Source organism: Jaculus jaculus, chromosome 2 (genome assembly GCF_020740685.1).
Source record: "Jaculus jaculus isolate mJacJac1 chromosome 2, mJacJac1.mat.Y.cur, whole genome shotgun sequence".
Taxonomy (NCBI): domain Eukaryota; kingdom Metazoa; phylum Chordata; class Mammalia; order Rodentia; family Dipodidae; genus Jaculus; species Jaculus jaculus.
The window spans coordinates 207394765-207683122 of NC_059103.1; the positions used below are offsets into that span (position 1 = coordinate 207394765).

Sequence of the window (288358 nt, forward strand, 5' to 3'; positions counted from 1 at the left end):
GGCTGGCGGGAAACCGGTGCTCCACGCGGGTCCAGGAAGCTTTCCCCAGCTCTGCTCTCCTCCCCTATTGGAAGAGAGAAGAAATTTACTGTGCGAACCGTACAAGAGACACCGGGCTTTAATGCCCCTCTTCCACCGCCCTCGGGGTCTGTGGAGTAGACAGATTCTTGCAGGAAGGTGCCTGCCGGTGTGATTGCAGCTGCCTCGGTTTTAACCTGAAAGTTGGCATTGCCAAAAAAAAAAAAAAAAAAGTGAGTCTGGCGGAAAGGAGACCCTCCACTGTGTGGCGCAGGGCTCTCGGAGTCCGTGGGCAAAGCGGCCTACGAGTCCTGGCTCCGCACCTGCCAAGGACCCAAGCCAGAGCCCAGAAAAGAACAGCGGAGGAGCCAGCGGGCCCCCGCCAGCTGGAGCGCTTGGTGGCTGCGCGCTGGGAGGGCCGGGGGCGCCGGGGGCCCGCTGCCTTCCAAACCCGGGCGTCCTGGCCAAGAACTAGGCGCTGGGTCCCCTTCTCCACCCCCCACCCGCCTCCGTCCCGGGTTCCGGGGGCGTGGCTTGACGCGGAGGCGGGTTTAAGTCTCCGCGGGTGTCTGACCGCTCTGACAGGTCTCCCGGTTCCTCCCAGGCTCCCGGTCCTGCAGCGCGCTCCCGAGCGCCGCCGGGGTGGCACGCCGCGGGTCCCTGGATCCCGGGGCGTCTCGACTTCCTCGCGGCCTGGGCCTCTCTTCTCGTCCAAACCCTCCTCCCACCGCGCCCTCCAAGTCTCCATCCTCAGGCTCCAGACTCCACGCCGTTGCTGGTCTCGGTTCTCGGAGGTGGTGGCTTGGGAGTCTTCCCGGTTCTCCCAGCTCCGGGCCAAATGGACTCCAAAGAGAGACGTGGAGGGGATGGGAACTGTGTGCTGCGAGGCCTCAGTACCGCTGCTGGAAGGAGAGACCTCGTCCCGTAGCCGAGGCTGGGACCCTGGGGCTGTCTGTCGCCCCTCCACCATTCCGCCGAGGAACGCTCGCGTCCAGAGCCAGCGTGGCGCGGTCACTATTAGCTGTGCAAGTGGCGACCGCCAGGGATGACCAAAGGAGAGAGCTTCCCCACACCTCTTCCTCTAAATCAATTGTTTGGTGACTTCTTAGAGCGGAGGCTACCACCTCTCTCCAGCCCTCCCTCAGGGCACCTTGCCACCTCACTGTCACCCACTCCTCCAGCCTCATTGCTCCCGCCTCCAGCTCCGCCCCGGCTCCCCATCCCGGCGCAATGGAGTTCTCAGAAGAGCGATGATTCCAGCCACAGCTGCTAACTTAGCACCCACATCCTTCCTAGGCGCAGGTCACCCCTGGCCAGCCCTTGTGAAGCTGCCGAGCCGTGGGCGTTCGGAGCCGGGTGCCGCAGCCTGGACCCGCCCGACGCGCAGAGAAGCTCGGCGGCGCCCGGGCGCCCCAAAGCTGCGCCAAGACGCTGAGTCTCGAGCCAACCAAGGAGCCTGAGCCTGGGAAAGGGGCTGCGTGGCTCGGAACGCCGCGGCTTGTGCGGACACGCGGCCACCTCCGTCACTGCGGACCCAAGCTGCGCTGATTGGCGGGAGGGTGGCTGGCCAGGACGCAGGGGGTCCGCTGCTATGTACCCGGAGCTCTTTGCTCCAGGAGCACTATGACCTGACCTGTGGGGGCCCTGGCCGGGGCTCCTGCCACTAGGCAGTCTTAAGAAAGCAGGGACCGCGGCTAAGCTCCCACCAGGGAGTCCGGGTCTTTAGGCACCGCCGCCCCTAACTGCCTCGGGCACTGGCTGCGCCCCCCTGCCCTGCGCCATGGAGCTCTCGGATGTGCGCTGTCTGAGCGGCAGCGAGGAACTCTACACCATCCACCCGACGCCCCCGGCCGGCGACGGCGGGAGCGGCTCGCGGCCGCAGCGGCTGCTGTGGCAGACGGCGGTGCGACACATCACAGAGCAGCGCTTCATCCACGGACACCGGGGCGGCGGCGGCGGCGGATCCCGGAAAACCTCGAACCCCGCGGGGAGCGCTCCCAACCACCATGCGCCGCAGCTGTCGGTGGACTCCGCGCTGCCGCTCTATTCGCTGGGCCCCGGGGACCGAGCTCACAGCACCGGAGGCACCAAAGTCTTCCCCGAACGCAGCGGGAGCGGCAGTGCGAGTGTCAGCGGAGGAGGCGGAGACCTGGGCTTCCTGCACCTTGACTGCGCCCCGAGTAACTCGGATTTCTTCCTCAATGGGGGCTACAGCTACCGAGGGGTTATTTTCCCCACCCTGCGCAACTCCTTCAAGTCTCGGGATCTGGAGCGCCTCTACCAGCGCTATTTCCTGGGCCAGAGGCGCAAATCAGAGGTGGTCATGAACGTGCTGGATGTGCTGACAAAACTAACCCTCTTGGTCCTCCACTTGAGTCTGGCCTCTGCCCCAATGGACCCACTCAAGGGCATCTTGCTGGGCTTCTTCACTGGCATCGAGGTGGTAATCTGCGCCCTCGTAGTGGTCAGGAAGGACACCACCTCGCACACGTACCTGCAATACAGCGGTGTGGTCACCTGGGTGGCCATGACCACCCAGATCCTGGCAGCGGGCCTTGGCTATGGGCTTCTGGGCGACGGCATAGGCTACGTGCTCTTCACGCTCTTCGCCACCTACAGCATGCTTCCGTTGCCACTTACCTGGGCCATCCTAGCGGGCCTGGGCACATCGCTATTACAAGTGATCCTCCAAGTGGTCATTCCTCGGCTGGCAGGCATTCCCATGAATCAGGTAACTCTGCTTGTCTTACTTCTCCCCGAGGCTCTCTTGGATTATTCATAAATAGATTACGGGGAGCTAGCCCCATCTTTCTGAGTACCCCCCCCTCCCCCGGAGCCTAGCACAGCAGCTGTGAACCTAAGAGGCTTTGAGTCCAGTGGGATGGTAACTCTCCTTGGAGCGAGTGGAAAAAATGACCTCTAAGAGTTTCTACTAGCTTTACTTTTCCACTCCGATTTTCCTCTGGCATCCAAAGTTTCTTTTTTTTTTGGCTTCACATACACACTCAGGGTCTGCAGGGCCCGGATCAGGAGATAAAGTACCTAGAATTAGATGCTCGCCCCCTTTTAAATTGTTTAACAAAGAGTCAAAGCAGGTTGTTGTAAGGGACTCTGGGATTCAGACTTGGGTTTCATTGTGACTTAGTTCTAGGTGGACCCAACCTTTGCCAAACATCTAATTACAAGTGTTCTCTCCCCACCCTACACAAAATGACAAAACCGCCTTGGGATCTCTCCTCACAGGGTCCCAACCCAGTGCTCGGAATGCACTAGTCTCAGGAGCTGAAGAGTATCAAAGGATATAGGTTTTGATTAATTGGAAAGGGTGCATTTGATGCAGATGGTTTGAAAACATTACGTGGAACCCTGTTCTCCTTGCAGCTCCTTTCTCCCCCATTTCTCCTCCCCTTTCTCATTTAACATGGATATTTGTGGGAACAAAGTTCATGTTGGCTATGGTTGAGAAGGTAGGCAAATACTCTTGTGAAGATTCACTAAGGTCAACTGATAAATTAGTGGCCTGCCATTTTGTTTACCAGATTATCTGGTAGGTAGGGGCTGAGTGTGGGGCTTCCTAGTAAGGAGGGAAGCACTAATGGAAGTGATTAGGGTAGAAAAAATTACTATGAGGTGTTCATCCGGGGAAGATGTTGCATATGCTCCTGCTGTGAGCTTAGCCTGTTACTTTTGTTGCATTAAACCCTAAAACTCCTCTGCCTTGGGGTTGAATTTGAACAACTAATTCTGAGAAACAATGAGTGCTGTTAAAGGGCTCCATCCATTATTGACTTCTGGAGTTCAACTGGATTTGGGGTTCTGTCTCCTTGGCTCTCTGTCCATTTGCTCAGGGGACGTATCTGGTTGGCTATTTTTACTGTGTTTCCTACGAATAAAGCAAAGACTATCTAAAGTCAAGCATTGAAATGAAGAGATAAGAGCCTGGCTAAAAGCTAGGTGGCTGAACTTTTCCTTATTAAAGTTAATAGTGAGTTTCACCTCAGTATCATCACAAGTATTAGCTGCTTGACACAAAGTCAAGGTTCAATAGGGGAAGAAAGAATCCTATTCTTTGTTTGGGATTGTATAATGCTGTAGAGCAACTGTTTCCCCGTGTTGTGTACACACCGATCTGAAACCTCCAAGCATTCTTATTCTTTTTGCAATTTATTGTTTATATTTAGATTACAGTGTGTCTAGTCTTTCTTTGATGTTCCTCCTCCCTTTTCCTCTCACATAGTCTGTTTTCTCCTGCTCTTCTTCTCTTTTGTGCAATCCTAACCTCCCTTAGCTGTTTCCACAATATATCGTAGTTCCTGGCTGTGTGCAGCAAGTTCTTCAAGCAGTTGTCTTTCTGGGTGCACATTACTAAAAGGCATCACCAAGCAAATTGGAGTAGCATTTAGCAGAACACATCCTAAGTGTCAAATTATGAATATCTTCAAAGTTCTAAGTTTAGACATTTTTTTTCTTGCCAAATGAATCCAGAAAGTAAATTTTGGATCCATATTTGTTTTATACTCTACACTCAAATACTACCAGATGGGAGAAATTAAAAATAATCCCCAATATCTTCTCACTCCCACCCCATCATCAACAGTCCTCCACGATGAAAATCAAGGAATTGGTGCTTGCACACCAAACCCAGGTAGTTCTGTTTGGGGTGAACTATCAGTTTAGTAGGTTAAATCACCTTTCACCAAACTGAAGGGACCTGGGCCAAAGCGCTCTCCCCTCACCCTAGGTGCTGAAAGAGCTTTTAAACGTTTAGCTTTGGTGCCCCCTACAGGTTTAAATTTCTCTCCTAGACCTTGCCAATGGATGAAGTGGAGTTACCCTTAAAAAAAGAAATCTGTAAGTTTCAAAAATTGGGTGCATTTTTTTTTTCTGTTTTGTAGAATACAAGCTGTGCTTAATATCTCTCAGCGCAATTTTAGTGAGATTCTAACTTCTCACTACAGCATGCTTCATCATTTCAGCCAGCTGTTGCTTCACTCTTATTTTTCTCTGTCTTTCTGATGTCTCAAGATATGCCCTACTTCTGAGTCTTTGCGCATGCTCTCTAGAGCCATTTGTCCCCGTCCTTGTAAGACTGGCACATTCCACTCAGCCAGACTCACAGAAGTCACTGTCTCCAGTACATGGCTTCCATCTCTCCAGAACACAGATTATCTGAAATTACCTGACTTAAAAAAAAAAATTGTGTTTCTCTGTGAAGGTCTCATGCTTACAAGAATGTAAAACTTAAATAGAAAGTTACTTTTAGTTACTACTTTATTCTTAGCAGTTGACGAGTGACAGACATAGGATAGGCATCCAGTGAAATTCACCAGGTCAGTAAGACTACTGACCATCTTTGCAATATTCAAAGACGTATGAGGCATTGATGAAAGGCTTCAACACACTCATACATGAAGGTGCACATGCAACTAAGTGAAAAGACAGGCTTTATCCCTGAGAACCCCTTGAAGCAATCAAAGTAGAATTCCTTACATCTCTGCAACATTTTACTTATAACAAAGTGACTTTGTGGGTGTTACCAACTCTAATGATGAGTATGTGATGCCATCCTTCCTTTTCATTTCCAAGTAAAAATGACAGATTCATGGAAACAAAGGGGCATCCTGGAGACCAGAAGCCAACAAGAGGTGAGAACAAATCAAGGCTACAAAGCCAGCCGTTCCTCAGTAAGCATTCAGGGGTCATTCTTCTGAACACGTGTGCATATGAGATGTTCAAGAGTGATAAATACCTGTTTCACTATTCAAGAGAATAATAGCACACATAGTACATGAATGAGCATTCAGTGAAAAAGCCCAGAGGAAATTATGAGAGGAAAAAATGCCAGAATTGTTGGGCACAAATTCATTGTAATGAATTCATCATTCTGCTCAGCTGGATACAAATTTGTCAATGGAAGCCATAAACCTTCCAGTATCATCTCTCTCCATTAATCTTAATTCCCTTGAAGAGGATGGCTCAGGTTTAACATAGCATTTTCAAGAACCAAGGAGCCACAATGAAAATAGAGTGTCAAGACACCTTGCCAGCTGTTTCCCTTCACTGAAAATGACATTTTCAAAAGGAACAAACGAGCCAGTGATTGCCTTTCCTTAATGCAAGCTATGAGTACCTGCTTTTCTTCTTTTCTCTCCCCAAAGAGATTATTTCTGTGCATTGAATGGGCAGCATCCGTGCTTCAAGCCCCCGCAGCCCCTCTAGATGAGGACACAACTCCTTTGCAACTTGTTCTCCTCGGTAGATAGGAAATGGACCCTGAAAGGGACCACCCTGGAGGCACCGCTCAGCAAAGAGATAGTTTGTGTCCTCACTGCTCAATTAACAGACTAACATCCCTCTCCCACTCCAACAAAACAAAGTGTCTTCCAAGGAAGGTAGGATTGCCCACACATTTCCTGAGTCAAGTAATAGTAGAAATATTGTTGGACCTTCAGAAGATGCTAAATCAAGTTGAAATTGCTCTTTTCATTTTGCTCCTACAATTCTCAGCCATAGGTAACACACATGGGCTGCATTACTCTTCTCTTGGGAAGTTTCACCCAATTTAACTGAAGTCAGCTTCGTGTATGTGGTTCAAATCAGTATAGGAATGCCTCGGCCAGACTCTCTCTAAGATATTGACATTTTTCCCATGTTTCAAGCCAGTTTTTTAAACTGACAATTCAAGCTATGCATCAGAAAATCCATGAACAGGTGGCATTATATGCATAAAGAAAATATCAACAATAAGGTTATATCTGCTGGGTTCTTTCACAAAGCAGAGAAATCCTAAGCACTACATGCTATAATTGGCATTTTATTCTATTTTAATTGCAAGTGACAATAATATGAGCCACCTAACATTTGAAACTCATCTTGTTCTCATTCTTCAGCTCATTAGTGATAGCATGGTGGAAATCATTTAGTTATTGGAAAACTGAGAGCAGTAATATTTAACCAGAAAGATTGCTGCATTGTGCCTCCCTCTTGAGGATCCTAAAATGTTACAGCTAGTGGCTAATTAGTCTTCAGTGCCTCTTGGTAAGGCGGATAAGCAGAAGTGTCAGAGTGGAGGTAATTTCTCCAAGATCACTCACTCTACAAGTAAAGGCAGCCACGTATGCAAATCCAGGTTAGTCAGCTCTCAAGGTCATGCCATCAGATTTGGATTTCCCATGCAACATTTCCTTTCCTGTCTTCCATATAGCCCATCAAAAAGCAGACACTGCAGACAAAAAAGCTAATTAATGATCCTTAAAGTTGAGTAATCATGCAGGCCAGTTGGCCTATTTGTCTAGTAACCTATCCTATAGAACTCACAATTTTTATATATACTAGGTAAAACAGCACTCTATTTTATGAGCAGCTTGGGGTTAAGAGAAAAGCAGACCCTGTATGTGGCTTAAATATATGTTTCTGGTAAGTTCAATGAAGGATTGGCTTCACAGTAAAAATAAAGCAGGATAATAGAATTAGAAGATCTCTCTCCTCCTTGTAAAACTTAAACATAAGGGTATGATGTCATATGTCCTTTGTGTTCATCTTTGTAGCTAACTCAAATCAAATAAAGAGATCCTATGACTACTTAATGTACAATAAATGACATGTAGCTTAAACCACTCCCATTTGGCAGTTGGTATGAAGGTAGACATTCACTGCAGAACATACAGTGACCCATTAAGTGAAGATGGCTGGGCTACAACTTAATGCACCTCACTAGGTACTGTGTGCATTTTAAATCCCATATGCCTCCATTTCTGTACATTCTTTTAGAAAATTCATATACGCTTTAAACAATAATTACAACTCCAAGTATGCCTGAGAAAAATACCTTTCAAAAACAGATTTGAGTGTCAACCTTCCCAAGAGGTTGCTCTAAATGACAGGAAATGGAGATATTAGTCTCTCTTCCTAATGAAAAAAATACCAGAGCATTGTCCTTTTTCTTTATTTATTTTTCTTTCTTTTGATTGTTTGTTTCTGTGTGTCTGCACAGGCAGACAAGGGGGTTTGTAAAAGATTTTACATGAGTTTTATGACTGCTGGTCCCTTAGTCCTTGCCTGCGGACATCTTTGCCTGAGAGTTGCAAATAGGTTTGGTGTCTCTGTAGAGAAGGTTATAAATGGATTGTGTGGTGTGTGCTTTGCAAGATTGAATTATGAATTTGTTTCCTTCGTATCTCGTTCTATCACCTGATTGGCATCAGTGGACCTGAGTGTCATCAGATTAGAACTGGGAAGACGGGGTGGGGCTGTGATGCTGAGCAGCAGCTGCAATGTCGTGCTAAGTAGAACGAATGCATTAGTCATATTTACACTTTGATGACTGATGGCACTTTAAGAGCTCATCAAAAATAAGTGAAATGAAGCATCAAAAGAAAAAGATTTAAGGAGGGAAAGCAATTTATCCCGAACTCAGTGTTGCTGCTAGCAGCATGTCATCAGAAGACACTACCATGATCATCCAATATACTTCATTGCCAGCTAAATATTTCTTGGGATACTAATTTATTCATTTCACAAGTAGGCCTATTTATGTTGATCCTATATGTATTTATTTACAGAACATAGAAGACATTTTCAATATTCATCCCAAACCTTTCTTTTCATCAGTGACAGGACATAATATTGCTGCGCTGAGATACCAGCAGACTCAGGAAACTCATTTGGGCAGCATGATCAGTTCACTGGACAGATGACTTCTGAAGCATACTAATGGCTCTTTTTCTGGAATTGAAGTAAGGGAACCCAAAGTTTGACAGCAGCATTGAACACTGGAGAATGTCTATGACACATGAGTCTGGGCGTCAGTTGGCCAGATAATGGGTTATGTAAATAATATCTCCCCTGGGATCATCTTGGGGCCAGAGAACAGGGATGCTGCTTTTGTCCAATACCAGAGCAGGGAAGCCAATGTCCTCTATCATGTGCTTCCCTAGGAAATGAAATTGAATTTATACACTCAAATGAGATCTTGTGAGTTTTGTTTGTGAAGGACTATTTTAGGAAGTCAGGTCATTTAAGCAGCAGTTGGAAAGCCAGCTTTTCTCACTGCAAGATTTTTCAGTCAGCCCCGTGGGGTAGAGGGAAAATGCAGAGTGGATTAATTAACCATGGAGATGCCAGACAGCCTATAGGAGGCCCAGCCACAGCCTGGTCAAAATGAAAGCCATTGTCCTAGCAAATGCCTCCACGTGACCACCTTGCCAACAAATGAACTGAACTTACAACATGTAATCAGGTAAATCTGCTTGCGCTCCTTCTTCAGTATCTCTGCACAGGGCCTAAATACATGCCTGCAATTGATTTTCATTTACCTACATTATACACTTTAATATGTGTCAATCTTAAACATCCATTAGTTACAGGTTTTTTTCTTTTCTATCCCTCTTACTCCACTTCTTGCATTATATGCCTCAGCTCTTCTGTTACAAATGGAAACATATCTTTATAGCACAAAACTCTGCCAAATCATGAGATTAAGAAATTACTCTTGGTAATGATATAAACTAAATATAAAAAACTCAAAATGTTTTGAGGTGTCTTTTGAAATACGTGGACTGCCATCTATATATAAAGTGCAAATCTATGTACAATTTTCACCTGAAAACAAAAGCTATATTCACTTCATTTTGTAAACAACACATCTTTGTTCTGTGCCAGCTGGTTTTCCAGTTGACTGGAGTTAAACTGTTTCAGACTTTTCCTTTCATTGGTGTGTGTGTGTGTGTGTGTGTGTGTGTGTGTGTGTGTGTGTGTGTGTGGTGTGTGCATGCTTACAGGCAGAATGAATAGGATTGCTTATAAAATAGAGACTATTCAAGAATAGCTAATACCTAATTAAAGCACAAATTTTTCCTCAACTCAGAACATAAGAAATGCAGCAAAAAAAAATTAACAGGACAGCAGATAGAAATAAATATAAAATATTGCTGCTCAAATCCTTGAGGGTAGATGGGTATATAGTAATAGTTCTCAAATATTTGGGATTCTGCCATGACAGAAACTTGTTATTTTATGTGTACCTCTTATGGGATGTAATCAAGACCAGTGAGTGGATGGATGGCCAAGAGAAAGGTGAGTCTTTGTAACTCAGGAAATTGTTTCTTTTTTAAAAAACAACAAGCCCCTTCTCATGAGGATTATTCAAAGGAAGGTCTATCTACAGCAAACCATCAAGGGGTCATAACGGAGATCCCATATAGGGTCACCTTTGCCTCCAGATCAGTTGAAAGTCACTGGTCACATCTGCAAGCAGTTGTGATTAGTTTGCATTCAGAAAAAAGATAAAATAAAAATCAAAGGGACAACGGTCAAGAGATCTTTAAGGTAAAGGGACAATGTTAACCAAATCTTCCCTTTTAAGTATTCCTCTGAGAACCCTGTTTAAAAGGCCTATTTATGTTTTAGGTACCAGCATTATTGGGATATATGACTACTCAATCTGAAAAGAAAGAAAAAGAAGAAGAAGGCAACAAATACAGAGTCAGTAAATTGTTCTGGCCTGCTGCATTCCAGGCCCTAGAACACAGCTGAGTGCTAAACTGACCAGGTTATTGCTAGTGGAACGGATAATATGAATAGACTTGGAAAACTAGCTTTGTGATTGTAGTACTGAGGCATGGAAGTTTGCTCCTGGTGACCAAAATGCATCTGGAGGACAGGGTTCAATAAATACACAAATTCAGATTTTGCCTTTTTTTTTTTCCTTTTAAACTGTAGATCTGTAAAGTTTGAATCCTTTCTTAGGAGTTAGGGCAAAGGAACATTCAGGTTCTAGAAGAATTAGTGGATATGGCCCTTCCTTCCTGCGAAGAGACTCTAAAGGACACTAGAGGCCGACTCAGAGGCCAGTTATTTAAGCATCACCTGACACAAACTGAATATATCCCATGTCTGGAGAGCAGAGAACATAGCAGGAACAAGTGTCTGTCTCATGCTGGGCAAAGTCAGGCTTCTCAGTAGTTCTGGGAATTCTTAGTCATTCTGTTCATAGCGATCCCACTATCACCTAAGCAGCCTACCTGAGGATACAGACACCCCATCACCATAGAAGGCAGGGCTGACGGAAGCTTTGGCAACGTTCATGTCTGTTCTTGCCACATGGCTGTACCCCACACTTTAGTCTGTGGCAGCAACGTAATAATATCTCCCTGTGCCCACCTGGCTGTCAGCCCATGGAGGTCAACCACTGGATTGCATTCATCTTTGTGTCTCTAACACTAGCAAGGCATGTCACAAAGGAAAACTCTGGACACCACACTGTGAAAGAACAGAACAAGTGATAACAACTTAAGCACGTATTTTCCACAAAATCACGCAGTCAACAGGGAAGGAGAGCAATCAGGTTTACTAATACAGGCAAAAATGCATCAGAAATCATGCCGTGATATACTTTGAACAAAGAACATCAACTTCAGTTTTTACCGCACATATGCTAATGAAGGTGTTGGTTAATATAAAGGTAAATTCAATTAATTATCCATGCTATTTTATTAAAAATTGATGCAGGAACTGGACGTGGTGACACACGCCTTTAATCCCAGCACTTGGGAGACAGAAGTAGAATGATCACTGAGTTCGAGGCCACCCTGAGAGTACATAGTGAATTCCAGGTCAGCCTGGACTAGAGTGAAACCCCACCTCAAAAACCAAAATAAATAAATTAATTAATTAACTAATTAATTAATTTAAAAAATTGATGCAGGGAGAAGGGGAGGCATTCTCTTCTGGGCCATAGCCACTAGTAAAGTATGAGAAGAAGAAATATCTGAGTGAGGTTAAGGGGGGATAAAGGAGGACAATGTGGGCTGCAAATGATCAAAATGTAATCATGCATATAAATGTCAAACAAAAATAAAAATATAATCACATGTATATTGAATATATAATTGCAGAAAAAAATGTATACATAATTTTACAGAATTGAATTGTCCATTCCTGAAAATTTTTGAATGAATCATACCCATTTGGTCAAAGCAGAATTAAAATACTAACAAAGTGATCATCCTTAACTCTTTGTTTTCTGCTCTTTGATATCCTGACTCTAAATCCTAGGGCTCTCATCCATTCATTGGTTCATGGTACACTTGAAATCCTTGCTTCAAAAAAATATTTATTTTTATTGAGAACTTTAGTATATGAACATATTGCATATTGGTCATACTTGCATTGAGTTATACTTTTATCTTTCCTCTCCCCATCACCAATCCATTGAGGGTCTTCCTCAGTGTGGTTATTGATTTTAACTGAGGGGTCTTTAATGCACCTGCAAGTTTTTGTAAGGGACAATGCCTCAGTATATCCCTTCCCACTCTATGTCTCTTACATTCTTTCCGTTCTCACTGCCATAATATTCCCTGAGCATTGGAGGATGTATTATATGTCCCCTTTAATGACTAGTTCTGTGCAGCCTCTGATTTTCTGCTTTGATGAATTTGAGTCTCTTCCAGTGACTACCACCATCTCCCTGGAGGATGCTCTCAGGCTAGCACTCATTTAATCCACCATGTCCTCTGTGATGTTTCTTGGGCCCTGAGGGGTAGGGGGCTGTCATAGAGATGACTTGATTTGACATGTCAGTGGTAACCTTCCTGATGCATGCTCACTGTTCACCATGTGGCTCAGGGCAGGAGGTGTTCCCGCCTTCCTAGCTAGGTCTCATACTACCGTATGCAAGGCTATTCTGCCTCAGTGGTCAGGAAAGAGAGCTGAACAAATCAGGGTAACTTCACTGAGCACCAAAACTACATGAGGGTTTTCTCTGGCTTAAACTCCATCGTAGAAAGATCAGGTTGTATCCCGACTGGGCTCGTGTGTCTGTAGAGTGTCACAGTAAAGACTAAAACCTGGACCCACTGAAATTCACTGAACGTCTCCTAGAAGGTTATGGGAGAGTATTCTGTCTTTAGTTCTGTGAAGTACTGTCCTCTTTACCTCACTTTTTCTACTTTCAATTACTTCAAGAAACAAAATCAATGATAGCAAGCTTTTTTGCTTCTAAACTCAAAGTCAAACACCCCCACATTCCCTAGTGAGCCTTCCTGGCCCGCCGGCGGGCAGCTCCCTCGGGCTCCAGGCTCCAGGTGGTCACCAATCAATAGATACCAAGCCTTGCCTTTTCTGTTTATGAGGGAGAGACATTGTCCTTGTCTCTTATGGAGTGAATAATGACATCATATGAGCTCTTGGGACCCTGCCCAAGTTGTCTCAGCCAGAGAGAAACTGTGCCAATGGACAGTTAGAGATATTTTTGAAACCATGTAAGTACATTTCCTTAAAAACATAGAAACCACAAGTTCTCATCCTATTTTTGCTATGTTTTTTTTTTTTTTTTTTTTTCTCAGTGGCTTTGGCTAAAGGAATGGCTTGAACTACTTTGGGGCTAATTTTTCCTCATGTCTAAAAGGCTGTATTATTATAAAGGGATTCTTGACACCCTTTTCTGGTGGCATCACCACTTACTTCTCTGTCTCATGCTACCCTGTCCTTGATTTCTATGTCTCTTTTTACAACTGGGCCATGAGCTTTAGTGTCAAGGATGGCACCAGGGTTACTGTTGAGCGTCCTTTACATTGTCTAGAGCCCGTCACAAACCCTTCCTCTTCAGGTTTCTTCAGGACTAGCTCTCTAATTCACCTCTCTGATGTTGGAACCCCTCGACTTTCACATACTTAGTCCTTTATCTCACTCTATGTCTGAATAATCGCACATCTCCCTCCTTGGCGTGAGGCTCGCCCCTTGCTATTTGTCTTCAATCAGTCTTCCTCACTAGGTCTGAAACCAGGCCTTCTTAGGGACCTCTAGGACACCCCTATTGGCATGTTCTCCAGGCTGCTTAACCTCAGCAAGTCAGTCATGAGCTCCCCCCCACCCAACACCCGTATGAAACTGATACACTGGCCTCCCACCGCTGGGGTCTACCCACAGCTCTCGATCCTATTCTTTCTATTCTAATACAGTCTCTGAGATCCACTATTTCTCAAATATTTTTATGTCTTGTTTGTGGCTTATAGGCAATGAACATTTATTTCTCACATTACCAGAGAACGGGAAAATCCGAAAGTCAAGAAATGGCAGAATATCTAAAAAGGGTCTGCTGCTTAGTTTACATGTCTACCCTCTTCCTGTGTCATCCTGGGCTCAAAAAAGACAAGGCAGCTGTCCAATAAAAACACTTATCCCAACTGGGCGTGGTGGCACACGCCTTTAATCCCAGCACTCGGGAGGCAGAGGTAGGAGGATCGCCAAGAGTTCGAGGCCACCCTGAGACTACAACTACATAGTGAATTCCAGGTCAGCCTGAGCCAGAGTGAGACCCTACGTCGAAAAACCAAAAAAAAAAAAAAAAAAAGACACATCCCACTCATGATGTAATATCCTCCTAAAAGCTTTACTTCCTTGGGGTTTAGTAAGTAAAATATGAATTTAGAGGGTATGTAAACATTTATACCATCGCAGCATTTTTCCATCACTCACCAATCCTTTCCTTCACTTAGTGTTTCATATGAAAAAAAAAAAAAAAGTGGACTACAAAGACGTGTTGGGTGAAAGAAGTAGCGATACTGTGGTAAGGAAACCAAGACAGGATCCTGTTAATAAAGAGATAATCATCTTAGTCCAGAGGCAGCCATCAACTAAATAATGACTTTGGAAAAGTGAATGTCTCCAAATGGAGTTGAGTGCAGGGAAAGCAGGTTGGGGCATGACTAGGTGGAGGAAAATGAAGCATTATTTTGCATAGATTTAAAAAATGCCTACTCCCAGGAGCTGACCTTGTGATTCTGAGAGGATGTGATTCTTAGTTGTACTCTGGGAAGGTAACTTGGCTCATCTATTTAAAAGGAAATTTCGACTAGTACTTTTACATTGAGACGTTAATATATGAACATACTATAAGTAGATCATATACCTGTCCCTTTATCCTCTTTTCTCCCTCCCATCCCTTCCCCCATTCCACTGAAGACTCTCCTCTGCCTAGGTAGTCCTTCCTCAGCTTTGTTGTCTCATTCCCTTGTCTTCCCTGATATTCCTTGTCAAAATGTTGATGGGCTCAGCGCAGTGCAGGACTTGAAGGAACATTGAGAACCACTGTGAGGTCATGAATGCACCAGTTGGCTCATGTCAGGAGGACAGTGTCCAAAAGTACTCCTTCCCACCCTAGCCCCCTTAGATTCTTTCAGCCCCCTCTGATACAATGTTTCATAATCCTTGGCGGCCAGTATTTTAACACCATTCTTACTTTGTAAAGGAGGAAGAAGAACTCACAGGGAATTCCTATGAATTGGAACTATGTTCTCCTTATTTGTTTTTACTATTAACCTATGTGTTCAAAAAATGATGGAATACTCATATAAGCACTGACTGGTCTTGTTGCTTTCCATTTCATAGATGAGGATTTTGAGCTTAGAGAAACTGCATCATTTTCCTCTGGTCCTGTAACTAATAAAAGATTCCAATACACAGTTTTCCAATTCCAAAGCCACCCTCTGGGTTGGCAGGTCTGTTGTGGCCACTTTGTCACAATTAACTGTGTGTTATTTACTTCATGGGCAATGAATTAAAGTAACAAAGAAAAATTAGACCAACATTTGTATTCCAATGTTTATAACAATATTTATTGGTCTGTGGAGGCAGGAAGATGCTACCTGGTATTAACAACAATACCTGAAGAGCTTGTGAGATATCTCAGTAAAGTGCCTATTACACAAGTTTGAGGATCCATTGAAAAGCCAGGCATTCACCATGTGCTTGAGACCTCAACCCTGGGGAGGCAGAGACAGTGGGATCCCTGGACGTCAAGAGCTAGCTAGTCTAGACTGATCAGTGAGCTACAGATTCGGTAAGAGAACTTGTCTCAGCAAATAAGGTGGAGAATTATAGAGGATGATACAACACCTGAAGTTTAAAAACTCTAGCCTCCATAAGTACATGTGCACACAAACACACACAAATATGCATAAAACATACATGTATAACACACACACACACACCAAAAAAAAGAGCATCAGAAAAATCATAAAAAGAGCAAGCTTGGAGTTTGGCATTTAACACAGTACAGTCGTGTACTCACCAAGCAACCTTCCTTTGCATCCTGCACAGCCCAAAATTCTAACACAATGATATGATTTCCAAGTTTCTTCACAGTGCTCAAACGTTTAACTTGCATGTGTAATATCTAGTGTGAATGTGGGGAGTTATGTACCACCCTGAGTTATTTGATTTCCTACATGGGATGATGATAAATCTTACAAAAATTAGACTTCCTCAAATGTCTTTCATCTTTGATATTCTTTAGGAGAAAATTATAAGAAATGATGGAGCAAAGAGTGACAGAGTCACGTACTAGATGCTTTTTTATTTAATTTCTCCTGGTGGTTTAATTACATTGATCCTGTTAGTTGTGAAAATCATGTGTCATTTAAGCATTTGATTTGTTGTGAAGGAGCTAGTGATGGTGACGTTTGACAGATAATTGTTTCTTTTGAATATCTGATTAATGACTTCATGGCACTTGTCACAATTGCCTATCTGACTGTCTCAAAGTGTGCATGTTAGCTGGAATCAACAAGCCATTTTGTGTCCACATTATTCAGCAGTGATTGATATGCTGCTTATACAGCCTGAATATCTATCTCTGAGAGCCTGGCTTTTCTCCTCTTATTGGACTCTAGGCCCCAGGAAATGGGCAAGGTGGCCTTGAAGCACTCATTTAATCCTGGAGTGGCTTAGGCACTTCGTCAGATTCCTTCTGTCAAAATGTCTCCCCTTATAGAGGAATTAATGAATAAGAAAGGGTTTAGAACCAATGAAGGCAGTTATCAAGCTCTGCATGATGTTATCATTGCTGTAACAAAGATATGTCTGATGTGACTTCACAGCAACAGGAGACCCATGCTCTGCCATTGGCATGAAACTCTGCCCAACCAAGGACAGCAGGTGAATCCACCTGTCAGTCACCTGAACAGTAGATAAAAGAAACAGGAGGGCTGTGGCACCAAGATTACTGCACCATAGAAACCAGGCTCATACCACAGGGTGAGAAGAAAGTCACTAAATACCAAGTGATGCTCTTCAGCATTCCTTACATGCACAAAATCCAAGTCATGAGGACTCCTCCTAGAATATTATTTTATCAATAAGTATTTTTTATTTATTAGAGAGAGCAACACAGATGGAGTGTGGGCGCACTAGGGCCTCTACTACTGAAACAAAACCCAGACTCATGCTCACTTTGTGTATTTGGCTTTATGTGAGTACCAGGAAATCAAACCCAGCCTGGCCTGCTTTGCAAACAAGCACCTTTAACCACTAAGCAACCTCTTTGTCCTAGAGTATTCTTGTAAAGAAGGGAAACCAATTTGCCACTGTTAATGGCATGTCTTTCTATATCTCTCCACTTGAAAGTCTTTTTGTATGTAAAGCCAATGTTTTAGAAGGCACATAACAATTTTCCACTTGGGCTGGAGAGATGGTTTAGTGGTTAAATGCTTGCCTGTGAAGCCTAAGGACCCTGGTTCAAGGCTCCATTCCCAGGACCCACGTTAGCCAGATACACAAGGGGGCACACATGTCTGGAGTTCCTTTGCAGTGTCTGGAGGCCCTGGCGCACCCATTCTCTCTCTCTCTCTCTGCCTCTTTCTCTCTCTGTCTGTCACTCTCAAATAAATAAATAAAAATGAAAAAAACTCCACTTAATATGTTGCACAAAAGATCCTACTAGCCATCAGTTCTAGGTCACTGGATGGAAGACTTAGCTTCAATGTTCCTAAAAAGAGAGTAGAACGTACTCACATTTGGCAATTTCTTTCTGGTGTTTTGTTGTTGTTGCTGGGTTTTTTTTTTGTTGTTTTTTTTTTTTTTGAGGTTAGTATGCATCAGAGCAATAAATGGTCCTCTAAGGGGCAGGGGATTAATTATCATTTGTATGCGTACATGTGTATTCATGTGTCTGGTAGTGGGGCAGGAGAAGCTTGAAGTAGAACAGACTCTTAGAAAGGAAATCCAGACTTAGAAGATTTTGATGACTCCACAGTTCTCCATCTTTCTTCAAGACCAGTGTAGTAAATCCACCAAATGTAAAAAGGGGGAAATAAACACTTAATTTATTCAGATAGGAAGATCAAACCTTTACTTCTACCTGCTAGCATAATGAATTTCCCTCTTTCTGGCTTTTACATAGGAAAGTAGTCCAGACATAGTAGCCCATATGACTCCAAATTACCCTGAATTGTTCAAGCTTGTGCTTTAGAATTATAATATACTTGAGGACACAAGGTCTGTGTACCTGGTCACATTTCAGGACCTGTCCTCTGCCTGACAAAATGCATTGTCCCTTCTTTTTTTGCAAATAGAACTAAGATTTCATCCTGGGAGTTAATGTGTACATCTGCATCACTGGACGATTTTGGAAGCCATTGTTAAAAAAAAAATGCCTGATCCACCAGACCTACTCACCTTTTTAATAGTTTTGCCCCATCTCACCCTTTTGGTCCATCATTATGTCTAGAAAGCAGATACCATGATACACTCAGCATCTATATTTGCCAGGAGGAAGGACAGAGCCACACAGAAAAGACAGAAGGCAAAGAACTCTTAGGATGCTGTTTGTATGATTCTGCCACCATACCAACACACAGTGTGGATCCTAGAGTGTGTTCACCAGCTTGTTTGGTTTTGAGACAGGGTGTTATTGTGTAGCCACTACTAGCCACAGCCTCATTATATAGCCCAGGCTGGTCCAGTGGTCTCAATCCTCTGGCCCAGCCTTGAGTCCTGAGCATCCAAGTGTGTGCCACCATGTCCAATTCCTAGACAAGAACTTTTAAGTGATACAAATATACTACAGATTTGTCATCCATTTTCAATTATCCATTAACAACACCTAAACACAATCTTAACCAAAAGTGGCTGCAATGAATATTTGTGGTACAGGTCCTCTATAAGTGATCATAAACCACTTCTAGAAATACATGGCATTTCTTCTGTCATTGACTTGACTATGACTTCTAGGATAGAAGGAAAAAATAGCCATTTTTGTATTATGGGTATTTGGACATTTTTTTGCTACATAAGTGAAATTTAGAGAACAAAAAGATTCAGATGAGATGTTGTATCATCTGATGTATAATTTATATCACTAGAATAAATGCCAGCCAATGGGCATAGCTGGAGAGAACTAGTGGAACCATCTCCCAAGGGAAGAAACTGGTGCTTTCCTATTTATAAGTCTTTGAAATTGTACCCGGCCTTGTGAGATGAAAAGTCATCCCTAGAGGTACTCAGCAGAATCCAGATGCTCATGGCTAGAGATCTGGGGCAAATAAGGAAGGTTGAACAAAATGACTCCTTAACACCCTTTATTTGAATTTGAATATTATGAATATTTAATTTGAAACTTCTGACTGTGGGTCTCTTGAATTTATAAGTAATTGGTTAGATGTCCAACACTGGATTGTAAAAAGGAGAGAAGTTCAAGCAATGTTCTGCATCACAGAGAAACATGAGCTACTTTCTCAAGCCTCAGTGAATCTAGTGTTCTTTAGTGCACTTGTGTGGTTTCACAAGCCAAAAAGCTTGAAGGATGTCACCACTGCTTCTGCTCCTTGGCTCCATGGCCACGCATTGCATGTCCCCAACAATTGTGTCTACTGCATAACTTTCCAACCACACAGCCTGCTCTACTTCTTCTCTTATGAATTCCGTCAGCCTCCCATCGCCCGCTGTTGTCCCTTTTCAGGACACCATCGAGTGCTGTCACAGAGGGTTTCCCTGCATGATGCCTCAGGATCCTCTGGCAAATGTCAGTAGCTTGCAATTGCTCATATAGCAGAGACCAAATTTTCCCTGAGCCCCACTCCTTACATGTGCCCTCCCTCTGCCTCAGATAGTGCCATCCTTCATCATGTTTTCATTCCTCAAGGTGAAATATTTCTCTCAGCTCCTCAAAAGACCCAGGCCTGTAAGTATGCATACATGGAAGCTGTTGTGGGCAAAACTCTATAAGGATAAAATGACAACCAAGAGTGAGTACAAAGAAATGAGCAGCAAGAGATATGAGGGAAGGGTGAAAGGACACATGTGGCATGTAAACAAAAGGGGGTACTAGAGGCAAGGGGAAACAGGGGCAGAGTTTGGGGAGAGGAAGGGGATGAGAATCAACTAAAAACAAATTGTATTGAAACTGCCAGAATGAATGATACCTAACTCTCTATATGCCAGCAAAATATAATTTTAAAAATTCTAAAAAGAAAAAAAGATTAAAGACCCATACCTGTTCTATACCTAAGCTTTCTGGGTTTCTGTTCTTCCCTTGTCCAAGATAATCCTTCCACATCCTCTTCTGGAGGAAATTTTCTTAGGGAAGCCTTATATCACAACTTAATTACACTTTCAAATCCCCCTTGCTGTTCTCAGAACCCTCTCCTCCTCCCTCTTTCTTCATTCCCTCCTTTTTTTCTGTTTTTCTCTTTTCCTCTTATTTCACCTTTTCCTTCCTTCCCTCCCTCCTGATTATTAAGGCTGGCTTTCCCATCAAACAATATGCACATTGAAGACAGAAAGTGTGTCAGATTTTGTTGCTCACCTCAACATTCATAGCACCTCACGTTTGATAACAGTAAATGAATAGGAGTACTCAGGCTAAGGTCCTCCATGTACCTCAGGCTAGTATTGAACTCATTCTCTTTCTGCTGGAATTACAAGTGTAGGCCACCAGGGTAGGCTGGCAAAAACTGTAATGTAAAGAAAGGAGATAACCCTGAGTCAAATCAGGGTTCAAGTATTGATTGTACCAAGTTTCTGGATGCTTCTGTCTGGCTCAAATCCTGAACAAGGTTAAAATTGCACATAAAATGTTTTCCAGTACCAACAGCTTAATAGGAATTGTACCAAGAGAAAATGACCTAATGAATCTGTCAAATTGTAAGTCCAAGGAACCCACACAAAATCATTGTGCCAAGGTGATACACTTCTTTTAATAGATCATGTCCTGGTAAAAATACTTGTGGTTTCTACATCTTTAAATAGTCGGAATCATTAAAGAGACAAGTATCCTTTTTATTAAGCATAATTGCTCTTGTCTTATTGCTTATATTTTATGCTAGTTCTCAATAAGGCTGACTTATCAAATGAGATCATGGAATCTATTGATGTTGTAAAGGTGAAATTAGTGCCAACATTGGACTATGAACAGTCCAATGGATAGAAAGCTATATAGATCATAGATAGATAGTGTTGTAGTCAGGTTCACATTGCTGGTAGAAATCACCCAGCCAAGAGTAGCTTTGGGGGGAAAAGTGGGGTTTATTTTGGCTTACAGACTCAAGGGGAAGCTCCTTGATGGCAGGGGAAAATGATGGCACGAGCAGAGGTTGCATATCAGTGCCTTTCCAACATGAGGTGGACAACAGGAACAGGAAAGCACGTGAAACACTAGCAAGGGGAAACTGGATATAACACCCATAAGCCCACCTTCAATATGCCTCCAAGAGGCATTAATTCCCACATGTCCATCAGCTGGGAACCTAGCATTAAGAACAGCTAGGTTTATGGGGTCTCCTGAATAAGAACACCAGAGATAGATAGATAGATAGATAGATAGATAGATAGATAGATAGATAGATAGATAAAAAATAAATAGATAGACTCCATAGATGCTGTTGTGAAGTGTTTTTTATTCATTTACTTGCCCTCTAAATTTTGGAAATAGGACTAAAAATACTAATGAATTCAACAATGAAGTAGTGTATGGATTGATGTACTTACTGTTTAAATTTTCTATAAAATATTTATCCTGATTTGGCTAGAATGCTCCAATGAAGAGAGTCGACTCTACCCAAGTTCATGCAATGACTATATTTTCAGAAAACAAGGTGTATTGTTGACCTAATATAGAAAGCTGCTATAGGGCTGGAGAGATGGCTTAGCGGTTAAGCGCTTGCCTGTGAAGCCTAAGGACCCCGGTTCAAGGCTCGGTTCCCCAGGTCCCACGTTAGCCAGATGCACAAGGGGGCGCATGCATCTGGAGTTCGTTTGCAGAGGCTGGAAGCCCTGGCACGCCCATTCTCTCTCGCTCCCTCTACCTGTCTTTCTCTCTGTGTCTGTCACTCTCAAATAAATAAATAAAAAATTAAAAAAAAAAGAAAGCTGCTATATGTGTACCCTACAAAAATCCCAGTGCCACCTAACACAGGGAAGACCTTGTTTTATTAATATCAATACTTGATCATTTTCATAACACTATATCCTCTGTCTAATTTATTTTCATCTCATCTTGTGTACAAGAGTCCCTGACATTTCTGCATTTCTGGAGTCAGAAATGACAGGTGGCAGGTGAACTGGATATTCAAGGGTAAGATTTAGAGATACTAATAAACATGTATGGCTACAAAGTTAGACCTCCACTACTAGAAAAACCAGATTTTCATAGTACCACCCCTTACTACATTTTATTCTTCAGTAAATTCACATGCCTATGTTCCCTCCCAATTAAAAGAAGATGTTCTGAAGCCAGTTTGCTTGGGTTTGGTGCCCAATACCAACTGCCACTAGTTGCATGACCTAGCAGGTTATCTGGCCTCCATAAATCTCAGTCCCTTCATCTGTAAGATGGGACTATTATATTATGTATTTTATACAGGAGTGCAGGTATAAGCATAATGGATACAGATAAAGCCCCAGAGCAGCTCCCAATGCATGATGTTACTTCTCACTGTGCATCTTGCAGAGGAAGCTTGGCATGATGTGCCTCATCTCCAGTTATGAGAAGAATGCCTACCACTTTACAGATGCTCCAGGGACCTTTTCACTGAATGACTAAGCAGAACCACTGTGGAAATCAAGGTGGCTTCCAATAAAATGTTAGCCTTAGACTCTGGCCAAAGCACTAGCAAAAAAAAACAAAGAAAGAACATATATATGTATTTGATAATTTTGACTCATATGTCCAAATCACTAAACTGAAAGCTAAATTTTTTAATACAAACATGGAGTGTTTTACTAAAATGATTTTAAAATAAGAGTTGTTTCTCTTATGTTCTTTTTAACCTTTAAAAATATTAATAGCTAAAGGACACAGTACTGGAACTGCATTGAGTCACTATTTGATTAAATATTGAAGTAGAACATGTCTTTCAAAGTCTACCCCCCCAAATCAACATTACTTGAAATGACCCACTCATTCTGAGCACTCATATACAAAAAATATATATACAATTAATATTTGAAAGTTGTCAGATATCTCATGTACCAGATGGTAGAGTAACTTGGTGATAGAGAGAGAATTACTAGCCCTGCCACTCATTAGATAAGAAAACAAAGCCCTGGAAGTTTTCTTAACACCCAGTCATGGGGTACGGGCTGCTAATTCGCGTTTTTCTTTTCTGTCATGGAAGATTCCTTGCCTGCTATTTATATAAAGACTGCAGGACAACAGGAATTGACTGTTAGGCTGTGCCCAGAAAACCACACAGCCATTAACGGGTGACTGCTCCCCCCCTGCCCACCCCTGGCTCTCCAGTACATGACTGGACACAGCCCTCTCTGGTATTGTTTCTGCAGATCCTAGCAAACAGGGCTTCTTGATATCAACTTGCTTGGATCTAGAATCACCTAGATGTAAATCTCTGGGCATGTCTCTGAGAGAGTTCCAAGATTAGATTAACTGAGCTGGGAAGTCCTGCCCTGACTGTAGACCTACCCCGTGTAGGTGGCACCATTCCTTGGGCTCGGGTCCTGAATCAAATAAAAAAAGAAGGAAACAAGCTGACCATTTGCATTCTCTACTTCCAGACTGCCGATGCAGTATAACCAGCTCCGCCGCCTGTCTTCCCCTCCACGATGGACTGTATCTCGTCCAATTCTAAGCTGAAATAAACCCTACCACCCTTCACTTGCTTCTTGTAAGATATTTTGTAACAGAAACAAGAAAAGCAACTAATATAGGAGGAATGTAAAATTCCACATAAGCCTTTTCCAATCAAAGAGGATTCCAGGCTGGAGGGATGGCTTAGTGGCTTAAGGCATTTGCCTGCAAAGCCAAAGGACCCAGGTTCGATTCCTCATGACCCATGTTACCCAAATGAACAAGGGGGCACACATGTCTGGAGTTCGTTTGCAGTGGCTGAAGGCCCTGGCATGTCCATTCTCTTTCTCTCTCTCCTGCTTTCTCATCAAACAAGTAAATAAATAAAAATAAAATATTTTTTTAAAGGAGAAGTCCTTTCTCCAATATCATGAGTGGAACAGGAGGGCCAGTCTCCTGGCCAAGGAAGCTTCTTTGAGGAGTTCTGAAAAAATAGCCTACCTGCTATTTTGTGCCCTGTCAGTGCCAACACATGGACCAATGGATTTTTCAGTGATAATTCTTTCACCGAATGAAGTTAGGACCCTCTACTTCTAAAAGTACCTTGACTCCACATTTCTTACTGGTTTAAATGAATGTACCTAAAGTGGTCCCCAAGACCTCTGTCTGTCGCTACACCTTCTTCTGTCCTTTCTCCTGCCACTGTCTCTGTTAGCACTCTGCTTCAGCCTCACCTCCTTGCCTGATATGCCTTCAACATGCCACGGCGGCTTCGCGCTGACTGAATGTTCCATCTTCCTGAACTTCCCTCAGGCTTCAATTTGAGCATCCCCCTCTTGAAGGGCATTCTCCCAGGCATGAAGGCTCAAGGATTAGCCTGCTTCTCCCTCAGCACTGTGTGTGTGTTGATAATGCTCATTTACCTTTCCCTCTGAAAGGTGTACCAGCTTGCATGATAAGTGCCATTGTCACCATTCTTCTGATGTCCAAAAGAATTAATTATGACACAATCCCACCCTAAATGAATGGAGAGAAGGGTATTACCATTGATACCAGCCCCTAATGGGCATTGAATGCTGATTACCTGGCAGGGCTCTTGGTAATTACCTCACTTCATCACAACAACTTGTGAAGTAGGGAGCAGTAGTATTCTCCATTAACACAGGACAAGCCCGAGGCTCAGAGAGGTTAAGTAGATAGATACCCTGTCTTCCACCACACAGGAAAAAGCAAAGCTGTGGACCAAATCCCACAAACAGACTTTGTAAGCCATTAGGTTCTAGAAGCAGACACAGTGATGGGGCTTTTCCACACATGAACTTGTTTCATACTGTAGTAATCCTGGAAGTGAGCTATTAATTATCTCGCTTTGAAAATGGCAAAATAAGCATAGTCATGTTAAGTGGAAGAATTAGGATTCTTGTATCGAATAAACATATTTTCTTAAATGTTGACAGGATGAGTCACTGTGGACTGAAGACATTTTATGTTCTAGTTTCCATTTTATTTTTACTGCTGGATACATCACAGAGTGTAGAGCTGCACATTATAGAGCAAAACATATTACACTTATTTTTAAGTACTGTTGCAGTCATGTTCTCATTGCTGGTAGAAATCACCCATCCAAGAGCAGATTATGGGGAAAAGAGGTTCATTTTGGTTTACAGTCTCGAGGGGGAAGCTCCACGATTACAGGGAAAATGATGGCATGAGCAGAGGGTGGACATCACCCACTGGCCAACATAAGGTGGACCATAGCAACAGGAGAGTGTGCCAAACACTGGCAAGGGGAAACTGGCTTTAACACCCATAACCCCACCCCCAACAGTACACTGCCTCCGGGGGAGGTGTTAATTCCCAAATCTCTGTCAGCTGGGAACCTAGCATTCAGAACACCTAAGTTTATGGGGGACACCTGACTCAAACCACCACATTCTGCCACTGGCCCCTATAAACTGATAGTAATATGTGATATAAAATGCAATACCTTCATCTAACTTTGAAAGTCCCCATAGTTTTTATCAGTTACAATGATATTCAAACATCCCCCTAGTCTGAGATCTTATAACTGAACGGTAATACCAAAAAATCCCCCCTAAAACCATAATGGCACAGAATAAACATTGACACTGCAAAAGATGGCATTGGGCATAGAAAAGAAATATTCAGCCAATACAAAATTTAAAACAACCAGGGCAAACATCAAACTCTGTAACTTCGAGTACCACTCTAGCCAGTGACAAATCTGCAAGTCTGATGACTCTGACCAGCAACAAGTCTTAGCATTCCAATTCCACCCTTCCAGCTAGGCTACTCACAGTCCTGAAAAACTTCACTGGGGCCAGCAGCTTTCCTCGGCAGCCATCTCATTGTCCCAGCATCTCCACTGGGCTTCCACTGTACTCCATGGTTCATCCTCACAGTTCCATGGGGTCTCCATGCAGGTAACCAACAAACCTGCTTCACACTGCCCATGGCCATTTCCAAAACATAAGACTGTGTTGCAAACTCAATGGCCCTCTCTTTCCAACATGTTTTATACTCCACAATACCAGGTAGGGTGCCAATTTGTTAATCCCGGGGTAAACAAAGTAGACTATGAAAAACAGGACACTTCTTGAGTACTCAGACCCCTTCAAAAGAGTCTATATTCTTCTTGTTGCCCCAGTGCAGGTCAGCTAGCCCAGTTTCAAAGGTTGTAATCTCTCAATTGCAGCTGAATGAGCAACCAAAGAAGGAAAAGATTTTTCTTTCTGTGCAATATCCTTCTGTTCACACCAGTTCATTTAAATGCAAAACAAACCTGCAGAACTTCTCAGGACACTTGCAAAACAGCAAGCTTCCCACACAAACTACTAGCCCAGTCCAAGCAAAACTCTTTCTCACCCTCATAAGCCAAACCTCATAGTCTATAGTTCTTACTGCATTCAGGCCTTTCAACTCTGACCAGAAGAGTCCATCAAGCTGTACTTACAGCACTGCAAGGCATCTCTTAAACCAAAGTCTAAAATTTTTCCACAGTTCTCTTGAAAATCAGTTCCAAAAGGCCAGAGCCACACAGGTATCTAGCAGCAACCCCACTCTCACTGCTGCAGTCAAGTTCACGTTGCTGGTAGAAATTAACCAAACAAGAGTAAGTTGTGGGAAAAAGAGGTTTGTTTTGGCTTACAGGCTCAAGGGGAAGCTCCACGATGGCAGGGGAAAACGATGGCACGAGCAGAGGGTGGACATCACCTCCTGGCCCACATAAGTGGGCAGTAGCAACAGGAGAGTGTGCCAAACCTTGGCATGGGGAAACTGGCTAAAACACCCACCCCCAAACAACACACTCCCTCCAGGAGGCATTAATTCCTAAATCTCTATCAGGTGAGAACCTAGCATTCAGATTTAGATTTCCAAATTGTCAAAATTTGGTAAGGCAAAAATTCCCATGAATTTCATTGAGCATATTGGTCTGTCTTAATCCAAGTGGCTAGAAAACAGGTTTCACCTTCTGAGAAAGAGTAAGGTCCAGCCTGACACCTGAATCAAACCACCAAAGTACTATGCTCTTACATTTTAGAATAACATTTTATGTGATTTGAATATCAAACTTGAGAAGAGAAATGTGCTTTAAACACTTGTTGGTAAAATGGCTAACAACCTTTTTATAAAGCATAACTAAATAATTTAAAGCTTGCTAATGTTTACTACCTGACACAGATGTTAGCCAGTGTTAACATTTAGCTTGCCCATCATTTTTAAAACACTGTACTCTCACTACTTATCAGAGAAAGAAGCAGGAGTGTTGGGAAATGTTAGACCCCACCCATCCAGTAAACGTGGTTGAGAAACTTTGGAAAGTTATTCCACTTGAAGTCACCTTTATGAAAAGACAACTTGGTTTAGACGTAGCAAACTAATTTCTGGTGTCTATTAGTCTCATACATTACTGGGTAACAGTAGGTTCACCTCTTCAGTAAAATAAAACAGGAGACGCTTGGATCTCCTTGCCACCTTTGGTAAGTGGGGAGATACTTTACTGAGGCTGAATGAGAGGAGCATTTTAAGAAGAAACAAGGGCTGGAGAGACGGCTTAGCGGTTAAGTGCTTGCATGTGAAGCCTAAGGACCCCAGTTCAAGGCTCAGTTCCCCAGGTCCCACATTAGCCAGATGCACAAGGGGGTGCACACATCTGGAGTTGATTTGCAGTGGCTGGAGGCCCTGGCGCGCCCATTCTCTCTCTCTCTCTCTCTATGTGCCTCTTTCTCTCTGTCGCTCTCAAATAAATAAAAAAGTAAAATTTTTTTTTAAAAAAGAAGAAATAAGCCCTGTATAAATTGTTATTTTAAACACAGTAATTCATGATAAATCAAAATGTTTCTTCAAATCCTATTACTCAATAAAAATTACCATAGTAACCATCACATTACACCACACATCCCCATGCTCACACCAAAAACTGCCTTGGAAGCCACAGCCACCACCTTTGTGACATCGTGACATGGCCATCTGCTCTACAGAGAGGGCCAAGCAAGTAAGGAAGTGGAAGAGGAGGATATGAGGAAGGTTGGCAAAGAAAAGTTTGTTCAAATCACTGAAGGTAGGTCTTCCAGCATATGTATTGATATAAAAATCATTTTCTGTGCTGGTCTTTTGTGGTTTTTAACATAATCTTGAGGTGACTTAACCTAAAATCTCCAGGCCATTATAATGCGTCGTCACACTGAGGGTACTTCTTTCATTTACCCTTCCCTCGTTCAACCTCACTGTAGAATCACCTCTGTGCTTGCCACTGCCCAGAATGACTGCTGCATGGCTCTTTGATTCTTTTCCTGCTTCAAGTCTCAGATAACTATTTCAACTCCAGAAAGGATTCCCCTGGATATGGAACCCAAAGTCTCACTGGAAAGGGTCTCTAGCTGTCTCACTGGAGTCTAACCATTGGAATCTAAGTGCCTCAGTCCTACTTATAAACCAATAAATGTTTTTAAATGAATTAAAAATGGAGAAAACTGGCTATAAAACAATCACTATCAACATCCATATAAGGATTTGAATGATACAACTAAAGTTGTTGATCAAATCATTCCTTCAACAAACCCTGGAAACTGAGTAAGTTAGCAACAGTAAGAATCATCTGCCCCTTGTACCAGGCTAGATCTAATAAGAATCAGAAGATTCTCTGAAGAAGGAGATACATGTTTTAGGAATTTATCAGTGAACCTATTGAGACTAGTACCCTCAGAAGGCAAGAATGAGAAACAGAAATAGACAAATTGGCACATTCAGTTAAATTGTGACCTTAACAGACCTGAATTCTAAGGGTAATTTTGAAGCTGATGTGATTTTTCTGTGATATTCTGAGTTTAAGTTATAAGGTAGAGCATGAATTTGAATGAGAATGCCCTCATCTGTGAGGTAATTGGAAAGAGGTTGATGGCTGAGGACTGCCTACCAGAAGTCATCCTGGGAGCCCATGTCCTTTGTTCCTGAGGAGACAGCTGATGAGGCACCTCAGGACCCGTCACAGTCTACCAAAGTAGGGTTCCCGTCCTCCTCTGAGATCTGCCGCTCTGTGATTCCAGTAGACCACTCTTCTCCGAGGAAGTTTACAGAGGAAGATGAGTGGGACCAATTGCAGTCCTCACAGCTGCTTCTTGGGGCCCCTAAAGGATATCCCTCCTATACTCTTGGCCATACGCTCCCTTTACTCCCAGCAAGTACCTCTGATTGCTTTTGGAAGCTTACCTGCGTGACTTAGATTCTGAGCCCTGAGGTATAATGTTTCTGGTCACTGTGCCTCTCTCATGGCTGGACCTTACTCTTTCTCAGAAGGTGAAACTTGTTTTCTAGCCACTTGGATTAAGACAGACCAATATGCTCAATGAAATTCATGGGAATTTTTGCCTTACCAAATTTTGACAATTTGGAAATCTAAAGTTACAGAAACTCAAGAGTTTCAAGATCTCCCGGGGGATCAGTTAGTGGGGGTGATGGTAACTGAGGTTCTTCCTGTTTCTACCCCTGGCTTCCCAGACTCAGGGATTCAACCTACTGGGAGAACACAGCACCATGTGGAGTCCTTTGATTTACAGTATCCACTGTGTTTGGAGGGCTATCCCATCCTCAGAGTGTATTGACCACAAGGTGGCATTTTCCTGTACCTTCACAGAGTGTTTCCACATTCTACCCAGGCTTCAGTATCTGGGTGGAGAAAGTGATGAACAGGTAGATCCTCTAGCCTCATGTTATTCCTTCACCTTCTTCTGTACCAGAAGTCTTTGGAGCTGGCACAACAGAGCTAAATATAACTATAATATTCTCCCAAACAAGACTCTCCTAGACATCTGTCCCCAAAGTTATGATAAGACTCCATGGGATTAGGGAGATTGTGCCATTGGTAAACTGGTTTCTCTATAAGTGAATGGATCTCAGTTCATAACACTAGAATTGTGTGAAAAGCCAGGCATGGCCTGTAGTGCCAGTGCTGGTGAAAGTGAGACACATGAATTTCTGAACCTCATTGGTCTAGTTGTCTAGCCAGATTGGTGAGATCCTGGCTCACTGAGAGGTTCTGTTTTATAAACTAAGGTGAAAAGCAATTGAGGAAAATACCAAGCCTCAACTTCTGGTCTACACACACACACACACCACAAATACAACACCCGAGACCCACACTGTCATGTTCTTGTTTAGATATTTAAAACTAGCCTTAGGAAAACTTTTTTCAATGGTACTAAGGAATATCTCCAGCTACCCTGACCCTGTGTGTCAGGAGCCAAGAATGCAGTAAATCCAGCAGTTTGCATCCATGACTTGCCCATGACCCAGTCAGAATCCATCCTACAGAGGAACCATCCACTCGAGTCTCATCAGTTCTTGCTCACTCCTGCCCCATACATAAAGCACTTTAGATGCAATGCCTGGCAGGTCCTAGATAAAGAGAGAAGAGAACTGAATCAGTGTCCACTCTGGTCTTCAACACATATCTGATTTGCCTGACTGCAGATATTTACAGGCTTCATTTTCAAAGCAGGGCTGAAAATGTCCCTGCTTCCACAGGACAAGTGTTCACAGAAAAGGCTTCTGGTTCTTTTCTGACAGCCAGGGATACACAGGTCATCCATTCAGCATTTCATCCAATAAACAACTAGTATGCACCTCCTATGGCTAAGTACATCTATCAACGCTCAGAGGCACAGAAGGTGCCACATTCCCTGTCACATGAGTCATAATAGGACTTTGACACACATTCTGTTTTGCTACTGGACTGAAACCTACCCTACCTTGGGAATCTCTGCTTAACTGGGGTTAGGTTTTTAAAGCTAACACCTGAGTGAGAAATGGTACTTTTAAGCAAAATCTCCTAACTGTCCACAGAATTCAGTAGATGAATGTATCACACCTCAACAACTCGAACACACTGATGTTTGCCCTCATTATGACTGAGCTTCCAAGAAAGCAGTTTATTTATGTTTAGGGACCATAATGTATGCAAAAGATGAAGTTTTAAACCTAAGTCCACTGGCATGAATATTTAGGGAAGTCTCAGACTTGAAATGGACTGTGGATCTTTATCTTCTCATACTCTGTTGAAGACTGTAGTCAACACTGCACAAATGTGTAGGGTGCTTTATCGAACCCTCCCCTCTCTCTTTCATTTCCTGCTTCTCAGTCCCGATGTTGTAATTAAAATGTACATAAAGTAAGTGCACACATATGTGAAAATTCCACTCTGTAATTTGCTACCATAAGGGATTTAAATTCAAACACAGAACCTTTTCTGCATACCCAATGTGGATATGATAGAACATGTATGGACCTCACTCGTGCTATTACTTGTGTAGCAGACAGCTTTGGGTTCACTGAGATGAACTTCCAAACCAGGCACACTTATGGAGGAAAGGGTACTTGTTGACATTTACAGATCCAGGAGACTTCCATAATGGCAGAAGAAGCTGGCCTGCTTTCACAGGTCCAGACAGCGGGAGAGAGAGAGAGAGAGAGAGAGAGAGAGAGAGAGAGAGAGAGAGAGGGAGAGAAAGAGAGAGAGAGAGAGAGAGAGACTCCAAGCCCAAAAGCTACACAGTACACTTCAGGAATTCCAGGCAGAACTAGGCACTTTGCATATCTTTAGATTGGAATTCCACACCCACCACCACACCTTAAGATCTGCCCAGTGACACCTTCTCCATCCAGATGGCTATAGATGCAAACTGCAGACTAATAAAACACTGAATATATTGAGGGGTCATCTATGCAAACTACCACACCTTGCAAAGTAACAGTTAACTTTTGTTACCTGAGCAGAAAATAGTAACTCCCTCTAAAACTAAATCCATTCTTTTTGATGTTAATAAGTGTTGCTTTATTGCTTGTTTAAGGATGCATTTTTGAGCCCTAAAATAATGAGGTCCAGATATGCTACAGTCACATAGGATGAATTTTAGAAACGTTGTTCTCTCTGGTTAGATATAATTCTGGTACACGTTAAGGAAGTTATTTTATTTTTTTAATTTTTTTTAGCCATAAGCATGGTGAGGCAATACACTGGGAAAGAGCTTTAATGAGATGATGAGATGGTATGTAGAGCACTTGAAGGTAGTCAGCACCTCTCCTGGTCCTTTCTCTGCTGTCAACTCCATAGCTAGCCTCTCTAAACTTAACATCTTATTTTCCAAGAATACTGGAATTTCAGAGACCCAAATTATCTCTATTTGCATGTCTTTCTACATACCGCTCTTCCAAAACTCCTCTCCTCCATTTCTGCTTGCCCAAATCTATTTATTATTCCATCTTTGGCAGAAATTTCCTCTCTTCCAGAGAGCCTTCCGTTACCCTCCTATCCTCTTTAGGCTACCATTTTACACAATCTTTTAGAACAGTGTGGTTAATGCATTCAGAAGTAGTCCCTTAAGCCTGACCAGATGGCTTCCATGTATGTCCCCTTCCACTTTTAGAGGAGCAACCTAAAGCAGAAGACTGAGCAGTTTTTTGCCTTAGTTTCGTGACATATAAAGGGGATTAGGATGACCAAACTGAAATGCCTCAGGCCCTACCAGAATTCTTAATAATGATCTTTTTCATTATCAAAACGATTCTTTTACTGAACAAGTTCAATGGTGACACATAAAAGTAACAATCCTTATTCCACTGGCTTCCTTGTTTAAGTAAATGAGGACATATAGACTCAGTGGTTGTAGCAGTGGCTGGGACACAGCAGATGCTCAGACGCGTTAACTGTTCACACACCCTAGATGGATGTCCTCAGTGGTGGGTCTTTGCCCTAACACTCATCTTCCTGCTAGATGAGTGTAGGTCTCATTGCCTGTTTCTCACCAAAGTTGAATTGCTTGCCAGTGGGTATATTATTTTTTCTGATGATGCTTGTACCTCCAGTATGCCTGTAGCTCCAGAGAGAGATTTAAAGTCATATTTACACAGAGAAAACAAATCTATATAGAAAGGGCTAGAAATTGGAAACATTTGAAGGACAATTGTGGTACTTTGTTCACAAAGCAAGTCTTGTAGAGTGAGCTGCATGCCTACCATTGGCCTGATGAGATACTGAACATTTACTGTGCACTGGCAACTGTGAAGCTCTGAGTGATCATTTCTCTCTTGATCTATGAACCATTGACATTTGAGCCTATAAGTCTGTTAGAGGAGGAAGGGCTGGCTCTTTATGCCACTTTATGCCATAGCCATATCTTCCCACCCTTGAAATGTAAATTAAGAATGTCTCCAGGTATGGCCAGCCAGGGCATCCTGGTGGGAAAAACAGCTCCTACTGAAAGGCACTATAGTAATGCGGATTCTTAATCCTAGTGAAGGTAGCATGCCTGGAACTTGTGCGATTGTATGAGAAAAACCGCGAGCGCAATCTTGACATTTTTATAGAGCCCTCTGAATCATTGCAGAGCCATTCATATTCCTTGTATCAATTCAGTAACAAGGGTTCTTTTTCACATGATATATCGGTTGCATTCTCATTGCCGTGACCAAGTACCTGACAAGAAACAATGTAAGAGCCAGGCGGGGTGGCGCGCACCTTTAATCGCAGTACTCGGGAGGCAGAGGTAGGAAAGTTTGAGGCCAACCTGAGACTGCATAGTGAATTACAGGTCAGCCTGAGCTATAAAGAGGCCCTACCTCGGAAAACAACAACAACAACTTAGGGAAATAGAGTTTATTTCAACTTATAGTTTGGGGGTTACAGTCTAGCAGGGCAGAAAGAGCCTGAGGCAGCTGGTCACACTGCATCCAGTCAGGAAGTGGAGAGTGATGAGGCTGCATCTCACCAGATTTTCTCTTTTTATTTTGTTCAGGACTCCCAGCCCATAGGATGATGCCATCCATAGTTGGCATAAGTCCTCCCAATTCAATTAACCTATTCTAGAATGTCCTTCACAGACATTCCCAGAGATTTGTTTCCATGGTAATTATAAATCCTGTCCCAGTTGACAACCAGAGATTAACCAGCACAGCTGATAAAGCTTAATCAACTCATGAAAAGTTGATGAAATATTTCATATGTTTTCTGTTTGTACATTCACTATTATGAGTGGACCTTTTCACTTTAGGGTTTGTCAATGATAACCCCCCCTTTTTTTTTGGTTTAATGCACAGAACATCATGTAATTACATACTGTAAACAATAATGGGATAAGCTTCAAAAGTCAGCATCATCAAAAATTAAAATGCTGGATTTGAGGAAAATATACCATGGAAAAGCTGTCATCTGGCTTTGGCACCCAACTGCCCTTTTCTAGAGAAATCTTTTGAAAACCATCAGTTGTTAAATTTCACTATTTGACATCTAAACAAGACTGAAAAGTGAACTAATTATTGTTTATTTTTCCTGAATTTGCTTGCCTGTTTTTCAACGTTGGTCACCACTGTTGGTGATGCAGAAAATTATTCCTCCATTACAAAGAGTTGTGATGACGTGAAACTGTAAAAGTTTCAAAGATTTTTTTTTTTTTTTACTCAATATACAAATGAAATAATGTAGGAGCCATATTTATGAGAACTCTTTGGTTTCTGACTTCTTCCTTAATAGAAGCAAATTATAGGAAAGAAAACACTTATACTTGCCAGAGTAAATGAACTTGAAAAAGCCCTACTGCCTAAGGAAATCAGTCTCTTGATAAAGCATCCGATTTTCCTTCACGAAATACCCTTTCTTACAGCTATAAGCATGCAGAGGTCACTCATGCCTCCTCAGTGAGACTCCTGCCAAATCTCCCAGCTGCTCTTGCAGACAACTGCAGAGTGTCCTGTCAACAAACATTTACTGAATGACTGCTGCATGTCAAGTCAGAGACCCGGGATTGGAAGGCAGCAGACACTGCCCTCAGGACCACACAGATGAGGCCCAGGAACTGACAGGAGCTGCCGGGCATTGTGGTAAGAGTGAGCAGGCAGGAAATGTGAAGGAGGACATCCTGAGATAACACACTACAGGGGTGCAGTTTTTTTTTTTTAACAGTTTAATACTTACATAAAATGCACTTTGGTTCCTCCAATTTACCTCTTTCTTCCCTTTCCCCTTTCCACTAAACTCCTCCTCCTTCCCATCAGACTCCCTCCCTACTTCCATGATTTGTTTGGGGGATTTTATTTTTTGACCTACTTATTTACATTAGGGTCTTTTGCACAGTCATGGGTGGGAGGTTATTTACTGGAGAATGGGCAATCTTCCAGCAGTTATTCCCCTAGAGAACATGACTTCCCTTCTCCCTGCAATCATTAGTTGCCACTATATTTACTGTGTGAAGTTTGGGGTCCCATAGACCCCTCAGGGAGGGGTTTGAAAGAGGCTTCTTCTGAGGCTTGAATGCTGAGAAAAGGGAGGGGGGCGTTTGTGAGTGTACACATGCCAAGTGTGCATGAGTAAATTGGGTGTGGAGGGAATGAGACATTTTAGGTAAAGGGAGAAAAATGTGCAAAAACTTGGATATGAAGCAGTTTTGGGTCATAAATCATTCAGACTTCTAGCAAGAAACACCCATTCGAAGGAGTGAATGAAGTGGGCTTAAGACAAGGGTGAGACATGATTAAAGGCATGCAAGCCATGATAAGGCACCCACAGGTAATCCATAAATAAGCTGTTACCACCCCTAATTGTAGTATTGTAGAGGAGCACATGTATCATAAATGATCATCCTCCCTTTCCTGATTTTTCCCCTGTCCCCTGGTTCCTCCTTCCCGCCCTCCTCTCCTGGCTTCCCTGTCACCTCCTGCTTGCTGTAGAAAAGGAAAAGGCAGAACCCAAGTGGTAACTGAGGATCAGGAAACCTAACAGACACAGCCCAGAGGCATCAGTGTTTGTGAGCACAGGATGGGACACAGAAAGGAATTCCTTAGTAGCTGAATGAGAAGAACCACAAGCTGGTCCAGCTACCACTGAGTTACCTCTAGTAACTATATGCCAATGAGCACATGGGTGGGGGGGTAAGAGTCAGGAGAATGAATAGGGCAAGAAATGGAGAGATTGAGGCCCGTGGGCCCCTCCCTAGAGTCTGGATGCAGGGAGAGCCTGTGTAGCTTTGTCTGTGTCCTCACAGCATGGAACACTGCCTGGCACACTGATGAGGGGGTGGTAGTTTGAATGTGAAAGTGTAAATGTATGGCCTCCTAGACTCAGGTGCTTTATTAAAATTAAGCTTGCAACTTGTGTCTCCAGCTGCCCGGCCAGAGGCAGTGTCACTGAAGGATGGATCCTGGGGTCCAGCATTAAGGTGTCATTGGCAGTGAAGTTTGATTCCAGCCCAAAGTTGTGGAGAGAGCAGTTTGAACTCTGTCTGTTTGTGTCTGTGGTTGCCAGTTGTTGGTAAGGTCTGTCTGCTCGGATCTATGAAAGAAATCCAGCTATTGAAGGTGTTCTCCTGGATTCTGTAAACCAAAACTAAATACCTTCCTCCCATAAACTGTGTCTGGTTGGATGTTCATCTTACCCACATGGAAGTGAATACAAGATCCAACCAGCAAGCACTTACATAAAAACAAAGTGGACTCTGAGAATGAGAATGAAGACAAAACACCAACTCCTGAAATCTAAATTTCTAAACCACAGAATAGTCTTGGAAATGGAAAAGGAACAGCCAAGAACAGAAATTCCCCCATGAATGTCTGCACAACTTTGGCCTCCCTTATGAAAAAGCTGAAGCCTCACTTCCTTTCAACTTCTCTCACCAAGCTCCTGCATTCATTCAGTCAACAGGTTGTGCATTTAATCAATAAATATGTGTCTCAAAGCCTGCATCATTATTACCCAGCAAGTTTCAATTGGACATGGTCTGTGTTTATTTTGTTCATTTACAGATAACCCCAGTACACTATTAGCTCTATAGGAGTCACTCAATACGCAGATGTTGAGTAGGGAAGGAAAAAAAAAGAGAAGAAAATGTGCAAAGCCCTGTGAGTGCAGAGTCTATAACAGACTCAGGAAGAAAGAGCAGTTATAGAGGTCTATACAAATACTAAGAAATTAGGAAAGAAACAAGGGTTAGCCCACTGAACCTTGATCTCCATGACTTAAACAGACAGATGGAAGAGCTTCTTGGAGACAAAATGCCAGGAAAAGTGTGGATTCAACAAGACTATGGAGAAGGGAGTGAGTGTGAGGCTAGGAAAGGCAGAATGATAAAAGATGATGGTTTAGAAATGATAAGGAGCAAGGTTCCAGGCAGCCATCCTCCTGCTCTCGCTCCAAACACCCTACCTTTTATTTTTCTTTTATTGGACTTCTTTGCTATGGCTTTGCTTACCCATGTCTAAACTCTTCAAGGTGCAGCAGACCAGAAACATCATCTCTGACCTATTCAAGGGCCTCATTCTGCCAGACTGCCTCCTGATCCATGTATCAGAGGATTTCCATTTCTATTAGAGCATTCCCATCATAAAACTGATAAGAAAGATGCTTTTCCTGTGTTAAGAAATAAAATAAAAGGAAATTATTTTAAATAGAAATATTTCAAATCACTTATTCTATCCAAGCTCCTGCCCTGCCTCTTGGAAAGCTAGGTGTGATGGTGCATGCCTTTAATCCCAGCACTCAGGAGGCAGAGGTGGGAGGAATTCCAAGTCAGCCTGGGCCACAGTGAGACCCTACCTCAAAAAACAAAATCAAAAACAGAACAAGCAAGCGAACAAAAAACAATAGTCGCCAGGGTGTAGAATCAGTTTCTGCTTCTTTTACTCCTGTTAATCTGTGTCCTTATATCAAATAGATTCTGGAGGATTTCAATCCAGCTGAAGTGGCAATGACTATTTCTGGTAACAGTGGCATCTCTGAAGGTAATGGTCAGTCTTCCTTCCTTAAACTCAGCAGAGGTGAATGTGCTCACCAGCTGCCCTGTCTTCACTCACACTCTCTTTGTTGGACTCCTGGGGTGCCTCTGTTCCTCAGTTCCCTCCTACCTCACCAGAAGTACAAAACCAGGTTGGGAACCACAAAGCTTATGCTTCAGTAAATCCTCCACCCCCTTTTTATTTTCTCTTTACAAATGGATGGTGAAGAGGTCATTAAAGGATCCCTTTCTCTCCCTTCCTTTCTCTCACTTCCTGAGACATATGTGAATACATGTACCCCCCCCCACACACACACACAGACCTCAAGACTCCAGATAAATGGGGGTATTAAAAATACCTTTCTTCTTTCTCTGTTCTTATTCCAGAATGGAGGGCAGTATGGAGTCAGCAAGTTTGTTGCTGTTGCTGCTGTTCTCTTAAAGAGCCCACCAGCAAATAAGCAATTATTTTAGGCTTTGCCATAGTTAGTGCCCCCTTCCTTCAGCACTTCCACCTCCACATGTCCATGTCTTCTCTATGCTTCTTCTTCCTCCTCCAGTCTTTAAAAAAATGTGATTATTAACTTGACAGAAGGTCATGGCCTGATTGGTATCCTGTGCTTTGTAAACACTAGGGGTGAGTAAGGATAAAAACTCTCTTGTCAAGTTTGGATTAAAAACTTCAGTACTCCAGCAAAGCAGGACATATGATAATCCTGATGCCACTCTGTGACCTTGGACAATCATTTAACTTTTATGAGTCACTGCTTTCTGTCAGAAGAATTGATAAGATCAAGGTGGGTTGATCCATGATTGTACATTAGAATAGTGTATGGAAATGCCAGAACACTCTGTCTGGAACACCAGTGGGTGAGTGGTTTCCTTAAGCCCCTTGTGAAGAATTTGATGGGACTCTATTATCAGTAGAATCATTTCAGGCTGGGAACATTCAAAATAACTGTGTCTGCTGCTGGGCCACCTCCAGGAGCACAGACATTTATCACATGCCAACCTCTTAAGTGAATTTGCATTTCCACAGTTGATTTACAAAATGTGTACTCTGACCTATTATATTTATGTTTTAAAATATACTTTTTTATTTATTTGCAAGCAAAGGACAGAGAGAGAGAGAATGAGAATGCCAGGGCTTCCTGTCACTGCAAACAGATTCCAGATGCATGTGCCACTCTGTGCATATGGGTTTATATGGGTACTAGGGAGCCAAACCTGGGCCTTTAGGCTTTGCAAGAAAGCACCTGAACCACTGTGCTATCTCTTCAGTCCTTATATTTCCTATTGATGTAATATCATTTGCATGCATTCATGTGGGTGTGTTATATTACAGTGTGGTGTATGGTGTATGCATGTGTGTGCAGACATGTATCCCCTGTGCATGCTAGAGGCCAAAGGAGAATACTGAGTGTCCTCCACATGTTTCTTGAAACAAGTCTCTCACTGAACTGGAGCTGCCTTTTTTGGTCAGACTGGCTGACCAACAATTCTCCAGTCTCTGCTCCCCATGGAACTGGCATTACTGGCACATGTGGCCATAACCAGCTGTTCATGTAGCCCACATGCTTGCATGGCAAGCAGATTTACCCACTGAGCCGTCTCTTCAACCCCTTGTTATTTTTTAATCCCAAATTTATTTTTACTTCATAAAATTTTTAAAAGTTTAATCTATCCTTTTACTTCTTCTCTACTCCTGAATTCCTATTTTGAAACTTTAACATTTTTATTTGTTCCTTTATCTTAGTTTTTAAAAATACATGTTGAGAAGGTCTTGTATCCCCACTCTCTCTTCCTTTTTATTCTATTTTTGAATTCTATTTTGTTTTTACTATCTTTGGGGAAAAAAAACCTGCATCTTCCCTCTTTCAGCTTGTCATTTCCGCAGGCTATAAATCTTTGAAGTTGAGGGCTCCTGTGGGTTGTTCACAATTCCCTGTCATTTGTGTGTCACATCTCTGCCAGTCCACCGTCTTCATCTTTTGTAATTTTCTAGATTTTCCACTTAAATTTACTACTTTATTGTTCTGTCACTTTCAAATTCCATTATGTGCTATTCATAAGCCCTTTTCCAATTCAGTATGCACTGTTTATAAATGTCAGGCAGGAAGCATGGTCACATAGCTGACAGCTGCAGAGAGATCCCACAACCCTGGCAGGCAATGCCAACAGAGACCATTCATCGTCTCCTGAAATCTACATACTCCTGAAGATTCCTTCACCCACTCCCCATTCCTTTATTCAGGGAGTTCTTGAAGCAGTTAGCCTGGGTCAGATGTATTCCTCAGGCTACATCTCAAGTGACTCCAACACACAAGTCTGACCATGTCATTAACCTGCTCAAGTCTCTCAGTGGGTATCCATAGTGACATAAGAGATAAATGAAACAGTAATAATGGCCAGTGCATCTCATTGAGAAAATAAAAGTGAAAACCATCAAGTGATTATACTTTATTCTAGTGAGAAAAGCTATGATATAAAGAGAAAAGATAGCAAGTATTGGTACCAATATGGAGAAAAGAAAGTTCTTAGACACTGGTGATGGGAATGTAAATTAGTTCAGCTTCTATGGAAAATGGTATGGAAGCTTCTCAAAAAATAAGATAAAAACATAACTGTCTTGGAATTCAGCAATCCCATTAGTACATATGAAAAAGGGAATTTAAATCAGTATGTTGAAGAGATATACTGTACTTACATGTTGACCATACCACTCTTTATAATAATCAAAATCTAAGAGCAACCTATATGTCCATTAGTGAAAACAATACGAGCTGGGCTTGAGACATGCTGAATGGTTGGCGAGCTTGCTTGCAAAGCCTAACAACCTGGGTTTGGTTCCCCAGTGTCCACATAAAACCAAGTGCACAGAGTGTTGCATGCATCTGGAGCTCATTTGCAGTGGCTGGAGGCCTTAGTACACCTCTTCTTTCTGTCTACCTATCTGCTATCTATCTTTGCTTGTGAATAAATAAAGAGAAACAATGTGAGCTATTTGCACAATGTAAAACTACTTGGCCATACAAAGATGCAATGTGAATTAGCCTAGGGGATAATATGTGTAATAAGCTAGGCTCAGAAAGACAGTGATCACATATTCTCATTCATGTAGAACCCTGAACACGAAAGTTCAGAGTAGAAGAAGAGTGAGCAGAATCTGGGGCATAAGGAAAAGGAAAGATGGGGATACACAATGGGTGCAAACGACATAAGAGAAATACATTCTGGTGTCCTATTGCCCAGTAAGGAAGCTGTAGTTAAAATAAGGTACTATATAATTAAAAATACTAGAAAGGGTGATTTTAAGTATTCTTACCACAAAAAGTGATAAAATTGAATGTAATATGTATGCTAATTACCCTAAAATGATCATGCTGCTTTCAGAACAACAAATTTTATGTCATACATATTTGCAATTATTCTATATCAATCAAAAATATAAGTTATAGCAGCAATAAGAGTCAATGTATATTAAGCAATTATTATTTTATAGGCTTTTTTGCTAGTTGATTTTTAAATTTTTCATTATTTTTTTATGATCCAACAAAATTCCAAAAAATTTACAGACAAGAAAATCTGAGGTCCAGAAAAGTCAAACTATGCCAAGGTCATTTACATCACAAGTAAAGAGCAGTATAAGGAGTCTAAGTTCTTAAGCACTAGAATAACCTGCTAAGCTCTGTGTACTGGCATAGCAAAACCAACTATGTCATATCTGCTTCCTTCAGGACAGAAATGACTTGCCATGTGATCACCTGACAAATAATAGAGATGGGACTTAAGACTCACCCAATCTGGCTCCAGAGTTGGCTCCATAGTCCCAACCCAACTATTTTCCCTGCATATATAAACACTTCCTTGTAAATTAGCATAAATTCAGAAATCATTAATAATTTATAATGTCATGTTTCTTAGCCTGCAGAAAGAACATTTATAATGTGTCATTTAACCAGAAATAAAATGTATGAACATTAGATCAGGATGTGATGATTCACTTCATTAACCCCAGCACTCAGGAAAAGGATCACCATGAGTTCAAGGACAGCCTAGACTACAGAGTGAGTTCCAAGAAGAGAAAGAAAGAAAGAAACAAACAAACAAAGAGAAACAAAACTTGAAAAATATATCATGAACTATAGGAAAATAAATGACTTCTTATATTGAAACATTTCAGTTTCAAATGTTCCTCACAGGCCCATATGTGGGATGCTCAGTTCCCAGTTGATGTTGCAACCTGGAACTTTCTGCGGACATTTATTTTTTTTAGAGAAAGGATAACATGGCTTTGACAGCCGTGCCTGGTTCCCAGGCTCTTCCTCAGTACCATTTCCTAATTGCGATGAAGTGAACGGCCTCCCGAGCCCATACTACCATGATATCCTGCCTCACCATGCGCCCAGAATCAAAGGAGCCCAGAACTATGGACTGAAATCTCTGTGATCATGAGCCCAAAGAAATCTTCCTTCACTTTAAATTGTTTCTGACTGCTATTTGTTCACAGCAATGGTTAAAGTCACCAAGACATAGGGCATGGACTCTCAGCTTGGCATCTCCATTTCTTGGAGAGAACGATTCACTATCATTTTTCAGATAAGAAAGTTGAGGATCAAATAAACCAAAAGCCCAAGAATGTATACCGAGGCCTCTGGTCATAAGAAGTCTAGCACTGGCATGTTTGAGGACGCCATTTATTTTCTTAACATCCCCACAAGAGCTGAGGAAAGCATCACAATCTACAGCTTTCTCCTGTCCTCACCCCCATTCCTGGCTCATTCACACTCTCTTGTAGAACCCCCCTTCTGCCTAACATGAACTCACTAATGCTGATGTGATCATCACCATGCGGAAGTCAAATAGCAGGGAGACTAGCCATGGGCACTTTTCTCCATGACACATCTGAGAACCTGCAAAGAGCATAGGTTGGAGAACCCTGAACCTAATTCTGACTCTAGAATATCCCTAGCTGTTCAGCAAGTCTCCGCAGGGTCTCAGTTTGGCCACTGGCAGGTGGAGATCATTTGCTGCTCCTGAGAATGCCTTTCTGAGGAGAAGGGGTTAAGAATGAAGGCTCCTATCATAGATCTTTGTCTACCCTGAAATGCTTCAGAGATGTCTGAAACGAAATGAGTAACTAATTTCCAGGTGCATTCAAATACCCCTTTTATACACTCTGTGACTTAATTTTTAATTTCTTACAGTCATTTGGAAGTCAATATTTACTTCCTTCAGACTGTGGAGAAACACACACACACGTCCTGCCCATGGCTCCATCCCTCCTTCCTTCAGACTGTGCAGACAATGAGTTCATCCCTCTCAGGACTTCATTCCCTTACTGAGCTCAAGAACTGAGCCATGTGAATGGTCACCAAATCCTCTAGTGGCCTTTGATTATGTGAGTGCAACAGAGGTCTGCCTGGGTGGGTTATGGAGCACAACACTTCAGGCTCTTTCCCCAGTTATCAGGGTTCAAATCCCACTTCTATCACTTGCTTCAGACATTATCTTGAGCTAATGATTAAACCTTGAATTTCAATCCTACATCAACAAAGTCCTCCTATTTGTGATGACCATATTTTGGCTATTGGGGAAACTAAGTAAATTCAAACATGAAGGATGTGTTGAATGATTCCTGGCACATAATCGGTGCTCGATAAATGCTATCTACTAACCAGAGCCTCAAGATATTGTCCAGCCAGTTTCATTCACCTTTGACTCTGTGGCCTTTACCACCATCATTTACATGCACCTATAATGTGTATGGCAAGTTATTCATAATGTGGTGTCAAGTGACTTCAGTTTTCCTCAAGTATTATCTAGCACTTGGTTGTGAAATTGCTCCCTTGTATCTTGAGTGGACTCCATTTCCTCTGAATCTCCTTCAGGGATCCTTCAGGAAGCTTTTGCTCATATCTCTAAAATCAGAATCCTGCACATAAAGCATTTTTCTTCAACTGTGAGGCAGTTTCCTTAGGCAAGTTACTTTTTTGCACTAGTTTCTTCTCATATCAGATAAAATCCTTACTGAGATGAAAGGGCATATATGCAAAACAGTTATCAAACTGCACCGTACTTGCCACGAATGCAATTCAAGTTAGTTATGCTTGCTTTTATTTAGTCTTCCATTTTCACTTTGTGGACCCTCCAGATTTGTGATGGAACATTTATCCTAAAGATAAGCCAGTGTGAAAAATCCATAAACAAGAATACTGGGACATATCCAAATGCAAGTTGATCAATACCAGATTGGAACACATTATTCCTTTATTGCCTTTCTAAAGTTTTAAAAATAAAGATAACTCTGGGGACAGCAGTCACTTCTGTAAGTTAGTGACCAGGCCCTTCTCCATCACTGTTCATGCTCCTTATGCTGCTGCACTCTCTGTGGCTATCTCATGAAACACACCACTGCTATGTATGAAGTATTTCTTGGTTTAATTGCAGGTTGCCCATCCCTGCTCTCAGAATGACAAGAGTAAGACTTTATCCAAGCGAGGTCATGAGTGATAGAACTTGTTCCATAAATAATCTTAAGCAGTTACATAATAGAAACAGGAGGTTAGAAAAGTGTCTCAAATAAGTTTTCCCATATCAAAAGGCAAGAAAAAAGATTAATTAGCAATAGTCCTGTAGCATGTAGCACTTAGCATATTAGCCCTTGGTGAGAGAAGGCACTTGCAGCTAGGACGAGACAGCAATCAAGGACCCAGGCAGAACTGCATGGCTAGACAGATCACAACTTACATCTGCTCTTAACTAAAAGTAAAGACGTATGAAACAGCCATATGGAAGCCTACTTCTTTGTGAGCTACTTTAGAAAATAAAATTTAAAATCAGTTTGAGCAGAGTAGCCTGTGGAGGTGGATAATGCTGCTCCCAGAAGCCAGAGTTGGTTAGAGAAAAAGTTCAATGTGAGAGGAGCTACTTGTTTGTAGGAAGGCTGCCAAGGCTCCCAAAACAAAACAGGCTATGGCTGATACTTGTGGTTGTCCACCAGAACTAGATAGCAAGATGCTACAGATGAAGGCATGAACATACTATGGTGGTGGCACACTGAGAAATCAAGCCAGAACTGAGCTAGAAGTCTCCTCTCTGCTTTCTAGATATCTTAGGGCAGGAAAGTGCTCAGGAGACTGCTGGAGGAGAAAAATCCTCAGTGGTTTTAGCCAGCAGTAAACCCAATAAGCTCCAAAACTTTTCAGACAGGAAAATGTTTCCAGCGGTACAATAGAGGCATGAACATTATGGGAGTAACCAACTGCTCTCTGATTGCATTTAGGGCCCACTCCGTAGGAGGGGATTTATGCATGGTAATGAAAACCTAGCCAAACGCTTATGGCAAGGAAAGTCATAAGCTATAAGAAGGAATCCACTACTGTTGTTTCACTAAATGGGTATGTTGTGCTCATCAAATTACCTTGTGTCTATGTTTATGCCCAAAGGCCAGTGTTTCTCTCGCCTTTGCACAGAGAAGCTTCTTTTCGTAGGCCGGTGGTAGTGACTACTAGGGAGACACAAACACCACCAAAGCGCTGAGAGTCAGTGATTACAGAGGGCTCAGCACTAATTGGGGCAGCTCTGTCGTGTCCTCCGATGCTCAGGGAACAATGTGAAAGAGGAGGAAGAAAAGACTATCAGAGAGAGGATGGGGAAGAGTGCTGATGGACACAGTCTTGCAGACATGAAGTAGCCATTGCATCCATGACCTCAGTGAGCGGGGTCACCAATACAAGGTGTGCACAGCATTGGGGCCCATGACCTCAGTGAGCGTAGGTGCCTAAACAAGGAGTGCACAGTATGGGCCTGTGACCTCAGTGAGTGTTGTCACCTATGCAAGGAGTGTGCAGTATTGGGCCCGTGACCTCAGTGAACGTAGTCACCTACACAAGGAGTGTGCAGTATTGGGCCCATGTCCTCAGTGAGCGTAGTCACCTACACAAGGAGTGTGCAGTATTGGGCCCGTGACCTCAGTGAGTGTTGTCACCTACACAAGGGGTGTGCAGTATTGGGCCCATGACCTCAGAGAGCGTAGACACCTACACAAGGGATGTGCATTATTGGGCCCGTGACCTCTGTGAGTGTAGTCACTGATCCAAGCAGTGTGCAGTATAGGGACCGTGACCTCAGTGAGCATAGTCACCTACATAAGGGTGTGCAGTATTGGGTCGTGACCTCAGTGAGCGTAGTCACCTACACAAGGGGTGTGCAGTATTGGGTCGTGACCTCAGTGAGCGTAGTCACCTACACAAGGGGTGTGCAGTATTGGGCCCGTGACCTCAGTGAGCGTAGTCACCTACACAACGGGTGTGCAGTATTGGGTCGTGACCTCAGTGAGCGTAGTCACCTACACAAGGGGTGTGCAGTATTGGGCCATGACCTCAGTGAGCATAGTCACCTCCACAAGGGGTGTGCAGTATTGGGCCCGTGTCCTCAGTGAGCGTAGTCACCTACACAAGGAGTGTGCAGTATTGGGCCCGTGACCTCAGTGAGCGTAGTCACCTACACAAGGGGTGTGCAGTATTGGGCCCATGACCTCAGTGAGTGTAGTCACCTACACAAGGGGTGTGCAGTATTGGGCCATGACCTCAGTGAGCATAGTCACCTACACAAGGAGTGCGCAGTAGTGGGCCATGACCTCAGTGAGCGTAGTCACCGATCCAAGCAGTGCGCAGTAGTGGGCCCGTGACCTCAGTGAGCGTAGTCACCTACACAAGAGGTGTGCAGTATTGGGCCCGTGACCTCAGTGAGCGTAGTCACCGATCCAAGCAGTACGCAGTATTGGGCCTGTTACCTCAGTGAGCATAGTCACCTACACAAGGGGTGTGCAGGATTGGGCCATGACCTCAGTGAGCGTAGTCACCTACACAAGGAGTGTGTAGTATTGGGTCGTGACCTCAGTGAGCATAGTCACCTACACAAGGAGTGTGCCGTATTGGGCCCGTGACCTCAGTGACCGTAGTCACCTACACAATGGGTGTGCAGTATTGGGTCGTGACCTCAGTGAGCGTAGTCACCTACACAAGGGGTGTGCAGTATTGGGCCGTGACCTCAGTGAGCGTAGTCACCTACACAAGGAGTGTGCAGTGTTGGGCCTGTGACCTCATTGAGCGTAGTCACCTTCACAAGGGGTGTGCAGTATTGGGCCATGTCCTCAGTGAGTGTAGTTACCTACACAAGGAGTGTGCAGTATTGGGTCCGTGACCTCATTGAGCATAGTCACCTACACAAGGGGTGTGCAGTATTGGGCCATGACCTCAGTGAGTGTAGTCACTGATCCAAGCAGTGCGCAGTATTGGGCCCGTGACCTCAATGAGCATAGTCACCTACATAAGGGTGTGCAGTATTGGGCCCGTGACCTCAGTGAGCGTAGTCACCTTCACAAGGGGTGTGCAGTATTGGGCCATGACCCCAGTGAGCATAGTCACCTACACAAGGGGTGTGCAGTATTGGGTCGTGACCTCAGTGAGCGTAGTCACCTACACAAGGGGTGTGCAGTATTGGGCCCGTGACCTCAGTGAGCGTAGTCACCTACACAAGGGGTGTGCAGTGTTGGGCCATGTCCTCAGTGAGTGTAGTTACCTACACAAGGAGTGTGCAGTATTGGGCCATGACCTCAGTGAGCATAGTCACCTCCACAAGGGGTGTGCAGTATTGGGCCCGTGACCTCAGTGAGCGTAGTCACCTACACAAGGGGTGTGCAGTATTGGGTCGTGACCTCAGTGAGCATAGTCACCTACACAAGGGGTGTGCAGTATTGGGCCATGACCTCAGTGAGCATAGTCACCTACACAAGGAGTGTGCAGTATTGGCCCATGACCTCAGTGAGCATAGTCACCTACATAAGGAGTGTGCAGTATTGGACCTGTGACCTCAGTGAGCATAGTCACCTACACAATGGGTGTGCAGTATTGGGCCATGTCCTCAGTGAGTGTAGTTACCTACACAAGGAGTGTGCAGTATTGGGCCCGTGACCTCATTGAGCATAGTCACCTACACAAGGGATGTGCAGTATTGGGCCATGACCTCAGTGAGCATAGTCACCTCCACAAGAGCAGATGGAGAGTAAATACAAGAAAAAGTAACAGGAGGGAGTTACAATCAAAATATGTTATTCAAATGTATTAAAAATGTCAACAAGGGCTGGAGAGATGACTTAGCAGTTAAGGTACATGCCTGCAAAGCCTGAGAACCCAGGTTCTATTCTTCAGATCCCACGTAACTCAAGATGCACATGGTGGTGCATGTGTCTGGAGTTCATTTACAGTGTCTAGAAGCCCTGGTGTGCCCATTCTCTCTCTCTCTCTCTCTCTCTCTCTCTCTCTCTCTCTCTCTCTCTCTCCCTCTCTCTCTCTCTCTCTCTCTCTCTCTCTCCCCCCTTCCATTCAGTCTGAAAGTAAAAAATAAATAAAAATTTAAAATATCTTCAAAATGTTCACAAGATATTGTTATTAAAAAATCTTCAGTGCTCGGGGGAAGCAGTTTTGCTTGTGCGTCTGCTCTTCCCCTTGTTGGTGACCAAGTCCAGCGTTGGTCCTACCTTCCTGCACTGACATCCCACGCCAAGTGCCGCAGCCCTCCCAGGAGCTCGCCAGGAATCACCCAGGCCTGCAGCTGTAGATGGGGACTGCCAAATCACCCTGTTGTGGACTGAGCCCTCACTAGGTTCTGGATCTCCCCAGTGTACAGGTGGCCATTGTGGGATTACCCAGTCCCTATAGTGCACGTCCATCCAGTGAATCCCATTTTGTGATGTCATAATCCCCTGTCAATTCTGTTCTTCTAGTGAACCCTGCCTAATATATAGCAGAAACTCTATATAATTATTGACTGTAAGAGTAGAAAAAGGCATAACAGCAAATTGGCTTGTGTGAAATAAACTAGAAATATATAGAAGGGGCTGGAGAGATGGCTCAGAAGTTATAGGCACTTATTTTCAAAGTCTGCAGGGCTGAGTTGAATTTCCCAGCCACCCACATAAAGCTGTATGGAAAGATGTATGGCAGTGTAGCATATGGTGTTTATTTGTAGAAGCAAGAGACCCTGGCACATGTACATGCATACACACACACACACACACACACACACACACACACAGACACAGACTAAATAAATATAAAAAATAATAAAACCAATTTACAATATGTTCATGTCATTCTCAATAGAGGGCTGGAGAGATGGCTTAGAGGTTAAGGTGCTTGCCCGTGAAGCCTAAGAAGGGGGACGGCAGCCAGCCCCCAAAGCAAGGGACCCACTGTGGGTTCCTTTGTCGCCCAGGGCCTGGCCATGGTTCCCCAAAGGTGCCCAGGCAACCAGGATGGGTGAGTACTTGAAAGTAAAAGACTTTCTGGAGGAGTTTTGGTGTGAACAGCTCTCTCAGTTTATTGTCAGGAAAACGGGTTTATAAGCATCTGTGGGGTGGGGGGAGGACCTTAAGGGGATTAGGTGTACCAAGTGCATTTCTGATGCTTAATTCACATATGGGAACATTCATTCCAGCATGTAGGCAATGGCAGGGGGGATTGTCACAGGGGTTCAGGTGATCTAGGTTCTCAGGGGGATGGGCTGTGTGAAAGCTGATAAGGAGTTTCCTAGGCAACTGACCAAAGGTTTCAGGGCTATGGGCAGAGCCTAAGTTCAGGTGTGCTGGGCTCAGAGAGGGAGTGGCCTCCTGCAGTCTGGCAGCTCAGACCCCTCTCCTGAAAGCTCCAGCCTGTGCCTGACACCTAAGGACCCAGGTTCAATTCTCCAATAGCCACATATGCCAGATGCTCAAGAAGGCACATGCACCTGGAGTTCGTTTGCTGTGGCTGGAGACCCTGGTGCACCCATTCTCTCTCCCTCCCTCTCTCTCTCTCTCTTTCTCTCCTTCTCTGTCTCCCTCTTTTTCTCTCCTGTTTCTCTCTTAAATAAATAAATAAATATTATAAAAGTTCTTTATAGAAACTTAGACAATAATAATAGAGGGAGAAGCCACAGCTGATCTGAGTCAGCTCTAACAGAACCAACAGGAGGCATTCCTTCGTGGGATGACTAATGTCTGTGCCACTGACACCATGGGTAGTATTTTCTTCACCCTAGTTAGTAGTAATAATACTCCTTGAACATCTCAGGCATTCATGAACACTAGATACAAAATTTCAAAAACTTATTTGTAAAGTCATTTGTGAGGTTAATTACAGACCAAGGATGAAAAGGCAGTGGATAGATGATCTGATTCCTGATTCTCCACTGGTCATGTATCTCAGTTTTTGGTCATCTGGCATCATGAGTTTGGAACATATCTCATACTCTTGGTCACCTCCTTTGAAGTCTGCAAATATACCTAGAAAGGAAGAAGCCCAAGGTTAATTTCACCTGCCTTAGTATTCTAGACCTTCATGTCTTATGTCACAAGTGAGTTTGAATAACTTAGTCTTACTATTTCAACATGCACACAGATACACAAAGTACACATATGCATGCACAAAGACACAAGATGTATGTATATGCGTATTTCTTATATATATGTATGTACATGGACTTTTTCCATTTTAAGTGTTATGAATGCATTTTACTAATAGATTTGTATAGAATTTACAATGCTAAATTTTATCTAATGTGTTAGATTTACTCATGTCATTAAATATGCAATATATATTCAGATGGAATATCATATTTCTTTATTTATACACACCAAAATTTACTCAACCATGTTCCCAGCTATGGAAATTATGCAATATCTATTTCTTTCTTATTTTATGAGAACGTTAGTAAATATCTCATGATGGAAATTTCTGATATTATGGTCAATGTTTTCTTAAAGGTAGATTTTTAGAAGCTGTATCCCTGAGTCAGTAGAAATAACTAAATCTGTGTAAAATGTGATGCTAATTTGCTTTCCAGACACGGAACAGTAAAGCCCTACCACAGCATCAGAGTTGCTGGTTGTTTTCATTAATGAAAGATGATTAGCTTTCATTGGCAACACTGCTAACACTTTGCTGCTTAGATCACGTCCATTCATCTTCCTTTTCCTTCTTAAAGTCTTGTTTTCATATTCACTCCAGTCCTTTAGCACATTGTCTGAGGTGGCTACTGATCAGTTGTTTTCCAATAGTTGACAAATTATCATTTTAGGAACATTTTTCCATGGTATTGTGAGACATATGTACCATACACAAACTCTGTATGATTCCTATCATCCATTTCCCTGTCATTATATTCCACTAATTTCCAGCTGGGTTTTCTCTGTTGCTGCAGCATTTTGAGAATCACAGCATGAAGATTCTCGTTACTATCATGCTGGACAAGACCCATTCTACTCACTCTGTTAAGATGCATTGGCATTCTAGCTCATAAATACTTTCAAATGTGCGTTTTTCCATTTTTCAGATATACTTTTAAATCTTCCTTCAAGTTTTAAATGAAAATTCTGCATGGAATCTTAAGTGTAATAAAAAAAATAACTGTAAAATACATTGGCTATTATTTATATTGTTAACAATAGTTAGAATTCCCTTTCCAGAAATGGCTTTGTCTGTCTTTTCAGAATTCACATAGTATTTAGTGTATTTGTTATACTGTTGTTAAGGATATTGTTTGCTGATTTTACCTTATCATTGCTATTGTAAGATCTTTGCTCAGTTACATCTTGTAAATGATGATGATTGATGCATAGAAAAACTATTCACTCATTCATGTACGATTTAATCAAATATTGAGCACTTATTAAGTGCCAAGCCATCCATAGACACATTGCTGAACACTTGTCTACTGGGCAAGACACTAGGCTTCAATTAACAACAAACAAAATCATTATCTATTTGTCGATAGACATAAAATCCAATGTGGTTGATTAATATTAGCTTACCAAGAAAGCAAATGAATATATAATATAGGAGTAAGAACAAAGAATAATAGGTAAGTCTTGATATAGGGATCAGGAAATATCTCTACAAAGCTATAATAAACCCTAGCGCAGGGGAATAAGGGGAGTCTGAAAGACAAGAAGTATAGTGAAAGGACTAAAGAAGAGGGAAACCATCTGAATGGCCCAGAGAGGAGAAAGACCTATGGGACTTATGGAAACTAAATGAGATTTGTTGGTGCAAAAGGATAAGGAAGGAATGCGAAATGAGCCTGAAGGAGGTAAAGGGGAGTTGGCTGTTTACCTTTTTATCAATAAATATAATTCATTTATAATCTACATTAATATAGAAACAGGGCTGGAGAGATGGCTTAGCGGTTAAGCACTTGCCTGTGAAGCCTAAGGACCCCGGTTCGAGGCTCGGTTCCCCAGGTCCCACGTTAGCCAGATGCACAAGGGGGCGCACACGTCTGGAGTTCGTTTGCAGAGGCTGGAAGCCCTGGCGTGCCCATTCTCTCTCTCTCCCTCTATCTGTCTTTCTCTCTATGTCTGTGGCTCTCAAATAAATAAATTAAAAAAAAAGAAACAATGTGCACATATATACAAAATATACAAAGGACAGAGGACCCAGGACTTCAATTTCTGTTTCCAGGATTATCCCATACCTTATTGAGTGAGTTTGTTTTACATGGAAATGACAGAAATGCTAGCCCTTTGCTTTTTCCACTTTTAGTATACTATTCAAACATATTGATTTACAATTTAACCAATTCTCTTCCTATAGCCATTTATGTTATTTCCAGTATTTGCCTATTGAAAGCAAAACTACTGTGATCCTTGTACATGGCTGGAGTAGTGTAATTCCTTCATGAATAAGCACAGATACAGTTGGCTATTATAGACATTGTCAAATTCATTTGTTCTTCTACTATATATGAGAGAGACTGTTTCCTCCACAATGTAGGTAGAGTCATATGTTCCTAAATAAGTTTTGGTCATTGGAAATTTTTGGAACAAAAAGTGACATTAAATGCTATGTTACATATTCATAAACAGGGCTGGAGAGATGCCTTAATGGTTAAGGCTCTTGCCTATGAAATCAGAGGACCCAGTTTCGATTCCCCGGTACCCATGTAAACCAGATGCACAAGGGCCACATGCATCTGTAGTTTGTTTGCAGTGGTTAGAGGCCTTGGTATGCCCATTCTCTCTGTATGTCTCCTCTCTCTCTCACTTTTTCTCTCTCTGCTTGCAAATAAACAAATAAAAATTACAAAACACATATTCATAAACAATGTTGTGTTTACTTTTGCTTATTTTAAAACAAAGTCATTTCAATCATACTTCAGGGTTTTTTAAACTTTTTTGTTTTATTTATTTATTTATTTATTTGCAAGCAGAGAGAGAGGGAGAGAGAGAGAGAGAGAGAGAGAGAGGAGATAAATAGAGAGAGAATGGGCTTCCAGGGCTTCTAGCCACTGCAAATGAACTCCAGATGCATGTGACCTCTTGTATATCTGGCCATTTAGTGATAGGTGGCATCCTGGTCTTTCAACAGATTTGTTAAGATGGTTTTGGTCACATATATATATATACAAGTGTGTGTGTGTGACACATGTGCACAGATGTACGGTCCCTGTGTGCTCATGTGGAGAGATCGGAGGAGAACATCTGGTATTATTGTTGAGTGGCCTGTTTTCTCACTCATCTACATATCTCCTTGACTTGGACTCTCGCTCTCAACTGAGAATTTCCATTTTCATGGTCACCAGTGGACCCCTAGTCTTGGCTTCTCACAGGGCTGGGGTCATGGGCAGGGGTATATGTGGCCTTGCCTGCTGCCTATGTGGAGGCTAAGGATGGAGCTCAGGCTATCTCAGGCCCTCAGGCTCACACCAAGCATTCTTCCTGACCGAGAGTGACAGATATGCTTAAGAGCTTGGTTTTCATTTGTGCAAATGTACCATATTGTTATTGGGAAAGCGGACTTCTAGTCATAGAATTTTTAAATTAAAGGATATTGAGTTTTATGAATACTTTTTCCCTCAAATTATAGAATGGTTATGTATTTTTAGTTGTTGGTATGGAAAATTGCATTAGTTGATTTGATAATGTTAAATTATCCTTAAATCCCTGGAAAAATTCAGTGAAGGCAAGAAAGCAAGTTGAATTATCTATTTTTTTTTAAGTTTTTTTTTTTGAGGTAGGTTCTCACTCTAGCCCAGGCCAACCTGGATTTCACTATGCAGTCTCAGGGTGGCCTTGAACTCAAGGTAATCCTCCTACCTCTGCCTCCCAAGTGCTGGGATTAAAGACATGCACCATCACGCCAGGCTAATTATCTTTTGGTGTATATATTAAGGACTTAGGTTGTGATTATTATGTGTTAGAATTTCTATTATCATGAAGAAATTTAACTAATACTTACTAAACCAACTATATCTGTTTTGACATGCCTAGCCAAAGCCAGGTATGGTGACATATGCTTCCATTCTCAGAGCTTGAGAGGCTGAGATGGAAGATTTCAAGTTCAAGGCCAGCATGGACCACAGCAAGACCCTGCCAAACAAGCAAGCATGCATCCCAAGGTTAATTCTAGCCTTACAAAGTAGCTTTGGGGGCTGGAGAAATGGCTTAGCAGTTAAGCCCTTCCCTGTGAAGCCTAAGGATCCTGGTTTGAGGCTAGATTCCCCAGGACCCATGTTAGCCAGATGCACAAGGGGGCACACGCATCTGGAGTTCATTTGCAGTGGCCGCAGGCCCTGTCGTGCCCATTCTCTCTCCCTTTCTATCTGCCTCTGTCTCTCTCACTGTCCATCGCTTTCAAATAAATAAATAAAAGTACACAAAAAAATTTTAAAAAAACAAAGTAGCTTTGGGAGTGTTCCCTATTCTCTATTATCTGGAAGAGATAAAACATTTAAATTATTGATCTCACAGTTGTTTCTAGAGTACTTCAATGAGGCCATCACTGTTTGTTGTGGGAAGGCTGTTAATAATGATTCCATGCATTTATTTTTCTCCTGTCTTTTTAAATCAGTTTTGACAAAGATGCACTTTCAGAAATATCTCAGTTCTCTTTAAGATCTTATTAGCTATTAAAGTTCACAATATGTTTTTTGTTATCTACTAAATTCTTCAGAAACTTTAATTACCCAGTCTCATATTCATAATTTTGGATGCTTGTGACTTTCTCCTTAATAAGCTTATAAAAATAAATCTGTTCTTTGCAGAGAGCAAGCTATTGGTTTTGGTCCCCTTTATCATTATTTTTTATTTTATTATTTGCTGCCCCAATTTTATTATTATTTTTCTTTCTGTATAGTTTGAGTTTATGTTGAGTCTTTTTAAAATTTTGTTTGATTTTGATCAATACTTAAGTTGAATAGCCAGCACATTCCCGTTCAACCTCTCTCCCTCTCTCTCTCTCTCTCTCTCTCTCTATATATATATATATATATATATATATATATATATATATATATATATATAAAGTCACATTCATCACCGAAGCCTTTGTAAACAAAAGCTTCAAATATATATATATATATATATATATATATATATATATATATATATATATATGCACACACATATATATATATATACATATGAAATCACATTCGTCACCAACACCTTTCAAAACATTTTTCCATCAGAATGAGCATTTTCTAGTGGCTCAGAGGGGAGTTAATACAAGAACTTCAGAGTCGGGAGATCCACCTCAATGTGACACAGTGCTTGCTGAGCATGTCCAAGATCCCAAAGTTTGGTTCTCAGTACCTCTCAAAAAACTCAGGCTCCCTTGACCAGTTCCTTTATTGTGATATATTTTCTTTAGTTTTGTTTTTGAGGCATAGTCTCACATTATAGCCCAGGATTGCCTCAAACTTACAACAGTCTTCCAGGGTCCATCTCCTGAGTGCTAGGGTTACAAGCAAGTGAGCTAACACACCCTTTTTCTTTGGAAGATCCTTTCCTTGCATTAGCTATTTTTGACTTTGTTTGGGCACTGGACATGCCTTTAGAGATTATGCTACCCTACGCAGAGCAGACTGCGGTCTAGCTTTAAACTGAAACCATAAAAATATTGAAATTCACACTGTGCTATTCCTTCTTTCCAGAATCTGCCTGATGTTCTTCCCTGGACAGCAATTTGAAAGGGGGCAAATGCATAGTGGGAATTTTTTCCTTCTCAATTTTTTTTTTATTAACAACTTCCATGATTATAAAAAAATATCCCATGGAAATGCCTGCCCTCCCTCCACTTTTCCCTTTGAAACTCCATTCTCCATCATATCCCCTCCTCCTCTCAATCAGTCTCTCTTTTATTTTGATGTCATGATCTTTTCCTCCTATTATGATGGTTTTGTGTAGGTAGTGTCAGACACTGTGAGGTCATGGATATCCAGACCATTTTATGTCTCGGGAGAGCACATTGTAAGAAGTGCTACCCTTCCTTTGGCTCTCACATTCTTTCCACCACCTCTTCCACAATAGACCCTGAGCCTTGGAAGGTGTGATAGAGATATTGATGCTACTAACAGGGTGATGGAAACAGAGACGAAAGAAAGAAGACCTTGTGATATCTTTATCTGAGTTAGTGACAAGATGTGATCTTCCCAAGAGCACCTGAAAGCAGGAATAAATATCAAAACACAGCATGTTCACCATCATGAACACCTTCTTTCCTTTGTGGTTTCTTAACCCCTTCCATCTCCAGCCTATGCAAGACCCAAAACTTTAGCTGATGACAGAGGAAGATGTGATGCAGTAAGGAGTCTCCCTTCCTTTCCTATCTAGGTTTCCAGCCCAGTTTCTTCCACTTCGGAAATAATAACCTTTTAATGTGGGCAGAGGGCTCAAAAAGGACTCTGAAAGGTGATTGATATCTAGATCCAAAGGAAGAGTATGGTTCTACGCACATGGTAAAAACCTCTGCAATGTTATTTGTTTACCTTTGCCTCTAGACCACTGTTGTTCTAACCATCTAACCAGGTTGTGCTTGAATTTTTCTTTTCAGGTCGTGGCCCAGGCCGTGCTATTCGTGTGCATGAACACAGCTGGCGTCTGTATCAGTTACCTGTCAGACCGCGCCCAGCGACAGGCCTTCCTGGAGACAAGGAGGTGTGTGGAGGCCAGGCTGCGCCTGGAGACCGAGAACCAAAGACAGGTACCGTCTGGAAAGGCTGTGTTTCCCATTCACCACTGAGCCAGTCTCTCAGTTCTGCAGACTTTTTCCTCCTCTTCCAAATCCCACTCTTTTTTCTCTCTGGATGCATCCTGATTTGCAAGTGTTCTCTCAAAGTTTAAGTCATGCAATTCCAGAGGCTAAAATAAACTTACAGACCAAAGTTGGTTGGTATTATCCTTCACACTGTTGGCCACAATAAATAAATCATTATAGCCACAAAGTGTTTTTATGACACCTTTAAATAACATATGTATTTGTAACCATGTTCACACTTCTTAAACAATCAACATTTTTATATTTTGCTCTCATTCTTTGAAACTAGAAATTGTTATGATATGGTTATTTCCTGCATACAAATTTAAATTCTACAGTAAACTCATAGAACTTGTCCCTAATTCTTCAGTCTGGTTTCCAGAAGAACTATTGTACAGAAGAAATGTTACAAACTTGACTTGGTGCCTACAATAAGGTATGTGGTAATGGAAACAGGTCAGAAGAGGCAGGGAGGTCAGAGCAATGCATCACTGTTTGGAAAGGCTGAAATAAAGAAATTCTTAGACATCTTGGTTGAGAAGATCATATACAGACTTAAAAAGTAGCATCAGTGTCCAGAATGAAAATTACTTTCAGAGGATGAAGATTTGGTTGTATCATGGCCATTCATATGTTCAAACCCCATGCTTCCCATTGCTTTTGAAAGTAATTGTTAAAGGTAAATATTAGAAATGTGTTGAAAATTTTGCTTTAGAATCAACATATAATCTTCTAAATTTATAGGCTCTTGGGAATTTTGTGCACAATAGATACATCAATAATACCATATCAGCCTTTTATCTTAAAGTTTTGTTTTGTGTCTACTGTAACAGACATACTTGCCATTTTAAAATTCTTGAGCTAATGGTTTGGGAAAACTCAGAGTAGATGTGACAGACTTAGCACATATGGTAAAGGGGGGGAACAAGAGAGCCATCATTTTTCTTCACTATCAATTTGGTGCAATCATTAGGAAGGATGGAACACTGCAGTATATGAATCCAGCTCCATGTGATAAGGGATGCAAAGCACACAAGTTGGGTCTAACTTACTAAGATGCATTGCCCACTCCTATGCACTTGGACGAGACACACAAAAGACCTCCCAGCCAGCAGCTTCTACATCGACATTACAGGCTTCAGAAGAGGAAATTTCTAAGCTAATCCTAAAGCAATTATGGAGCCTCATTAATAGTTTTATTATAGTTTCTCTGAATAGCTCTTAGGATAATTCAGGAAGATGATTTCAAGAAAGAAAGCACTTTGTACAATAGACACAAGTACCTCAGAGGACTGTGTATTATGTTTCTGTGCAAAACAGAGCAGTTGCCAGACTGACACGTCACTCTTTCCATGGGACTTGTGCCAATTCAGAGAATGCTGCCATATTAATAATGCATTCAACTCTTCTCGACACTCTGGCACAAAAAAAAAGAGCTGCACTGTGGCTGAGTTTCCCAGGGTGCCTCTTACGCAGTGCTCATGAAATGTAGAGATAGTGACAGTCATTGCCTCCCGCCCATGAAACATTTCTCATCATTTTTCAATTCTAATGCCAACTGTCTTAGAATCACCTCTGTCTAGTAATTTAACATGGTGCAGGGAATCTTCCACCATCTTCTCTGATATTAATTGATTTTGTTACATGTACATGTGGGTAATATGCGTGCATGTTTGTATAATGTCGGACTATGTGTGCTGGGGGCCAGGTATGTACAAATGTGTGCACATGCATGTGCAGGCCAGAGGTTGATGTGTGTGTCCTCCTCCTTTGTTTCTAGCTTGCTTATTGTGACAGGATTTCTCTGTGAACCCAAAGTATGTTGATCCAGCTAGTCTGGCGATCCAGACTGCACTTGGCATCCACCTGTCTCCACCTCCTGAGTGCTGGGAATAAAAATGTGAGCTGCCACAAACAGCATTGATGTGGGTGATGGAACTCTGAGTTCAAGTCCTCCTGCTTGTGCAGAGTACTTTACCAACGGAGCCATCTCCCTAGACCATCCTAATTGATTTTTAAATTGGTATAATGAGCAAGAGAAAAAGAATAACATACAGCTTAGGCAAGAAATAATTCAAATATAGGGGAAAGGCCACGAGAGTTTGTGCCAAGGCTTCATTACTTGCCAGTTGGTTCACCTGTGCCATTTAATTCTCTTCCTCAGGTTCCTTGTCCAGCATGTTTCTTTATAACACTACATTTACATCAGACTAGGTAAGGTGTTTATGAAACTAGAAAATCGTAAGCCAGCCTCATTGGCTTCATGGATAAAAGGCAAGGAAAAGCTTTCATTTGGTGGAAGATTCTTTTTGCTGCAAATTAAGTAAAATAAAATGTAGACTACTTACAGTCCCAGGTACCAAACTATGGGCAGGCATATTGGCTCCTCCCGCTTCCCCTAGTATCTAAGATAGCTGACTCTAAGTGACCCAGTGTCACGTTCCTTTCCACTGACATTTGATCTCTACTGTAGGTTTCCATTATCCCTAAGACCTTCCTTCGATGGTAGTGAAAGGAAATGAAGTATAGCGTGGAAGACACAGGCTTTTAAATAAAACTGTCCTGGATTGGAAAGGCTGCTTGGTTACTATTTTGGTGAGCTTGAGCATTGCTTCTCTATCTAGAGCAAGGGGATAATAATACCCTGCTGAAAATTCTCCTGAACAATTTGAAATATTGTGTGCTATGTCATTGCAGCTCAGTAAAGAGTTTCCATTAGCATTATTTTGTATAATTATATGAGTCAGCCAAACAGTTCAGTCCCAAGAGGACTCATTTAAGAAAAACATTATGAAAACATTATGGATTGGCTTTTCTCGACTGAAATAACGTAGGGTGGTTTATATGGGGGCAAATCAGATTGTGGGTTCTCCTTAGGCACACAGCAACTAGAACTCGTCATTACAGTTCATCTGTATTTTCAGAAAGCCCACACATCATTGAAGAATTCATCCCATTTACTTGTCAGAGTGAATTGTAATACTATAACTACAATAATTCTATACCATGCAAAGGAGACACCTTAAGAGAATAGCTGACAATTGTTTTTTCCTTGGATAATTATCTCAAAGATACTAGCAGTGATGCTTTTTTTACAATTATAAATGCAGAACTAAAGAGACCATATTGAATAGACATGATCAAGTTTCATAGTATTTTTTTTTCTTGGTTTTTCGAGGTAGGGTCTCACTCTAGCCTAGGCTGATGTGGAGTTCACTATGGAGTCTCAGGGTGGCCTCGAACTCATGGTAATCCTCCTACCTCTGCCTCCCGAGTGCTGGGATTAAAGGCATGTGCCACCACGCCCAGCTCATAGTATTTTTTAAGTACTAGTTTATTTTATGATGAGCTACAAAGGAAATATTTCAATGGCTTTTTGCTCATGACCCATCATATTTGTTGATTTTTGACTATGGATTCTGTCAGGGGAGTTCTTGTGGACACAGGAACAGAATGAAGGCCAGAACTCAATTCCTTACAGAGTTTGAGAGTTTTATTGTTGTTTGTTTGTTTGTTTTCAAGGTAGGGTTTCACTCTAGTCCAGGATGACCAGAAATTCACTACGTAATCTCAGGGTGGCCTCAAATTCACTCAGGGTGATCCTCCTACCTCTGCCTCCCAAGAACTGGGATTATTCCAGAGTTTATGAGTAGGGAAGGAGAAATACTGCCACACAGATACCAAAGGAAATGGTGGATGGGTCAAAGCTAAACTGCAGGCTTACAGATGGCTTCTCAGAGGAAAGTGTCCAAACTGATGGGCGGGTGCGATTTAGCTCAGCAGAGTAGTGACAAGCACCCTATAAAGGGCAAAAAACATATGAACAGCTTGAAGAAAACTAACAGCTTGCAGGATGAAATTGTGAACATATTCATGATTATTCATTCATCTTTTCATCTATCCACACTCCCATTCATGATGTAGATACATAGAGTAAGACTCACTTAGCTCCAACATGATCTCTCAATGTCCTGTGATCTCAGCCTATGGCCCACTCATTTGCCTGCAAATTTCACAATTTCATTTTGCCTTAAGGCTGAGTAGAATTTCATTATGTATATGTACCACAACTTCATTATCCATTCCATCAGTTTATCTCTGAGCTAATTCCTGTTCCAAGCTGCTGTGAATAGAGCAGCAAGAAACATTACTGAGCAAGTTGTCTCTGCAGGAAAGAGTAAAGTCTTTAAGGTATATGCCCAGGAGTGGAATAGCTGATCAAATGGTAGAAATCTCTGGAGGAACCTCCAAACTGATTCCATAGCTGTATAAGTTTGTACTCCCACCAACTGTGAGTGATGGCCTCCCTATTCCCCACACCCTTATCAGCACTTGTTTTCATTGGGTTTTATGATGTTGGCCATTCTGACTGGAGTGAGATGGAATCTCAAAATAGTTTCAATTTTCATTTCTTTGATGGTTAAAAATTTTGTACATTTGATTGGCCATTTGTATTTCTTCCTTTTAGCCGGGTGTGGTGGTGTATGCCTTTAATCCTAGCACTCGGAATGCAGAGGTAGGGGGAATGCCATGAGTTTGAGGCCACCCTGAAACTACATAATGAATTCCAGGTCATCCTGAGCTAGAGCGAGACCCTACCTCAGAAAACCAAAAAAAAAAAAAAAAAAATATTGTCCATTTGCATTTCTTCCCTTTGAGACCTCTCTGTTCCATTCCCTGATCCAGTTCATGACTAGGTTGACTGTTTTCTACTTAGTCTTTTGAGTTCTTATATATTCTGTATATTAAACCTTCTGCCCATGGTAGAGCTGACAAAGATTTTTCTCCATTCTATAGGTTGTCTATTGACTCTGCTGATGGTTGGCTTAGCTTTACAGTAGCTCTTTGGTTTCATGAGGTCCCAGTGGTGAAGCGTCATTCCCTGGAGCACTGGAGTCTTTTTTCAGAGAGTCTTTGTTCTCCCTACTATCTCTTCTACTTATTTCATGGTTTCAGGTTTTATATTGAGGTATTTGACCCATTTGGATTGATTTCTTGTGCGTGATGAAAAAAAGTATCTATATTTCTCCTTCCACATGTGGTTATCCAGGTTCTCCAGCACCACTTATTGAAAATGCTGTATTCTCTCAAATGTGGGGATTTTGGATTCCTTTTCAGAGATCCAGTAGCTGTAGTGACTAGAACTTATACCTGGACCTTTTATTCTCTTCCTCTGATCTGTGATTCGGATTTTGTGCCACTGCCATCCTGTTTTTATTTCTATGGCTTTGTGGTGTATCTTGAAATCAGGGATGGTGATACCACCAGCAGTATTCTCTTTGATGAGAGCACTTTTGGCAGTCGGAGACCTTTTAATGTTCCATACAAATTCTGAAGGTTTTTTTTCTTTAATTCTGTGAAGAATGATACTAGATTTCTGATTGGAATTGCCTTGAATTTCTATATAGTTTTTTGTACAATGGCCACTTTTATGATACTAATTCTTCAAACACCTGAGCATGGGGCATCTTTCCATATTCTGTCTTCTTCAGTTTCTTCCTGCAAGGTTTCAATATTTTAGCTGCAGAGGTCTGTCACTTTCTTGGTTAGGGATATTCAAAGATATTTAATTTTCATGGATTTTGTAAATGAAATGCTACCCTGATTTCTTTCTCCATATGTTTGTCATTGGTATATACAAAGGCTACTGGCTTTGTGTGTTAGTTTTATAACTGCCACTTTTCTGAAAGTGTTTATCAGTTCTAGTCAATTTTTGATGGAGTCTTCAGTGTCTTGTAAGTATAAAAGTATATCATCTTCTAATAAGGCTATATGCCTTCTTCCTCTCCAGTCTGTATTTCTTTTATTTATTTATTTTTTAATTTTTTTATTGTTTATTTATTTGAGACACACAGGGAGATTGAGAGAGAGAGAGTTGGCATGCCATGGCCGTTAGCCACTACATACAAACTCCAGATGCATGGGCCACCTTGTGTGTGGGTTCTGGAGAATTGAACCTGGTTCCTTTGGCTTTGCAGATAAGTGCCTTAACCACTAAGAAATCTCTCCATCACCTCCTTTTATTTCTTTATATTGTCTTATTGCTTGAGCTAAGTCTTCAAGTACTATGCCAAATAGCATTAAAGAGCATAAACAACCTTTTATTGCTTTAGAATTCAGTGGGAATGCTTCAAGTCTCCCCCTAGTTCATATATTATATGCTTTAGATCTGGTTTATATCACCTTTATTATCACCTTTATTATATCACCTGCCATCTCTAGCCTCTCCAGTGCTTTAAACATAAAGGGACATTGTATTTTATCAACAGCTTTTCTTGGCATCTATTAAAATGCTCATGTGATATCTTTCCTTGTGTTAATTAATGTGATCAGATTTATCAGCTTCCATATGTTGAACAATCAAAGCATTCCTGGGATGAAACCTACCTGATTGACATAGATGATAATATTTTTAATGTTCCTTGATCAATTTTATAGAGAATATTTGTACCTAAATTCATCCTGGATATAGGTCTCTGCTTTGTGTTTTGTCTCTGTCCTGTTTTGGTATTAGTACAATGGTGGATTCATAGAAAGAGTCTGAAAGCACTCCCTCCTTTTCAGTTTTGTGAAATGACTTGAGAAGAAATGGTTTTAGTTCTGCTATAAAGGTTTGGTAGCACTTGGCATTGAATCCATCTGGGCCTAGACTATACCTGATCAGAACACTTTTAATTACTCTCTCAATTTCATTAGATATTAGAGCTCTACTTAGATATTCTATGTATCCTGAGTTTTCCTGTGGTAGATAATATTAGTCAACATGTTCGTCTTTTTTCCATACTTTCCAATTTTTTGGAATATATGTTTTAAAATATGTTTTTATGATTCTCCTAATTTCATTGGTATCTGCTGTAACATCTCCTTTTAAATTTCTTTTTTTGTTGTTGTTCATTTTTTATTTTTATTTGAGAGCAACAGACATAGAGAGAAAGACAGATAGAGGGAGAGAGAGAGAATGGGCGCGCCAGGGCTTCCAGCCTCTGCAAACGAACTCCAGACGCGTGCGCCCCCTTGTGCATCTGGCTAACGTGGGACCTGGGGAACCGAGCCTCGAACCGGGGTCCTTAGGCTTCACAGGCAAGCGCTTAACCACTAAGCCATCTCTCCAGCCCTCCTTTTAAATTTCTAAATTTATTAATTTGAGTATTTCCTTTTTTTGCCTTTTGATCAGTTTGGCTGGGGGTTTATCAATCTATTTTAGACTTTTTTAGAACCAGCTCTTCACCAAATTTTTAAATTATTTTCATTTTTTACTCATTGATATCTACCCTGATTTTGATTATTTCTTTTAATCTGATACTTTTAGGTTTGGATTGTTCTCATATTTCCAGTGCCTCCAGACGTGTTGTTATTTACTTGAGAGCTCTCTAGTTCTGGAAGGCAGGCATTTAGAACCATAAACTTCCTCTCAGGACTGCTGTCATTGTATTCCATAATTTTTTTTATGTTGTGTTTTCATCTCATTCAGTTCTAACTTATTTTTTAAATTTCCTTTTGGATGTCTTAAATGACCCATTCATTGTTCAAAATTGTTTTGCTCAAACTCTAGGAGTCTGTGCATTTTGTTTTGTTTCTCTTGTTGCTGATTCCTAGTTTTATTGCATCATGGTCATATATAATACAAGGGGTTATATCAATTTTCCTAAATTTGTGGAGACTTGCTGTGTGACCTAATTTATTATCAGTTTTAGCAAATGTTTCATGATCTGCTTAGAAGAGTATATATTTTTTAGTTTTTGGTTATAAAGTTCTATAAATGTCTGCTGAGTACATTTTGATATATGGTCTAGTTTAAAAGCTCCATGGCCTCTTTTTTATAGTACTTGAAAATCTTTCTCCTATAATTTTATTGAAGATTTTCTCTATTTCCTTGGCTGGTAGTTCCTCCACATCTTTCATTCTCGTGATTTGAATGCTTGGTCTCTTTAAGGTGTCCCACATATCTCTCATGATCTATTAATACATATTTGAGAACTTGTTATTGATTTTGGCCTCTGGATCTATTTTGTCTGTCTTGGTCTCAAGCCTGACAGTCTGTGCTCCACATGAGGTTGTTAGTGAAGCTTTCTTAGAAGTCTTTTAAATATCCAGCTGATTTTCTGCTACTTAATCTAGCACAGAAGCTAGAATAAGCTCTTCTGATTAATATTTATTTAACTGAGTTATATTGATCTTGTACTGGCTGTTGGCTTCACTTCTACTCGTATTAACATTAAAATATGAGTTATGAGTACAAGTAAACAGACTTGTGCCTATTACAATCCCCACTGAAGGCCTGTTATCTCCACTTAGGAGATGCTAGGATAAGCTGAATGCATACCTTCAACAGCCTGCTGGGAAATTTTTCCATCTGGAAGCTGCAACTTAGAACATCTCTCTTTGGGGACTTAGATTCCAATTACTATAGTTTTTGCCATCCCATTTCTCCTCTCAAATGATCCAAATGGCCCAAATTTATTTTAAATATTAAAATGAATTAATTATTTTTTCTTTCAGCTTTGAGAGTTATATAAACTTCCTTATGGTAATCATGGCATTTTGAGGTGTCTCAGAAGCTCTAGGGGCCTTGGAATAAAGTTTCTGATGATACCATATGCTGCAGCAGCAGGAGATTATTTTTAAATGCAGCAGATGTTTTCACTGTATTAAAGCAATTCTGTTTACCTTAAATGTCTTTGTTAGACAATATTGGTTTGAGTTAGTGGTTAGACGATGGATTGAGAAAGTTGGGTTGCCCACTGAGTTGGCTGGTTTGATTCATGTTTGTGCTTCATAACAATAACTAGAATATTTTTAAGCTACAGATATTGATTGCTAATAACAAAGAATCAAGGGTTAGGAGTAGATAAAGAGTACCTGAGTTTGGACCCTCAGAACCCATGTAAAAGCTGGACGTCGTTGTGGGCCTCTGTGACACCGTCATGGCTATAGCAGACGGAAGGCAGAGACAGGAGACTCTGCCAAAAGCTCAGAGGCCAGGTAGCCTGGAAAATGGAGCAGTGACCTATGAAAGATCCTACCTCAAAAGAGACGGAAGGCAAAGACTGAGTTATTCTCTGACCTAAACATATGTTCTGTGGTACATGCATGCTCACACTCACACATGTAACTACGATACACACACACACACACACAAGCACACTTAGCATATGAAGGGAAGGGGTGGGGGACATGACTCTGCAGACAATTCAACCTGAGTTAGATTCGTTAGCATTTATATAAACAACTATGTGTGGCCATGCTTACAAGCACTGCCAGTCTTCTAGGGAATGGAGACAGGAGAAGCAATGGGGCTCATGAAAGCAGCAGTTCTAAGTCGAGTGAGAGACTGTTTCATGGAAACAAGTGGATGAACATAAAGATGGGAGAATCCATCATTCTCCTCTGGCCTCCACACGGATGCATGGGGAACATATATCTGCACACACACACACACGTGTGTTCCACACATAGTCTATACATATACCACACAACACATGGTACATACACGCACACACCAAAAAGGGAAGAAAGAAGCAAGCTGATCTCAAAGTGGAAGAACTTCAGTTTGCATAGAATGTTGCCTAAACAACAACAGCAAAATAGGCATTGTGTGTGTATAGATCCCTTCATAGTCATCTTACCCCTGTAGGCAGCTGTTTTTCTGTATTCCATTTCTTTCATACTTCCATTTCTTTTCACAGTTCCAGTATTATTTCATTCAAATGTTTTTTAGGAAAAAAAAAAAACAAACCCAAAAGTCTATTTCAGTAACCACCTTGTCCACAATATGTAATGTTCTCTAACTTCCTAGAAATGTCTCAGATTAGTTACTTTTCTAATTGCTGTAACCAAATTCATGGGGAAAAAGAAGATGAAGAACCTTAATGGAAGAAAAGTCGAAAAGTTTTAGCTTATGATTCCACAAAATGCATCCCATGATGGCCGGGAAGTTGTGGAGGTAGGAGTAGGAGGCAGGTGGTCATATTGCAAGAAGAGGCAGGAGGCAGAGATAGTGAATAGGAAGTGGGGCTGTGCTTTACCACCTCAAAGAGTCCACCACCAATGACTCACTTCCTCCAGTGATGCCCTTCCTAGGTGTTCCCCAACATGCTCAGTCAGTGCCACCAACTGGGGACAAATATTCAGACACAAGAGCATGGAGGACATTTCACATTCAAACAATGATGTGGTTCATATCTGTGTCATCAAAAAGCTACTAAAGGGCTGGAGAGATAGCTTAGCCATTATGGGATTTGCCTACTAAACCTAAGGACCCAGGTTTGATTCCCCAGTACCCATATAAGCCAGATGCACACGGGAGCACATGCGTCTGGAGTTTATTTGCAGTGGTTAGAAGTGGTGTACCCATTCTCTCCCTCTCTCTCTCTCTCTCATGCACATAAATAAATAATAAAAGCAGAAAATAATTTTATAAAAAGCAAAAAGACAGGAAACCATTATTGTTAGATCCCTGGGGCTTCGTGGATAGCCAGTCTATCCAAGTTTGTGAGTTCTAGGATTAGTGCAAGACCCTGTCTCAAAAGAAAAAGTATGAGTACAATAGAAGAAGAAGACACCTCTGGCTTCCTGCCTGTTTGTACACCCACACACATATGAACATGTGAAGCATGCACACAGACCACACATGAATACATACGTACAAAAAAAAAAAGCTCTTTGCCAATCTGAAAGCATGGGAACTTAAATCTGACAGGCTAGTCTTTGGATAGGGAACTAGAAATATGTTCACTGGGCACCCTTTCCTGACTGTGGCCTGAAAACTCTTAACAGATGAGTGACAAGTGCCTAGTACTGCACTCTGCTCTCTAAAAACTTCTCTCATGTTTGTCTTATTTTGGTTTCCGTTGCTATAATTCGATACTATAGACTGGATAACTATTTTGTTAATGGAGGTTTGTGAGCTGAGGGTTCTGGAGACTTGAAAGTCCAATATCAGGGACCAGCATCTAATGAGGACCTCCCTGCTCCATCATGAATGGGTGGGAGGCACCACAAGGATGAGACAAAGCAGGCCTGCTAGCTAGGATCTTCCTTCTTCCGATGAAGCCCCAAGGCCATCAGTGGCAATAGAAAGGAGAAATTTCATGACTTCAGCTAACTACCCCCCCAAAGCCCAATCTCCAAATGTCCTTTACTCGTGGCACTGGATAGTCAGTTTTCAGTACACAAACTTGCAGACCCGACATGTTCAAACCAACAGTATCCACTCATTCTTGATTTCTGCAGCACATGACCCCACAGGACCGGACCATCTCCTGAAAAACTCTCTTCCCTTCATTCCCCTGGGGAGCTCTTGAGCATTCCTCCTGTCTCTCAGATTTCTGCTTCCTGTGGGCATCTCTCTTCCTGCTCATTACTTTTAAATGTTAGCATTTTGTTAGGAGGAGGTCTCTTCTGCTCTCTTTTGTTCAGCCCTTGTCTCTGTTTTAGTACTTTATTATGACTCCAGACGCTGCGGGATCACTTGCATGCCATAATAAAGTACTGGCTTCTTATTGCACCTGGCTGTGGGAGACACTGGAAGGAGTCTTGAGATGGGAGTGTAGGGAGGTCAGTGGGATTATATATACTGCCTGGGCTGATTGCTGACAATAGCTGCATTTCTCTACCAAAGACTCCTAGAAGTTGCTCCTGGCAGAATTTTCCTATTTCAGGGCTCATTGTGACTGCTCACTCTCTGGCATTGGGATGCTTATCCATCCATCCCTGGGTATCTTTAATAATCATTGTACATTCATTCCTTCACTGCCTCTTCTGAGTGGCCAGTTATGTCCTGTCAGAATCCTAAATGACCTACTGCTATTGTTTCTCTTGCATTGGATGTCCCTTCTTCATCAATATCTGTGAGGCAACAGAAAGATATGGGGCTAAGAGTCACAAAATCTCTGCCACTGTCCACTCCAGATAGATATCAATCACCAGTAACTTGTCTGGTCTAGCTTGAGATATACCATAAAAAATAAAGCATACACAATGAACATTTAAAAAGAAAATATATAACATGAATAACTTTATACATACTGATTACATATAAATTATACATCAAAATGATATTTTGGATATACCTGATTAAGTAGCATGGGTTGCTAGCATGAATTTCAACTGTTTGCAATTTTTAATGTGATACTATGATTCTTTGAATTCTGTACATGGCTCATATTACATTTCTTATGTATATTATTGGTCTAGATGCAATAGCTTTTCTTTTTCTAACTTGTTGATATGACGGAGAAACTTGTTAATTCAGGCTGCTTATGTTTTCTCATCTCTCAATTGGAAATAAATTTCATAATTTGTGCCATAATCCATGAGGGTGTATTGAGAGACAACATAATCCCTGAAAAAGTGTTATTTCAACTGCAAAGAACTTTACAAATGTGAGGACTATTTCTGTGAAATATCTCACCAATCTGATACTCAGCTGCCTCTCATTTGAAAAATGTTTCTAGTCAGTTCTTTCTTCTGTCTTAGCACGTATAATCTTTCAGTTACCACGGATATTTCCCATGCTGTCTGAGATAGAGTATTGCATGACTTTTCCTGGACGAATTAGAGCAAACATCTATTCACCTCAGAAAGGAAGGACACAGACCAGTGAAGTGATTTCACCCTACTCTAGTTCAGTGAATCAGTAAGCTTATAGGATATTTCTCAAGGAGCATTGTGAAGGGTGACTTCCAGGAATGTGGGTGATCAAAAGCCATTGCATAGCTCCAGCATGAGTGACAGCTCATGAAGTCCCTATTCCTAGAGCCCCCTGCACAACTGGCACTGAACTCCACTACAGCAAGCATTTACTGCCTTTATAACCTTTGGGGAAAGACCCTGAGGAGCCTATAAGTTTCATGAGTTTTGTGAGTCTTATGAGCCTCCATTCAAAATGGAATGCTTCAATTTGGAGGGAATATCTACAGAAACAGGATTACTACGTTTCCCCTGGGTACTAGGAAGGTGCTGAGCAGTGAGCACAGACTCAAGTGTCATGGCCTTTGACCTTCAGGCTGCATCTAGTCTTACCCAAAGGATTGTCTTTGTCTCATGTGGGAAGTCTTCCGATCCTGCTTTCCAACTGCAATCTTTCACGTACATTATTTGCATTTTTAAGGATGGTGAAATGAGTGAAAACTTTACAAAAGAATAAGCTTGGACTGGACTCCTAGTTCTAAGTCCCTCCCTAGGTGACCTTAGGTTCACAGTTCACATTCTTGGAGCCTTTGATCCTTCATCTGTCAATGATAAGACTCCATACATATCAAGGTTGCTGCCAGAAAATCAAGCAATATGTAAGAGGGCAGACCCTCTGGTTAGCTAGTCAATCCTCAACAGGTACAAAATGGGGGTCATGGTTGTATAAGATGAGGGTCATGGTTGAACCTTGAACGTCTGGACCACAGTGTTTTCAGGAGAAAACATTCTGATTCTAATAGCATGGTGATTCTTCTTATTGGTGTTATTGTTCAGATCTGGCATCCAGGAGAAGTACTAATTTTAAAGACTACCCAAGTCAAAGAGAGGCCATCACACTGTGTTCATTTGCATACAATTAACATTTGCAAAGGCAGTCCACAGAGAAGAAATCAATCACATTGAAAGCCCTCAACACTTTTGATCTAGCCTGGAAAAGCTTGGAAGACAAATGGGGGGATTCTTATCCCACAAATCCGTGCATGGAATTATAAGTAAAGAGCTGGGAACTTGATACAACCTACCTAGAAAGCACTAAAAAGAAGGCCTGCTCCATTATATCAACACAAAAATGGACACACTGCAAAGGTTGTAGCACAGTAAAGAATCAGATACATCGTGTATGTGTGTGAGTATATATATACATACATATATATATATATATATATATATATATATATATATATATATATATGTATATTGTCCCTTTTAATGACATCCAGGCCTAAAGTAGACTATCTTCATTGTGTGTGCCTCCATGATTGCAATTCTACATCCTCTGTTTTACATAAACAACACTCAAAATAGATTTCTCACAAGGAAGAGGAACAATGTAAAAGCACTTCCATGTGCAAATCCACTCTAGAATTTTATTTTACTACTCCTTTGCAAATATTTTGCCCATGTCTCATTTGAAGGCAATATTTTCAGAATAAAACTTCTGACACAACTCATATTTCTTTTTTAATAATTTATTTTTATTTTTATTTGTTTATTTGCAAGCAGAGAGAGAGAGAAAAGAGACAGAGAAAGAATGAGCACACCACGGCCTCTAGCCACTGCAAATGTGCTGGGCTCCTTCCCAATCAGGTAGTGCCAAGGGAAGGACCAGGCCTGCTGGTTCCTCCCTAGGAGTTGAGGGGATGATGAACATCGGACGACCCAGACATCTCCTGGCCACCAGAGAAAAAACACACTGAGTCGGGAGTTTTTCAATACAGGAACTCACAGAAACAACTAGCTTTATTACTCTGAGAAGTAGCCTATATCGTGTTGGGGATGAAGGTGGGGATTTTAGGATGGGGGAAGAGGTAAGGGCCAATAGTAAACTTTAACTATTGAAATGGTAATTACAATTGCCACACAGAGGTAGCAGGCCAGAAGCCATTAGGCATCTTGCTGAGTCCTAGCTGGCCAGAGACAGGTCGCCAAACTTTAGCTAGGCTAAAGAAGTTCCACTAAGCCACATGCCTGGGCCTTTCAGAGCCCAACACAAATGAACTCCAGACGCATGTGCCCCTTGTGCATCTGGCTTATGTGGCACCTGGAGAATTGAACTTGGGTCCTTAGATGTCACAGGCATACGCCTTAACAGCTAAGCCATTTCTCTAGCCCACGACTCATATTTCTTAGACATAAAGGCTTGTTTTCTTTTTATGCTTTTATTTCATTGGCTATGCCATGTTCAGCTAAATCTGAGTATAGCAATAGCCAATACAACTGACAGAAATGGATCTGGAAACAAACATTGCTGTTCCATGGTAAAAAGAGGAGACAGCTCAGAGAACAGATGAGGGATTAAGTTAGAAAAGACCAATCAGCTGTAACTGTCCAACATGCTCAAAGCTGCCCTCAGGAGAATAAGCCAGGGAACCAGTTCAATGGGTGGGTACTGTACTGCTCTGCCATCTAGTTGAATTCTGTAAATTTATGTCTAAAAATTCATAAATAACAAGTTTATCCTTTAAACCTATAGAAACTTGATTAGCAATTGGAATCTCAGTTACTCTATAGGGCTCACTCTTCCTAGAGGCAAGAAGAAAGTTGGCATAGGTGAAATAACTATTTCATTCCCATTCACATGAGCACTGATCTTTCCTTGGCCAGAGCTTTTGTTCCTCCAGGATTTCCCAATGTACCAGAGCGCAGCACATGCCCACAACTTCTCTCTGATGTACAGACACAATCATGATTGTTAGTTCTCCTTCTTGGCCATCTTTCATTTTTTATTCCATATATCTAACTCTCCTTCCAGAAAACTCTATTCCCCTCATCTCAGTTTCATGTCTCTAATTTGTATAATAGATGGAATAGTATCCTCTCAAAATCTATTTCCTCTTGAACTTCAATAGGCACCCTTATTTGGAAATAGTGTCTTTGAAAATGTGCTCAAGTTACCATGAATTTACATTGCATAAAGATGCATCATTTCACATGACTGATGTCCTAATCACAAGAGGAGAGAAACCCCAAAGCAGAAGGGGGAAATCCTCAGGGAGATCACAGAGTACAGAAAGAGGCACGGAAGGGTGTAATTTTATTGTATTCGTCAGGGTTCTCTAGGGGAACAAAACCGATAGAATAAATTGTATTAAACAGGGAGTTTATTGGATTAGTTTATGGTAGTCTAACAATAGCAGGTTGCAGGCTTAAGAGTTAAGAAACCTGGTAGCTGCTCAGTCCACAAGGCTGGAGGCCTCAGCAGTCCCAACCCAGCACTGAAGGCCTGGAGGTGTCCTGGAGAGACGGTGCTCCTCAGTCCACGCTGGAAAGCAGCAGCACCACCGGCAGCCCAGGTAGGGAGGGGAGGAGAATACTTTTCTTCCCAGAGCTTCCTTTGATGAACCCCTCTCTCCAAGAGGGGCTGCATACTCTGGGGGAAGTGCTCACCCTGGGGGAAGGATTCCTATTTAGTTCATCCTTCCTGGAAGCAACCTCAGAGACCCACTTATGAAGAAATGTCTATGGGTTCCTAAACAGATCAAGCTAACACAAAGTTAACCATAACATGCATCTACTGGGACTGGTAGCCAGTTAACTAGGAGAGTGACAGTGTCATCAGACAGTTTGTCTATGGAACATCCCATCCCAAAAGAACCACCTGGTGCAATGATTTTAATACAGGATGCCCCCTTTTGGAACATAATGAAATGTAATCCCTATTAAGAGATGCTGAGAAGTAGACCAAATGTGACCCTTGAAAGATGAGTAGGCCTCTGTCATTAATGGATTAATCTATTCATATCACTAATGTTTTGCTGGGTTAATAGATTACCTCAATGGTGTTTGGCTAGGTCTCTTGCCCACTCCCGGGCTTCTGCCGTGTTATGCCTGTTTTGCCTTGGGATTCCTAGCCTTGCACCAAAACCATGTACCAAAATAAACCTCTTTTTTTTAGAGTCTATGGTATTGTTAGCAACAGAATAAAAGGACTGCAAAGCCTATCAAGACCTTGGTTTCAGATTTCTGATCTCCTCAACTGTGAGAAACTGAATTATTGTTTTAAACTACCAAATTTGTAGTTACTTTTTGTAGCTAGTGGGAAACTGATGCACCTTCCCACTGACTGATATTAATTCTGTTCCGTTTCTTACTTCTCTCCCCATATTAGATGTCACATGGAAGGAATTAACTACGTTTAGCCCTTACACAGATTTCTCCTCTACAGTGTTCTACTATGCACTCTACATAAAGTACTGGATTTAATCATCAGAGAAACCTGTGAAAAGGTAGATTTTTGCCTCCTTCAGGTAGATGATGAAACAATGCAGAGAAGCAAGCTAAATAATGCCTAGCAAGTTGCATAGTTGGTAATCAAATCTTGACAATTTTACCCCAGAACCCGTATGCCCAATGACATTTCACAATCTATGCCTCTTGCTGCATCATTTTCTCCTTCAGGATCTTTCATAATATATATATAAACATATGAATATTTACTATCTAGTGAGGTTAGTGCCTCATAGAAAACATGTTATAGGCCACCCTGAGTTAGAAATAACTCAATGCCTTAAATAAAAATTTGACGAGGGCTGGAGAGATGGCTTAGCGGTTAAGCGCTTGCCTGTGAAGCCTAAGGACCCCGGTTCGAGGCTCGGTTCCCCAGGTCCCACGTTAGCCAGATGCAAAAGGGGGCGCATGCGTCTGGAGTTCGTTTGCAGAGGCTAGAAGCCCTGACATGCCCATTCTTTCTCTCTCCCTCTATCTGTCTTTCTCTCTGTGTCTGTCGCTCTCAAATAAATAAATAAATAATTAAAAAAAATTTGATGAGATCTTTGGGGCTGGAGAAATGGCTCAGCAGTTGAGGCACTTGCCTACAAAGCCTAATGACCTGGGTTAGATTCCTCAGTACCCACATAAAGCCAGACACAAAGTGGCACATGCATCTGGAGTTTGTGTGTAGCAGCAAGAGGACCTAATGTGCCCATTCTCTCCCTCTCTCTCTCTCTCTCTCTCTCTCTCTCTTTCTCATTTGTGCTTGAAAATAAATATTTTCTAAAAAAAATGATGAGATTGTAATACAGAATTTTTCATAGTAAACTGGAGTTTTGGAAGGTTGGCATTTGCCAGTTTAGTCTCAGAATTATATGTGTCTCTATATTAAATTGGAAGTGCCTTGATGCATGATGGACTTGTGTTTCCCTCTGCCCTGGCATTTAAACATTCAGTAGCTCTGTACTGAATGTGTTGAATTGTGATCAAACAGCATTCAGGCTTTCCCACACAGTTCCTTCTCCAAATATGTGAACAGTATTGACAAGTATTAAAGAATCAATTATCTCCCAACTTTAGGCAAGGGATGATTTTGTGGAAGTTTCTGTTTTAATTTATAGGTGTGTGTGTGTGTGTGTGTGTGTGTGTGTGTGTGTGTTTTAATTTATAAGTGTGTGTGTGTTTTAATTTATAAGTGTGTGTGTGTTTTAATTTATAAGTGTGTGTGTGTGTGTTTTAATTTGTAAGTGTGTGTGTGTGTGTTTTAATTTATAAGTGTGTGTGTGTGTTTTAATTTATAAGTGTGTGTGTGTGTTTTAATTTATAAGTGTGTGTGTGTGTGTGTTTTAATTTATAAGTGTGTGTGTGCGTGTGTGTGTGTGTTTTAATTTATAAGTGTGTGTGTGTGTGTGTGTGTGTGTGCACATAAAGACACCAGGCGCTCATAGGTCTGCAAAAGAACGCCAAACATCTCTGGCCACTTTTTGTATCAAGTCAAGCTCTGTGAGATTGGCTTGGGGATTGAACCCAGGCCAGCAGGCATTGCAGAAAGTACCGATAGCCACTAAGGCATATTCCCAGTGCCCAGAGCTTTCATCTTCAGCAGAGGGTGTTCTTACTGATCTCCACACCTCATATCAGTTTTCTTCATTACCATAGTCATACAGTTTGCAGTGTAGCTCTCTGGGAGCCACCTCATTTGCATATTAATTGTTGAAATGTAAATATTTCATCTTTGCAACTCCTGAGTCCCAACATCTCGAAGTATTTCAGTGATCACTACTATCATTTTGGCATCTCTTTGTATTACATAAGACGCACAGGTGCCCTGTGGTGATTTCTGTCCTAATGCCATTAGTATACAGCCATTGCTGCTGTCGAGCAACTAGGTGGCATGCACGGTGAAGGCAAAGAGACAGTGATCCACGGACCTGCCCAGCATAGAACTCATGCCTCCAACAACCTCCTTCCTCACACACACTCACCAGATAAATTCATCAAATGCATGAGTGAGCAGTAAAGGAGATGATCAGGACTGTCCCAGGGGGTCCATTGTACCCCAGAAAAGAATGATTTTCAATCAGGTTCCAATAACTCAGAGATAGATGCAGCCACCTGAAGTCATATCCAGACATTGCCACTTACAGAGCCTTAGGCTGGTTACCTAACTTCTCTGTGCCTCATTTTCCACAACTATAAAACAGTTACAATAAACATATCTACTTTATCAGTTTCATTAGTGGGGCCTAATGAAATGAATCATTTCCAGAGCCTGACATACAAAGTAAGTGCCTAGTTAAAGTCTGCCATGAGGACTAGTGTTTTGGCTTGATCAGTATTTATTGGCACTTTTTCTTAGGATTTTTGAGGGGAGGAGTTGAGACTGGGTCTCACTCTATAGCTCCAGCTGACCAGGAACACATTATATAGTGCAGTGCAGGCTGATGTTTAAACCATTGTGATCCTCCTACCTTAACCTCTGGAGTGCTGGGATTACAAACACGAGCTACCATAGTCATTTAGACATTTTCTTTAATAACAACAACAACAAAAATCCTTCCACGATAAACAAACTCCTAAACCTAATCAGATACTGACTTGATTTTAAATAAGTACAGAGAGAAACAAATTGAAATGGTTGACAGGTGAAAAGATAGAAATATCAAAGGAAATTGGATTATACCTTATGCTAGAAAAATAAAAGAGAAAACTAGTGAATGCATGAGTGTTGTGTACATTGGCTAGGTAAGCCTAGATGATCTTATTTGTTGGTTTTCACGTGTAAATTGGAAAGGTTTGATTGATAGTAGTTCTTCTGAGCAGAAAGTCTACCCAAGTTCAGAGAAGAAAGTGATGATTCAGTTTATTAATTGCTTGGTTGTAGAGGCTGCACACACCAACTGCTCCAACCTGACACTGCACTTTACGCAGGCAGTTTGCAGAGGTGTGACCGCCAAGGGTCTGCGCCCTCCAGCTAGCCTCCGAGTCACATGTTTGTAGGACTGACCTGGACAGCCATGGATCTATCTGTCTTCCTATCTCCCCAGTTTTATCTGCCTGTCTATCACTTATTTTGCCTGTTCATCTGCACCCATTCAGATGCAGCAGACCCAGAACACAAGAGTTAGCACCCTGCATGCCTGGACAGGCAGACCTTGAGAAAGTTGCTTTCCTGAGCCTGGTTGTTCACCTTTGGCATGCTGTCAGCAATTCCTGCCTCACCGGGTTGTGTTCGTGATGAAATGAGATAGTAAACATGAGAATCATTTTATATGTAAACATACCACAGATGTGTTATTAAAATAGTTATTAACTATATTGTTTTGTGTTGTATTTGACAGATATACAATCTGATAATGCTTCAATAAGATGCTATGTATTTGGATGTTAACTATTCTTTCAACCGCCAAGTTAGGCACTCTTAATGCTATTATAGTGTGACACTCTTGAATTAACATGAGAAGCTCAAGCTCAGCAGCACATACAGTTAAAATGCATCATGTATATTTTTGTCAAATTTAAATACATGACTATACTGGCTAAATCAATAAATAAAAATATGCTTAAATGGAGTATAATTACAAAACTTGAATCTGAAATTAAGAAATGACTGATCCAAGATGGTGTTGTAAAGACCTTCTGAAATCTGTATCATGGCTTAGTGCTAAGCAGGTTTCTATGGAAACAGATATATTCATACTTGAAATAGGCAATAATTTGTCTTATCTGTCCACATGCAGCCTCAGGTTAGGTAGGTCTCCAAGATGTTGGCCTCTTCTAATGTTTATGATAATGTAATGTAGTTCTCCTTCTCAGATATGGACTCTTACTAGCAGATGAAGGCCAAGCTTCAAAATCCTTCACTGGAAAGAAACTTCCAGGCCTTCTGAAGAGTTGCAGCAAGTTAACAGACATTGATGTCATAGCTGTTGATCCTGCACTTACTAAAGACTCACAAGACCTGAAACAGGCTGTTGCTTCCTTAGAGCAGACAGAAGATCCTCTGCCCTACCACACCATCTGCACCAAAGCCCTCATCTGACAAATAACACGATATCCTGAGACATCGATGTCAGTGTGAAAGTTGGTGTGTTTGGCTTGTACGACCAGATACGCTTCAGGGAAGAAAACCTGGCCATAGAGAGGTCTTGTCTATGTCAGCATTTGCAGGCACCCTCGATATGTGGCCTTTCAGCATACTGGTGGCTTGTGTAACATCACTCCTGTCCCCCACACCAATTCTAGCACATATTTAAAGGGTTGTGATATATGAAAGGAATTTCTCATTATTAAGGGAAATAATCAATAACCCATGAAAAACTATTAGAGTTTCATTGGAAAAGCTTATTTGTGAGAGAATCTTAGCTGTGTGACTAGGTGACATATTTGCTATGTAGGCAGCATGGTCATACAGATCTGCTTTTGAGTCCCACCATTGTATCACAGTAGCTGTACAGATTTGGGTACATGGATATACCTTTATGTGCCTCACATATCCTACTTGCTGACTTGGAATATTCCAGCCCACTTTGCAGAGTCACTGTAAGGTATATTTGAAATAAATGTCAGTGATGGGACTGACATGAAGACTAGTGCCATTAGCTAACCCTTCTTGTCTTCTATGGTACTTAATCCCAGTGCATGTCTCTAGAATACGGGGCTCTGGCTTCTAGAGTGGACGTTCCTGGTGGTTGATTGTTTCTGCTCCTGCATTCATTATAGGCTGTGTGCTTCTCAGGGCCAGAGCTGAAACCGGCACCCCGCAGTACACTCAGAGCCTGGTTCATATCAGGCATGATTATTATTTATTGAGGGAAATTGAATCGAATAGTCAAATAGAGTCAAATATGCATGCTCTTTGGGTATGTAATGGAATGGTGGAAAGATGTGTGGTGTGACATTTGCAAATACATAATCAGAAGGACTTCCAGGGCATACATAATTTGTGAGGTTCTGATGAATTTTAGAAAGGATTTTTCAGAATACTGATGAAATTTTAAAGTGTCTTTCTTCCTGCTCCTCTCACCTCTGCCATCACAAAACACGAAGATGGCACTCTTTTGTCCAGTGGCTTTGGAGGTAGATAAGATTCTACATGAGGAGATTGGTGTTCCTCTTCTAGACCTTGTGAACTAGCTTTCTGTTTGTAGTGAAGGTCAGTGGTCAGCAAACCACCATTGTTACAACCACTAGTTCTATGGTTATGTTGCCCTCTAAAGCTGTCCCAACCAAATGTGGACAGCTGGCCAACTCTGGAATAGCTGCCAGAACTCATCATAAACACTACGAGAGCTGACCAAAGCAGAAGAAGCTGAAACACGACTTTCTTCTAACATCCACACCTCTGCCTTGCAGGAGTGCATCTACCCCCAAACCCAAATGGCATCCAGAGCTGAGCGGACCATGGGAGATGCAATGATGGGCGTTTCCACCTCTTTACTTCAGGAAGGGTACCTGTGACCTTTCCTAACAATAATCAATTTGGTTGACTACTTCCTTCAAAAAGGCTTGTATCTCAAAAATAATATCCACAGATCACTTATGTGCATAATCTTTGAGCCTGATGGTTTCTACTTTGACCTAGTTCTTTTTTCATTTTTTTTTCTTTTTGAATATTTATTTTTATTTATTTATTTGAGAGTGAGAAGTAGGCCAGGAGAGAGAGAGAAAAAAAAGAGAGAGAGAGAATAGGCATGCCAGGGCTTCCAGCCACTGCAAATATACTCCAGATGTGTGCACCCCCTTGTGCATCTGGCTTACATGGATCCGAGGTAATTGAACCTGGGTCCTTTGGTTTTGCAGGCAAGTGCCTGAACCTCTAAGCCATCTCTCCACCCCCTCTTTTTTTTTTTCTTTTGACAAGAATGTACTAGTGGTATGGAGTGTGTGTGGTGTCTGTAATGTGGCCAAGCCATGAATACATATTGGAGTCATTCATTTCTTAAGCAGAGTTGTTTGCATGTTTTCAAGAACTCTGCAACATCCAGTAAGCACGGGTTGGCTATAATTCCCTACCCAAAAGCTCTACAAGATACTGAATGACAAAACCACTTGCCCCATCTACATGTTCATACGGAGAGAGTATGTTGTGATTATCCATAAAGATAGAAATGAAACAGAATACTTTATAATTTTTGTTTATTTTTATTGTTACTTATTTATTTGAGAGTGACAGAGAGAGAGAGAGCATGAGTGAGCATGTCAGTACCTCCAGCCACTGCAAATGAACTCCAGACATGTTGTGCACCCTTGTACATCGGGGTTACGTAGGTCCTGGGGAATCGAGCTTGAACCATGGTCCTTAGGCTTCACAGGCAAGTGCTTAACCACTAAGCCATCTCTCCAGCCCCTGAAACGGAATAATAGTACCGTTTTCTGGTTAATAATAACCATTTAATGCATGAAAGTAGAGAATGGGAAAGAAGAGAGACAGAAGCAATCAGGACGTACCACATCCCCACTTCATGCCATCACTCAGCTTGTCGTGACTGCTCGGAACACCCTATGGGATGCTCAGTATAGCTCACATTTTAGAGGAAAAATTTATGCTAAAGCAAGTTTGCTCCACTATAAAATAAATTGAAACCTGCTGTCATACCCCAGAACAAACTGATTCCTTCTTCCAGGTAGCCTGAAGACCTGGATGGTAAATATACTAGGCATTTTACCTATAGTTTTCTAATGTCCACCCTAATTTTTTAAGTTAAAATGAACAAAGCACTTTCACACTGACTGTAAAACAGATCTGCAAATACAAACTGGCCGCTGGGAAAAATGTAAAAAAAGCATTGGTTCCACCAACAACTAAAGAAATGTGTCATTTTTAAAGTTCAGAAAGTAATTCCTGAGAAATGCTTCAGGCCTTTTTAATATTATTGATGTCTTATTTCTGAATTCATTATTAGTGCCTTGTAAATTGGTATTTTTTTCTGACAAGACAAATGAATCACAACAGTCTATGATTTGATCAGTTTCATTGTGTGTCTGTGTGTGTGTTTATGTGATTATTGCAAATTGATCCCAGCATTGTTGGCCACTGGAACACAAAGATTTGACAAAACCCACATGGTGGGAGATGATAACAGGCTGTGGACATGTTTTTGCTTGCATGGACCTGCATGCACTGCAACCTCTGTTCTCCTGAAGTGTGGAATAAATTGTTGTTCTATGTAATTGAACAGTCCAGTCAATAGACATTTCAGACCATGTAGCTCCACTCTTTGCCAGCATTTATCCCCAGGGACCCCAGACTCTCTTTCAGTGCCACTTGAATCTACTGAGGCTTGCCAGTCTTTCCATAAATATTATGTGCTCTTAACTAGTCTATGCTTATCTATCTGTTGCTTACTTAAACCCCTCCATTCCACCCAGCATAGCCCTATTTCAATCTCTGTTAATATTTCAAAGAAAATCAATCATTTAACTATTGAGAAAATAATATGTATTAGACATTGCTTAAAATATCAAGCATACCACTGGAAGAAAACTCTTCTCATGGACTTAAAGGAAGACAGGAGCAGCTAAAAACAAAAAATAAATGAATTAACAAATGAGCCAGTCTGAACATGTGGGAAGTGGTGTAAGATGATTTCAAAAACAAACATAGTGCTGATGACATGGCACATTGGGTAATATGCTTGCAATGCAAGCAAAAGGACCTGGTTCACTCTCAAACAGCCATGTATAAATAAATACAAGGCTAGTGGCATGCACCTGAAATCCCAATGCTGAGAAAACAGAGGAAGAGAATCCTTAGTTTGACCACTAGTAAGCTAGTCAAGCTGAATGAGCAAGCTCCAGATCCAGTGAAATATCCTATCTCAAATAATATAGTGGAGAGCCATAGAAGAAAGGACAGCCAACATTAACCTCTAGCCTCTAAATGCATGTGCACACACATGTGCCCCAACCTAAGAAAATGTGTGCACACCACATACACACACACACAGAGAAAGACAGAAAGATGAAAGAATGAAGATAGAAGCTGCTGAAATGACAGAGAACCTGGAATGTGGCTCTAAACTGAGATGAAGGTAAACGAAATGGAGAAACTACACAAGGAACAGAGGGAAGACATCCCAAGCAGAAGAAAGGCCTGGTGCGATGGCTGTATGATGGGGCAAGCTGACTGTGTGCAGGAGCAGAAAGATGCAAGTAATTAAAAGATGATGCTCAGAAGGATAATGAAGGGAAATGAGGCCAAACCCTGCCTTTTGGTCTTGTTGATTTAGATTGCTTGTTATTTAACCTCTCAGAGCTGTTAGGATGGCTGTTTGTTACATGATCTTAGAGCCCAGAATAGAAGTTAAGATAGAAATACAATCCCTGGAACAGGTTAACATCACATGTCATTTTCCTAGAGCAGGCAATTGAGGAAGGGGAATATAGATACGGAAGGACAAGGGCTGCAGCACTGAACTCTCGGACTCCCCCACATTTAAGGATGAATAGAAGAAATAGAATTAGGAAAGGCGCTGGAAAGGTAAATGACAGTAAAAGCAGCTCAAAACAAAGCCACCTGGGTAACGACAGCAAAGCCAGAAGAGCAGAGAGTGTAAGCAGCTGGAACTGACAGTGTCCTGGAGGATTCTTGATGAGAAGTGGTGGATGACTGCCTTCCATGATGGTGCAGAAAAGTCAAGCATCACACGGTCCCACAAGTGACCCATTTCTCCTAGATATGAGAGAAAGAGGCACAAAAAGGAATATGATTCTGTCACATGAAACTTACACAGAAAAAAATATGGTGCTAGAAATCCTGACTCCCAAAAAATCAAAGAGTTATGTTTCAGTTTTCACATCTATTACCCTGGAATCTTTGGGGGTTTTTTTGTTGTTGTTTTTCTTTTGGTTTTTCGAGGTAGGGTCTCACTCTAGCCCAGGTTGACCTGGAATTCACTATGGAGTCTCAGGGTGGCCTCAAACTCATGGTGATCCTCCTACCTCTGCCTCCTGAGTGCTGGGATTAAAGGCGTGCGCCACCACGCCTGGATATCTTGGCATCTCTGGAATATGCATAGTCATGTAGGACTTTGTGCTGACACTCGTATTTACTTCAACTATTCTCAGTCCTTTGGCCAACCAGACAACAAGCACATTGCAAACAGGTGAGGCTTACACACTGCCCTCCGCAGTGTGGAGAATGACATTGGATAGCATTTCATCAGAACCATGAATGAGTAGATGTGATCCTACACAATCAGTCAGGTAGTCATAGAAAACCCAGGAGATCCCTTGCACCAAAGAAAGCAACGGCCTCTAAGTCAACCTCCCTAGCACGAGGTCAGCTGCTTACAATTCACAAATGGATAGACACCTGGGTCAAATCTGAGTGTTATTTGTTACTTCCTCTGGCCCCTGGATCAGTGACCTAACCTCTCTACTTGCACATCTGTGAGGCACTGGCAATAACTTATGCACCGCAATGCTGTAAGTATATGAGATGACTACTATATACAGCCTGATACATGGGGCAGTGTTGTTGGTGATGACTGCATAACTTCTCCGCTCTCTTTAGCACCTGAAAATAAGGCACCTGCTCCTCCTTAAGGAAACAGTGAATTGACAGGGGAGTAAGGGGTTTTGGGGATGCTGAGTTGCTCTACTCTCAGGTCTTCTTTATGAGTGTTTACTTTGTGAAAATTCGTGGAGCTGCATAGCTATTGGATATGCACTTTCTTCCTGATACAAATTATACTTTAACACAAACTAGAAAACAGTCCTTCAGTGGAAAAAGTTAACATTCCCCAGCTTAATTCACAAACACCATGATGACCTGGCCTCCATCCAACTCTGTATGTAGTTGCAGAATACAGCATCTCTGGGACACAGTTTCACTCCCAATTTCTTCCCTCTTAGCTATCCTCATAGCTAAACCCTGCTCATTCTCTCAACCTCAGCTCCAGGATCACCTCTTTCCAGCAGCCTTCCCTGACTTGGAATACATGCACTCATTGGACTTGGGTTGTCTTAATCTCCCACCATCCATCACCAATTTCACCATTCTCAGATATCTATACATATTTGCCTCAAATTTTGTAAGGCTAGACTTAAAAGCACCACTTTCTTGGGTTCAAGGGATCATCTGGGTTGTCTTAACCTTTTTTGTTCCATGACTCCATGATTGATTGTGAAGGATCATACCTTTTTCTTTAGTAAATTATACCATTTTGAGGGTAAGCTTCAAAACCTTGAGGAATGATGATTTGAATAAGTGTGTACTGCCGTCCTCCTTAGTATTATCATCACAGGAGGATGAGAAGGAGAAAGCCAGACCTGTGCCTTCTGCAATGATGTATAGGTTCTTTGGCATTCTCCTTACCTCTCATAATTCCCAGTGTCTGTCTAAGCCACACAGAACTCTGTTGAAGAGACCCATCACATTTCTACTACCTGGAGGTAATACTTGTACTTCTTTTTTCTTTTTTTTTTGTGGGGAGGGGGGAGGTTTTCAAGGTAATGTCTCACTCTAGTCCAGGCTGACCTGAAATTCACTATGTAGTCTCAGGGTGGCCTTGAACTCATGGCAATCCTCCTACCTCTGCTTCCTGAGTGCTGGGAAGTGCTAGGCGTGTGCCACAATGGCCAGCTATGCTTGTACTTCTTAATAATGGAATCCAGAGAAACCAGCGTAAGGTGATGGCTAAGTGTATGTGGTGGTTTGAATGTAAAATGCTCTCCCACCTTAACCTCACGTGTGCGTGATTGAGACTCCTACTTAGCCCCCAGCTGGCGAAGCCTTTGGAAGGTGGAACCTTGATGTGTCACTGAGTAGGGACCTGGAGGTTCATTAGTCCAGCCCTTTGTTAGTGTTGGGTCACCCTGGATGCTTCTTTCCTGCTGCTTTGACAAGATGTGACACCCTGGCTGTCTGTTCTGACATAAGGAAACATCCTCAGAACTGCAATTCAAAATAAACGCTCTCCTTCCATAAGCTGCTTATGGCCAGTTGTTTGGTCCCAGCAGTAAGAAAGTTAACTCTAACAGTATGTAACCAATAGTTTATTACCTACATGCTGTGAGTAGCATGACAATCCCACTTCTGTCACAGCAACACAGGAAGGAGTGTTAGGCACTGAGTTTCTACAGCACATCAGGTTTGTGGTAAGCGCAACATACACTCCACTTTGACTTTGCAGGGAATGTTAATCATAACACCAACAGCTAAGAGTTATTAATACCTTTCTAAATACCAAACCTTCACATAAATCATTCAGAATGCTTTTCTTCCTTGCATCTGTTTGTTTTTTAAGGTCTATTTTTATTTACTCATTTATTAGAGAGAGAGAACATGGGTGTGCCAGGGCCTCTAGTCACTGCGAATGAACTCCAGATGCATGTGCCACCATGTGCATCTGTCTTACGTGGGACCTAGAGACTCAAACCTGGGTCCTTAGGCTTTGTAGGCGTGTGCCTGAATAGCTAAGCCATCCCCCAGCCCCCCATCTCTTTTATGTAATCTGTGACACCGAGTCCGAGACAGATCTAAAATCCTTCTGCTTTCCTGCACTGCCACCATTCTACAAGCCTCTGTCACTTCTTGACCATAATTTAGCTGTCCCCTTCCATTCTTGCTTCCCTATAAGTCATGATCTGGTCACGATTAAGAGCAGCCTGGCAAAACAAGAAGTACTCAGCATGCTCAACCCTGCAACGGCTTTCCACCATAGTTGGTAAATTGCAACTGGAGAAACCACCACAACATAAGGAGAATGCATCTAAACTAGCTTTGGAAGTCTGCATAGATTTAGAAAGATTAAACAGAACAAATATGAGTCACTGAGCAAGGGACTACTTTGAAACTCACAAACGAGTCATTGTTTCTGTAGTGGGGATCTGGGAATTATATTTAATAAACAAAACTCAAGTAAATATATTCAGATCCAAAATTAAGAGGAATTATAGAGTCTGATGGTGCAAACCTGTAGTCTTAAATATTTGAGAGATTGAGGTAGAAAGATCACAAGTTCAAGGCTAGCCTGGATTCCAGAGTGAGTTCAAGACCAGTCTGGGAAACTAAGTGAGACTCTGTCTCAAAATTAAAAATAAATAAATAAAGTAAAAGAAGTAATTGCCTAGCATGGCGAAGACCTAGCTAGCTTCAGTCATCATAGATCTCAGCGTAGATGTCAATCCTGACTTCTACAGGCTTGATGACTATCTAAACCAAAGGCTTCAGAGAAAATTACCCTATTAAAACTCTGCCTCTACCATTCACTTGTATGTGACATTGGACAAGTCTCTGAGCTTGTCTGAGCCTCACTTTCATATCTATTGGGAGAGTTTGAGCTGATGTTAAAGCAGCAAATGGTTTCTAACTTTTTCCACCTGCATAAGAAAAATTAATATTTGACTAGGGCTACCTAAGGATGCTGTTCATAGCAAGAAGTGACTGTCTTGGGGGCTCTGGCCATGCCAAGTATTAAACACCCTGGTTATAACCTATGCTTGTGCTTGGAATATCCCTGTGGCCCAGCATATAGTTGGAAAAGATCTATGCACAACACTGACTAGAGTGTAGTTGAAAATGATGGCATTGACTGTAACAACAGTAACAGTGAGATTAATCTTACTAGGTGTTTTAGGATTCAGCAGAGACAAAATTTATGGGATACACATATCTGTCTGTCTGCCTCAAAGAGAAAGGAAGCAGAAAGAGAAACAGAATTTACATGGTGAGAGAATTTATGCTAAGCATTTGGCTTACGATGCAATTATACGATCATGGAGGCTGACACAGATTAAATCTGCAGTTCTGTCTCTGACACCTTCAGAGGGCAGACCAGGAGAAAGCTCTCTCCTGGCAGTTTGGACCCAAAGTCCTTAGCTATGAATGCTCTTCTATTTGGGAGGAAGTCAATCTTTTACCTCATTCTGGCCTGATCAGATGAGGGCCACTTACTTTCTGGAAAACTACCTGCATTACTCAAAGTCTATCCATTTAAATGTTAACTTCACCCACAAACACCTTTGCAGAAGCATCACGAAAGATGTTTAACCAGATGTCTGGGTACCAGCGAAGCTGACACTAAAACCCCCTTACCTTCCTTTTAGCAGCTAAGTGTTTTCAAGTCTGAGAAAAGTGACAAAACTTGTATAAAAATACCTTTGAGCAATCTCTAAAAAGACTTTGAAGTCTTCAACCCTGAGAAATGCTTTAAGAAAGATTTTCCCCAGAGGAGCTGCTTAGCAGTGAATTCAGAACCTAATGTTTTCCCAGGATCAGTAAATTTTCTCCTTATTTCTCACATTTGACTAATTCCCTTTGAGGACGGTGCAGCATTTTGTCCTGGCATTACACCGCCTTTGGTTATCTTTTGATTGCCCCTCCCCACAGGTGCCCTCATTTGTTTCACATTGGTCTTCTACTATTTTATACCGAGACCTTGAGGACAGGCTACCATGGCTCTACCCTCCACCCAGATCACAGATCACTGAAGAGCTAATGCTGGGACACTGAGGAGCAGGGCCGGGCCGGGCGGCAGGAACCCAGTGAAGAGGAATATTTCTTCTCTTTTCAAAGCCACCAATGCCTGAGGACGATAAACACAGACCATCTTTAAGTCTTTCTGTAATTATTTTAAATTCTTTACAGATGATGACTGTCTCCCCGACTCCCAGTCTCCCACACTAACTCCCTCTCCACTCCCCACCCCCCATGGTATGCCCTTGCTGCTCTGTGTGGTAACAAACACCCCTCACTACATTCTGACGATATTCCCCGGAGGAAGCTGCCCCCATTGTCAACTTGCAAATGAAGGGAGTGCAGCTTGGCTTGTGAGGGTTGAGGGTCGGGAGCTGGCCTAAGGTCACTCAGATCAATCAGGCTGGTCAAGGTGTGGCCTTGGTCTGCAATGCTGCTGAGTGAGGTCTCTTGGCTCACAATGAGATTAACTATGACTGAACAAAAAGAATGAATGAGGAAAGACCTTCTTTTCCAGGTTTCCAGAGTAGTAAATCTGGAAAATGCTGAAAAAATGAACAGTAAAGACTCCTTGGAAAGGTTAAAAGAAATAAAGAGCCCTGAAAGTAAATTGTGTGCTGTCCCCTTTAAACTGCACTCCTCTCTGTGGAATCTAGACTAGCGTAACTGAGGCCATGGCTTGCCTGTGAATGGGCTACTGAGAAAACACATCTGGTGACCACTGGTGTTTACTAAGCACCTACTATGCTCTAGGGTCAGTAAAAGGAGCTGTGACCTTAGTCTAAACAATACAGGTAGGCAGAAACGGTCATTGCCATTCTACAGATGAAGAAAAGGAGGCTCCAAGAAACTAGATGAGTTACCACATTCATAAAGAAATCTTAGAATTCAGCCCAAGCTTGCTTACTCCAAAACTCTTCATATGTGGAATGTCTGAGAAGAAGTGAAGGCTCTGGGGACTTAAATGACCACCAAGTAGGCAGGGTGATGTGTAGTCTTGCAGTTCCCTGCTGAGTCTGTCTGAGGTGAACCTAGATTATGCTTTCAAGAGCTGGAAAAGCAGCAATGTCTGCACACTGTGCTTACATGTAGCTTTCAGAATTGGCCCTTGGTTAAAAAGAAAAAAAAAACTGTAACAACCCTTGAAATTAAAACATAAAATTAAGTTTCTGAGTCAAGATATTGACAACTTTCATCCTAATTTTTTTTAATTAAAAGTGTCACTGGAGTTTTTTTCACTGAGTAACACAATTGCCTCTCCACATCTGATGTCCACTCGTTCCCCTTGTATTTCCCAGTATGCTTCCTCTAAACACACACTAGCTTTAACACCAGTGCACAATTAGAGTTCTTAGTGTTTGAAATAGAGCATGCTCGCCAGTGAATTTAGCAAACATCCGGGCTTCGGTTGCAAGATGCTACATACCATCTAATTCTCTTACAACCATTAGCTCTGTGAGCTGCACACCAACTGTGTGACATAAATGCAATCATTATCATTGCCAATTCACAGATGAGGACGCTGTGACGTAAAAAGCAGGTGTCCCTAGTCAGCTGGAAAGGGACAGGGCTAGAGTTCAAAGTAGCAGCCGGGCTTTGGGCTGGCATATGACTGCTGTGCTGTGTCACCTAGGCACCTGTGCAGACGTCCCCACTACCCCAGGCCTTCTATTTGCTTCCCTCCTGTCAGAACTCCATACTTGTTTGGTCTGATGACAGGTTTAGTTTTCATTCCTCTCTTCCTTCCAGTGGCTGTCATTTTAGACATTCCTACTTCACCACTCCCTCACTTTTCTGGGACTTGCTTCCATACCTGTACACCCAAACTACCCCCCCACACACACCAGTTTCCTACTAACATCTCTTTTTCCCCCCACTTCTTTAATATTTTTTAATTTAATATTTAATTAAATTGAGTAAGTACAGTACCAGATAAAACTCATGGTCTATGTTTCATGGTCAGCTTGGGTCTAAAGAAATAATCTGGGCTGGAGAGATGGCTTGGTGGTTAAGGCATTTGCCTGTAAATCCAAAGGACCTTAGTTCAATTCCCCCAAGATCCACATAAGCCAGATACACAGGTGGTGCATGCATCTAGAGTTCATTTGCAGTGGCTAGAGGCCCTGGCATGCCCATTCTCTCTTTCCCTTTCTCTTTCTCTCCCTCTCTCTCTCTCTCTTTCTCTCCCTTTTTCTCTTGCTCTCTCAAATAAATAAGTAAATGAATAAATAAATTTTTTAAAAAGAAATAATCCAAGTTATAGTCATTTAGAGAGCTTCCTACCACTCAGAGACCATTCACCCAGCAATGGCCTGCTTAGCTGTGATATGAAAGTACTAATGAAAATGTGTTCATCCAACAAGTCAGATACTGGTCAAGCAGAGACGATGCACACTAAGGTGGCAAAGGAGCTGTTTCAGCTGGTGGTACAGTTTCATTGGAACCAGAAGGAGGTGGGTACACCAGGACCTTCACAGAGGTGACAGTCCTTCAGCAGAGGCATCCTAGGTTCAGACTTGGGCTCATCAAAGGGTCACATGACTCTGGTGAGGGAACCACATGGATTAAAATATAAGATGGGGAGCCGTAGGCCAGTGCCACGCACATCCTTATTTAAGACAGAACAACCAGTTCTCCTCCTGGTCATCTGGATCTGGATATTCATTTTTAAAAAATATTTTGTTTTTATTTATTTGAGGGAGAGAGACAGAATGGATATGCCAGGGACTTCCAGCCACTGCAAACAAATACCAGATGCATGTGCCACCTTGTGCATCTGGCTTGTGTGGGTCCTGGAGAATCGAACCTGGGTCCTTTGGCTTTGCTGGCAAGTGCCTTAACCACAAAGCCACCTCTCCAGCCCCTGAATATTTACATAGTAGCCTTCTTTTCCTCCTTAATAGTGTCACCTCATCTGCCTGTGATAGAACTACCCTGCTCTCCATCCCTGATTATCTGTGCATATTCCTAGGGAGGTTTTACCATGGACTGACCTCAGCACTGCTTAGCAACACCATCGGCCACAAATTTGCTGCTATCCTTCTACTGCAGCCTCCGAGGGGTTCCTATTAGAGGCTAGAGCCACAGTGCTAGTTTCACATGCGTGACTTTGGATTACTTGATAAACTCTGATTCTAAGGATCTTCACATGCAAAATATGATGAAATTAGCAACTCGAATGAACAAGAGATTTTAGTTCAACACTAGATGTGAAAGAAGTGGCATCCTACACAGTGTGTGATCAATAAAAATCTGATATTGCCTCCAAGCCCAGAACAAGTATCTCACGGTGCTTGGACCCTGGCTGAAGTTCATGCTACTCTGCCTGAAGTGAGGGAGGCCAGGGAGAAATGTCAGGGTTTGTGAGCATCTGGGAGTGGTGAGGGATTCCTGAAATCACTGAGATACTCTGCAACTACAAGTAAACCAGGAAGCGCTGCCTGCCCCGTGGTCATCTGGCTGCCTTGCTCCCTCTCTCTTCCCATTTTCCCATTTGAATAAATAAAGACGGAGGTCAGCAAAATAAACGAGACATCAAAAAAGAAGGATTGCTTGGAAAGAGAAGGGGATTCCATAGGATGGAGTGGGAGGGGGGACAAAAACTGGTAGTGAGGAGAGATTATGATTGAATTGAAGCGTGTTCATGGATTAGAGTTCTCAATTTAAAGAGGTGAGCCTGAATACCTCATTGTTTTCATGTAGTGAGCCCTTCCATGCACTGTAACAATCGAAGCCCTCCGACGAAATCATTTTGATGACGTGAATAGAGGATGTTATATGATATGAGGGTGAATCCAGAAAGGAGCCAGCTATTTGATAGACTAAATCTGCTCAGGGTCTCTTTTCATGCAAACAGAAAAACCCAGTGAGGAAAAGAGGTGGTCAATGAGAGCACAAGACGCCACCCAGGGCCACAGTCTGGCTCCCAGAGAGATTCTTGTATTTCTTATCTCCAAAGCCAGAATAGCATGTATTGGACCTCAGCAGGAGCAGGGAGGTTTCACAAACTTCCCTGTTTCCTTTCAGATGATGTTTTCAGGCAGTGAACGAATCCAAGGGAAACGAAAGTGTTGAAAGCGGGCTTTCATAAACAGACTCCAAGCAAATTCCTTTTGCCATGTAGAAAATGTTTTACAGAGGAAGGACCTAGGACAGTTGCCAGAAGCACAAACGGCAGGAGAATGGCCTCCTGGGTGCTTGAAGAACTTTTCTATAAAATGTTATTTTCAAAATCTCTCATGAAAGCATGAATGAGTATTGTCACTTAAAGATGCATTTAAACAAATATTTCCTGAACATTCTATGTCAGGCACAGTACTGGCCACTGTAGGGGATATATTCATGAGCTGGGCACAGCCTTTGCCTTCCAGAGTATTTACAGAGGCAGTTCTGATGAGTTGCTTCAGGAGATATTTATTTACTTTGCATTTTTTTTAATTTATGGAAGTTTCAAATCCAGTATGTTTTTGTTGATTTCCATCCCTCCTATTGCCTCTCTGTGGAAGGATGAGCAAAAGGCTACTTCTTTTTCAAGAACTGAGGAAGTTACTAAGGATCTTAAAGTGACCAAAGAAGACGCTGTCTTGTCTTCAAAGCACTGTTGTTGTATCAGGATAATAAACAACCAAGCAATGTGATGAACATGGGGGGCGGGGTTGGAAGGTGAAGGGCAGGAGTGTCTGCCCTACAGGAAAAAGTGCCTAGATCTCCTGAAGGATGGGAACTAAATGACTTTAGAGAAGAGCCCTGAAGGACAGGTGAGACTCAGTGGAAGCTGGACAGAGACTTGTGGGCATCCATAGTCATGAACGTGAAGGGGCTTCTTAAGGAAGTATCATCCTTCTTTCTACTCTTGGCCAGGAGTAAGAGGGAATTAGACTGGAGAAAGACATAAGTTGGGCATGAAGTGTGCGGGAAAGTGTTTTGATATGGATGTAATGGGGCGGGAGTGTCTTCATGAGAAAGTGACCTTAAGGTAACAGCCTCAAAAAAAGTGAGTGCAATATCATCTTCATTTATTCCTTTAGCTACAATCACTTATACATTGGGATTCGCTGTTTTCAGCATGCACATGCTTGTAAGTCAGTCACTTATGCACAAACAGATCTGCTCACACCTTTCTGTCTTCACCGAGAGTCCTGGGTGTCCCGATGGATGATGCTTCTTCATAAAGTGTTTCCTTCTGTCGTGTGACACCCTGATAGGAGGACACTGACCCGCTGGCTCCCTTTGGGAGCTTTCAGAAGGCGCCTCCACGCAGCGAACCCCAGGAGCAATGCAGCCTGGACTCCAAACATACTGGGGGAGCTTCCAAACCAGGCCTGGAGCTGCTTCTCGCCAGCACCACGGGACTTGAGAGCCCAGAAAGGAGAACCCTTGCCTCTGGGGATTGGCAATCCTCTGCACCACTGGTGATAGCTGCTTGCTTAGTGTTCTGTGCAGCCCATTTGAACCACTCCAGCATTTCATGTTCTGACCAGCAGTTTGTTTGCCCATTCATTACATGTGCATTTATGCAAATCTCTTCATGCAAAGCATTCTGTGTAGACCTGGGAGATAGACAAATGAACTCAAAGCTCAGTTCTCAGAGTGGCCCATAAACAGAGTGGCACCAGGTGAGAGAAATGCTGTGAGAAAGATCCACACAGAGGGAGACATGGGAAGAAGTGAGTAATCCCTTTCACCAAGGAAATTAGATTTGTCCTAAAGTTTCAAGAACATGATTCCACATGCTAACCACAGGAAGTAAGGGGGAAAGTGCATCTGAGACAGAAATTACAACAGCACACGCTGCAGCAAGGTGACCTGAACTCAACACACTGATTATTCTGTGGGCCGCTGGCCATAGATAACGCAGGACTGCCTCGCTGCCCAGCCTGATAGGGCCTGACAGTGCATGCGGTGGGTCTGGGAAGACAAGGGCCAGTCAGAGGAAGGGGCACAGGCGGGTTATCTCACCCGAAGACCCAACTGTCAGGTTCAAAGCATTTAACTGCAGGCCAGTTGCTTTTACTTATTTGTTTGTTATAATTACAAGATAACTTTGTGTTTTCTGGATAAAATGTGTGCTTAATAATTAATAATTAGGAAACAGGGAAAGGGGAAATGTCTCAGCAGTTAAAAGTACTTGCTGTCAAAGCTGGCCTGCCTTGGTTCAACACCCCAGCAACCCACATTAACCCTAACAGGCATTTGTGAGCAGCAACTATACACCCTAATGTGTGTGTGTGTGCATGCACACACACAAACACACACACATGAAAGAAATAAATAATTAGGAAATATAAGGCTGGGCAGATGGCTCAGCAGTTAAGGCACTTGCTTGTAGTGCTTAGAGTCCTGGGCTCAAGTCCTCAGTACTGATAAAGCCAGATGCACAATATGAAACATGTACATGGAATTTGTTTACTGTAGAAAGAAGCCCTGGTGTGCCCATACTCTGTCTTTCTCTTTGTCTCTCTATATATCAAATCAAATAAAATACATTTTAAATTAGGAAATACGTAATCATAGTAAGAAACCATCTTAAGAAAGGATAAAACAGTATCAGGTAATGAATGGCCCCAAGATACAGCTGTTGTTTACATCTCAGTGAATGTCCTTCTAGACAAACATGCAACTAGGTGGCAAGTCACATCTGAACCAAGACAGGCATACAGTATACATTATTTTCAGCAATGCATTGTAGGTCTCTTTTCATGTCAATAATTTGTGTCATTTATAATAGCACCACTGCTAATGTGCAAAATCCTTTTAATAATCTGCTTCTGAGGCATTTCTTTATTTCTTTATTCATTATTAAGAATTTCTTAACAGCCGGGTATAGTGGCACATGCCTTTAATCCCAGAACTTGGGAAGGTAGGAAGATTGCCATGATTCAGTATCACCCTGAGACTACATAGTGAATTCCAGGTAAGCCTGGACTAGAGCAAGAGCCTACCTTGAAAAACAAGAGCAAAAAAAAAGTATTTATTCACATAAAAAGATCTTAATGTTGCTGGGCATGGTGGCACATGCCTTTAACCCCAGCACTCGGAAGGCAGAGGTAGGAGGATTACCATGAGTTCAAGGCTACCGTGAGACTCCATAGTGAATTCCAGGTCCGCCTGGGCTAGAGTGAGAACCTACCTCAAAAAAAAAAAAAAAAGAAAAAAGAAAAAAAAAATCTAATGTTAAATCTCCATGTTGCCAAAGCAGTTGAGTTCCATCCAAGGAATACAACAGAAGGAATCATTCCTTCTATAGCATTTTAATTTTTTATTGATTACTCCATTTTTGCCATTTTCAGATGTATGTAACATAGTTTCATCTTATTTCCCCCAACTGCCCTCTCCTATTCCCCTACCCTTCCCATTCACACCCTTGCATCAATCACCATCAACTGGCACGCTTCATTGAGCTGGCACAGCTTGCTCGGGGCTCAGGGCGGGCGGTTATTGACAAGGGAGAGGGCAACACAGCAGTGGCCGCACCTCTGAGGACCCGACTCCCCTCTCCCAGCAGTCACGAGGTTCTGTCAGCTATTCTGGGAGGTGTGAAGGCTCTTGCATACTTCTCTCGTTGATGGTAAAATAGTTTTTTATTTTAAAAGCTGCTTTTAATTTGAAGAATATCCAGTATCATATCTTACAGGCATCATCTGCATATTGTCATTGATTTTAGCTGCTCTATTCTGCTTGATTGGTGGCATTCATTTGTATTCAGGTTCAACTCAGCAATCATTGAGTCCCAAGTGACGCATTTTTAACTATAGAAATGCCATGTACTTCTAACTTCAGTGGTAATTGGATTTTCTACATGAGAGAAGTAGGCATTGGAGGAGCTTTTAAAAAATATTACTGATTTATTTACAAGCAGAGAGAGAGTGAGGGAAAGAGATGACAGGCACTCCAGGAGGGCCTCCTGCTACTGCAAATGAACTCCAGATGCATGCACCATTCTGTGTAGCTGGCTTTACTTGGGTACTGGGGAATCAAACCTGGGCCATATGGCTTTACAAATAAGCACCTAGTGGGCATGTGCAACCTTACTTACACTTACCTCTACTTTGTGCATCTGGTTTATGTGGGATCTGGAGAGTCAAACATGGGTCCTTAGGCTTCATAAGCAAGCATCTTAACCACTAAGCAATCTCTCTAGCATGGCTTCTAAATGTTCTCAGGGGAAAAACAAACAACAAAAAAACTTTGCTAAAACAGGATTATTGGCATAAGGCTAACTGTGTCCTTCTGCCCATGACCAGAGAGTTTGATCAAACTTAAATTTGATCAAATGGACTGATTGCTTGGCTAAAAATATTGGACTGAGGGATTTAAGATTTTAAGTTAAGAAAATCTTAAATGAGTTAAATTTACGAACACTGAAACTGGTTTTAGGTTACTAAAGCTGCTACTGTCAAACACATCAGCAATCTTGAAAAAAAAGATGGCCCCACTGCTTTACAGTAAAAAATAGAAAAGATGCCTAGAAAATCACTATGATAAAATACAAACTTTTTTGAAAAAGAGTTAACTAAAAAAGAAAACCTACTTTTCAAGGTCATGATTTATTTCGTACCTAAATTTAAAATATGGCTATGTCCTGTACACCTATACCTGGAGTTCCTGAAGTATGCTTGTTTGTGGTGTGGCTTTTGGGATTTGGCTTGTGGTCTCCCCCCCACACACACACTCTCTCTCTCTCTCTCTCTCCTTGGACCTATGAAAACAGGCCAGTTTCTTATGTTATTATGGGACTTCCCCTGGGTCTGTCAGCTTCAATAAATATGTATCCCTTCCTCCAAAACTGTGCATGGCCTGGAAGTTCATCTCAGTGACCTGAGGCTGTCTGCTATAGTATAAAACTTCTTCTCTTGGGCTGCAGAGATGGCTTAGCGGTTAAGGCACTTGCCTGCAAAGCCAAAGGACCTGGATTTGATTCCCCAGTACCCATGAAACCCAGATTCACAAGGTGGTCCATGCATCTGGAGTTCATTTGCAGTAGCTGGAAATTCTGGTGCACCCATTCTCTCTCTCTCTCAAATAAATAAATAAAAATAAAAACATTTAAAACAAACTTCCTATCTCACTGTCTGGCCTTCAGTGAGTACTCTCAGAGACACATAAATGATGGCTAGTAAGGGCACAATCCAGACATGCCATCAGGCACCCTCTCCAGCCCTGTCTATAAAACCTCCCTCTAGGACCTGCCTAATTTATTCCCATCTTTCTTCTATGCCTACAACTGAGATAGCATTTGGATATTCTCAATAAAAATTTATTGGGTGGATATGATAACTAGTGAAAAAATCTGAGGTGTTGGGGACTGAGATCAGTGGTAGATCACTTGCCTAGCAAATTCAAAGCCCTGGATTTGGTCCCTAAAACTGAGAAAAGGACTATTTGAAAGCTCATCCATCCATCAACGACTGTCCTTCAGAAACCACTCGTCTGCTTTCCCTTCATCTCCAGGACCCCATTGCATCCTGGAATACCCTGTCACAGGAATGTCCACCTGCTGCCCTCATTAGAAGTTATTTTTAAAGTTTCTTAAGGACTGGGTGATGGGGGATTAGAATACATTTTGTAGGAAATAGAGCTGGTAGAGAGAAAGAGTGCTGTTTGGAAGCCAACAATTTGGTTTGAATCCCCTGCTACTTAGAAGCTTGGTGATCACTTTGCTAAAGGCATGTTTTTGATCTCTTCTGCAAATACCATCCTGCAAAAACTATAGCAAAGTCTAAACATAGTCTTGTGCCTAATAATGCTTGGTTCAGAGTTGTAGGCTAGAAGTCCTCAGTCCTGTGTGGTTATTCCAAACAATGTAAGAACCTTAAACACGTGAACTCCTTGGTCCTGTTCCCTAAAATCCAATTCCGTGGGTCTGTGTGGCCCCTGGCCATTTTGCTGAATGGTCACTAACAGGAGTAGAAGGCATGGGAGACTGTCCTGATCATGGCATGGGTTGAGATTGCAGGAACAAAGTTCTTAATGGTGTCAGGGAAATAGTACCTTCAATGTGCCTCTCTTAAGGTTCCATCCCTTCCCCATTTTATGGTCAGTATATTTATATTTTTTATATTTATATTTATATTTTTTATATTTATATTTATATTTTTTATATTTATATTTTATATTTTTATATTTACATTTTTTATTTTATATTTATATTTTTATATTTATATATTTATATTTATATTATATTGTATTATTTTATATTTATACTGTATATTTATATTTATATATTTATATTATATATTATATATTTATATATATTTATATTTATATATTTATATTATTTATATTTATATCATATTATTATATTATATTTATATTATATATATTTATATTTATATTTGCTGTGCCTCCTCCTTATGTAAACCTTCCCTCTTCTAGTCACTGGTTCGTAGACATCCTCCCCAATTACAACTCTAGTGAAAGCATAGTTCCTACCTGAACATTTTTATAAACTGGCATCAGTGTCTCCAGAGTGTGTGAATCTTCTACTCTAGTTCCATTGCCTTACTTACCCAGGCTTTCCCAAGTACGACAGATGGCATCTTAATTAAACACACCACCCCAGAGCACCAGGGCTCCACAGAGCCACCATTAGCCCTTACTCCCAACCAGGGACAAAAATGAGAACATGGTTACAAGTGCCTGAGAAGTTGGCAAATAGCACAAATGATCATGAGAAAGACCTGATATAGGAGGATATAGGAGCTTTTGCAAAAAACACATCTCTCAGTTTCATCATGGGGAAGTTTTCAAGAGACAGTAAAGGATCATAATACACCACTCACTGGACACTTCATTAATAAAAAACCCTTTGCATGAGAGGTAGAATTAAATAGAGGAGAAAGAGGGGATAATGACAGATCCTTGCCCATTTTACTTCATTGGATGCTCATAGCAACCTCATGAAGTATCATCACTTCCTGTCATAAAGAATTAATCATAAAGAGGTGACTTATCTCCTGTACTGCTGCGCTTTTCCTAAGACACGGGGCGGGATCCAATGATTTCTATGAGACGCAAAGCTCAGGGTCTTACCAGGAATCCAGGAAGGGAATAAGAGGATCAAGAGTGGATCCAGGCAGCTCAGGCTGTGCAAGTCATTACATCACTCTCAGATTCAGCTTTGCCATTAAATGAAAATGGGTTCTGCTTGTTTATTTTCAGACTTGTGTGAGAAATGTGATAGAATGAATGCTGACAATGCCTAAAAATATATATATAACCACAAGATATGAAAAATTGTAATTACATTGGATGTTTAAAACTCAGCTCAACCCTTCAGAAAGCCATATGCCAGAAGCCAGACTTGTTTGGGGATGTGTGTGTAGGCTAGACAACCTTGGGTATGGTTTAAAGCACTGTCCACCTTTGCTTTCATACAGAGTTCCTCACTGGCCTAGAACTTACTAAGCAGGCTAGACTGACTGGTCATCAAGCCCCAGTGATCTGCATGTCTCTGACTGTATTCTCCTGAGCACCAGGGGTCCTACTGCACCCAGGATTTTTTATCAGAGAGATAGAGAATTGGCATTCCAGGTTCTCCAGCCACTCTAATCAAGCTCAGATGTGCGCATTGTCTTTTGCGCAGGTGCAAACTTTCGTGCTTGCATCACATTGTACGTCTGGCTTACCTGGGACCTGGCGAGTCAAAGACGAATTCTCAGGCTTTGCAAGCAAGCACCTTAACTGCTAAGCCATCTCTCCAGCCCTACTCCCATCATTTTTAAGTGAGTCCTGGGGATCAAACTAAGGCCTTCATGCATGTGGAGCAAACACTTTACTGATTGAGCCCCAGACTCAGTTCTTTTTTTTTTTTCTGTAAGTCATCACAAAAGAATATGATCATGGCAGGCTTGAAAGCCTCGCTTCCAGGCTGTTGTCTCAGTTCTTCAAATCTCTAACAGTACTTTGTAAACCTTGTTTCTCTCCTTGTTCCATACCCTTGGCAAACTCTTCCCATCAACACAACTTAGAACTCAGCCACTGCAGTGGCTCGCTCCTGCCATCCCACCAGGTACTGGTCCCATGGATCTTCTCTCCAGCACGTCTTTGACCAGAGCCACTGCAGGAACTTCCCCAACTGGTTTCTTCACTATCCTTGGCCTCACAATTCATTCTCCAAGCCACAGTCAGAACGATAGCTTAAACTGTCCATCAGTTTACGTCACTCTTCTGCTTAGTATGACTTAATGACTTCTACTTTTAATTGGAATTAAATGCAAGCATCCATGCTTCAAGATCTATCCCTACATCCCTCCTCACTGTTTGCTACCTGTCCCCTGTCCACCACCCTCTAGTTACAATATTTCTCTTTTCTGCCCAAGGACATTTGCACTTGCTCTTTCCTCCAGCTGGGGTTCTCCCCATTCTATGGGGGGACTGGCTCATGACAAACACTCAACTCTCAGCTCACCTCCAAAGAAGGATATTTATCATCCCTGGTTCAAATCATTCCATCAACAATCTTACTCTTTCCTTGGGTTTTAGTCTTCCACGTCGCTTATTGCATCTTAGTAATGTGAGCAGATGCATCTTAGTGGCTAATATTCAGTGCACTTTTTCCCACTAGAGAATTCATGCTCCACCACAGTGGAGTCACACCCATTTAATTCATATAGCATACCCAACACTCAGTCCCCTACCTGGCAATTAACAATTACTCAACAGATACATTGGTCGTGCTTACAGAATAATATTACACTAGCAAGACCTATAGAAATCGACCTTAGAGGCTCATGGCTACTATACCTACCTAAATCTACTGTAACAGTCTTCTTCTTATTGCTGGGACAAAACTCCCAATCAAAAGGAAGTTTTGGGAGAAAGCACAGCAAGTAGCTCATGTCTTCATACACCAGGTAGCAGGGAGGAAGCAGTGCGAGTGAGTTAGCTCTGGACATCCAGTGAGCTTCACTAGTCAACGCCAAGGTTTACCACCAGCAGCGCCTCCTCTAGCACGTCTCTACCTCCCAAAGGCTCCACCAGCTGGAGACCAAACAGGAGGCTTAATTATGAACACCTGGGGTTATGGGAGCATTTTTTTTTTTTTAACCTTCCAATCACCATACCCACCCAGCAGGGACTCACTAACCAGCTTAACAAGTCTGTCCCTCTTGTTGCTTCTTCCAGGAGCGGCTTGTGCTGTCAGTGCTCCCCCGGTTCGTGGTCCTGGAAATGATCAATGACATGACCAACGTGGAGGATGAGCACCTGCAGCATCAGTTCCACCGCATCTACATCCACCGCTACGAGAACGTCAGGTGAGAAATGCGGCCCGCAGTGCGTCTCCGTAAGGTGTGTGATCCACGCGTGCCCTGCACTCTCATCACACTGCGGGGCGTGCTGCCGGCCCGGATGTCGGTACATGTCTCCATCCACCTGATTAATCTATTAACTAGCGGTAGCTCATCTGAGAAGTGTACATTTCCGACACGAAGCTGGAGAAGAATGTCAGAGCATTTGATTATGCTTGCTGGTTGATTTACTGTGTGAATCCCCTACAGTACACTTTCTATATTTTCAATCCACGATCCACTCAGACTATGATGGAAAAAATAATCCAAAATGCAATCTGGAGACTTCAGCTATAATCACTCACATCTCCTCCATATATCCCTCCTAAGTGTCTTTAAATCAATATAAAAAGGGACTACAACTTCCTTTCCTTTAAAAACACATTCTTGGCCATGTTCCCATCCACCCATAAGTCACCCACCCATCTATCCAGCCTCCCATTCACTCACCCATCTATCCATGCACTCAAACTCCACCCATCTGTTCATCTACCTGTATAGTCTCACATCTGTCTGTGTCTTCTTTGTGCCCATGACTACAGTACACATGGTATATACTGAGAGTCAAAGGGTAGAATACATAGTGATAAAGTCCAGCTTTTAGATCATAATTTTCACTCCTCAGAGTGTCTTCACCAATTCACTTCCTTGAATTTCAAGATCTTTCTTTATTTAAAAAAAAAATGATGTTTGAGCAGCCACCTTGAAACGCTTTCTGTAGACTGCATGAGTGAAGATATGTATGCACAAAAATTTAGGTTTAAGCATCTAATAACACATTAACCATATTGTAGGTTATTTGAGGCATGTTTCTAGCAATCTAGCCCTGTCTGAGTTAAAAAAAAAATGCACAGAGAGGATGGCAACTCACAAATTGCCTAGGGAAGAGTAGAAGAGCAAGCTGGGGAAGTGAGCGGGAATGAAACAAGTGGCCATAGAGCCAAATAGCCCCAATCACAGCAGACACTAAGCCAGTCAGAAGCCACCGCCACTGTTTTGGAGCAGACCAGCTGCTGTTCCAATCCAGAGTGCCCCCAGCACAGGGACCCCTTCGGCCACAGGATACTGCAACCTTCGACTCACCCCATTTTCTGCTCCTCCACCATGTTTGAGTCTCAAGTTAAAGCCCAAGGCAAAGGTGTCCAATTGGATGAGCCTGTTCACTTCCCACACACGCCAGGGAAGGAAGTATCTAATATATTTGGTTTACACAGTGGACTTACATTTTCCTCCCACCACTTATAATATTTCCCAAACACGGGGTAAAAGCCCACAACAAGATGAACTCTGTAAATGGCAAACACTTTTAGCTCCCATCTCTAGTGGAGGGAACAGCAACTGCTAGAAGCACATGTAGACTTTCTGCACCTGGTATGCGGGACACACATTACAATGCAATGCCCAGCAAACAGTACAATTCTGACCCAGTCTTTCAGCAGCAATACAACACCCCTGCTTTGGATGCTTAAGTTTGCCTGGTAGTCCTTCATTTAAAAAAAAAAAATACTCCAGTAAGAGATGTACCCAGACAGAAATTAGTTCCATAGAATATAGGAGCTCGTCAATACCATTTGTAGGACCATAATACCTATTATTCAACACAGTGTAGGACTTTATTTTTAATCTGCAAAAAAATCATGATTGGAAATAAGAAGAGGCAAACCTGGGGTGGGAGTGTAGGGAGGAAAGAGAAGCCATTCTGGAAGAGGTTACCCTGTCTGGCCCTGTCTGAGATGTGTTCAACCAAGTGGGAAAGAAAACCGTGAACCCTGGACAAAAGAATGTGCCTGAGTGAAGGCTGGGCCTTGGTGTATACAGAGATAGCCTTGAGTGAAATCTGGGCCTCAGTGTACACAGAGGATAGTCCTGAGTGAAGGCTGGGCGTTGGTGTATACCAATGACACTGGTTTTCCACATTGTTTCACCTCACAGGGTGGCTTGATGACAAGCAAGTTCAAGGAGAACAGAAATTGGATGGATATTTTGAAAATAAATAATTAAATGCACTATTAATTAATATAAAATATGTATGTGTATTCCATAACTATATATAAATAGTGTATATGACATATGAAAGAGCCTGTCACCATGGAGAAAGAAGTGAAAAATAAATACCTTTAAAAAATTAATAAGGATCGAACAAGCCCACACATCTACACCAGCAGACTTGGGAATCTGAAGTTTAGTCAACAACAAGGTTCGCTTGCTTTCTGTTTTTAATGTGCACCTTGTGGTGAGCAGCTCAAGGTCCCTCTGCCCCCTCAACCTCACCTGCTTATTGAATTCATCATATGCTAGAGACCTTTATTCTGAAGTCCACACCATGCTAAATGAACATGTGGCTTCCTGCCCCACATTCTCAGCACCCTCAGCAAGAAGAGCCCTGCATACATAGAGGTCCCAAGGATTTGCTAGATGGAGAGTGGCAGTGGCAAGATAACTAAACCCAGAGTCCTGGCATCGGGAGGATGAACTTAGCCAGGGCTAGAGAAGCCTCACCTGCCTGGGGGAGGCTGCTAGGTGCTATAATAAGATCAGAGACAAGGAACGTGGAGGAGGGTATTTATTAGCTGGTATCTGAGAACAAAGCCAGACCGGCTGCTACGCCCCCTCCTCAGCCTCCAAAGCCACCCACTGTGTTGTTAAAAGTGTTTTCAAAATTATTTAGAATCCTGACATCCTTTTCATAGAAACCTCCCTTGTTCATTCTTTCTTCTCCACTGTTTTTTTTCAGTATTCTTGTTTGTTTTTTGAATCTTTCCTTGAAAATTTGTCTCTTGTATATTTCTAAGTCTTATTTATTAATTATGTTGCACAGCTCATCACCTCAGGTTGGCAAGGAGTGCAGTTTATTCCTGTTGGAAGCCTATCAGTTTATTGCAGAATCCAGAGACTTTTGACCTTGGGCAATGGAGCGGTGACATGGCACTGGGATCTATCCGCCTCCACCAGTCACCAGCGGTTATTGTGCAGCTGTGACAAAAGGTGCTTCTTGGTTTTTAACACGCACAGAATCACCTGGTACCCTGGCTGAAGTAGATGATGGGACTGTGGTCAGGGAGAAACTTGATGAGGTTCTCCTTTAGAAAAATCCCCAATAGGTAGAGCCCCTTGGAAGTTATGGCCACACTCTGGGGAAGGAAGACTTTTAATTCTGAAGTCTTCTGCCAGTTAGGCTCAGCAAACAGTGGAACGTAGATGACTACGTGCTATGCTGGTGGGTGACTTTTGTCACACTATCCCCACGTGACTATAGTGGAGTGCCACCACACAGGCTTGGCAGAACACTAGAGGTGGCTGTGACAGGCTACATCTGGAACATTTCCTATAAAAGTCCAACGGCAACATAGGGAGGTCATGGAGCACAGGTAGGTGTGAAAAAGCAAAGAAAGACCAAGCGCTGAAAGTGTGGCATGCACAGAGATAAGCTGTGTGCAGTCTGCTCTGAAACTTCATGGAGCATGAGGCATGAGGACTGACAAAATGTGACATCCTGGTTGGTATCCCATCCTTACCTCTGACGGCATGGCAAGGGGATTGGAGAAGTGCCTGAGGGTGACAATCTCTGTCAGCAGAATGGAGAGATTGAACAATGCCAACTCAACAGGGGAACCAGACAGATTGACCAAGACAGTGCTCATATGGTACCTGGCTCAGAGGAGGCTTTGGATACCTTCCCCTTCCCTTCTCCTAAGCCGCAACATAGATGACCTCACCTCACTGAAACTCAGAGAATGTGAATGTTTTAGATAATCATTCTGCTGAGGTCTCCTAGATTTTCCACTAAGTCTTATGTATTTTGTGTGTGTGTGGTAGGGGGGAGAGCCTCATTCTCATTGGCTGCCATTGGAATAGAAGACATGTCACTGAGCACTACATGAGCTTCTGTGTTCTCTCCACACCCAGAGTCTGATCTGTTCTATATTCATGACATCTGTATAATTCCTAAAGTTTTGCTTTGCTTTGCATAACAAATGAACCTATTCATAGTGACCAATTATCCCCTTTGGAGTGGTTTTTGGAGTGGTTCCACTCCACAGGACAAGACATTTTCAGTTGTCCCTGTGTCCCTCCTGACCTGTTGGTGGACACTCTGATGACATAGATGTCAAACACTGAGCCCTTTCTCTTAATGCCATGGCAGGAGGAGCTAACGTCTCAGGCACAGAAGCAGTTGATTGATTTGGATGGAGTTTATGTGTCTCCCAGATGGGCTAAAATATTAATATGCCTTTTCCCACCCCCTCCCCCTTTCCTGTTGTTTAGTATTCTTTTTGCAGATGTTAAAGGATTTACAAACCTCTCTACGACCTTGTCTGCTCAGGAGCTGGTCAGGATGCTCAACGAGCTCTTTGCCAGATTTGATCGGCTGGCCCATGTGAGTTGAATTTAATTCCCTCTGAGTCTTTTCCGAAAGTGGGAGCCTGCATGTGGAATTAGAAAGGAAAGGGACTCAGTCTTTATCATCAGTGCCATTGCTGTTCTGCATCCTGTGCCCAAGCATGAACCTCTGGCCCTCTCACATTCTTAGTACTGTTAGTTATTTATCAGTCTCAGGTGGGAGGCTTTTCACGTTAATTTTCCCCAATTGAGAGACAGCTGGTTGGGTGATAATCAGACCAGTCTTTTCTTTTTGCTTTCCATTCCCCTTCATGTGGCCAGGTGCCATCCAGCTGCAGGCTCAGAGCTGGTGTACAGTGTGCCGGCTGCCTGTTGTTTCCAAGCCAACCCTGGCCATCTGCAGTGAATTAGCCTGTTCTCAAGAACCAGTAATATGCTGGGCCATCCCACCACTATTTTGGTTGACCTAACTTGAGAGCTTTATTTTCGGCCAACAAGACATCACCTTCTCGTTTCAGCTGCCTTGAGCAGAATTGAGCTAGACAATAGGAAGGGAAGTGGGCACTTGCTATCGAAACAGACTTGTATTCCTGAAGCCACTCAAGTTGTAGAGTCGCATCACATTGAGGGTGGAGTTCGGGTTCAAGTAGGAGGGACCTGAGCTCCGGCTTTGTAAAGCACACGTAACAGTGCAGACTCCGTAGCCGTGGTGAGAAGTAGATAATGGCTACATCAAGTGGCAGATCCCACATCTGAACATCTACTAGATGTTGTACACGAAACCATATATCACAAATACGAGAATAATGGAGACATATTGGATATGTTTCTTTTTCTAAAGTTAAGTTTTGTTGGGGACGCATCAGTGGATAATCAGGGCGCAGGTGGTATAATGCCATAACAAAGTTAACTGTGAATCACAGAAGTAACATATAACCTTTGGGTCAGAAAAGGCTTCCAGGAGAAACTCTCTTGAAGCTGATTCTTAATAATGGGATAATTAAACACATTGGGAAATTGTTCAAAAATTTAAAAATGATCTGATACATGCAATATTAATGAATCTCAAATTCAATACAATACATCAAGTGAAAAGTTCAAGAGATTCAGCATAGATATTTTGTGATTCACAAGAAAGTCTCTGTACAAGGTAAAGTTACAACAGAAAGCAGTTAAGTAAATGGTGGAAGTGCATGGATCGCTAGCAAGTGGTCCTGTCTATGACAAGGTAGAATGCTGTTATGGGAAAAGATAGATGCTCGAAAGGAGTCTGTGGTAGGGTGATTTGCAGCATGCCATGGCTGACTTGTGTCTTTATTATAGTAGCTGCATAGCTTAACATGTGTCAACATAGAAAATCTTGTTGTATATAATTTATATACTAATTAGCAAACTGAAAAAATCATGGAAGGGTGTTTTATACAGAGGTGTTTCATACGAGAACTGAGATCTGACTCTGTATATGAAAACAGAAGATGTTGCATGATGGAAAAAATACAAGGGAGCAAGTGGTAGAAATGAAAGGAAATCTAGACAGAAATTAGCCAGGAAACCTAAACTCTTAAGCTGAAGCAACTGGGCAACTATTAGATAAGAGACTGGCAGGCGAAGGGAGGAGGTGAGAACACAGGTCTCCTCCAGTAAAAGCATTTAATTTCATCTAAAACTAGAGATTTAGGGGAAATATATTTAATATTTTTACAATTTATAAATGATTTATTTTTGTCATTGCATCAGTGATGTTTAGTATCCACTACACTCATTCCATTTGCTTTTTGCTTAAGGATATAAAGATGAATAAAAGGTCTTCATTGAGAATAAAAAGATACAATGAATGTCAGTTTCTGGTGTCACGGTAAACCCCAGTTAAACAAAGAAAAAAGTAGCAAAATTAAATTGAATCCAAATTATTCAATCACTTTCTGCATACTGGCTATGTGCTTAGCACAATACACGACTTTGGGAAGAAAAACCCAGTCCCTTCCCTGAGGAAAAGTCTACCAAGGGAAAATAACAAGTCTATAATAACTGCAGCAATGTGATAATAAATACAATTGTAAATAATAAGTACAAGCATCCCATGGGGCAAGGACAGAGCCGCCAAGGCTCGGGGACTGGAGCAGTGATGAAGCCAGTTGCTGGCTGGAGTTGGAAGGGCAGCAGGAGCCTTTGTGACATCAGGTTAGATGAGGGTTTTTTAGACTCCGTGAGAAGATAGAGAAGTGTAAAAGTGCCTTACTTGTTTGGGGAGTTCTGAGACTCTTGAGGCTGCTTGGTGAAGGGCATGGAAGATGCTAGCCGCAAATGACCCTGAAGGAGGTGTAACGAGTCTTGGAGAGCAAGGTGTAGCATTTAAGGGGTGTTCTCAAGTGTAGACTTTTCAGCCTACCGATTCCACAGTAGGAGGGAAGGCTAAGAGGGAATATGTAGCTGGCCAAAGACTAATGGATGGAAGAAGACATCGATCACCTGAGACATGCATGTACTTAAAAGATTTTTTTTAATATTTTGTTTATTTTTATTGATTTACTTGAGAACAACAGACAGAGAAAGAGGCAAAGAAAGAGAGAGAGAGAAAGAGAGAGAGCATGGGCACACCAAGGCCTTCAGCCACTGTAAACAAACTCCAGATGCATGTGCCCCCTTGTGCATCTGGCTAACCTGGGTCCTAGGGAATCGGGCCTCTAACCAGGGTCCTTAGGCTTCACAGGCAAGTGCTTAGCTGCTAAGCTAGCTCTCCAGCTCTGGTTAAAAGATTTTAAGGAGAAAATGACAATCAAGTGAGAGATCTATGGTAGAGTATATTCATCACTGATTTTGGTAAGATTGTTAAATTTAAACACCACAGGCCACCTAGTGCTGAGTGTGGTCCTCTGATGAAGTTTTCCTTGATCACTCACTGTGCACTCACAACAAACCTGCAAGGCAGACTCATGCGTTCCCAGTTTACACAGAGAGGCTGAGTCTCAAAGAAGCCAATGATCTAGAACTGTTCACAGCTGGTACACTTGTGACTGAAACCCAGGCCCACTGAGGGCAGCTGCATGCTCCTTGACCACCAAGCCAGGCCCGAGACATGTGAGGGAGGAAAGGATGAGGCTAGAGGTGCTCATGCAGGACGCCTTAAAGGGGGAGCTACAGGAATGGGCTTTCCTTGAACGTACCCGGGGCAGAGTGCCTCTCTGAGTCACTGTTTCTTACCAAAATCAAAATGAAAAATAACCTTAAGCAATACTTGTGAAGCATCTCAGCACAGTTCAATTCACAATCAGTCCTCATTGCAAGTCACTCCCAGTCACTTCCAGTCACTCCCAGTCAGCTCCTTTACTCTCCTCCACACGTGCCTCAGCACCTGCAGTTATAGGAGAACTTGTCTCAGAAGGTTTGATAACCTCTGTCAATGAATTAGTGAAAATGATTCTCCTCACTTAGAAAATTGAAAACACTCTTAACTCTTTCTGTCCCAGAAAGAGTCATATAATCAGCTAGGCTATTACTTTGCCATTATATAAAAGGGAATTGCACTTGCTTATTTTGTTGTTGTTGTTGCTGCTGTTGTTGTTTATTTGGGAGAGAAAAAGGGAAAGAGGGAGACAGAGAGAGAATGGGTGCACCAGGGCCTTTGACCACTTCAAATGAACTCCAAACACATGTGCCACCTTGTGCATGTGGCTTACATGGGCCCTGAGGAATTAAACCCTGGTTTTTGGCTTTGCAAGCAAGTGCCTTAATAGCTAAGCCATCTCTCCAGCCCTTATTTTTTTTTAACCTGTGGTTCTACAAAGCCCTTACTTGCCTTCTCCTAATACTTTTCTGTAGATTTTCATTACACAGAGATCAGAGAGAACGTCCTTACATATAGCTTACACTGTATCATTAACTGACTGAATTGTTAAAACGCAAGGATAACTTCAAAGTCTTCTATCAAAGGTCCTCTTAGTGTGAAGTCTTCTGGGCCCTTGGGGTTCAAGCTGTTAGCCTTGGAGCATTTTTGACTCTTCATAGTGCTGTTGACAAACTTTGGTAATGCTAGTCTTTGATCTCTTTAAAAATAGCATAGTCATGGGCTGGAGAGATGGCTTAACAGTTAAGGCATTTGCCTGCAAAACCAAATGATCCTGGTTTGAGTCTCCAGAACCCACATAAGCCAGATGCACAAGGGGGCACATGCATCTGGAGTTTGTTTGCAGTGGCTAGAGGCCCTGATGTACCCATTCTCCCTCTCTCTCTCTTTCTCTCTCTCCCTCTGCCTCTTTCTCTCTCTCAAACAAACAAACAAATAAATAGCATAGTCCCGGGCTGTGAGGTGGCTCAATGGGTAAGAGCACTCGCCGTGCAAACATGAGGGCCTAAGTTTAATCTCCAGCATCCACAGAAAGAGCTGGGTATGGTCATGCATGCCTGTAAGCCCAGTCGTGTGAGAAGCAGAGACTAGAGAATCACTGAGAATGGCCAGCTAGCCACTTTTGCTCTGAAGGAAGCAAAACAGAACGGTGACAGGTGAGGTGATAGACGATGTTTTCTGGCCTCCTCAGCCACGTGCACAGGGCACATGTATCGGCACACACTGTACATACATGCACACTACACACACACCAGACATACTTCCCACTCCACACACATATACACAAATTGGCCTTTTTCCCATGCAAATTAGGAACAGAGGGAGAACATACATAATGAAGACCTTAAAACAATGATTGTCATATTGTAATACTAACGGCATTACAAGTATCTTACAACTTTTTATTAACTTTCTGTCAAAACTAGAAGCAGCCTCAGTTTTTGATCAGTAAAGAGCAAGCCCATCACTATTGGGAGTTGATGGATAGATTAAGTGCAAGGTAGCATTTTTGCATATGGAATAGGATGATTTCATGGCATGCCACTACATGGAAAAATCATGTTTGACATCTATAAACATAGCATGATAAAAACATTGCTGAAGATCAGGAAACATAGGACGTAGGTGTTACGTGTGTGCACACACGCACCTGCACCACTGCTTCTGAGAAGCAGGCAGGCACTGGGTTCTCAGGGTATACCATATGTGGTGGTAAGGGGGCTTTGACCTTATCGACAGTTCAGTGTTATTGGACAATGTACTCTTGTATGACTTTGATTCCAATTAGATAAAATAACTAAAAATTGGACTGGAGAGATGGCTTAGTGGTTAAGGTGATTGTCTGCAAAGCCAAAGGACTCAGGGTTGATTCCCCAGGACCCACATAAGCCAGATGTTCAAGGTAGTACATGCATCTGGAGTGTGCTTGCAGCAGCTAGAGGCCCTGATGTTCCCATTCTTCATTTCACTCTCTCTCTCTCTCTCTCTCTCTCTCTCTCTCTCTCTCTCAATCTCTCTCTCAAATAAATAAATATATAATAAAATATTTGAAATAACTAAAAATTTATTATGCTTTCAATTATAAACCATTGTTACCATACATTGGTGATGTTAATTTTTTTTCTTGGTAAACAAGTTTATTGTTCTTTCTTAGTGGAGTGTGGTGAAACGTTACTTACAGGAGCATAGGATATGTTTTGAGAATTTCTTTTTTATTTTTAATATTATTTTTCTGCTTATTAAACAGAAACACTTTTGTTTGTTACATGAAATTGACACATGAAAGCTGTACATTACAGGGCATACACATTACTATAATCCTAAGCTTTCCAACACATTATAACCAACTTTCACAATTAGTACATGGACATTCCAATTTTTGCCTACTATCTAGGTATGTGGTTTAATAAACTCCTTATATTTTCCCAACATGTTTTTAATAACAAATCTATCAAGATGGGAGAAAAGGAATTATTACAAAACTAACTTAATAAAGTTTGGAAGAAGCCCCTCACCCTTCTTTATTTTTCTTTTCAATGGTGCTTTTTCCAAAGCAGCCTGATTTCTCCAATATGAACTTTTCAAAGCAGTTTCCGGAAGAAGGAATTTACTTGGAACATTCTATAAAGTTATCTGGACAGTTCATCAAACATGATTTTAAAATATCTGAAAAATGGCCAGAACTTGTCAGATACGAAGCCAGGCCATTCTAATATAAACATTTTTGCATACACATAGGCAGGTAGACACTTACATGTCTCTCTAATATACTTGGATAAATGTTAAACATACAGTATATATTTTATATGTAAAATATAACTTACGTAATATACTTATGTTCACAGAAATAGATGATAGAAAGATGATGCTTCATTTACCTAGGGCTTACAGATTTTCCAGAAAGCCAGCCTCTTTGCTTTTTGTCTGTAAGAAAGAATGAACCCTGAACATCAGTTTTTAATGTCTTCCCTGAAAAGATAAGAAATCATTCTATACAATCTCCTTTCACAACACAAATTTTTCTTCCTTGCACATAGGTTTATCAGGTGAGCTGCCACTCTTAATTTTTCCTATAGTTCTTACAGTGGAGAAAAACTATAGGGGGACCATGGTCAGGCAGGTATAAATTTGAATCCCAAGTGCAAGTGTGCCTCTTCACACGCAGTGTGGCTGGGCCTCCTTCAGCCTGCGGCACACTGTACAATGGTTCATGACACAGAAAATGACTATGGAGATATGCAAGGTACATAGGATGCAATTCACTCATCTGTCACGTGGCACATGCTCATAGCTATGGGCTCCTGTGTTCACTTAGATTTTTCAAAAATGTTTTTGTTTCTGTATTCATGGGGGAATCGCTGATCAGAAGAGTACTACTCCTCTCCAGGTGATGAGTTTGAACCAGCTCATCTGTGACCCCTCTATGTTTCCTGAATCCTTCATGCTGTGATATTCCTAACTATAAACCAGATGTGGCATCCACTTGCCCTGGTTTACAAGGCTTTATTGGGAGGCTCAAAGTAAAAGGATAGAACCCACAGGTTGAACACAGGGAAGGCTACTTCCAAGTGTCATTGTCACTGCCACAGGGTGGCCACGCTTACACTGTTATGCATGAAGGGTTAGGTGGATCTTTTGGCACTTGTCACATATAGTTATTTACAGCTCACATATCAGTGGTTTCAATATGTTACATAAAGACACACAGCTCGTACATGTGACTGGGATACAGATCACTGAATTTAGACCGAAGCACTTTTTGCTTTACTTCTTTCTCTCTTCTCTCCCCATAGCCCACAGGGAGGGACACCATCTCCCACCAGCCTGAGTCACTCAACCAGGTGCTGGCCCCGGGTGACCATTTATAGATGAAATCACAGGCCCTTGACTTCCAGCCTCAGTGTTATGCTCTACAAAGGCAGAGCAAGGGATTGAACACTGGTCTTCAAGTTCTTCACAGACAAAAGTTGGGAATTTTTAGTTATCTTTTTAAGTTTAGCCTACAAAGAAATGTTTTCTTGTGGTATTTTACACATATGAGTCATTATATTGTGTTCTTATTTGTCCCTCTCCCTTATTGCTCTTCCAAATCCCTCCCCACCTCCTTCTCCCTCTTTGCTGATCCTCTTCCTTCCTGCAATAAGCCCTCACTTTTGTTTTTCATCACATGGAATCCATTAACCTCTTATCCCTGCCCCTTAGATGTCCTCTCCACCTCTCATAACCCCATTTATTTTCTTTCTTCTTCTTTTTTTGTAGTTATATGAAGCAGGTCCCAGCTGAGCTAGAACTCATGCTATAGCCCACTCTGACCTTAAACTCACAGAGACTCTATCTTAGCCTCTCGAGTGCTGGGATTAAAGATGTGAGCCATCACACCTAGCTTCATGGTCCCATTTCATGTGTCACATATAAATAGATAGATATATATTCATGGAAACATAAATCTAGATAACTATACACAGTGGAAATTTATTCAGCTATAAAGAAGAACGAAATTATAACATTTCCAGTAAAAGGGATGGAGCTGGAGATCATATGTTAAAGGAAAGAAACGAGCCTCAGACAAGCAAGTATCAAATGTTTTCTCTCCTATGGGAATCTACATTTAAAAACAGAAGATTTTAGCTTGTGAGCACAAGGTAGGAAAAGCAACAACCAAGATAGGAGCAATGTAGTGAGTTTTATAATGTTGTATTTATTTAAATATGTTCTTTATTCTAATAATGTATCTTTCTTGTTTTGAGGAGCTAAAAATGTCCTTCCTTTTTTTGAAGTAATAAGTCTAGTACATAATTTTTTTTATCATTCTTCATCCCCTCCTTTTATTCTCTTCTTCTTCTCCTCCAGCTTCTCCTTCTCTTCCTTATTTTCTTCTTCTCGTCCTTTATTTTTTTCCTTTTTCCTTCTTAGCTCTTTGAGACAGGGTTTTATGTAGCCCAAACTGGCCTCAAACATTCTATGTAGCAAAGGCTGCCCTTAAACTTCTGATTCTCCTGCCTTACCTCCTGAGTGCTGGGATTACAGGTGTGTGTTACCATATACGGCTGGCAATGTTTCCAATGTGGCTTTTGGGGATTGTCGACAGATATTTCATAGTTCTTTAGAGAAAAGTTTTAAACATTTTCCCTTATGACAATACCCCAAGCCCTTTCATATTTATTGTTTGATAATGGTCTGTGGGCCCCTCAGTTCTGGGCACGGGCAGTATGGATAGACAAGGTACTTCCTAGTTTTCATTTCAGCCATGGTGTTCAAGGTCCTATAAGAAACTGAAAGGTTGAGCTCCCCTTACTAACCAGACTTTGTTGTTTACTCTCTTGCAATGTTAACTGCACTGTAGCAGCCGACAGTCAGAGCCTGAGCGCCACAAATACCCCTGGAATGGCCGTGCGTCCCACAGTCCTACAGAATGGCACCATGCCCATTAGGGAGGTTAGCAAGACCTGGAAATCTGGCTCATATGGAAAATTGATACAACTAGTTCCATTTCTATTTTTTCTGTTGACTGTTTTTTTATTCGGAAAATGAATTTATCCAAACTCTCTGTGAGACTAGGACATCAGCACAGTGCTTGATAGCTTGTCCCTTTTTGTTAATAATTTCCTTCCCCAGTCCTGGAGCCCTGCCTCCCCAAGGAGATTCCCCACCCATGGAGCTAGAGTCATAGGCACTAAGGACTAAAATCTAGCCACTATCTCAGGGGTCATTCTGTCCCAAGAAAGTGTTAGCAAACTTTCCCTTATTATAACACAATATTTCAGATAAGTTAAACAGAAATGACTTATTTTGGCTCAGAGTTTTGAGTATCAATAATGATTAGTTGGTCTTAGTGCATCAAGACTGCAGTGAGACAGAAAAACAAGGCAGGAATCACACAACATAGCTAGCTACTAGCCTCAAGGTGGTTGGGAAGCAAAGAGCAGGGATGTGCAGTGTGGTCCCATGATCATCTTCCAGGGAACATCCACGCCAGTGACTGGAAGTTTCCACCACTTTGCAAAAGCACTGAGCAGATCCAAACTATAGGAATAATAGATCCAAACATTACATTAGGGGACACTGCAGATCCAAACTGTAAGAATGGTAGAAGGGCCTTTTAAAGGTGAGTGCACCTGAGCTCATGGTGTAGACCACCTGACCTTGCTTGCATCTTTCCCTAGGCTTGCTGAAGACCCGGTCCTCCTGCTGACACAGTCCTTTCCTTCCCACTCTGTTCCTTCCAGGAGCATCACTGCCTTCGCATCAAAATCCTCGGGGACTGCTACTATTGTGTCTCTGGACTCCCTGAGCCCCGCCAGGACCACGCCCACTGCTGTGTGGAGATGGGCCTCAGCATGATCAAAACCATCAGGTAGTTTTTGATCTCCTCCCTAGTTTCTGAGCCTTCAGTATAGTGTGAGGAAGACCCATGGTCCCTTCCTTCTATCCTTTCCTATGAGTCATAGTATGCGATACAGACCTTTCTCTTTTCTCACAAATGCTATATGTCCACTAATCTTCTCATATAAACTTCCTAGTTTTGTGATTATACTTCACTTTCAATTATGTTTTGTGAATGTCTTTGTGGGGATACAGAGAAGAAGAAAATGAGCAAGGACCTCTTTAGAGAGTCACAGTGTGCAGGGAGGAATGGACAACACATAAACAATTGTGATGAGATGCAATAAGCTCCGTATTAAAATCCAGACAAGGGCTGGAGAGATAGTTAGCAGTTAAGCGCTTGCCTGTGAAGCCTAAGGACCCAGGTTTAAGGCTTGATTTCCCCAGGACCCACGTTAGCCAGATGCACAAGGGGGCACATGCATCTGGAGTTCGTTTGCAGTGGCTGGAAGCCCTGGCGCTCCCATTCTGTCCCTCTCTCTCTCTCTCTCTCTCTGCCTCTTTCTCTTTCTGTCACTCTCAAATAAATAAATAAAAATGAACAAAAAAAATTTAAAAAATTAAATCCAGACAAGTAGGGGGATTGAAGAATAATTAATCCTTCCAGGGTAGAGATATGTAAGCACACTTCAGCAGGATTTTGGAGATAGAGTGAAGAGCTTTGAAGGAAGTTCATTTAATTTCTACACAGGGAGGAAACTAAACAGATATCTCTGCAGTCTCTATCAGTTCAAAAGGTCTGTGCTGTCACCACATGCACACATTCAAATAGCACAAGCCTTTGCAGACATTCCATAGAACTTCATATCTTAACCTTCAACAGAAGACATGCCTCAGTGACGGCATGGGCAGGGTTGAAATTTGTTACAATGCCTCACTATGTGCTAAGCAGCATCACGTCCCTTCCTAGAGAGAAACTTGTTCCCTGACAACTCTATAGCTAATTTAAGGATTTCCTGGAGGTTGGGAGTTGGACAATGAGGAGTCAAACTTAGATAGGTTGAAATAACTCAAGGGCATTCTCTTTTGTTCATTTATTAAGCACTGCATTTACTTCTTTAGGATAAGACAATTTTGTTGCATATTTTTTAACTGTATTACTCAGAGTCTATTAATACCCAAAGAACTCCTTGATTATAATGTAGGAGACTTGAGGTCCAGCATTATTTCTTCTAGTTAATGAGAAATCATGGCACAGAGGAATGAACAGGAACTCTGGATTTAAGCAAACCTTGCTTCCATTGTCTCAGATTTCTAGAATGTTTTTCCTTACTGCCATGAATTGCACTCTGAGATAGTTGCTGAAAAATACTTGCACATTAACGTGTGTTAAAAAGCATCTAAATTATATGGTTTGACCAAAAAGTTATCAATCTTCACTATCTATCACTTATACAAAAAGCAATTTTTATTCTACCACAAAGTACTTGTTCCAACTGGAATATGTAATGGACAATATAAAGTCTTAAAGTTACATGATAATATAATGCATGTGTTGGAGTGTAATAGCAACAAATCATTTATTAACAGGTATCCCCATCTCATGGCCACTCTGCTAGTTGTGAAAACTGGGTCCTAGTTAGAAGTATTGTCTGCATTGTTTCTCAGCCTACTCCTGTCTTTCTTTTTGACTTTTTTTTTTTTAAATCAATGAGGAGCCTAATGCTATGATGAGTAAATGGTATTTAGAATCCTTTCTTGCTAGTAGATGCCAGTAACTCTAAAAGTTGTCTTTTTCAAGCAAGAAGATTTAGCATTTTAAAACAAATTTAACAACCAGTATGCAAATTGCTCTGATTCTTTTACTCACATATAAGTCTAGATGATTGATGGAAGTTTCTCTGTAGTTATCATCAGGACAAGCCAGGAACATCTACTGCTTTCAGACCATCAACAGGTTTCAAAGTAGTTTATGAGGGAGAAGATGGCAGAGTGGGAGTGTCTAAGGTCATAACACTACAGAAACATTATTTTGAAAGAATACTTTCACATGAAAATACCTTCATAAGAGCTGAGAAATCCAGCTAAGGGATGCCAGTATCTGGTAGTCAGCCCCCCAAAAAGAAAAAAAAAATGAATGCATGCAATAAAATACATATAATAAAAAGAAAATACATGAAGGATAGTTTTGTATCACTGGTACCAACTCTTCCATAACTCCAACTGCAGAGAGGGGAGAGTGCTACCATGTACTTGAGAACATATGGGGAGGTAAGAACAAGGCTTTGCTTCGAGCCTCCACAATAGGGATATCATAATAAAATTTATTACTGGGGGCAAATTCCACAATATGAGATTCTAGGCTGGCAGCTATGGACAAAGACTCCAGATCCATCATGGCTGCACACGGCATTAGAGTACTATCACGGAATCAACTTCCTGGCTTTAGCATCTCTCAGACAATGCCAACAGTCATAATCCTTAGAAAACCTAGGGTTGTAGTGCACACACACACAACCACTATCCTTGTTCTGAGGCATTCCCAGAAAAAGAGCCTGTCTGTGAAAACTGAAATTGGCACTTTTGTCAAGTAGACATAGAGTGACATGTGACCACAAAAGATAAAGACAGTCAAGGAAATGGATAAAATAAAGTGCCAGGGACAGACTCAAACTGTCTGACAAAAAATTCACAATAACTGTCTTTAAAAAAATATTTTTTTATTTATTCATTTATTTGAGAAAGAAAGAGGTAGACAAAGAGAAAATGGGCACTCCAGGGACTCCAGGCACTGCAAACAAACTCCAGGTGCATGTCTCTCTGTGTCTGTTACTCTCAAATAAATTTTAAAAAACATAGTATTTAAAAATTAGCAAATGTCATGTGGAAACCATAAAGAGAAAAGAAGCAAGTAGTAGCTGAGGAGCGGTTGGTGAAGTGCTCACTGTGAAAGCAGACCTCCAGCACCCATGTAAACGCCAGGCAGGTGTGGCAGCCTGCCTGCCATCCCAGCACACAAGAGCCAGAAGCAGGGCCTTCTCCAGGGCCACCTGGCTAGCTTCACTAGCTGAATAAGTGAGCTCTGGGTCCAGATGAGAGTCTTTGTTTCAACACATAAGGTGGAGAATGATTGAGGAAGACATCTGGCATTAACGCCTAGCTTCTGCACTCATGTACACATACAACTTAACACACACACAAACACACATACACACACCATGCATGTGTACCCACACAATTATACAAATAACAGGGCTGGCGAGATGGCTTAGGGGTTAAGGTGCTTGCCTCTGAAGCCTAAGGACTCAGGCTTGATTCCTAGTTCCACATGTAAGCCCCCTACAAAATGTGGCACATGTGTCTGGAATTCGTTTGCAGTGGCTAGAGGCCCTGGCACATCCAGAAATGAAAAGAAAAATGTTTTCTTATGAAAACAACTGTTGAATTTGCTTTGTCATTAGACAAGAAATGGTAAAGGGAGTTCTTCAAGCTGAAAGAAAAATTTCATCAACTTCACGACATTCATTAGTACTATAGGATTCTTTGTAAGGCTTTTGGTTATTCCAAAGCAAAAATCTAAAATTATGCAAAGCACTAAAAGAAAAACAAGGAAATAAAATGTGCCACTAGAGAAAAATCACTTTGCCTCCAAGGAAGATAGCAATAAGGGAAGAAAAGAACAAAAAATCTATAAAACAACCAAAAAACAATTAACAGTAACAATTATCAGTATTTCTCTTCAATGTAAATGGATTAAATTATCCAATCAAAACACAATGGCAGTTTTCCCTGCTTTTATTTTACTTTTTATGAGAACCTGGATTATGAGCATGCGGGAATGTGATTATGCCCTGTGCCTCTGTCCCCTTCTGTCCCTGCTCCCTCAGGCCCCTCCCTTCTGTATTGTTTCATTTCTCACTGGATGCGCAGCAAGGGGGAGGGGACAAAACAAACTGGACAGCAATATAAGCAAATTGCCATATGTTCATATACTATTCATTGAAAAAAATTTAAATACTAAAAATGATAATGGCAGAAGGAAGTTCATAGAATACACAAATACATGAAAATTAGAGGAAGAGAGAAACACAACATGTAAACCTATGGAATATTGCAGAAGCAATTTTACAAGAATAGTCTATAACAATAAACACCTAGATTTAAAAAACCTCTGTGTGTGTGTGTCTTTGTGTCCCTCCCTCCTCACAAATGAATAAGTAAAAATATTAAAAATAAAGAAGACATATCTCAAATAAAAACCTAATATGGTCTCTCAAAAGTTGAGAAAACATAAAATATTTTAAGGTGAGCCTAAGGAAAAAAGTAACAAAGATCAAATCAGAAAATTCAACAGAAAAAAATCAGTAAAACTTTTTTAAAAGAGTTTTTACAAGCTGTAAATCTTTACATAGACTAAGAAAAGAAGAGAAGCGATCCTAATCAGGACCATCATAAATTAGAGAAGAAACATTAAAGCTGACACCACAAAACAACAAGGATAGTAAGAGGTTATTATGAATAATAATTCGCCAACAAATTGGATAACCTTTACTTGCATTGGAATTATAATAAAACTAGAAAACAAGCAAAAATGACTGTAGTGGTGAATAGTTGCTTGCAATGTAAGTGACTAAATTCTCCAATTAAAAGACATAAAGTGGCAGAATGGATTACAAAATCTAGACATAACTATGTGTTGCTTAAATGAAACTCACTGCATAAACAGAACATGAATAAATAAGCTGAGAGTTGGAAGGATGAGAGAATACAGTCTGTGTAAGTAGAATCCAAAGATACCATACTTATATCAATAAAGTAGTCTTTAAACAAAAGAGAAACAAAGTCAATATATAATGCTAAAGTACCAGTTCAACTAGAAGAAATAACAACTGTAATAAATATGCACCCAATATCATGGCCCTAAAATATATATTATTATATATTGTTAATACAAATAAGGAGAAGAGTGAGTTCAATACAGCTCTAACATTGTGCTTTGGTCAATGAACAAATCCCACAGATGAAAAGGAATAGCAGAGTTCAACTCCACCCTAAGCCAGATAAGTTTAACAGTTACAGAACATTCTATTATCAGCCGTGGAATGCATATGCTTCTCAAAGCAAATGAAAGATTCTCTATGAGGCATCCTATGGTAAGCCACAAAGTCACAACAAATTGTAAAAAAAAAATTGAAATAATATTAAATATCTTTGCCAAACATAACACAAGAGAACAACAACCAATTAGGAAAAAAAAAAAAAACCATGAAAAGTAAATAACGCACTCCCTACCTACTAATGAAATCACCAGAAGAAAACAGTCGGGATTCTATGATTAGTACAACAAACAATGTATTTTATGTTCAACATAATTATGGAAAATCTTCCCCCGAAGAGTGACTTGCAAGTGTCATGCTGTATGCACTAGGTAGCTCTTCAGCCACAGGAGCAGACTTGGTCTGTTTCCCACCTCTTACTGGACAGGTGGTCAGAGGAGGATGACCCATGGCCTTGTATGCAAAGGTGGAGATGATTCCAACCCAACCTGTGAGTCTTCCATTAAAATCCAAATGGTGCCAGGCATGGTGGCACATGCCTTTAATCCCAGCACTCGGGAGGTAGAGGTAGGAGGATCAAGTTAAAGGTTAAGGTGAGACCCTACCTCAAAAACCAAAAAAAAAAAAAAATGCAAATAGTGTACCACATCACCACATAAATGTTCTAATAGACCCTTACAAGTAGATCTTTTAGGTGGGGGGAAATTTGACTCAACTAAGTTACAGGAACCCATTATCATGACTTCTAAAATACTAAAATAACGATAGCAGCTTCAGTATATGAAACACAGTATATCGAATCCTGGGGATAAAAAGTAGTTGACTTGTGTTATCTCCTTAAGTCCTTGTAATGATTCTGGGAGTTGAGCTGGGGTGATAGGCTAAATAGTCAGTACTCGGTGTAGCTACATGTGTACTAATCAGAATAGTCCAGAGCCACTGACCAGAAGGGACGCCCACCATGGACAGCTAGTACAGCTGTACAGACATGTCCTGACTACTGAGGCCTCTGGAAACGAGCTTCACCTTGAGGGAACTGAAACACACAGAGGTGGATGATTGCCCCAAGCTGTCCATCCAGCCCCGTGCTGACTATCCAAAACCATGTGGCTCCATAGTCATAACCGTTGTGGTGTCTACCGCTCATATCTAGATTTATTCAATTGCCCCTGATGCCTGGAATTGACATCAATACCTCAAGGATTGGTGTATAGCTTAGGAGATGCCACAGCCCTATTAAATTAACAAAACAGATGTTGAATGCAGAAAAATCAGTAAACATCCAGGGACATCATAAGAGAATAATTGCTAATCAAAAGAACCTCATAATAAAAAAAGCTCATCCCATTGAAAATACTTGATTTTAGAGATATGATATTAGCTAGATGAATGACAAAAAAGACACCGAGTTTAACCTTATTTTTAATAAAGCATTTAGCACCAGCCCAAGCATGTCTGCTCATAAAATTAAATTAATTAAAACAGGCTTAGATAATAGCTTCTATTACATAGATTGGAAAGTGGCTCCAGGTGGCTCCTCTCTGCACATGCTGGGTCTATTCTAGGGAGTCTTAATAGCTGAGAAGATGCCACAGTTGACACCGGGCTCTGCTGTGTACAGTATCTTTATTAATCATCTATAAAAGGTGTCCTTGATGAATCTTAATGACATTTGCAGAGCCGAGCCTTTTCAGTGCTATTGCTAAAAAGCCAGGGGAATGACACCAGAATGCCAAGTAGAAACTGGCTTTTCCCCAGCAGTTAATTAGAGCAAAGGTCCTACTCCTTGTGCCAGGGCTGCTCTGCCAGGCAGCACAGTACGACAAGAAGTACAAAGTGGTGATGAACTTGCTTCTCCTCATTTGAGGCAAGAAGACCGAATCTGCCTCTTGGAACCCTTTTCCCTTTCTCCCTCTTGCTTATCGTTTGGCATTTTGTTGTTACTGTATTTGGTTTTGTTTCTCTCCATTTCCTACTTCTTCTCTTCCTCCTCCACCTCTTCTTCCTTTGCTTCCTTCCTTTCTTCCTCCAGTTCATCATCCTCCCTCTTTCCTTTTCCCTCCCTTCCCCCTGCCCGCTTTCCATTTGCCTTTTTCTTTCCATGTAAGGTCCCCTTCTCATACACATCTAAAATGTTATTAAATACACTTATATTTGTTACTTTGCTCACTGCTGTGACAAAATACCTGACAGAAAGTAACTAAAGGAAGAAATGATTTATTTTGGCTTATAGTTTGCCAGGGTGCAGTCAGTCTGTCATGGGGAAGGCGTGGCAGTGGGAGCTTGAGGATGCTTGCTCATATCTGGGCAGATTAGACAGCAGAGAGAAATGCACACTGGCACTCCTCTGGCTTTCTTGTTTTTCTTTTTTATTTAATCCAGGACGACAGCCCACTGGATGGTGTTAGCCATACCCAGGATATGCCTTACTCACACTGTTAATCCACTCTAGCTCTAGAAGAGTCACAAGACTTTGTCTCAGAGAAGATGGAGCACAAATGCCTCAAAGCTGTCTTCTGACCTCCACATGTGTACCATGGTGCATGTGCACGCATGTGCACACACACACACACGCACACACATGGATATTCTTTTTTTTTTTCTTTTTTCTTTTCTTTGCTTTATCTTTATTTATTTATTTGAGAGAGAGAAATAATGGGCATGCCAGGGCCTCCAGCCACTGAAAATGAACTCCAGACACATGCACCCCCTTGTGCATCTGGCTTTTGTAGGGTCCTGGGGAATTGAACTGAGGTCCAGGCAAATACATTAACCCCTAAGCCATCTCTCCATCCCTTTCACTTCTTCTTCTTCCTCCTCTTCCTCCTCCTCCTCCTGATTCTTTATCTTCTTTTGAGGCTGGGTCTCACTGTAGCCCTGTCTGACCCGAAGCTCACTCTATAGTCACAGGATGACCTAAAACTGAGGGTGATTCTAGTACCTCAACTTCCCAAATGCTGGGGCTAAAGGCATGAACCACCATAGCTAGCTTAACTACACATTTTTATATTGTTTTTTAAATAAAATTTAAAAGAAAACACTTAATCTGCTGAACATCATAGCTGCTCACCAGTACTTCCGTACACTGCTGAGGATGGATGCTTTGTCCTCGTGACTATGGGGCTGTCTAGAGACAATAATTGTTACCACCACTGAGCTTTGCAAGGGGGCACACTATTGCAGGTGGCTGTCCAGAAAAACAGATCAAATCTCAGGCCTCATAACGAAGGGTCCAGTGAATTCATATAATGAACGCATATCACTTTTGCAATATCATAAAGTTAAAACATTGATAACTGAAAACATCATATGTTGGAGACCAACTCCGCTTTTGTTTTGTTTGGAAACCTACCTTTAATAGCTACCAGAGCTTAGCCTGTATCTTACAAAGATGGGCAGATACTGGGTGGGACTTGCCCTCTCAGCTGTTGTGACACTAATCAGTTACACAAATTGATGTGTGGTTCAAGCTGGTGAATTTCCTTTTCCTTGACATCTGTTGGTTATTCTTGCTATTACCCTAGAAGGGAGTGGGTTTTTCTGTTTTAACAATGACTCCCACTTCACAAAATTTCTTTATCTGGAAGATTTTTCTAAGCAGGATATACGTGTTCAGTGCTGATAGTTTTGATAACATTACTTAGGTTTGACAACAAGATTTCTGTAAACATGAAAATATTTCAAAACTTCCATTTTCAAAGGTTCTCCTTAGAGGATCAGCTTCTTTTGAAAATCAATTACATTCTCTTCCCAAAAAAAATCTCACCTTTGTTTTAGTCTTTTTAATCATTTTGAAGTCAAAATAACCATTCTATAATGAAAACCTTTCTTGTTATTTTATTTAAAATTTTTCTACTCTTACATAAAAAGGAACTTATTTATCATTGGTTCTGGACACTGAGAAAGCCAGGATTGAGGATCCATGTATGGAGAGGGCTTTCTTGCTGCACAAGAACCTGTGATTATGCAAAATGGAGTAAAAATGGATCAGACATTTAATAGCCAAACCCTTCACCCAGTCACAGCATTAACCCACTCATGAGAGCAGAACCCATATGGCCTAATCATTTCTTTCCTTTAGAAAAAAAGAGACTAGCATGTTTTAAGTTTTTAAATGTTTAAAACTTATTTTATTTTTAAGTATTATTAATTTCTTTATTAAACTTACATTTTGGCAATTTCATACATGTATAAAATGCATTTTGATGACATTCACCCTCTATTACCCATTCTTAAGCCCTCCAATTCATGCTAGCCCAATTTTCTGCCTAGCTAGTTCCCCCTCCTGCTTCCTATCATTTTTGTATATATGTGGGCCACTGTGTTTAATTAAGGTGGCTTTCATTAGCACCGACTGAGAGTTTTATTACAGCACCACATCTTGCCAGGGACTATACCATCCAAGACTCCTCCTCCCCAAGAACCACTGACTGCAAATAGCACCTCAGGGGAGGAGTAAGACCTAATAAGCCCCTCCTCCATCCATGGTACAATGTTGATGGGCCCAGCCTTATGCAGGTAACCGCAGCTGCTATGACTTCATGAGTGCAACAGCCATGGTATGACCAGAAGACAAAATTTCACAGCATTCTTCCTCACCCTACAGCTCTATATATAATCTTTCCACTCCAACTTGCACAGTGCTTCTTAAACCTTGATGACAATCATATAGATGTCCCATTCAGGAATAAGCATTCAATAGTCATTTATTCTCAGCACTTTGACTAGTTTTGGTTCTCTTCTGCCCAGTCCAGAAAGAAGCTTCTCCAACCAATTCTGAGAGCAACACTAATGCATGGCTATAAACATAAATCTCTAGAAGGCAGTCTAACAGCTCGTAACATGTCACTGAACAAAGTAAGAGTAGTGGGTCCTCCCGGAGGGCCTATGACCTTCCACGCCATGGTGTTTTGACCATGTTTTCAACATCAGTCATGAATTCCCTCCCACTGAGCAGTCCTCAAATCAAAGCAGAGATCAGTTGGTTACTACTATAATAGTCATGTCACTATAGTACCAGTGGGCATGTCTTGCCTTGCAGTGCAGTTACGTAGCTCACAATGTCTACAGTTGAACCCCTAGCTTTTCCCCTATATAATATCTCTGGCATTCTGCCAGCTAGCCAGCATGGAAGAAAATTCCAACTTCCAATTTCCAACTTGGTTCCTGTATATCCTATAACCAAAGTATGTAGTGTCTTTAGCAATAGGAACTTGCCATCTAATTCTGGTGGCAACCAGGAGCAATGGAGTAGGCTGTATTGCTGGGGGCTGTGCCTCTAGAGCCTCCCTGACAATAACTCATAGGGTGGTATCCATCACCTGGCACTGAGACTCATTTAATAACCCATGGCTTCTGAGAGCTATCTACCCATGTATAGTACCCTCATCCAAACTCTTTTTAAAATTATATTTTAATTACCTCATAAAATATTAGATTTCCATGTAGCTATTTCACACATCCTTAGTGTTGATTAACACTCCCCCCAATCCCCTCTACATTTTTTTTAATTTTAGAGAGAGAGAGAATTGGCACACCAGAGCCTCAGCCACTTTAATCAAATTGCAGATGCTTGTACCACCTAGTGGGCATGTGAGACCTTGTGATTGCCTCACCTTTGTGTGTCTGGCTCACCTGGGATCTGGAGAGTTGAACTTGGATCCTTAGGCTTTGCAGACAAGTGCCTTAACCACTAAGCCCTCTCCCATTTTTTTAGGGGGGTAACTTGAGGTACGGTCTCGTTCTAGACCAGGCTGACATGGAATTCACTATGGAGTCTCAAGGTGGCCTCAAACTCATGGTGATCCTCCTATTTCTTCCTCCCAAGTGCTGGGATGAAAGGCATACACCACCATACCTGGCCATCTCCACTTTTCTATAATTTCACCCTCACTCTTACTTAAACATTTCTACCCCCCAAATGTATTATATTCCACTGTTGTATATACTACAGAAATGCTGTCTTTTTAACTATAAGTGAAATTGTTTTATATGTTCTGAAAGTAAAGAATGGATGGGTGCTCATATTTGTAGGAAACACTGATAAGGGAACTCCTCTTTTACCAAGCTTCCTCCTTCATGTTTACAAAGGACAGCATGGCATGGACCTTACAAGGTGCTAGAGGGAAATTCTGGCAAAGCCTTTACAAGGTTAAAAACTGAAAGTTGTCAATGGAAATCCAACATTTCCTTCCTGCATCTCCATGAATGACCTAGCTGAGACCCAAGTTGTGAGCAATTTATTTCAAGGTCTTTGCCCTAAGGAGTAAGAGGTCAGGGGAAAGTTAAGCAGGAAGTGATGAAGTGACAAGGCTGAATTAATATTTTTAAGGCATCCATGGAGACCATGTACAACGTGGGTTGGAAGCAGGATGGCTGAGGTTGGGATCCCAGACTAAGTATAAGGTCTGTTTGAAGGAAGCATTCAGTTGGAAATGGAATATGAACTAAAGTACAGGGTCAGTAGTGTGCCCCAGATTTACTCACTGATGGGTACAAAAACTGCTGGTTCCATTTCCTAAGACAGAGGTTATGCAGTAATCTTGGGGAGAAGGTTTATAAGTATAAAGGTTAAAAGTATTCAGGGGAAAAGAAAATCCTTCCACTTACCGGAGGACCTACAGCTTTCATGAAAGAGATGGTAGTTGAGTGAGTATCAGATGAATATTTGGAGTAGGAAAGACTAGGACTGAAGGCAAGTGTGTTCATTCTGGCCTGGTAAATGTTTCTCTTCATTCCTTGATGTCAACAGGTACGTGAGGTCAAGGACGAAGCATGACGTCGACATGCGGATCGGGATCCACTCGGGCTCAGTGCTGTGCGGTGTGCTGGGCCTAAGGAAGTGGCAGTTTGATGTCTGGTCTTGGGATGTGGACATTGCAAATAAACTTGAATCTGGTGGAATTCCTGGGTAAGCCAAAGACGAGCATTGTCCTTGCTAAAACTTGTCATTTTCTTTCTTTCTTTTTTTTCTTTTTTTCAAGGTAAGGTCTCACTCTGGCCCAGGCTGACCAGGAACTTACTCTGTAGTCCCAGGATGGCCTTGAACTCACACTGGGTCTCCTACCTCTGCCTCCCAAGTCCTGTCATTTTCTAACTTTATGAGAGCAAATTTCCTGTGTAGAGAATTTAGAGACAGAGTTAAAAGAAGCAGCTACTTGGGAAGAGACCACATATCAAGAAAGCATTATGTAGACTGGCCCTTACAATTCTAATGAAATGCAATCAGAGACAAGAACACGAGGCAACAAGGATGGCCAGGTGGTTTGAGGACTTGGCTGCATATGGCAATCACAACATTGTAAAAAGACTAGTGCCCACACCTCATGTTAGTCATCCAAAGAGGAGCCTCTGTGGAATCTCAATTATGAAATAACCCTGATGGGCAGCCAGGATCGAAACCTACCAAGCATCTGTGTACATAAGACCAGGGGCTCCATTTCAGACGTTCAGTGCTTTTTTGGGAAACATAGTTGTGCTACAACTTTGGCTGTCAAGACTGACATAGAACCCATGGAGATGGTAGTGGTCTATCATAAAGTAATAGCACAGTAGTATTGAGATTCTATTGATACAATTAAGAACTGATAAGATCAGGCTAGTAAAATATAAGTGATCATGAGTTGAACTCATTTCAACCACCCCCCTCTCTCTGAATGACAGATATATGTTATAGGTTGAAGTCCTTATATCTGATTATGATAAATGATGATGGATGAGTGGATATGTTGATAGATGAAATGATAGATAGATGATAGATATGTGCAAAGTGCATCATATGTGTACCTTCACCTATGTGTCTGCTTATCTTTCTGTGGGAAAATGTTTCCTTTTCTGGTATCTGTCATCATTGTTTGTTGATTATCTCATAATTACAAAGTTCCTAAATGTAGAACCAGAAGCTTCCAGCCCACCCATGCTAAGCTCTGCTATCTTCATCAACCTCAATGAAATATGGGCAGTGTCTGGCATGAGGCGTAGTATGAGGCTTGCTTGCATCACCGTATCTGAAGGAGCCCAGACGAATGACGACTCTGAGTCTCAGTTTCTGCACTGCTTGTGGTGATGAGCCTTATGAATTTATTTTCCCTCCTCCATGAGAATTTGTTTCCTCTTCTACTAAATGGTGATGATCCACTTCACAGATCACTTCTGAACATTATCTGGGGCCATGAGTTCTAAGCACTTTTGTAAAGTGAGCAGGGATAGCAAGCATGTTGGTTACTATTCTTTCAAGGGCTCCCTCACTGTCTGCAGTGTGGTGCCACTATTTCCCACTGGGTTTCCTAAATCTTTAAATTCTTTGGGATTTTCCCATAAGTAGTTGAATTAAAACAAACCAGATGGGCAGGGTTTCTGGGCATAGGTAATTCAAAGGCTAGCTGGATTTCCAACACAATTAATAAGTTCCCTTTGCAAACATGAAAACACAGATTTGGGTGTTTTTTACCTCTGGAGGTTCAGTTAGTGAACATGCTTCCTTAGTCACAATAAGAAACATAAAAGTGGGCTGGAGAGATGGCTCAGTTGTTAAATGCTCTTGCTTGTAAAACCTGGTGGTCTGGGTTCAATTTCCCAGTATCCACATAAACATAAAGCCAGATGCATAAAATAATGCATGAGTCTGGAGTTCATTTGCACTGGCAGGAGGTCCTAGAACACCTATACTTTCTCTTTCTTTTTTCTCTTTTTCAAATAAATAAACAAAAGTTCTTTTAAAATAAACAGAAAAGCTAGTTACTTAGATCATAAGTAATGAATCTGAAATGGTTTACTTAGTGTGTATCAACATTAGGAGTAAGTTTATTCATTTTCTTATCCAGTTACCTCATTGTAGAATTAAGTTGAAAATACCGTTGCCCTCCAACAATGAGACTCCAATATGATTATGTCTTCAGAGAGCTTACACTCCTCTACATCATCCACCTCATAGGTGAAGGGGTAGGTATGGATGTTCCCACCCACAGAAATGCAGAAATGTCAGAACAATCAAATATCTAGACTCTTGAGGTTTAACATTACTTTGGTATGTTTTTCTCCTTTTGAAATGTCTGGATTTTTTCAAGTCTCTAAGCACTGGATTTGCAGAGCAAAGATCCTCATTGGAAATTGCACAGGAGGGCCTGTTAAACCACAGATGGCAAGGCCCCACCCTCAAGAGTATGTCTGCAGTGGGACCCGCACATTATACCTTTATAGCAAACTTCCAAGTAATAGTGAGATTTCTGGCCTTCATACTGCATTTTAAAGATGAACACTCTAGAGGTTTTAAGTGAGACAATACGTATGAAGTCCTTTGTCCTAAGATCATGAGACACCAATTATGGCCATGGTTGTAATAATTCCTACCATATGGTTCAGTTCCAGTATCTGAAAGAGATTCTGAAATTAAAAGTGCTGTCTCCATCCAACACTGCTGCCAACTTCTGATGGGGCTTTAGGATATATATATTCATTGTTCCTGGCAAGTTTTTCCATCTGCAAAAGGGGAGAAGAAAGAAATGCTTATTACATGTATGAGATAGTCCATTATGCCAAACATACAGGCAGTAATATTTTTGGCTAAACAATATATTTATGTAAAAAGTACACAATTGTTAGATATTTACTATCATGACTATCATTATTATATCCTGGCATTTCAAATTATAAGAAAATGTCATGCTTACCTGACATTCAATATATGAGAATATTCTCTGAGACCAGATTCCTTTCCTTAGAGGAAAATGCAATCATTGTACTATTATCTCTGTAAATGCCTTCCCCCAAAGCTTAAGTTAGCAGCAAAGATGAAAAGAAACATCTGAAACCCAGTTTCTATATAAAAAAATATCTAGTGTGTACTGATTAGAACTTGGCAGACAAATCAGTAATAAGTTAAGGCAAAGATGCCCTTCTCTACTATAAACATAATATTGATTTAACATATGAAGGTATTAGTCCCTCTGCACAATGAGAACAGAATAAGAAAATGTAGACTCCAGATGAAATGCTAAACCTTTCTAGGAAGCTCATATGCCTAAGATAAAAGGCAACCTTCTAGTATCGGAAATCTTAACTTGATCTGAGAAAGAAAACTAGAATTTCAGCTTCATGGGCATTCAAAATTTTCTTTTATTATCCCGGGTCAATAGCATACATTAATAAAAAGGCAACGTGAGAAGATTTTGTATTTATTTAGTACATTTATTGAGAAAACAAACTACTTTCACATATTTTTAATTAGCTTATACTTGAAATCAATATATTTGGAAGATATAGAGAATGTGCCTTAAGTGGACAGAAATTAATAAGTTGTAGTTTGTTTCTGTCTTTGCAATGAACTATCTTCGCTGTAAATAGGAACTTATGAGAAGACAGAAGGGGGACAGTATGGGTAATACTGAAAGCACAATGCACTTGGAAATGCCACTCTAAAGAACTATTTCTAGAATCACAGAATCCAACCAGAGTATCAAGTATCTACGTCATTCATTTAATCACTCAGAGAAGCACAACACTGGCTTGGAGAAAAATTTTTGCAGATGTATGTGCACTTGGTATTCATTCATGTGTATATGCATGTTCATATGCATATGGTGTGTGTGTGTATCATGTGGGTGCACAAGCCCCTGCATATACATGCATGTAGAGGCTAGAGGTAGACATTGGGGGGTTTCCTCTATTGCTTCACCTTGTTTTTTAAAAAAAATATTTTATTTTTTTATTTAGAAAGTGTGTGGCAGATGAGAGAGGACAGAATGGGCATGCCAGGGTCTCTGGCCACTGGTAACTTATTCCAGATGCATTTGCCACCTTGGGCATCTGGTTTTACATGGGTCCTTGGGAGTCAAACCTGGGTCCTCAGGCTTGGCAGGCCAGTACCTTAACCACTAAGACATCTCTTAAAGCCCTCACCTCATTTTTTTATGACACAGGCTCTCTCATTGAACTTGGAAATCACTGACTCGGCCAGAGAATGAAGCCAGCAAGTCCCAGTGACTGTCTTGTCTCTACCTTTCCACGGTTAGGGTTACAGATGTATGGAATCATGCCCACATGTTTATGTGGGTTCTGGGAATCCTTGCTCATGCCCTCATGTTTATGTGACATGCCCTTTACCAACCAAACCACCTCACCAGCCTTGACTTAGGGAACCTTGAGCTGAAATAGGGAATGGGACATTTAGCAGACATATAATCAAATGTTGAATTGAAAGGGATGCCAATTGCTTGAATAGATGAAGACAGTATGGGGGTCAATAATGAAGGAATGTCAGAAAATGGGGTTTGAAAGGGCAGGACTCATAATATATGAATACCTAGTTCAGAAGTTAGACTGTCCAGTGTGCCTTGGGGAGGCATGGGGTATGCAATATCAACATGATCACAGCATTATTGTTGAGAATCCTCCTAGCATGTGAAAGGATTTGCTCTTGTAGCTGCACAGTGTGCTTTGACTGATTCACATTCATCCACTCTCATGATACTCATAATGATCCACTGAGATAGGAACTATTATTTTTGAAGAATGTATGGGTCAGAAATTGACTCAGCAAGATTAAGTGCTCTTAATCACGATCTCTCGCCTAGCAACAGGTAGAGCCAGGGTTTGAAAACAAGCCATCTAGCAACAAAGTCTGTGAACATAACTCCTTTGGTAGCCTTTCCTCACAAGAGCAGAGCAAAATAAGTTATCCAATGGATTTGCAGTTAGGACAAAAGAAAATCTCTTCCCAAAAAGGAACTATTACATGAAGTTTCCAAAATCAGGTTTGATCCTTAAGGTTCCTGTTATATGTCATTGTGTTCACAAAAGAGTTTGGACCCATAAGCTACATGAGCTGCTGTTTATTCATGTGAGAGCCCAGACAGCTATCAGCATTCATGCATCTGTTACTCTTTCCTCCTTTTATAGGGGAAATCACATCTGAGTTATTTCCGAAAAGAGCCCTCACTGTAATCCTATGGATGTACAAGGATGCCCTCATACTTGTGATGATTTTGGACAAACTAAAGAAACTAAGCACAAATATGTGAAAAGTATTAAGACAGGAATAAGTTCCGAGACAGGGAGAGAACTCTACTTCCAGAGGACATGGAAGATAATTGCCTTTGGAGATCCGAAGCAGTCACATTACTTGTTTCCAATATAGTCAACAGAATTAACAAAAACACTGATTCTCAAAGAATGCTGACAATAGGAATGGGGAGATGGCTCAGTGAATGTGTTTGCGATGCAAACATGAGCCTCGAGCTCAAATCCCCAGCAGCTGTATAAAATGTCAGGCATGGTGTGCGTGACTATAATCCCAGCCCTGGGGAGGCAGAGGGCAGGCAGATTTCTAGGGCATGCTGGGTAGTTAGGATATCCAAATCAGTGAGCTCAAGGTTCAGTGAGAGACCCTGTCTCAGAACAATAAAGAGCAACTGAGGACACCCAACACCGCACTCTGCCCTCCACATACACTCACATACATGCACCAACACATATGCGAGCATGCATGCACGTCACACAAGCATGCACACGCACAAAGAATGCTGACAGGAATCGGATAAGCCAAAAGAGGTTCTTCAGTGTAATCAACAGGGCTGTTTGGCTGTTTATCCAAGGCTACAAGACCTCGGGTGAAGTTGGTGAGACCCTGCTTGCATTTATGTCTGTGCTTCTAGCTCCTTCTTTTTTTCCTTCCACGTTTGAAGGTGACAAATTTTTCCTTAAGGATATGTCATAGCAGTATCCTATGTGTATTCCTCATTTTCTTGAGAAACAAGAAGACACGATGTCGATTGCAGACAACATGAGGAATTATACTGATCTATGGTCTGTCCACACAGGAGGATCCACATTTCCAAAGCCACACTGGACTGCCTCAACGGTGACTATAATGTGGAAGAGGGTCATGGTAAAGAGAGGAATGAATTCTTGAGAAAGCATAACATAGAGACCTATTTGATTAAGCAGCCAGAAGAGAGTTTGCTTTCCTTGCCTGAAGACATTGTAAAGGAATCGGTGAGCTCCGCAGACAGGAGAAGCAGTGGGGCAACATTCACAGAAGGATCCTGGAGCCCAGAACTGCCTTTTGATAACATTGTGGGGAAACAGAATGTAAGTCCTCTCTTCCTTCTTCTGGTTTAAAACAAATGCATGCCTGGGTGCATTTCCAGCCCAGGTGCCTCAGAGCAAACCAACTCGCCCTTACCCTTTTCTCCACTGAGCACCATAATTGCAAGTGATCAACAACTCTCCTCAGGGCAGAATCAACCTATGCACGTAATTTCAGGAAATGACAGAGATGCCAGTGTTCCTGACACCCTCTCCATTTTTATGCTAAAAATAAATAGCATATGAAGTGGAATGTAACTTGATCCAAAGACACTAGTCATGTTGGAAAAGGCAAGCCTGATGTTATTAAATTAAAGGATATGGTCAAGTATATGAGAATGCCCCTTTTAGGCAGCAGTTCTGAGCAGGCCACTGAGATTCAAATTCAGGAAGGTACCACTGACTTGGAAATATAACAGCAGCACTAAGTGACACTCGAGATGACTGTAAGGGTGTTCAAGACTAGCAACTTCAAAACACACACGGTCTGTTTTTACACAGTGGCGATTTGTATCTTGTATGAAGGATGGGACTTCAAAATCAATGCATAGAGAACAAATCTCCAATAATCAAAATTATTTTTTAATTTTTCCCAGCTATCAGAATCTCATTAAAACCAATGAGAGCCACTCAAGAAGTGAACCAGAACAAGGTCGAGTTTCAAGGTGGAAAGACAGGGTCCATCCAGGCCAGACTCCAGCTCAGAGCATCAGTGCCTAATCCAATAGGTGTTTCCTTTATCCATGTAGACAGATGTTTTGGCTTCTGTTGATTTACCATATGTGCTTAGAAACTGTGCTAATGACATCAGAATGCCATGTCATATTCTATGCTGTGTATTCAGCATTTAGACAGAGCAAATGTGGGTAAATTTATGTTAGAAAGTGTAACTGTTCTGTGCTTTTAAAAAATAACAAAATGGAAAATGCCAATATCTAAGACTTAACAAATTGCTTCTGGTGTGCCCCCAAGCCAAGCAAAGACTAAGAGTATTATGAAATCAAAAGACCAAATTAACAGTCTTTGGACTTTTATGGTAACATTTAAGGGTGATTTTTTTTTTCTGACATCTATAAACTTGAACATTTACCATTAAATGGCACATAAGAGATATCTTTCCACTTAAGACTATTTAAAGTAGAAAAGGTGGGATGGAGAAATAGCTTAGCAGTTAAGGTACTTGCCTGCAAAGCCAAAGGACCCAGGTTCAATTCCCTAGGGCCCACATAAGCCAGATACACAAGGGGGTACACATGGGAGTTTGTTTGCAGTGGCTGGAGGCCCTGGCACACCCATTCTCTTTTCCTCTTCCTCTTCCTCTTCCTCTCTCTCTCTTTCTATTACTCTCTCACAAATAAATAAATAAACATATTTAAAAAATAAAACATATAGTGGAAAAGTTTAAAATGCTGAAAATCTTCTCACCTACTTCTGCACTATAAAATTATTTGGGCACTCTAAGGCCAGGTTAACTGCAATTTCTTTCCAGTTCTATGAAAGGGAGCCATGAGAAAATACATGTACCAGATTCCACTGAGAAAAACTTCAGGCCTTGCAAAAGTTTACCCTTAGGTCTTAACTACTCTTTTGTGCATGTTTAATTTATAAGCAAAAAAATATATTATTCCCACACAAGTCATCATCAATTTCAATGCCTACCTCTTTCCACCCATGAATTGTTGTGCATGGTACAATATGCTATTATGTAAAATAAGTCATATGCTTCCTGGAGTGGGTGCACGGCCAGCTTCTCGTGCCTATTATTAGCTTGCTAATGTTGGTTATTTACAGAGAAGAAGATTTGTGCTTTGCCCTGACAAATATTTATAATTTTGCATAAAGTTCTTTCTTAGTTGCTTTGTATTTGATAGTTCTAATTAGTACTAATAGTTGAGAACCAAGAACAGAGAACTGGAGATGCATGGTTTCATTCCATGGTGGATGGACTTGATAAAATGTTACAGAAGTGATCAGAATATTTATTTGCTAGTTTCCTAAAGATGCTTGCAAATGACATCAAATAGTTGTTAGAGAAGATGACTTAGTCAAGGATGATTATTCTGAGTGTGCAACATACCATATATGCCCGGTGTCATCTGAGCTTTGCCTGTGTGCAACCTGTTTGTGCCATCATCCTCTGTATGGACAATTCCAAGTTACTCTGATTCCTTCAGACTTAAGAGTGAGTGAATTTGTGCTGATCTCCATGAGTGATCACGTGACACTAACAAGGTTTTGGAAATGATTAAGCTGATTAACATGATCACAACCACTCAATTTGTACTTACACTTGACTCTGGAAGTCAGTGAGCCATGTGTGTGATTTGAGACATAATGAAAGAGAACAAGACTGGTCTGGCTGAGCCTACCCTATGCCAAAATGCCAGTCAATTCCACAGACGCCCAGACCATCTGAATGTTTGCATAATGAAAATAGAATATACTTATGCTTCTTTGAGGATTTTCCAACTAAATTGGCCAGATGTTTTGGCTTCTGTTGATTTACAATATGTGCTTGGAAATAGTGTTAATGATATCGGAATGCTGTGTCATAATCTATGCTGTGTATTCAGCAGATGTGCAGATAGTTACATCATCACACAGCCATTCATTCAATAAGAATTAGCTGGGCATCTATTTAATGCCAACTACTATAAAGCAAAAAGAGACATCAGGATAGAGAGGGAGGAAGCAATGGAGGAAGGAAAGAATAGAGAAAGGAGAAGAAAAAGAGTAAAGAAACATTTTAATGAGCTAAGGTCACCAGTATTTTATATGCTTTCTGAAGGCATATATCTTCCCCACAACTGTTTTGCCAGCCTATAATTAGAATAATATCTAGTAAATAGAAGGGTTCGATTTAAAGTTTGATGAGTGAATGAATGAAATGATAGCTATGGGTGGTAAAAGAGATAAAGCAGTCCAATCTGACTTCTGGCCCGTTGTCTTGGGTAACTACGTGGACACTAGAACTCTTCAGTGATATAAGCAGTGCTGAGTTTGAAAGAGTCTGAGAAGGGAACACTAAGAACAGACTGGCTTGAAGCACCTGGGAGAGATCCAGGCAGAGAGCTGAAGGCTGCTGCCTATGGGATTCAGCAGCCCAGTCAGGAGGAGTGATGCAATGGAGGCAGATCTAGTCACCGTCAGATTTGAATGCTAAGAGAAGCCAGCTGAGGGAAAGCATTCAACTATGTAATGTTTAAAGGTAGGACATGAGAAAGCACACAGCAGATCTTGAAGAAGACCCACATAGAGTGAAAGAGAATAATGGTTCCCAAGAAGAAGCAGAGCAATTGAAAGAGGACTAGGTAGTATGACACAGAAGCCAGCGTGCAGCATATATTGGAAATGACCAGCCATCAGTAAGACAGAAACAGCAAAGCGGCCCAGGAAGATGGGGGAAGACTCAATCTTCCCTTTGGAAATGGACTGAAAAGCATGATTGGCAGGAGGCAGTGGGTGAGATGCAGGCATCAAACGGTAGGTTGTTATAGTTGATAAGAGAGGATTTGGGGTATTATTTTTCTTTTTTATTAACAACTTCCATCATTTTAAACAATATCCCTGCCCTCCCTCCTCCCAGTTTCCCCTTTGAAACTCCATTTTCCACCATTTCCCTTGCCCCATTCAATCAGTCTCTCTTGGACTTTGGGTTTTTAAGAAGAATTCCAATTCCATGCCTGTCCCTGCCCTTCTTCCAACTTCAGTTGCCTACCAGGGTCTTAGGAGGAATAAGAGCAAACTCTAAGATCTATCTCTGTCCTTCTGGAGATTTCAGTCCCTGTCTGGCCACCCTCCCTTCATTCTGATTTAACCCAGGCTGGTTACTATTGTCTAGGGTTGGCTTGAACATTCTGAGCACCCCTGACTCCAAATATGTGCAGATGACCTGTCCACAGACTTGGACCTTGGTTCAGTTACTCTAAAGCCTCTTGTGCCCTGAATTTCTATATGTAGTGGAAAGCAATCTCACAAGAAGACAAGTTTATGATAATAAACTGACTACTGGAATTTAAGTTTACATCAGTGAATAGTCAAAGCAGACTGAAACTGGCACATTTAGTGTTGGGAAAGGATGCACACGAATTTTAAGGGAAGGTTGTTGGAATATTTCAGAATGAAAACAAAATTGAGTATGAAAGGGGGAATACAGGGCTCCTTATATTCAAAATCATATTTTTCACTCCTGGCACATTCTCTGACTAAAATCTCTGGGGCTTGAGCTGTCATTGATGCTATGATTTAACAAGAAAGTATCCCTCACTGTGGGAATCTGACAGTAAAAGAACAGGCTTCGTTCCTGTCTTTCAGAACCTTACATTTCAGGAGAATGAGGAATGCAGACAAGTAGCCAAAATACATAAGTTCTGTGAAAGAAATGGGATATGTGACTTCGAAGCAAGCAGACTCATTGCAGGTGGAACTGTCAGAGAAGACCTCCCTAAAGACTTGATTTGTGCGCTAACAGGGTCCCTAAGGCAAATTACCAGGACAAAAATCATTTTAAACAGAGGAAACAACACAAAGGCACAGAGGTAGAGAATAATTTAATGTGTTAGAAGACTAAAAGACCTTCTTCCCAGACCATGGTGGGCAGGGGAGGCGGACGTCGGAAGAAGACCGGCATGTGAAAACTCGCTCTCTCAGCCCTTGTTCAGCATGTGTTGCTTTCCAAGAGCAGTAACTGACCAGTCTCGTGCATGGCAATGACACTAGCTCGTTGTCGTTGGTATGAGATCGCTGTGCATTGTAAGGGTTAAGGTGGACTTGTCAGACAAAATACTCTGGATTTACAAAAGGTGAGGCCTTTACATCACTATGAAATTTATACAAAGAATATTAACAACTTTAAGTGGATTTTTATGGCAAATAGAATGCCAGGAGAAAGAGAGCTACCCATTTTGGAGCATGAGGTCTGTCTCCCATTAATGTGAAATGGTCACCTTTTCTCCATCCATTCCTTTCACACATATGATGGCCTGAGATTTCAGGCATTGGTAAATTACTCTTCAAGGGCTTTTAACAAAGTCCCCTGGAGAAAAGTGTGCATTCAGTGCCACCGAAGACTGACTGACATCATTAACTTAACATTAGTATGTGCATCATGAGGATTTTAAATGTAAATGGTGTTTGTGTAGCTGATAGTGTCACTGTCCAGAACACAAGTGAGCATCCATGGGTCAGTAAGGAAAGCAGAAAACTCTGGGCCAGAGGCCATGTCGAGAACACTGAATGCATACTTTCCATTTAACTCTCACTGCAATCTTACAAAAGTGTGGTATATTTTGTTTTGCAACTCACACAGATGTAATTCAAACAGTCTAATTCACTCCCTGAAGGACAGCTAATCAGTAAATTACACAGCTAGAATAAAGAATCAAGTTATGTCTGACTCCAGATTCCATGTACTTGCCATCAGACCATAGCCACTCCTCCAGTGTGTGCTGAGAATATGCCAAGTTGGTAGTTAATGCCCTGTCTTTAGGCTAGTCAATCCTAGAAAGGCAGAGAGATAGGGAGACCTCTTCTGAAATATATGGCTCATTGGCTCTCAAAGCATATTTAGATACTTTCTATGATAACTCCAGGAAATGATGAGTCACCAGCCACCTTACCAGTAGCTGTTTATTGCCTTAGTGTCTAGGCAATTAAAAAGAAACAATTTGACTTCATCCCATCTGGACTGGAGAATTCTGAGAACAGAAGAAAAGGAAATACAGAGAGGCTGGACAAGAATCTTGAGGATACTGAGTCTTCTCCAGTCCCGGCTGAGAGTTTTCTTAAATCCTGTGTTCTGAATCCACTGGGAGGGAACAAAAGGAGGGAGCCTCATCTGATTGCTGTCCTGACTGGAAGTCATGTAGATCTGATGCTGATCCCCAGGTTCTGGATAGAAGACTGGTCAGTCCTATAATAGGCTGGATATTATGATCTTTGGGAGAATCTCCACAAGTTCCAAAATGTACCCATAATGACCCTCCATGACACTGGCCTGAATGTAAGTTCAGAGCTTGAGAAAAGCCCTGACGTTTCCCTCACCATTTTTCCCTCCATAGCCCCATGCATGCATGTGTACAGTGGCCAAGCTGGCATCCCTTCCAGCTCTGACTGTCCGTTCTTGACCTCTACCACAGGCGCACGCTGAGGACTGTGCTGTCAAGTTATATCCACTTCAGAATCCTGCCATCCACAGCCCAGAAACAAGTGGGGGTGCCCACTGCTTATAGTTACCCCAGTATAGGACAAGTATTATGCTTGAACTGCCATCATACTAAGCTGTCATAAAACATGAAAGTAAAATTAATTAATGCAACTAATACAAAAATTTTTAAATAGAATCCAAAATAAAAACTCACATAACTAAGAAATAACCCCCCCCCCCCGTGCCGCCTTTTTCTCAGCATTCTGGGTAGTTGAGTTTTGATTTTATGGTGGTAAACATCATCCCAAACACCATCACATTTTGTCAGTTTTCAGGGTCCTGCTTTCAACATCATGATGTTTTTATCCCTGGGATTTGGTTTCATTCCTTCTTGTTTGTACCCCTAAATAAAAAAGTATAAGGACCTTTTGTGCATATGAGAACAAGAAAACACTAAGTTCAATCCATTCTGGTTCTGCTATTCAAGAGGAGCGAGGGAGCTCCACTAGGATGCCCATCTGTTTACTTATGCATTCTGATAGCACCCGCCAGGTACTTTGGGGTAACTGTGATGGCTTTGTGAGCTGCTAGAGTGAGGGCAGAGGCATTAAGTGAGGAAGGCAGTCCATGTGCTCAGGAGCCCAAGTGCTGTCACTGATGGACCACGGTGCTCACTGTGGACTGTGGTGTGATTATATCAGGACAGGGAGGCAAAAAGGGAAGGCGGGAAGACCTTTCCCAAGAAGTGATTCTCAAGCTGAGATCTACAGGAGGAGATAAGTCAGGAATGAGGGGACAGGACCAAACAGAGGGGAAAATTAAGTCCACCTTCTTAGCTTGGCGTTGGATCAACTAGGGGAAGTTTGGTGAATGCATGTACTTCTTGTCCTCCACACAGAGCATAAACTGGAAGTTCTTCTGCCAAAAACACCTGAAATACTGGTCTCAAAAAGTAAGCTATGTTTTCAGAACTTACTGCTTCTGTGATAAGGTACCAAATATCTAACTGTTCACCTTCAATCTCAATATTCAGAAATTTAGATCTGTGATATACCAAATATCTAAGTGATCACCTTCAATCTCGGTATGCAGAAATTTAGAGATAGATTTTTCTCCATAGGTAATTTGCTTTTAAGGATTTTTAACATCAGTTTTGATTTTGGTGTTGGCTGGATGGATCATCTACAGAGTTTTGCAAAAGGCTTTGGGAGTTTCCCTGGGGTTAATTTACATGCTTCCAGTAACATGGCTATTTCTGACAATACAACTCCCCAGAGGTCCCTGAGCCCTGATGTTGCACAGCTGCTAAGTTCAGCCAGGGAGAGCCACTAGAAGGTCTGGTGTTTCACTCCGCTCAGAAAGGCAGGTGGATTTAAAGCCTTCCAGGGAGTATGGAGTGGGTTAAACAGACGATTTGATTCATTAGCTTTGCCTGATTGCTCACCCTTTCTCTGAAGTTCCTGGGTAGATATAGGTGGAGGAGATAAAGGTAAACACGAGAATATAGCTCCTGTAGCGTTGAAGACCTGGAAACCTGAACTTAAATCAGTAAACATACAATAGACAGCCCATAGCTGTTCCATGGCTAAGGACAACCAAAAGGTGGCGCCTTTTCTAAATGAACAAGTTGGAATCTTCTTTCGCCATGGCTTGACTAGCTTTCTGCAGGTATGAACAATGACCAGACAAACAGGGATCAATGGATGTGCGTATAGAAGGTAGGAGTCATTTGATTGTGTGTGTTTGTTTTTGTAGTACCAGAGATTAAACCCAATGATGCCACATACTAGACAAGCACTCAACAACTGAGCTATATTCACATTCTTTGTTAATCAGACCAGGTCTCACTAGGTTGCCCAGGCTGGCCTTGAAGTTGTAATCTTTTGCTTCAGCCTCCCAATAATTGTCATTACAGTCCTGTACCAGTAGACGTAGCCTGCATGTAGTGTGTTAGTATGTGAAAATTGATCTGGAGAAAAATAGAAAACTTTCCTTGACTTAATTTACCAGTTTGAAAACAAATAAAGAAACTGGCAATTACTTTGTATTGACCCTGGTACCCTTTTCCACATTAAAATTATTAAAATTTCTTTTTTTTTTTGTTTTTATTTTTGAGGTAGGGTCTTGCTCTAGCCCAGGCTGACCTGAAATTCACTATGGAGTCTCAGGGTGGCCTCGACCTCATGGCAATCCTCCTACCTCTGCCTCCCGAGTGCTGGGATTACAGGCATGCGCCACCACGCCCACCCAGCTTATTAAAATTTCTTTATTAAGATCTACCCTATTGCTCCCCAACTTAAGACATTAGGGAAAACTTCTGTTGTTTTGACATATGAATTCATATCTATAAGGGGTTTTCTTGCGAAATGAAACTGTGTTAGGCGTTAATGACCTTGTGTGCAGTAACTCATGTCACGCCCCACCAGTGTCACTGTGCTGCGCCAGCGAAGGACTCACCACCCTGGGGTGGTTTTAATCTAGCCACATTGAAGATTCTCAATATCCATGTTGGCTTGGACAGGCTCATGTTGTCTGATCATGTCTGCGGTTATTTTTAGTTGAATCTGTTGTCACAAAGGAATTACAGTGGCTTATCCTATGGAAATATGTAGAACTGACTCAACTTTCTGAAAAAATTCTCCCACTTCTTAAGCATCTTTGAACTATTGTTGTGATTCGCAGGCTGTGAAATACTAGACTGAGTAGCATCTCTTCTCATTCCATGGCACTGAGTGTCCTTTAGCTCCTTAAGGATGTCTTTATTTTTTTTTTATTTGATTTATTAGTTTTCTTTTCATCAAATACAGGCAGTTTGGTACCGTTGTTTAGGCTCATCTATGATCTACCCCCTCCCATTAGACCCTCCTTGTTGATGTAAATGGGTCCGCAAAATCGAACAGCATGGCTGCAATCCAGGAGAGAGTCAGTCCCCAGACAGTCAGCGTGTCTAGTGCTAGAAGGCGCTACATGGGCGACTGGGGGAAGTGACCAATATCTGTCCAAGCAACACATTGTTTAACCTAATTAGCAACAAATAACCGGATGTGATGCCCACACAAGCGCAATAGTGGCACACAGCCATGGTGAGGAACCAACTACTCTTTATTTGGCTAACTGATCCACTCAGTGGTACTAGACCCATACCTGGAGCTGGGAAACAAGTCAGAACCATACCCAAACACAAGCCCACTCTACAATATTAAGCTATCCTTAAGGATGTCTTTAAACCATGAGCTTTGCATACATTATATGCAATATCTTCCAGTCAGGAGTCCATATATTTGGAGAAATTAGCTGCAAGAACATTCTTTAAGAGATCAACTCAGAAAGAAACATTGAAGATAACAACACAGAAAAGCTAAATGAATGAGTCAACTGTGACAGACGTGTATGTTAAGCAGGCTTAGAAACCACAAACTCTCAGTTTCATCCTTAGAGGTGATTCCCTTTTTCTCAGTGTCACCCTTCCTGAAAATACTGTCAGAAAGTTATACAGCCTGGATTTTCAGGGTCAGGAATTACACCTTCATTGGAAGCCAATTAAGAAAAATGATAATAAGTAAATTTGGTTAGTACATTACATAGTATGAATCTAAAAACAAAGCTCATCCTTATAGACTCAACACACAAAACATGATCAACTTACCAGCAACTCAAATATGAGACTTCTGTCAATGTATAAGAAACAAGAAATACTACTGTTTCTAAAGAAGCCTAAGGTTTAGATAATCTTTATATTTATATTTTCTTCAATTTTTGTTAAGAGCACCCACATACATAAACAAACAGCACACATCTACTTGAACTTTCTTTGCTGTTATGACCTTGCCATTTCTGAAAAAAAATGTGTCTTTGATATACAGAAGAAAACTAAGAAATTTGTGTCCTGCCTGATACTTGTTTTCCACTTACTTCCTGAGCTGAAAATTCTCCAGGTTGTGACCAAGTTTACTTAGTGAGTTAGTGGTCACTTCTCCAGCCACAGTCTATAGCATTTTACCCCAACCATCTCAGTACTAGAGGCCCTTGACTTAAACCTATCCTGTGCCCCTATAAACAAACCATTATGTTTCAGTTTCTCTCTTCCCAAGGGATCAAAATTTCAAGACACAAGGTCACAATGGCCAATCAAAGAATTTCACATATCTTTTAATTCTTATCAAATTTAACATCGAGACAATATTTGACAACTCTCAGCTCTGCCTAATGATGGGAAGTAATCAGGTCCCAGTATGCTGGACTCTGAACTGGACCTCATTTGTTCATATTTGGAAATTGGAAACCAAGCTACAAAGGGTGTTGAAATCCTCCAGCAGGCTTGCTAAATATATCTAGACTATTATTTCAGTAAACAGAAGGGACATTCTGACCCTTGTTATTTCATTTCTTGGGGAATAAGCTATGACATTACTATGAAAATTATGGGGAGCTCTTCTGGAGGCAGAGTCCCTTAGAATTCTTCCCACAGTAAGACCTAGTTAGACATCCCTTAGCTTTGTTTGGAAAGCAGATCTTCACATAACTATCCAAAAAAGGGAAGCAAAAGTAAGTAGGATTCTTAACTAAAACATACATGAAATAGATCATTTGGATAATCACACCTTTCATGTTGAATATGGTCCAGTTTTCTATCATCTCCACTCCCATATAAAGAAACAGTTGTTACATCAGGTTCTTAGAGAATCTATATGGGTCTTTTCCCAAGTCAGTGTTTATCTAAATGACAAATCATATTTATAAATTTCTGCTCCTTTGAGATTGGAAGTTAGTTCAGCAGTTCAAGACATGTGCTTGCAAAGCCTTCCAGGCTGAGTTCAACTCCAAAGCAGCCACATAAGCCAAGTACAGTAAGTGTCACAAGTATCTGGTGTTTGGTTGTAGTGGCAAAGGCACTGATACACCTACACACATGCACACACACACGCACATACACGCATGTGCAAATAAATTAAAAAAATAAAATTAAAAGATAAATTGTGGCTCCCTGTGTGCAGATGCAAGAGTTTTACAAGACCATCATAAGAGGAGGGAAAGATCACGACATCAAAATAAAAGAAAGACTTATTGAGATGGGGAGAGGATATGATGGAGAATGGAATTTCAAAGGGGAAAGTGGGAGGAGGGAGGGTATTACCATGGGATATTTTTTATAATCATGGAAAATGTTTTTTAAAATTGAGGAAAAATAAAATAAGATTTAAAAAAAGAGTTTGTTAGTTCAGGAAACTCCCACTAAGGAAGTGCAGAGTTTCAGGCATTGGCATAGGCAACAGGCAACCAAAGATACCTAGTTCTCTGTCTGAAGAAGAGTGGTGAGGAAAAATGGCATAGAGCAAATAATGGATCCATGTCTTCAGAGCTGACTGCTCCCCCAGAAGCCCAGTCATAAAGCATCGTGACATACTTGTGTTTCTTAAAACATGTTATTGAGAAAGAATGGACTAAGAAGTTCTAGTCATGAAATGCCCTCCACCCCTCATCACTGACCCTATGTGAGATGGTTCAAAGAATCCACAGCTATGCTGTAAGGAGTGTTGAGATTGGAAAATGTGAACCATAAGAACTAATATTTTATTTATTTATTTGCAACCGAGAAAGGAAGGAGAGAATGGAGAGACAGGGACACACACATACATATATGTATATATGGAGAGAGGGAAAAGGAGGGAGAGAGAGAGAAAAAAAGCATGCCAGGGCATCTAGCCATTGAAAATAAAGACCAGATGCATATGCCACTTTGTGCTTCTGGCTTCACATGAGTACTAGGGAACTGAGCCCGGTCATTAGGGTTTGCAGGCAAGTGCTTAACTGCTGAGCCGTCTCTCCAGCACCAGAGCTAGATCTGTCTCACCAGTATACTTTCAATCTGAAATCTTGTTAGGAGATCAACAGTCTCAATCTTGTGGCCACCCATGAAGTGACAGAATCTGCAGGGAACCAGGGCTTTAGTGGGTTTACAGATTAAAAGAGAACCCTAAGAACAACCTTCATGTCATAAACCCAGTGACGACCCGAAGAGGATCACAACCTGCCACCCACTAAAAAAGACCCTCTTGTGATAATTTACACAACTCCCAGACTCTCAAGCAAGATGCTACCTTCAGAAACTTACCTGTAGAAGGGTCTGATTTTCAGCTGGACTTGGTGTATCTTAAGGATGAAGGCAAGGGAAAATACTCTGAGAAATACTTGGGGAGAATAGTTTTCAACAGGATAGTTAAGGACTACAACTTCTGCTTTGTCAAAGAACTCTGTCAGGAGAGACTATTCCAGATATTTCTACTGCTCCAGTCTGACCTCTCACACATTTAAGACACCAGAAAAGGTATAAACAAATAGCATTATTTATGTATTAAGCTGCTTATTTGTAACACTATAACAATACTTATTATATTACAATGCACATATAAGAATATAACATAGTACTGCTACTCTATTCTGAGCCCCAGATATCTAAAAGACCAGCTAAAAGTTCATATCCATAGTATTATTATGTGTTAATATAATATAGTCTTCAATTATATATTTAAATATATTTTAATGGGTATTCAATTATATTTGTATGTGTTATAGTCAAATATTCTCAAGGTCTTTCCCATTTCATTCCGTCTTATCCAGTGGTATTTCTGGTTCTGTAGCCAATTGTTTATGTAAATGAATGACATCAATATTTTGCAAGTCAATTTAAGACTGAAATCACACTGGGAAGCTTAAGTTATCTTTGAACCTGATCCTAATGTAGCTCACATGCTGTTAAATGTTGAAAATAAAATAAAACTTCTGTTCTGCTAAAAATAGCTTATTCTGGTATAACTTTGTAGGCAAAATAAAACATGTCATACATTTGTTTATCCAATTAAATATATTCATCAGGGGCATAACTCACTGGTTGAGCATTTACTTAGCATAAGCAGAGGCACTAGATTTGATCCTCAGACTGCCAGAAAACAATTAATATTAATTAATGAAATGCGAAGAATGACATTTTATTCTGAGATTGTATCATTCTTGTTTAAAAATAAGCCCTTCCTTTGTGAAATAACGCTCATAGGTGCTTAGCTTTTTGAGTTTCTAGTGGTCTCCCTTGACCATATGTGCCCTGGAGCTGCAGTCATGGTTGTGGCTGCTGCAGCTGTTCCTGTAGTTTAAATACATCAAACTCAAAAATGTGTTTTGAAATTCCCCTGCTCTGTGAAACCCAGAGGTCTCAGAGCCACTGCAAACATAAGGGACTGGTAGACTACATAAGCTTATTTTAATTCAAGAAAGGAAAACTATAAGAAAATTAAGATTCCAGAAAGTGATAGACATGAATAGAGATGATGGAGAACTATGAATGCACAAGATATTCTAGTGGATTTCCTCCCCTGCTGATGGATTCCATCCCTCAGTCATAATGGAGGCCCAAACAAGGCCAGCCCAAGCATCCTTCTCCCCTCCTCTCCAAGACAGAACATTCTTATCTAAGGTGTGTGGGAAGAATTACTGCCTATGAAATCAATGGGGAACCTACCAACTGGCGCCAACCCAGCTTCCTCTGCTTTGTGAGATGTTGCATCATGTCATTGTTTCTTGGGGGATCACACTCTCTGGTCCTGCCTGGATCATGCTGTTTAATTTTCTGCAACATTGGCCCTGCTTCTTTCCATCCAGTCCAGCCCTTCTCCTTGTCGCTCATCCTGCCTTACATCCCAACCATCTATCTCTTTCTCTTTAGTAGTCTGCTTGATTCTCAGAACCTAAATCAACTGACTCAGTGCCCTAAGAGCATTTATGTTTCTGTACCATGTGCCTACATTCAATGCCTTCTATTATCCTAGGGATGGAGAAGAAAGTTTCAGTAAATTCTACCTGTAATAAAGCTTTGCTAGGGAATCTGTACAGACTTCAAGTTTAGATTACAGTGACACTCCCTGGGAAGGCCGAACAGAAGCATCGAACAGTATCACAAGAAGCAGCTATTTCAAAAAGGTCAAAACCTGAGGCTCCAGCTCTGGCCCTGAAATCACTGAGTTTGATTCAGTTTCTGGCTCTTGAACAAGTCTACCCCAAGGTCATCGATACATGAATGATCAGGGCAGGGAGATCTCCGCTATCCTCTATTAGCTCTTAAGGGATGTTTTTACAATCTCATCTCAGTCTAGCCTGTGTTCCAAACCCAGCCAGGCTGAATGGCCAGCTCAGCCAGATGTGGTGACTGAGTGCTGAGGTGGGGCGTTCCCACATCCTCATGCACAGATGAACTGGGTGTGCTGTCTCCCATCAAGGAGATCCCTTAAAGGTGGGAGGGTCTTGTCAGCCCCTGTATCCTGTTAAGCCAATTCATCATTTGCTTGATTTTCTTTCTTTTTTATTTTATTATTATTTCTTTTTTTTCCTCTGCTGTTGTCAAGAAGCTGTCTTTGATCAGAGCTCTGAGTTAGTATTGCATTTGGCTAGAGCTAGCCAGTTGATTTATCACTGGATGCTGAATCTCGAGGAAACAAGGTCTCTGGTGTATCCTCATGAGCCAATGCAATCTCTGCATCCACGTACCCACCTCCAGTTACCAGCCATGTGGTGTGCCTTCCTCCACCTCATGCCAGGCAACACTGGGAAGCTGAGATGCTGAAGTTGCTTGCATAATTTTTTTCCTAAAGGAAATTATACATATATCTATATGAAGGTATAGATATATAATGATTTATGCTGGTGAAGACATTGCAAAAATTTAGTAATATTTATCATGTTTAAAGAACAGAGCCTGGTACATATGACTGTCCATCTTTGAGGAATGCTTAAAAGGAAACTGCAAATCATGAGGCACCTCAAGTCTCCTCACCACCACTAAATAAAAGACCGCATTAAAATGTGGCATCTGTTTAGTGGGAGATGGTCATTTCTGTAGGCTTTTCAAATATATGGATGTTCTATTATTTCTTAGGTTCTCTTTCTCTCTTACCCAGGATGCTCCTGGTTAGAGAAAAAGTGGCTATTAACATGTCTACTGCAACTCTGCGCTGAATGCCTCAACCAAAGGAATGCAGGGCGCCTACATAGAGGGAAGGGAAGGGTTCCTCTTGATGTGACCTTTTGCCAGGCTGTGTTTCTCTGAACAAAATGCTAACTGACCAAATGTTGTGGGTCTTGTGAAATACAACTGCATGGGGTGCTGTTACTGTTTAAAAACAGCGCGTTTCTCCGCAATCCAAAGGGGACCTGCAGGTTTATTGTGTTTGCATGTGCTTTCCCTCTAGACTCTGGCTGCCCTAACAAGAAATTCAATAAATCTGCTTCCAAACCATCTTGCACAAGCTTTGCATGTCCAGTCTGGGCCTGAGGAAATTAACAAGAGAATAGAGCACACCATCGACTTGCGGAGTGGCGATAAGCTGAGAAGAGAGCACATCAAGGCGTTCTCGCTGACGTTTAAAGACTCCAGCCTGGAGCACAAGGTAGAGCTGAGCCTCCCGGCGGCTCATTTTCTCGAGTAAACTTGGGGCCCAAAAGAGCACCCAAGGGCTGGGGTCTTGGTATCTTGGTTTGGTGTTTCTTTGGTTTGCTTTGATTGGTTTGGCTTGGTACAGTGTTTTTCTCATTCTCTCTGAAAAAAAATGCATAGAGCCAGGATCATGAGGGGAGAAGCTGGTTAGATCAGGAGACCCTTGGCTTTGTACTTTAAGGAAAAGACACGTAAAACGACAAAGCATCCTCACCTCAGTAAACTTTGAAGCCAGGTATATTGCCAGCCTTTCTCTTAGGGGAATTAACTTCGGTTGTTACCCTAGCAAAACAACATAAGAGAGTACCCAACAACCTGATGTGAGCGTAAGTGATCAAAACATCTTTCTAATACTTTTAGACGTTATCTAATTGTCTAAGCGCTGCTGAATCAGATTCAACTCCTCCTGTAGGTCTAGGAATAAGGTGTGGATTCCAACTCAGGTGAATAGCACCTCTCTTTCCTTCCAATGTGATGTTTGAAAAGTGAAGTGCCCTGTCTGAGCATGCATTCCTTTCTGTAAATTGTAGGAGCATGCCTCCCTCCCAAGTTACTAGAAGGGCTTCAGGACTTAGCTGGAATGTTCAAAGACACAAGCCATCACCATATTGATGCTGTTTGTTTGTTTGTTTGTTTGTTTGTTTGTTTGTTTGTTTGTTTTCAGAGGTAGGATCTCACTCTAGCCCAGCCTGACCTGGAATTCACTATGTAGTCTCAGAGTGGCCTTGAACTCACAGGGATCCTTCTACCTCTGACTCCCGAGACCTGGGAGTAAAGGCGTGTGCCACCATGCCCGGCTTATTGATTCCTGTTTCCAACTCCCTTCCCCTAACCTATCTATGAACCAGAAGGAAGAGAGGAGACTGGGAGAAATGTCCTGCTTAACTGAGCTCCTCCTTTGCACTGATAAAAACAGACAGGCCTTCCTTGACTGAGCACAGGAGGGGTTCGTTCGGCTTTTGCAGGAGCCTCTGGCAAGAACAGTGGGGAATTTGCAAGCGAATTTCAGGAGTTTGATCCAATACTCTGTAAAGCTCCAGTGAGCAATTCTTTTGTGAGTTTGCTCAGCTGCCTGGGAGATTTTGCTTTCCTCGGTTTGAAGCATTCACACTCCCGTGCACGTGAACCATTCGCAATGAGCTGAGCGTCTTCAGTAGCTACCTGCAGAATGCAGGCTCCAAAATGAATTCTTTTACCTGAGACTCCCAATTGGAAATTCATTGTGTCTGTGTACTTAGCAAACAGAAAGGACATCCAGCTTCACTCACCACCTGCTCCCCCAACAAATATAGCAGGCATCCTTTTTTTTTTAACTCATAATATAATTAAGAGCTTAAAGACCAAATCAAATGCATTTTATTCCCTGGATACTTTGAGAAGAAGCTGGGACAGCTAGTGGGGTGTCTTTACAAAGAATCTTGTCAATTAGCTTGTTGATTCCTATGTCCAGAGGAAGACAGAAACCCTTTTGTTCCTTCTGGCCTCACTAATGACTGACTCCTGCAGAATACATCTCCCATCTCCCATATGCTTTACTTAATAGTACCTGTATCTTACCTGTAGCCACCGGATCTGGGACAAAAATGGTTCTCCAAGAAGCCAGGCTTGACTGAGGGTGATTTCTTTGACCAAGGGAAGGTCATCTATTCAGAGGGCAGCAGCCCGCTGCTCACTGATGATCCAGCCAGGTGCCATCTAACATGTGCCCTATGGGTTTCCTAGTGGTGAGGATGATGAGACACATCGTGTGTGTGTGTGTGTGTGTGTGTGTGTGTGTGTGTGTGTGTGTGTGTATGCAATCTTTCACATCACAGAGACTTTCTCACTGATTCTTGTCCTGAGACCCTCTTTGTGGACTAGGTTACTGCTAAGTAGAATATATAATAGGTAACATAAATTGAGCATTTGCAGTGGATGGTACAAATTTGCTCTAACAACTAAATAAAGTAGAGGCTATTATGAGCTTCAGCTTATGCTTGAGGGAAGGAATAATTATGAATCCATCGCAAGGTCAAATTGTCAGCAGGGGTCCAGGATTGGAGTTTTTCATGACATCAAAGCCAGTTCTCTGTGCTGGGGAGATGACTCTGCACCTGAGGTGCTTGCCTGCAGAGGCTCACAATGCAGGTTCAATTCCCCAGTACGCACATAAGGCCAGATACTCAAAGCGGCACATGATTCTAGAGTTTCTCTGCAGTGGCTAGAGGCTCTGGTGCTGCCCATTTTCTCTCTTTCCCTCTCTCTCTCTCTCTCTCTCTCTCTCTCTCTCTCTCTCTCTCTCTCTGTGTGTGTGTGTGTGTGTGTGTGTCCCTTTCTCTTCTCTCCATCTCTCTCTGCTTGCAAACGAAAATATTTTAAAAGCTGGTGTTCTTGCACAGGTCACCTCCTCTGCTAAGGCTCACTCTCCGTAGTTCTTGCAAGACAAGCCACTCCATCTTCACTCCCTGTTATTTGATGCTTGGATGGTATGAGAAGCAGAGGAATTGCTGGGGGAAAAGGTTTAGTATAAAAGATTTGTAACACCTTAACAAAGTACACAGAGACGGCCAAACCACAGAACTGCAGGGTCAAAGAATACTATCAATATGCATCTTCTCTCTGACATTACGTAGATCAGCTTATCACATCCTCAGGAAAACATTATCACACTTACAAGAAGAAAAGTGAGCCTCCAAGAAGTTAAGCAAAGGTCATACAGCTCCAAATCCAGAAACCATATTTCATTGACTCTAAGCTATCATCATACAAGAAATGATCTGTTTTCTATGCAGCACTCAGAAAGAAGAATCATCCAATATGGGCTGTCTCTGAAAACACACACACACACAAACACACACACACACACACACACACACACACACACAGCTGGGCTAGACCCCTCAGGATAAGGATGAGCAAGAAAATATCCACACAATACACAAAGGCTACAGGGAACCCTGCATCCCTACACCTATCAGTGAGTAGATAAACTCCACAAGATTTAAAATTAAAAATTCAATTTGAGCCAGGCATGAAAAAACACACCTTTAACCTAGGACTTGGGAGGCAGGGGTAGGAGGACCGCTGGGAGGTCGAGGCCAGCCTGAAACTACACAGTGAATTCCAGGTCAGCCTGGGCTAGAGTGAGACCCTACCTCAAAAACCAAAATTTAAAAAAAAATCTCCTATGTGCTCCTGAATTAATACTCTGATGTGATTTACAACCCCATGGGGAATACCAGCAACTGCACCGAGGGCCCCCAGAGGAATTGAGACAGGGATGGGAAAAGGATGGTACCAACACATGACGTATACATATTAAGGAAGTCTGTAAAAAAAAAAAAAATTAAATCAAGCTTAAAAAAAAACTTGGGCAAGGAATTTAAATTGGTGCTGGTTTGACACTGCCACCTGGTGGCTAGTTAAAGCAAAACTCCCCCCACCAACCCTCAAGGTTAAAGCAAATCTTCCCCCACCAAACCACCAATAGTAACACGCATGCTATTAAAGATGTTTAGGTGTGTGTGCTACCAAAATATTCACATTTTAATCAAAACTGCATCTCAGAATTTTTGAAGTACAGACAGAACGTATGATTCCAAACTCCCTTAACTTCCCTGTCCTACCCTGGATTTGGGGGGTAATTGGAAACATAAAAACATGTTTTCTAAAAGTAAAAAAGAAAAAAGAAACAATAATTGTACCCTTGACATTTTTTAAGGGAGAAATTGCTTCATTCTGTTTCAACAATGAGAAGATACATGAATAAGAACGTGTGGCCTCTTTTCCTTTATGAGTGAATTATGGAGCACAAAGCCCCATTGAAATGTAAAGAAATATCACTCAGGCATTGCTTATTCATGTCGCATAGGAATCAATATAGTTACCAAGACAGCATTATATGCAACATTTATGCATCTAATATTGCACTTTTTGAATGAATAAGAAAATAAACAAACTCACAGAGGAGAGCCTTCAGTGGAATGGGGACAGGGAGAAAGGAGACGGTTGCCAACACATGACTTGTCCACACAAAGTTTCTACTTAAGAAAAAATATGTAGGGTAAGAATATTGAAGGGGAATGCTTCACTTTCTATGATTTGTCTCAGAATAGTTTTTTGCAAAGACCTGAAAGTCATGAATGGGTTTTGATGTGACCTTTTTCAGCGGGTTTTCAAGAGAAAAGATCATGGTTTTGCTCACACTGTGCCATATAATTCAATATGCTTATTCCTTCCTCACTCCCACATCCAACAATGCTTCAGAAAACCCTGTCGTCCCTCGTGTGAGTGAGCTCCCTGTGAACAGCACCCCCTGCTTGGCTTCCTCAGCTGTGCTGGACCGCTCTTCACCCCGTCTGGCAATCACACTGGACTCCAGACCAGTTTGCCAAAGACCATCAAAGTTCACTGCTGCTACGCTCCATTGTCATTATTAGTATTAGATAATTAGTCATAACCCCTTCAGTTTCCTAAGAGATGCCATGTAAAAGTCAGAGCACAAAAGACATTTGGCCTCGGCCAGGCTAGAATCAGTGCTCCTCAACATTTTTATTTCCCAGAGCTTCATGAAGACATTCTGGGCAGAGCCTTAGATGAGGGAAAAGTCATCAAAGGGCCTAAATGTCAGAGAAATTGTTGTTCTATAGAAAGGCTACGTATTTTCTAGGGAAGCTTGCAGATCTCAGAGCCTGGCAGAAATTACAACTTTAAATGAAAAAGGTCTAGAAAATATAACATGTTGTTGCATACTAGATTTTTCTTATTAAAATAGCATATTTTTACTAACAAATGTTTATACTAAACATGGAGAACAAAAAAGTAAAATAGAGTCATTTCTGATCTTTTCTTACAAGGAGTGTGTACCTACATACTTGTTCATTCTTATGCACACCATTCCACACATAGTAGACTCTATTGTAACTTTAAGTTTTCCTTACTTCAGCCTTTTTCTACATTGCTAGTCAATTAGAACACAAATTTAGTATTGCATGGTGTTGCACTGCATATGTTAATCATTTCTGAGTTTTTTTCACTTTTTACTATTCTAAGTTCAAACTATATTGTCATGGTCATTGTCATGTTTACTTGTTTTTCTTAGAACAAAATCCTAATAAAACTAAAATATAATGTACATTTAAAATACTTTGCTGCCCTGAAGAATAGTGCTTATGTCTTTTTAAAAAAATTATCAAGTTGATAGAAAGCAAACAACGTCATCATTTTGTTTCTCTTTTGAAAATCGTGATTGAAGTTCCAGGTCGTTCAGTGTATGTCTTAGTCTAGAGTTCTCTCTTGGTGATGCACACTCATCGTAACTGCCCTTCTGTTACTGTGATGCTCGTTTGTGCTGTGAGTTCTAAGCCTGCTTTATCCCGCTATGAACTTGTCCCTTGGCAGAATCATTCATCTTTTGCCTTCCGTTTTCATAGAACTTACATGAAAGGCCCGGGTCTTCATTCTCCTCTGGGATAAGACTCATTCTGAATGAAGTTTAGAGTGGCAATGATAAACAGCTGTTTCTGAGCCAGAGGACCCCACAGCAAACCTTGAGAGGCTTAGAAGAGCTTATGAATGTGGCAACACTTGAACGAACACATGTACAAAGAGCTAATTAAGCACAGTGTTTCAAAACCATGGCACCGCCTTACAGTAGAGCAACTTCCTCATGTTGAGCCAAGTTAGGCTATGTTTAATACGTATTTCCAAGATGACTAGATTTTTCTACTTTTGACGTGAGGATTTTAGGAAACTAACTGTTAAAATCATATCAATGGAAATTTGATTTCCTTCCTTCTTTCAGTGCATCCATATATATCTCTGCTTATTTCTGAAACCTCTTCCTTTGAGGAAAGGCCTCTTTAAGTTCTCGTGAAAGGTGTACAATAGCACTTTATCCTAGGTGAATAGTTTTCACACTTGAGGACTGCTTGTAGATCTCTATGGAATGCAAGTACCTACCTACCTCCACCTATCCTGAAGATTCTTTTGCCAAGGTTATTTGAGAAATATCTTCCAGGATTTCTGTTGTTATGAATCACTAGAGCCATGTCTTTTCCCTCAGCTGAATATGGAGACCTGAGCTGGTCAGTTGCCTCATGTTCAGAGTTTGGCTCTCATCAGGAGATCTCTGGGTCCATACTTATGCCAATATGGACTTTGAGAGTCCCAGATAGGATGTTTCTGGGAGACCCACAGTAGAAGCAGGAGAAAACAGGCCTTAGTTCAAATCCTACTTTGGAAAAAAAAAAGTGAGCACAAAGGTATATTGATTAATTTACAGCAGCAAATATTTATTGTACTCAGATAGAAATTTTTGTAGTCCTGAAAAATGCTTATTTTGTCCCCAAATGTTTAGTCTTTGTTTTGAAAAAAAAAAGAAAGAAAGAAAGAGCATAGACTCAATATAGACTCAATTCCTCAGTCACATGGCTTGAATCCAACTACTGACTGTATACACTGAGAGACTCAGGACAAAGGATTCGATCTCACTGGAATGCATATGATTATCTGCCCCTAGAGTTTGATATGAAAATTAGATGACACAATATTCATATAATATATATTTCAGTAAATTCAGTATTATTCTTTTACCCTTAGTTTTCATTAGTCCTATGCTAATCTCAAATCTGAGTGAGGCTAAACTTTCACTAAAATAAACTTTATACTTTTAGAACTCTTTAAAGAAACTGCTTCATGAGTAACAATGGAAAGAAATATTCTGCATCTTCTATCTAAGATCACCAGGGTTCCCAGATAAACATACACCCAATCAAACACAGTTTTATCACACATTTTTTAGTACTTTCATCAATAGCTCCAGGTGATTGAAACAGAAGCAATGGCAACTTTAGCCTCTGAGATGTATTGAAATCGATAAGTATCATAAGACTGTAATGTCTCTACATGATGTGATTACTCCAAACTCCTCATCATCCAAATAAAATGGGAAAAGCCACTTGTAATGTGTAAGGGCATTCAGGGTTTGACCGTCCCCAAATGTTGTGCTTTTGTTCCTATGAGGTCAAGCCATCTGCAGACTTCAATATCAATTCACACAGTAGTTACTTTATGATGCTGTCATTCTAGCTACTCTTCTTGCCATTTCTGGGTAGTCTGAGCACAGACCAGAACATTTGTTTGGCTCAGTGTGTGCTCTGCTTACCCAGGCTCCACCAGACATCACTTATCAAGAAAGCCATGACCTCTACTTCCTAGGAATTTACACTCACTACACTTTGTAATCTTAGAGCAAACATTAACCTTCCTATCCTAAAGATTGGCATCATTATAGCCAGCACCCCTTCCTAAAGTTGCTGTGCAGAATAAGGGCAGTTAATGCTTAATAAGTGCCTCACAGGCTGTAATAAATTGCTACTGAGCCATCAATGTCAGAAGATAACTGATATCCAACACCACTGTATTAGGCTGCCTGATTAAGAGTGCATACTTGTTACCTCATTTAGTTTGTTACAGCATCCCTTTCTGGAGATATTAGGTTTACTGCTTGACAAGTAAGAGAGCCTCAGAGAATTTGAATACCTTTTCCAAGGACTGCAGTTGTAGAAGGCAGCAGATCTGGAATTCAAATCTAATTCAGTATGTCTTCTAAGCCCATATTACTTGAAATGCAACTAAAAAAAATCCAGTTATTTTCTATTTTTACTCAGATAAAAACATTTGTGCATAAAATGGAAAAACAGTAAAGGAGAAAAATAAAACTATTATACAATGGAAAAAATCCTACCATTTTCCTAGCACCTGGTTTCCATGCAGTTGGAAAAATAATGGTGATGCACCTAGAAGGATGCACACAAGAGATTATATGGCAATTCATATTGCAGATGACTTGGAGGAAGGAAGAAGGCAAACTTAAATCCATGGTCATTTTTCTTAGCCCTTCTCCCTCCTTCTGATGCACAAATGAATAATACATACACACACGCAAGTCATCTGCCACAAGGTCTAGGTAGTATGGAGAACCTTGAGAAAGATTAACCAATACAAGAGCAACTCTGTCACCTAGCTAGGTACGCAGAGATGACAATCAAATAACTGAATAAGTATGTGAAACATCTTTTTCTATAAAGACAGTGGGCATAGGAAAGATGAGTCATGGAATGACCCCTGAATTGTATATGCAAAAGAAGGCAGATTAGGTCAAGCTGTTGAGGAGGAGCTAGCTCTGTGACTGAATGGCTGGAGAGAAATATAAAAGCATAGATAGCATCCTAAAAATGCCGAAGCACATTAAATCAAAACTGTGAGAAGCCTCGCCTTTTATACACAAATCAGCTATCATATTTTGCTCATTTTTATTTAGCAATAACTATCATAACTGTTCTTGGTATGAACCAAGTTCTGTATTATTTTCAAAACTTTCACTTAATGTTACAATTTCCTGCCACATAAAAGTGCCTACTTCCCACAAAAGAGAATCTTTAGATAATTCTTTGGCTGAGTACAATTGATACTCTTATCTATGTTTAGAATTCCTCTCAGTTTTCTCTGTCCTTAATAAAAAGAAAAAAATTATACAGAAGCTTAACAATTACAGTAGAAAAATATTACATACTGCAAACCTTATTTGAGTTATCATTGAAATATGAAAAAAGGGAGAAAAGAAGGCTTGGAAAATGAATGAATTTTCCAATTGTTATAAATTGAATTCTAGAATAAGGTAATAAAAATATACTTTTGTCATGGATATTAGAATTCATTGAATCCCTCTATCCCTTGAATAGATGGTTAGGTGGGAAAATGGACCTTGCACCAGATGGTATCACATGTTGTCTTTTACTTTTCTAAATGAGACATCTTGTCATTTTTGTGACCTTGTTTTTAAGCTTATTTTGAAGCAATTATTCTGTTGCTCCTCTTACACGTTTGCCAGCCTGGAAAGTCCTGAAACTGGAGTTCAAACAGGAAAATAGTAGAATGCTCTAGCATTGCACAACCTACAATGTCCCCATTTGGCAGAAAAGAGAAGCAAGGTTCACAGACGTTGGCTCTGTGCACGGGGGAGATGCTCACAGAGCTGGAAGAAAAGTAAATATTCCAACTTGTGTCCACCAGCTTGCTACCTTGATGGAAACACACAACTGCATGTAACTTTCACTGGAACAGATGATAATCGTGAGATTTTTAAGACTTATCAGTAAGAAAGGTTCATGAAAGGACTCACAGAGCTTAATGTTTGGAATTTACAGGAGAAGATATTCTCCTCATGTGATAAAGCCCAGAAATAGGAAGTAGCCCTGTGAAAAGGAGAAAGGAATGCTTAGACTTAGGCACTGGGAGGGCTTAAGTATTTTGTCAGGCTAGGATGCCCGGCCCCTGCTGAGAGGGGAAGCCCGCTTCTCCGACAATAGAGGCAGGTCATCTGAGGTTAGTTAGCAGACATGTGAGTATACAACAAGGATGTCCTGGAAAGGCCTCCAGGATTGGGATGGTGGTGGTACATTACAACTTCAAGAAGAAGGCAGATGGTTACAGTGATGATGAGGCAGAGAAGGAGAGAAAGAAGGATTCAGTACACTGAGCACTGATTAGGTTGTAAGTTCCCATGATCAAATCTATATATCCCAGCTGGTTTGAAAAATAATCTGTCAATAAAAAGTAAATTCTGTGTAACCGATTGTCAGAAGGAAGATAGGAATGCATCTGTTGCATACTCCGTGTGCTCATTGCTGTCTGGTAACTTCTGCTGCTTCTTAGTTGGCCTGTGTGGGTCTCTGTGGTTCTGCCCTACTCTCAGCATCACTAGTAGCAACTGTTCATAACGTGGGTTTTCTGTGGTTCTATCAGGAGTGAGGACGGCTTACAGTGGTTCTTCAGGCCATGTTCCTGGACACCCTCCAGATTCTGAGCAGGTTATCAGCAACGGCACAGAAGCCTCAGCAGTGGGGAAGGGAAATGCATTGCCTAGCAAAAGCAATGAATGGGCAGATGCTGCACAACACTGGGCTTCCCTTAGGCTTCTCATTAGCTATGATAGGTCCTTCCCCACGCCTCAGCCATGGCATGCACTGAGGAGTAAGTCAGTGAAAGAGAGAAAACAATCCTGTAACTGTTATTGCACCATCCCAACAAATTGAACTAATTTTCTCATTTCATTAAGCCTCACTGTTGTGGACACAGAGACTGGAGATTGCAAGAGGGTAGTTGGCCAGTTTCCTGAGTAAACTGACTCTGAAGTTCAAATCAAATATCACAAAATTGCAGTGTCAGGCTCAGATTTTTGCCTCATTCCCTACCTTAGAATAAAGTGAGCTCCATGCAGTGTGATCTATAGCAAGTTACTAGACCTCTCTTACATTAAGACAAAATGAAGGACTTGGGTAAACCTGACTCTAATGCCTTTTTCAGTATTGCATACCTTTTTTTTTTTAAAGATTATTCCTGAGTTTAGTGAGTCCAAAATCATTTGAGAAATGAAGCAAGGGAAGACATGTATACATTGCCAATCTTCAAGAAGCTTTTAAAACTTAACAATGAAATACCTGAATTACTGAGTACTCTGGGTAATCAAAATAAAGTTAGCGACATCCCTCAGGGCTGCCTGGAACAGATAACAGAAGGGCCTCAAGCACATTGGCCTATCAATAATCTTGGTGTGTTTTCTGTGAAACAAGAGATTATACACTTGGAGATCTGTGGATAGCTTTAAATTCTGAGACTGGGAATTTATTTTCAACAGTTATTACTTAAAAGGAGACAGAAAGACTCATTGATAAAACATGTCTCTTTGTCCCAAAAGCTAATAAGAAATACCACAACCTCCTTACATGACTTTAATTTACTCGTGAAGAAAGTTTGAGTCACGACAGCTCATGAGTCAGGGAGGCTGGGTAAATCCAGGCACAGACTCTTCATATGGCCTTCACTGCAGAGGTTGCTGTATCAATTCCTGGCCTTTCAGAGAAAGTTGGTGGGAGGCATTGAAACAGCATTCTTTAATAGATTTAGAAGATGAAGTTTCCTCTTAATTTTTTTTAAAAAAAGATTCAGATGCCTTGTTTCTCATACTGTTTCCTGTGATGTCAAATACTGATGAAACTTAACCCTTCCAAAAACTTGCCTCTGCTACAAAATAATTCATTCTCTTTGTTTTGATTACAGTATTCTCAAATGAGGGATGAAGTATTCAAGTCAAACTTGGTCTGTGCATTTATCGTCCTTCTGTTTATCACTGCGATTCAAAGCTTGCTTCCTTCTTCAAGGTAAATATGAGAGGACTAAGTTATCAGCTCAACTCGCTCTGAGAGGCTATGTCCTTTCATCTGGATCCAGCCTTCTGTCTTTTGCAAGGGGTCAAATTTAATGCCTGAATCCAAGATATCTATTCTGATTATCTCACACTACATAATAACCTCATTACTCTACCAAGGCAAAACTCTTTCTCAAATATAAATAAAATCAACAAGCAAAGTTGAAATAGTCCCTATCCCTATTGAACATTGCAAAAAGCAACTAAGTATTGTAAGAGTGTCAGTCACCAACTACTTATTCATTTGTCTACATGAGCTCTTCATAGACGCAACATCACAGCTTCCTAGATGTTGCAGTCACTTTTCTCGTTGCTGGGACAAAACACCCAGAAGCAGCATATATAAGGGGAGGATTTATTTCAGCTCACAGTCTCAGAGGGACATTTCGCCATGGTAGAGAAAGCATGACAGATCAGAGACTTGGCATCACATCTTGTCTCATCAGCTGGGAAATAGCAGCAAGAGTGAGCAAGTTAGCTAACAGCCAGTATGTCTGGACTAATAAACCCAAGTTCTATTCCCAGTGACATACCCCCTCCAGAAAGGTTGTGCCTACAAAAAGCTCCAGGAGCTGGGGATTAATTATGAGGCTTAATCATAAACACATGAGTCTATGGGGAACACTTTATATTCAAACTATCACCCTAGATCAGCAACACTGGCAATTCAATAGCACTGGAAACGTTTGTGTGCAAGCCCATCACCTCCAAACACTGTGAATATAACAACTCAAGAAATCTCTGTGGTAACAATATGTAAAGTAGGTACTGTGGATGTCCTCTTCATAAAGAGGAGGGAACAGTCACTCAGAGTAGTAAAACAGGTTTCCCCACATCTCACAGATGAAAACTGTTACAGCCTGGATTCAAACCCAAGAGACCTATCCCCAAAGCCAAGATTGATAACAAGGGCTGGGACAGGAACTGTGCAAGATGAGTCTTGTATTGGTTAATATTGGTTATCTGCTTCACTGGACCAAAAAGTTTCTAGAAAATTGGTAAAGCACTTTTTTGGGTATGTCTGTGGGAGTGTTTCCAAAGAAAATTGGCATATGGGTCAACAAACTGAATGGAGAAGACCCACTTCTGTATGTGGGCAGCTCCATCCAATAGGCAGACCAGAGCCCACCTGGATCCAAAGGCAACCAGCCAGCTTGTGGTCCCCACATGCTTGACTCACGCTAAGAGATGTGTGTTTTGCTGCTGCTGTTGCTATGAACATCAGACTTCAGATTCTCCAGGCTTTGAACACGGAGTTGCCCCAGTGACTCTCGAGAGGGTCTGACTGGGGCTGCATTATTGTTCTTTTTTTCCTCTGAGCTTGATGGCTACTTCAACTGATCAGCTATGGGTTTTCTTGGCTCCCTTTCCTTACAGACAACCATTATGGGACTGCTCAGCCTTTCATACTACAAACCAGTCTATTAAATCATCCCTTTTAATCATATGTTCTGTTGTTTCTGTTTTTCTGGAGATGCCCGACTAATGATACAAGCCAGAGAGCAATTCATCCTTTAAGAAAGCAAGGAAGCCTTCAAGTCCTGTGAGAGTTATGGGCTAAGGACTAAGAAGCCTTTAAAGAGCTCCCAGTGTTTACAGATGGGATCATTTGAGCTTTAGTGGGACTCAATATCAAAATATTCAATCAGATCTCAGAAAAAAAGTATATTGAACTTCTAGAAAGGATGATGAATTTTTGAAACTTGGTAATCTTTGGCAGATAATTTTAAAACCTGGATAATTATCTTTAAAAATGATGAAAAATATGATTTTTTTCATTTTTCCTACATGGACTATACCAAAGATCACCAAACAATAAAGGGGAATCATCATAAAGAGTATTCCAATTAAAACTTTAAGGAAATCATAAACTTGAAATACCACAGCATGGGGAGGTGGCTCAGTTGGTAGATTGCTTTTTTGTTACAAAGGCAGAATATTTATAATAACTAATTAAGTTACACTTTGTGTGTTTTTTTATGTTTCCTTCTATAATTTAAGAAAAATTCTTAATAGTGAGGAAAGGGAGAGAGAGAGGTGGAAGGCCTGTGTAATGCTTTCAAATGTGAGTTAGAAAAACCTTCCACCTATAGCCATTGAATGCTTATTAAAAGCTAGAACTCCTCTAGATGTTGGGGGCACTTTTATAAACAACAACAAAAAAAAGAAAAAAAGACCTCTAGCCTAGACTTTATAATCTAGCATAATATGACAAAAATAATTAAAATTTAAAAAATTAAAATCTATGTGTCTATGTAAATATATATGCTAAAAACTGAGCTACTAGGAGGTTGAGGAGATGGCTCAGCAGTTAAAGGCACTTGCTTGCAAAGCCTGAAAGCCTGAGTTCAATTTCTCAGGTACCCATGTACAACCAGACCTCACCCATTACACACACATAAAATTAAAATAAATAAATTTAAAATACAGCTGGTTACATGCTATATATGTAAGTATGTATAGATATGCATTTTCTACACAATGAGTAAATGAAAAGTGGATTCCAGGGAACCTGGGCATGTTCCCTTTGCAGGAGGCACGACTAGGAGGTAGAAGCAGGCTCAACATCCTGAATCTTAAATTCCAGGACACACCTAGAAGCTGGCTAAGCAGCCAGATGGAGGGTGGGCACCTCTGATCTGGCTTCCATGTTCAGCTCATGACTGCAGAACAACAGTGCCCCCATCTCACTTACACAGTGACCAAAAAACCAGGTCCATGAAGGGAACATTGAAGTTGGACTCTGACCAAACAATCCCCCTGTTGTGGAAACTGAGTGGCCCATTTGCCCTGGACAGGGTTAAAGCGTTCTCAGTATGTGCCTGTTTCCTCTCCAACTCATCTTAGTGCTGATGGATACCTTGCAACTAAACAGATGGTGGCTGCCTTTCCCTCATATTTCTTCTGTCATGGGCGGATATTTTAGCAGACGAAGCAATCGCTACTCATATGACCACAACTAATTCCCTGCCTTGGAAGCAAACCCTTAATAGACCTAGGCAAAGGTAGACAAAGCTAGCCCAATTCTTCTTTCTGCATATTCACAGCTATTCCTCTCCCAGAAGAGTAAGCTGGGCAATAAACAGGAGACAATGCTAAATACTGTGTGTGACTACAATACTCTGCATATATGGTGACAACAGACATAAAGAAGGAGAGAGCAGGGGGAAAGAAGATGGAAAAGAAAATGGGAAAATACTGATCAAGAAAGAAGGGCAGGAAGTCAAAAAAAAAAAAGGAGTCGACTCTGATCATTTCCTGTGCATCTTATCAGCTGTGCATGTGTTTTTAACTTCCTTGAAGCTGTGATCTCCACCTCTATATAATGGAGATAACAGTGCCCACTTCCCAAGTTTGCCATAATAATTCAATGAAACCACACATGCCCATTTGGGACAAGTTCTGATTCTGTCATCTTTCCAAGTCACATAAGTGTGTCCGTTGAAAGAACGAAGAGTGCCTACTTCTCAGCACTGCCACCAGGGTCCAGTGAGTGTGCTTACAGGCTCCCTGCCTGTTCTGAAGGGCCATGCACATGTCATCTTTGGGTATGGTCTGAGGGGCTGTTTCCTGTTGAGCCACATGTTGCTCTGGGATGTTCAGTCCTCTTCACTGGTCTGTGCCTCCCCAGCAAATGCCTCATTAGAATACCAACCCAATCACTGTTTTAAACACAGACTGCAGAGAATAATTAGAGCTCAATGTCTAGAAGTAACCTGGACAGAGCTGTTTGCGAATACCTTGTTATTCTTTGTGAGACTTGATTTCAGAAATGAGAGGTTTCCTTATCTCTTATATACAGCTCCAATGCAAATTCAGGACCCTTGGATGCCTGAATAGCTGTATAATTAAATGAAATTTACAGTCTGGTGTTATAATGTTCATGTGTGCAAAAATAAGCAAACAGTGAGGAGCTTCTACAGAGACTTCCAGAAGAATTTCATATGTATTGTCAGTACCTTGCTGAGAAAGTCTACTTGTAATCAATACACTTATAATCATAGATCTTTAAAATACTTCCAATCTCTTGTATTTCATCATGAATAGAGAAAACAATTGCCATGTCTGAGTTATCATATTTTTTATTACTTTATTTGAATTCAGAGCCTCCTTTAAAAGGTAATTCTAAAAATCTTGGTTTTGTGGATTTAAAAAAAAAAAAAAAGATGCTGGGAAGAGTTAGTTACATTCCCCAAGGCTGCACTACAAGCTCTGTTTTGAAGCTACAAGTTCAAACGTAGGAGACATTGATCTTGCTGCTGGACTACACAGTCTTTCACATCACTGTTTCCTTTCTCAGCAACCCCCCAAAAAATATCATTAAGAATTATGCCAACATTCAAGTGGGTTCTAGTGAAAATACTCACACATGGCCTTCAGCATTCCCTGAGTAACCTTGCCCTCTGTAGAGCATCCACAAAAGCCCAATAATGAAATGAGCCACAAGGCATTGCTTTCATACATTTCTCAAACAAATACCCCTGCAAACCCATGGCAGACACTGGAATAGAGAATTTAACTACAGCCAAGAAACCAGGTGGACAGCATGCTTGCTCTTGAAGCTGTGCCTTCCTTGAGAACCATCTTCAAGCTTCAGTCTGAGAGCTCACTGCTTTGATGTTGGGAATGACACACATATGACATGACCACCAGTGTAGATGGGAATGCATCAGCCTTACTCCTGTCTGGGAGGACACAGCAGGCATGTCATGTCTGGAGCTGGGGATCAAAGTCCTGGTCCTAATACATACTGCTGAGGAAACAAAGGCATTGTTTTCCAATACAGAAAGTCCAAGCCAGTGACTTTTCACTGAGTGCCTTCTTAGTGCTCAGCCCTCTTCCAGGTATTGTAGAAAAGGCCATCAGAAACCTGGACCCTATAGGATGAACAGGACATGCTCCCTTAAAACCCCCACAAAAAGCTGAAGTGGTATAACTTTGGGGCAGGAGACCTGTAATTCCATACTGTCCAGATTACGGAGCCAGGATCCATCCTTCACGGCTGCATACACTGTGCAGTGGTGGCCACTTAAGTGTTGGAAGATCTGGGGCTGGGGAGATAGCTTATGGTAAAGTGCAAGCAAGCATGAGGACCTGAGCTAAATAAACCCTAAGAAGCTGCAGAGAAGCCCTGGGCATCATGACATGCATCTGTCATTTCAGTGCTGGGGAGGTAGAGAAAGAAGGATCCTATCTTTCTGCCCAGCCAGAATATCTATGGTAAATTCCAGGCAAGTGAGAGGCTATTTAAAAAATGCTGATGGCCCCTGAGGGGAATAATATCCAGTGTTGTCCCCTGGCTTGTGATTGCTCACCCACATGCATGTGGTACATGTCTGCACCACACACACAAGCAAAAGAGCTTGAAGATCAACTGAGCAACTTCCAAAGTTACCTTTCCCAGTTTACTCCTGCCTCACACGTGGAAACAAGGCATGCTTATTCTCCATTGCTGCTTCACGTTATTGAGACACGCCAGCCTTGGAATAGGCTTCATCTCTTGTGGGACTCCCTGACAAAGTGATCCACCTGCATTCTATTTCACTCACCTCCCCTGGGTGCTGGTGAGTAATGGAGCCCTGTCAGGGAGTGTTTTTCCAGCCTGTTGGTAAGTGGAGTCCCGTCTGCCTAGAGTCCTCCGGGACCTCAGTACAGCACAACCTGCTGTTCTTATCTAGAGCACCCACAGAGATTTCTTGTAAAGGTGACCCATAAAATCAAAGCCTCATTTAAAAAAAAAAAACACCTCTGGCAACAGTACCCAGCAATGTGGAAGAACCATTTTCCAACCTTCCCATTGCCTGACCATGTGGAAGGAGTTCATGTCCTTGTTTTCTAGTTCTCTGTAAATTTCTCTTCCTCCCACTGCCAGCTACCATGATATCAAACACTCTCGCTCGCCAATGTGTCTCACCATGGTTCCTAAATTATTTTCACTGCTTTCACTTCGTCAAGCCCACTAACTGCTCTCACAACATCATCATGGGTCTTTTTGCTTCATGCTGTGTACAACCTTCTTGGAACATTCCCAGATCTTCAGCCATCACCTTTTGCCTCCATCTTCAGAAGTCCACAGCTTCTTTCAGTGTCCCCATAACACTTAAATATCTACAGCTAGAAAGTTCTTAAGTGCTAAATAGTTAACTTTCCCAAATCCAACTCCTTATTTCCTACACAAACTAGCTTCTCTCTGTACACTTACCCATCTAAGATGGTAAAAACTTTCTCTCTCAACAATAGTCCTATGAAGACCTACAAAACACTTACTAGATTGTTTTACAGCTTCCACCGTTGCTTCCAGCTATCAGTGCCCATTCTCTGTACTTCTGCTTTGCTGACTTCTTCTCGACAATTTATACCTTCTTTTCCTCTTCATTCTATCTCAGTTGCTTTTCTAATACACAAGTCTGATCACATCTTTCCCTAGTTGGTAACCTTAAGCCTTTAGAAGTAAGCTTCCTAGTACAACTGCTGTTAAGTTCCACCCCCTTCAGCCTCAAAGTACCATCAGTCATTGGAAAACTCTAAACGCGATAGCCACTGAAGTTCTTATGAAGCCTAAATCATGTTTTCCGTTTACCACTCTCTTTATAAAAATCTACACCCTGAAAGGACAACCCTAAATGACACCACCTTCTTGAAGCCTCCTTTGAATTCTTTCCCAATTTTCCAAATAATGAATATCTGTCTCTCTTTAGGGATTAGAGCATATCATACAATATTGTCTCTTGTATGCCCACTGTCCCCTCTGGGTTATGACATAGAAAATGAGTGATATATCTTTGGTCTTGGTACCCCAATGCTGACTTGTGCATAAGAATAAAGCCTATTGACTAAATAAATATCATGATTAAGCCACAGAAGCAAAAACCTTATTGTAGACACAAGAAGCATTCACTAATCACTCAAGTGATTGCAGTAGCAGAATGATATGCCCTGGGGACTTTGAATGCTACTTTGACACTCATCAACTGGATGACACATTGGAAGTTATTTTCCTGTGAGATTTAGACCTTCATCTTTAAAAAGTCACAAGAACTTCCACGTTTATTTTGAGGAATAGGAATTAGACACATATAAAACACTCAGCATAAGTGCCTCACATGCAAAGCTCAATCATTGTCTACACTCATGTGTTTAATAAATAAGCCTTGAGCAGGAAGATAATAAGAGACAGTATTGGCAGGATGAGCCTAAACTCATCCACTAAGCACATACTTACTGAGCACCAGCTAATAGAAGGTACTAAAGACAGATTAGATAAATAACAGTTTGTAAAAGGAAAAGATCAGAACTTTATAAAGACAACCTTTAGCACTTGGAACAGTTTTATGGGTGAGTGGTAGAGAAGTGAGGGGCTGACAGTGTAGGACATAAATGATTGGACACGAACTCTAGAACAGTGGAGGAAGTCCCCAGTAAAACCAATAAACCTAGGGAAGAATGAGCTGTTAATAAGGAGGAGAAGCAGTGAAAGGCACCTCCAGAGATTGAATGCTGGGTTGCTGATACCAGCCAAGGTGTCAAAAAATGAGTTCTTATCCTTGTCTTAAACTATACCCTTTCTGGTGACATATAGTCTCTGGTATGTTGCATGCAAGCTGTAGAAATCATTAACCAAAGTGAGAAACTTGGAATCAATGCCAAGTCTTTTCTGGCCATCAGAGTAGATGGAAGGAGAAAATTTCATAAAGGCTGACCTTGAAAGAGATGATCATGTGGGCCTCTCCCACAACGAGGGCATTGTGGTACAATTCCAAGGTGTGTTGCTCTTGTAGTAGTTGCCCATTGCAAATGGTGATGATAAGTGAAGAGGGGATAAAGAGCAGGAGCAATACATCAAGCCAAGATAGCTCACAGTCCTTCCAGAACTTCTCAGCAGAGAGCACTGTAAAGTAGAAGTGATAAATGCATGTAATGCCTCCTGCTAATAGCTCTTTTCCTGAGCAAGCAGAACTATAGAAGAGCTGCTGTACACATGGTGTGAGGATGGGAGATCATGACCATGACTGTCATGGATGGTTAACAAGTGGGGGTTCAGGGCTGGAGAGATGGCGTAGCGGTTAAGCGCTTGCCTGTGAAGCCTAAGGACCCCGGTTCGAGGCTCGATTCCCCAGGACCCACATTAGCCAGATGCACAAGGGGGCGCACGCGTCTGGAGTTCGTTTGCAGCGGCTGGAAACCCTGGCGCGCCCATTCTCTCTCTCACTCTCTATCTGCCTCTTTCTCTCTGTCACTCTCAAATAAATAAATAAAAATCTTAATAAAAAAAAAACAAGTGGGGGTTCATAACTATGTTTTGAGAGCTGGAGAAGTGTGAAAGAGCATCCGGTTGATTCTATGAGAGGCAGCTGAGATGACATGTGCTTTTAGAATTAAAAGTTTTATTAAGAGAGTTATAGCACCATGCTCCAGGCTGAGCATAGAAGGCGAAAGAGATAGGGAGAAAAAAATAAAGAAAGGTGATCCCATATAATGTTTTTTTGAGGGAAAGGGCAAGTTCCAGTCCATGTGACTCAGCTTACACATGAGGAACATCACAGAGGCAATAGAGAGAGTCTAAATGGGAGGGGTGGTTCTGTTCCTGCTCATGGTGGGATGGGGGTTGGGGCGAGGAGACAGGAAGGAACATAGAAAAGAGGGCAATGCCATAATACCCAGCTCTAGCTTGGGCAGCAGAGTCTGGGGGACTTCCGGGATTATGACATCTATGTGTGGCAGGGTTCAGGCAACCGGTGCCCCACGATGTGCCTTCTGTGTTTCCTGCAGGCTGGTGCCCATGACCATCCAGTTCTCTGTTCTGATCATGCTGCATGCTGCTCTGGTCCTCATCACCACCGCGGAGGACTACAAGTGTCTCCCCCTCGTCCTCCGGAAAACCTGCTGTTGGATCAATGAAACCTACTTGGCCCGGAATGTCATCATCTTTGCCTCTATCCTGATTAACTTCCTGGGTGCCGCACTTAATATCGTAAGCATCCCAAACCCTCCAACCCCCTGATAATTAGTTTAGAGCTGGGAATTAGGAGTTTGTGGAACCAGCAGCGTCTTGCATTGCCCTTCCTTGGTACCTTATTTGTATGTGCCAGTCCAGCCCCAAACTTAGGGACAGAGAGCAAAAGTGTGACCATTGTCAGAATGCTTCACCTCGGGAAAAGTTGTCTTTTTCCCAGCAGGGGAGGTGAATATCTCTGAAGGAGTCCTTCAGTTTCTATACCAATCACGGTCAATCTCTTGTAACGGTAAAGAAAAGTCACCATTTATCTAGAAAGTATGATAATCAACCTGCTCTGTGCCATGCACTGAAGGAGCAGCTTTACATGTTTTTCAAGCTTATGCTCACATAAACCCCATGAGGTAAGTCTCGTTTATCCCCACTTTATGGCTGAGGAAACTGAGGCTCAGAGATATGAAATAACTTGCTAATGAGGCCTGTCTGACTCCATGACCCATGCTCATTCTAATTACTAAATTGTACTTCTGGGAGGAGGGGTGGGGTAGGGAAATGGAAGTAAAATAGCTGGCATCTATTAAGCGCCTACTGTGTAAAACAGGTAGGTATTATTATCCACATTTGATGGGTGGGAAACTGGGTTTCAGGAAGGTTGAGTGCCTTGCCTATGACGTTCTAAGAGTCTATATCTACTGTGACGCACAGAACTCAGGTTTGATTCCAACTGCCATGCTATTCATCATTGGTGTTAATTCAGTGATCCTGTATTCCAATGGCTTCATTTTCTCTCTCTAGCCATACCATGATAGCAGTAGGTACTTTTCGTGTAGATGCACTCTGTGTTGCCTAGGGCTCAGGCAGCTAGTTACAGGTGTTCGATCTGGTTCTGGGTCTTAAACTTGGTACGTTGAGACACTCTAGTTGAGGCACTGTCATTTGGCTGAAACCGTCATTGTTCCCTTTGGGCCATGAGGGAATATCCACACATCCTGTGACCCAGCCTGTAGACTATCATGGTTGTCAACTTATGGCTTGGAGGCTTAGACTGCCTGTAACTCACTGTCCAATTGGCACCATAGTACCTTGCTTAAGCTCTGGCACTGTCCTTGCCTCAAAGGACTCTGGGGAATAAAGGAAAGAGAAAGCATCATCTCATGAAGCTGGTTGTCTGAGGAATATTTTATAGGCCATGGATATTGAAACAAAATCAGGTGAATCGCTCATCATGGGCAGTGCAGTGGTAGCCAGGATCTCAGCTCTTGATGGAGATATTTCTGGGATACTGGATTTGAAAAGAAGGTCATTGGCTCGAGTGGGGTCACTGTGCCACACTGGTGTGGCCGGAAGATAGGAGGCTTTGGAGTCAGATAGACCTGTGCTCAAATTTCGGCACCACCAGTCACAAGCACGGTGTCCCTGGACAAGTTACTTTACTTCTCAGAGTTTCATATTTTTCTGTTGTAAAATGGGGATAAAACCAGTAGCTATATTAAGATGATGGTGAGACTTTTTGTACAAAGTGTCTGGCACAGAGGAGGTTTTCAGCCAATGGTAGCTTGTTTTTGTTTTTGTTTTCAGAGTACCAAAACTCTCTGAAGCCACATCTTTCCTAGAAAAATGTCCATCACCCCAGTGCACCCCAGTCGTTCTGGAAAAAAAATGTCCTTTCAGGTCCCTTGAATCCCCTCAGCTATGGACCTAGACATAAGCTTCATGGCAGCCCTCTTTCCCTGCCATCCACCTCTCTCTTCTGAGCCTCTCCCCACAAGCACACTCCAGTGACTCTAAGCGTCAGGCCCAACTGAGCAGTCTTTCCCCAGTTTCGTGACTGGCTTGCCAAAACTTTTTCTGAGCCAGCACTTGTTTTTGTAATCAAAGAGGCAATCAAGCTGGCACCTCCTCTTGGCAGTCAAGCCCCTCTAGACCCACCTACCCCAGCTTTGGCTGAAGGCCAGCAGCCGCTGGCTCACAGCTCCATTCCCGACACCCCACTCACACTGACTTTGCTGTTCCTGTGTCTTTTTGTTTTTTGTTGTTGTTGTTCTTCTTCTTTTTTTTTTTTTGTTTAATCCGCAGCTGTGGTGTGATTTTGACAAGTCGATACCCTTGAAGAACCTGACTTTCAATTCCTCAGCTGTGTTTACAGATATCTGCTCCTACCCAGAGGTATTTATTTATAAGCAAACCTTGGTGAAAGGTGGACATAAACACCTCCACCAGCTCAAGTACACAGACCTGGCTTGAGGTCCTTAGAAAGGGCCTCAGAGTCTCTCTTTCCCTCTCCTGCCTCCATCTCCTCCTTTCTGTCTCCTGCCCCTTTTCTGCCTTTCCTTTCCCCGCAGATATTCTGCCTCCTCATCCTCCTTCCTGCTTTCCTGCCTTTTACCTGCTTCTCCCTCCATTTCCCCCCCTCTGTCTGCTTTTCTCACCTTTCTAGTTATCTTTCTCCTTTATTTCTTCCCCTCCTACTCATTTCTTTCAATATCTCCTATAAAATCCTATAGTAGAATCTATCAGAGATGCTGCCGTCAAGCAAATTTACTACTTAGTGCCTGGTACATGGTGCATTCAAAAGTGAGGGAAGGAAGATGGAAGGGAGAATGGAAGGAGGAGAGGAAGGAAAGAAGGAAGGGTAAATAAAGAAGAAAAAAGACTTTAAAAATTACATCTTAAGTCAAAGAGGTAAGGGGCATGTCCAGAGTACCATTAGGTCAGGAGACAAGTTACCTGTGATCTCCATGTAGGTCTGACCCTCTTTTGACCACAGAGCCACTGATCTCATCAGGGTCAGTCTAACAGATGTGTTAGTCTAGATGTTTATATACGGGAGTAGAAATTCTAAGAGAGTAGCCATGGTAGGGCCAGGAAACCCCAACCTACCCCATGCCCCAAGAACTTCAGGAGAACAAAGAAGATCCTAAACAAAGAATCTGCAACTCAGAGATCACGTCCAGCATGTGAGATAACAAAAGGCTCTAGAGTCTTTCTGGGCCCAGGACTTGGTCTAAGAAGCATTCTGAAAAACACAGGAGGCCTCGCCTCTTCACCTCTCTCTCCACCTGCATGCAGAGAGCACCTGCTGAAAGACAGAGCGCTGCTGAAATCTTGCAGATGCCCAGTGCAAAGGCTGCTGCTGTCCTGACGCTACACATAATAATTTTATTTAGTTTTATTTATTTATTTTGGTTTCTCGAGGTAGGGTTTCACCCTAGTCCAGGCTGACTTGGAATTCACTTTGTAGTCTCGGGGTGGCCTCGAACTCACAGTGATCCTCAATAAAATAAGAGCTCAGAAAGTAGCTGCCTAGCGGCATTCACCAGACTTCCTGCCTGACTTCCTTTCGTAGTCTTTCCTCTCCTTCCTTCTGCCTCTTTCTATCTGCAGTGACTCGGTACTCTAACTTGCACCATGGCTTCTTTACTCACAATCCTGGTTCCTGGAAGAGGAACTAGACCCCTAGGGGTGTGCATGGCTGAATGGGGCAGACTGCATGGCCTGGGACTTCCACCCTGATTCATATGACTCTATGCAATGCCAGCTTCCTGAGAACTTCTTGTGTGGGAGAGCATGGGGAGTGCCCAAACTTTGGGGAGAAAATAAGTTGGCTAAAAGTTGGATAAAAAGTTGGAGCTAGACAAAGTTGGACTTCACTTTAAACCAAGTCAATCATTACTTCCACTGAACCTCAGTTTCCTCATCTATAAAATGGGATAATTTATACCTTCTTCATAGAGCTATCATTCTCATGGTGCCTGCCTGTTTGAGTTAGCAAATACATAGTTCCTAACATGTCTCTGGCATAAGGCATATGTTTGGGACTTACTTTTCTGTGACCCTATGCCGCTCTAAATCAACATGCTATACTCTTGGCCACACACCTGAGCTGTCAACCTCAGGACCACACCATTCACAGATTTGCCAGTGTTAAGAAAGGTTTGAGCCAGATTTATGATCACATAGCTTTGTACCTGTGCCTCAGTTTCCTTGAACATAAAATAAGGATAAAAGTAGTCCTTACTGACTGGTTATAAGTGTTAAATAAGCTGACCCATATCATCGGGAACCATCTGTACAAAGTATGTGTTTATTTGGTGTTAGCCATGATTATTTCCAGTACAAATATCTTGAGCATGCATGACCAATATAGCTTATAAATACATATCTTCAAAAACAGAAATAAATGGCCAAGGAGGTGCTTCAGTAGGTAACATGCTTGCTGCTCAAGCATGAGGACATGAGTTTGGGTCCCTAACCCATTTAGAACAATGGACATGGTGGTGTGTATCTGTAATCCCAGAACTGGTGAGGCAGATCCAGGGAATCCCTGGAGCTCAATGGCTAGTTCATCTAGCGGAGTGAGTGAGCGCTGGGCTCAGTAAATGACCCTGATTCCAAAAGGTGGAGGGTTATTGATAAGAACATATGACAACCTCTAGTCTATGCCACACCCCCCACATACACATATAAACATATACACTATTCAGGCTCATCACACAAAAATGAAATGAAGGAGATCAAACAGGAGATGGAAGTGATAGGTCAGTCAGGACAGCACTTGCCCTGTACGTTTGAGGACCTCAGTTTGATCCCTGATATCCATGTAAAAGTACCTGGCATGATAGTGCACACTTGCAATTCACTTTGCAGTGAACTGGGAGGTGGGGAGAGGAGAATGTTTGGGCTCATGGGCCCAGCCACACAAGCATGATTGGTTGGCTCCAGTCCAGTGAGAGTCCCTGTCTCACAAAAGAGGTGGATAACATCCCTATGGATGACATGTAAGGTGTCCTCTGATCGCCGCATATGCACATGCATGTTCAGCCACATGTGCATCTACAGGCACACACAAATACGCATACATATACATGGACACAAATGTAAAAAGGAGGGGATAAAATAAATATGAATTGGAGATTGTCTTTTCTCTATAACAAAAGGAGCATCTCGCTCAAGGATTAGCAAGCAATGATCGCAGAACAAATTCCCCAGCTGTGACAACCACCTGATTTGACCCATCATTGGCCAATACAGCACGGGTAGCCATCTGTTTGCCAAACTGAAGGCATTAGACAATTGGGCCCCATGAAACACTTGATCCACTCCCAGTATTCACTGGCATCTGTCCCCACGCAAATCACTGCATCTCTCTGAGCCTCCATTTCCTCTGCTATGGTAGTGGTAAACCTGTGTCACCTCATGAGAAACCATGCTCAGTGAAAACCACATTGCCAAACTGGATGCTGTGATAGAAATATGAGGCTGTCATAAAACGTGGCGTCAAGTATAATTTAGTTCTAAACAGGAAGCCTGCCACTTGCTCGAAAAGAGGGAAGATGCAAGAATTGAGTGTAGAAAGCCATGTTCCAGCTCTGACTTGAAGAGCAGTCTGGGGGAGGGGAAGGACATAGGCCTATCTATAAAAAGGATGTAGATCACACATAGGATCCCTGAGTGTCATCATCTCCAATATCTACTCATGGTTCACAGGAGGCTCTGTGGGAAGAGTCTCATTTTAGAGTCAAGTTCCTGTACTATGTGTTGTGTCTTCCCAAGCAGCCCACTGTGTTTCTAAAAGCAATCAAAACTGGCTTTTAGTGTGAGAGCCTAGGAGCTAGTTCTCCCAAAGAGATGTGACTATCTGTTTCCTGCATCCTGTACTTATGCCAGGCCTTCCTGTTTCCCTTTTGCATGTGGTTTGGCAAATCCAACTCCTCCAGACCTCTCTCTTTCCACAGCCTCACACACACTGATGGCATCTTCATAGAACTCACTCATCATTCTTCCTGCACTGACTCATCTAACCACAGGACTCTCTCTCTACTCCTCCTTCACTGACTGTTTGTTTAAACCACAGGACTCTCTCTCTACTCCTCCTTCACTGACTGTTTAAACCACAGGACTCTCTCTCTACTCCTCCTTCACTGACTGTTTAAACCACAGGACTCTCTACTCTTCCTTCACTGACTGTTTAAACCACAGGACTCTCTCTCTACTCTTCCTACACTGATTCATATAACCATAGGACTCACTCTCTATTTTTCCTGTGTTAAACTTATCCGACCACAGGATTCACACTCCATTCTTCCTGCACTGACTTACCTAACCACAACATGCTTTTCAGCACATCTTTAAAGCCAGTAGATAATAGCATAAAAGTATAAAAATTACCTAAAGGCTCTGCCCAGATTAGAGGCCAATACCTGTTTAATAATGTTTAGGAGAAAGAAGGCAACTTCCACTAGAGTACCTTGCAAGATTTACCTTTCCACAGCAAGCAAATATAAAATAAAATGATAGTTTCAGGGCGCTCCCATCCAAGTACTAATGAGATGTAACTCTGCTTAGCTTGCGAGGTCAGATGAGATTGGGCACACTCACTGAAGCGGTGAAGGCAGTCATCCCTGAAAAATGGGAAGTAAATGAAGTAAGAGCCCTGTGGTTGAGCTTTGTTAAAGAGGATTTTTCGGAGCATGGCTCAGGGAGGGGAGCACAGCTGAGACCCAGACTTCCTGACCAGGGAAGGTCAAGGTGGCTTAGAGTTTGTAGAGCACACTCCCACACAGGAAGAACTGCATGGTGAGAAGCCAAGAGCTATACACAGGGTCCAATCAGTGCAAGCAGATGAGGAACCGACCAATGATGAGGAAAGAGCCACCAGGATGGATCAGTTCTGCAGTGTGCACAGAGCTGGAAACAGCATTCATTCCCCAACTCAGACAAAAGGCATCCCAATTTACTGGACCCTTGGCAATCAGAGAGGCTCTGCTTTAGGAATACGAAATTATGCTCCTAAATTCCTTGCAGCTCGGCTTCTCCCTTAACTAAAAATACATAAATGTTAAGATCCAAAATGATCAAACTATGTTTCCGTAATTTGTGTCCCAGAATTAATTTCAAGAGCATTTGTAGGAATGTATAAACATCCAGGATTTCATATGGTAAAGTCACTATGGCTAGCATCCAATCAACATTATCAGACATTTACAAAGGAGAAAAATATGATAATGAAGGAGAAAAGAATGAACTGATGGAGATGAAGCCATAACTGGCCATGTATAACTAGCAAACATAGATAATAAAATAGTTAATTTAATTGCTCAAAACCTAAAGAGAAGGGAGATACATATGAGGCCCAAATTGCATATCTAGAAATGAACACTGTGAAGGATGAGATGAAAACTTCATTGGAAGAAAATGAATTAGACATTTTTGAGCAAAAAAATTACTGAAATATAAAAGAGAAATATCCAAAAGAAATTACAAAATGAAAACAGGAATTAAAACTTTAATATATTATAATTGGGGTCCTCTCCTCTCAAAACAGGGAAGACAATGGAGACAAAAAAAATGATTTAAATAACTAATAGACAATTTTTCGATGTCCAAGAAACATTAAACATGTGCACACACATAGGCACACACCTTAATCAATTTGCTGAAAACCAGTAATAAAAATCACCTAAAGTAAGCACAGTGGAGAAATATGTCCTATACTTTAAAAAAGTATAGGCATCACAACACTTTTTTAAAAAATGCCAAATAGGAAAATTAGAATTAAAAAAAATCATGACAGCGTATTAGCAGCAAAAGCACACGAAATGCCCATTCCTGACACAGCGCACCCCTTAAGCAACGTAGAGCATGAACCCAGTGTTCTCCAACTGCACAAGCGGTGTCCCCAGAAAGGTGACTTCTTTACTCCTTGAACACATGGGGAGCCCGGGCTGAGACTCAGAGAAGGGGAGGGTTTTGTCTGTCCACCTTTCAAAGCTGTGGAGTTGCTCAGAATTGGGTTCTATGAGAAATGGTCAGTGTTTGGTTTGGATGATTTCTTTTAACCATAGCGACTTTTTGAATTTGAATTCTTTCATTCTTGCCATGTGATTTCATGATACCATGGGCATTTGGACAGTGAGGAAAAAATGGCAAGTCTATGACTTGTGTGGGTAGACACTTGGTTCCTTCTTCAGTTGCCAATGTATAAAAGACTTCTTTCTCCTCTTCTAAGAGAAAAATGCTATATGTTTCCAAGGTAATTTATGGCACATTATGAAATTTCATGTTGCATCCTAGCCTGGCAGTTTTGTGTGCATAGTAGCTAACAATTGTGAATTAATGAATACAATGTTTTGGGTATAAAATGGCTAATCCATACAAACAGTCTTACCTTTCCACCCTTTACACTTTACAGTTAGTTGTTACAGAGTGAGAAGTATTTACCTTATTCATGATTTCCCAGGCACATATATCATCAAAAGAAAACCTGGAGTATTTAGAAGTTTAAAAAGGTGAACAAAATAAAATTAAAAATTTATTTTTTAAATAAAAGGTGCTATGTGGACGGTACCTTTTATATAGACTAGACATAACAGTATCTAACCCTGAGTCATTTTAAGAAATGATTAAGATGATGTGTGTAAGGCCACTCATGTACCTGGCATAGAATATGTGCCAAGTAAATGTTTAGTCAGAGTTATTACATGCAGTCTCCACCAGCTTACCCCTCGCGCATAGGCATCACTCCCAATATGGTCCCCCATCTTGCCTGAAGCTCACTTAACACAGGCTCTTGTCTGTCTCACTTCCACATCTTTAATGATTGTGTATCTATCCACAGTTCATCTTGTCTCCTGAATTGCCACTAACTTCTGTTTCTGGGTACCAAAAAGTACCAATGCACACTGCAACATGCACTACTTTTAATGGTCAAAAATGATGTTGTTATTGAGTCTCTTCCTTTTTTACTAAGGAAAAGTACTGCACAGATTGTCTCCATTGCCAGAGATTGCTGGGAACTTTGCCCAAGAACTAACATTTCTCATACAAATCTTGACATTGTTATTATCACTAAAATATCTAGGAAGAAACTAGGAACTTCATTATTGTGTAAGATATTGAGTTCATAGGATGTAAGAACTCATTCCAAAACATCAACCCACACCTCTTTTCATATGGCATGTTAAAATAAGATTTATTGTACACTACAAAAGTATAGAAGTCACCTGTAAGCTGTTTTATCTGTGTATGTTTTTACATTGTAACTAGAGTACATATACAATTTTGGATCCTGCTTTTTCAGTCTAATTAGTTAAAAATAAACCCCCTATATTGATAAATGCCTTCTAGTAACCCTATTAATAGGACACTTAGTTCTTTGGGTAAGTGGTTTCTCACTACTGTCTTCTAGTTCTGATATTCACATACCCAGAACCACTAACAAATACTTATTTTTTTTTTCCCACAGTCCCTCACATGAGGACTGCAATATACACATCTGTAACTGAGTCTTCTGCCTTTGTATTTTTATATGTTTGGGTGTTCTCTTGCATACCTGTAACTTCAACTATGTGAGATGTGTAAATGTAAACATAGGCCATAGCTGGCTTCCCTGGGTAACAGAAGGGAGCACAGAGATCATCCTTTGTTTGACAGAAATATCACCATTCCTTCGGATCTGGAATCTCCCATTCTGTAAGTTCATGAAGTTCCATGAACTGTTTGCAAAACTGTGATGTTTCTGCAGCTCCCAACCTTCTGCCCATGTCCCCATCCCACCCTAACTATTCACGCAGGTTAGAAAAGGGACAGGAGAGATGCTCCTGGGGCTGTCTGTGGCCTCACTGTCCTTGATAACTTGCAGTTTTTAGCATTCCCATGAGGCTTCACTTTACACATAAAGGTAGAAGTTCTGCTAAACCACACAGAGCAGTGAAGTAATGCCTTACTGTGGAATGAAGGGTGGTGGGAAGAAATGTCAAGAACTTGTTAATTCAGCTGACTGAAACAACTAAAGAAAAGAGTACCATCCATTTTGCAAATGTGTGATTCTATTTGCTTACTATAATCTTCATAATCTTGGTAGAGAGAGTGGGAAGACAATACATCTTCTGCTCTCCATACAACTAGGTACATGGTTCTTGAGTTTAATTCAAGGAATTCATTCCCATGACACTTTGCTCTTTAAATTTGAACTTATGCTTTTTTATCTTCCAATTTTCTGTCATGTGAAACCCTCTCTATTCTTCAATGTCTGGTTTCTTATGAGTAATCTACATTGTGTAGATACATGAGGTGTTGGTGCCATCTTTTCCTTCCTCCCTGTCCCCTCCTTGGAGGCGCTGCTGATATTCCCCCATGGAGTTGTGGGTTATGCATTGTGGGAGCAGTGGTCAGTTATTTGGGGCAGGCAATGCCTCTGGGCATGATGTCCCAACCTGTGGCTATTACAATCTTTCTACCCCCTCTTCCACAAAATTCCCTGAGCCTTGCTGGGTGTGTTTTAAGTCTACTTCAGTGATGAGCCCAAGGGCCATAAAAAAATCTCTCTCAATCAATGTCCAGTTTGAACACACCTTGGCTTCAGACACCTTCTCTCCACAGAGTGTGCTGTCCCCTGCCTCTATGCATGTGTGTTTGTCTGTTCACATCGCTGGCAAAGTATATTAATGCTGCCACTTACATGCCTTCTTCCCATTTTCTACCATGAATTCTTTTAGACCTGGGTTGTCTTTTATTCATCACTGGACTTCCAGTGACCACTAAATACCTTGATTGCAATAAACATTCACTAAATGCATCTTACTTCTTGCCCAAAACACTTGCTCCAAGAATACAGTCATTTCATTGGCTTTTGGTCTAAGGAATGACTCATGACTTGCATTGATAATGCCATACATGAGCCATTGTTGTAATGCCAGGATCAATGAAACATGACCTCTCAGATCAATTTCTCTTTCCTGTAGTTTTAATTCACATTGAGTGTCCTGGAAGTTTCTCTGGATGGAGAAAATAAACTCTTGAAAATGTACTTTTTTTCTGATCACTTCACACACAACTTCCTACACAAAGGTATTAAGAAGAATTACCTAAAGAAAAAATTTTTAAAAATTTTTAAAAAAGGATTACCTAAAATTTTTGCTCAAGAGAAGATCCAAAAGGACAGCTAAAATAGCTTATCCTATTTGATATGAGGATTGAAAATCAGGTTTACTAAGAAAAGAGAGTAAAAATGATAGGATGTAGCCAGGCTTGGTGGTGCATGCCTTTAATCCCAACACTTGGGAGGCAGAGGTAGGAGGATCGCCATGAGTTTGAGGCCACCCTGAGACTCCATAGTGAATTCCAGGTCAGCCTGAGCTAGAGTGAGACCCTACCTCGAAAAAAACAAAAAAAAAAAAAAAAAAAAAAAAGGTAGGACCAGACATGGGAATGGGACAGTGTTTTAAGGATACAGACAATACTTGATTACTTTCTTATCCCACTTTACACACCAATACACAGGATTTTTGACCTCAATGAGAAATTAGTTAGGACATTTATATTTTTATCAATATTTGCTGAAAAGTTACATAAATACATCAATTTCCCTGGTAAATCATAGCAAATCTTTCACAATGAGTTTTTAGAAATTTTTACCTATAACCCTACCCACTCAGAAATTGTCTGTATGTATACATACAATTGAACAGAAATTCAATCAACAGAAAAGAGAAGTTGTATTTTGAAAACAGTGTGTTCAGGAAGAGATTGTAGAAGTTATCAAGCCCACATTCTAACTAGAGTTAAATTTATATGGACTGAGTCCACTTTTCTAAGATTCGATATCTTGGACAAGTCACTTGAGCTCTATGGACCCAGTTTCTTAACCTATACAATGAGAGTTATGAGTCTCATATTAAGTAGCTATTGCAAGTACTGTAAGTAAAGTGTGTTTAGAGATATTAAGATCAAAATGCTGCCATAAAATCAGCAGTTGACAATATTAAATTTTGTTCCCACTAAATACACAATCTGAGCCCACCACCAAGAATTACAAGCCAGAACACTTCCGGAGGGAAATGGGCTGAGGACCATCTGGATGGTCAGATTCTTCTAGTAGCTCAGCTCTCAGGTGACTCCAAATTTGCAATTTTAATAGGGACATTGGACACAGGGCGGTAGATGCCATGCCAGTCTTGCAAGGAGGCGATGCAGATATCCAGGAAGGCTTCCAGAGGGAAACAACACCTGAACTGACATTTGTCAGAGTAAGCTTTAGTCATATGGATGAGAGCTGATCCACGGTGCACTGGCGCATGGGAGAAGGGTTTTGAGACTGAAAGGCAGTGTGATGTGTTGTAGCCTGTGAGTTCTGAGTTATCACATAAGATATGTGTTTCAGAGGCTGGGTAGAGAATGATGGGAAGCTGAAACCCAGCAACAGGTGTATATCTGCCAAGACAAACTGTTCCCAAGCTGCCCCTGAGAACTGACACAGGCAGGTCAGAAGGAGGAAGCTGGCTGCATGTGAGATCTGTTGAAGAAATCGAACCTACAGACATTAGATGACTGACTGATGGGCATGGGTGAGAAGAAGGCATGGCCTATGACACTTTCCAGACTAGGGGACAATACAAATGATGGCATCCTTCACAGAATAGCAAACAGAGGTTTGGGGATAGGAGACTTAAAGGTTCAATCTGTGACTCACTGAATTTCAGGAGGCCCTGAGAACTCCCGGAGCAAATGCTCAACAAATATTTGCCCAAAGAGACCTATGGGAACTAAGTAGGAGAGGGAGTCTCAGAGGGAGTTCCTGAGGAGACTGACCGCCCTCATTCTGTGTTTGCAGTACTTTGTCTTCACGGGGGTACTGGCCATGGTGACCTGTGCGGTTTTTCTCCGACTTAACTCTGTCCTGAAGCTGGCTGTGCTACTGATCATGATAGCCATCTATGCTCTGCTGACAGAGACCGTCTATGCAGGCCTCTTTCTTCGTTATGACAACCTAAACCACAGTGGAGAGTAAGTGCCACCATCACCTCTTCCAAAAGTTCTCTGCTTTCACAGGAAATGAAGTAATGGATGTAGTTATTAAAACTGGTTTGATATTGACTAATATCTCAACTAAGGCTTTTTCCAACTTACAATTCTAGGCAAAAATCCCTCATTTTCAGTATATGAATTCATAGGTTAGTTAATCATTTAGAATTTGTACTGAACTGTATGTAAGCAATAGCTCTGGTTTACCCTCATGCCTAACAGTTTATGATTCGTGGTTCTAAGACTTGTAGTATCTACTTTTAATTTAGCAGGAGCAATATTTATAACAGCAATCACTGTCCATTGTTATTTTGGAAATACAGAAAAGTACAAAGAGTGATATCTAAATCAAGAGTCTTTAGATAACAGAACATAGAGCAAGACAAGTACTAATGCACACCCAGAGCAATGAAAGTGAGGGGAAAAGAGTGGAGGTGAATGCAAGCTGAGGTCCCGTGGTTTGGACGGCGTAAGTCGTGAAGAGATTCAGCTGGGGCCTTGGAAGCTCCACTCACTCAACAGTTGCAGTGCGGGTGGGTACACTATGAGGCGGGAAAATGTGTCTTGGAGCAGAAGACAGCGAAGAAAGTATCTCCTGGCTCCCTTGCTTTCCTTTCCCCACTAGCCACACTTTCAGTGTTGACATCACCTGGCCCATGTGACAGCCAATGGGGAAACAAAAACCTCACACTGGTAATAGTAGGAGGAACTAGACATTGAAAGCTGGACCCAAGAATACGAAGTACATATGTTTATCTGAGACCAGAATAAATTTCCATCCATCAGAAAAAAATAAAAATCAAAGACCAAGCTGACCCAAGAAGCCTCCAAAACTGGACTGAAAGTAGAAGGAACATTTACGAAGCAACTCCTGAAAATAGGCAATGGTAACAATTAGTCACATTTACTTTACTTGTGTCTGATATTGTTGAATTCTCTTCCTTTATTAATCTCTCAAGAATGAACAACTAGTACACTGAGTATGTATCCTTCTCAATTGTGACTTTATATATATATATATATATATATATATATATATATATATATATATATATATATATATATGTGTGTGTGTGTGTGTATATATATATATATATATATATATAGAGAGAGAGAGAGAGAGAGAGAGAGAGTTATTTCTATATCTATAAAGTGTAATACTACTTTTTATTTGCTTTATAATTTTCTTTTCTTTTGAGAATTCCTTAAATGTATCTAATGTATTTTAATCACATTCACTCCATTTCCTCTATTGCTCCCCTCCCACTCCTGCTGAAGTCCTTCTTTTTCCCTGCCCATCTCCTTTCTACCTTCATGTCTTTTGTGACTTAATGATTTCAGTTAGGGTTCCTTACATACATGAATTAGTGATACCATGGCATGGGTAATTTACCAATGGCTACATCACTGAAGAAAATATCTGCCCCTACCCCAGCAACCATTACCTGCCAATAACTCCTCAGGGAGAAGTGTGATCCTGTGAGCTCCTCCCATCTCTTAGGTTGGTTTTATAGATATAATTCATTTTGATCTGGAGAAGGGGGCCTGTATACATCATATAATGTGAACATATCAAAATATATTGTAGGGCTGGAGAGATGGCTAAGTGGTTAAGGTTACAAAGCCAAGGGACCTCAGTTCTATTCCCAGGACCCACATAAGCCAGATGCACAAGGGGGTGCATGCATCTGGAGTTCGTTTGCAGTAGTTGTGTGCCCATATATTCTCTCCCTCTCTCTCTCTCTTGCTCACTCACTCACTCAAATAAATAAAAATAAAGCTTAAAAAAGAAAGGGGCTGGAGAGATGGGTTAGCATTTAAGCACTTGCCTATGAAGCCTAAGGACCCCGGTTCAAGGCTCAATTCCCCAGGACCCACTTTAGCCAGATACACAAGGGGGCACACGCATCTATAGTTCATTTGCAGTGGCTGAAGGCCCTGGCGTGTCCATCCTCCCTCTTTCTCTATCTGCCTCTTTCTCTCTGTGTTACTCTCAAATAAATAAATAATTTTTTAAATTAAAGGAAAAAAGAAAAGAAAAAATATATATTGTGTCTACTGACCTATGAATAGACATATAGGCTGTGACTATCTTAGCCAGCACATATCTCCTGAGGCAGTTAGAAGAGCATATTTAATGAATTGTAGGCTACCTATATTTGCTACTTGAAAAATATCGTATTGCTAAATGACTCTCCAACATGTCTGAAATCATTTCTCTCCTTCACATCGTAGTTCTGTTGCTTCTTATTTTCACCCATATCATTGATAAACCTTTGAAATCTTGCTAAACTTATGGACATACATTTTTATCTCACTATTTTCACTTGTAGGTCCCTGATTATGAGTAAGTCTTCACATCTTTTTTTGTTTATTGGTTGTTCATTTGAGTTACTTTGACCTGAATTTCTTCACAAATTTATTACAAATCTACAAGTGTTCTTTTTGTTTATAATTGGAAAGCAAATTGTATATGTTTATGTTGCACAACATGACTTTCTATAAATGAACACATTGTGGAATAGCTAAGTACAGATGATTAACATATGCATATATTGGCACTTATTTTGTGGAAAAGCACTTAAAATCCATTCATCAATTTTCAAGATACATGGCATTGTTAGTAATTAATCAATGTGTTGTCCAATAGAACTCTTGAGCTCTTTCCTCTTGTCTGTCAGAAATTTTTAATCTTTTCGCCAACAATTCCCAACTCCCACTCCTAGTTCTTATAAATACAACTCTACTCCCTATTTCTAGTAAGATCTACCTTTTTAAGTTCCACATATAAGTGAGAATATTAAGTATTTGCCTTTCTGTGTCTGGTCTATTTCACTTAACATAATATCCTCTAGGTCATCTATATTGCTGAAAGTCACAAGGTCTCCTTCTCTTCTAAGGCTGGAAGTATTCCTGTGTGTGTAAGGGGAGGGGGGGTGTCAGAACTTTAACATGCAAAGGTAACTAGTCAGTAGAGATTACGCATTCCGTTGACCATCACAAGCTGATGGGACTTAACTAGTGCTTTAGGAGCTGAAGCTAGTTTAGGGACATTTCTTCTACTTGTCAATGATTGCTCACGAGAAAGGCAGGCAAGATATAAAACAGGGCAATCATAAAGAACCTTGGAAACAGTCAGGACTCTTTCTCAACTTGGATGGTCCTAATGCTTCAGACTATTATCTCCCAACCTGCTTATCATGCCCCCTCCATGACAACCTACCTCAGGAGATAGCGCCTCAGGAGAGGTCTTGCCCCCAGTTTCATGTCAATCACTAGACACTAATCTTTCTCAGAATCCTTTATTGGCAGTGGGAAACATTACAGCATATTACAAATTAGTATAAGTTTAGAATTTAAATTCACAATGGATTGGGTTCTCAGCTCTTCTACCCGCCAAGTATCTAGCCTTGACAAAGTCAATTTAAAATGATTCTATATTGAAGAGGTGGCTCAGTAGGTAGGAGCATTTGCCATGAAGGCATGAGGGTCTGGGAAAGAATAATCTGCCCCAGTTTGATTCCCCAGCACCCATGTAAACAGCTAGGTATGGTCATGTGTGCCCATAACATCATTCCTGAGGAGAACTAAGACTGGACACTTGCTGGGGCATGCCAGTCTAACTACAAATAGCAGCTTCAGTCTCAGTTTCAATGACTATATCTTAATTACCCTCCCATTGCTGAGACAAAAGAAGCTCTTGGGAAGAAAGGGTTTATTGTAGCTTGCAGTTTTGAGGGGGAGTTCAGTCATAGTACAAGCAGACAACTACTATCATATCTCTGCACGACAATTTAAATGAGCCAAGCTCCGGCAAAGGACAACTGGGCTGTAACACCTCTAAGCCTGTCCCCTGAAACACACCTCTTCCAGTAAGGCTCCACCCCCCAAAACTGCCATCAGCTGAGGACTAAATTTTCACAATACAGGAAGCTATACGGGACTTCTGATTTAAACCACAATACTGAACAGCTCCACTTTAAGGAAACAACTCAGATAAGTTATGAAGGAAAACATTCAACATTCTCCTCTGCCTTATACATACATCTGTACATGTATATGTATACACTCAACACCACATCACACATACTCCATACATGTAGGTGTAAGTGTTCTCATCAGTAAGACAGGAATAATACTAGTTCATATGCTGTAAAAATGGCATAAGGATCAAATTTGATCATGGAAACCTTTTACAACTTGACCACTGTTACATTTGCTATCAAACATGATCTTTCCATTCCACGAATGCTTTAATTATTGAAATGTCCTCCTCCTCACCTCAGGACGTCTGTTCCCTAACCAACCTGCCACCATCTATTCTTAATTAATCTATCTCAAGTTGATCTTGTCAACTCCTACTCCTTCTTCAAACCCTTCCAGGGCTCCCTGTTACTTCTAAGAAAGGAAAAGTTGAACGAGTTTACTAGGTGCTCCCTCCCAGCTTATCCTTCATCTTGCCCACACTGACCTCTTTAATGATGTCCTGCAATTTCACAGGTCACCATTTATAACCTGTACTGAAGCCATGAAAATTCACATGTTATGTCCCAAATGACCTGCGTCTCTGTAAGGCCAATCCAGTACGCTTACGATTCGACTCAAGGACAGTCTTCTTAGTGATGGCTTCTGTAATAATTCCTCATTCTCAAATCTATGTGAATAATTGTTTTGCATTGCATCACCTCTCCATGTTGTAGTCATTAATTTCCTTGTCTTCCTTTTCCTTCACAATGGGAGGTTTTGAGGGCAAGGACCATTACTCATGTTCATAATTTCAGCACTTAGAGTATCTGGTAAATAGGTGTCCAATAAATTATGTGTGAGATGAAATATTACGTGAATGAGTGCCTAAGAGAAGCATTAACTCATTTGGGACCATATAATTATATAGAATCATCGTAAGCCTACTCTCATCTACAATGCTTATGAGTTCATGTCACTGTCACCTTTAAACTGCATGCCCCCCTGTTGCAGTTACCTTCTTGTTGCTGGAACAAGCATTGGACCAGAAGCAGCATATTTCAAGCTTACAGATTCCTGGGAAAGTTCCATCATGGCGGAAATTGCTGGCTCACTTCCATAGATCCATACCATAGAGAGAAAAAACCAACAGCCAGCAAGCACAAACAGCCAGAGCTAAAACTGGCTCTCTACACACCTTAGGAATGGACTTGAGATTCTCTCCTAGTGACACATCCCCTCCAGCAGAGTTCTGCTCACTGGGGGCCAAAGTAGGAAGCTTAACCTTAATCAAAAATCCCTGTAGCTATGAGGAACATACATTCAAATCACCACACCTCTCCTATCCTGTAATCACAATAGCTTTTGGACTTAAGTGTGAAATAATTGCACTTGGCTCTAGCTCATTCTAGAACCTTTACCATTCTTATCCTTGTTTATGTTAACTACATATCCTAACTGATAAGCAGAAGACCTATTTATTTACCACCAATTCCTTGTAAACTTCTGGAAATACTGGAATACTTGAATCCATTCTTGCATTAAAATAGAGGCCAATGTAAAACTAGAATAAAGTTATCTCTATTGCTTCTGCTCACCAATGACCATAATGTTAGTTTAAGCAAGGAGTATTAATTGCTTATTAAGAGAATCAAGGGCTGGAGAGATGGCTTAGTATAAAGGCACTTGCCTGCAAAGCCAAAGAACCCAAGTTTGATTCCCCAGGACCCACGTAAGCCAGATGCACCAGGTGGTGCATACATCAGGAGTTCGTTTAAAATGGCTGAAAGCCCTGACAGACCCATTTTCTCTATTGCTCCCTCCCTCCCCCCCCCCCTTTCTCTCATATAAATAAGAACTAGAATCAATCAACTTTTCTGGTTCTAGCAATAATTACCCCACTTTGTAAATGATTGTACTACGAGAGGGTCTTTCTCCAATCGCCACATCAAAGTTTAGATTGGGTAATAATTGTGTTTGTAGTATTCCTCTGCTTTGAGCACAATAGCAAGGATATTTATTTTAATTCAGCAAAATCTCTATATATTTGTCATGTACTTTTTTTAAATTGTATTTTATTAATTTTCAAGCAGAAAGAGGTGGGGAGTGAAGGCAGGTACGGAAAGGGCTCCAGGCCCTCTTGACACTGCACACAAACTCCAGATGCATGTGCCACTTTGTGCATCTAGCTTTACATGAACACTGGGAAATGGAACCCAGGCCAGCTGGCTTTGCAAACAAGTATCTATAACTGCTTAACCATCTCCCCGGCCCTACTATGCACTTGGTATTTTGAAGTAGGTGCTTATCAACAAAACAAGTACCATCTTTCCATCTCATTTGCATATACACCTGTCCTCCTCCACATCCATCCCTCATGCCTACATATCCATATCCCATATTTCATGACTCTCTATTATCTTCTGGTATCTGGAAGTTAGGCAGTATGCATAAAAAGGTTCTGTGAAGAGACAGGGGGAAACAGCTTAGTGGTTATGACATTTGCCTATGAATCCTAAGGACCTGGATTGATTCCTCAGGACCCATGTAAGCCAGATGTACAAGGGGGCACATGTGTCTGGAGTTCATATGCAAGGGTTAGAGGCCCTGGCATGCCCATTCTCTCTTTCTCTCTATCTGTCTCTTTCTCTCTCATAAATAAACTAATTCATTAAAAAGAAAAATAGGTTCTGTGAGGTCTCCAGGCTCCAACTAGCCAGTGTTGTCAAAATCACCCTTGCAAGACTATGTCAATAGTGTTAGGTACTAAAGACATTTCACAAGTAAAATTTACTAGTAGATGAAGTTCTCACAAGTGAAAACAAGTTGTATAAGATGAAGTCAAGAAAAATTTATGCATAAAATGGCATTTGGAAAGAACTAATGAAATTTGGAGTTGGCAGAATTTAGAAGCTATATCTTGGGAACAGACTTCTTCTAACTTAAATTTGATCCACTTGATCTTCATAAGTTCTCTAGAGGGTCCTATACATGGTTTGATACTCTTCTGTCACCATCTTAAAATTCTTAATTCTTTAATGAGCCCTTTGCTTTGTATCTTGAACTGGCCTCACAAAATATGAACACAATCTTGGCTATTGTATTCATCCATGTGAGAGAACATGGTAGATACTGGAGCAAATAGCTGGGGATAATCACATGCAGGATGAAAGCCAAAAAGGATTCACCTAATATCATACAGCCTTCATCTTCTATCCATGTCTTCACTTAATACATATCACACCTTCTGCTGAGGGCTCTGGGTAGATCCTAAGATCCACAAATGAATAGGGCAAAATTTATTCTCTTTAGGAGCATGGGGGCAAGTAATTATGGGTAGGCTTATATAGGAGGGCAACTTAAACATCACAGAGATATTGATTGATAGCCAGTGTTCAACATTCACTGGCTGTATTTGCTGGAGCAAATTACCACACATCCGAGACTCAAGTTTCTTTTCTAGAATAGGAATTATAGCACCTTGATGGTTGATATAACAGAGCAATAAGGACACATGAAGTGGCAACTAGTACAGATAGAATATGAAACAAGTGGTCAAAAATGCACACCACTAATATGGGACCAGAATAAAGATAAATTTTAAAGTTTCTTTTAGGATTTCATGGAGGCAAGTAGAAACTAAGGATCAAAACTTTAGAAGTGAGCACTCACAGAGGAAGCTCAGAAACTGGCATCTGACATGTAAGCTCTCATCTTGGTATTTACAGAGATGAGCTATGTGACCATGGCCCAGGGATCTCATCTCTCAGAGCTTCTATCTCTTACCTGTAAAATAAAGCAATTAACAGGAATGTTTTGTTACATGTAATACTTATAACAGAGAACAGATTTACCAAGTGCACACTGGAAAGTATCTAATTACATAGGACCAGTCTCATAAACCATATTAGCACAAAAGTATTTCACATCCAACATGAATCCTACAGTCCCAAATTTGTAAGCATACTTATGCATGGAAGAAAATAAAATGGCATTTAATTGATCCCAAAATATTCACCATAGTTTTCTCTGGATGGTAAGCTTAAAAATGATTTTTTTATTTTCATTTTTTTATCTTTTTTAAGCTTCCAATTCCACTACAATTAGCACAAATGTTTCTTTAGTGAGTCATGTTCAAATTAAATGTTAATTTTTATGATGTACCAGATGAGATGATCTCTAAAGATTATCATAGCCCTGGGAATTCCATTTTCCTACATGTGCTTTCAATTACCAATGCTTCTTTCTATAGGGTTATGGCAGTATTACTTCGGTGCTTTTATTGATACAAATAAATCATCTCAAAATGCCCTTGGCTTGAAGTCTCTGAGGCCCAATATGAAGCAAAGTATTGTTATATGGCATAGACATCAGTCATTTAGCTCTCAAGACATGTTTCATAATAGTCCAGAAGCTTCAAAGTAAACTCCCAAATTCAAATGAAAATTCTTTTGGGACTTTCCGCAATGTAGGTAGATTACTACCTATGTGTTATGCTCCCTGTTCAGGCTTCTTTTAATATCTGAAGTACAGATGAACAGAGATTGTTCATAACTTTCTTTTACTTTTTCTTCTCAGTTTGGGCTAGTCATATCTCTATTTCTAGCCAGTCACTGTTTTGAAAGTGATTCAAGAAGTATTTTGTGTTTTCTCCCAAAAAGTGCTTTTCAAATGATAAATTGCTAGGCTTAAAATAAGTTGTCTACATCACGAAGAATAAGATATCCAAAGAGCAGGAATGGGGGCAGATTTTCAGATTCCAGGGGTGGTTCTAAACATAGGCTACTGCCCTTCAAGCTAAGCATCATGCACAAATGATTGTTTAAAGCAAAATCACCATGAACAGGATTATGTACCAGACACTTCACAGGGCTGAGGGAGGCAGGCGTGGGTGCCAGACTAGTGTCTTGCTGTGATTGTTCATTTAATCCTTAGAGTTGCTCAGGTAAACACTGTGCAGTCATTCACAGATGAATGAGCAAGGGTTCAGCGAGATTAAATGACTTGTTCAAGGTCAACAACAGACCAATAACATAGCTGGGCTAGGAACCTGAGTCTAGGCGCCATTAAAGTTTGTTTTTAACAAGTTTTCCAGTGGTCATCATACATCAGATGCTATAAAATTGACAAGAAGGAGTGACCCTGAAATGAATCTATCCCAAGGCAAGAATAATGGTGAATAATTAATAGATAGATGGATTAATGAATGGATCTCTGCCTTAATATATGATTTACAGTCCAACCTTATTCCCATCAGCACTTGTGTTGGATGACCCAAACAAATCAAGTACTCTCTCTCATTGAATTGAGTTTTCAAATGGCCTCAAATCTGGTGTATGGCATTTGCTTATTATACCTAGTCTGGAGACTTGTAAATAAGCTAACTAAAGAAAGCATATGGCTTGTTCCTAGAAAAATCATTCCACCTTTCCTTTCTGAAGTCTTATCATTCTTTAAATCTTCCCTTCCTCTGTTGGCTACTTTCTCAATTCAAGTAGTCTCACAGCAGCAAGAATATGTATACATTCCATGGATCCTATTAAATTATAAAATTATCTGCATATTTAATTCTTGTTGCTGTTGGACTACTTTGAGTGCAGGGCCAGTGTTCCTTCCTCATCTCTGTATCCCAGCATATGTCTAGCTTGCGGTCCATGCTCAATAATGATGATGTGTCTCTCCGAGACTCTGTATAAGAAATACAGTAATAAAATCTATTGCTAATACCCTATCTCCAAGGAAAACAAGATAGAACGATGACTTCATAGACCTGGCTCTATCTCAACCCCCAGAGCTCCTTGGTCCTTTTAGTCTCCACACACAATATGTCCCTAAGAGAAAGCACATTTCAAATCCTAGATTCCTGGTGTGTCCCGATGAGCTAGACCCGCCTACGCCGCTATGAGCTTGCATGGTCTATTAGCATAAAGGTGTATGAGAAGCTGAAATTACACGCTGGCCTTATACCTTCCCTTTCCTGAGTTCTTGTTGTACCTGCTTTTTCCCAGCAAAACCAGGGAAGGGAAAACTTGAGACTGCCTTCATGCATCCACTGTGATATGCACTCAACTTCCCCCTCTAGACAGTGCATCTGATTTCTGATGGCCCCTTCCTGTCCTTCAGCCGCATCACGGAGAGTTCTGAGTGATATGCATGCTTGAGCATGGGGAGACATTGAACTACAAAGTTACTTTTGATTCGGTTTTAGTGATTATAAAGAATACTCTGGCAAAAATATAAGCAGATTGTGGAGGGCAGTGTGAGGAGGCTGATGGAGATCCTAATGGCTGTTCTCAGGTGGTGGAGGGGGTGAGAAACAGTGGTTGCAATGGGAAAGAGACAGGACTTGGCTGAAGATGATAGGGGGTGACAAGGCCTGGCTTGAAGATCTGCTTCTGACTCAAGAACACAGATGAACACATAAGGTGATATTGCCCGAGAAAGAGAAGGAGGGGAGGGGGACTAACATTAACTGACATAAGGCTCATTGCATCATGTAGAGGACTGATTTGTATTTGAACATTTTTCTTTTAGATTTTCCTCTTTGGCCAATGTTAACCTACCAGAAGGGCCATCTATTTCCACATGTACCTGTGCCCTCCTTGGCAGTCCAGTGGGTCTTCCTCCAAACCTTCCCTGAGCCCCTGGCCTAAAATGTCCTGAAAAGGTTTCATGTTTAACTAAAAGAAGCAAAAAAAGAGAGAAAGTATCCAAAAATCAAGCAAGGAATCCTTGACCTCTTTCTGAATTCCCCTCATGGCTGGAAGTGATATCAGTGTGTAAATATCCCCAGACACTTATCTTTTCAGCTTGGTCATCCAAACATCCCAGGATATTCCAGGTCAGCGACAGCTCAGCTGCTGATACACAAGACCCATGGGTTGAATGTTGAGGGTTTACTTTAGGGGGAAAAAAAACAGTACAGAAAAACAAAGCCTTCATACAAACATGTATACAATTTTAAAAAGGGACCAGTAGTCTGCCACTCCTATAATTGATATAAAGAGTAAAAGAAATGATACAGAAATTAAAATCCAATCTGTTGAACTGATAAAGGATTTAAGCATGTGCGGACTTAGAATAAAGACCTTGACTTAACAATCGTTGCATAATGACTTCTTAGAGTGGATAATACCTTAAACAGTGTATGGAAAAATACATGGACTTTTGTCATGAGAAAGTAGAAAGCTCACCCTACAAATAGAGACTTTTTTAATGTGTGCACTTTATCAAATTCTAAATCCTAGAATCTCTTGCCACAGATAGGTCCAGGGTGGCCTCAGGTGCCTGGTGGTCACTTGGCTTCAGAATGAGCCACCATGTAACTTCTCAGGGCAGTCTTTTATCACATATGTTCAGGAAATAACTGCTTCTCCTCATCACATTCCTTGCTGAACTCATTTCTTCATGAGTGTCCTTGAACACCCTCCCTGGTTATTAATCACCATGTCACCATTTGTCTTTGTTTTTCCTGCAGAGATTTCCTGGGGACCAAAGAGGCATCACTGCTGCTGATGGCCATGTTCCTCCTGGCTGTGTTCTATCACGGACAGCAGGTAATGGGACATTTTTCACCAACAGCCCATAGTTACCTGGCATTTCCTGTTGTCAGAAAGGTACACAGACTCCTTATTCTTGGCAACAAATGACTATTAGCACTTTGCATCAGGTTGTGATTCTTTATTAGTTATGTACACAGTGTGTATACAGCCATGTTGTACCATCATTAGCCTCCTCCCTTTCTTCCCCCCTCTATGGGGACCCTCCTGTTGGAGATTGTGGGCCATCCATAGTGGGTGTAGCCATCAGTTATGGGTAAGAGGCAATGTCTCTGTACATTATGACCCAACTTGTGGCTCTAACAATCTTTCTGCCCCTCTTCCACAAATTTCCTTGAGCCATGTTGGGTTTGTTTTAGATCTACTTCAGTGATGAGGTCTTGGGAGCCTTTGTGTCTCTGGATATCTGGTTTGGTAGGAGTTGATTGTTCTCTGTGTCTATCTCCTTTACCCTTGTGCTGATACCAGTTTCACGAAGGAAGCAGCACTCTTTCTCATTTCCCCAATTACTCTTGGTTTCAGTTGGGGCCCTGTTGAGGTGTGATGGGCTGATTCTCTCCACAGGTTCTGTGTCCATCTGAAAAAGAAAAGCAAATTCTCCAACGGAGAAGGAAGTCAGCACCAGATAAATAGGGTGACCATTATTATCTAGAGAGAATTTAATAGTTGTAGGCCCTCTTGTAGCCCATGATTGGTGGGAGCATGATAGTAGAGAGTGGACTCATATTTTGGATATGGTTCTGACTTGTTTCCTAGCTCCAGCTATGGGTTCCATTCCACTGAGCAGATCCTTTAGCCAAATCAAGGTTGTGATTCTTAATGAATCCACCTCTAATAAAGAATCCCTAATGAAAAGCCAAGCTGGGCACAATGAGTTAGTAAGCAATGTGGTTTTAACATCCTTTCAGCCTGTCTCTTTCAAAAAGTCAATTGTCCTAATAAAATAGCTTTCATTTTCTAGCTAAGACAAATTATCATCCTTCCCACTTCCATTGCCTGGATAAAAGCTTTACTAGAGAATATGTGTGCTGCACTTTGTGAGCATTCACATTTGAGGATTAGCTGAGCCAAAGCTCTCTCCCAACGCTTCTTCTTAACATCGCATAACCTTGGACAAGTTCTTGTCTCCATGAAGCCAAGTTTCCTCAACTCTAGAATAAAATAGTAATATCTGAACAGTCTGTTTTGAAGAGTTGTTTGAGATTATTGTACACATATTTGGTGTGCTGCCTTGTATGTGTAAAGGCATATGTGTATGTATTTGTTACTTTTCTCATTGCTATGACCAAATGCCTTACAAGAAGGTGGAAGGTTTGAATGCAAAATATCCCTCATAGTGCTCTGCACTGCAACATCTCTATCACACCTTCCAAGGCTCAGGGTCTATTGCAGAAGAAGTGGCAGAAAGAATGTAACAGCCAAAGCAAGGGTAGTACTCCTTACAACGTGCTCCCCCAAGACACAAAATAGCCTGGATATCTACACTACCTACACAAGACCATCATCATAGCAGGAAAATATCATGACATCAAAATAAAAGAGAGACTGACTGGGAGGGGGAGGGGATATGGTGGAGAATGGAGTTTCAAAGTGGAAAGTGGGGGGACGGAGGGCATTACCATGGGATATTTTTTATAATCATGGAAGTTGTTAATTAAAAAAAAGAAGAAAAACAAACAAACTAAAACAATATCCCTCATAGCCTCGTGTTTTTGTGAATAAGCCTTATACTTGATCCCAGGAAGTGGAGCCTTTGGGGAGTGGAGCATTGCTGAAAGAGATGTGTCACTGGAGGCAGGCCTTGGAATTTCATTACCCAGCCACCCTTGCCTGTGCAGGCTAGCTCACTCTTGCTACTCCCTCCTTGATAATTTGTTCCAGTGTGAGCATGCCATGAGGAAACTTTGCCTTAACATTGTAAGCAGAAATATTCCCTTTCCTTCCATAAGCTGCTTCTGGTTGGGTATTGTCCCAGCAACCTGAAGGTAACTGGAACTCAAGAGTTTGTTTTTGGATTACCAATTTACACAGGGATATAATCCATCATGGAGGGGAAGGTGTGGAGGTGGCTGGTTACAATGCTTTCAGAGTGAGGAAGCTGGGAGCAGATAAGAAGAAGAGCCAGACTATCAAACGTCAAGTTCAGTCCCCAGTGACTCACTTCCTTCAGCAAAGTCCCACCTCCTAAATGGTCTACAACCTTCCAAAGAAGCCCCACCAGCTGGGGCCCAAGTGGTGGAACATATGAGCTTATGGAGACATTTAATGTTCAAACCACACAGCAGAGGAAAAACCTCATTGATGATTTGTCCTGATTAGGTAATGTGCCTACCAGATTGATTCTGCATTACTTGAGCCTCTATTATTTTTTGATATTTTATTTTAGAGAGAGAGAGAGAGAGAGAGAGAGAGAGAGAGAGAAGAGAGAGAGAATTGGCCCGCTGAGGCCTCAGCCACTGCAACCAAACTCCAGATGCTTGTGCCACCTAGTGGGCTTGTGTGACCTTGCAATTGCCTCACCTTTGTGCATCTGGCTAATGTAGGATCTGGAGAGCTGAAAATGGGTCCTTAGACTTCACAGACAAGTGCCCTAACCTCTAAGTCATCTCTCCAGCCCAGCCCCTATTATTTAATGGGACTTGGAATGGGGTTGAATGCATAAAATCCCAATTCTGATGCTGTTGAATAAATGGAAAACAGCCAATACAAGCCTCCTACTTACAAAGGGAAATTTTGGGTTTCTATTTTGACACAGTGTCTCATGTAGCCAAGTCTGGTCTCGTTCTTAGGGGAGGGTCTCAAGAAGAGCATAGCTACTACCATCCCATAGGTTGCAATGTCTAAGACTCAGTGTGTGTGTGTGTGTGTGTGTGTGTGTGTGTGTGTGTGTGTGCGCGCGCGCACGCATTGAAACCCATTTACACAAGTTTTGTATCACTGAGCTACATCTTTAGCTTTCCAAGTTAACACTGCTGGGGATAAAGGAGTTGGCATTGTAAGGCAAGATCCCCAAACCCAGCTGACATTCCTTACTAGGGCTAATTTCACATGGACCAAATATTATTTATGTCCTTTGCAAACACATCCTTGTGTGGTGAGGGGTTAGTTGCTATATAATTTGAGGAGTTTTTGGTATGTTAACATCATAGTAAGCTTGATAAACATTTTTTGATAAACATCTTGTATACAAGCTGTGAAATAAAAAGGAAAACCATTCTAGGGCTTAGAGGTTAAGATGCTTGCGTGAAAAGCCAAAGGACCCAAGTTCAATTCCCCAGGACCCACGTAATCCAGATGCATAAGGTGCTGCATGTGTTTGCAGGTTGTTTGCAGGGGCTAGAAGCCCTGGTGTACCCATCCTTTCTCTCTTTGTCTATCTGCCCCTTCCTCTCTCCCTCCCTCTCTCTCTCTGTTTCTCTCTCTCTCTCTCTCTCTCTCTCTCTCTCTTTCTCTCTCTCTCAGTCTCTGTCCCTGAATCTCTCTCTCTCAAATAAATAAATAATAATAATAATAAATCTTTTTAAAAAACCATTCTGGAAATGTCTCTTGGAAGAAGTTTGTCACTTAATAATGTAATAGTATTATGAGTACAACACACTTGCTCAGGGTCTTCAAGAAAGGAAATGATCCTGCACAGGACAAAAGCCTCTACACAGAGGTGGTGGCTGCCCTCAGGAATAGGTAGGATCTCTCCAGGCACACTGAAACCTATGAACAATGACCCTCTACAGAGAAGTTTCCCTGATAGGAACCAGGCTCTGCCATCCTCACTGTTTCTCTATGGATATTGGTCTGTCTTTCTTTGGTCTGTGTCTACTTCAAAAAAAAGTAACCAGAAAGGAAAGAAAGAAACTCAAGAAAACTGTCAGCCAGAGCAGAAATAGAAACATAGCACTGGAAAATCACCATGGAAACAAGGAAGTTACAAGCCCTGGAAAATCATTGATGAAACAGTCAAAAAGTACCAAGACTTTAGAGATACCTATATAAATTCACTTGTAACAAAAAGGGAGGGTAAAATGTAGTCAATAAAAGAATGAGTACTTAGAAATTTTAGTAAGTAAAAGAAGTTGGCAAATAGTTAACTGCTAAGTTCCTGTTGTATACCTCACACTTTCCTTCCCTTCTTCTGGTTTGAACCAGGATTCAAACCCAGTTCTATCACCAAAGACCACCTTTCTACTTCATCAGACTGGAGAAGAACAAAACATTGTCTCCATAGCAATATGATGACCTAGGTCATTTATTTCTAAAGCGTGACTTTGAGCAATTCTAATGTCTCTATTGAATTTATGATAAAGAAGTAAGGAGACAGGCTGGAGAGATGGCTTAGCGGTTAAGCGCTTGCCTGTGAAGCCTAAGGACTGCGGTTCAAGGCTCGATTCTCCAGGACCCATGTTAGCCAGATGCACAAGGGGGCACACGCATCTGGAGTTCATTTGCAGTGGCTGGAAGCCTGGGCGTGCCCATTCTCTCTCTCTCTCTCTCTCTCTCTCTCTCTCTCTCTCTCTCTCTCTCTATCTATCTATCTATCTGCCTCTTTATCTCTCTGGCACTCTCAAATAAATAAATAAAAATGAACAAAAATTTTAAAAAAAGAAGTAAGTAGAATGTGTGGGTCTAGACATTTCCAGAATTTCTTGAATTTAGGTCTCTGGCTGACTTGGAGAACTGGTGCCCTGTGTTCTAAGTGCTCTTGGCTTCCATTTATAGAGGAAAGCTCCTTAGTTTGATATGAAAAGTATAATCTGTCCCCATTGGAGGACTATGAAGACACAGCCAAACAAAGCTCCTATGGAGTTTTGCTCCATCACACAGGTCTTAAATTCACAAGGGAGAGAGAGATAGCTGAAAGAACAAGTTCAGGGTGAGAATCTCCATCCCTTCAAGATAAAGACATGATTGCATCCTCTGTTGCCATAAATAATTATCCAGGCCTCACCCATGCTCTCTCCCTGAAATGGTACCTTTCCAACATGCTAATTCAGCATATCCTACTCTGCATTTGTCCTGAGGGAGCAGATACTTTGCCTGATCAAATTAAGATCATACATAAGATAAACTGTGTAAGTGCTTCTGATGGCATGGTTATTTGTGACATTTGTTATTTTATTTATTTTCAAGCAGAGAGAGAAATAGAGAAAAGATAGACAGAGGAGAATGGTCATGCCAGGGCCTCTAGACACTGCAAATGAACTCCAAATACATGTGCCCCCTTGTGAATCTGGCTAACGTGGGTACTGGGGAATGAAACCTGGATCCTTTGGCTTCGCAGGCAAGCTCTTTAACCACTAAGCCATCTCTCCAGCCCAATTTGTAACAGTTGACAGTTCCTATGGTTTTTTATAATTTTTTCAGGACTTTGAAATAACATAAGCAAATCCCATAAGTATGGCAGTTATGAGGTATTTGCTGGTATTTCAGTCTCAACTGTGCCACTGAGTAGATATAAGACCTTCAGTAATTTGATTAACTTTCTGAGTCTGTTTCCTCACGTATAAAAATATGGTGATGAAAGGTTACCTTCACAGGGTTGTTGCATTATTATATAGGGAACTAATTGTGAGATGTTTAACTCAGTGACTTACAAATATGTGTTCAAAAATTGTTAGCTAATATAACATTAAATTTAGAAAGGCTCAGACAGGGAAAGATATTGTCCATCTGGTTCCAAGACAGGTACAGAGGCTCAAATCTCCTAAGATCAAAACCTACATAAAAAAGCCATCCTGGAATAAGAATCCAAGTGTTCTAGAGTTTCTGGTTCCATTCTGTCTCTTCCACGTGTCTTGCCTCCCTGTGTTAGAGGCAGCTTTCTGTAGGATTGCATCATTCAGGTATCTATCTATAGCTTCCAGCAGGGACCCATTCATCCTGGATACCAGCCTACCCACTCCTGGGCTTGCTACCTGCTTCCACCAATTTCCCTTTGTGACTCAGAGGACCTCTATTTTTAATAGATGCTGAATAATGTCCATTGATGCCTGGCACACAGCAGTGTCCAGTGGGAGTGTGGGGAATTAGACATTTCCACAGTGACGGAGGTGGTTATGTAACTGAATAATTGGGAAGTTTCGTTTTGCACATATGTGGAAGCACTATGCAAAGGCACTTCCTCCTCCTCAGAGGCAGGTGAGTGTTTGGAATAATGTACAGGGGAGCCCACCTGGTGGCCGATTCACTCGCAGCCCTGGAGGTTTGGGTTTTGCTTGGGTATCTCTATTTATATCAGAGGTTAATGAGGTCATGTATCTAATCACCTACTTCTATGTCTGGCCCCAGAAACTGTGACCTGGAAGGAAACACCCGGCCCAAGCCTTGGAACCCTAACAAGGCCACTCACAAAATAGGTGACCTTGAAACAGTCAACCTCCCAGAGTTGTCATTATTTTTTATATCTGTAAGGTGAAAGTGGTGATAGATTCTTTTCTCCCTTTCTCTCTCTTTCTTCATAGACAAATAAAAATATCTGAAAATGATCATAGTCACCTGTTCAAGTTAGTGAACAGCTGAATAGGGGCCATGTATGTACAGTATGAGAGCTGAATCACAGTTAGGGTTCAAAACCAACATTCATCAGTGACCCTCACAAAACTGCTTTACCTCATTGCGTCCACTCCCTCATCTGTGAAATAAACCATAAAGAGCATGCTTTGTGAATTCTTTATTGAGCGCTTTACTGAATCCTTGCCGGATTAAATGAGGCTACATGTGAAAGTGCTAGAACAGCCCCTGGTCCAGAACAAGGCTCCATCAGCATCAGCTGTCATGTGACAAGCCTGGCCCTGAGTTCAGGAACCATAAATAACTGCTCCCTTGCTGATCTCTCCATATAGCAGGTTTCTCCGTGGTTTGACAAAATCGGGGAAGAGAATGCACTCGATACTTTTGATCAAATGCTCAATTACTTTTTCCTTTTAAATATTAGGTCCCAGCCTTCCATATGCTTTGCTTTCTCTCCATGTCTGCACTAACCACGATGCTGAGGTGGCAAGGACTGTGTTTCACTCGTTCCTGGCATCCAGCACCCACCGTCCAGCAGGAACAATAGCACTTTAGTAAACAGAAGGGGATATTAACCTGTGGGTGTTGCTACAAGTAGCACTTGTCTCTGTGACACTTGCTCACCAGGATATGGGGCTGCCTTGGACCAGAGCATCTCTTTATGGACCTGCCTTAGATACAGGTGCCTGCAATCAATAGTATGAAAAGTAAACTGTCTTCTTTGATAATAACTGGAATATCCTGGCTTGAGTACAGCCCTCCAAATGTCTCTACACTTATTTTTTAGTTGAATTCAATTAAATGACAGCAGGAGAAGAGTAAACAATTATTACATACTTCAACCTACTACATATTTTTAAGGAAAAAATGTTTAGAAATAATTATGGATGTGAACACTGTCTTTTATGATAGAGAGAGTGAATGAGCACACCAGGGTCTCCAGATGCTGCAAATACACTCCAGACACATGCACCAACTTGTGCACCTGACTTACGTAGGTCCTAGAGAATTGAACCTGGGTGCTTTGGCTTTGTAGGCAAGCATCTTAACTGCTAAGACATATCTCCAGCCCTGTTTTATTTTTTTATTTTATAAAAGGGTATACATTTTTTTTACCCCCTTGTCCCTGTTTACATTTCCTTGGGTGCCCTCTTCAGTGGGTTTGTTGGTTTTCACTGCCAGGTCATGAAGGCTTCAGTCTCTGTCAGAGAGGGGAATGTGCCTCAGGATATTCCTACTCAGTCTGTGGCTCTTATAATCTTTCCATCCCCCTCTTCAATAATGCTCCCTGAGCCATGGCAGGGCTATTAGCAGTCTAATTTAGTGTTGGTTTCTCTGTTGCCTCTGGATTTCTTCTTTGATGGGTTTTGAGGGACCATACTGTCTGTCACCATCATCCTGGAACCGGTTGTTGGGCTAGTAGAGAGAGCAGCACGTGTGTTGCCGCTGCCTCTGCAATTTCTTTTCGGCACAGCAGATGTGGTGGGGTGGCATCTCTTATGACAGGCAGCCATCTGTCTTTTCTTGTCGTATTGACGAGTCTTTGGTCCTCTCATGTTTTCTCTCACATACATAAAATAAAAGATTCTCCAACCAAGTGTCAGAGGAGCTTGGACTAAATAGAATATACATAATCATTTGGGAGATTTTTTTTGAGTATGTAATCCCACTCAATCCAAGACTGTTTTAATGGTGGAGAGGAGAGGGAAAGAAAAATGGAGGGAGGGAGAAAAGTGATATGTGCACCTGACAAAGAGAGAGAAAGGGAGGGAGAGAGGGAAACAGGGGAGAAAAGAAAGAGGTGCACATTCCTGAGACCCATCTGACTTCTCTAACATCTCCCTGTCTAGTTTGTTTACTCCCCTGTAAGGCTATCAGACACGTTCCTCTATTGTTTGTGGGTTGCTGTGTGGAGAATATTAGCGATAATTCAGTCTCAATTTTTTTCTAGAAAATATTTAATTGGTTGGTTTTATGAATTACAATTAGTTAAGTACATAATGTCCTCTTGTCATGTATTGATGATATTAGCAGTCATTCATCTTACTAAACTATAGTCATTTATTTTATGGTGACAGCCCAATCTTATCAACAGCCTATAATTTATCAGGTGTAATACATTATAAAGGAGAGTGATTTCCTTGCCAACGGTTGTCAACTACAAGTGCAACTCCTAAAGCAAAGATAAATAGGAAAATCTTTTAAGTTTGTTTCATATAAATTAGCCAATTTTTTTCTTAGTATCATGCAAAGGTGGCAGATGAGGTCTTGCTTCAGTGTCCCTGTGAATTTATGCATTTTAATACAATTTCTGTGTTCTCCTCCGTTGCAATTGTCATTCTTCCGAGAGCGCAATTTGTCACACCTTTGACAGCTGCAAGCCTGTTCAATCTGGCTTTGTGTCCTTCGGCATAACCCAGTAGTCTTCAGAAAGGCTTTTTTTTCTTTTTATAATTTTTATTTATTTATTTATTTATTTATTTATTTATTTATTTATTTATTTGAGAGCAACAGACACAGAGAGAAAGACAGATAGAGGGAGAGAGAGAGAATGGGCACGCCAGGGCTTCCAGCCTCTGCAAACAAACTCCAGACGCGTGTGCCCCCTTGTGCATCTGGCTAACGTGGGACCTGGGGAACCGAGCCTCAAACCGGGGTCCTTAGGCTTCACAGGCAAGCGCTTAACCGCTAAGCCATCTCTCCAGCCCCAGAAAGGCTTTTTTTATAAAGTATAAAAAATATGTTTTAGGTCTGTAAATTTTATACTCTAAAATTCACCCCTTTTTTGTTTTTTGTTTTATGAGGTAGGGTTTCACTGTAGCTCAGGCTGACCTGGAATTCACTATGTAGTCTCAGGGTGGCCTCAGACTTACGGCAATCCTCCTACCTCTGCCTCCTGAGTGCTGGGATTAAAGACATGCGCCAGCACATGTGGCTTTCACCCTTATTTTGACAGAGTAGAGACTGGCTTTGTTGTATTGACGTTTGGATCTACCACCTGAAATTCTCGTTGCTAGTACATGTTTATTGTGCCCAGGCCTGTGTTTCAGAGGGAAGAGGTAGTAACTGGGACTCTTCACTCTCAGTAAGATTTCAACTTCTTACTGAGGACAGTAGGCTTTTATTTAGGGGTGGGGCACATGATTTCATATATCCCAGGCTGGCTTCCAACTCAATATGTAATGGAGGTTGGCCTTGAACTCCTGATCTTCTGGCCAGGATTACAGACATACACTATCATGCCCAGTCTGAACACAAGTTTTATAATCTTATCAGTCTTGTTTACATAATTTTTATGTGTATAAGGAGGGGTGCATATGTGTGTGGGTACACCTTGTATAGATGTCAGAAGACACCGTAAGGAATTGTTCATTTCAGGTGTTTTCCAACTTCTTTTTTCCTTTTCTATTTTTTTTTTTTTAATACAGTGTCCCTCATGAACTTGGGACTAGCCAAGTAGACTAGCCTGGCTGATGAGCAAGCCATAGGAATCTGCCCATCTTGACCTTCCTAGAACTGGAATTATAAGTATGTGCCACCAGAACTAGCACTTTTACATGGGATTGAGCTTAGTTCTTCATGTTTGCAAGGCAAGCACTTTGCCAACTAAGCCACCTCCCTGGCCACAAGTTTCTTTACTAACATCTTCTGTTGAGTAAAATTTACTTTGGAATCATGGAGCTGCCTTAATTATAAACTAAATAGACTTTAAGATTTTCTCTGAAAACAGTCAAATGAACCTTCTGGTCTATCCACACAGTTGAAATACATATATTAATTGTGTTTTTTAGTATCTTATTTATTTATATACAAGGAGAGAGAATGAGAATGGGCATGCTAGAGCCTCTTGCCACTGCACACAAACTCCAGATGCATGTGCCAGTTTGTGCATCTTGCTTTACACGGGTACTTCAAAATTGGGCCATCAGGCTTGATGAACCATTGAGCCATCTCTCCAGCCTCTCAATTGTATTTTTAAAGAACAGTTTTTAAGGGCTGGAGAGATGGTGTAGTGGTTAAGCGCTTGCCTGTGAAGCCTAAGGACCCTGGTTCAAGGCTCGATTCCCCAAGACCCACGTTAGCCAGATGCACAAGGGGGCGCAAGCATCTGGAGTTCGTGTGCAGTGGCTGGAAGCCCTGGTGAGCCCATTTTCTCTCTTGCTCTCTATCTGCCTCTTTCTCTCTCTGTCACTCTCAAATAAATAAATAAAATAAAATAAATAAAAATCTTTAATTTAAAAAAAGAACAGTTTTTAAATTAAAATTTATTAATTAACAATAACTTCAAAGATCAATTGATTTCTCTCTGTCTTTTCCATTGATACAGTATGACTATTGCAGTCTGTTGAGATATCATTTTTTTTCTTTATGCCCTTAAATTATGTGATGACACATTCCTAGAGAGATGTCCCCAAATGATTGAAATAGCTCAAAGAGAAAGTTAAAGCTGTTATAATACTCATACTATAGGTGGCAATATTTTCTTATTAGTCTGGGACTATTGTATGTGAGTCACACAATAAAGCAAATGGGAAACTGTGGTGTTGTAGTTTGTGTCAGTCAGAGTTGTCGAGTGGAACGGAACTGATAGAATGAGCTAGTATTAGTAAGAGGGTGTTTTCAATTAGTTTACAGCAGTTCCATAATATCTATTTGCAGGCTCAAGGATCAAGGAACCTGGCAGCTACTCAACCCATGTCTCTCAGTAGACCCAGTCTGGAACAAAAGTTCTATAATATTCCTGGAGATCTACTGGTCTTCATATCCACATTAGAATGCTTATAAAACATTGTTCCAATGCCAAGGAAGGATAGCTGAACAGGACAGATGTGTATATAAGTGAATAGCAGAGGAGGCCGAGGGCAAAAAAGAAACTGTGTTCTCTCAGAGCTTTCTTATATGTACCCCACCATTGAGAGGGCTGACTGCTCTGGAAGAAGAACTTCCTCCTCAGTTTATCCTTCCTGGAAGCAACCTAAGAGGAATGTCTGCAGATTCCTAATCAGATCAAGTTGAAAAGGAACTTAACCATCACAAATCCACCCCTTGTCCACTTGACACCAAACTATATCTCCTTATACCATTTTTAGTTTCAAAATGAAGATAATAAGATCATAATTCTGTCTAACATATTAACATCCCACATACAACCAGAAACATACAATCTTTCCCCCCAAGCACACGGCAAGGTGCCTTGAGGAATGCTTGGTCTCTAATGTACAATAATTTAAGTATTAATCCAACAACACTTAGCTATGTATATAATATCAACCAACAACAATTACTTAGTAGAGAAATATAGGAAAAAACACGGGTGCACATATACACAAACACTCTCAACAAAGTAGAATGGAAACACTCATGGCAATTACAGTCCTTGTTTTTGTAACTGGTCATGTGGCCTTAGCTAGTATTTGTAACTACCTCCTTCTACTACCCATTCTGTATTTCCTTCACCATCATCAAGCACCTCAGCAGGTCTTGATTCTTTACACAGAGGGGTAACCCATACCTTCATTCCTGAATGAAGGTCATATCACACTGCCTTGATTAGGCTGCTGCAAGTTCCCATTGACCTGGATCACGGAACATGGTAATACAAAGAGGCATCACTGTAAGATTTCCTGAAGTTCAGACATAATCTTCCTTACCTCTGTGGAAGAGCATCTCAACTTACCCCGGGTATTTTAGATCAATCACTTCTATCAACATTGGTGCCCGCATAGTGTGCAAACCCGTCCGTAAACCAGGCCCTAGTCTGGCGCAGGCTTAGGGGTGCTATAGCCACCTCCTCCTGGCCCAGTCTCAGTTCACTCTCTTGCTGCTGTTTTCCACCTGCTGTGGAAGATGTAATATCCAGCCTCAACTCATGCCATCTTTTACTCTGCCATCGTGAAGCATTTCAAGACTATAAACAAAAATATATAACTTTCCTCCCCTCACCTGCTCTTGGTCAGGTGTCTTGTCCCAGCACAGAGAAAGTAACTATAACATCACTGAAAATAGGAAGATTAGGAAGGAGAAAAAGGATCTACAAATGAAAGATTAATGAGGTTATAAAAACCTGTATTTAGGCAGGACATGGTGATGCATGCCTGTAATCTCAGCATTAGGGAGGTAGAGCCAGGAGAATCAGGAGTTTGAGGTCATTCTCTGCTACATAGTGAGTTCAAAGCTAGCCTGGGATAAATGAAACTATCCAAAAAAAAAAAAAAAAAAAAACAGGATGGAATACTAGGGATAGAATTTAAGCTACTATTTTATTCAGAGTATGCCATTCTATCCCATATCCCATCGCTTCCTTGTCTTCTAGATAACCACCTTTGTTGGTCTACACTTCCATTTTAATAAAGACTTGTGTATGGGGGGGTGTATGGAGAGACAGAGGCCACTTTTAGATAAGTGATCTATAAAGTGATAGCATACATGTTTTGTCCTTGGAAATCAGCCCATCAAAGCACAGAGAAATCGTATTCATTTCTTTTTTTACTGCATCATGTTCTATTGTGTGCATAAACTATAGTTTATATAGCCAACAGAATGAGCACTTGGGTTCTTTCCAGCTTTTGCTGTTATAAATGTCACTGAATGAATAACCTTGTGCCTGGGTCTTTTCATATTTTTGCTATCCACTGAGACTTGAAAATAAGACAAAGAAACTAGCTGAATATTTTAAGGCTTTGAATTGGGACATCCAACCATGTGTTTAGCAGTGTATCATATTGTGTTAATTGTTAAATAATAATAATAATATCCCGAAAGCTGTGATTAAGGTGCTTTGTGAGCTGCCTCAGAAAGGAAGCTGCCTACCTCCAGTGTGAAGAGCAGCTACAACAAGACGGACAAGTTTGTATTAAGTCCAACTTCCTAAATACTTTCTATTCCACCCGGCGTGTCGGGGGTATTCCTCTTAAACACAGAGGTGAAGAAACCGAGATGAATTCCCTGCTGGTCCAGTGTCCAGTGTCTGAATGTGAACCTGGACTGCCTGATGTTAAGTCCAAGAACCTTTCAGTATGCCTACATTCATCTTCTTGCTCACCTTCTCATGGTCAAGAGCTCAGACTCTCATATCCAGTCTGGGAATTAACCTGGAATCCTGACTTCACCACCAATTCAGTGTGACCTGCAGGGTCAAGTTCCTTAACTGTGTTTTCTTTGACTCATCATTGAGAAATAAAGAATGAAAGTGGCATGTTCTTGTTAAGGTTTTGTTTAAAGACTTAGTATTTGAATGTTGCTTAAGGCAGAGCCTGGCTTAAGGTAACTAACACCTAGGTGGTACTTATTTTCATAATTCATGTTTGTTGAGGTAACCAATACTGACCAATTTCTGCCTTGTGCCAGGCACATCTCCTCATGTTAAACATCCTAGACCTGCAGTGTCTTAACAAAATATCATAACATGGCTTGCATACAGAGATTTATTATTCTCATATTTCTGGCAGCTAGAAAATCTAATGTCACGGTCAGACAGGGTTTAGTGTCTGATGAAAACTTTTTTGGGCTTGTAGACAACCATGATGCTATGCCCTAGGTGGTCTTTATTTGGTGTGGGCATATATAGAGGGGAAAAGCAAGGTCCCCTGTGTCTTTACTAGTAAGAAAATTAATCTCAGCACCCTCATCTAACCCCAATTACCTCCCAAAGGTCCCTTTATCAAATGCCATGCCATCGGGAGTTAGGCTCACAAAATGAAGAGGATATACATTCAGTCCATAATTGGAAGCATGTAATACAAAACAGGTGAAGGGACTCATGTATACCTAGCACCCACAGTGTATTCAAGGACACAGGCACGGTCAGATAATCACACAAATGAGAACAAAATCACAGGTACAATAATGCCTATAAGAGTAGATGTACACTCTTACAAGCTCTAATCATCCCAGATCACTTGGCTTCAAGCCAATGCCTCAAAATGAGCCCACCAGGCTCTTTTTCACTTGTGCAGAGTCCTTGACAAATTTCCCCACCCACTTTCAGATACACGTCCCTAAAACCTGGGTCCCAGAGATTCACCCATTATTTCTCTTTTGTCTGCTGTGGATTGTAGCTGGAGTACACAGCCCGCCTGGACTTCCTATGGCGAGTGCAGGCCAAAGAGGAGATCAATGAGATGAGGGAGCTGAGGGAGCACAACGAGAACATGCTGCGCAACATCTTGCCCAGCCACGTGGCCCGCCACTTCCTGGAGAAGGACCGAGACAACGAGGTGAGCTTAGGCCTGTCTGGTGGCGGTGGACAGATGCTCATGTTGATCCTGAGCTCAGGAAGACACTCTGCTATCCTCATGTGAGGACATGAGAACAAAGACCAGGCCTACTCCATGGAGCCAACCTGTCTGGTGCCATGAGATTTACACCTGGCTTCTCATCCTCTAGTCCCTCCCCAGTTAGATGGATATAAGATTCTCATTACATGAATGAATTGGAATTTCAGTTTTGTGTGTGTGTGCTCATGAAATTAAGTATGTAAAAATCAGTCCTGCAACTATAAATATACACATGTGTATATACTCAGAAATTCCACTTCTGAATATATACCCAAAAGAATTGAAAGAAAGGTCTCAAAGAGATATATATTTACTATTTACAAATATTTATATTTACTATTTACAACAGAAAAGACAGAAACAACCCAAGTATTCATCAAAGGATACATGGATTTTAAAAAATGTGATATTACATCAATGGAATATTATCCATCTATTAAAAGAAGGGAAATTCTGGCACATGGTATAGGAGAAACAAACCTTATGCTCAGTGAAATAAGTCCATCTGCAAAAGAATAAATGCTACATATGATTCCATGTATGTTACATACTTGCAGTTGTCACATCCAGAGGAAAGAGAGTTAGAATGATGGTTGGTAGAGGTTACAGACAAGATGGAATGGGGGATTACTGTATCATGGATACTTGGTTTTCATGTTTGCAAGAGACAAAATGTTTTAGGATGGTGGGGATAACTGCACAGTAATGTGAATGTGCTTATGACCCCTGAATTACACAAAAGGTAAAGATGGTGAGTGGTGCATGACATGTATTTTATTAAAATAATAATTATGAATACATACACACCAACATGTATGCATATATATAATATATATGTATATGTATGTGTATATATATATATATATATATATATATATATATATATATATATATACATACACATATGTATTATGGGGTATGTAATATATACCTGCATGTCTGTATATATAGGGGGTATGGGATATATACTCTTTTTTAAATTTAATTTATTAGTTTTCTTTTCAGCAAATACAGGCAGTTTGGTGCCATTGTTTAGGCTCATCCATGATCTACCCCCTCCCAATGGACCCTCCTTGTTGATGTAAAGGGGTCGTGCATTCTGGAGTTAGCCCACAGTTATTAGTACGATAAATGTCTCTTCATATCTTGACCCAACATGTGACTCTGACATTCTTTACACCCCCCTCTTCTGCAAAATTTCCCTGAGCCATATTGGGTTCATTTTTGGTCAGCTTCAATGCTGAGGTGTTTGGGGCCTCTGGGGCTCTGGCTCTCTGATTTGGTAGGAGTTGATTTTTCTCTGTGTTGATCTCCTTCCCCTTTGGCTGGTATCAGGATATGTAGTCTTGACACATTTCTCCATATAGAATAGGTGCTCACAAACAATAATTGTATTTACATCATGCCTGAAAGTTCACATTGGGAAAGTGACACAGAATTCAAAACTCAAGATGCTGTAATGTCCCCCTCCATAAGCTGTAGGAGAGAACACTTCCTTGCCTTCTTGAGCTTCTGATACCCCAGATATTCCTTGTCCTATGGACCTATCTCTCCAAACTGTGCCTACATCTTCACATGGTCCTGTTTATACAGACACATGTTCTCCTTCCTCCTCAAAAATACCAGTCATTAGATCTAGGGACCACCCTCAACCAGTATTGTCTCATCATTACTTAATTACATCTACAGAGATAACACCTCTAAATAATTTTTGATGCTCCAAATAGTCATGACTTGTATAGGAACACTACCCACTACAAAGATACAGATAGAGAGATGGGTGGTGTGTAAAGAAACATGGCCAGGGCCTATCACTCAGGCCTGATGGGCTGTGACAAGACTTAGAAGTGCTTATTTATTTATTTATTTATTTATTTATTTATTTATTTATTTATTTATGTGAGAAATAGAGGAAGGTAGAGAGAGAATGAGCATGCTAGGGCCTGCAAAGAAACTCCAGGTAAATGTGTCACCTTGTGCATCTGGCTTATGTGGGTCCTGGAGAATCTAACCTGGGCCCTTTGGCTTTGCAGGCAAGCACCTTAGCTGTTAAGCTATCTCTCCAGAACAACTTAGGAATACTTATAGGTGGAATAAGGCTCTCAAGGAAGTTTAAAGCATAACATTTAGTTTTTCAGGGAACATGGTGGAAGAGAGTATGGAAAGAATGTGAGAGCCCCTGGGTGGTAAGGTATGCTCCAAGGCATTGAGGACTGGTGCATAATCCCACAGTGAATTCTGATAACCCACTAAGCAGGGCCTTCAGTGAAATAGGAGTGCAGAGAGGGAACATAAGACTGTAACCAGATTTGAATATGACCAATGTGCAGCATGTTTATACAATAAATTTCTCATTTTAAAAAGCAGAACCTGGTCAATTATCTAATGGCAGTGATTATAACTGAGGACCACTGACTCAGAAGCTAGATAGGATACCATAAAGTAACCCAGATAAGATCCTTATATAAGGCAATAAAAAACAGAGAGAAAATTAGTTCTAGGATGCTTTTAGAGTTGTGATTCATAGAATAGAACTCAATGATATAGCCCATGTCAGAGATGAGAAATTAAAACACTCAAACAATTGAGTTCATCCAATAACCTTCAAACGTCTGAGGGTCCTCATGTGAGAGAGGGTTCTCATGTGAGAGAGCTTGGCTTTGCTCTGTGGGATGCAACATAGCCCTAGCACCATGGACAGATCCACTGTGGCCAGCCATGGGCTCCACCTCAGGAACAGCTTTTCCAGGATGGAGGCAATGTTAGCCTTGGTCATCACTGATCCTCAAGTCTGATCCTTCTCTTACTGAGGCACTCAACCAGGACCAGATGATCCTTGCCAAGGATGCTGCAATGGCATTTAAATTGCCTTGAATAAAACTCAATGAAAGAGAATCCAAGGGGATGAGGGATTCATAATGGGAAGTACTTGGATCCTGGAGGGCCTCTCTGAAGCAGATCAAAGCCACGCACCCTCCTCCACAGATAGGTCTGGTTGCCTTAAGCCTGGCTGAGAACAAAGTTTTTGTTATAAGAGCTTCTTGACAGAGCCATGAGAGCAGAGCAGAGGTGAATGAGTGTCAACCATGACCAGCAGATGAAAAGAGGCAAACATGCAGATCTCAGAGGGAAAACTCAAAGACAATGCAATGCAGATGCTTTTTAATCATGACAAAAAAACAGTGAGATACATAGGCCAGCAGGAAAAGGTAACAAGAGGCTGTTTTCACCCCTAAATGAAAGACACCAACTGGGGATCCATGAGAGCCCCAGTTGTCAGCTGGAGTTCTGACCAGATGTCATTGAACAATCATGGCAGCTTCAACCTTAATCGTGTGTATGCGACCTTTTCAATAAAAGTCATCAGGATTGAGTGAGGTTGTATAAATATTTAGACAGCTCAAACTCAACTATAATTAGCCACAAAGCATGTTTGCATTGCCTAGAGAATTTTCACATTATAATGAAATGCCACTTACTGTATGCCAGGTACTGAGATAGGCAATGGATAAAAATTAGCTTTCTTGGGCTGGAGGGATGGCTTAATGGTTAAGGCATTTGCCTGAAAAGCCAAAGGACCCAGGTTAAGTTTCCTGGCGTGCCCATTCATTCTCTCTCTGTCTGTCTGTCTCTCTCTCTCTCCCTCTCTCTCTCTCCCTCTCTCTCTCTTCCTCTTTCTCTGTCAAATAAATAAATAAATAAATAATATTTTTTTAAAAAATAGCTTTTTTACCCTCTTACCATCTCCACATTACTAGGGAAGAAGTAGAGGCCTCAAGAGCTCATGGTCTACCTCATGGTCTCTAAGCAGTGGTACATCTCCTGTAGAGTCCTTTAGCCTTTACATTTATGGCTTCTGTGCCACTTTTGCCTGTAACATTTTTGGGTCAGACACAGTATGTTTGTGTGTGTCTGTGTGTACAAAGAGAGAAGTAACAACACGCCTTATGTGTCCAACAAAGCCTATACCACAAGGCATCAGGAGCCTTCACGTAGAACTTTGTTCATCTGCAAAACACCTCCCAACTTCACTCAACTTGTGATAACACCTACCTGAATTACTATGCAAAAAAAAAAAATCTCATGATGACTGGAATATGTTAAGAGCGTGTAGTTTGTTTTTATTATTACTATCATTATCATTATTGGTCAAAGTGAATCATCAATGCCATTATTCTTTCCACTCCTCCTGTCACAGCCCATCTCTTATCACTTCTTCACCTGTTCTGTCAGCATGTGTTATTGAGGATCAACTTGGTGTTGGTGTTGTAGATACAGTCAAAGCAGTAAAGCAGAGCAGGAAAAGCCCTTCTTGGTATGAAACATTTGTTCCCTTTGGAAGACAGACAGTAAGTAAGACAGTGAAAAATTCTAAAGGCAGAAAAGGCTGAGTTGTGAAAGAGAGCATTGTAAGGATATTTACAATGATATCTTTGTCCATTTATGTTGTTTCACAAAATACCAGAGACTAGGTTTGGCAGTTACCTTCTCAGAAGAAGCAAATGGAGGGAAAGGGCTTATTTCCAACTTGTGGTTTCAAGAGAAAGTTTCACTGTGGCAGGGAAACCATGACAAGAGCAGCCAGCCAGCAGAGCACTCCATCCCACAGCAGCTCCTGGCACTGGCAAGCAGGGATGTACTATAAAATACCAAGACCCATCCCCATTTGTTAGACCCTACTCTCATGACCTATCCATCTCCTAACAATGCCCACCTCCTAATGCTTAATTCACATGCTAAGTGTCAATATGCAAACTTGGAGATGAATTCAGACCATTACAGGGTCATGGACAATCTTTCTGAGAAAGTGGCATTCGAGTAGAGACCTGAATGGCATGAAAGAGCATGAGATCAACAGGTCTCCACCTTCCTACCCTGCAGGGTGTTGGCTTCCCTTGGTGTAAAGCCAGGATTGGAAGGAGACAGGCCTGGAAAGGCGACTGATCAGATCACCACTCCTGAGCAAAGAGAACTAAGTCGTCATGTTGGCATGTGGAGTGGAGAAGAGGTGCATGCGGATTTTCAGAATCCACTACAAAGTCCAAGCCTATCCTTCCATCCCAGGAGATGACAACAAAACAATTATAACTTTTCTATATTCAGCAGGCCTTCCCCATTTACAGCATGCTTTTTTTCTTCTTTAAGCCCAGAATAGCAAGTAACAGATGGTACGTTCTAAGTGGTTAATTAGAGTGAGATGAATAAAGAATCCTTTCTAAAGATGTGGGGAGGTGGGCTGGAGCTCTTGCATATGACCTTCCAATTCCCTTGCCCCTCCTCTCTGACCTGCTTGGGGAAGGGATTAGACCTGACCTGCGTGGATCATAGCAATGCCATACCATAAATTCTAGCACCCAGCTGAGGATAACCAATAGAGGCATCTGAGAGAGAGGAAGGACAGTGAGACAGATACATATTCCCTTGGCACCAAGTGAGGTCATCTGTGTCTGCCCACAAAGATCCTCTCAAGACCACGTTGTGCTGACACCAGAGTACAGTCAGCTTTAGCCTCTCCTCATCCCGCTGTGTCTAGAGAGATGATGGGTCTTTTGAGCTGAGCTCTGAGGGATTTCTTAGGGTCTCCTACTTCTTCCACTGTCTTTTTAACTAAGGCTTTTGTAAACTAACTTCTTAAATATCTTGATTTCAATGTGTCACCTTCTTGCCTTTGTGTCCCTAGTTGAAGTAGTAAGAAAGAGATTAAGGTCAGTGTGTTTGTTGTTTTTTGTCACCGTAATGGATTAAATGCCTGAGAAAGAAACTTGAGACAGGAAAGATTTCCTTGGCTCATGGTTTCAGCGGGTTCAGTCTATGCTCTTCTTATAAAAAAAAAAAAAAGAGGTTGGGGTGAGTGAAGAGCACAGAAACATACAGGGGAGAATGTCCATCTGCAAGCTGAGGACAGAGGCCTCAGAAGACTCTTGATATCAAGCCTCCACCCTCCAGGGCTGTGGGAAGTTAAGTCCTGCAATTTAAGCCACTTGTGATATCAGCCTTGACAAAGTAATGCTATCTGTATTAGGTAAGAGAATTTTTCTCCAAAATCACAGCCACCTGGAGGATGTGGTTCCATACCAAAGCATATTCTGTGACCCCTGAGGCAGGCAATCTCCTTTCAGTCATCACCACCTTCCAAGTCAAGGAAACAAGGCCCCGCTTCATCAATCCACCTGCTTCTACTCTGCTCCTCGGCTGTGATCTTTCCCTCACCCACTTAAACCCAGCCCAGCCAGTCACCAACTGCCTGTGCCCATTTGGATAAGCAATAGACTTAGCCACAGATAAAACTCAGGATAGATTGATCATGAATCAATGGCATCGTCTTTCTCAGACCTAGGGTGTCACAGGTAAAGGAGGCACATTCAGATGTGCAGAGTGAGGAACCTTTCAAATCCTCTATCCCTCTGCCTTCTTCTATGAGCTGTGTGATCCAAAACAACTCAACTCCTCTCTGTCAGTTTGCTCATCTATAAAGTAAGGGTAATAATTAAGCTACTTCACGTAGTTCTGAAAGTCCTGCACTTGTGTGAAAGCACTTTTTAAGCTTTAATGTCCCTTCAAAGTCCAGGAAGTCATTAACTCAGCAAATAACTTTGAAAGTTTACATTAAAAGGGGCTGGAGAGATGGCTCAGTTGTTAAGGACCTTTCCTGAAAGTTTGTTTTATACCAGCCCTTATGTAGGGTCACATTATATTGCAGGCATCTGAAATGCCAACTGAATTAAATACACGAAGATGAAGGAAAAGTGGTGTCTGCCCTCATAGCGTTCCCATCTAAAGGCAGAGATGAAGATCAGAAATGATGCCAGGACTGGGGGCACTGCAGAGCTGTTCAAGTTCAACTTGGCCTGGGAATTGAAAGCACTTAAATGTGACATCAAAGTGGCTGTGCCTTTGTTTGGCTTCTTCCAGAAGCAAACCTTGAAGCCAATATTTGAAAAGCAGCATTTTCCCATGAGCGTGGTCCCAGGAAAGGCCTCAGGGATGACGAGTGACAGAACGATGCAATACTGAGGAGAGAAGCTACCTCAGAGGACAAGTGGAGCTTACTCCCACAGAATTCGGGAAGATGCAGTGAAGTGACCTGGTTCTGGGAGTGAAGAGGCTAAGAACAAAGTACCACTGCCCACCCGTCTTTCTTTGGTGGAGAGCTGCACCTAAGGGGCATGAGGTTAAGTTTCTGGCTCTTTAAAGCTGCTGCTCACATGGGCACAGTTCCCTCTAGTGTCCAGAGAAAAGCCACACAATGATGCACAAACACTGACCCTGGAGTGGGTGAGATACCTGCAGCCAGGTGCCTGTTAACTCTAGTTCACATGGACCCTGCAGTGAACTGTGAGCCGGGGATGGACTTCAGTGAGAGAATGTTTGCCTACCACATGCAGTACCAAAAATAAAGCAAGCAGAGAAGCAGCCGGGCCTGGTGGCGCACGCCTTGAATCCCAGCACTCGGGAGGCAGAGGTAGGAGGACCACCATGAGTTTGAAAAAAACACAAGAAGCAAAGAAGCTTGAGCATTTTTTGAAGCCCAACGTCCAACTTGGGGAATCATATGCAATTAAGTTGAACTAGTAAGTGAAGGTGAGTTCCTGAATATGCACCATACTATAGCATTTGAGCTTTATATTGGAGGCAAGTGTGGCCACCGGAGGGTTTAAAGAGTGAAGGAGGGCTGGAGAGATGGCTTGACATTTAAGGCACATGCCTGCAAAACTTAAGGACCCAGGCTCGATTCTCCAGGCCCCACATAAGCCAGACGTACATGTTGGCGCATGTGTCTGGAGTTCATTTGCAGTGGCTAGAGGCCCTGGCATGCCCATTCTCACTTTCTATCTCTATCTCTCTCTCTCTCTCCCTCTCTCTGCCTGTAATAAATAAATAAATAAAAATTAAAAGGAGTGAAAGAAGCAGGTACTGTATCATATCTTTTATTTTAGAAATCCACTTTGTGTGGCAGGCGGAGGTTGTGTTTGAATGGCACGAAGCTGGAAGCCCTCGGGAGGTGCAGCCTTGCTGAAGCTGGTATGCCACCGGGGGAGGATCTCGAGGCTTATCAGTCCAGTCTCAGTGTGTGCTCCCAGCTGGCTAGTCCTTGCTGCTTCCTCCCTGCTGCTGCTAATAAATGACTGTGTGAGCCAGCTTCCTGCTCACACTTGTCACGCTTTCCCTACCACGAGAAAGCTTTCCTCAAAGCTGTCAGCCAAAATAAACCCTTTCCTTCCATGGACTGCTTCTGATTGAGTGTGTTGTCCTGGCAATGAGAAAATAACATTACATTAGTCCAGCAGAGAACTGGAAACCATCCTTTAAAAAAAAAATCAGCATTAAAATGTGTTTAACAGGCAAAATTAAGACTAATGGGATGTGGTCATTTGTGGAATAGAGATGAAAGTAGTACTAACTTTGGTGATGTAGAAAATCTGTGCCACCAGGCATGATGGCACATGCCTTTAATCCCAGAATTCAAGAGGCAGAGATAGGAGGAGCTCTGTTCATTCAATGCCAGCCTGAGACTACATAGTGAACTCCAGGTCACCCTGGGCTACAGCAAGACGTACCACCAAAAAAATAAATAAATAAAAAATCCAGTGCCTCCTGTTAAGTTAAAGAATGAAGGAAGGAGAAGACACAGAGTTAGCGGGGAAATACATACCAGGCTTATAGTGCTGCAGTTTCAACAGTATGAAGACAACCCAGCATGAGCAGTGGACACGTAGAGCCCATGAAAAACTGCAGACTCACCACAGACAGACGACCTACGAATGAGGTGGGCCAGGTAATTGTGTGAACTTGAATCAATGAATGAGTCAACGACAAAAACTTGGCAATCATCAACATTTAAAATGGAATAGCAGCAAGAAATAAGTCGTCCTTGGAAGGGTCACATATAAGAAACTGTCTTTCACTGAAGCATGGAAAGTGAAGAAAATTAAGGTCTTGGGGATCAGTATGTGAAGCAGAAGAGATGCCCAGTAACATAAGAACTGGTACCCATGCACTGGTTTTCTCATTTGGGCTGGGTGGCTTGTTCTTTATTCCTTAAGCTTGAGATGTCATTAAAAATAAACAAAAGAGGACTATAGAGATGGCTTAGCAGCTAATGCATTTGCCTGTGAAGCCTAAGGACACAGGTACAATTCCCCAGAACCCACGTAAGCCAGACTCACAAGGTGGCCCATGTGTCTGGAGTTTGTTTGCAGTGGTTGGAAGTCCTGGTTTACCCATTCTCTCTATCTGCATCTTACTCTGTGTGTTTGTATGTGTGTGTGTCTAATAAATAAATAAAATATTTTTATACAAGAAAAGAAACAAAAGAAAAAGCAGTGCCAGAAAGTTGTAAGCCAGGGTGAAGAGGGACAGTTTGATAGACACAGTGTCTATAGGATCCAGGCCATGCTGTTCTTTCCCTTAGAAAACATACTTAGAGGCTGAGGAAAAGCACAGAGAGAACAGGAAACAAGAAAGGAAAGAGGTGCCGAAGGAGTAAATTGCAGAAGAACTTATAAAGCTAGAAGCTCTGACTTTCAGTGGAGGAAAGAAAAATACATGCTTGGAATTGGTGCAAAAGATTAATCTGAATGCAAATGCATATGTGAGGATGGGAATAGGCTTGAATCACAATCCAAACCAGCAATTTTCTAGGTGAGGTAGGAGGCAAGATCATTTACTGAGAGGAACATAATTAACAATGCTAAGGTGAGTGGTGGGGATCTGGACCAGCTGTTGAGTAAGACAAAAAAAAAAAAATGTAATAATGGGTCTATAAGAAATGCACCAGCACCAGCATTCACAAGTGAGGGCCCAGCTGAGGTTCACATATTGTTTGATTGCCCCAGTCCATGCGATGATGCCACGAATTTAGGGCAATAGATGGAACAAATTTATATGTTGAAATCCTAATGCAAAAAGTGATCATATTAGGAGGTGTGAACACTGGATGATGATCAAATAAGAAAAGGGTCCTCATGACTTGGCGGTTAGTTTTCCAACATGAGAAATAGTTAAAGGAAGAAAGACATGTTTGGGCTCATGGTTTCAGATAGCTCAGTCCATATTGGCTGGCTGCCTTGTTTCTGGGCTTTGGTGAAGCAGGACTCACAAGGAGTCTTTGGAGAAGCAGAGCTTTCTCACATGGTGACTAGGAGGCAGAGAGAGACAGGAAGATGTATCTTTCCTGGACACACTTCTTCCAAATGTGCCCCACCACAATCTTATAAATCCATCAAGGGCTCAAACTACTGGTGGAGGCAGATGACCTAATTAGTCTAATCCTCATGATCCCATAACTCTCAGTGGTTGAATCCAGTAGGTAGGGACTAAGTCTTTAACACACAAAGCTGTTGGGAAACACTTGGTGTCCAACCCATAACCATGGGATTAGTGTCCTCTCAAAAGTTCCCATGTCTCCCTTGCTCCTTCTACTGTGTGGACATAGGAAGAATGTGTCACCTTTGAACCAGGAAGTGGATCCTTATCAGACACCAAATCTGCCAGCACCTTGATGTTGTACTTCCCACGCTATAGAAATGAGAAGCACATTAGGTACTTGTGTCTGTGTGCCTAGGCCTTATGCACGTTAGCAGGATAATCACTTCTGGCTGCCTTTCTTGTCTCTGTGCAGGAGCTGTACTCTCAATCCTACGATGCTGTTGGGGTGATGTTCGCCTCCATCCCAGGATTCGCGGACTTTTACTCTCAGACGGAAATGAACAACCAAGGGGTGGAATGCCTGCGCTTGCTGAATGAGATCATCGCTGACTTTGATGAGGTAAATCTAAACCTAGGAAATTCACAGTCACAAGTGGGCATTTATCTCTTCATAGCATTATGTTATTATATTTATTTACTGTCATTTTTTAGTACCTCCAGCATTCTAGTATGCATCATAAACACAAAGGTATATTACTGGATTTAATTTTCACAATCATAACTGTCATCTGTATAAACTAGTAGCATGATAAATGTATACACCATAGGATGATTAGACCAGACAGCAGATCCATCACATCGCAAATTTACCATTTTTGAGAGATGATCACTAAACTCTAGCATCCCAGCAATGTTCACATATGCAATGCTTTTCTACAAACTCCAGTAAACACAGCATTCAACAGAGCTCTGGAACTCACTGCTGCAGTCGACCTGAAACACAATATCCTGTAACAAGTACCCCCCTTCCACCCAGATCCCAGTCCCCAATCACTGCCGTTCAGTTTTCTGCTTCTTAGCTTGACACTTTTAGAATCCTCATATAAGTGAAATTCACCTGGAAGGGTATATATAGGGCCAAGGAAAATGAAACACAGTCACTTAATGCCTCTTGTGATCTTGATATCCAGTTTATGAGCAACATTTTCACAAGGAGTTCTGGCATGAGGAGAGAATGATTCCATGGTGTCAATACCTCCAGCTCCCATCCTCCAGGCAAGGCCACAGATCAGAACCATAATCTTCCATATTCTACATCCTCAGAACTAACCACTGAGTCTAGCATGTTTAAAGATAGTGTCTTGGGCTTCAAATGTAGTTCAAAGTTAGGTCAGTTGCCTAGCATGTGTGAGATCCAATCACTGCAGAGAGAGGTGGAAGAGAGGGGGGAAGGAAGAGAGAAAAGAGAAAGAAGGCAGGCTGAGAGTGGAATTTAAGGAAAATAAGCTCATTTAGTTCTCAGTACTAGTCAGGCAACTACATCTTGAGCCATAATATGGTCAAAGAAAAATTAGCAAGAAAGTTGGCTCAAGTAAAAGAAATAAAATACACTATGGAAAGCCTTTCTTTACAACACTGACTCTCATAGTCACTAATGTAGTCTCAGGAGGACACTAATCACTCTTAAAGGCCCCACTAACTCTCAACACTGATACACTGGGAAATAAATCTCAACATGAATTTTGGAAGGGACAAACCACATCAAAGACATTAGTAGAATTATGTGCCAGACGACTGTTAGGTGTTTGATAAAGAAATTAATTATTGAGGGTATAGGAACTAGCTGGAAAATAGTAAGGTGAAGATAAGCTACTATAATCCAAGACATATTCTAAAATAAATATAAAATACAACAATTATCTGATTAAAGGCTGAGACAAAAGCTTTTGTTGCACTCTAAGATGTATTACAGCCTATCTCTCAAATGTGGTCACAGCATATTTTTAGATAATAATAAAATAAATTTGAACTAAATGTTCATCTCAATTTTCCAAACTGTGATACTCTGGAGTCTTCCAGAAGCAGGAAAGGAGGGCAGCATCCCTAAAGTAAAGATGAACAAAAGGAAGCTGGAGACAAGGGAGGTGGTCCAGTAGGCTGTCTCCTTTAGAACATGGGCTTTAGATCAATGAAGCTGGATGAATAATAATCAATAAAAGGAAAGTGAGGAGGAAGTAAGGGGAGAGGTAGAAGAGTAGAGGCAGAGATAAGAAGGAAAAAGAGAAAGAAAAGTATATTGGCTGGAGGAATAGTTTAGAGATTAAGGTGCTTGTCTGCAAAGCCTAAAGACCCAGGTTCAATTCACCAGATCCTATGTAAGCCAGATACACATGAGGATGTATGCATTTGTAGTACTTTTCAGTGGCTAGAGGTCCTGGCATGCCCATTCTCTCTCTCTCTCCTCTCTCTCCCTGTCTCTGTCTCTAATAAATAAATAAAATATTTGAAAAGTGGATAAAGTAGAAGAGTCAGAGGAGGAGGAAAGAAGAAAAGAAAATGCAACCAACAGGAAAAATAAGTGTTCCCTATTGAACCGAAGTACTTTTAAAACTTTCCCCATATGGATCCTTAGGTCACCCAGATATGCTTTCCTCTTCGTTAGCATCTTCCTGGCTGAGCTAGTTTTAATACTGATGCTGCTCTTCTGGATGATGTAATTACTACAGGAACCTGAGATCCTGAGAACTTCCATGTTGGCACAGAGGCAAGATGCTCATTGTGCCAAAACTCCTCTCCAAGACTGCTTTTGATACCCAGGACTCCCCACCCCATGGCACCATCCTCCTCCATAAAGGGGTTAAAAAAGAGTGCTCTCACATCTCAGTTCTCAACTTTGCACATTGAAAAGGGGTGACTGGGAAACCCATTATACTCCCCGATTACTTTTAGCTGTGGAGGAGGTAATTTGCTCCATGGATATTGAGTGAAACAATGAAATCTTTTGCTTCTCCATGCTGACATATAAGGACTAGGTATCTTTGCCTGGGAAAAATTGGCTCTTGAGCAAATAGCTGTAAACATAAGATAGAAGGACCCTATCAGCTCAGCCATGGGCAGCAGAAAGTTGTAAGAATTCAGTTGTATGAGGTAGACAGAGGTGGGAAGCTGAAGGCATCCCCAAGATCTTTGAGCTAAAATATTAGCAGCTAAGGACTGCTGAAAAACAAGATCTATGTGGTGGTGCATACAGGAAATGTCAAAGACTCAAACTACAGAACCACACATCCTGGACCCAATGTACAGAACCTCAGTGAGGGCAGAAGAGTAAGGTTTAAGTTAAGTCAAGAACATAGAAGTGGTGAACAAAAGCTGCCTTGGATACACACATGTTCGTGCATGAGCACACATGCACACACACACACACATAGCACAAAACAAGTATAAAAGGACCTGTTTGTGTCCCCATGGACCCAGGACAGTTTCTTCTTAGCAATATGCTGTTCTACAGTTTCTTAGCTTTAGATTCATTCTGCGAAGATGTGTATAGCACAAGATAAGCCACCTTGTCCACTTATCTATCCTGTCTGGCTACACATACCCAGAGCATGGAGTCCTGAGAATATTTCAGACTTAGAGGGAGACAGGTCTAAATACCTGCCAACAGTGGGAAATAAGAGGCAAAAATTTAATGTTGAGAGCCTAGTACCCCTGTCTTTTCCATCTGGAGCCAGCTTCATGGGTGCCCAACGCACATGGTGACACAGGACCCTGCTCTTGATTTGACGAGGCGCTGTGGACGTTCTGTTGACATTTTCAGAAAAGCAGTTACATATTTTTATCTTGGCACTGGACCTTACAAATTATGTAGCTAGGAATAGGGGGGCAATACTTTTTTGGGGGACAGATGTGCATATCACTCAGCCTGGGACTTTTGTGTTATTAGCTGTTCATGTCTCACATCTGAAGACGTCCCTCTGACCCAGATGAGCAAGATGGGTGGATGTCCATAGTGCAACCTCAGATAAGATCATCAAAAAGGGGTCTTGTATGCTTGTAAATCCTAGAAGTGAGGATGTAGAATCAAGTCAAGCCAGAAGAACACCTCAGGAGGATAATAACCAGTTATCAGGTTGAGCCAACACAGAAGCCTCCGAAAGGAGGGAATATACAGAAGCTTCCAATAGGTCTGTCTCATAAAGTCTTCCAAAGTATGACTGAAAAGTTCTATGACTTATCTGATGCTTAAGCTTAGTAGCACACATAACAGAATTACATGGTTTTCAGTTCAGGTCAGGAAAGAAAGTTCAAATCCATGGTAGCTTGAACCTTCAAAGCCACATGTGAATGTCACAGAGGTTGCAAAGGGTGACTTGGGGCTCTTCAAATCCACTGTGTTAGCTTATCAGCTCTTATGGGGGTCCAGTGTCACACAAGTAAGACCATGGACTCATGGAATGTGAGGCAAAGTTTTATTGGGTAAAAAAGAAAGAAAAGGAAAGAAAATAAAAGTCTGGTATATCAGGTCTCCACTCCAGATTCTGAATGAAGCCCTGAACTGAGTTTCAGCTTTTATTGGAAACAACCACATGATGTTAGAGAAAAAAAAAAAAAAAAAAAAAAAAAAAAACAGAATGGGAATTAAACTCTAAATCACAATTTACATGCAAGTGTTACAGCCATAAAACTAAAAAAAATGAATAAATAAATAAAAAAGGAACTTGTAAACAGATCTGTTGGTCAGTTACAGGAAGCGCCACCTGGGGTACAAGGTAGGCCTGTGACCAGGAGTCCTGCTTAGCTTAAGGCGTTTGCTCAACAACGCAGGCCCAGGAGATGTTGTTCATCCCAGCAGAGCCTCTTGTTTACCTGCCATTAGCAGAGCCTCCTGTTTGTCTGCCGTCAACACAGCCTCCTGACTGCTCTATTTCCCTGGGCTAAGTATAAAGAAATGTATAGAAATATAACATTTTGCTCTCTTTATATCAACCTTATGTCCTTAGTTCCTTCTTCCAATGAGGAATAGGTAGGTGACTAGCCCTTGGCTGTTTGTTCTCTTCCTTTAACTAAAGCAGTGTTTCTCAAACTTGAGTGTGCGCTAAGATCACCGGGAGGTCATAGTCAGACACTTCCCAGGATTTCTGTGTCAGATGGGGATGGGGCCATGATTTTTCATTTCTGATGATGCCACTGGGATCAAACTTTGAAAAGCAGTGCTAGAAAGCAAGATGGCAGAATAGGAATGCATGGCTTTGGAGTTAAGCATCAGGGTTGAAACTTTAGCCCTGATTCCTACTTGTTACATCAATTTTCTTTTACATAAAACAATTACTAGATAGGACTATATGTTACATTCTCGATACTAGGTGAAGGTTTCATAAACTACATTGCATGAGAAGCCATCAAATATCGCTTAAGGTTTCCCAGGGAATATTAATAATTAGCAATCTATCCCAGCCCTTCAGACTGAAGATACAAGAAAACACATACCTTTGTCTTCGGCCTCAAAAATAGCACTGGTCACTTGAAATGCCAAACAGCGATTGCTCGTGGTAAAGTGGCAGTGACAGAAGTGGTCTGAGGGTGAGAGGCAGAGCATTCAAGAATCCCACTCAGGGAACTAACCAGGTACAGGTACACGGTTCATATTGCCAAGCAAGTCATCACTTCAGATCAGCCAGCCTATGTGAGTGTAGAGAATTATTACCTATGAGTTTATAACTTGGCAATCTCTGAAGTGTAAACTTCTTGGTGCTTGTGCATGGAGTCAATATGAAATGAGTGCCAGAGATACAAAAGCAAGTCAATAATTCAAAATTAGCTTTAACTTTCTTACCTGCCTCTTTTTTGCCTCCTGATCTCTCTCTCTCTCTCTCTCACTTGTTCACAACCATGCACATACACGACCACACTTGCAAATACCTATGAGTGAATTTCCACACGAAAATGCACCCATACAGACACACACATAAACAGCACATCTGTACACTCACACACAAATGTGCATAAAACATTGCCTATACAAACTATATGCATATATGCAATTTGAAGTCACATGTGCTCATACCATGCACATATGAATACCACAATCCAACACACATATGCACATAGGAAAACACATATACAAATCCATTCTATACTAGCAAGTGTTATTAGCTTTTGTTCAGAAAGCCCACAAAGCACCAGGCATTGCTGATTCTGTTGCCAACAAAATCTCTTAAATTATCCACAAATCTGTCTTTGTCCCTAACCCGAGCCCCTATCACTGTCATCTCCTGCCAGGCATCACAAACATTTCCTCAGTCCCACAGCAACCAGACGAGTTTTCCAAAATCCAAGCTCAAACTGGCGTTTGTCTTTGTCTTCTATACTATTTTGGTGCTTGCCACCGCCGTGGCCCTGGGACCCATGTCTTCCACGCCTTGTGTCCAGCAGGAGTCTCTGTGCTCCAGCCCGCCTTCATCTCACAGTCTGGCTTACTGTACATAGCTTTCTTAATTCTCTGAACCCACCATGCTTTGCTTATGCCTTCTCTTGTTTCCTGGATGTGCCCCCAACTTTTACATGCTCCAACTTCCCAAACACGCAATCACTCCTCCACTGCTCAGAAACTCTCCCATTCTAGAATCGAAGTTAGAAATCTGTTGCTCATGGACACTTTCCCTCATTCATTTTCTATATGTGTGTGTGTGAGTCTCTCTCTCTCTTTTTCTCTCTCTAACACACACACACACACACACACAAAGGGGGGGGGGAGGCCTTACACCTTATATACTTCCATCATAAATTTCATTAAAATTGAGCCCAGGAATATTTTGCCATAAGTATTGTTAACATATGACTTGGTCCATTATCTCTGTAATGGCTGAAACCACATCCATTTTGTTCATCAGACATGGAGGAACTCTGTGAATTAGTATTACTGTATTATTTTCCTATTGCTTCTGTAACAAATTACCACAAACAGTGTCAGAGAACAACAGGAATTTATCATCTTACAATTTGAGGCAGAAACCCAAAAGGGATCTCATGAGACTAATATCAGGGTCTTGGCAAGGCTGTGTTCCTTCTCTGAACACTCAAGGGGATAATCCATTTCTTACCCTTTTCCAGTTTCTAGAGGCTCCTGAATTCCTTGGCTTGTGATTCCCTCTTCTGTCTGTAAAGCCAGTAATCAAATCATTCTTATTTCATTTACTACCACAATATCCCTTCTCTATTTCTCCTGCTTCCTTCTTTGCCTTATAAGGGCACTCATGATGTAGCACCCCATCACAATATTTTTAGCCTAATCCACCTACAAAGTCTTTTGACCATGTATGATTGCATCTGCACGGAATCTAGAGACATGGACATATCCAGGGCCTTACCTCGTTCTCTCCCCCCCCCCCACCATAAATAAATGAAAAAAAAAATACTTAAGAAAAAAAAGATGCTCAGCCACTGAGCTGGAGCCTTCTCCACAGTGAAGGAGGCAGTGTTCAGGAGCCCAGGGCTGCAGGGTTAACAAACACAATGCCTAACATCTTGTCTGTATCTGTTCCAGCTGCTTGGGGAAGATCGGTTTCAAGACATTGAGAAGATTAAGACCATTGGTAGCACCTACATGGCTGTCTCTGGCCTGTCACCAGAAAAACAGGTAAAGGATTGACTCCATAGACTCAGCACCGCTCTGCAGGGACCTTGCTGTTGTGACGTGTTGGAGAAGGCTTGGGAAGTGATGGGTGTGGGGAATCTGAACTGGGCTATGAGATAGATAGATAGATAGATAGATAGATAGATAGATAGATAGATAGATATGTATGTATATTTGCCTCCAACAAGCAGGGGGTGATTTACTGGATGAGATGCTACTGCTTTGCTGAGAAACTTTCAGGTTTCATCCTCAAACTCACTGTTCTCTTGAACAAAAATCTGTGTCAAAAAATACCCTGATTGAGACTGATTTTGAATGGTACAAAATCCCTGACACTAGCCTATTTCTTTATTCTATATTCCAACTTCTCCTTCAGAAGTTCAATAATGGTGATAATAGCATTTGGTGATGTCTGACTATGCATCAGGCATTAGTGTTAGTGGGGACACTGGCCTCTGCCTGCCAGATCTAGTGGATGATTTTCCTGAGACACACTCATACAACCTATACAAAGCCTTGTACCTCATAAATCCTTGAGAAGTGCTAAATAACCATGAGCCCAAGCCACTAGGGAGAGATGGAATGTGCATTAAATCCTTCTTGTTCCTTCTGCAAACATTTTCTAACCACAAGAAAATACTCTGACCATGACTAACTTGGAGGAAAACCTACCAGGCCATGATTGTAGCCCCCCAATGTCAAAAGGTTAGAAAAGTAGTGGCTCCCAAGCCACATCTGGCCCAATGTGCATATGTGTAAATAAAGTTTTATTGTAACACAGCCATGCCCATATACATATTATTTATATATAATTATATTTGTATTAATTATATTAATTATAATTATAAATAATAATATAAATTATATATACATACATATATATGTAAAATATACATATATAATATATATATGTATATATATAATTTGCTCCTTTCAAGCCAAAATCATTATACTGAGTAATTATAGCAAAGATCATATGGTCTGGAAAAAGAAAAAACCCTAAAAAAATATGTTGTTTGGTATTTTACCTATACTTTTGTAGGGTTTACCCAACTTTTGTAGGGTTCCACAGTTCTCTCCCATCAACAATCACATTAACTTCTGAAGAGGAAAGAGTCAGGGCCAGTGGGCCTCTCTCTATATCGATTTGGAAACTGAGGCCCAGCATGACAAAGAGGCTTACTTTGCATTTCCCTTGGGGAGTTTCAAGAGCAAATGTCTATGAGAAATATTCCTGAAACCGATGTTATGAGCACTTCACAGGAAAGAGACATGGCTCCCAGATTGGAAGAGAAATGCATACATGGACGGTCATGCAAGTGCACTCACACCAGTGAGCATTCTCAGAAACCCATGATGCGTCGGCTTTCGTAGGCAACCACAAGCACTGAGGAATGACGTGATGGGCCCCCACACACTCCTAAGCGATTCTCCTATGATCCAGTGCATCTGGGATAGTGATGGCTTAAGTGTTTAGCAGCTCACTCAGAAGAGGGCCACTTCCTTCTGAGGAATGTGTGGATGGATTGAGGGCAGAAAACACCTGTGCCAGCATGCTCACGCTCATCCCGCTGAATGAACTCTTTCCTCTTGTTTGCTGCAGCAGTGTGAAGACAAGTGGGGGCATCTGTGTGCCCTGGCTGACTTCTCTCTCGCCCTGACTGAAAGCATACAAGAAATCAACAAGCACTCATTCAACAATTTTGAGCTCCGGATTGGTGAGTAGCAGCTGGAAGGGTGAAGCCCACAGAGCCCAGGGCCTTTGTTCCATCAGCCCCTCCCGTGTCCTAGGGATCCATCCAAAGGCAGCCTTTTCTTGCAGAATGTGTGTGAGGCTCAGTGTGACCAAGACAAGGACAGGCACAGAGTCGATACAGGCCTGTCTGAGCTTCCTCTCATTCAAGACGCTAGAAGCAAGGCAGGATCTTAGCCTGTGCCCTAGACAGTGCATCTGGTATCCCAGGAAAGTCAAGTTTTAAGAGAGGTAGCAGATGACCTAAGAATCACCTCGTTCTGACAGCCCCATGCTGTTCAAAGCTAGTGGTCAATGTGTTGCTATCTGGTTCTTTTGATAATGCCTCAGGCCAAAGCAGGATTCTAGTCCTGGGAATGTCCACTACGGTGTTGAGCAAGAATAGACTTATAAGGAGCATTATTGCAGCTACTTGGCCATTGCGCTCACCCTCCTTTGGGCTGGGGGCAGACACCCTTAGACAAAGTAGCAGCACAGCCATTGTAGCTTAAGCATGACCTCTGTGCTTGCATGATTTCCCAGCTGCTTCTTTATCTCTGCTGAGTCATAAGAATAAGCCCGGGCTGGAGAGAAGGCGTAGTGGTTAAGCACTTGCCTGTGAAGCCTAAGGACCCTGGTTCGAGGCTCGGTTCCCCAGGTCCCACGTTAGCCAGATACACAAGGGGGCGCACGCGTCTGGAATTCGTTTGCAGAGGCTGGAAGCCCTGGCGCGCCCATTCTCTCTCTCTCCCTCTACCTGTCTTTCTCTCTGTGTCTGTCGCTCTCAAATAAATAAATAAATAAAAATTTAAAAAAAAAGAATAAGCCCAACCCAAATTCCTATTAGTAGATGATGAACTCTGACCCAGAAGAGCGGAGTAACTCCACCCAGCCAGCCATGCCCACAGCAGCTCCAGGGAACCTGACTCTGAGAGGAGTAACATTCTGACTACCAAGGGGTCATTTAAAATGTCTTTGCTGCTGTCCCTGCATTACAGACACCCTACAGTTGACATGCCATTTGGCTTTAAGCTTAGTAGCTTGAAGAAAATAAAGTTGGGAAATGCCAATATCTGACTGGTCAGACTAATGAATGCCATACCTTTGTTTTTTGGAATTATTTATGTATTTATTTATTCATTTATTGTTTTGATCTATGAATGGGATGTTCAGGGTTTGTTTCCACATCTTCCATCAGCCCTGTATGTCCTTTCATTGACTATACAATAAAACCAGGAATCAAAGTAGAATGTTAGTCCTGAACAGAGAGAGATTCTATGTAAACTCCAAAGACATTGCTGAGGTAAGGGTTCACCCTTGGCAGTATTAATCTACTATGATCATTTCATTGATCATGTCTGCTGTAACCAGCTCCATAACTGGATAAGAAGATGAAACACTGAGCCTGTTTCCTTGTGGGCAAGCTACATGTTACATGACTACCTCCTCATAGAAGTTACCTGAAAATCAAATGGGATGAAGGGTCTCAGAGTGTTAAAGAGTTAACCATTACTGTGATTCTCACCCATTCTAAAGCGTCATGGTGTGTGTACGGGCTTGTGTGCTTGTGTACGCACACGTGCACGCACATGTGTGAGTGTGTCTTGCTCTTACCTTTGCCTAGAATGCTCTTACCCGGATATCTGTATGCCTAATGCTATAATTTTTCTCACATACGAGACCAAAAATTCCTTCCTAATTTCATTACTTGAATGCAACCCCTATCTTTACCTATACTTATAAATGGTTGATTTTGCTTTTATTATTTCTTGATGATTACCTATTTTTCATTATTTTTTCTCTCCTGACCAGGAGGCAGGCTTGGTCAGGGCCACACCTATATCTCCTTGCCTGCCCTGCCCAGATCTGACATAGTAGTGCCTAGTCAGTGTTTGTAGAATGGCAAAAATTTTTGTTAGGGGATACAGACAAGCCCACTATCATAGTTAGTAAACTGTTGTCATTTCCAAAAGGGCTACCCACATTTCCTGAAGAATGATGTGTTTAAACAACCATTTAAAGAATGTTCCTGGGCTGGGGAGATGGTTCAGTTAGTAAGGTGCTTGCCTCGCAAGCATGAGGACCAGAGTTGGAACACCCAACACCCACGTGAATTCCAGGTGGGCATGGCAAGCACCTGTAATCCAAGCACTCAAGATGCAGAGATGGGGACACTCAGGTCAAGGTGGTCATCTAGACTAGCTGAATCAGAGATTTCTGAGTTCAAGCAAGAGACCCAGCATCAGTAAAAAAAGAGGAGAGTGATTGAAAAAGAGATCTAACATCAAACTGTATCCTACACACACACACACACACACACACACACACACACACACACAATGCATATGCCAAATAAGTTATGGGATTGGGAGGAAGAAACGTCCCAAGCAAAAATACAGGCAGGACTAAGGCAACAAGATGGGCATAGAGGCCAGGTGAGGGAACTAGTGGTGCAGTAAGGCATGGTTCAGGGAAGAGAATGGGTGAGGTGGATGAGGTTGGCAAGTTACACAAGAGCCAGATTGAAGCCCTAGCTGGGGACCATAAGGAGTGCTGAATTTCTCTTCAGGGACACAGGAATCCTGGCAGATGTGTAAGTGGGTTGTCAGTGGATCCGATGTGCACATCAGAAAGCCCTCTCCCTCCTGCAACAGTGGAGATAGTGGGCTTCCAGAGGACGGGGGAGCCAGGAGGTCCACGGGGAAGCCACTGTAATAAGCTGAGAGAAAGCTGCTGAGGACCTGAATGAAAAGGGAACACAGTGCCTGCCCTGTGCAGGCAGAGGCAGGATGAGACCCCAAGGCTCTGGTTCCACGTCAGCACCCTGATCACCCCTCAGACTCAGATGAGTCAGGTGTATGTGGAAAAGGTGATTCTGTTATGTAGAATACTCTCTGAGTAGCAGCACTCTTCCACTGAATCTCTCATTTTATGCAAACCTTTCATGATTTCTACTTTGCAAAAGGGAAAGTAAAGTCCAGGTAGGTTAAATAACTGACCCAAGTCCCAGGCCCGGTCAGTGATGGAGGCAGGACCTGGAGCAGGCAGGTCCTCCACAGGGACCACACACAGGATGATCCCATTGCTAATAGGTCCAGACACCTCGCTACCCCTGTGTCCCTTACATCTTGCTCTTGGTTCACTCACAGGCATCAGCCATGGCTCAGTGGTAGCAGGTGTGATCGGCGCTAAGAAACCCCAGTATGACATTTGGGGCAAAACTGTGAACCTGGCAAGTCGAATGGACAGCACAGGAGTGAGCGGCCGGATCCAGGTTCCCGAGGAGACCTATCTCATCCTGAAGGATCAGGGCTTTGCCTTCGACTACCGAGGGGAAATCTACGTGAAAGGCATCAGTGAGCAGGAAGGGAAAATCAAAACATACTTTCTCCTGGGAAGAGTCCAACCCAACCCATTCATCTTGCCCCCAAGAAGAGTACCCGGTCAGTACTCCCTGGCCGCCGTTGTCCTGGGCCTGGTCCAGTCCCTCAACAGGCAAAGGCAGAAGCAACTACTTAATGAGAACAGCAACACGGGCATCATCAAGGGGCATTACAACCGGCGGACTTTGTTGACACCCAGCGGGCCAGAGCCAGGAGCTCAAGCCGAAGGCACCGATAAGTCTGATTTGCCATAAAATCATTTTCTTTGTGTTTCTTTTCTTTTGTATTTCTTTTATATATAAAATAAATATACTAATAAAAAGGTTTAATTTTTTTTAGAATAAGGATGGTTTCACTGGTCTTGAATGTGCTGTGTCATGGACACAATCTGGTGTCCCCTTCAGTCACAGACATCACTCACCACAGCTTGTATAATAAGGTCCATTGGAACTAAAGGAAAGGCCAAACTTCTGATTTTGAGAGTTTCAGGAACTCAATGCAGTCAGTATGCAATAACAATTACCATTTTTAAACACTTGCCATATTTCTAGACAGGGATCAAGTTTCTTATGCTATAACATCAAAATACACAAGGGTTCATTCAGCAAGTATTCACTTAGCATCTGCAGTGTGGCTGTGCTGTCTGATGCTCCAGGGAAATTCTTTCATGGAGCTACCACTTTGCTCAGAGGATAATAGATAATATTCTTAGGAAGAAATACATAAATAGCATACTTCCAGTTAGGTTTCAAAGCAGTTTTAAAAGTTACTATAACTTTGGGCTGGAGAGATGGCTTAGCGGTTAAGCGCTTGCCTGTGAGGCCTAAGGACCCCGGTTCGAGGCTCGGTTCCCCAGGTCCCACGTTAGCCAGATGCACAAGGGGGCGCACGCGTCTGGAGTTCGTTTGCAGAGGCTGGAAGCCCTGGCTCGCCCATTCTCTCTCTCTCCCTCTATCTGTCGTTCTCTCTGTGTCTGTCGCTTTCAAATAAATAAAAATTTTAAAAAAAAAGAGTTACTATAACTTTTACAAGAAAAAATTAGATAGGAGGAGTTTGCCAAGATACCAAGGAAGGCTTTTTTTAAGGATATAACACTGAATAATAGCCCTAAATAATATTAAAATGAGTAAAAGTTCACAGGACCTTAGAGAAAAAGAATATGAGAAAAGGAGCCAGCAACATAAACCTTATACTGGGTTGATGTTGGAGGAACACTTGCAAAGTAATGGGCAGATGAGTTATTAGAGGCTTGTTAGTGGTTTTCTGGAAAGATTGTATTGCACCCTCTTCTCTTGTGAGTACAAGATTGCAAGGAAATTGTTGCACAGATTACAAAACTCAATTAAAAAAAAAAAAAAAAGATTTTCCCACGATCACATAGCTGTAGACCCAGGGTGGTCATCAGAAGCAGAAAGCTGGTAACAAATGACAGCCCTCTGAGGGGCTAAGACATAACAAAAGATAGACCTTTTTATTTCCTTGTTTTATCTTTTTTGTTCAAGGTAGGGTTTCACTCTAGTCTGGCTGGATTGATCTGGAATTCATTATGTAGTCTCAGAATGGCTTTGAATGCATGGTGGTCCTCCTACCTCTGAGTTATGAGTGTTGAGATTAAAGGTGTGTGCCACCACACCCAGCTAAAAATATTTACTATTTATTTATTTATGAACTTATAAGAATATGGATGCTTCAGGGACTCTTGCCACTACAAAGGAACTCCTGAAAATAAGACCTCCTGCTACTGCAAATGAACACATTACATGTGTACTGGGAAATTGAACCCGGGGCTGGAAAGCTATGCAAGCAAGTACCTTTTACCACTGAGCCATGTCCCCAGCCCCTGATTTTTTGTTCATCTTCTATTGGCTGTGTGGAACTGGGACTTCCATTGAATGTTTCTACAATGCAACTCCATCAACTGAGGCAGTAGAGTTTGCTGTTTGGCCCTTTATAATCAATCAGCTAAGGAACATATTATCCAACAGAAGCCCTCAGGGACTTGAAAGTAGACTGTGATATTTCTTTGCTACCTCACTGTGAAGGAAACTAGAGAATGTTCTTCCAGTCTTTCCTTATGTATGGGCAATCAAAATTTAAAGGATAGTGTCACCTCTGCCAAAGATCTTGCATCTGACCAATCCAGAGCCCATATTTGTAAATCCAAAGCTATCCTGATCAAGGCTATGTTCGAAGTACAAGGTTTAGGAAAGAAATAGGAAGTCTCAATTATTCCTTGAGTTGTTAAATCTGAACGGCAGCCAGTTTAAAAAAAAAAAATTAGTGCCAATTAGCAAATTCAGAATAGATAGGTATTCAAAAAATGTCAATCTGGGGGCGCCTCAGATGCCACCCTCATGACAGCAGTAAAACGATCTTCTCTAGTGAGGAGCAAAGCACAAAGCAGGAGTTGATCTGGGTGGATGTGGAACTCATAACCATGCTTGAAATGCCTTTTGCTCTTGAAAACTATGTGCATCTCAAAGAAACATGAGGCACCAACACAACATGAAAAGTTTGCCATACAAATGCCTCATATGTATTTCAGCTTGGCATCACTGCAACAAAACATCTGAGAACAATAACTTAAAGGAGGAAGTGCTTATTTTGGCTCACAGTCTCAGAGGTTTCAGTCAAGCTGTCTGGATCTACTCTTTCTGCATCTGTGATGAAGGGTATGTCGCAGTTTAAATCTGAGAATATTCTCATGATAGCTGAGGGGAGAGAAGAGGGGAGCAGTGATGAGAAAAACTCCTAAAGGGCTAAAGAGATAGCTCAACAGTAAAAGGTGCTTACAAAGCCTGATGGCCGAGGTTCAATTACCCATTACCCACATAAAGCCAGATATGCAAAGTGGTGCATGCATCTGGAATTCATTTGCAGGGGCAGAAGGCCCTGATGTACCCATTCTCTCTCCCCTTCTTCCTCTGTCTATCCTTCTCCATCTCCTTCTCCCTCTCCTCTCTCTCTCTCTTTCATACAAATAAATAAAGGCATTCCTCCAATGACTTACTGCCTCCAGTCAGGGCCCATTTCTCAATTTCCACCACCTTCCAGTTGTTCAAGTATGAATCTGTCACTGGATGGATTGGGTCAGCATTCTCATGATCCAATCACTTCCCAAAAGTCCTACCACTGAATATTGCATTGGGTACTATGCCTTCAGCACATGAGATTGGGGAGGAGACACTTCGTATTGAAACCATAACTCTCTGTACCCATGGCATAGGGCTGTAATAGTCTTCACAAATGCAGAATTCCAGCTTATGAAAGCCACAAAGGTCATTCAGCTCAACCTTCTAAAGATACTTGTATAAGATAAAGTTCGGAGTATGGTGAGTCCTGGAAGCACAGGATGTTGGAGATGGGGAGCTGAGACGGGCAAGTTGCAAGCACAGACAAACTGCCGCCACTTACTCCGCGTGCTGGAATGTGGGTAAGGACAGGAAGGCTGGACTGACAGTTAAGGGACCATTTCTTCATTTGATTCCTGTCTCGACAGCTTCCCAGCTTGACACTGGACAAGTGGCATGAACTCTGCATCATCACAAAGGAAGCTGTCAGGATTTGGCATTCTGAAGCATTCAGACTTGAGATATGTGGTAAATACACCATTTACTAAAGAGCATCCCAGGGCCCTGGGGCAATGCTTGATAACTAAAACCATTAACTAAATTATAAAGAAATATGAATATTCACTAATAACATTATAATGAAATGTGAATATTCATACTAAGCAGAATAAAGAAAATCTCTAAGTACATTCAGCTCTTATCAGGTCATGTTTGGAACCGAATTCATGTATGACTGACTTCAGTTTTTAGAACTTCTTGTTTGCATTTATCTGTGTGTGTGTGTGTGTGTGCATGCGTGTGTGTGTCTGTGTTTGAGACAAATGCCTGTCTAGCTTTATGGGAGTGACTAGGGAACCTGAACTCTGGCTGACACGTTTTGCAAATAAGCACTCTCACCACTGAGCTGTCTCCCTAATCACTTAAATTCTTTGGACTTTGGACTTGGGCATACAAACCAGTAAGCCCACAGACCCTCATAAGGCTAGGAGAAGAGCAGCAGGCAGCCATGCATTGAATACGTTTGCAACTCAGTCCTGTGTTACACTCCACCAATGCTTGCTCTTGTTGCTGGCTAGAAACCCCTTGATCTCATGTGCATAGTGCCCATCCAAAATTTCAACTTATCTAAATCATTTCACCTTATAGTTACAAATTTATCTTTAATAAGGATGTTTGTTTAGTCATGCAAAATGATAATCAGGCCAAATTGAAGAATGTGGGTTGATTTAAGGGGTGCAAAGGATTCTCTTGACCCTTGTCCCTTCAAGGTCTGCATTGCTTCTGGCATGCGTCTGACCTACCAGACACATGCTTGGAGCTCTCCAGTGGATGCAGAATTTCTCCAACACTGCAGTTACCACTGTGGACCCTGATTTCAGGAATGCACCATGTCATTCTGGGTAGAGCAAAACAAGGGTATTGAAGCTTATTTCCTTCCCTGACTTTTTTGCTCCAGGCCACAAATTTTCTGATGCTCTTTTGCCTGTGTCAACCAGCATTTCCCCCATGAGCATGTTGTTCTCCGATTAGCCATGAGCTCCAACCGTACCACTATGTTACTGATGAGCGTGTAGGACAGGGCACTGATCAGAATAACACCATGTGCATTTTTTGAATTATTGATTATGTATCAGCACGTTTCCAGCTATTCCTATCCCACCGATCTGGAAGATCAAATTGTCATTCTTTGGGCGGGTATTAGGCATTTCAAGTTGACTCTGTGAACTTGTCTCCGCTTTTCATAAAACCGACATCGTGGCTCAAAGAGAGGCTGCCGTATTTGAAAATAACTGTTCCACTCACATCCCCTCATAATACACTGGCCAGCCTTACGTAATTATCATTATCATAATAGCAAGAACTAACATTTTTAGAGTGCTGTACAGTTTGAAAAGTCATTTGCAAGCATGTTTTTTATTTATCTTTGTAATAACTCAGAGGGAGATAATTATGTCAATTTTCCAGGCAACCAGGGCTCACAAAAAAGTAATAAAAAAATCAGCTCCATAGTGTTAACACTGAGAAGAGCAATCATACGTGGTCCAAAGTCTTGATTTCTATATGACTCTGTTGAAGGCCAGAACACAGAGAGCCAGTTTACTTGCTGTGCTTTGGCTCCACGGTGCCAGGTCTGACCACTTTTCCTCTGTGTGCTGCAAATAAGACATCCCTGCAAGTCAGAGTTCACGTCAGTCCTTCCTGGCCTAAATCAGGCTGACCCACATCTCCGTGGAAGCAGGAAGGTGTGAGGCCTGCCAGCCCTGCCCCTCCCCACCCTCTTGTCCTCACATTCCCCCTGTTTCACACCCCCCTCTATCGTGCCACAGCACTCAAACTCAGCCCCACTCCACTCTCACAGGCTCTCGCGCCCATAAACATACACACACACTTATTGCTGGGTGCTCACTGTCACACTTATACTCTCCCAAGCACACACAGTCTCACTCCTTCATCGGTTCATGTACACGGTCACACACCTGCTCACACACTTTAACATGCTCACACACTCTTACACATAAACACCTTTATCTCTCATACTCAAATACACATGGTCACACACATTTAGACATACTCAAAGGTTCACACCCTAATGCACACATACACACAATGGCACTTGCTTCAATCCCACCTCCTCTGACCTTTATCATTCTCTTATGCTTTTCAAGAGAAAAAAAGAAAATCCCTCTCATATTCTCCTGAAAGGCAGCTTAAATTTTCTTGTATTTGTCCAACACTTACTGAGCACCTACCCTCCTCCACAAATACTGTTTTTCTTCTAGTGGTCTGTTATTTCCTTGATGCATTTTAGAAAAGATCTACAGAAGACTTCATTTAATCCAAGACATGAAGTCATGAAGGGAACTAGTGGACGTCTTGTAGAAGAGCCTTCTGACGGGGAAGGCACCACTGAAGTGGCCCTGTGGCAGTAACCAACAAGGCACGTGGGGAGAAAGTGAGCATGTAATGAGGACAGAGGAGCTGCCAGAAGCCAGCTCTTCCAGACAAGTTTTTTATTATTTCTTTGAGTTCTATTAAATACTTGGCCTTCAGCTCCCAAGTTCTTACTCAAAGAAAGTATCCTTCAAGCTACACACATGAAAAAAAAAAAAAGTTTTCCAATATAAACATTCCAGCAACAGAAAAACAACAGAGCTAAGTTATTCCTTAAAAACTTCTCATTAGTTTCCTTACATCTTTCCATCATATACACATTTGTGCAGCCAGTACCAAGAGTCAAGCTCAGCCCTCCCTTAATCCCTGGAACCTTATGTCATCAATGGAAGGGCAGTTTGGTGACATGCCTGAAGTCATCAATGATCAATGGTGGATCATCAGTTCTTTTAAATGACAGAGGACTACCTGAAAGAAAAAAAAATGGCCCCATAAACAATTATAGGGCTATGGGGTGTTAGAACATCATCTTTTAGACAGCAGCGCTGAGAGCAGCTCTGTCCTGGGTAGCAATCAGAGGCCTCTGGTAAGTGGCAGACACCTGGGGTATATGAATTATTCTTATAGCTCTGTGACAAAATATATGACAGAGATAACAACAGAGGAAGGTTCTAGATGGTCTACTCTCACTGTAGCAGGGAATGCATGGTGGAGTGATTAAGCTGCTGGTGGTTAGGAGTATGCTGTGATTGTTCACATGGTTCACATGGAAGCAGCCCAAGACTCAAGGAGCATAGGCCAGAATAGACCAGGTGTAGCCGTCCGCCCCTAGTGACCTGCTTCCACCAGCTAGGCCCAACTCCTAAAGGTTTCACATTCTCCCAAAACACCACCACTTTGGAGAATAAGCATTCAAAACATGAAACTGTGGGAGACAGATTTAGACTGTAACATTTCCATCACAGCCCACAAAAGGTTCATAGCCTTCTCATAATACAAAATGGGTTTAGTCCAAATTCAAAAGTTCCCATAGCCTCACCCAACCAATGTTCAAAAGTCCAAAGTTCAATATGCCGCCTGAAACTCAAGGAAATCTCTTAGCTGTGAGCCTCTATCAACTCAATGAGAATGTTAAATATCTCCAACATACAATAGTACAAACATACCACTCCCATTCCAAAAGGGAATGAGGGAAGGATAACAAGGAAACACTGGACCAAATCAATCCCAGAGCCCATCAGGATAAGTCACAGCTGGTACCTAGAGTGCACTGCGTCATAAAGTGAGCTCCAGTCAGCGTGGACACTCCTGTCCCTACGTCCTCGTCACCTGCAGCACTGATGACCGATCTCTAACTGAGTTTGCTCTGTGCCTGCAGTTTCTCAGCAGACAACTCATGTTCAAGTCACCTCCAAAATCCTGGGGTATCCTTTACAACTTAGTCTTCACACCAAAAAGTGTGAAGACTGAGTTCCCACTTCACACCAAATGAGAGAGACCTAAGCAGGCTGATTACATGATTGTAAATCAAGCTCAAAGCATATTTTTAACTTAGTTAGGAATTCACCAGAAAAGGCTTTGCACAGAAATAATCTCAGGAAAGTTATCTGTAAGATGAATATGAAGTATTCTCACAGTTCTTTCCCATAATTCATCCTCATATCTAGTGTGTCTTCCCTATCCTCTGTCACTGTATTGACTTTCTCAGCATTCCCTATTGACTCCTCACTGGGACTTCGCCAAATTTCCCTGCCTCCACAGCTCCCTTCTCAGCATCCACAGTGGCAGGCCATTAACAAGTCTAGTTGCTCCCTGGATGTGGGGCTCCACTTCCTTCTTTTAACAGTTGGACAATTTAAATTTTATGAATAACCTCCATAATTGTCCACATTCTCAAAGCACAACTGTGAAAAGCATAAGTACTATATCCTGTCTTTTATAAAGCTACTTCCGTCTGCTTCTTAGTTCAGAATGAGTCACAGTGGCTGCATATTGTTTCTTACAATGTTGGTCCTCCCTGTCCTGCTCACGTGGCTTCCCACTGCCTCTGCCCAGCCTATCAGTAGATATGCAATGAATAAACATCAAATCATTAAACTAATGCTTGAGGAAGAAGGTAAATTATCAGCTCAACTTATATGGAGGGATGATTGGAGGCCAGTGTTTTGAACTGATAAATGTTCTGTATTTAAAGCATGGAAATATTTTACACTAAAATCTAAAATTCTGGCTTCGCTGGAAAATTTGAACAATCCCATTTGTGACAACATGGGTGAACCTGGAGAACATTATATTAAATTAAATAATCCAGAAGCAAAAATATAAGTACCACATGATTTCATTTACATGTGGAACCTTTTCTAAAAAAACTCCAATTAATAGAGTCAGAAAGTTGACTGCCAGTGATGGATAAGGAGGAGAGGACGGGACTGGAAAACTACTGGTCAGAGAATTCAAAATTCCAGATAGATGAGGGGAAACAAGATATGTGCTATGCTTAATAGCAATGTTTTGAATATTTGACAGTCCCTAAAAGGTTTTTTTTTTTTTAAGCATTCTCAGAGAAACCACAAAAAAAAAGTAGAATGTAATTTGAATCAGATGTTCCCCATAAACTCATGAGCTCCATATGCTTGGCTCCCAGCTGATGGTAATTTGGGATATAGACCCTTGCTGGAGGAGATGTGTCTCTGGGGGCAGGCTTACAAGTCTTATAGCCAGATTCACCTTGCCAGAGCTTGGTTTAACTCCTTCTACTACTGTTTTCCACCTGCAGTGGCAGAGGTGACGTCCAGCCTCTGCTCATGCTATGCTTTCCCCTGCATCATGGAGCTTCTGCTGGAGACTGTAAGTCAAAATAAAAGCTTTCCTTCCATCAGCTGCTTTTGGTCAGGTACTTCGTCCCGACAAGAAGGTAACTGCAGAGCCAGAGAGATGGCCTAGTGGTTAAGCGCTTGCCTGTGAAGCCTAAGGACACCAGTTCAAGGCTCAATTCCCCAGGACCCACATTAGCCAGATACACAAAGGGACGCATGCATCTGGAGTTCGTTTGCAGTGGCTGGAGGCCCTGGTGTACCCATTCTCTCTCTATATCTGCCTCTTTCTCTCTCTCTCTCTCAAATAAATAAAAATAAAAATAAATTTTAAAAAACAAGAAGGTAACTGCAACAAAGATGATACAGGGACTACTTACCTACATCTAGTTATCCCCTAATGTGTCCTTACCACCAAACATCATGTGACATACGATCAATACAGATAGTTTTATCTGTCAGTGAAATAAAGTAAAATACTTAAACAATCCACATCCATAGAGTCTGTGTATGTGCATTGCAGAACCTGGCTAGAGCTGGTACACACTGGAAATGTTTTATCCTTTTGGAGGAAATGTGAATCCACAATGGACCAGAGCATATTCCCAGCCAGTCCTACTCCTAAAGCTGTATTTGTGGCATCGGGAGGCTATGGTTTTATACCCCAACATAGAGAATTCAGAGTCCTAAATGACTAGATTAGTCCGATGGACTGTGACATCCTGGCCATCCCCAGGAAGATTACACATGATAAGTCCTGGTAGGAAGCCACTAAGGAGAGCTAACAAGAGACCTTGGCCACTTCCAGGCATGTGGGAATGGGAGAAGTGGGACAGTGACCATATGGAAATTGAGGTCAAGCTGGCTGAGTAGAATCCTAACTGTGCCACTTCCTTGGATGCTTGGCCTGAGGCAAGGGGACTCGATGGCTTCTCTACGTCCTGTTAAGTAGAAGTGGCAGCTGGTCACACAGAAACTTGTGAAGACAGTCCGCCATGTCCTTGCACAAGACAAAGAATCAATAAGCAGGAGCTACTGTGCTCTTCCTTCAGCGCTCACTCCTTCTGGAGGAAGAAACCTCTGCACATACCTAAGCCACCGGGGATCAGCCCAAGGAGACCTTCAGAAGACCACAGCAAAAGGTCCACGTCAGAGGAAAGGGACCTCTCACAGAGACAGCTGATTAATCGGATTAATATCGTTCTCACATGTGCACTCTCCTCTCCTTAGAGAAAAATAAAACCATGGCTCACAGACCACCGAGCAACATCTGAGATACACTGCAGCAGCTCCCTGATGCGCTCCAGTGGTTCTGACCTTTTCCATCCGAGGATCTCTGCCGCAGTAATTGAACGTGCTTTGGGCGTTTACTCAGTCTGGCGAGGGCCAAGGTCTCCGGCAAGCTAAGTAGCTTCAGGCAGTTAGGAGAGTGCGGAGAGGCTCCTGCTGTGCTCTCTGCATCCCTTAATGGCACAGGAGGGACACAAACACAGCCTCGCACTCCCTTACGCAGCCGCACTCTTACTTGTCCAGCACCATTTCCTTACTCCCTTACCCACAAACACCGGCCTCCTCCCTTCCAGGCCCACTCCAACATAAACCTGCCCTGGGCCCTTGTCAACTGAAAGGCAGCTCCAGCTGCCACTCTTCAGCTTTTTTTCATGTCATTGTTCCCTGCTTCCCTTTGTTCACTACCTATCATACATTTCTGATGCCCAGCGGGAGAGAGAAAGGAGTAACCTTTGTCACACATCTGCTACTTGCCAGAGATGGTCCTCTGTGTAAGCGTCTTATGTGATTCCTGCAAAACACACACACACACACACACACACACACACACACACACACACACACGGAGCACTGTGGCCCCATTTGACTGTGGAAGGTGTGAAGGCTGAGAACACGGGCATCACAGGAAAGAGTAAAGGCCAGAGCCGGAATCTAGAAGTCGCCCCTGGAGGCTAATACAACCTGTGCAGGGCAGAGAACTGGAAGGTCCGAAAGCTGTCCTGGGAGCCAAAAGAGCATCTGGGGCTCTCGGCATGGGCCTCAGGAACCATCTTCTGCAGGCTTCCCTGGAAGCTGCTATGCTACGTCCTGAGAGGCCACAGATTCTCCTGCTCTTCAGTTCTCTGGCTCTTCCACAAATGCCTTTCCTGGGTATGAAAATTAGCCACAGACACCTCTGTACACCGGTTTTTGAGTGTTTTATTTCTTCACTGAAGGCTGAGATCCATTTGCCAAACTCAATTTTTTACGTGTCTAATTGAGGGTGTGTGTGTGGCACATGTGTATGCAAAGATACATGCGCACTGCGCACACACACGCAAGATCCTAGAGGAAGCTACCAGGACTATTCCTGTCGCTCTTCCACCTTACTTCCTCGAGACAGAATCTCTCGTGGAAGCTGGTGCTCACTGTGTTTTGGGCAGATTGCTTGACCAGAGAGGCCTAGTGACTCTTCTGTCTCTAAGCCCGAGTTCAGGGATTACAGGTGTAACCAGATTTTTGACATGGGTGTTGGGAATTAAACTCAAATCCTCATGCTTACCCAGAAAGCACTTTACCCGCTGAGACATCTCCCAGCCCCACCCCAGCTGTTTCAAACATAACCCTTACAAGCAGATTATAGCCACGTAGGACCTGCCTACCTTGTGTTCGCCACAAAACCATGTCCACTATCTCCTCGGATCATAATGAGACAGAGCCTTGTAGTGATAAGACTCTGAGTCGATACTTCCCTGGGGAGCTCTCCTCTATAAATGGGGACCAATGTCACTTAGACTCTTCCATTTCTCTAATCTCCTCCTCTCCCTTAGCAAAGCTTGTATGTGTTTCTAACACCTCACAGTTAATAGATTTTTTTTCTTTCATACTCAAAACTCCTCAGTCAATGTACATCTTGGAAAACTGTGGCCCAAAGCTACATGAGGAAGGGATTATAGGAAATGCAATGCTGGCTGCTCTGTAACCTGGAGGAAATCAGAAATGAGAATGACCCAGGGTGCCAAGATGACAGAGAACAAGCAGCACAGTAGCTGTCTCCCTCTAAGCCACCACCACTGCATGCTGTGGTCTTGGGGCCCAGGACAGTGTGCATCCACACATCCCCCTCAACTTCATTATAGGGCAATCGTTGCATGTGACACCCTCATTTACTAGCTACAAATGAGATCACAGCCTGAATAAGTAAGTTAAAATTGTTGCCTAAGCATTTGCTGGAATAGAAGAGATCTGTATCTTTTTTTTCCAGAGCAACCATCTCCTTAAAATGTTTCTAAGTACCTCCAGTCGTGTTGACAGTGCCCACACATCATGATTTCTCACTGTGGCTGAGAAGTAGGAGGTCAAGAACTCTACATGTTCCCAGGCCAGATTTCCAAACGGCCAGGACTGTGGATAGTGCTGGGGAGGTGCAGAGGTCCAGACCTGATCTGCTGACCACAATGTCCTAATGCCGGTGGTGGACACAGGAGCTCCTCACACTATTGCCATCCCCAAGGCTGCTTTGGATGGACTGCTACCTGTCACAACAAAGATGCATGGTCTTAGCATCACAGGGAGCCATACCCAGCCCTTCCTGAGAAGACTAGCTTCCCAACAAAGGAGAAGAAAGACCCATCATGCAGTGCCATCCCACAGCATAACTGCCCAGACCCCAGAGTGCATTGTCCTGCTCATGGCAGACCCTGTGGTCTGACCAGCAACAGTCGTTCCCTCCCATCTATACCTAGGCTTATCTAGGATGGCTGTGTGTCCAGTCTCGGGTGGCAGGTCATCGTCGATGTAAGTCACACACTGATGAACAGTATGTAGTCCATGGGCGGATCTAACTCCTAACCAGAAGCAGTTTATTATGGAAGGAAAGGGTCTATTTCAAGCTTATAATTTTGAGGGGAAGTTTCACCATGACAGCAACAGCACAGCAGGAGCAGACAGCCAAATGTCACATCTTGTCATTAGGGAGAAAGGAGAGAAAGCCAGCTAGCTATATGTGGCAAAGAGAGTTGGGCTACTGACAGCCCAAAGCCCAACCACAGTGACAGACCTCCTCCGGCAAGCTTTCCCTCCCACAGGCGCCACAAACTTCCCAAATAGTGCCACCAGCTGTGGGTTAAATATGAGCCTTAATCACAAACATGTGAGGCTTTGAGGGAAATTTTACTTTCAAACCATCACACTGACCCATCACCAGCCTCTGAGTGGCCATGAACATGAATGATGTTTATGTTATTTAATTTTTACTTTATATTTATTTTTATTAACAAGATATTGTAAATATTAATATTATGTAGTATATTTCAACACATGAACAGCATACACTGATCAAATTGGAGAAATTATCATTTCTATCTCCTCATCCTGTTTGGAGCATGTCTGCTGACTATATACATAATGGAACGAGAAGACATTATCTGAAGTGAAGTAAGCCAGACTCAGAAAGATGAGCATCACATGCTGTCCTTCATAAGTGGATGCATGCAAGAATTAGTGACATTTTAAATGAGCTCCTAAGATTCTACAGTCCTTATCATATCCTTAATTTTGACTCCTTTACTGTTTTATTGACAATTTTATATATGTACATATTGTGTTTTTATCTTAGTCACCCCTGTTACTTTCTCTTGTCCCCCTCCCAGCCCTGCTGAACTCCTTCTTCCCAATTAACCCCACATCTACCTTGGTGTCTTTTTGATTGTTTGACTATCAACTATTTACTTGTTGACCCTTTAAGAAAAAGTTTGCTAAACTCTATTCCAAGTTGGTATTGCAGTCAAGTTTGCATTGCTAGTAGAAATTACCCAACTAAGAGCAACTTGTGGGAAAAAGATGATTTATTTTGACTTACAGACTCAAGGGGAAGCTTCATGATGGCAGGAAAAACGATGGCATGAGCAGAGGGTGGACATCACCCCCTGGCCCACATAAGGTGGACAATAAGAACAGGAGAGTGTGCCAAACACTGGCATGGGGAAACTGGCCATAAGCCTGCCAACAACAATCACTGCCTCCAAGAGACATTAATTCCCAAATCTCCATCAGCTGAGAACTTAGCATTCAGAGCACCTAAGTTTTGGGGGGATACCTGAATCAAACCACCACAGCTGGGTTAGATTTTTCTCACTGTTATGACAAATATCTGGCATAAATTACCTTTCAGAGCTTTCAGTCAACACCAGCTGGTTCTCTTGTTTCTGGGTCTGTAGTGAGGAGGAACGGTGTGGTGGGACAGCAAGGTGGAGTAGAACTGCTTGCCTAATGGCAGCCAGGACCACAATCCCACACACCCTTCAAAAGCACGCTGCCGGCAACAACTACTTTCCTCCACAACTCCAGCAACTCCCCCCCCCCATGATCTATTCCACAGCTTGTACCACTCCAGTACCTTCCAAAAGCCTATTCATCAAAATCATATGATTTATCAATCAATAAATTAATTAATATAGGCCGGTTCAACAGATACAGCCCCCACTCCCTAGAAGACCCTCAGAGACTATCCACTGGGCCTTTTCTGCCATCTTTCTAATGTTCCCTCCCTCATACCACAGGGGAAAATACAAATATATATATACACATATACTGTCTTTTCCCCAACATACTGTGACTGTTTAATCTCTTTAGCTCATGAATCTGAGCTGTTCTTGTTCCTGATTTGACTCAGGAAAGGGTTTCATTAGTGCAGAGAGGGGAATGAAAATGTAGTAGACTGAATGTGAATGAATTTCTCTCATAGCCTGAAGTATTTCTGATTAAATTTGTAACTTGATGCTGCAGTCAGCTTTACATCACTGGGATGAACTTCTCAACAAACACATGGAAGGAAGAAGAAATTTATTTGAAGCTTACAGATCCAGGGGAAAATTTAATAATTGCAAAAGAGGCTGGCTTCCTTTTATAGACCCAGCAGAGATAGAGGAGTGAGAAGAAAAGCACAAAAAGCAAGCACCAAATGAACAGCAAGTGAGAGGATCAAATTTGCTCTAATTGACAGCTAGGCCTACATTTCAGCTTCCAGGAGAGGCAGGAAAGACTTCAGGAAAAAACCACAAACAAAAGGCTGTTAATCAACAGTGACCCTGACATGTAGCTGGAGACGATAGCTATCCAGGAGGCTGAGTCAGTTTCTGAAATACCTCTGGACTATGACCAAAAAAAAAGGACTTGCCCGAGATAGTAGGCTCCAGGGCTAAGGCGGTTCCTGAAAAGTCTCTAAAACATGTCTAAACATGTCCAAGGATGGTAAAATCTGAGCTAGAGCCAATCAAAGGCGTACAAATGTAACTGCTGCTTGCTTAGCCAATCACGTTAGAAGAAGACCTAACCCTCCTACAATTCTGCTAGCTGTGCTTTAAAGGGGCCTGCCTGCTCCTCTCAGGATCACCATTTTGTATGAATGGTTGACCCCCACATGCTGGCTGATTCTGCCAAAGAAACACTCTTTGCTTTTACATAGTATTTGAGTCCTGGGTCTTTCTTCAGTGATTCTTGGACCCTTACACAGGGACTCAAGAAGAACTCATGCTACATACCTTAGGCTGGAATTCAGATCCACAGCCCTCTAACAGGAGTACCTGTTAGAGGCAGAAGCTGCACACCCAATTACAGTACCATGTGAGTCATTGAGGGACATAGCTTCAAGCTACCACACTTGAGTCTCCAGCAGGCAAAGCCCTGCTGGAGGAGATGGCACTAGAGTGGATCTTAAATTCAGCCCTGAGGGGTGTTCTGAGCCAGATTTAGTCCTGGCTGTTCTTGGTGCTAGCAATTTTGTGGTGCTGTCTGCTTATGATCTCTGGAAGTGAGCTAACTTCTTCTGCCATTGATGATGTTCCCCTGGATTTTGTTAGCCTGAAATATATCCTTTCCTCTCATAAGCTGCTTCTGGTTGGATGTTTGTCCAGCAAAGAGAAGGTAACTAATAGTGATATTCATACCAAGACGTGGGGTCTTTGCTGAGATGAATCTGACCATGTGAATTTTGGTCTACTATAAATGTGTTATTTGGAAAGAATGTGAAAGGATTTTGTACTTTGGACTGGAAAAGCCTTGCACTGTTATAACCAGAGCTCTATGGGCTGTTCTGGGAAGAGCTTGAGAATTCTAAACGCAGAGAGAACTGTGGACTATGAAGTCCTGGCTTATGAACTTTCAAAGGGAAAAGTGAGAAATTTGTTGTAACTGGGCTACCAGTGAAAAGACTGGCTGTGTTCTTCTGCTCATCCCCAGAGAAATTTATCAAGGTTGAATTTAAAAGCAATAGCAATGTATGGCTTATTAAAGCAAAAATTCAAGCAAGTATGAAATTACACATACAGAGACCAACTTTAGGTTACTGAAACTGCAATTGTTAAGTTGATTACCACCATTAAAGGTGTGCCAAGTGGTTTGCATTGGAACAATGGAAATGATGCCCTGAAGGTGAGCCCTGAAAGGAGGTAGCTTGAAGGAAGACTGATAAAGGAGTATCCTGATCTTCAAGGTCAAGGTTTACCCACCCCCCAAAAAATACAAATTTGGCTGTGCCACTTGACTGGTATTAGTTTGGGGAGCATAAAAACTGCAGGGAGCAGGCCATGAAGTGCAACAGTTTTGTTTTATGGAAATGGTCTCTTGGCAAAGTAAATCAGGGTTGAATTCTCTGTGTGGAGACCCAGTAAGCTCATTGTATGAAGGTGATTCAATTTCAGAGGCCACTGCTGAGATGCAAGATAGAAAACAGGGTCGGAATCCCCAGGTGGAGGCCCATTGAGGTCACTGTATGGAGCTATTAAGATTAACATAGTTTGTAGTTGCTGCTGGGGCTGTGAAATGGTTATCATGGGGAGCTACTGCCTCATGATGGAATCATCCCCAGTACTGCTTAGCCCAGCTGCAGGGGTAGAACTAGAATCCAGAGGCTTTCATTACTGGTTACAGCTGTTGAACTTGAACTCCAGATGTTTGATGTTTGCTTCTTGGTTACTAATTTTTCATTGGTTCTATTTCTCTGGCCTTTTGACAATGGAAATATTTACTTTGTGCCATTATGTGTTTTGATTTTACAGGGATCACAGTTAAGAGACGGTCTTCTGATGAGACTGTTAACTTTTGAACAATGTTAAAGTTGGTAAAGGTTATGGGGACCTTTGAAGTTGAGCTGAGTGCCGTTTGCATTGTGAGATGGTCCTAAGTCTGTGTGGACCAGGGGCAGAATATGATAGTTTGGATGTGAATGTATGTCCCCTATAGCCTGAGGTATTTTTGATTAACTTGCAACTTGAGTCTCCAGCAGGATTTGATCACTGGTAGTGAGTCTTAAGTCCAGCCCTAACATGTGTTCAGAGCCTATTTGAGGTTTGGATGTTCTTGGTGCCGACAATTTCATTGTGCTAGCTTTTGATGGTGTCTATCTCCTTAGGTCTATGGAAGTAAGCCAACTTTCCCCACCATTGTTGGTGTTCCCCTGGAATTTATAAGCCTGAAATAAACCTTTTCCTCCCATAATATGCTTCTGGCAAGATGTTTTCCAGTAACACAAAGGTAACTGTAACAGAAAAGGAGAGAGAAAGGGATAAAAATGTCAATAACAGGAAAAGAAAACAAATGCTATTTTCCTAGCAGCTGGAGCAGCAGTCGTGGCTCCTGATTCCTCCTTCAACAATGGAAGTTGAGGATCAACAATAGTCATAATCTCAGTGGAGCCTCTTCTCCATCCAGTGGAAACGTGGGAGTCAGCGGAGTAGAGCAGAGCAGCAGATGAAAGAGTCTGAGAGGATTCCAATTGAAAAGGGTAGCAGCATAGTCCTGCCTCAGTTTACCAATTCTAGGAAACACAGAAAAATTGAAGATAATGGGCTTCTCCACTGCATTATGGTAACCTTGATGACTGCCAAGCCATTGCCCAGAAAGTTCCCTGAGCTCTCACAGGTGGAGCACCTCTTCTTTCCTTGGGGAGAGAGAGCTCTAAGAAGACGGCCAGGGAATACATAGTCCATACCACCTTCTTGCAAGACAATGGACAAACAGCTCCAAAAGCCAGCCAAGACAGAGTCATTGGAAGGAAGGAGAGGATGATTAGGAGAAATTATGAACCACCAAAATGCATCCTGTGCTTTGTGAAGCTCTCAGTCATCCAGCAGATCCCTTTGGATGAAAGGGTGGGTTTCCAAGACAAGCCCTGGTCTAATTATTTGGTTGCTCAGTGCCCCTGCTGCTGCATGGTGCTCAGCTCATTGAGCACCCACTCACTCTCTGTTCATCTTCTTTTCTTTTTTGTTCCTCCATTTGTTTAGTGAAGGTGGAGCAAAAGAGCTGCCAGCACAGAGGGGAGGCTTTTAGGACATTTCCAAGAGCTGGAGAAGAAGTAAACGTCATTCGCTTCAAGTCCACAGCACAGGAATGGGGACCAGAATCGGTCCCAGGGCTGGAATCCTTCAAGGGAAAGATAGGCATCTCCGAGAGAATAAGAAAGCCTGAGGTAAATCTCTGGCCTTTTGAAAAGCAGGATCCAGTGCCAGGAAAATGGGAAGCTTGCACTGAAAAGACAATTCTACAGACACAAAGAAGACGCAGGGAAAGGGGTAAGAGCAGGAAGGAGAGTGAGGCTGTTTCAAATATGTGTATTAGTACCAATTACAGAGAGTTCAGGAGTCATAGTGAAAATGCCTGTGAGACAAGATGGTTTGAATCATCTTTGGAGGCCAAGGGTATAGATGCCAGGTTTGAGAGATGGTAAAGACATTCAAGAAAAAATATCCATGAAAAGAGAGATGGCAGAAGCATGCTTCTGTTGATCTCCTTCAGCTCAGGTCACATCTGCAATCAGGGGGGCAAGTTGGGGCTCCCATGCCGGCCCTACCTGCAATGCCTCAAATAAGAATCACTCTCGTTGGTCTCAGTTTTCGCCAGTTATAGAAAAAGCCTAGAGGGACTTAGTAGACAGATCCATGGCTCAATTCAATGTCATGCTAATGAAGACTAAAATAAAAGGGTCCTCATGCTGCTATCAACATGAGATGGGGGACAGTAGTCCCACCCCCTCAAAATCCAACATGTAATGATCTGATAGATTTTAACTTTTATCCACTTCACACTGGAGCCTGTAGCTATACTGAGACATTAAAGTGATACATAAGTAGGAAAATGCCTTGGTTATTGGTTTTGTGGCTCATGCTCAACCCTCTCTGCTTGCTTTGGGGACCAGGTATTTCATGAGAAACAAGGTAAGAGTACTGAACAAGAAGACAAGTATGATTTGTGCCCTTGTTGGTCTCTCAGACCTCTGGCGAGTGGAATAGTTGACCAATAAATCCCCAAACAAAGATGTGGGCTGCACAACGTAAAGCTGAGGATTTCATGAGTGAGAAGAATCCATTGTTCAGCATCCCTCAGTTCCTGCCCAAGCACTTACCAGATGCCAAACATTGGTCCATCCGTGGACACATAGGAAACACAACATCTCTGTGATTGGATGACCACAGCGTACCAAAGCCTTTTGTAGAATGAGGGAATGGCGGCACTGCTGATAAGGGTAAGGGCTTCAAGACGGACACAAGGAAGCAGGAGCTACTTTAAAGGAAGGAGTCATTGCTGAAGTGGACATGTTTAGGCTGAAACCTAATGGAGCTTGAGGTGGTTCAATAACTCCCATATCCTTATGTTTTGTGATTAAGCCTCATTCTTAATCACCAGCAGGTGGAGCCTTTGAATGGTGGTAGCTTGGAGGAGATGTGTCCTGGGGGGGAAGGGGGGTGCTTGATACTTTATAGTCCAGTATTTTCCAGTGCTTTCTCACTCTTGCTGCTTCTTCCCTGCAACTGACATGTGAGGCTGGGAACCAGCTTCCTGCTCCTGCCATGCCTTGCCTGCTGCGGTGAAACTCCCATTAAACTGTAAGCCAAGATAAACCCTTTCCTAGTCCATAAACTGGTTCTGGTCAGATGTTTTGTCTCAGAAACAGGAAGGTAACTGCTATAGACCTATGGGTAATAATGTCTACCTCCAGTGAGATAGTGGTAGAGAGTCTGAATGGATCACTACATAAATGCATGGACATTATTTCTAACCCCAACAGCTAAACCGTGCCACACACTGACTCCTCATCCCCACCCCAGTGGCCCACCAAGAAAGATTTAAGACCTAAGATGTGAGGAGGCTCTTCCTTGTGGAAGGTTCTGTAGCCTGCTGAATGAGCAGAGGCCATGCAGCTCCTCAGTGGTCAAACGGTCAAACTGTTCTCACACACCTGAGCAGCACTGGGCCAAGTCAAGGAGCATTAGTCATTAAGCTCCTCATAAGGTCACAAGCAGGATTGGACACAGCATAAGTCTTTCACGTCCTGAAGCAGGAGATTTGTGTCCTGGAACTCTGTAGAATTTTTTTTTTTTAAGACCATGACACCTTGGTCATTGGTACACGCTTTCCTTTGCTGCCATCTTGTGGTCAAGTGTGGGAACAGCCGTCAGAAGTAGATTGGCTAACCCTGCAGCTAGGTGTGGCGCTGTTCTGGGCCCTGGTGCTGAAGACAGAGCAGTAGACGTGAAAGTCTGCCCTTCCTGAGCTTACGTTGGAGCTGATTGTCTCAGACAACGCTCAGCAAAGGCAGAATCATTCGCACTTGTAGAGGTGATATGGTTTGAAGAGGTAAAATATTTGCCCATACCACGCATCTTACAAATGTATATGTAGGACTTGAACTAGACCTCCCTTGGCCTTCTCATAAGCATGCCGAGGTCAGGGTGGAGACTCTGGGTGGAAGAGGGCATGTGAAAAATCTTAAGAAAACAGGCAAGTGCTAAAATTAAAGAGCCTTTGGACTGTGTTTAGGCCTTACCACCCTCTCAGTGGCCTTAAGGAAAACGCTCAGTGAATATGGTCATCCGCAAACAGCATAATCACGTTACCTCTGGTCATTTGTGCTCCTGACACAATTCATTGGACACATATCATGTGCGGTCACTGTGTCAGCGTTTGGAAGTCACAAGCTGGGGAAGTCTTCATTCCCTTCCAGCCCGCCTGCTTGGTGATAGAGCCTCAAGGTTCCAGCTCTCAGAGGCCCACCTTCTGTTGTATTCAGCTTCACGTTGCTGGGATAGACATCCAAACTAGACACCATTTAGAGGAAGAAGTGATTTATGTGAAGTTCACAGGTCCACAGGGGAGGTTCCATAATGGTGGGAGAGACTGGCCCTTTTTCACAGATCCAGCACCACAAGCAAGCACCAAGGGCAGCTAAGAAGCAGGGACCCCAACAGAGCTCAGCCTGCTCTGCACATCTTAGGCTGGAATTCAGACCCACCCCCAAACACAACTTAGGAATAGAGCCCAGGATCTTCCCACAGTGACACCTGTTCCAGCTAGGTGGCTAGAAATCCAAGTTACAAGCTTTAATAAAACATCTGAACTGGGCGTGGTGGCACATGCCTTTAACTCCAGCACTTGAGAGGCAGAGGTAGAAGGATCGCTATGAGTTCGAGGCTACCCTGAGACTTCGTAGCAAATTCCAGGTCATCTTGGTATAGAGCGAGACCCTACCTCAAAAAACCAAAAAATAAATAAATAAATAAATAAATAAAACATCTGAGTCTTTTAGGGGACATACATTCAAACTACCACACCCTCTTTTCCCCTGATCCTCTGATCATTAGGACTAATGATACCCTTGTAACCTCCACACTTTCCAAGTCTGACTGTCTTTCCTACCCTTGGGGTCCACTGTAGCTTAGGCGACCTTCCAGGTGAGTCCCTGTAGACTGCAATTCTTCCCATCTCCTGGCCCAGTAGCAGCCTCACCAGAGGAGCTGTGTTGATAGCACCTCCTACTGATGCAGGATTTTTGGTTTCAGAGGAGTGCCCCAGAATTTATGAACCCTAATTTTTGGATTGTGTCCTACATTTAATAAAGAATTAATAAAGATGGACTCAAGATGGATAAATTATGAATCATTAAGAATATTTAGAGGTAAATAATAAGTTGTGGGGTTTATTTAAGGGAGATTGGGGTTTAAGAGGTTAAAGGCCTTTACAGAAAGTCTAGAATAAAGCTATAAGCACATGGAAACTGAGGTCTCCAAAGAAATATTAGGATAAAGCTGCCAGGACATGGAGGGTAAAATTTAGGAGTTTTTGTAAAGAGATTTAGAAGAAACACCCGTAGCATCCACCCTAGGTTTCCCTATGGAAGAAAGTTAAAAGGGAAAATGGTGGTGAGTTAAGGAGGAATATCAGAGCGAAAATATTCAGAAGAGAAGTGAGTCGTAAAGAGTGCCATACCCGTGGTTAGCCCAAGTTTACAGAAATTACACAGGTAACAAGCCTAGAGTCAGTGAGAACACCCACGTGGGAGAGCTGGGGCGTAAGGAAAGAATGCATGTGGTAGATTTGAGGAAAATCAGACATGTAAACAAAGTGGTAAATTATAAACTGTAAAACCAAGGCAAGCAGAAAAGCTCAAATCAAGAAACAATGTTATGTTCTCCCACCCCAACACCATCAGGCTGGGTGTGGGTAGAGGCCGGATTGACATATATCCAAGCAGAGATTAAAAGGAAGCCGAGCGCGCCCTCTCTCTCCCTCCCTCTCTCTCTCTCTCTCTCTCTCTCTCTCTCTCTCTCTCTCTCTCACACACACACACACAGAGCAAGGGTCACATCAAGTCAAGACAGAGGGAAGGACAGGAAGGCCACAGCCTTTGTAGCATCAGATTCAGGAATGCAAGGGGAAGACCTAATTGGTTCATGGATTTGGAGGGCGGACCCCAGAGCCAGTTCACCTGAGCCAGCCTATCCAGGTAGCTCACTAGACTGTAGGCAGCAGAGGGCACTGTAAATCAGTCTTGATCAGACACAAGTTCCATTTCTGCCCAACATTCCATTCTTTAACATTCCATTCTTTTGCCAGGGTGAGGTAGCATGTGGAGTGGCATCTGCTGGTTCTTTTTGGGCCTCAATCTCTAAGTGAAACTTCCTTTAAAAGCTAGCTTTCATAAATACCGATGAAAGGAAAGTGTTAGGAGGAGACCGGTAGCTAGGGAATGAGAACAAGTAACAAACTTCAGATCACGTATAGCTAAGCAGCAGTCAAGGTCATACAGCTGGGTAGAGATCAAAGTCATGCCTATATTAAGAGTTCAGGGCTGGAGAGATGGCTTAGCGGTTAAGCGCTTGCCTGAGAAGCCTAAGGACCCCGGTTCGAGCCTCAGTTCCCCAGGTCCCACGTTAGCCAGATGCACAAGGGGGCGCACGCGTCTGGAGTTCGTTTGCACAGGCTGGAAGCCCTGGCGCGCCCATTCTCTCTCTCTCCCTCTATCTGTCTTTCTCTCTATGTCTGTCGCTCTCAAATAAATAAATAAAAAATTTTAAAAAAAAGAGTTCAAATCCATGTAGCTAAGGACAAAACAAGATCATACAACTATGCAGTGCCCAAGGCCATCCGGGTAGGTAGTAGTCAAACTTGGAATGGGACTATTTCCAGCATGGCCTGCATGGTGTGTGCGAGTTTAAAGCACCCATGCCATGTAGAATGAAAAAGAGAAAGGAAAAGAATAAAAAGCCAACTAAACACCCCATTCTTTACCTGATACTGTTTCTTACAATCTTCCACTATGTTCTTATTGGGGTACATCTTAAACATTAGAGTCATTAGAAATTTGTCTTCTCTCATTCTTTTCTGCTTCAACAGGGATGAGGGTATGAGAACAAAGGACATTTGGCAATGTCCACAAATACTTTCCACTGTCACCGTTGAGGCATGGATGTTTGTTGGAGTCTGGGGAGAGGTCATGGTGGTCCTAAACAGCACAGGATTGAGAATCCTGTGCTGAGAGACCCTGAACTCCACACCCTCACACATAGATCTTCATCCATATTCCTGGGATCCCTTTTGTTTCCCTCTCTCTGGCATCTACATCTCCTTTTCCTGCATACAAGTCAAGGTCAATCTTACTATTGCCACTGAGTGAACATGCACACATATGTGCAAGCATGCATGCACACGCGCACACACACATACAAATCTGACTACTTGCCATATCACATTTATTTTACCATGGAACATATTAAAAAATCTCTGAAAGTTGAACACATTTTACAACCAAAATTAAGACTAACTAATAACATATTGTGGTTTTTAGCTCATAAAATAATGATGCTGCTTCCCCATCTGGTTACCAAATTCCTTGGCACAGTGCCAGTTGTTCATCCCCTGCCCAGAGAGCCAGGGCTTTCCCTTTCTTTCAATAGAATTCTGGGTATTTGAGGAGAGCCCCATACAAAGCTCCAGTCAGGACAGCCAAACATCTCCACTTCTCTCCCAATGTTTATAGGTTTTCAAAACCCTTCTCTTGCATAACCCTGTGAACACATACCAAAATTATTTAGCTGTTTGCTTTAGAATGACAAAATTCATAATATATAAATAATATCCCAATGAAAAATATTTTAAAATGGGTGTTTTTCAAGCCATGTATGGTGGTGTGGGCCTGCAATCCCAACACTCAAGAAGCTAAGATAGAAGGGTGGCAAGTTGAAGGTTAGATTGGGCAACAGAGCAAGATCCAGTCTAAATAAATAAATCATCAATCACAAATAGATGTCGGATAAACAGGTTAGACAGATGATAGACAAATTATGCATGATAGGTACATACATACATAAATAACATGCATGTATGATATGTGCATGCATGTAACATATGTGTATATATGATAAGGGATGATAGGTAGGTAGATGGATAGATAGATAGATAGATAGACAGACAGGTTTCTCAATTTCTTGTCTGAGTTCAATTTTCATAGTCCTGAAAGGAATTTTTTTATTTTGTCCAATTTTGTACTTGTTTTGTGCCAAGAGCATTCACTCTCCTCTTGTAACAACCACAACCTGAAACATCAAAGTCCTTCAAAGAAGAGAGCATTCTAAAGTCATTTATAGCTCCTTCTGTCAACTGTGGGGTGTGTGCGTGCATGCATGTGTGTGTGTGTTCTTGCTAAAGCCACCAGTTATTGACCTCCCATTTCTTCCATGGCACCAACCAGCTCTAGACTGTCAGTTTAGCCCAGGGTTTGTGAGCAAAAAGGATGGTGAAAGAGAAAGCTAGGTAGGGCTATAGCCCAGGTTTCCTTATGAACGTTCCACATCTAGCAGAACACATCTGGTAAGCGGGTGTGAAAGGAGAGGAGAAGAGGAAGGGGCTGAGTCATACCAGGCACTGCTTTAGGGACTTTCCTTGGCAGATGCTTAATTCTACCTCTAACCCCTTTGTTCTACTGAATGACACAGTGAAAGCCCTGTGGTGGCCTTTGTTGGAGCTATGTTACCACACTCAAGACTCATTCATTCATTTTACAAATATATATTAATTCTGAACTAAGTTTTAAAAATACAGAGAAAAAAATGATGCTTCCCAAGCCTACACATGAACAGAAAATGCACATAATTATGATAAAATGAGAAGCCTCCTACAGCAAGAGAAGTGCAAGATGCTAAGCTACTTTCTTTCAACAAAATGAAAAAATAATCTTAATCTCCTCCATGCTCCGACCAGTCTTAGATATTTACAGCTGAGATTATCACCCACCAGTCTTTGCCCCTCAACATTTATGTGATCACAGCATGCTACCATATCTCTGGATGCTGGAAATCTCAAGAATGTCAAACAACTCAGGACAGTCCCAGTGCAGTAGGAAATCAGGACACCCCGGCCTAATTTCAGGTTCTGACTGTCTAATGTGTACATCCAGGCCTTTGAAATCACCGAGTTGGATCCTGGGGGAAGGGTGGGACAGGAGGAATACTCCTGATCTGGGGTGTGGATTAGCTGTTCCATTTCTCTGGTCCCTCTGGCTTAGATCTCAACCACACAGGCTGTCTCTGTGGTGCAGTACAAGGAGGGATCCGATCTTTGACAAAGCAGCCAAAAGCACTCACTGGAGCAAAGACAGCCTCTTCAACAAACAGTGCTGGAAAGACTAGATACTTACATGTAGAAGACTAAATTTGAATCCCATCTTCTCACATTGCACTAAAATCAACTCTAAATGGATTAAGGATTTCAAAATATGACCTGATACTCTAAATCAACTGGAAGATAAGGTAAGGAAAACACTCCAGGGAAAGACTTTCTGAACAAGATTCCAGTGGCCTGGAGAACTAGGCAAACACTTAATACCTAGGACCTCACGAAAATAAAAAGTGATTGTAAAGATAAGCAAACCATCAACAGAGTCAATAGACAACCTACTGAATGGTAATACTGAACTGGCAATACTGCCAACTAAGGTTTAATATCTAGAATGCACAAAGAAATTAAAAACCTAAACAGTAAAATAAACAAGCACCCCACTCAAAAAATGGGGCAGGGAATTGATCAGAGAGTGCTCATAGGAAGAAATGCAAATGGCCATTAAACATCTCAAGAAATATTCAGCGTCTCTAGTCATCAAGGAAATGCAAATTAAAATTACTATGAGAGTCCATCGCACTCCAGTCAGAAGGGCAGCCATCAAAAAATCAAATAACAGCACATGCTGGTGAGGATGTAAGGAAAGAGGAACCCCCATCCACTGCTGGTGGCATTTCAAATTTGTATGACCACTTGTGGAAATAATTATGGAGACTTCTCAGAATTAGCTATGCCTCTTTGGGGCACGTACCCTGAAGACTCAGCACTCTAATAGTTCTCAGAGTGCTGGAAAGTGCTATGGCAGCAGCTGGAGAGCAACAGTTGACAACTGATTGGTTCAGCAGCAGATCCTGCCAGTTACAAAATCAACCAGCCGAGCAAGACGTATGCACTTGTGTGATAGTGGCTCACAGCCAATGTAGGTAACCAACTGCCCATGGATTGTTCATGAAACCTGCTCAGTGGGGGGTCAACCCCTATTTGGCTCTAGGAACCAATCCAGATCCCCTAGATTGGGAATCCAATAGGCTCCAGAGGGAACCCTGACTGCTCTTCAAGTAAGAAAAACGAGTATGTACATCAATATAGCTTTCTAATGAGTAGGCATATCCCCTTTTATTCAAACTGTTTGCACTTTTGGTTGGAGAATCTGTTCTGCCTTACCGATGGAGGAGAATACAGGGGGAGAGCAAGGACACATCGAAACATCAAGAAGAGAGAGCTGACGGTCTACCAGGAGATGGTCACTTCTATCTCATCTGTCCAGGCTCAGAATTTGGGAAATAGTGACACCAATAATGCTTTATGGTCAGAGTGAAAACCAGTTCTAGGGAAATGGTGACCGACTCTGTGGTCACTCAACCCTCATAAACCCAGAGACCCAGAGTGAAAGGAGGAAGCACCGCTCAATCAAATCTCCATCTTGGCACCAAGGCTCGGGCAGCGTCTCAGAAGAGGGGCAGAAAGATTACAAGAGCCTCGGGGAGGGTGGGGATAGCTCGAGAAACCATGTTGCCCCCACCCCCAGAGCGACTGAGGCCTCTTGGTCCCCACAATGTATAACGATAACTACACCAAAGACCCTCATCATAATTGGGGCAGAGGAGAAGGGTCTATGAATGCAACCTTTTTTCTCAATTTTTATTAACATTTTCCATGATTATAAAAAATATCCCATGGTAATACCCTCCCTCCCCACCACTTTCCCCTTTGAAACTCCATTCTCCTTCATATCCCCTCCCCATCTCAATCTTTTATTTTGATGTCATGATCTTTTACTCCTCTTATGATGGTCTTGTGTAGGTAGTGTCAGGCACTGTGAGGTCATGGATATCCAGGCCATTTATTGTCTGGAGGCTGGCCCACCTCTGTCACAAAAGGGAGAGTAGCGGGTCCTACATTCCCAAGACTTGCCTCACTAGTGAAGAAGAGCTCACAGGATAATGTGAGATCAGAGTCCTGTTTTGGAATCCTGGTCCTTTTACTAACTCCATAAGGCTTGAGCTAACCTCTTTGGGTCTAAATCTCCTTAACTGAAAAGTAGGAGCACTGGCTAGGATCCTCTTGTCACCACAGTGTCCTCTAGTCCCATAGGAAGGATGGAAATCAATAGTCTAATCCAAGCGCTGGCTCTGGTAACACCACCAGACACAAGAACAACAATAGCAAAAAAAAAAAAAAAGAAAAAAAAAAGTAGCTTCAGGTCAAGAAAGGAAGAAAATAAATAGTGCAGAGTGTTAAAATAGCAGAAAACAAATTATTTATTTCTTACAACGTTCAAGTGCAGAAGGCTTTCATCAGCACTGACAAAGTATTGATTGAGCTCTGTATCTTCTTAGACAGAATCAATTTTCCTCATTCCATGAGGCCCGTAAAAGCAAACCATCCCACCAGTGCACAGCTAGGAGCTCGGAGTCAACCCTCTCAGGTCAGTGGCCCAGTCATGTAGTTGTCAGGACCTTTCCTTATTTAATGCCTTCACAGTAGCTCCCCAGACAGACCAAAAGCCAGGCATGGTAGAGGGAGCTTTTAATCCCAGTACTGGGGAGGCAGACACAGGAGGAGGCCTAGGGCTCACTAGCCAGCCAGTCTAGCCTAGCAAGCTCCAGGCCAGTAAGAAACTCCATCTCGAGAAATACGGATAGTGCCTGAGAAACAACACCCAATGTTTTCCTCAGATCTCTACATGCTCCAGCATGCACACATGTATGAATATACACATGAACACACACATATGTATGCATTTACACATGAACACATGCACATACACACAAACATTTTGGAAATTGTTCATTCATGGATTCATGTACACCTCTAAACAGTTTAGGTTCCCAGTAGTCTACAGAGGGATGTGTGGATCCTGAAGTATTTAAATTAATTTTACAACCCTTTTTGAAATTTCACTTCAGAAGCTGAAGAGATGGCTTAGTGGTTAAGCACTTGCCTGTGAAGCCTAAGGACCTTGTTCAAAGCTCAATTCCCCAGGATTCACATAAGCCAGATGCACAAGAGGACGCATGCGTCTAGAGTTCGTTTGCAGTGGCTGGAGGCCCTGGTACGCCCATTCTCCCTCTATTTATCAGCCTCTTTTTCTCTCTGTCTGTCTGTTGCTCTCAAAGAAGTAAATAAAAATAAACATTTTTTTATTTCATCTGCATATCACTGCCCAATTTGATGAATTACATCCAGGTCCTTACCAATCAGTAGCAGCCATAGACCAAAGAAAATATAGATCTACTTTCTCTCATGAAGATGTAATCTTTCCTGTGATGAAAATGTGCTGGACAATTTTTGACCACTGGTTCCACCACTAATTTACCTGTTATTGTCTGCTTGTAGATGTCAGTGAAGAAAGTTATTCACCACCCACAGAAAACACTGGCATATTCACTCAATGCAACCTGCTTCACCTTAGAGTACCATTTCAGCAGTTGCCTGTAATAGAGAAATATTAAGGTAGTGGATGTTTACAAAGTGCTTACAATTTGCCAAATACTAATACCAAATATTAATGCTTATGATGGAACCCGGCTTTGTTTGAATTAAACACATTCTATTATTGGACCACAGCATCAAGGCAACAGAAGAGAGAAATCTCACTGCCAGGTGTCCACAAATGAACACCCCTGAAGTGAAAGGAGAGAAGTTACTATTCTTTCTGTGGGCCTTACATCCCCCAACTCTTCCTCATCTGATTTTCTGGCCCCATTACATGTTGATTTGTGATTCATACAGTAGGTATCTGATTATGTGATGTCAGAACGCATGCCGAAAGCCTTGCTTGATAAACAAATGTGCTCCAAGGGTAGGAAAACCATTGCCTTGTACTCACCTTCCTGAGATGGTCTTGGAAGGCGTTCTCAATGTTCAGTCACCACCATGGGGACCTCCCATAGATTTTTCAATTTCGCATGCAACAGGTACACCCACCACCCTTGCTTTTAATGTGATGCCCCCACTGTGGGTGACACAGGCTATGGGCATCACCCAGGTTAATTCACGTGCTTGTTCTTGTTCTTGGGGAGGGTGAAGAAGGGAACTGACGGGTCCTGGGGCTGCAGAACTGGATTGCCTGATGGCGCTCCGTGCCATGCCTGTGCCATTCACCCGAAAACTACCTTTCAGGGAATTATTATTTCACTTGTTGGCCTCAGATTGAAACTCAAGAAGATGAATCAGATTGCCCTAAAGGAATAAAATCTGTACTATTTCTAAGAAATTTCATATATCCTTCCACTTGTACTTTTGTCTTTTATCTGGTTTCGGCTGAGGGACTGAATTCAAGTTTATAAATCCTTATGAAGTTCTCTATCAAAAGCTGTCCTACATGCTTCCCTAGCCAAATATAGTCTTGGATGCCATCTTACCAAACTAAAATGAAGGAAAGTAGCCCTGGAAACCTATGATATGCAGTTTAAATGTGTCACCCAATGTGTGAGAGTAATCAAGAAATAAAGAGATCAGCATGAAACAGAGTTTTCCCAAGAAGAGGTTAGCAAGAAAGCTGACTCCCAAGATGACTGCTCAACATGCAGTCATCCACTACGTGCAGAGGGCCCGTCACACCACACTCTTTGACTTCCCTCACAGAGAGGGCTGCTGTTCCCATTTTACATGTGGAAAAACTAAAGCAAAAGGAGACAAAGACTGCTCAAGAGTACATAATTAGTAAACAGATGAACTTGGGTTTACATTCAAATCTCCTGGACCAAAGCCTTAGTGATCCTCACAAGAAGTATGATTGAAACACTTCACGTAGCATCTTAATGAAACTGTGTTATATGTGTATGTGCGTACTCTCTTGTGCACACATTTATGTGTGAATAGAGGTGCATGAACTGAACAGAGGCGTGTGCATGCAGTGGCATGCACACGTGTAGAGATAAGAGGGCAGTTTTGGTCCTCTCCTGCCCATCTCATTTGAAGGAATTTCTTTTCTTTTTTCTTTGGTTTTGTTTTTTGGAAGTAGAGTCTTACTCTAGCCCAGGCTGACCTGGAATTCACTATGTAGTCTCAGGGTGGCCTCGAACTCACAGTGATCCTACTTCCTCTGCCTCTTGAGTGCTGGGATTAAAGGCGTGCACCACCATGCCCAGCTTGAAGGAATTTGTTGCTCTGGATTCTCACTCTGCTCTTGGCCCTTTGACGTACTTGCTGCAAGCTTCTTGGAAATTATCCCATCTCCACAACACCCTCTGGTTTGTTTTCTCAGGGAATGGTGCATATTGACAAGCAAACCACATTTGCTTCTACTGTCATGCCAGATATATGGCCGCAGTAGTGAAGAAAGCAGCCTGGGTGGAGAGGGGCCCATGCTGCTGGGCCATGTGCAGTCTGCACACCTTCCACCGTGGCTTCCCCTTCTGAGGAGCCTCATCATCACCAATGTGTTCAATAGATGGTGTCAAGTGGCTAAGGCATGTAATCTGCATGGTTGCCCAGTGCTTCCTTCACGGTGGAGTTCCCCAATAGGTGTTTGTCATTGATGAAACACCCAACCAAAAGCAAGTAATGGGGTGAATGGGTTTATTTGGCTGACAGTCTCATGATGTTGGCAGAAAGCATGGCATGGACAAAGGGTGGACATCACATGTGCCACAGTAGGTAGAAAATAGCAGCAAGAAATTGATCCATTCTACCTTCTACCCTATCCGTTCTACCCTTTGTTCATCCATCTATTTCACATCCATCCTATAGTATTGTTTCTGATCAGATCAATGATCAACCCCCTCAAGAGATGCACGGCCTCCAGCAAATACATATTAAGGGAACAAAGAAATGGTTTCCCAGTGAACACATGAATAAACAAATGAATGAACATAGGGAAAAAAGGAAATACCTCTATTAGGCACATTAACTGGTAATGTAACTCAATCCTGGTATTTGATTCCTCCTTGGCTAGTTTTACATTTGGGGACTGGAGCATTTTTGTGATGGAAAAGCATGTCATTGAAACCTAGTTATCCATTTAATGACTTTATAATAAATACATTTTAGATTGTTTTCTTTCCTTTATTATTTTTTTTCAAAAAATATTGAGAGATTATTAAATACCAACCCAGGCTCTAGTAAATGAGGAAATTAGCATGAAGAGGTTATATAAGTTACCCCAGGATTGAGCATGTAGCTAGTAGCCAGCTGACTGGGACCTGAATGACAATTTGACTCTAGAATCCTTGTTCTCGAGCAATAACAAGATGCACGCTAATTTGGGAGGACTTTTGGTCGAGTGGGATTGAATGGCACTTATAATATTTAGTAATTATCTATTGAAATCATTGCCATCATCTTGGGAGGGGAAAACGCTGGCTGGTGAGATGGAAACCTCTCTTGGGAGACAGTATAAGCTGAGGCCCAAGGGACAAGAAACTAGTGATGGGTGGAAACACTGCAAGTGCACGGAGAAGATTACCGTGGTCCAGGTGCTTGCAAAAAAGACCACACTAGCTAGAACTTTTAGTTACATAAAGAGACCAACCAGAGCTAAGGCACTGGAAGGTTGGTTGAAGCAGGCCAGCTCTGAAATAAGGAATGTGACTCTACCCACCAAAGAAAGAATTTGCTTTATTGTCACCAGTATGACATGTAATCTTAAAGAGGAACACTCTGGGGCTGGAGAGGTGGCTTAGTGGTTAAGCGCTTGCCTGTGAAGCCTAAGGACCCCAGTTCGAGGCTCAATTCTCCAGGACCCATGTTAACCAGATGCACAAGGGGGCAAATGTGTCTGGAGTTCATTTGCAGTGGTTGGAGGCCCTGGCATGCCCATTCTCTTTCTTTCTCTCTCAGTCTGTCACTCTCAAATAAGTAAATAAAAATAAACAAAAAAAATTTAAAAGAGGAACACTCTGTCCACAGCATGAAGAATGAATTGGATGGGGACAAAGCAGCAGACAAATGGTGAGAACACTGCAATTACCTGGCTGTGTGAACATCACCCCTGTTACCTCCACCACCCTCCATCTATATCAGAGCATGCCAAGCACAGCAACAGCCACACTGACTTCTAATAAAGGGCTAGATCTTTCAAAAGAAAAAAATATATATATGACCCTCTTAAGTTAGCCATTTCTTTCAATATCCAAACTTTGGCCTAGAATAGTGACTAATAAAATGCACAGCTTTCTCCCATACCCAAATACCCTCCATTAAGAAATTCACATTCCACGTATAGTGTCCTTACCCAGAATACTTAACGCCCAAGCAGAAGAATGGCAGTGATTAGTAATTTTCTCCCAGGAGAGCCATTTTTAGGAAGGATACAGATTGCATCTTATTGCGTGCACCACCTCCGTGCCACCCCCTCCCAGCTGTTTCCTCGAGCTGGGTGCCCACTCACCTGACTGACAGCAGTTCTCCTGGGGATGGAGCAGTTGGGCGAAGGGATAAGGGATGAAAACCAAAAGCAGCCAGTGAACAGAATTTTATCTAAGCTACAAGCAAAATAATAACATGGACATCATTTGTTGAGAGTTTTCAATAGGTCCAGAGCTATGCTGAGAACGTAGGACATTTTTCAAAAGCACTGATAAGTCTCACTAATTTACTGCCAAGTTATTAGCCAGGATCACTCTGGAACCTTAGCGGGTGTCTCCAGCTCAGAAAAAAAAAAAAAAAAAAAAAAAAAATGCCATAAAAAAAAAACAATGTGGCAGCTGTTTGGTATTTATAAAAATCTCATCCTCATCCTATTCAAATGTTATCTTACAGAGAACTAACTTAGATTTCATGAAAATACCTTAGCCTTTTCTAATCTCAGGTGATTAAAAATAAAATCCAGGCTGAGTAATGAAGTGACTTGCCACATACATAATCATGAGGACCTGAATCTAGATGCCCAAAAACAATGTAAAATGTCAGGAGTCATGGTGTGTGTCTGTAATCCCAGCACTGGGAAGGCAGAAACTGGGAATGCCTGGGGCTCGCTGGCTACCTACACTCACCAAATCAAAAACCTATAGGTTCAATGAGAGACCCGGTCTCTCAAAGTCTCAAAGGATATGGTAAACACTGACTGAAGACATCTGACATCCATATCTAGCCCCCACACAGTGTGTGCGCACACACACACACACACACACGCACACACAAAAAATAAAATAAAATAAAATGAGAACCACATCCATCACAGTCAGCTTCATGTTGCCGGGATGCACCTCCGAACCAGACAGAGCTTATGGGAGGAAGGGATTTATTTGAAGCTTACACATCCAGAGGCAGTTCCATAATGGTGGAAGAAGATTTGCAGGTCCACGCAGACAGAAGCACCACCAGCAGCGCCTCAAGCACGCACACTCCAGGAACCCCAGGCAGAGCCCAGACGTGCCGCCTACCTTCAGGCTGGAATTCCAGATCCACCGCCAAACACAGCTTAGGGCTGGACCCCAGGATCTGCCCATAGTGACCCCTCCTCCAGCGCGGTTGCAGATCTATATTACAAGCTTTAATAGATTCGTGAATCTATTGGGGGACCTCCACTCAAACTACCACAACATCCAACCCACAGAACTGTCCACAGATTGGTCCCAGGAGTTAAAAAAAAGTGTGGTAATGATTTTGGAGTATTAACCTTACTTTGATAAAATGTTGTCTTAATGTTTTTGCAATTACTAACTTGCCTCTGGGTCTTGTTTCCTTTGTTAAAAGAAAAACTAAAGACAAATTAAGTTTCACAGAGCTTAGCATAACAAAGAATAATTTACAATTAGATAGTCCTCAAATCAAAAGAGGTTCAGAGAGCTCCACTCCAATATGTGGGCAGGCAGTATTTTATAGACACAAAAATAGAAGTGAATGGCTGCATCTTGGTGTTGTATCATTTGAACATGGTCTAATTGGATGCCTACTTGTGATTTACTGAATTTCAACTTTCCTGATTGGCTGAAGTTATTTCAGTGGTATGTTCCTGAGTGAGGCTTTCTGTTAGTTTGCATACTAACTTAGAAGTCTAAAGCACTATCCATTGCACCGCAGAGCCACTTTTCATAACTAACTTGGGTTGTAATGAGTGCTGTATGGAAGCATTCTCGGGCCAAATTTAGTTTAATTGAGCCCCTTGTAATTAGTTAACCTCAGCTTTGCATGTAACACATGAGTCATTGAGGTCAGATGCAAAAATACTTGCCACAGTTCTCCTTCATGTCTCACCTGTGAACTTTTCAATGTCACATTGCATGTCTTTGAATTGAGAGAAAGAGGTCTCTTCCAGTGTGCCTTGTATCTGGGCTGGCCCTATGAATTGCTTGGTCAATAGGAAACAGTAAAATCCATCTGCTAGCACCTCTAATTCCATGCCTCAAAGTCCTTGGACACCTTTGCTCTTCCTCTTGGAAACCCCTGGATGGTGTGTGACTAAGGTCAAGTACTTTGAGTACTACGCCTCTATCACCTTATACTTCAGTGCATGATTGTATTTATTGTTCATTGTATGTTTCCTCTGGAATACAAGGCATCAGGTCATAAACTTTTCTTCCAGTTTGCTCACTGGTGTATCTCCAGGGCTCAAAAACTACACGGAGTGCAAAGAATGGGGACCAACAACAGAGAGAGTGCTATTGCATGAGTCATAAACAAAAACAAAACAAAAAGATTATTTTATACCATTAGCATCCAAAGATGGAATCAACTGTGCCTAATGGTCGGGAAGCTCTCCATCTCTGGAGGAACCCAAATGTCTTTGTGGCTTGCTTCCTTTGCAGACTGCATCAAGGGCACCTAAGGCCCCTTCCGCTTCGGGGATTCTATGCCTTCCCATGAAAGCACACCTGCTGTGCTCCCACGCCCATCGCGCAAAGCCGCTCCCTGCTGGGCCACTGCCTTCCCTGGCCTGGAGCTCAGCATTAAGTCCATGGGAACAGCCTGCCTTCTCTGTCTGCTGAGTCAACATGGCTGATCTTCAAGAGTGAAGGGCAGGGCCCGGGGAAGTGGCTCAGTCACTAAAGCACTTACTTGCCTTGCAAGCATGAGGACCTGAGTTTGATCCCCAGAGCCCATGATTTTGTTTTAATAGCTGTACATGATGGGGCACACTTGTAATCCCAGTGCTGGAGAGGAGAGAAAGGTTGAGGCCCTGGGGCCCAATCATCAACCAGTCTAACCTACTTGGCAAGTTCAATGTCCTGAGAGCCCCTGTCTCACAAAAGGTGAGTAACGCCTGGGGAATGATACCCAAGATTGTCCTCTGACTTCCATGTGCAAGTACACCCATGCACCCCTGTGTATCCACGCACACACACACATGGACACACCCTCACAAAAGTGAAGGGCAGTGCCAAAGGTGAAACATGGAGAGTGTTTTCAATGCAGCATGATTGGACAGGAATCTGTACATCCTGCCTCAAATACGCCACAAAGACCTCCCAGCAGAGAAAGTGGAATTCTCATGGCTCAGTTTAGAAAAAGTAGGCCAGTAATGAACACACGCTTGGGGCATCCACAGAGGTGGGGCGCTCACTGGGGCTGAAGCAATGTGCAAGATGCCTTTCTCGCATGGCCTTAGATCAAGTCTCAAGACAGCCAACACTGTTTGCCTCTAACTCATTGGAAGTCCCAGGCTAGCATCCAGACAGAGAACTCGCTGATGTTCACTCATTTGACCTTTTCAGTTATGCTCAGCCGTGTTTCTCATGTTAGCTTATGCATGTCAGGAAGGGGCTGTAAGCAGGAAATGCTGCTGTTTCTTCTGCACTGTCCAGAGAGAGAGAGCTCTCTCCTTTCACCTGAGTGTCACAGATCTTTACGCAGAGATCTCAAACGCCAGTGCCCACAGTCTTCGTCCACATGGACTACATAGCAAAGCCCCTTGGGCCAGGTATTTATAAAGCAAGAGAAATTCATCACTGAGTGTTCTGGAGGCTGAGGGGTCTATGGTCAAGGTGCCAGTAGACATGGTATCTGGTGAGGGTTCATTCAACATGAACGATGCCTTCCATTTGTCTTCACGCGGTAAAAGGGGGAAACAAGGCCCCTCAAGTTCTGTCAGGCACTGATCCTATAAAACTCTCATATTCTTTTGTTTTCTTTTTTTAGATATGTATTTTTTTATTAGTCTTGTACTCAGTGAATACAGTCAAGTTAGTACCAATGTTAGCCTCCTTCCTGTCCTTCTGCCTCCACAGAGACCCTCCTCATTGGGGTATATGGGTCATGCATTGTGGGGTTAGCCATCAGTTATGGGTAGGAAGAAATGTCTCTGTGTATCATGACCCAATGTGTGGCTCTGGCATTCTTTCCACCCCCTCTCCCACAAATGTCACTGAGCCATGTTGGGTTCATCTTAGGTCTGCTTCAGTGATGAGGTGTTGGGAGCCTCTGGGTCTCTGGATCTCTGGTTTGGTAGGAGTTGATTGTTCTCTGTGTTGATCTCCTCACTCTTGTGCTGGTGTCAGTTTCACCAAGAAAGTAGCACTCTTGCTTGTTTCGCCAATTATTTTTAGTTTCAGCCGGGGCCCTTTTGAGGTATAATGGGGTGGTTCTCTCCTTAGGATCTGCATATATCTGAAAAAGAGAAGCAGATTCTCCTACGAAGAATAAGTTGGCACCAGATAAATGGGATAACCATTTTTTAGATAGAATTTAATAGGTGTAGGCCCTCTTGTAGCCCACGACTGGTGGTATCTTGATATTGGAGAGTGGGCTCATGTTTGGATATGGTTCTGACTTGTTTCCCAGCTCCAGCTATGGGTCCTGTACCACTGAGGGGATCAGTTAGCCAAATCAAGAGCAGTTGGTTTCCCACCATGGCTGTGCACCACTATTGAACTTCTGTGAGCCTCACAACAGGTTGTTTGCTGCTAAGTAGGTAAGACCATGGGTTGCTTGGACTGCTCATTTTCCCCCCAGTCGCCCATGTAGCACCTTCTGGCAATATACATGCAGACTGTCTGGGGACTGACTCTCTTCCAGCTTCCAGCCATGTCACTCCATGTTACATGTCAACAGTATATGGTGTCTTCAGCAGTAGGGACTTACCACTAACCTTTGGTGGGTCATCAAGTACTCTGGCAGAAATCTGTCATTCTTTTCGGAAACTTTGTAGGTCTCTCTGATCAAAAGCTCACTGTGAATGATAGCCACCTGCTGGTACTCAAAAATCCCATATTCTTATATGCTCTGCATGCTTGCTCTGCTCCTGGTGGCAATTTGGGGGGTGGGCCCTTGTGGGAGGACGTGCGTTCCTAGGAGTGCACTTAGGGATGGCATAGCCACTCGTCCCCCCCCCCCGCCCCCGTGCCAGAACATGGCTCTCTCTCCTGCTGCTGTCTTCCACCTTGTGTGGCAAAGGAGATGTTCAGCCTCTGCTTATGCCATTCTTTCTCCTGCCTTCTAGAGACTGTAAGCCAAAACAGAACCTTCCCTCCCATCCGCTGCTTGTGGCAGGGTGTTTTTTCCAGCAAAGAGGGGGTAACTACTGCAGCACTACTCATGACCTAAACAACTACTAAAAGCTCTGACTCTTCACATCATCACTTTGTATATTAGATGTGTGTGTGTGTGTGTGTGTGTGTGTGTGGTGCTGTGTGGTGTGGTGCCTCCTGCACTCACCTGAAGTGGGAGGCACTCACTGATGGTATCTGGGGCGCAGTGTCAGGGGTGTCCCACTCCATCCCTCTTCCTCCAGGCTTTGTTGTTAAGCGAGAGTCTTTTTCCTAATTCCAGAGTTTGAGGGGGCTCCAATCATCCTCGGGTCTCTCCTCCCCTGAGAGACTGGAGTTACAGGAGCATGTGGCCATGCCCAGGTGTTTTTATGTGGAAGCCGGAGATTTGAACTCTGACAGTCTCGGGCTCCCTCAAGCCCTTATGCTTGGCACAGAAATTATACTTCACTGCTGGGCTATCTCTCCAGCTCCTAGGTTTTAATATGTGAATTTCAGTCACCGTAGTCTTTCTGATATGATCATGGTTGTCATGGGGGAGGCCTTCACAAAGACTGACATACCCTCTGCCATCATCTCTCTTCACCCTGAGGTTTGTAATCCTCTCTCAGCACATCCCATGTTATCATAGAGCCTTGTTTCCTCACTTCTGTGCTTGAACATTCTTCCACATCGAAACCTTTTAGAACTTGATATGCCTCTTAAGAGGACTGTGTACACTAAACAATGTTTCTTTGATCGCACCAGCTATGCATAAATTAGCAGTGCATCTTAAATCCAATAGATGGAGGAGATCTGAGTCTGCTGGGTTTTGCCTACCTTCTCCACTTCACTGGAACCTTGTTAACAAAGACATTCATTCTGGCATTTCTAGTTTTGAGCACAGGGTAGGTTCCAGGGATGTAAAATAAATAGACAAATGAACCAAAGTGTTTGCAAAGCAGAAAGGAGAGTACCCTGGGTCAGACATTCTTGATGTGTTTTTCCGCACTCAACTTTACACTCTTCAAACATCCCTGTGGTCAGTGGTTCAATCTCTGGAGGTGACATTTCTCCCCAGAGGAAGTGTTTTGTGAATAATCTCTGGCCTACTTCTCAAGTCATGTAAATGTCATAGAAGAAACTGTTAATTTGGCTCTTTGGTTCATCCCACAGGCTCTTCACTGTTCAGGTGATGTTCTGTGACTGGTTTCATGAGATGGACTGATAGAATCCAGTCATGAGCCTGTGCAGGTGTACTCTGATCCCAGATGCACACCTACAACAGCTCCTTAAATTTCACTATAAAGAGATAGAGAGAGACATTCTCCTAAGTGAGAAGCAGGAGAACATTCTAGAAATCTGACAAGGTTTGCAAGCTCAGTCAGAACCCAGAAAACCAGGGACTCAGCAAGGCTGTCATCCCACCAGCTGAGATGCCAGTCCTGTGGACTAGTGTGAGTGTACTTACATGCCTGGTTTTATAAATGATACACAGAGAAGTTACATGGTTGACAATGCAGGGTCTGACAATGCCTCAGTCTGTTAAAGTAAGGATTTCAGACTAGAATAGAATGTATGCCTCACATTCCTGTTGAGTGGAAGTTCAAGTCAAGGCTCCCGCAGGCTCAGTTCCTGGGGAAGGCTGCTCTCGGCCTCCCGGATGGCGACTATGCAGGGGTGACTGGCAGCTTCCTCGCTCATCTTTTATCAGGTCACTAATACCATTCATGAGGGCTCCAGCATCCTGACTTGATCACTTCCTAAAGACTTAGTTCTTGATATTATAATATTGATGGATAGATTTGAAAGCATGAATGTGAAAGGACGTAATCAGACTATAGAAAGCAGGCAAGCAGCAAAACAGGGATAGTCTTAGACTGTGGGGGTTCTACTTGTATTTCTTCCTGAACAGAGAAAGCATCTTGGGAATGGTCTTTGGGTAGTAACAGAAATCTGTTCAGAGTATGACACACACATGCCAAAAGACTACGAAATGATTTTACCAGGTGCACAGATGAAGCTTAAATATGTATTTAGTTCAGCAGCTGCATTAGTCAAGGTTCTCTGAAGGAACAGCACCAATAGGATGAATTGTATTAAAGGGAAATTTAATGGATTCATTTACAGCTGCCCAACAATAGCAGTCTGCAGGCCCAAGAGTCAAGGAACCAGAACCCACAGTCCATGAAGCTGGATTTCTCAGCAGTCCCAATCCAGCACTGAAGGCCTGGAGGCTTCCTAGAAAACCTCTGGTCTTCAGTCCACACTGGTCATCAGTCCACAAGGGTCTTCAGTCCATGCTGGAAGTCAGCAAGCAGCACTGAAGCCACATGGGAGGAAGTGATTCTTTTTTTTTCCCAGAACTTCTTTAGATAAAGCCCCCCTCTAAGAGGGGCTTACCCACTGTGGGGGAAGAGCTTATCCTGGGGAAATGACTTCTTCGTTCAGTTAATCCTTCCTGGAAGCAACCTCAGAGATCCACTCAAGAAGAATGTCTGTGGATTCCTAAACAAATCAAGTTGACAACATAACTTCATCACCACAATAGTTTTTCTCTCTAAAAGAAAATTTTACATGCATGCCAAACCAGTGGTTTTATGAATATTGTTCCTTAGAGCATGGTGAAAATAAGCCACTGGCTTATATAAAAATGAATACATTTAAGAAATTTAGAGGAACTCTGCTTCCATCTATAATGAAATTATTGTATCAAATGGATGAACCCAAAAAAAGGAAGAGCTATAAAATTTGTATAAACTGAAAAGAGAAGCATTTGTTCAAAGTATCATCAAGTGATGAAAGTAGCAGAAACTGAAGAGGCCAAACAGCCCCACCGCCACACCCTCACCCTTTCCCGAGAAGCGGAAGGACTGCCTCCACAGGAGACCTGCGTCTATCAGGTGCTGTTTTCTTCCCTTTGGATATTTGCCAGTTCACGGCACAGGGCAGAGAGGGTGAAAAGAAAACAGAAAAGTAGAAGAAAGATCTTAGTCTAAAACCTGAAACAAGATTCCATCTCACTCCTGTCAGATTGGCCACCATCATGAAAACAAATGATCATAAATGTTGGCGGGGATGTGGAAAAAAAGGAACCCTTCTGCACTGCTGGTGGGAATGCAATCTGGTCCAGCCATTGTGGAAAACAGTGTGGAGGTTCCTAAAGCAGCTAGAGATTGATCTACCATATGACCCAGCTATAGCACTCCTAGGCATATATCCAAAGGACTCATCTCATTTCCTTAGAAGTACATGCTCAACCATGTTTATTGCTGCTCAATTTATAATAGCTGGGAAATGGAACCAGCCTAGATGTCCCTCAACAGATGAGTGGATAATGAAGATGTGGTACATTTATACAATGGAGTTCTACTCAGCGGTAAAGAAAAATGAAGTTATGAAATTTGCAGAAAAATGGATGGACCTGGAAAGTATTATACTAAGTCAGGTAACCCAGGCCCAGAAAGCCAAGCGCCACATGTTCTCCCTCATATGGGGATCCTAGCTACAGATGACTGGGCTTCTGTGTGAGAATGAAAATACTTAGTAGCAGAGGCCAGTAAGTTGAAAAGGAGACATAAAGGGTGGAGAAAGGAAGGGAAGAGGATACTTAATAGGTTGATATTGTATATATGTAATTACAATGATTGTAATGGGGAGGTAATATGATTGAGAATGGAATTTCAAATGGGAAAGTGTGGGGGTGGGGAGGGAGGGAATTACCATGGGATATATTTTATAATCATGGAAAATGTTAATAAAAATTAAAAAAAAAAAAAAAAAAAAAAAAAAAAACCTGAAACACAGAAAGTGCTAGAGGAAAACTAGGGAACATGCTGAAGGACATAAGCATAGGCAAGAACTTTCTGAACAGAGCAGCAATAGTGCAGGAAATAGCGCCAAGAATCAACAATGACATGAAATTAGAAGGGTTCTACACAGCAAAAGAAACCACCAACAAAGCGAACAGACTGCCTACGGAATGGGAGGAAATCTTTGCTACCTATACTTTAGACAGGTGGCTAATAGCCAAAGCTTACAAAGAACTAAAAAAAAATAAATAAACACCAAAAAAAAAAAAAAATCTGCCAACCACCAAATAGGCTAATGAAATGGACAATTCACAAAAGCAGAAACATAAATGGCCAAAAAGTCCTTTTTAAAATGTTCAACATTCATAACCATCAAGGCAATGCCAATCAAAACAACTTCACCCCTGTCAGAATGGCTATCATCAAGAAAACAGATAGTAAATGCTAACAAAGATGTGGGGGAAGGGAAACGCCATCTACTGTTGGTGGGAGTGCATACAAACACAGCCATTATAGAAATCAGTGTGGAGGGATCTCACCCAGGTAGAAATAGAGCTCCCGTATGCCCAGCTGTGCCTCTCCTGGGCATCTACCATGAGGACACCACTCTACTACAGAGATACCTGGCTTACATGGTTCTTAGGGAATCAAACCAGGGTTCTTTGGCTTCGCAGGCAAACGCCTTAACTGCTAAGCCATCTCTCTAGCCCAAATATCAAACTTTTGTAGTTTAAGCTTGATATAGGCAGTGATTGATAATCTGGATTTTTTAATTATGCCCTTTCAGCTGGGTTGAGTAGCCAGGGAAAACTTTTATTTCTAGCCAGCAATTTATGGTTGCCCTTGTATAATCATGGTATATCTAAAACATCTTTGGGTTGCCAAGTAAACCATGGTTTATCTTTTAAAGTTTCTTCCAACCTATTCATGAGGGTCACATGTCCTGTCTATATGCCACATCTCAGCAGTGGCTCCTGCAACCATGTGTATTTCATGACCACTCTATGCATTTTTTTATGTTTCCAAAATCAATACCAGGTATATAAGACACAGCCATATTTTTAATTCAGAGACAAAATAGTTCATGACCTTGAAGAGCAACATTGTGTTGTTGTTTTTTTTCAGTTAACTCTTCATAAGATCTTACCACTGAAGTAGACTTAAAACTCACCCACCATGGCTTAAGGAATTTTGAGAAAGAGGGGGCACAAAGATTATAAGAACCACAGGTTGAAACATCATGCTCAGAGGCATTCTGTCCCCCCAAAATAACTGACTGCTTCTCCCACAACACATAAACCACAAGCCCACCTTAAAAGTCTCAGTCTAATATTTTAGCCAAGCATATTAGTGCATTATAAATTAACTATGACCAAGCTTCCTAGGCCTGGGAAGCAGAACTCAGCCAGCCCTTATACCAGTATCCCTGACAAAATTTTCTGCAGTCTTTCCTTTCTCTTAGAAAGTTCATAAGCCAAGCCTCAAAACATAATTCAATCTGCACTTAGCATTTTTAAACTCTCATCAGAATGGTCCATAATACTCGGCTTACCACTCCAGAAGGCATTGCAGTTGTAAGTACCAAGTTTATGCCTGTTCCTCCAAAACAAAAGTTGTAAAAGACCAAAATCCACATGGTCAGATTCATCTCACCCACTTCTGGTACCAATTTCTGGAGTAGACAGCATTAGGTTGTTGAGATAAATGTTTAGACCAGGTTCAGTTATGGAAGGAAGGGATTTATTGAAGCTTATAGATCTATTAGGAACTTTCACAATGGCAGAAGAAACTGGTCTGTTTTCACAGGTCTAAGCAGAGAGAGAGAAGACACAAGCCAAAAAAAACCCAAAATCTACACTGCACACGGACACTTAGGAACTCCAGGCATTTTCTATGTCTTTAGATTAGAATTTCCAATCCATCACCACATTTTAGGGCTGGACCCTATGATACAAACAGTGACACCTCTTCCAGCCAGGTGACTGGAAATCCAAGCAGTTTTAATAAACTCTTGTGGTGGTTATTCAGGTTTCCCCCATAAACTTAGGTATTCTGAATGCTAGGTTTCCAGCTGGTGGAGATTTGGGAATTAACTCCTCCTGGAGGAGATGTATTGTTGGGGGCTGGCTTATGGGTGTTATAGTCAGCTTCCTCTTATCAGTGTTTGGCACACTCTCCTGTTGCTGTTGTGTATCTGATGCTGCCAAGAAGGTGATATCCACCCATTTCTCATGCCATCATTTTTCCTTGACATCAAGCAGCTTTCCCTCATGCCTGTAAGCCAAAACAAACCTTGTTTTTTCCACAAGCTGCTCTTGTTCAGGTGTTTTCTGCCAGTAATACAAACCTGACTGCAACAACTCCTGAATATTGGGGGGAATTTATATAAACTACCACACCATCCATATGTACAATGAATACATGCCAATAAAAATCTTAATAGCTTTAATAGATTACAAACAGCTAAAATTAGAATATGTTTCCTGTGGTTATGACAAAATAACCAATTTAAAGCACATTTTTTAAAAACATAGTGTGGCTGGAGAGATAGTGCAGTGGTTCAAAGCACATTCTTGCAAATCCTGATGGCCTGGGTTTGATTCCCCAGTATTCACATAAAGCCAGAAGCACAAACAGTGCATGCATCCGGAGTAGTCTTGGAGCAGCAGGAGGTCTTGGTGCACCAATTCATACTCTCCCTCCTTCCCACCCTTCCCCTTCTTTCTCTCTATCCCTCTCAAATCCATAAATAAACATTTTTAAATACATAAAAATAGAAAACAGTAAAAACCTGTTATGATACCTGTCTCATACTTGTAACCCCAGCACTTAGGAGGTCAGTGCAGGACAATCATATTTCACGTTTAGTTTGACCCACATAGTGAAAACATTCCTCAAAACAAAAGATTTCAATGAGAATGCTGAAAAGAGGATGAATCATATAGGATATTCCAAATACCTAATGTATGTACAACTAAAATCACAAAATGAGTAGAGAGACAATAGGCCAAAAATATAAGAGCATCTAAAAGATTTCCAAAATTATGGAAAGATATCAAGCCACAGTGAAGAAACCTTAGTTCCCACCATGCCAGATGAAGTGTCAGTCTCCTAAAAGGTTAAACATTTATCTACCATATGATCGTGCACATGCCTACACACAATAAATGAAAGTGCATGCACACCATGTACCAATGTTCATATCAGCCTAATAGGTAGTAACCAAAACAATGGAAATTGCCTAAAGGCCCATACATAGATAAGTGGCATTGGACTTGGCAATGAATTCTAAGACATGAGGCTAAAAGCACAACAATACATGTAAATTAGTCAAATGGTACTTCACACAAGAAAACAACCAATATGAAGAAGAAAACAACTTAAAAAAACAGCAGGGCTGCAGAGATGGCTTAGCAGTGAAGGCGCTTGCCTATGAAGCCTAAGGACCTATGTTCAACTCTCCAGATCCCACATAAGCCAGACACACAAAGGTGAGGCAAGTGCAAGATCTCACATGCTCTCTAGGTGGTGCAAGTCTCTGGAGTTTGCTTGCAATGGCTAAAGCCCTGGTGTGCCAATTCTCTCCCTCTCTCTCTCTCTCTCTCTCTCTCTCTCTCTCTCCCTCTTTCCCTTGTGTGCATGTGTGTGCTCTCACTTTTTCAAAAATAAAAGAAAAGGAAAATAGCAGAAAATATTTACAAATTATACTTTGATCTCCAATATGCACATGATATGCCTACTCAAGAGAAGAAAAATCAATTAGATTTCTAAAATGGGCAGAGGACTTGAAAAGATATTTTCTCTAATAAAACATACCAAATAGCCTACAAGTATATGAAAAGATTTTAAAATATACAATGAGATATCCTCTCATACTTTTGGGGATACATTCACTTGGCAAAAAAAAAAAAGCATATAAGGAGAATGAGGATGAATTGGTAGTGCCCTTATATACTGTTGGTAGGAAGGTGAAATGGTGAATTCATTATGGGAAAATGGTTTACAAAAAAATAAGCATGAATTAATCCACTACTTCTCAGAAGATATATATATATGTGTGTGTGTGTGTGTGTATCCTCCAAACTTACTAAAATTAGAATCTCCAATAAATATATGCACTTCCATGGTCATTGTAACATTATTCATCTTAACTGGGATATGGCATCCTCTAAGTGTCTATGGATGAATGGATATATTGAAGTTTTGTGGCATGTACACATACAGTGAATATTATTCAACATTGAAAAAGAAAGAATTATGCCAGGCATAGTTGCACATGCTTTTAATCTCAGCACTTGTGCCTCAAAAAAAAAAAAAAAATTCCTACCACTTGTGACATGAATTAACTTGGAATACATTGAGCTAAGTGAAATGAACCCATCACAGAAAGACAAATGCTGTGTATATATATATATAGACATGATATCTAAAATAGCCAAACTCATAGAGAATAAAAGTAGTTACCAGGGACTTTAGAAAGGAGTGGAAAATGGCGAGAAGTTTTTCAGTGGTGAAAAAATTTCACATATGAGAGGTGAATAAATTATGTACACCACTGCTATACAAATTGGTGCCTAGAGTTAACAATATAATATTGTACACGTAAAAATTTGGTTAATAAGGCAGACCTCTTGTGAAGTGGTCTTACCACTAAAAATCAAAGACATAAGGAAGTTCTTGGAAAAGATGGAAATATTAATGCTTATGACCTTATGCACTGATGACATCATATGTACATTAAGTGTACAAGTTTTGCATTTTAATAAACTTTTAACAGTTAAAGGCATGCTAAAACCTGTGGCATCTTTATACACAGCCACAGTAGTCAGCAAGGGAAAGGACTAAGCGACTGCCACAAGGAACAGTATGGATGCATCTGTCACTCATGCTGGAAGAACAAAGCCAGATCACAAGACATTATGCTATCATTGTAGCCACAGAAAATCAAGCTAATCTGTAATGACAGAAAGCTTATCAGTGGCTACCTGGGGACCTGAGGGAGGCTGTGGGAGAACTGCAAGAGGAGTCGAGGAAAATTCAGTGAACGTGTTCAGAACTTTGGTTGTAAGTAGATTCATGGAAAACCCCTCCTGGGTGCTGCAACTTCTGTGGAAACCCAAGCAGCACATTGGAATTAGCATCATTAGCCCTGTGTTCCAACTGTGTGGCACCTGGTAAATTGGGAGTCGTGCGGGTCTCACAGTCTATATGCAGCCTGTGTCTTCAATACCACCAGCAGAGCTGCTTGCTGAAGGTGGAGGAAATAGAGAATGAGTACCAGAAGAAAGTAGTTACAAATACTAGCTAAGGACATGTGACCAGTTACCAAAACGAGGACTGTAATTGCCGTGAGTATTTCCATCCTACCTTGTTAAGAGTGTTTGGACATATCTACACCAATATTAAGAGGCTGTGTTATTCCTCTATTTCTCTACTAGGTAGTAAATACTGATTAAGATCACATTGCTAGTTAACTGCTATCAAATTTATATTTGACAAATATTACAGACTAAGTATTCCTCAAGGTTTGCTTTGTGTCGGGGAGATTGTGTATTTTTGGTTATATGAGGGATAGTCATATCATGTTAGGTGGAATTATGACCTTGTTACGGTCTTCATTTGGAAATTTAAGCATGATGTAGGGAGATATAGTTTGGTGTCAAGTTGGCAAGGGGTGAACTTGTGATGGTTAAGTTTGTGTTGACTTGATCTATTTAGGGATCCACAGACATTTCTCATAAATGGGTCTCTGAGATTGCTTCCACGAAGGATTAACTGATGGAGGAATCCTTCCCCAGGGTGAGCCCTTCCCTCAGAGTGGGAAGCCCCTGGGGTGGGGGGCTTTATCTAAGGAAGCTCTGGGGAAGAAGGTATCCCCTTCTCCCAGCTGGCTGAGCATGCTGCTTGCTGCTTTCCAGTGTGGACTGAAGGCCGGCATGGACTGAAGAGCAGCTACCAGGTTCCTTGACTCTCAGGCCTGCAACCTGCTATTGTTTGTTGCACTGCCATAAGCCAATCCAACAAATTCCCTTTTAATACAATTCATTCTATTGGTTCTGTTCCTCTAGAGAACCCCGACTTAGTACAGAGCAGTATGGTTCTCACAGTCTAGTCCTGCGTCTTCAATACCACCAACCTCAGCCCCTGCGCACCCTACCTTCCAGCCATATAACCTAGTGTAAGACAATGGCATGGACTGAGCACCACTGAGTGCAAAGGGTTCTGTATTTGTGGTGTCGAATTCTCCCAACACCCCTGCAAGGAAAGCATAAGCCGCATTCTACTGCTGAGGGGACTGAAACCCAGCTGCCTTCAACTGCTCAGCAAGTAAAGAAAAGGAAAGCCTGGCTTTGAATCTAGCTGCAAATTGTGGCCTGGGGCTCCATGTAGTGATTTGGAAATCAGCACTTGTGAGCTTCAAGGTCCTGGGCAGATTACCTCTGCGCATCAGCCATCCCTGTCTCTAAAATGAGGTTAACAATACTATCATATGGCTTATTCCAGCGACTAGAAGGGGAAACCCTTCGCAGACCTTTCCTGGAACAGAACACCATCTAGCTCCAATAATGTCAGTGCCATATAATAGAGTCCCCACTGTCATGGGTTAAAAGGTCTATAATTATTCAGGGGATCTGTGAAGCTCCAACAAAAATGCACCTCTCAGGGCAGCCTGCAAAATCCACCTCCCAGTTTCAAAGGTTATATATTTTTCCCTTTGAATCCAATTATTTTGAAATTTTCCTTCACTGGGATCCCATAGGCATGATCATTTCTTTCGTCTTTGCTCATTTTTTCTTATTCCACATAGCACATTGCTGTTAGATTTCCTGAACAAATCAAAATGGAAAATTTTCGGGCTGTCTTTTCTTCTCAAGGATGCTCTGTAGCCACCTGCGGGGCTCACTAATATCTGTTCTAGCCCAAGCCTGGAAATAGCAGCTCTTAGTTAATACTGGAGCCAAAAATACCACATTTCCTCAGTGGAATAATTTACTCGCTTTATACCAGACTCTTCCTTGACTGGCCTTATTTTGAAAAGAAGCATTAAATGTAGGCTGCCCTGCTCCTCAGATGCTGATGAGGCATGCACAATACAATGAAATACTCATCTCAAGTACATGTTTTTCCATTCATTGATTCAAAAAATATGCACAAAGTGATCATGTGTCAATGTCAAGTCTTCTCCAAGTGGTAGGAACAATAGTGAGCAGGCCAGGGACACGGTTCTTGCCCACACACCTCTGGTCTGGCTGATAGACACAGAGAACATACACAATTGTTAAAATAGTCAGAATCACCATTGTGATTAGAACTGTGAGAACAAATCAGGGGCCTCAAAGGCTATGGGAACTTTTGTAGGTGGTGCTCCCTCCCTCTCCCTCACACTAGACTAAGCCTGATGGTGGACAGGAATGATTACATCTATAAGCATCTGGGAGATAAGCCTCTGGGTGTATCTGTGATTCTAGATTGGCTTGAGGTGGAAGACCTACCCTGAATGTGAGCAGCTCCAGTCCCATGGGCTGGGGTGCTAGGCTGAATGTAAAGGAGAAAGAAAGCTAAGCACCAGAATTCATTTTTCTCTGATTCCTGACAGAGGACACAACATGGCCAGCTGCCTCATGCTCCTGTCACCACGCCATCCCCCCCAGGATGGACTTTACGAACTGTGAGCCGAATTAAACCCTGGTATGCCAACAGCAATGAGAACCATAACTACTAACTATCCTAATCTTATATTTTGCTACAGATATCAAAGATAAACTTCTTTATGTATAATTTTATTTATTTGAGAGACAGACAGAGAGGAAAAAAATTGGATGTGTCAGGGCCTCCAGACATTGCAAACAAACTCCAGATGCATGCACCACCTGTGCATCTAGCTTTACGTGGGTACTGGGGAATTGAACCTGGGTCTTTAGGCTTCATAGTCAAGAGCCTTAACTGCTAAGCCATCTCTCCAGGCCAAAGATAAACCTTTTAAACATCTGCCTGTCTTTTGTGTCCAGATAAGTCTTTGGCAAATACTTGGAAAGATGTTCAAAATATGAATATAGAATGGCTTATTAATTTTATGAGTATGTTCAGCTCATGTTTATTCAACCATTTTAGTTCTAGTATGATATAGTGTTAGGAGTGAGACATATGGTTAAAGGATTAAGGTGAAGATTTCTTTTTACAAGTTAAAATGTGAAAACAAAAAACTACAACAAATGTTTTAATAAATATCCAGAATTTAAAATTTACATCATATTATCTCCCAGCTTCAGTTACAACTAAATATATAAAAACATACAAAGTTTTACCCCAAGCGTGTCACAGTCTTCATTCTAATTCTCTGTCTTTTCCTCAGTGACACTTACTGTCACGAATGTCACTTGCCTTGTTATAGATACGCATCCATAAATGCATATGGATGGTTGATTTTTCGAATTTAATTAAATGATGCGTTGTGTCAATCCCTTTACAATGTTTATGTCCTACTCAATGCTAAATTTTTAATCTACTCATATTGGTATCTATAGGTTATTTTACTCATCTGTTACGAATAATATATTCATTTTTCTATCCACCCTAATGTAGCTTGATCTACATTTATTCTATTAAAAAAATTTACTTTGGCGAATGTCCTTACTTGACTCTCCTGGTAAAGACAGAATGAGAGGTCTCTCAAGGGCTATAGATGGAGTGGAAATACCAAGTACATTCTCTGGAGTGAGCACACGCTCAACTTTTCTAAATGTTGCCAAACTGTTTTCTTCTCTCCAAGGTGATTGTAGCAATCTGTAATCCCATAGATAATGTGTACACGCTTTCAATCTCCTGCATCTCAGGCAGCTATTGGCATTTTCATCTTTTCAATTTGGCTGAACTATGGACTGTGTAAATGTTATTATTTGTAAAAGTAGATTATGAGAATCCTTTCCTTTTAAAACATTTATTTATGTATGTGTGTGTGTATTCACATGTGCACATATACATAAGTGTGAGCACGTGCTATGGTGTGCATGTGAAGGACAGAAGACAACCTCAAAGTGTTCTGACCTTCTTTGAGAGAAAAATCTCTTGCCACTATGAAAGAACAGCCAGACTGCAAACCAACGTCACACTGGCTGGATCACAAGCTTTGATTCTCCTGGCTCCACCTTCCATTGTCATAAGCACATTGCAATCACAGATGCATGTGCCACTTTCCATCTTGGGCTATATGGATGCTGAGGCATGGAATCTGGGCTTGCAGTCTTTGCAAGCAGGTGCCTTTAACAACTGAGCCATCTCCCCAGCTCCAAACCTCTTCTTTCTTTTTTTTTTTTTTTTTTTTTTTTGGTTTTCCAAGGAAGGGTCTCACTAGCTCAGGCTGACCTGGAATTCACTATGTAGTCTCAGGGTGGCCTCAAACTCATAGCAATCCTCCTACCTCTGCCTACCAAGTGCTGGGATTAAAGGCATGCACCACCATGCCCAACTCCTTTCTATTATTTTAGGTGTGTATACAAATTAATGGGGCTCATCATGGCATCTTAATACAAATGTCATTACACTTTAAGGTACCCTATGCTCCCTCCTCCCTCACTGGCTGCCACTTGTCTCCATAAGGTGGGAATAAGCAAGCGAATCTCTAAGAAACCAAACACCAGGGAAGCATATATCTGGAAGTTTTCCCACAGCCTTTCCCAGAATCGCCAACACTTTGCAAATGTTCTGCCTGAACCACTCTCAGGTGAGGGGCTTATCAAAATATAGGATCCAACTGCAAGGAAGAGGTCATTAAGGCCTGAGAAAGAGCTGATGTGTTCTCAGAGTCTCTATGAGAGGGTCACCATCAGCAGGACAGCCTAGCCTTCGCCACAGTGCCTGGGATTCTCAGAACTCCACTCCTCTCCCTCCCACATGCCCTGCAGTGAGCAACCAGCTGCGGATGCCGCTGGCAGTGCCCTCCTCTGGGTGCTGGTGAGGAGAGCAGTCAGTGTGGACCGAATGCCATGCCTCCCCAAGCCCAGCATCACACTAAGCTTGACTGCATCAAGTAAGTTCCCCTCACCAAACTGCGTGTGGTCACAGCGACAGTCTCACTAGCATTCAGAAAACCGCACTTAGTCTTTGCTCCATGCATGAGCTACGGAATGGGTGGGTGGCTCCATTCCCTTTGGGCTTGTTTCCCATTTACACCCCCAAGTTCCCAGGACTCAGCACTTCAGAAGAGGCCATCACTGTAGGCCATCATCAACAAAAAACAAGATATTATAAAGCATTTTTAGAAACAAGAACATTCATTCTTTGCAAAGATACAGAAAAACGGACACATCCACACATTGCTTAAGGAAGTATATATTCCCTCCTGAAACAAGGCTGGTGGTGTCTATTTTAAAATACACTTGCTCACTCTCACTCTCATTCTCTTTCTCTCTCTCAGAATTTGCATTATTTTGAGAGAACTAAGTGGATAAGGACACATTTGTGAGGATAATTACTGCATGATTTTCATAATGAAAATGCACTGGAAATAACTTCAAGATCATCAGTGTGAATGGGATGAAGAACTATGAGATCCATCTTATACAATACTGTGTTTCTACTAAAAGCAAAGAGACGCATATGTGTCTTCTGCAGAAATGTCCACATGTCACTCAGTGAAAAATCAAGTTAGTATTGCGATGTTAAAATGCCATACCTTTTTGAAAATTTTTTTGTTATTTTTTATTTATTTATTTGAGAGTGACAGAGAGAGAAAGAGGCAGAGAGAGAGAGAGAGAGAATGGGCACGCTAGGGCCTCCAGCCACTGCAAACCAACTCCAGACGCATGTGCCCCCTTGTGCATCTGGCTAACGTGGGTCCTGGGGAATGGAGCCTCAAACCGGGGACCTTAGGCTTCACAGGCAAGTGCTTAACCGCTAAGCCATCTCTCCAGTCCTGCCGTACCTTTTTTAATTTAAAAAAGAAAGACTTCAGGGCTGGAGAAATGACTCAGTTGTTAAGTATTTGCCTGTGAAGCCTAAGGACCCCAGTTTGAGGCTTGATTCCCCAATACCTACATAAGTCAGATGCACAAGGAGGCACATGCATCTGGAGCTCATTTGCAATGGATGGAGGCCCTGGTGTACCCATTCTCTCTCCCTCCCTCTCTCTCTCTCTCTTTCTCTCTCTCCCTCCCTCTTTCTCTCTCTCTCTATTTCTAATAAGTAAATAAATAACTTCATGATGTAAACACACACATGAAAGAAGAAAATATATATATGTATGTAAAAATCTAGGAGAGAATCTTCACATACAAACTCTATTAGTGTTGGTTAGTATAAAGGAGAGGGATTGTGAAAGTGGAGAAGGTGTTTTATTATTATTATTATTATTATTATTTGGCTTGTTTATTTTGTAATGTAAAAAAAATCAACATTTTTAATTGAGCATGAAGTATTTTGATCCTGTATCAACCAAGTAAATAAGTCTGTCGGCAAAAGGGTCCTTAATTAAGATGCCTCGTACTCTGGTCATACACTGATGCAGCTAATGGGCACGATTCCCAGCCAGCCTGCCTACTGTAACGCGGACCTGCACCGCGCACCATGCTGGGTTCTGCTGTACCTCTGCAGCAGGGCAACAAAACAGACGGACCGCCTTCGTGGTAGCCAGAGTCCACGGGGAGGGGCAGACACTCAACAAGTAACACATGTAGTTGAATTATGATGGGGCTGTGAAAGAGCCACACAGGACCCTGTGAAAGAATACCCCGGTGGATATGTGGTGGCTTGCACTGAGGGATCAGGAAAGCTACTGTAAGGAGAGCGCAAGCAAGCTCAGACCAGGACGTTGGAAGGGGTAAATGTTGCCAAGAGCAGGGATAAACATCCCACCCAACCCTAAGGAAAGTCCTGGAGGGCTGAGGAGATGGCTTAGCTGGTAAAGCGCTTACAATGCATGCAAGAGGTTCTGAGTTCGGATTTCTAGCATTCATGTAAACTCTCAGGCACGGTGGCGTGTGGCTGTAACCCCAGCAATGGGGAGGTAGAAAGAATAGAATCCCTGGAGTTTGCTGGCCAAATAGTCTAGCTGAATTAGTGAGCACCAAGTTCAATGTGAGTCCCTATCTAAAAAAAATAACCTCGGGGGACTATAAAACCTCATGGCCGCTGGCAATGACATACTTCCTCTAGCAAGGCTCTTTCTTCTCAAGAACGCTCCCAAGCAGCGCCATCTGCTGGGCATTAAGTATTCAAACACACAAGGGAATGGGGGGGGGGGGTCATTGTACTTCCCAACCACTACAGGCACAAATCAGGAGGAACCCAGCCATGGAGAGTAAGCAGGGCAGACTCGGAGCACCTATGTATACTATGCTACTTGGTGGAACTTAATCCTGAGGAACACATGACTTTAGTGATGGATTTTGATGATTTTGGTAACAATTTAACTTATCACTCTACGACCCTTCAACTATACCATAAAAGAAGATGGTAGATGTGGTCGTGTTTGCACTGGCTAGCTGTCAGGTGATGATGTGAATTGACTCTATGAGAAAGTGCCATTTGCTTTCAAAGTATCTCTACTGTTTTAACTCCCTCTAGCAAATGCCGAGCATTTCATTAGCACCACTCCCTCGCCAACACTTGATGCTGTTACTGTTCATATTAGCCATTCCGACGATGTGTGGAGGCATTCCATAATTATCGACATTTAGCATCTCCTCATTCTCTGTTTCTTGTGTTCAGTGCCTGCTTAAGACTTTTGCCTACATTTAACTGGAATTTTTATGTCTTTACAATTGATGTGGAGGAATTCTTGATACACTCAGGATTCTGGTTTCACATCTAATCTAATTCTAAGCAGAGAAGGGAATAGTAAAAATGAACCCTGGCATAAAAGAAGGAAGAGAAATGAAATAGAACACCGTTTAGTCTTACAGCCACATTGCTGGGCACGCTTAATTTGTGCCTTGACTTTGTCCTCCCGGCAGCAGCTATAAATTAGGAGTCCATGATACCATTAAAAAAAAGGGAGCCTGGATCTCAGTGGGGCAGAAAGACTGGGATCAGCCCCCCAACTGGGATGTAAGAGACTCCTAAGTCAGTTGTAAGCCACACTGGGCTGTCCAGAGTCAAGAGAAAACTGTCAGATGGGCCCTAGCTTCCTCAAGTCCTGGGGTCAAGGAGGTGAATGAGATGTCCAAGCGCCCATCTCTCACAAAAGCCCTTCCCTGCCTCATTCTGGCATTCACTGGAGAGCACTCGCCTGCTAACGGTGCTATTAGCAGAGGCACGTGCCCAGCACCTCTCACCCAGAGACTGCGGCTGCCCCGGCACTGGCTTGCAAGGAGCGGCAGATAAAGGCTGTTACTCCATCCGTAGGCGTTTTTCTGCTCTGTGAGACCTTCCTTCTCAAATGAGCCTGCCCTGCCTTGCCACTAGCAGTGATGGGTGTTTGGTAATTGTATCCTGGCAGGGAGTCCAGGTGCTATGGGGTAGGTTGGAAGGAAGAAGTCCCAAGGAGATGTACCTAGCATCAGGATGTCATGGTCACAGAGTCTCTTAGAGAAGAAAGGGGTCTTAGCCGATCAAACCCAATCCCACATTCGGTACCCTCATGAGCTTCAGGATAACTGAAATAAAAATAGCAATACTATTGTGGTGGTTTCATTCAGGGTCTCCCATAAACATGTGTTCTGAATTATGGGTCTCCAGCTGGTGGCAATTTGGGAATTGGAGCTTCCTGTGGGTGGGCTTGGGAGTGTTAAAACCAGCTTCCCCTTGCTAGGGTTTGGCATACTCTACTGCTGCTGTTGTCCACTTGACATTGGCCAGGAGGTGATGTCCACCATCTGCTGAAACCATCATTTTCCCCTGCCACCATGGACCTTCCCCTTGAGTCTGGAAACCAAAATAAACCCTTTCCTCCCACAAGCTGCTCTTGGTTGGATGTTTTCTGCCAGCCTGCAACAACTATATTTCACTTAATGCAACCTGTCATCAATTATAACCTGTGTCATTATTTTGTTCACTGCTAAGAAAGATCACTTCTAAGACTGTGACACACAGCTGCACAAAGACATCTGAGCTGCTTACTCCCGCGTGTTGTTGCTTTGAAGTTTTTTGTCTGTTTTTAAGAATTGGGCATTTATGTTGCTACCACCTGCAATGTTTTATGTTTGGTGGGAAATCCTGTTGCATACATCACACCAATAAAATGTAATACAGCATCTCTCTCGAGTGACACTGTTCTCAGACCTTATAAGCATTTGGTGTTTTTTTTTTTCAAGAAAATATGGCATTTTTATCAGGTAATATTTATTTCACTAATTATAAATCTGTCTCCCACACTGCTCTGTTTCCAGGCCTGCAAGAGCTTTCTGATCCAGTGTCAAACCACAGAACCAAACACAGTGTATTAAATGGGTCCATATAGTAATGCTGCTCTCACTGTTGGTTAGTTTTGCAGTCAGCTCTTTGTTGCTAGAATGAGCATCAAACCAGCCACAACTTATGGAGGAAGGGGTTTATTTCAGGGTGACAGAGTCCAGGGGAACACCATCAATGGCAGAAGAAGCTGGCTGCCTTTTGCAGATGTAAGCAGAGAGAAACAATTGTAACAAGCAAACACCAACACCAGCAAGTACTAACCACTGAGCTCAAGCTGTTCTGAACACACCCAGCAAGGGCTAGAATTCAAATCCATCGCCAAACACACCCCAAGAGCTGCCCCCGTGACATCTCTTCCCCAGTTTGGTTCCACCCACTGGAGACTCAAAATTGAAGCCTGAGTCTATGAGGCCATATATTCAAACTACCACAGTTAGAGAAGCTTCTCTTTTCAGATAACAGTTGTCACTGAAATGACTCAAAGGACATCCAAGTAGTGAGAAAGTGACAGTATAGTGTTCCGCACTAAATAAGGCTCGATGACCATAGCAGAAGAGCTGGAGGAAGAAATGTAAAGGCCAAAAGATAGAAACAAATGCTTTGGGAATACTTCTTCCAGACACAAAGTTCCAGTTGTACTTGTGATCTCACAACAGCTGTTGTTACCTATGCAAGACCTAAATAATGTTGGGCCCATCCACATGCTGTCACGGATGATGGAGGACAGCAAATAAAGACATCAAAATAGAAAAGGATTAGTTGGAAATAAGAGTATGTTCAGTAAAACAGGGGATGGGAGGAGGGACAAAGGAAGCTAGTGAGGGGGGGAATTATGATCAGAGCACATTGTTATGTATGTTAATAAGGTTGTTAATAAGAAAAGTTTTGTTTGGTTGGTTTTCTGAGGTAGGGTCTCACTCTAGCTCAGGCTGACCTGGAATTCACTGTGTAGTCTCAGGGCGGCCTCGAACTCATGGTGATCCTCCTATCTCTGCCTCCTGAGTGCTGGGATTAAAGGCGTGCGTGCGTCACCATTCCAGCTAAGAAAAGTTTTTTAAAAGATATTTTGAATGGGTACGAAATTCAACATTCACAGTTTCAGTGATGAATATCATGGAATTGAAGTTGAAACAGCTCAGGCATCGATGCCAAGTTCATGCACACGCACACGGACAGCGTCACACCTGCCTACCTCTGAGCAAGCATCACATTCACACCAGTGCTTACACGTGCTGTGCTACAGAACGGTGTCTGAGAATCAATGAAATGCAATAATAAGAGCCAGTATTGTTGAGCATTTTACTACATACTGAGCAGTTTCCTGTCTTTTTCAAGTTAAATACATCTGATTTTCACCACAATTATAGAAGGAATGTGCCAAAAAAAAAAAAAAAGCACTTTTTAAAATAAGAATCTTACCACAGTCACATT

The 288358-nt window shown here is 41.9% G+C and overlaps 1 protein-coding gene across 3 annotated transcripts; it reads left to right on the top strand.

The window, feature by feature from the left end:
- Positions 1-1509: 1509 nt before the first annotated feature.
- Adcy8 (adenylate cyclase 8) lies at positions 1510-231106 on the top strand. Of its 3 annotated transcripts, none has more exons than XM_004656171.3 (18): positions 1510-2749; positions 56970-57119; positions 100624-100754; positions 105054-105165; positions 114699-114826; positions 126604-126762; positions 132668-132938; positions 148317-148514; positions 159662-159762; positions 168579-168780; positions 170839-170928; positions 181373-181545; positions 193004-193082; positions 207647-207805; positions 218487-218633; positions 225558-225650; positions 227251-227365; positions 230529-231106. In XM_004656171.3, the coding sequence occupies exons 1-18, from the start codon at positions 1799-1801 to the stop codon at positions 231014-231016; spliced, it is 3747 nt and encodes a 1248-aa protein (XP_004656228.1). In that variant the 5' UTR covers positions 1510-1798; the 3' UTR covers positions 231017-231106. The 3 variants fall into 3 exon arrangements, with proteins under 3 accessions (XP_004656228.1, XP_044999703.1, XP_012803720.1); XM_045143768.1 differs by having other exon boundaries at positions 227254-227365; XM_012948266.2 differs by lacking the exon at positions 170839-170928.
- Positions 231107-288358: the final 57252 nt, after the last annotated feature.

What these genes read in the sequence shown, in the direction of transcription:
- Adcy8 (XM_004656171.3), top strand. Translation starts at nt 1,799, where the DNA reads ATGGAGCTCTCGGATGTGCGCTGTCTGAGCGGCAGCGAGGAACTCTAC. An exon ending in TGGGTGCCGCACTTAATATC is followed by an intron (nt 168,781 to 170,838) that starts GTAAGCATCCCA and finishes TTTAATCCGCAG; the next exon opens with CTGTGGTGTGATTTTGACAA. An exon ending in TGTTCTATCACGGACAGCAG is followed by an intron (nt 193,083 to 207,646) that starts GTAATGGGACAT and finishes TGTGGATTGTAG; the next exon opens with CTGGAGTACACAGCCCGCCT.